This window comes from Lactuca sativa, chromosome 6, assembly GCF_002870075.4.
Source record: "Lactuca sativa cultivar Salinas chromosome 6, Lsat_Salinas_v11, whole genome shotgun sequence".
Taxonomy (NCBI): Eukaryota; Viridiplantae; Streptophyta; class Magnoliopsida; order Asterales; family Asteraceae; genus Lactuca; species Lactuca sativa.
This window is the reverse complement of record NC_056628.2, coordinates 147760975-148049332: the sequence shown is the minus strand read 5'-3', so window position 1 is coordinate 148049332 and position 288358 is coordinate 147760975. Positions and strand designations below refer to the sequence as shown.

Here is a 288358-nt window from a genome sequence, read left to right as displayed (position 1 = left end):
ACACCAATCCAATACCAAACAACTCAACTGTCCAATAACATCACTGGCTCATAGACTGAACCACAAAATCATCGTACTCCCCCACCTCAACTCATCAACCAACGTTCTAACACATGGATCATCCCAAGAACAGGGACCCACTCCCATATTTAATACCCAACATAGATAGAAAACCCACTGCACTGCTAAACTCGACTGAACTCCCCACTGATACCACTACAATACACCCTACTATACTCAAATAGGTGTAATGTGGTCCTCGACTATCTCAGTCCCAACTGACTATCTGTTCATGATAAATCACTGCCTCGCAGCACGCATGCTACCTGATGCTCTGGTGGAAAATCATCATCAATGACAACCTGCAGGGTTTACCCCCAAACCCAAAACTTAAACATCAAGCTTCTCAAGTTTTGCACACAAACATAATTAGTACCACCCAGATCATAGAAGGTGACATCTCCTCTATCGACTGATTTCTCAACTTAGACCGAAATTCTCCCCTCTCTCTGACTCCTTACTAAAATACTTTGAGAAGCTCTCGATCTCCCTCTCAAGGAACGCCTCTTCGAACTCAATCATGACCGGATAACCGGAGAACCACAAGCATCATTCACTACGAACCATGGTACTCATTCCATGACATCTCTTCTCAATATGCTCCAGTGTATGGTACCCGAACCATAACATCACTCTTCAATCTGCTCCGATGTATGGTACTTGAACCATAACATCACTCCTCAATCCGCTCCGATGTATGGTACCCGAACTATAACATCACTCCTCAATATGCTCCGATGTATGGTACTCGAACCATAACATCACTTCGCAATCCGCTCTGATGTATGGTACTCGAACCATAACATCACTAAACTCTCTCTCTACAACTTTTTCCCGAGACAAAAATCGTCCGTTTCGATCCCCAAACGAGTAGCTAAACTATCCTAACTTGTTATATAGCTTATCTAGCCTGCAAATTCGAGTTTGGAGCATAAAATAGGTACAAGATGATGTGTTTATGACCCAAGAACACTCTTGGACCGTAAAAACCATTTAATGGGGTTTTTAAGCCCCAAAACCCCTCCAAATTGCCCCTAAGGCTTAGATATGACTTTTAGGCTTACATATTCGCACTTAGAACACCTAGGAATGGGTTTTTGGAGAGTAAACTTGAGTTTACTGCCCAAGAACTTGCTTGGGCCGTAAACTCCCCTTCATGGGGAGTAAACTCAAGATTATGTGCTAGAAATGCCCTTAAACACACCCATGGCCTTGGATTAAATTCTAGAATCAACCACAAACAAGCTAGGGGCCTTAAACTTCAATAAAACCAAAGGAATAGGAGTTCACGGCCGTGAACTCCCATAGGGGTGGTTCATGGGCCGTAAAATCCCATTAGGTGCCCAAATGGTGCCCAAACTCCTTCGTTTGACTTGGAAAATTACGTAGGATTTATTCTCTATCCCTTAGGCCCTTAAAACACCCAAGAAATGTGCCCATAGGAGTTTACGGCCGTAAACTCCCACTTGGTCCATATAAGTACCTTAAATCCACTCATACATTTTAGATTTGGACCTAGCAAAATTCCCCGATTGATATAAGGCCTTTAAGCATCCTAGAACACCCTCACCATGAGTTTACGGCCGTAAACTCATGGGGAGTTGTGCCAGGGCCGTAAACTAAGTGTATAGAGTTTACTCTTGAAGAGTAAACTTCATTCCTAAGCCATTCGAGCCCTTAAAAGTTACCCGGGACACCCCAAACACTTAACCAAAGTGTTTTCCGCTCCTTAGAGTGCGTATACTTGTTTAATTAGTATTAAATGTACTAATTGTATGTGAACATATGTTATCATATGTTAAATAGGTCACTAAGTGTGTCCAAGTCTTTACTTGACACAGAGCACCCAACCGACACCTTCGTCGGATCCACTTACACCAGGTGAGTTCATACCCCTGAATGAACCTTTTATATGTTTTCTACATGTTTTATAGGGGGGAATACAAGTTAAACATGCCAGTTATCATATCAATCACATGTGATTGATAACCCGTATGCACAAGGATTTACCACACTGTAAACTGTTTTACCGAGAATGACACTGTAATGGTTTTCTAAAAACGTAGTTATTTGTTCAGCTTTTACTTATGATGTTTAATCAAAGTTTCATTTTAAACTTGTTTATGAAAGGTTTTCAAAGGATTTTTAAAGATTTTCAAACTTATTTTACAAAGGAATACAAAGTCGTGATTTTCTTAATATATAAAGGGTTTTCCAAAGTTTTCGTCTATGTTTTTATACTTCTACTTGGTTAAGATACCACTGCGTTATTTCTGTTTAGTTAATACCTCCACTTCGTGATACACTTATACTTGAGAATTCCTCCACTTCGTGATACACTTATACTTGAGAACGCCTCCACTTCGTGATACACTTATACTTGAGAATGCCTCCACTTCGTGATACACTTATACTTGAGAACGTCTCCACTTCGTGATACACTTGAACTTGAGAACGTCTCCACTTCGTGATACACTTATACATGAGAACGCCTCCATTTCATGATACACCTATACTTGAGAATGCCCCGACTTCATTATACGCTTATACCTGATAACACTTCCACATAGTTAGATGTATGCATGTGCTTGTAAAGATGCATATAAATAATGTTTGAAGGACTTAGGAAGGCTTATTTGCCCTATTTCCTTTTCTTCGTTGAGATGTGTTTTGGTGTGATCGGATGTCCGTCCGAAGGTCGTTCGATCATTAATTATATATTATGTATGCAAGCATAGTCATATGGGTTTACATTAGTCAGTTCATTTATGAGTATCTACCTCTAGTTCAACACTTATATTGGAAACACACTACCCACTATTTGGGATGCATCTTTGGGACACGGCCTTCTCCGTCATCTAGTTGGTAACCAGAGTCTCCTGTAGGGAGAGCGGATATTGTGTGTATAGATCTATACGGGATTGACACCCCCGCACCCTGACTGCTAGCTACAGTCCACAGCCTACAAAGCCAAGGGGTGACAAATGTCATATTTTATAGACGCTTGTAGGGCGTCAGGTACTCTAGTGTCGGTTAGTATGGTTACGAGTATCCCAGGTTACCTTATAATTCATGGCCTTAAGGTAACGGTATTTCACATTGTATTTTACACTGTACTTTACACTGTATGCTGAAAACCCATTCTCAGAGTCACACTGTTTTTAGACCTTGCTAGCTGTATCTTTCATTTGATACTGTCTGGGGTCTGTATTCTTTGTTTTAGACCTTGCTAGCTGTATCTTTCATTTGATACTGTCTGGGGTCTGTATTCCTATTTTTAGACCTTGCTAGCTGTATCTTTCATTTGATACTGTCTGGGGTCTGTATTCTTTGTTTTAGACCTTGCTAGCTGTATCTTTCGTTTGATACTGTCTGGGGTCTGTATTCCTTGTTTTACACCTTACTAGCTGTGTCTTCCATTTGATACTGTCTGGGGTCTATAGTCTCTGTTTTAAGACCTTGCTAGCCGTACATTTCATTTGGTACCGTCTGGGGTCTGTGTCTCCCTTTGTTAGACTGAGCCAAGCGTGTCGTTTGTTCGATACCCTCCTGGAGTCTAAGATTCCTTTTGCCTTAGTCAGCAGTCTTCACTGCTGATGCATATGTTATTCCCTGATTTCTCTTGCTTTCTGTAGTAATCAAATTCTGTATTTTGATAATGATAGCGATTAAGGGAAAACTACTTTTTACCACATAACTTCGTCCAGTCTTGGTAGAAGACATGCTTTTATTAAAGAAAATATAGGATTTTCTGGAAAGGACTCTAACTTAATGGATACCCTAAAACTACCACTTTTATTAAAGTTATTTGAACGAAATGACACTAAATACTTATGAACTCACCAGCATTTGTAAAAATGCCGATACTCTCTTTTCAAATAACTTGTATTCTCAGGTCAGCATTAGACAGGTACATCCCCAGAGTTGTTGATGAAGATAGCTTAGTACCATGTTGTATTTATTATATTTACTTGTATTACTTTGATAATTGTAATGTAAACTATGTAAAACTATTACTATTAATGCAATGTTTTGTTGTACTTTGATTACTATAATGCATGTGTTGTGATACTTGACATGACGTCATCCACCCCAAAACGTTTCCGCCGTTCCGGTTTTGGGGTGTGACAGATTGGTGTCAGAGCATTGTTTATAGTGAGCTAAGTATATCAATTCATAAAAGATATACAGCCTATAAATACATGGGAATAAAACACTCTGACCAAGAATTATACTTTAAAATATAACCATATTTTACCAAAGTATAAGAACATCCAGAACCTAAACACTCGAACACAAGTATCACAAGAAGAACAATAATAAAAGTCTTCGGATGTTGAGCATTACCATCAAACCTGGGCAGTTATGTAATCGTAAGCTGGAATAAATGTAACCTGATCAACTACATTTATTCAAGATGCGATGAACGTGTGCTTGGGAGTGATAGTGGTGTTGCAACAGGTCTGAAACTTACCAAATAGGAATGCTAGAGCCAAACATAAATTCAAAATACTATACGAGTATTTTGGAACACTAAAAGATTCACACTAATCCCAGAATTTTATTCAGAAGATAAGAAACAAACAAGAAATTAAAATACCATAGAGGTATTTTAGGATACATAGATAACCCTGTGTGAAGAATTAAAAAGATCCTTATTGATATACCTACAATTACAGAGAGTGTACTCCCAAGGTTATATATAATAAGGATCCCATAGGCTAAGAATGTGTGGTTTCGCTCTACTTCCTTTTCCTCGTTGGGATGTGGATATAGAGTAGTATCACATATTCGAAGGCCTATCGGATCTAAGCTATATATGATTTTTATACCTTGTGTAATCGTAGCAGGACTCGATATGGATCATCCAGTGAAATGTTAATAACCTCGTAGGATTCTTTAGACATTTCCATTCTCGCACGAACCCTGTAGAAAACCCTATCCACTTCAGTGCTTGTCAGAAGAGTTGATTCCGGCCCCGAAGAAGTTCATTGAGAAGATTTCCAGTTCGGAAATAAATGAACTGGGTCTGGACTATTGAAATCACCAAGTGCCTATATCTTTTAGGGGCATCGGTGAGAAATTCGCCTAAACTTCCGAGATTTCCAGTCATCCATCATGAAGTGATGACACCCAGAGTGGGATTTGGAAGCAAGGCGGAGTAGAGATTCAATATGTCCATACGAGAAGAGAACCCTAGGTAACTACCCGGAGGAGACCAACGCCGATTTCAGTCAAAGATACGAGGCAGACAGAGGGAGCCAGTACATGGAACCCGAGAATTGTCTTTTCCTCGTGTTCGTCACGCTAATACACCCTTAAAATAATACAATTTAGTGAGTTAGTGATCACACTACTCATGCTATGTGTTTGGTAAATCGTCGTTTCCCGTTGCCAGTTACACGATTAGAGCGGATCCCCGCACCTCTATTGAGGGTATTTAGCCATAAGTCTTTATAAGCCTCTCTTTCCGCGGTGTTCGTTCCGAACTGTTCTCAAATCTTTCCAGGCCGGAGAGTGAAACTTTCCCAGTATAAAGGTAACATAGTAGGAACGACTCGCATCTTATGGCCTTTTTCCGATACTCATACACCTACCTTGATTATCAGGACTACATCATAGGGATGTAGGTCGACACTCAGACAACCAGTACCCGAGGCACGGGAAAAATTTATGCCTAATACAGTCGGGACAGATATGTCCAGGGTTAGCCATTGTCTCTCATTATCTTGTATTCCTTTCCGTGTAGGAAAAACCATGCCTCCGAAGAAGCGTAACCAGTCCACAAGCAAGAAACCTACTCTTTTATTCGATGAAGCTACGTTCCAAGTTGCGGTCTCGGCAGCCGTAGCAGCTGTCATGGCTCACCTGAATGCTAACAACGCCAATGTTAGCAAGGGCCCTATCGGGAATTCCGATCCTAGTAGTGGACAGCAGCAACCAACCTCTGCATACCCAGCTGCCCAAGAACCTCACTCAAATCTAATGAAGAGAAAACTCAAGATCGAGGAGGGAGGTACCTCGGCTCAAGGACCTTCCGAAGGGCAACGAGCTGAGGTAGTCAATACCCCTATCTATCCCTCCCTCCCGACTTCAAGGAGACCATATCTAGGAAACCTTCCCCACTACGCAAGTGCAGCTACCATCATCATGGTATATGTCGGGAACTCCACTGTATTAGATGCAACAGTAAGGGGCACACCTCACGTACCTGCAGAGCCCCGGTTGAGTTTATTACATCAACCACTAATGCGGCGACCAATATAGTTTGTCACCTATGTGGTGAAAAGGGACACCTCAAAAGGGATTGCCCAACCGAAGGAAAAGACAAGGACACAGGAGGAGTCTGACTCTACTGCTTAGGGAGAAGCATCAAGAAACTCGGTAGATTTTTGGTACGTCTTTCGATCTCAGATAACTAAACTGAAAACATTAAAAGACTAATTCAAAATGTAAATATTTCCCCAATAAGGCGAAAGTCGCAGCACCGTTATAAAATTTAAAATTCATCAGGTAAAACTATAATGGCTAAACATATACGTTACGACCATGTATAGTTAAGATGGATAGACCTAGAGTGAGTGAATTCCGCCTCAGTTCCTGTTCCTCGTTTGGTTGTGGATTTAGGGCGGAGTCGCTCAGTCGATAGTCCTCCCCACCTTAATTATACATGACTAGTATATGTTAAACAATTATAGAAATGCCTTGTGAGAATCCATTCATGAAAAGGTACTCTACTCGGAAACACTTAGGACTCTCTATAGTTCCGCGTAGACTCTATCGGTCCAAGTATCCACGGCAGTGATACAAAGGACGAAACCCGATACGCCTAGAACTTGTGTGCCTGTTCGGCGCATGACTCTATCAATCTTCATCTTATATCATGTCGAGGTATGCCAACTTCGACGACTCTATCGATCATGGTTTGACTTCGTTCAGCCATGTGTAAATCCTTAGTGTTGTGTAAAAATAACTTTCTCCATAGCCCTTTCGGCAAATAAAGGTTCTTCCGAACCTAAACAAAATAAAAATAATAAAGACTAATTCGATCCTTCAGTCGTCACTTTTATTTCAAACCTTCCGAAGTACCCAGGAGAGGGGTACCGCGTGCTGTTAACCAACCCTCCTTAGACAGATACGAACCGAAGCGAAAGGCACAACATGCATTCCAAAAGATGATAACCACCCGAAGCATACCTAGTAGATTCCCTAGAAAGACCCTTCATCCTATCCCATGGAACGGGAGGTAGAGTCAAGAGAACCCTTGCAGATTGAGCTACTATAATGACCACAAATCCGAAGTTGTTGTCATTCCGCTTGAGCCAACATAGTAGCTAACACCCTCGGTTGCTAAAGAAATCCGAGTCGTAAGAGTCAAGGACATTGACTACGACCATCCATTCACGCTCAATCCCCCGAATTAAGCATCACAGCGGATATCCCAGAAATACGAGAGCTGCAATAAATTAAACTCTGAGAAGAGTGGATGAGAAGACTAAAGTTCCGAGTGATGGAACTCTATGCTCACTAGATTTGACCTAGACCGAGAAAACTCAGAACCTTCGGAAGAGTAGTTGCTGAAGATGTTCGCACTACTCAGGCACTTTGTCCACCCTGTTACAGACTAGTAGTGCCTAAGATCCTCTGCCCTCTCGCATGGAGGAAGTCACCGTCGCCTTGTAGACGATAGACTACATTCTCCGAGGTGAACACTAGAATACGGAGAACCACAGGATAACCTCCGCAGCCAAGAATCCTCGATCAAAGTGCGAAAGTAGTTGCGTTAAGCCTCATGACCCAGATCCCGAAGAGATTATAGACCTGACACCAGCCTTGGTGTTAGTCGAGGGGTTATGCAGGAGCATGCGCTTTCCGCACTAGAATAAACCAAAGACTTAGAGATTCATTGGACTATTAGGTGTTCCACGAATACTATCTCACGCAGAAATAGTAGAACCACCTCCCGAGATAGTCCAACACTCGTCTGGTGAAACCCTATCTCCCTGACCCTGAGGGTTTCCGTTAGAAATATCTCGAGCATCAGAAGTGTAGGTTCATTTTGCACTAGCTTGAGATAGACACTCTACAGCAAACAGAAAACCGTAGTCACACAACCCATTCGATGACCTAGAAAGCCTCTAAAAGCCAATTGACAGGAAAACGCGAAACCAAGGACAACTTGAACTTCCTAAGAACCAACCTGAAGGACTACATTACTAGTATGGGAGAGAACGTTAGGAACTTCAGAATGGCGATCACGCCAGTGGTGATCTTTCCGTAGAAGTACACTATGTTCTAAGTACTGAAAAGCTCTACCCTTCTGAGAGCTTAGGACCATCTGAGAATCCTCATGGAGATTTGGTCCAACCCTTGTCAGACCACTACTACTTTCGGATATTCCACAAGCTTCATCCTAGACTGATCCACTCCTTAGACTTGATCAGGGTTGCCCGATGTCACTTTTCGTATCCCACTCATCTTTATAGAAACCATTGAGAACCCTAACCTCGTAGATACACCAGTCGGAACCCACTAACTACACGAGACGGAATCCGCATCCCGTAGGTGAAGGTTTGTTGGAATGACAAACACAGACCAGAGTTCACTTGGGAATGCAAGGACAATCAGAATAGGAAGTACCCTCCTGCCTCTACTCGACCATTCATACCTACTTCCTTGCCTAGACCTGAATTTCGGGACGAAATTCCCTCTAATGGGGGGATGATGTGACAACCCAAAGTTATTCTTTTACATTACCCAGTTACCGTTAACAGAATATTCCATTGTATAAAAGTTCTGTTAATAAGAGGTTGTCAAATAAATAAATGTTTTATTTATTTATGTTTTATGTCGTTATAGTCGTAATAAAGTAAATAAAAACACTGAAATTACATTTCCATAGTAATTTGGAAAAAGTTAGTTTTTATTATTACGACCACTAAATCGGGTGCGACCAAAAGCCTCGTTTGATGGCAGTATCGGGTAGATTCCCACTGAGCTTCAACTCTAACCCCTATATAAGGGAGAGTAAACTTCATTTCACCCTTTTTACTCTCTCTAAACTCTCTCTCTACAACTTTTTCCCGAGCCAAAAATCGTACGTTTCGAGCCCCAAACGAGTAGGTAAACTATCCTAACTTGTTATATAGCTTATCTAGCCTGGAAATTCGAGTTTGGAGCATAAAATAGGGACAATATGATGTGCTTACGGCCCAAGAACACTCTTGGACCGTAAACACCATTTAATGGGGGTTTTAAGCCCCAAAACCCCTCCAAATTGCCCCTAAGGCTTAGATATGACTTTTAGGCTTACATATTCGGACTTAGAACACCTTGGAACGGGTTTTTGGAGAGTAAACTTGAGTTTACTGCCCAAGAACTTGCTTGGGCCGTAAACTCCCCTTCATGGGGAGTAAACTCAAGATTATGTGCTAGAAATGCCCTTAAACACACCCATGGCCTTGGATTCAATTCTAGAATCAACCACAAACAAGCTAGGGGCCTTAAACTTCAATAAAACCAAAGGAATAGGAGTTCACGGCCGTGAACACCCATAGGGGTGGTTCATGGGCCGTAAACTCCCATTATGTGCCCAAATGGTGCCCAAACTCCTTCGTTTGACATGGAAAATTACGTAGGATTTATTCTCTATCCCTTAGGCCCTTAAAAGACCCAAGAAATGTGCCCATAGGAGTTTACAGCCATAAACTCCCTTGGTTGGGGCCGTAAACTCCCATTTGGTCCATATAAGTACCTTAAATCCACTCATACATTTTACATTTGGACCTAGCAAAATTCCCCGATTGATATAAGGCCTTTAAGCATCCTAGAACACCCTCACCATGAGTTTACAGCTGTAAACTCATGCGGAGTTGTCCCAGGGCCGTAAACTAAGTGTATAGAGTTTACTCTTGAAGAGTAAACTCCATTCCTAAGCCATTCGAGCCCTTAAAAGTTACCCGGGACACCCCAAACACTTAACCAAAGTGTTTTCCGCTCCTTAGAGTGCTTATACTTGTTTAATTAGTATTAAATGTACTAATTTTATGTGAACATATGTTATCATATGTTAAATAGGTCACTAAGTGTGTCCAAGTCTTTACTTGACACCGAGCACCCAACCGACACCTTCGTCGGATCCACTTACACCAGGTGAGTTCATACCCCTGAATGAACCTTTTATATGTTTTCTACATGTTTTATAGGGGGAATACAAGTTAAACATGTCAGTTATCATATCAATCACATGTGATTGATAACCCGCATGCACAAGGATTTACCACACTGTAAACTGTTTTACCGAGAACGACACTGTAATGGTTTTCTAAAAACGTAGTTATTTGTTCAGCTTTTAATTATGATGTTTAATCAAAGTTTCATTTTAAACTTGTTTATGAAAGGTTTTCAAAGGATTTTTAAAGATTTTCAAACTTATTTTACAAAGGAATACAAAGTCGTGATTTTCTTAATATATAAAGTTTTTTCCAAAGTTTTCGTCTACGTTTTTATACTTCTACTTGGTTAAGATACCACTGCGTTATTTCTGTTTAGTTAATACCTCCACTTCGTGATACACTTATACTTGAGAACGCCTCCACTTCGTGATACACTTATACTTGAGATCGCCTCCACTTCGTGATACACTTATACTTGAGAACGTCTCCACTTCGTGATACACTTGAACTTGAGAACGTCTCCACTTTGTGATACACTTATACTTGAGAATGCCTCCATTTCGTGACACACCTATACTTGAGAATGCCCCGACTTCATTATACGCTTATACCTGATAACACTTCCACATAGTTAGATGTATGCATGTGCTTGTAAAGATGCATATAAATAATGTTTGAAGGACTTAGGAAGGCTTATTTGCCCTATTTCCTTTTCTTCGTTGAGATGTGTTTTGGTGTGATCGGATGTCCGTCCGAAGGTCATTCGATCATTAATTATATATTATGTATGCAAGCATAGTCATATGGGTTTACATTAGTCAGTTCATTTATGAGTATCTACCTCTAGTTCAACACTTATATTGGAAACACACTACCCACTATTTGGGATGCATCTTTGGGACACGGCCTTCTCCGTCGTCTAGTTGGTAACCAGAGTCTCCTGTAGGGAGAGCGGATATTGTGTGTATAGATCTATACGGGATTGACACCCCCGCACCCTGACTGCTAGCTACAGTCCACAGCCTACAAAGCCAAGGGGTGACAAATGTCATATTTTATAGACGCTTTAGGGCGTCAGGTACTCTAGTGTCGGTTAGTATGGTTACGAGTATCCCAGGTTACCTTATAATTCATGGCCTTAAGGTAACGGTATTTCACATTGTATTTTACACTGTATGCTGAAAACCACTCTCAGAGTCACACTGTTTTTAGACCTTGCTAGCTGTATCTTTTATTTGATATTGTCTGGGGTCTGTATTCTTTGTTTTAGATCAAGCTAGTTGTATCTTTCATTTAATACTGTCTGGGGTCTGTATTCCTGTTTTTAGACCTTGCTAGCTGTCTCTTTCATTTGATACCGTTTGGGGTCTGTATTCTTTGTTTTAGACCTTGCTAGCTGTATCTTTCATTTGATACTGTCTGGGGTCTGTATTCCTTGTTTTAGACCTTACTAGCTGTGTCTTTCATTTGATACTGTCTGGGGTCTGTAGTCTCTGTTTTTAGATCTTGCTAGCCGTACCTTTCATTTGGTACTGTCTGGGGTCTGTGTCTCCCTTTGTTAGACTGAGTCAGGCGTGTCGTTTGTTCGATACCCTCCTGAAGTATAAGATTCCTTTTGCCTTAGTTAGCAGTCTTCACTGCTGAGGCATATGTTATTCCCTGATTTCTCTTGCTTTCTGTAGTAATCAAATTCTGTATTTTGATAATGATAGCGATTAAGGGAAAACTACTTTTTACCACATAACTTCGTCCAGTCTTGGTAGAAGACATGCTTTTATTAAAGAAAATATAGGATTTTCTGGAAAGGACTCTAACTTCATGGATACCCTAAAACTACCACTTTTATTAAAGTTATTTGAACGAAATGACACTAAATACTTATAAACTCACCAGCATTTGTAAAAATGCTGATACTCACTTTTCAAATAACTTTTATTCTCAGGTCAGCATTAGACAGGTACATCCCCGGAGTTGTTGATGAAGATAGCTTAGTACCATGTTGTATTTATTATATTTACTTGTATTACATTGATAATTGTAATGTAAACCATGTAAAACTATTACTATTAATGCAATGTTTTGTTGTACTTTGATTACTATAATGCATGTGTTGTGATACTTGACATGACGTCGTCCACCCCAGAACGTTTCCGCCGTTCCGGTTTTGCGGTGTGACAGGCTACCCTCTCGGCAAGCTCCTCATATGCTCATATAGATACCTCTTCCATATTACTTCCCTGCTCAAATCCCCTAAAAATTTCCTACTGGACACTCTCGCCCAGCACATACTCAAAAGCACATCCCATATATCAGCAACCCTAGGCTAAGGCATGACAAATCAGGACACTCTAGTCCAAAAATATGAATTGCCTAGCCTGCCTCTAGCATACACACTATCTCATAAAATATATCACAAATATCTCATAACACAAAATAAGGGTGTTCTGGGAAATCACCATTCGGGCTCTGGCTGATTGTACACACTACTCTTTTTGCTTTCTCTTTGAAACTCTTATTCTCTTTATAAAAACACATTTCTTTTTGAAAAATTTTCTTAAATCCTCAGTTTGAGTCCAGATTTACCCAAAGATGCATCCGAATCCCTCAAACCAAGGCTCTGATACCAACTTGTAACACCGTAAATTTCAAAACAATTTTTCATTTAAAAATAATCGTTAATTCTTAAGAACACTTTTCTTAAAATTCCAGTCATAATCGAATTACAAAAACATAACTCCATTTTCACTTGCTTAATAAACCAGGATCCTCAAAACATGACTTTTTCTTTGGTGTGTACAATTGAGTCGGTGCCGTCCCGTGATCCTGAGAGAAACCTGAAACACATAACACAAAACACTATAAGCACGAAGCTTAGTGATTTCCCCAAAATACCACACATAACACATATTAGCCACTCGAGGCTATAACTCTGTGGGTCCGTGGACCCTACTCTATGAACCCTCTGGTTCTAACTCTGTGAACCTTCCGGTTCTAACTCTGGGAACCTTCCGGTTCTAACTCTGTAAACATTCACAACATAAATCACATAGAAATAATGCAGTACAACACATAACATACATAGCATACAAATACTCTATCACATAACTCTGGTTACCTACTCAAGGTAAAGTATAGTGAGAAGACTCACCTGGCAAGCAGAAAGCAGATATCCCCACACTTGAATCTTGAACTCGCTACCGCCTAACACATAAGGCAAATACTCTCATGAATATAACTCTCGAGACTAGAATCAACCCTCTCTTGGCACCCTCTTAAGGGTAAAAGACCATTTTACCCCTCTTTTGGCCCAAACGCCACATCGCTGACCAAACCCTAAAAGTCAACAAAAGTCAACGGTCAACTTTGACCGGACTCGGCGAGTGCACTAGGGCGACTCGGCGAGTCTATACGTGTCCACTGACTCCCTTGGATCCTCTCTTGACACGTCGAGTATTTCTCTGACTCGACGAGTTTCACCTGGCATAAATCGCGAGGCCATCATGACTCAACTCGCCGAGTCTTAAGAACAAATCGGCGAGTTTCGGCTTGACTCAGTCCCCCCTGACTCTCCCTGACTCACTGAGTCGACCCCTCAACTCAACAAGACCACTCGCTGAGTGGTTACGGGCAAACTCCATGCTACTCGCCGAGTCTGTTCTTCAGACTTGGCGAGTCCATGCCATGCATAACTCAAACTCACTTCTGAGGTCAGATCTGTTCCATACAATCATAGATCTGGCCTCCCCAGGCATGATAATCACGTAAAGTCCAAACCTTGGTGCTCAAACAACAACTATTTGCTCCTAGATGATGTTTTAGCCCCATATCTCATAACTCTAGGTCAAAACTCCCATGAATCCTCATAAAGCTTAAGGAATAAAGCTTCTCTGGACCTCTATGGTTCTCATCCCAAGCCTCATCACAAATAGGGACGAAATGGACATCAAATCTAACCAACAAAGGGGTCAAGAAACCCTAACCCCCATGTTTATCATGACAACAGAAAAGGAAGCCAAAATATACCTCCAAGATGATACTCTGAGCTCCAAAATCAAAGGATGTCCACCTCCCTTGCCTCCTCTTAGCTAGAATCTCCTTTGCCTTGCCAAACAAAGCTTCAAAGGTCAACAATGGCCTCTTCTCTCTCCCAAAACACTCAAAATCTCTTTAGGGTTTCTCTATGGGGTTGGTGGCCGCAAATGACGGCCATAAGCCCCTTTAAATAGGTCTCAAACCCTGGAAATTAGGGTTTCATTAAACAGCGTGGACTCGCCGAGTTCACTTTTGGACTCGCCGAGTCCAGACGCGAACCCGCGCACAAAACCACGATCCTACTCGGCGAGTTTGGACTCCAACTCGCCGAGTCTCCTCACACTCACCCAAAAAATAAAAGAATAAAATAATACTTGGGAATCCGTGGTGTTACAGATATAATTATCATGTTAGCGGCAGCATGATTATTATTTTAAGTGTTTCAAGTTAGCAATATTAATTATAGAAAACAAAAGTTCAACTTTGCAAAGTTGCAGGGGTTGAAAAGTTGTTTTGCTATAATTAAGGGATAGAATATTATACTTCATTTCAAATCTAAAAGCTTAGATCGAGAAATTTTAATTGAATTTAGTCAAAAGACATATATAAATGTTATGTTGAAAAGGTGTGACAACCCAAAATTTCCATTCTGAACAAACCATTTGAAGCCAATAGGAGTAGAACAGTTACAGTGAAAACTCAGATTTCGAGTATAAGTTTGGCAGTTTTCAGGATATTACACTTAAGGAGATATTAGGAGAGTGGATGCACTAGGGTTTTGTGCAACACTGTTATTCCAATACTCTAGGACATTAGAATTCGTTCCAGGAATAAAAATATTTTCTACCAAAAATATCTCAGGACTATAAATAGAATTTTGAACCAAATTGGTTCATTAGTTGAATTCCAATTAGAGAAAAGCCAAAATTCTCTCTCACGGATCTTCGGGTTTTTATCCCAAATTATGAGTACTTCAATCTAGTTATTTTATATAGCTTAGATTGTGTTTAGAAACGCCAATTACATAGCAAATCTGCAAGATTCGGGAGTTTACCGCCCAAGAACGTTCTTGGGGAGTAAACTCCAAAAAGTGGCTTAAATGCTACCTAGTCCTTTCCCCGTGACTTGTAACTACCTTAGACTTGTATGCTAGTGTGTATACGACTAGAAAACATCGAAATCGGATTAATAACCCAAGATTTGGGAGTTTACCGCCCAAGAACACTTGGGGAGTAAACTCCATTTTAAGGTCCTAAAGGGTTCCAATGACCCTCAAAGCTTTAGAACTCGAACTAGAAGCCTTCATTTCATGTTTAGGACACCAAAATCATTTCAAAACAATGAGGAAAGTGAGTTCACGGCCAAGGAACTTCTTGGGCCGTGAACTCCATGTTAAGTGCCCAAAATGCCCAAAATGCCTTCATTTAGACAAGAGACTAGCCTAGCACATTACCTTGATGTGTCTAATACCCAAAACACTCAAAATACCAACACCTAGGGGTGTTCACGGCTGCAAACACATGGCCAATTGGTACATGGGCCAAAAACTCTAGTTAGGGGTGTTTTGATGCCACAAACACTACCTATGGCTTAGACTTGATTTTAGACATGTACCCTAAAGTGTTTAAAGCCTAGAAAACATAAGGAATCACAAGTATTGAGGAGTTTACGGCCAAGAGTAGTTCTTGGGCCTTAAACACCTATAAAGGGGTCAAATGACACCCTAACTCTTTCCTTATGCCTAGAACCCAACATAGATCATTATCTAGAAATGTTTGAGACTTCAAAACACCATAAAAACCCTCCCAAGGGAGTTTATGACCGTAAACTCCAAGTGAATATGGTCTCTGGGCCGTAAACTCCCCAAAGGAGTTAATATGGCACCCAAACACTTGTTATAGCCTTGAAACAATTCACCACATGAGTTGTATAATTGGTAGACACCATTTAGGGACTTGGTTGAGAGTTTAAGGCCAGGAGCTTACTCCCCTAGGTCGTAAACTCCAAAGAACATGGTCATTAGACCTTAAACTCCCATTTGAGGTATTGCACTCCTTTGTTGCAACCCATTAGTCTCCTAGCACTTGACCAAAAGTGTTTTCCTCGCGTTTAAATGTTTATACTTGTATAATTAGTGTTTTTAATCACTAATTATTTATATACATATGTCTTCATATGTAATTAGGATCATTGTGTGTGTCTAAAGTCTTCACTTGACACCGAGCACTTGCCCGATCCTTCCTTACGATAACAGTCCGTTCAATTCCAGTCACTTACTGCATGTGAGTTCATACCCCTTAACTAATGTTTTATGGGGGGGATACAAGTAGAATCATGCTACTTATTATATCAATCACATGTGATTAATAAGTAGAATTATGCTAGTTATTACATCAATCACATGTGATTAATATACAACATTCAAATGATTTGGCTACTCATTAGTCGTTTTACCAAATAGTTTCCTTCAAATGATTTTTATAAACATTTTATATGTTTTAAACTCCTTATTACACTGTATATTTTACTCTGTATATCACATTTCAAACTTATTTACAATTGTGTTTCAAACAAATGTTTCTTTATACTAAACTGTTTTATCAAACCCATGCCTTCAAATTGTTTTATAGGTTGACATCAAGTCGATCTTTTCTTAAAATAATAATTATGTTTCAAATGTTTTACAAAACTTATTTATGCTTTTATATTATAAATTGCATGCCTCTATATGTATAGTTATATAAGAAATGTTTAAAAGACTTAGGAAGGCTATCCACCCTATTTCCTTTTCGCGCTTGAGATGTGGTCTGGTCGGATATCGGGTACTCGTCCGAAGGTCGTTTAAATATTAGTTATATATCATGTGTACATATATAGTCATAAAAGGTCCTTCCAGTTCATCTCATGCCCTTGGGTAGCAAGGGTATACATCCATGTTCATACGTACCAGTTAGATTACTAGTAAACTACCATATGGGTAGTTTAGGAAGATACTAGAACAATTACTAGAACGCGATATCATACAATGAGTCAGTTCATTCATGAGTCAATACTTTCTAGAACATTACTGTACATTACATATACAACTATACTAGGAAGAGAACATATACAACTATACTAGAATGATTACATTACTATACTTGCTAGGTAGAGAGCACGTACATTATAGCTAGAACAGTTCATTACATTACAAATACAAGAATACGTTAATTATTGTGATTTAAATCGGAGCATGACTTAAATGTCATGACCCGAGTTGTAGCCAAAGTCTCTTGGAGGGAGAGCGTGAGTTTGCGTATAGATCTATACTGGATTGACAATCCTACACCTTGCTGCTAGCTACAGCCAGACCTGCAGGTCTGCGGGTGCCAAACGTCATTCCGTTATTACGACCATTCGTATGTCGTTGTTACTAGTCGATAGTATGGTGCAATTTATCACATAATGCCTTAATATAAATCCGGTTTAAGGTAATTAGTACAGCAATAGTTCTTATAGCGCTATGATTTAGTACTACATTAATTTTACCTGTACATATATTTACTGATCTTTTCACTTAAACTATAAATGTAAAAACTATATTTTGATAATGATAGTTACACTTGTGAAAAATTACACACTTTTACAAGAGACGAACATATGGAACAATTAAGTCTTGGTAGAAGACTACATAGAGAATCAGTTAAGTCTTGGTAGAAGACTCCCAGTTATAATAGTAGGAATCATAGGGATTCCTAGGGTTTTTCAAACGTTTACAGTTGTTTTACAAACATTTTCATACTTACAGCTCATATACAAATTCTTACTTACAAATTATTACATACAAATTAAGACACTAAATACTTATGATCTCACCAGCTTCAAAGCTGATACTCGCTTTCAAAATTACTTGTATCCTCAGGTCATCATAGATAGGTACCGATGCAAGGAGAAAGGAAGATGGAGCTTGTTCAAGACTCATCTTTCATTTTGATTTATGCTTTAGTGTTTATCAACATTTGATAGAACATACTTGTATAATAATTCTATTATTAATGCAATGGATGATGTTGTTGCTTGTTTACTATTTTTCATTGTTGTGATACTCTACATGACGTCCTCCGCCCCAGAACGTTTCCGCCGTTCTTGGTTTTGGGGTGTGACAAAAGGTTTAACATAGTGGCATTCTATATATGGCAGTATTATAGCAAGAAACTGGTAAAGTATCACGTTTTTCATTATGAATCGTGTCCCATACGCTTCGGGTATAGGATCGATTACATATGTTGTAATATTCGAACGTTCTAAATTTTCCAAATGCCTAGGGAGTTAAGAGGGAAAAAGGACCAGAACCGGATATGACTAAAATTAATTAAACAACTGTCAAGGACAATCAAAGGTTTGCCAAGGGTTGGTCACTTGTGGACAGTTGGAAGTACTGTAATGGATGGACCATATCGTCATTATTATGAATAGACAGGACTCTATTTAGAATGAGTTGTCATATAGAAATATGGAAATGTTTCCATAATGGGAGTTGGATATTAAGAATCTATGTATATTAGAAACTTTTATGAAAGAAGGATGTTCAAAGGAATGTACTTTGAATGTGAGACTTCATAGAGCACTTTGTAATATCATTGGTAAAGTCTTGGTGGCTTTGGTGTTGTGACATTATGAAAGGATCGTTGCATAAAGTGTTAGAATCTAACATATTCTAATAGCGGCAAGAATTTAGTATTCTTACATTTATGATAAGGATTAGGAATTGTGAAATGAGCATCATTAGAAATGTGTTCATTTGATCTATTTCACAAAGTAATGACCATAGGTAAACATAGTGTGCATGCTTGGAGCATGGGACAACTATTGTTTTTCAATTCAAGTATTAAGTTGATTATCCGAAACATTATACAATGAATAATGAGTAATCAATATGGCGATTAAATAAAGGTGTTTTATTTATATACTCAAAAGTTTGGGGCCATATAGGATTAATATTATTCTTGTGTTTCACTTTGCATGCTTTGACTTCCCGAATAATAAGATTATTCAAACCATCCACAGTCGATCATACTTTGGAAGTAGATAATGAGGTAAGACTGTCATGAATCCGACTGTAGATTGTCTAAAGCATTTTAGAGATAGCAGAAGTCTACTACAGTGTTCATGAGTACTCCTAAAATAAGATTTGAGTATTGGATTAAACCCATGCTCACTTGAATTACTTCATGGATTTTATCACGGGTGATTAGTGAGATGATAATATCTTATATTCTTGAAACGGAGACGTGTAAGTTGTAATTTACAAGTCGCTTGCACATTGATAATATGTAAACGCACTAGTAACTAAGTGTTATAAAACATATTGTTGTGTGTGATTTGATGAGTAGGTACAAGCGAGCATTTGAATCGAAGTTTACCGTTCCTTTTACCCAAAGTAGGATAAAAACGATATATGTGGGCCCCTCGATGATTTTGTGATGACACCCTAAGCGCTTGGCCAAGCCAGGACTAAGTTGATGTGTTTAATTGTAGTTTGTTGTCAGTCATCATAAATCGGAAATCGGGAAACAACACATGAACAGAGAGTATGATTAAAATCCATGTCTCAGTTCATACGATATCTAGAATGGAGGAATATATGATCCCTTATCTAAAGGACGTGTTACTGATAAGATCAGAGTTGACAGCGGCTTTTGAAAGCTACGATTGCAAATTAGGTTTTGAAGTTGTACTTGAAAAATAGTTATTAGACTTAGCCAAGTGGGAGACAGTTGGATTAGGTGTCTAAGCCCATAACTATTTTGGTATGTACTTGACCCGATTATAAGCATGGTCCTTTTGGGTTGCCTTCACTCATGCAACTTGATAGGATGACAAGAGGAGAGAGAGTATGATTTATTATATGAATAATAAATTGGTACTCAAAATGGTTTTATTAATATATTCCAAGTTTAATATATTATTTGGAAACCATATTATTTAATTAGTATTGATCAGAAATTAATTTGGTGATCAAAAGATACTGATTAAATAATTAGGGGACTGTTATGCAAATCATTGATAGTTGCATAATTGGGCTAATGGACTCCATAGAGTGGAATGGACGAAATTTATGGGGAAGCCCATAATATTTCGTCCATGGGCTCTAAGGAAGGAGTTCATGTGCTGCTTAAGGCTTAAGCAGTCCTATTAGAGTTTACACCTAAAACCCTAGCAGCTACAAGTATAAATAGACCCCTATACTAAGGATTTTCGGCCACCAAGTCTTCTATGTGAAACCCTAGTCGAAATTCTTCCCTCTCCAAGTCTTCCTCTTGCATTGGGTGTTTGTGACTCCATTAGAGGTGCAACACTTGGGGCACTAGGCTTTCAAAAGTCAAGATCAAGAAGGATTGTATTGTTATTGCTACATAACAATCAAGGTAATGTTTCTAACCCTAATCATATATCAATTTCGAATTATATGATAGTTCATAGTGTTTATTGCTTTGGTATTCAATTTTGTATGTTCAAATTAGAAAAACCTAGATCAAAGCAATTAGGGTTGCATGAACACCATATGAATGATGTTATGCTCATAACCCATCAAAACATATGTGTACAAACAAACCATAAACTAGTGACATTTTAGTGTGCCGTCACAAAAATAATAAGTACACTCCTAAGGGATATAAAGGAACCAAAAATCTTCAACTTGTTGCATTTTTTCCTACCACTTGCTTTGAAAACTCCAAGTTCCAAAACTTCATAAATTTATAAACGTTATGAAAAATTTTATAAAATCGTGGGGTGAACTCTTGATCCTACCAAATGATCTTCATCTTTATCTTGTTATATTTTTATAAAAATAAACTATTTCTAAAATAATCTATTAATTATAAAAATAAAAAAAATGAAAACTAATCTATTTAATTATTATATATCATATGATTAAATAAATATTACAACCATTTCATCAAATCAACACATACAACAACAAAGGAGGTCCGTAGTTAGTTTATGCATATCTTTTATATATATATATATATATATATATATATATATATATATATATATATATATATATATATATATATATATATATATATATAGACACATAGGCTTAGGTTATTCTATTCTAACTAATTATTGTGCGGATATCGTATGTTATGAGAATTACTAAGAGAATAAGTTGATTAGCAATGCGAATACGTTCAATCTTACATAACTATTGTCATTAACACACATTCTCACTAATTAAATCGTCTATAAGGTTATTATACACTTATTATTGTTATTCTCATTTCTGTCAGAATGTTTGTTAGAATGTTTATTGGGTCGTATTCTATCAGAATGAAAATGAGTGAAAAACGAAGTTAGAGCACAAAAATAAATAATAATTAGCGAGAATGCATGAAAATGACGATATTTTTGTAAGGTTGAACGTATTCGCATTGCTAAACAACTTATTCTCTTAGTAATTCTCATATCATACGATATCCGCACAATAATTAGCGAGAATTCTCATAGTCAAAACTATATAAAACAACACTTTGTTTTCTAAGACAACTTTTATGACTAAAAGATGCATGTGAACCTTTAGTCATAAAAATAACAATTATAAGCATTTTAATGTTTTCATAGAAAATATGTATGTAATTTTCATACAAAAAAACATCCATGTTTTCTAAAAACAAATATATTACCAAATTATCAAATAATTTAACCAAGCTTGCGAAAATGTCTCTAATACCAATTGTTAGGGTTTATTCAAAAATCGGTTTCTAAGAACACTAGAAACGACAACGAAAGCTTTAAAATTGTGAATAAACTTAAAATATTTTAACCCACCAATGATCATTCTACAAACATGGAAAGATTAACACAACCATAGGAAGAAAGAAATACAACCTTTGAAGACTTTGGTTCCTCTTAGGAGGGTGGAAGTTGATGAAGAACATAGAGCAAAACTCCACCTTAGTTAGAAACACCAGCAATTCTTAAACTTGATAAGATGCTAGTCTTCTTCTTGTAGTAACAGAAACTCTTAAGACAATAATAACAAAACAAAGCTTTTGTTCTAAAGGAGAGTTCAAGTAAACTATCAACTTCTTCTTACTTTGATCTAAACACTTTAAGAGACAAAACTAAAGAGAATATGGAGATAGGAAGCACAAAATTTCATGGTTTTTGGCTAGTGAAAGAAGAGATATATGCAAGCATTTTAATCATCTTAATCAAAGTCCATACCCATTGAGTCTTGATGCTTTAAGACACCATGCCTCTAGTAATAGAAGGCTACAAGTGTAAGAACATAGCTTTATGATTAAATAAATGCAAACATGTATTCTTTTCTCTTTATGGTCTCCTTCGATATTTTATAAAATGAAGAAGCTAGTCTTTTTTATAAAAATTCTTCTAATTTTTTTATAACTTATAAAGACATATAAATCTATTAAAGACAAAAAAACCTTTTCGACCAAAAGATATACATGACATAATAAATCATACCTTATTATATATTTTGATACTTAACATTGAAAATTAATATTTCCATGAAATAAATAATTTTCAATTAATTACAAGAATTATATTTATTTATCAAGGATCAAATTCTTATAAATAAAATATTTGCATCAATTTGTTAGTGTGACCCTTTAGGATGATATATTATCTAGCAATATCATATTACAACGACTCTTGAGCATTTAGATCTTTCAAATATCTCTAATGGTAAAACACCCAATGAACACCGAAGAGAGAATAAAAATAACTAGGACAATGGTCAATTTCACAAACCCTAAAAGGGATAGAAATCATCCCCAAAAGAGGGGGGGGGGGGGGGGAAGAGTTGGCAAATTTGTCAAGCCAAGGTGCAAGGAATTATGAGATCCCTAGAGCCCTATTTATAGTTTTGGATCCTTTCCATAGATTTGTCTCCCATCCAATGTGTAATAGAAGTCAAAATTTAAATTCACCTCCTTCTCATGTGGATAGAGTGAATTTTCATCCAACCCTAATTTCTTAAGGGTTCTGGAACATTCCAATTAACCAACTATTTATTAGTTAATATTTAACCTTTATTAATTAATTAAACTATTTAATTAATTCTAAAATTTTGTTTCGAATAAGTTTCTATTTAGTTATTAAACCATAATAATTAATAAACCAATTTCTCTTTTATTTATTCTAATCAATTTGGGTCACGAGAGCAAGCCAAAATGATCATGTAATTATAAGAAATATTACCAATAGTTAATGACCTTGGACACTCTTTCCAACACCAACAATTAGTCAAAACGAAACTAAATAAAACACAATATTGATATTATGGAGGTGATTCTTCCACCTAAGATTTTGATCCATCCACGTAAAATACATGTTGATTCAATCACATAAAATACATGTTTCATTAACGTGTACAAAAGTTTTAATAATATTGTACCTTATCTGGATAAATCAATTTTTTAAGTAGGATAATCAATTTCACATTAAATTGTTATGTTTTTCTTTTGTCCAACTTAATTTAGTTATTGTCTTTTTGATTTTGTGTATCAATGACTAAGATATGTCTCCTGAGATTGTGATATTGAGGAAAAATTATAAGTTAAGGATAAATATGCAAAAAGAAAATGATTAATATATGATAAGCATGGTCAAAATCCGGAGAGAAAGCTAAAAGGAGAAGATTGGAGCAAAATATGGAGTAGATTAAGAATACATTCGAAGTTTCCTTAAAACATGGTGTTAGCGAGGCGATCGATAAAGATTGCGCCGCGAAGAAGACTTTTACTTCAAGAAGAATCTACGAAGATCATGTTTAGCGCTACAGAGAAAAAGTCTTAGTGCCAATAAGTTTTATTTTCTATAAATACGAGATTTTCCCATCCTAATTTGGTGTGTAAAAAAGAAGCCTACATTCCTACTGAAATTAAACCCTTTTATTGTCCAAAAGGCGAAGGAAGTCGAAGAAGAAGAAGTACAATGGAAGAGTTACTGAATAAAAGTTGAAGAATTCATTAGGTATGCAATGTTTATCATTCTTTTTTATTCTTGCTTTTTTTGTAAACATGAGAGACTAAAAACCTTCTTTTCTGCTTAGATGTAGATGAACTCAAGTACTATGGTGTATAATTTGATTTGAAGATATAAAATGGATTATTTATTATTTTTTGGATTAATTCTTTAAGTTGCTTGTTAAAGTTCATATTTTTATTGCTTACAGCTAAGTTGTAGGTAATTTAGATTATTAATTTGGTTATTGTAGCTTGAATCTTAATAGTTTTGAACATAAATTGTTAAGACTAGCGATTTTACCAATATTGGGAATCAAGTAATATTAATTGGTAATGAAATGATTAGTTAAACTAACTATGATAATTTTAGTTTTATGAATAATAAATATTAAACATTTAATTGATTCATAAGTTATTTTGTTAATTAAGTTGATGTTTAGGTTACTAGTTTTATGACAATTAAAATTAGTTACTCATTAACCCTTATTATTAGTAATTAGATCTTAATTGCTAATCATCTTATCTACCGGTAATCGATTATAAATTCATTGCACTATAAAAGAAATCACCATAGGAAAAAGGGATTCGAAATCTAAGTATAAGTGCTTCAATATTACTATTTTCATACAATTCTTTGTTTGCTCGATAATTCGAAATTAAGTTTAAAAAGACAAGTTTCAACACAAAACCCCCAATTTTAATTTTTTCTACTCAGTTAATATTTTTAGAAAAGTTGGATATTATAAATGAAGCAAGCAAGGAGCGAGAATATTACAAAGAAATAGCTAGAAAAAGGGTTTGAAAACCAATGAACCCATCTAGTAGAGACTTTAGAGTTTTTAAAATTAAACCAATTAAAAGAAAAACCGAAAATTTTATCACAAAATATGTCTCTTCACGGAATCTCCTCAACATAAATCAAATCATTTCGATGTCTCCAAATTAACCAAATCCCCACAACTATAAGGTCCTCCATAACATCTCATTTCTTAGAATCACCATACATACCATCGATCCAGTCAAAGATATCTCTCAAGGACATCTAATCAGGTTTATCCAAATCACACCAAGAGAAAATTTTCCTCCAAATGTTCGAAGCTAGATAACAAGAGATAAAAAGATGATCAAAAGTTTCCACTGCAAGTACAAACCAGACAAAGAATATAATGAACTTCAACTCCTTTATGGATAAGCATCCACCAAGTAGGTAATCGATCAAGTAATGCATGCCAAAAAAAGTATTAACTTTCTTTGGAAGAAAGTGATTTCATCTAGTAGGGAAATATTGTCATGAAGCGTAATATTATTGATATATCTTCTAGTTGCTCACACTGTAAAATCTTCCATGTTCTCAAGTTTCCAATTCCAACAATCCCTATCATTAGAATTTTGGATCGAATAAGACGAAGTAATTCATCAAGCTAATATTGGAGGAATCCACCTATTATCTAAAGATTCCATTTCCAGTTATGATCGCCCTTAATCAATCTTGAATCGTGCATTGTTTAAAAGTCTCCAAATAAGTCTTTGAAATCGAAGCTTCAAAGGAATCACACCAATCCAAATATCAAACCAAAATCTTGTGTTTCTCCTATTTCCAACACATTATTTCAAAGATAAAAGAGCATCAGTTTTTTTTTTTTTTTTCAGAAATCCAACTTAATATAGGCCTGAAATCAGTAACAACCACATGAATATTTACTTTAATTTTCAGAGTGATAAAAGAAGAGTTGCATCCACTTGGAATCCTAAATATAATAAAGAATTCTACAAAATGTATAATATTAACTTTAAGAATGTATCCATATTTTTGTAAAATGAAAAGGAAAAACCATTGGGCCTCGAAGACTTGTCCGAACCACAAGCCCACACTGCTGGCTTGATTTCTTCTTCCAAAATTGAATCTTCCAAAAGAGCCACATGATTCTCATTTAACTATTTAAAATTGGCACTCCTTCTATTTATAGGAACACGGTCAATGTCTTTAAATTTCTCTTTGAAAAATTGAAAGAAAATGTTTTTAATAATAGCCATATCAGTGATCCAAACACCTTTATCATTAATATCTCTAATCGCCAATTGTTTTCTTTTCTTATTAATAATGCCATGAAAGAAGGTCATATTTTCATCCGCTTCTATACCCCCATTTTATTTCAGCCTTTTGAGCCGAATTACGAGTCTCTATCACATCAAGCTCTTGTAATGGTTGAAGCATCTCTCTTGTTTGATCCTTACATTGCTGAGAACCACCCTCATCTTGCAAAATCTTCTCAATCTCGCTCACAGCACAAAGAAGCTCTTTCTTTGTTTTACTAATATTAGCAAAATAAAGATATTTCCATTCTCGAATACGGTGTTTTACGAACTTCATCTTATTCTTAAAAACAATACTTTTATTAGTACCAATAACAATAACCTCGTGAGAATCCATCCAAGATTTCCAAATCATTTCATCAAAACCTTCTAAACCCATCCGAGATTTACAAAGCTTGAACGAAATGGGATCAAAATCATTGGAATCTTTAGAGAGAAAGATCATACGATGATTAGAAATCAATCTATCTAATTATACAACCTTCCAATTTGTAATAAAATATACTAGTTCCTCAAAAATCAAAAATCGATCAAATTTAGTCATCTTACCACCTTCTGTATTGATTATGGTAAAAGTGTCTCCTCCTGATAGAACCTACCATAAACAACAGTTATAAATAAGATCTTTGAAATTATTAGTATCCACTTAATTAAAACCCGTACCTGGACATTCATAGGCACATCTAACCACGTTAAAATCACCATAGATCACAAAACACTCGAATTTTGATGAAGAAACCCATCTAGGAAATTCAATAACACTTTTTTGCTATAATCCTGTTGAGGGGCATAAACATTAACCATAACACAATTGATTTTCGAGAAAAAAAAATCCATGCTCATTGGACAATTAAGACATTATCCGTACTGATAACATGCGACTTTAAGTATACATATGGATCCCAAACTAAAACAAAACCACCATATCATCCCTAATAATGACTAGAAGCATAACCAAATTGATAATTTTCCCAAGAACTGAGAATTTTGTTCAGATCAACACCTTTCCAATGAGTTTCTTACAAACCCAAAAAACTAATTCTATGTTTAGTACATATCTACATTATAAACTTTTTCTTATCCACTCCCATCCCATGAGAATTAAAGGACATAATATTCATTAAATTACAATTTTAGCTCCTTTTCTATCTATCTTCACTTTCGATTTCAAAATATTTCCCCCCTACCCCACCCTATCCCACATTATAACCCCATAAGATTTCCCATATGAAGGTAAGAATTACATTCAATGTCAACCCCATCACTATTACTAAAATTTGTATAACAATATCTAGTTCGAATTTTACCTCCAACCATAGAAGTAGAATTTAAAATAGATACTTTTTGAGTGCATTAAATTCCTCTTCTACAAAAGAATTTTTTTAAAACCTAGGCTCTTAAATACTAGGAGGTTATGAACGTGATGTTGAATTCCTCAAAGAACCAATATGTGACCAAATAGACTCATTTGATTGATAAGAATTACCATTCCTTATAGAATTAATATTATGGTATTTAAACTTAGTATTTTCCTTTTCAATCTATTAGAGAACTGGACCATCATCTTCAATATCATCAAACCATCTATTATTATTAACATTACCCAATTCAATACCCTCTTCAGATGAATCATCACATGATCTACCAACCCTATCAATATTTTGAGAAGGAAGTTTCGGGACAGGGGTATTTTTAACATAATCTTCTTTTATTTCAACCTCTTCATATTCAACATAACCAGTTTCTTTTTCCAAGTCTTGGTTTTTTTCATGTCCTTCCTCATTAAAAGAAACATCACTATTAAAGTCTCGTTCAATCCCTTCTTCAAACAATTCCATCGTTGGAGTCCATGCACCCATTTCTTTAACCCGAAATGTGTTAGGTATACAATTAACATAAACACTAAAAGTTTCTGAAATAACCACTTGGACCTTAGATCTATTGTAAACCTTACGACAATATATATTCTCTTGTTGATCATCTTCTAAGCACATGACACAACCCTAATAACCAGCAACCTTCGAAAATGCTTTTGGAGACCATGCATGTAAAGGTAAGCCTTCCACATCAATCCAAACTAATCTCTCATCCACCACAGAAAGACTTTGAAACATGTTGTAATTCAAATAAAATTCTTTTAATTAAACCATGTTGTTTAAAAGCAATACAAGTATTACGAGATCTAAACTCCAGTCACATCCAAAGTCCACTAATATAATCTAACTCAAAAACATAAAATCCTTCTTTTAATAACAATAATTCCAAATTAGCAATAACTCTCATGTCTCTAACCTTTTCTAATAACAAACATGCAACATCAAAGACAACTAAAAGATCATCCTCGTCAGTCTTGAGAGTTCTTAAAACATTTTTCCTTTTTTGATTTACTTTTCCTCTAACACCACTAACAATCGAAGAAAAATACTTTGATTTAATTCCTCCATCTTGATTTACCTCATTGTGATTACCCTTTCTCCCATTCACATTAAATTGTATGTTATTTGTGCTCCTATTCTCTGGTGTTCGATTAAATCTAGCCCATAAAACAAATAAATGAAAGTTACCAATCTATACTCGATTCATGTAATCCACAATGTCGGAGTGATCTTTAGATTTTTTAAAAATGGATGAATGCAAATCATTTGCTAATTATTGATAATTTCATAGTAATAAAAACATCTGATACAGCACCGTGTCGTTCACACAATTTCCATCTATCCTTATCATTCATTGTTTCCAGAAAGTTCGTTACATACACATTAACAGAGACTTCATCAAGATTTTTTGAAATTCACCTTTGATCTATTATCCATGGAAGGTTTTGAGTGTGGATCACTAATATGTATTTTATGATTTCATATTCGCCATTTCCTATCTGCATATCCTGTAGGAGCCATTGAAACATAAGGAAGTCGTTGTGAAAAGTAGTCGGAAAATCAAAATCGCTGATGAAAGGCTCTATAGGGTTTGGAGGTAATACAAGTTTTGTTCAATTAATTTAATCTATTATTAGTCATACATGATCCCACAAGAGTTTGACACCCTTATTTACCACAACTATACTATTCTTGATCAGGTTCAACCTATATTGGTTAAAGATGTGATGTATTAAGGATCTATATGATGGGTTTTATTCAAAATCGTTTTTCCATAAACACTAATAACGGCAACGGAAGCTTAAAAATGGAATAAACTTAAAACTCTTTTTAACCCATCATGGATCATTGTCCAATCTTGTAAAGATTAAATCAACTACATAAAGAAAAAAATTACAATATTTGAAGACTTTGATTCTCATGGGAGACTTGGAAATTGATGAAAATGACATGAAGCTCAAAATGAGAAGTTCTCTAGAAGTATCCACCAAACAAGAGTAAACTACTTCAAGATACTAGTCTTCACTTGTATTAAGTTGTTCTAAAGCCATTAAGACTTATACCAAATAATCCTTAAGGAGAACCAACTTATAAGCCCTTAGTTTAAGCACCAAATTGTAGGAAGAAGGAGAGGGAGAGAGGCTACAAAACTCATAATTGGCAGCCAAAGAAGAGAGAAAATAGAGCAAAAGATCAACCTTTTTCTACAAGTTATGTACTCTTTATATACATGCTAATATGTAACAAAGTCAAGGAAAGCATTAAAGGAAAACATGGCCTTCTTATGATACGTATGGAGTGTAAGATGAAAGACAACAAGCAAGCCATTTCTTACCCATGAAGGCTATGGCTTTGAGAAACAAAGTCATCGACTTGGAGTGTGTTTCACTTAAACTAATAACTAGCTAGTTGCATATGAACAAAATGGTTAATCAAAGTCCTCATTTAATTTGTACACAACATATATATTCATACCTTATGAATATAACTAGTTATTTTCTCTTTTGTTACTATTTCTTAGAAACAATAATTTCCAATATGTTGGTAAAATATTACTTTCATAAATAATGTTTTTCCAATTAAATACAAGTTTTGATTATATTTATTGATATATAAATTACTTTAATAAATAATTAATTAGTAATAACTACTCTAAGGTATGACCCCATGTAAGCATATGTCATTAGAAAAATATCATTCTATAATAACTTTTGAACATAAAGATCTTTCTCTATAGATTTAAAACCTATATATTTTTAGCAATAACATATAAGATGAAATGAAGTTTTACCACTATATATGAAGAAAATGTTTTGAATGGATCTACCGATTAAGAAACCTATTGTGTCGATACTATACAAATTCAAAATTATATATATTTTTTTATCAAGTTTTGCCTTGTTATGGTATAATAATGATTACATTGAGAAAAATAAAGCTTCAACAACAACGTGTGACACAAAAGAGAAGGAGAAATAATTGCACATGCATATCCATGTGTTTATGACAACATAGGAACTTAATGATGATAAAAAATGACATTCCCTTTATATATCAAACAGAATTGGGACGATCCACTTTTTAATTTAATCATCTTGTTATCATCCCTAATATGATGCAAAAAAGTTAAAAGTTTGCTTGATTTGATGTTTCGTTTGAAAGAGCATGTCCTATAAGTTGAGTATACATGGAAACCATTTTTGCCGCTTTAAAAAAAAATATATGGAAACCGGTAACAATCCTCATCTCCTTCACAAGAACAAACCAAAGAGCAAAGAACGTTTTTATTTTATTAATTTTATTTTTTTAATTCATAAGGATTTTGTTGGTTGGACTTACATTTACAAGCATAAAAACATTTCAACCATGGGCGAATCCAAAAGGTTGTAAGGTAGGGATTGGTGGTTCTAGACAGGTATTAGGTTGTTCTCAAAATGCTTCAGTCTTTCTAAGATTAGTGTTAAAACGTTTAAGAACGATCTCCAATAGTCTTTTTTTGGTCAAATCTTTTGGGATTGATCTCGGTCTTTTTTGGTCTGATCTCGCAGTCTTTACGTGCACCATTTTTGCTTCGGTTTAGTGTTTCGTATTTTTCTGTAACAAATGCGGTGTTATCATCAAAATTATACATTAAGATTTAATAAAAATGATACACTAAAATTTAATAAAGAAAAGAAGGAAAGAAGTTTGGTAATGTATAATTAAAAAATGTGTAATTAACAAAAAAAATTATATGTATATAAAATTTTGCTTTTGGTTTTTTTGTTACCATCTCGTGACAATCTCGAAAAGGTTCATCTTTTTTTCGGATCAAGCATGTCTTTTTTCGGTTCGGTTCGTTTTCGGTTTTATGTAAACCGGTCTAATATAAGTATTTTTTTTTTCATGTCTATAACGTTATACAATTTATACATTGTGGGCCTTGGATTATTATTAAAACTTAAAAGTATTGGTTTTTTTAAACAAATTTGATATATTGCCATTAATATTTCATACATTTATCAATTTAATGATGTTTAATAAGCGAATTACCTATACTTATAGGTTAATGATCCAGGAAGGTAATATACTTTATGGTTTTTCCACATTTAAGTAATGAAGTTTTTTTTCATATATATTTTCAAATTAAACTTGTTTAACCTATTCAAATTAATGTGATATCATTGGTAATCTTAGGGTTTCTTTCTTTGGTTTGGTTCCTAAGGATTTTAAAATAATTGGAAACTAAAATCCAATAAAAAAATGTTCGACTTATTTGAAGGAATGAAATATGATTTTCATAATTACTTTTTAATTTTGTATATGAAAAGATTTTAATTCATTCCCATGCACCAAGAATCTATATTGATGTTTAGCTTCTTTCTTTTTTCTCTCTCTTTTTTTTTTTTTAAATTACACACAGTTATTCTCCCACATATATTTGATTCTAGTAAAAAAAACATCTTCTTGAATTTTCATTACTTTGTTGCTTTACATTATTATATATAATCATTTTATTTCAACTTAAAACAAATATTTTTATCATTTATATATATTCAACTAAATGTAGGTTAGTTATTTTTTTAATTTATATTTTATAGAATAGTTGAATAAAAGATGTTGTAATTAAATAAAACTTTGTCATGTCTAATAAAAAAAAATATAAAGGTATTTATGTCATATAACAGAATTTAGACATAATTTCATAATTGGTCCTTATGGTTTGCAAAATATTTTAATTTGAGGACTTTCAAGAAAAAACGTTACGTTACTAGTCATGTGGTTTGCAAAATTACATGAAAGATCCTCCTGCCGTTAAATCTAACTGTTCAATTGTTAGATTTTAATGAAATATTGTATTTTACCCTTATATCAAATTGCAATATACTACAAACCTCAAGAACCATTTGTGTAATTTTGTATATAAATACATTATAAATATAAATTTCATTTATATATATATATATATATATATATATATATATATATATATATATATATATATATATATATATATATAATTTCAATTCGATAACATTTTTTTAATCTTTTTGACAATTTTTTTTCTATTTTTATTTTATAATTTTAGTTATTTATGGTTTTTTAATGCGTTTATTTATTTTGATTCAAGTAAATAAACTTAAATATGATAAACCATATCGAAACTGTTTTTTCTTAGTTTCTCTTATTCGTGAATTGAAGCGTTAATGTTTCTTTTTATGTCTTTACGGTTCATGTTTTTTATTTGGATGTCTCATAGTTAATATTTTTAGCAACTTTATGTTTGTATTTATCATTATCATTATTTCACTTTTTTTTTATATAATTTTAGTTATTTATTATTCTTCTGTTGTTTTTATTTATTTTGATTCAACTAATGAAAAATAGAAAAACAAAAAACAAAAGCTCAAACACCAAAATTCTAATATACTCTAATATATTAATACATTTTACACTTTTGATATTTTTTGGTGTACCCTTAATGAGCCACACTATATAAAGGATTCAATGGTTCATGAAATGGCACTAGTGGATACACATAGTGAGGGCAAGGACCGATTTCATAGGGAGAACCAAAGTAACCTTCTTCTCAAGTTATTCCATTTGTTAGTGGTGGTGTGTGATTCCATTTGAGGCTTCCACACTATTGGGGCTAAACTCCTAAAGGTTTAAGACTTCAAGCTCCATCACAAGGTATGTCATCTAACTAGACTTCTATAGTATAGTTGCTCCATAATATGCTAGTTAGGATGATGCTTTGGAATTTTGTATTTTTGCATCTATAATAGTGAAAACATAGATCCAAGGCACATAGGGTTGCATGCACACCATAAGAGTGTTAGAATGCTCAAAATACATCAGTGGTATCAGAGCCTAGGTTTGGTTTTCAATTATACTTGATGCAATTGCTGAAAAATAAAAAAACCGACTTTCTGAACAGTGGACTCACCGAGTCCAAGGCAAAATCTGACCAACTCGTCGAGTCCATTTTCTGTATAATTAATTAATAATGGAAAATAAGTATAAGTACAATCTAAATATAATAATAATAATAATAATAATAATAATAATAATAATAATTAACAAGTGAGTATTTGAGGGAGTTGTAATTATTTTCTAGAAGAAGGGCTGAAGTTGTCCACATGGAAACCTCATGGTGCGAAGAATTCAGTTGTTAGGGTATATTTTGTCAATAATGGAAACATGATGGACTAAAAACGTAAATTGGGTGTATGCCCATATTTTGACATGATGGAGTTCTTTTTTTGGACGTTCCTTTATTTCCCTTGCAATACTTAGTCCAATAAGTAATCTTGATTTCTTTGGTGCGTGTTTTGCTTGTGTCGGCCGAAGTGAGAAGGCAGCGAGAGGGAAGGCTATATCGAGGAAGGAAGGCTGATAGGGGTTGTTTGCTGCTGTCCCTTGGTGGTTTAGGGTGGAGGAGTGGTGGTGAAGATTATTCCTAAGAGGTAAGCTTTAACCTCTTTCTTTTTGTTCTTTCTTCTCATGGTTCGATCCCCACATCTTAATCACCATCATCACCGTTAACTGCCATGGGCATCAACCATGGATGCTATTGTTGACCATCACCTTCTACCTTACAGTGGTAGTGGTGTGTGGTGCTTGTTTTTCATGCCTTGGAGCCTTGAGTCATGAGTAGAAGTCCAAACCCTAACTTGATGCTTTTATCATTTAAGCATTGAACGTTGTTATCCTCTTTTCTCATTGTACTTTGGATTATAGTTTGCAATTCCATTCTCATTTTTGACTCAACATTTATAGTCTCTTTTAAGACCTTATTTCCCAGTTGTATGGGCTGTCTTATGAGGTCTTGATGGGTTAAGAAGCCAAAATAACCTAAAAAGCCAAAAAGGTGTGATTTCAAGATTTTTCTCTAATCTGTCCAGAAATTTGAAATGTCATATCTCAATCATGGAGAAACATTTTTAATTGAAACTAAATCCCAGAATTTCGTTTTTGAGTCCCCTACAATTCATTAATTTTGACCAACGGCCATAAATGACTCTAACTAGGGTGAAATCGACTATTTACCAAGACTGGTCCTTAATGAACTGTTTTGCGAGGTAGTTTTGTAAAAATCGCCAAAAATTGCAGAAAAATCGCACGGATCTATGCAAATACTACTTTTAAATCTAAGGACCTTAACTTCGTACATGTAAAACAGCTTTGAAAAATAAGGTGTTTAAAGAGGGTAAAACAGGTCCCGAACAGACCATAGCTTTTATGTATAAATATGAAAAAAAAATAAAATAATAACCCATGAGTCATTATACTTTTGAGATATCAAAAGACCATAAATTAACTCTATTTGCTATTATTAGGAGGCTTGAAGGTTAACCTGGTGTAAAGGGTGTCTCGGGCTACTATGGAGAGTGTTTTGCTGTTGGAGGTGAGTTCCTTACTTCATAACCTTAGGGTATTATATGCCTACTGTTAGGTCGAGTGAGGCTAGGAACGATATGGTTGATAGTTAAAGTAATACTTGTTGCATTAGTTATATTTGATGTACTTATTTGTTATGTGGAATGTATATGCATGATAGGTTTGGGCTCAATGGCTGAATACCGAGTCGATATGTTTGGGCTCGACGGCAGAATACCGAGCAGACTGACCGAAGGCCATTGTGCCAAGTCAGAGGGACCGAAGGCGGAAACGCCAAGTCCGTGGACTCGACAGCTGAATACCGAGTCTTTATTTGGGTGTTGTTTGGGATGTGTTCCCAAATAGACACGAGATGTATGACCTTGATGTTTATATATTATATGGATGCTTATAAATTTGTTGATGGCATGGAATGTAGGAGTAGGGTGTAAAACTTCTATTGTTATGTTGTGTTGGAATTCACTAAGCTTACCTTTTTCTTTATAAAATGATTATTACAGGTACATATGGTACGAATGAGGCTTTAGCTTGACTGTACACTGGAGCGGTTGAAGATTGGGTCCTTGTCATGGACTCTTGATTTGGGATTTTAACACCATTAGTTTTCCGTTGTTGTCGTGACTTATAAAAGGATTAATATTGTTGAAATAATGTTTTGATTTTGAAACGTTATTTGAATACTTGAAACATAACGGTTTTGGTTAACTAATGGATTTAATGGTTTTCATTATAAATATAAATGTTTTCAAATGTTTAAATTTATTGTAATTTTTGGGACACTACAAAAATGGTTGTTTAATGGGTGTCCACTCTCACCCACCGTTTCCTTGACTGGTGGAGGGTCGTTAGCTGAACGGGTAGGATAGGACTCTAATTCTCCCTTCATTAAAAGTATAATGATAAATATAAAGTAACTAAACACTTATAAATTATCAATCTTAGTTCTTTTAGGAAAATGTGTATATGGTGCTAACCTATGAAATTACACTTTGTATCTTACCAAGTCGTTGATGGAGCATGTGTGGTTAACCGGCACATTAACATGGACTAGTAAGAGTGGCTAAGGGTAACTTAATGTTTATCATAGATTGGTGGAGCGCGTATGGTTAACCGGCATATCGATTAGGTGATAAAGTTAAGGGTACCAAGTTAATTTGCATGGTTATTCACACCTTGTTTGTGATCCTCGGCATCCCAGTCACAAACTTGAGAAGGCACAATCTAGATTTAAACATGTCATTGAAAAGTTCAATGAATCTCAAAGGATATAGGAGTTTCGATTCACTTAAGACCTAAAATTATTTTTCGTTTTTTGTGGTGGAAATTGGTAAATCGTCATTTACCTACCTTCAAATATTTTATAGCTTGGATTACGACATCCCTCTTCCAAGTTATAAAATATTATGTTGGGTCCTAGCCATATTATTTCATATTAGATGTTATATTAAGGACTTAAATCAGCTAACTTGAAATTTCTCTCATTGTAGATGTCTAGATTAGACAACTATGATTTTCCCAAATCTCTTGGAACAAGCTCCCCTAATGAAGATGATGTCCCGCGATTGGATCATGGAAATCATACTTCTCTTCCTCCACATCCTCCAATTATTCTCTTTGACCCACAAGCTCGAAGACTTGAAAAGTTCAGGATTACTCAAGTCCTATTGGATAGCAAACACAAAGATGGAAGGTCAGTGTGTGCACATGTCTTAGAGATGAAGGCACACATTGATAGGCTGAGAATGTTGGGTGTCGTTTTCCCAAGGAAGTTGGCTATTTACTGGGTTCTTCAGTCACTTCCCGAGTCATATAGTGAGTTCATTAAAGACTACTATGTGACAGATCATGACATGACCTTAATAGATCTTACCTATTTGCTAATTGTTGTTGAATCGGCAATGATTTGGCGCAATGGTCAAGCAAATTTGATTGGAAGGTCGGCCTCTCAAGCTAACATGGACATCCTAGAAATGATTCCTTATCCTAAAGGAAGGGAATTGGCCATGATCAAAGGTGTTGATCATAAGAGAAAGGCCAGTGCTGAGATTGTACCAAATGAGCCTGTGTGTTTCTATTGGTTCTTTAATCAGAATGTATGGTTTTGCTTCATGTAAGTCCACTATCTAACTTTATTAAGTTCCTAATTGTTGATTCTTAATACATGATGTGACTAGGTTGCATTATGATGTTTGGCAAGATCAAGCAAAGGGAAGGAAGCTTAAAAGAAGAGTATGCTGAATCTGATCGCGAAGATGGATTTCAATCGCATGGTTCGAAGATCGGATTTTTGAGCTACTGCTTGGGAGTTATGATAGATTGCTAGGAAATATGTAATAGCATAGTTTTTCACTTGTAATTGTATTATAAGGAAAAGTTTTTCCGCATTTTATAAATAAATAAAAATTTGTTTTTGTTTTATATCTCCTTGCAATGGCATTTATGAAAAATTGATGTTTGTATGTTTCCAGCAATATTGGAAATATGATTTTAATTCTTTCATTTGTGGTAGTGTCTAAAATTACCAAATAAGAAAAGATTCTCATCACCCAAGTTTCAATTGGACAGAAAACTGGAATCATGCAAGTTGTATTGTATGATGAATGAGAATTTTCATCTTTGGAAAATTAAGACTAATTCCTTGTTCACATGTATATGTGAGTCAAGTGAAGGACTAAGGGATCGTTGTGCACTTGTCAAGTCCACCACAAAGATAGATAAGACTATTCGTCATGATTTACTAAAGTTTAGTAAATATGGTTATACTTACAAGTTTAAGTATAATTCTGAAACATTGGAAAAGTTTCAATGTATGGCAGAGTTAATGAGAAGAATCAAATTAGGCAGAAAGACAAAAGTTTCTCAAATCTGAAAAGATAGGGGAGTACTTTAGTATCATGTTTTATAACCATCTTAATGATTATGAAACCATATCACAACTGATCCTCTAAGGACATTTTAGTGCATTCTTATGGCTAAGAAGAAGATTCATGAATTGTTGAAGTGGTTAAATCAAGAAGATGAGTCATACTTCGTTCCAAAACAATTCTTAGAGTCATACTCCAAGATTGTAACTTGAGTTACATATCTTAAAGAAGGTTTATAACACTTGTCATATGTAGAGCAAAATGTTTTCTACTCTTGTACATTTGAAATTGGTAAGTTGTGATGTTTTGGATAAAACAAAGACCAACTAAGGCCAATTGTGTGAAGTGTTTGTCTTGATAAGAATCCGCACTAACTCTTGATATTTGTTGTCAAGTAATGGTATTAGAAAAATAGAAACTTATATGTCAAGAGGTCAGTGGAAGTCTTAAAGATTCTGAAAGAGTTTCAAGAACTAATCAAGAATAAAACTTGTAGTTTATCACTAGCATACGACTTGAGGTTTGTAACCTATCGTGTTGATATATTCTTATTTTTGTGCCCATTCCAGTTAAAGTTGACTATGAATGACAATTCTATTGATGACATAACAACTTGGAAGACATGGTAGGCCCTTGTGCTGCCCGGTGGAAAGAAAATAAGGTTGAGCAAGTTCCGTCCATATGAGTTTGGATTTGTTACTAATCTTATCTTGTGATTATGCTAATGACAAATTCACATGGATAAGAACACATATACCATAAAATCTAAGTGTCATAAGGTTTCTCTCCTGTTCATGAAAATGATGGTGAGGAAACGCTTTCATTAAGTAGATTTTAAGTAGATAGGTATTGTGATATTTGCAATCTCAAATTCGTTAGTGGAGCGTGTGTGGTTAACCAGCACACTAACATGGAGTAGTGAGAATGGCAAAAGGTCTAAAAATTATGATTATGGCATCCCTCTTCATAATTGTGTTGGAATAGTGTCTAAGGCTACAACTATATTAGGCAAGTATTTGACCCGATTGTGCATGGTCCTTTTGGGTTGCCTTCACCATAGCAACTTGACAGGATGATTTATAATGAGAGAAGAAATATTATTTATATATTATGAGAATAATATAAGGAATAATAATATTGATATTTGATTAATATAAGTCATAAATTAATTAGGAATTAATTTGGTGACTTAAAGAGATTAATTAAATAAAAGGGCATAAACTGTCAATTGTATGATAGTTGTACTTTGGGCTATAATCCCTTATGGATAAGGGGTGGACGGTTTTGGGGCTTTGGATAGACCTAGAATTCGTCCAAGGCTTATCATTAGGGGGATTGGATTGCTTAGGGCCTAAGTTATCCAATTAGGGTTTAAGGGTGAAACCCTAGGAGCCTTACTAGTATAAATAGACCCATGAGGTGAAGGAAATCTGCACTCATGCTTTTGAAGAAACCCTGGCCGACTTCCTCCCCTCTCCTCTCTCTCTCTCTCTCTAATCATAATCTTGCTAAGTTGGTGTTTGTAAGCCATTAGAGGAGTGACAATTGTGACTCTAAGCTCCAAGGACAAGAAGATTCAAGCAAGCAACTCAAGGTATTCCTTTAGATCTGTTTTTTTTATGTTATTACCTAGATCTATTGTTCAAAAGTCTTGGATACAATGCATGTTCAATTAGAGAAACCTAGATCCAAGCATTAGGGTTTGTATGTGCACATAGGAATGTTCTTATGGCTCAAACCCATCAGTGGTATCAGAGCCTTGATTGGTTTCTATTAAATTGATGCATTGGTTGCTTGATTGTTGATTGCAAAATTCGATTTTTGTCTTTTGCCTGATGAACTCGGTGAGTTCCACAGTGGACTTGGCGAGTAGGCCTCAACTCGGCGAGTCCATTGTGGTACTCGGCGAGTTCGAGCGTCAGAAAGAGCTAGTTTCGGGATTTCTTGCTATTTATCTTATGGAAACTTGCCTTTATCTTAATGGGTCAATATAAATCCGATTTTAATATATATTTGAGTATATTCTTGACCTAATTAAAGATATTTATCAATTAATTAAATAATAATTTCCTTATGTGATAATTGATTGGTTATTTTAATTAAATTGGTAAATTGTTTTGCAAGAAACATTTAAATAAATCAAATAAAGATAATTATGAGATTAAATGGTTAATTTGAATTATTTGTTATTTGATCCCTTATGTTTTCAAAAGCTTAAAACTTGCCCTCAAGTTTTGAAATTTATGTTTTGTAATTAAAAGTTTAATTTAGACAATTTAAATTTCAAACCCTAGAATTTTACAAGTTTAAAATTCAACCCTATACTAATATAATATTACAAGATTAATATGTATATATGTATAATTAAAATGCTAGTCTTACCGTTAGTAGGCCTCATTCACGAAGCCGGTCTATAAGGTGGGTATAAGGTTGCGACCTATAAAATGGCGCTTAATGGGTGTACACTCACACCCACCGCTTGCTTGATCGGTGGAGGGTCGTTAGCCGAACGGGTAAGATAGGGCAACTCTATCTCCTCATTAAAAGTATAATATGAAATACAAAGTAACTACATGTTTTTTTTCAAAATTCCCAATCTTAGTTACTTTAGGAAAAATGAATTGATGCAATCCCATGAAATTGCACTTTGCAACCTTGCTAAGAAGTTAGTGGAGCGTGTGTGGTTTACCGGCACACTAATTGGTTCTAAGCATAGGTAGCAAAGGGTGATTCATTGTTTATCATAGTTCGGTGGAGCGTGTGTGGTTTATCGGCACATCGAATAGGTGATTATTACAATGAAGGCACCGTGTAGATTTGCATGGTAATTCACACCCACTTTGTGATCCTCGGTATCCCAGTCACAAACGAGAGGGGCATATCGAGATTAAAACATGCCATTGAAAAGTTCAATGAATCTCATCGAAACCTAGGAATTCCCAATACATTTAGAACTCAATGTAATGTTTTCATGGTGGAGAATTAGTGAATCGTCATTCACTTACCTTCAAATTGTTTGCATGTTGGATTACGGCATCCCTTTTCTAATATGTAAATATTGTTGTTGGATCCTAGCCCTAATTGGGTGATAATTAGGGATTCAAATTCTAATCTATCTTTGTCCTTTCTATTTGTAGATGTCGAACGCGAACAACGTTGTTGCTAGTTCATTCACATTGATGAGCCTTTGCCAAAAGGTGACTTTCGATGGAATGAACTTTAGCGAATGGATAAGATACATTCGCACGATTGCTCGTTACGAGGACAAGGAGTATGTCCTCGATGAGAAGCTCGAGAAGATCAATCCAGAAATCGCTACTCCGGCTGAAATGACTGCTTTTGAGACTCATGAACGTGATGCGACGAAGGTTCATTCCATCATGATAGCCACAATGAACGCCAAATTCCAAAAGTCCTACGAGGACATGTATCCGTATGAAATGCACCAAGACTTATTGGAGAGATACCATCAAAACGTGAGGCAGGAACGTTACGAGATCTTCACTAACATGATCTCCGCTAAAATGGGACATGGAGAATCTCTAACCGTGCACCTGCAAAAGATGCAAAGGTATGTCGATCGTCTTCGCAAGTTGAATGTCGACTTTGGGGAAGATTTGCCTATCGACATGGTGCTTCACTCCTTGCCTCCGTGTTACAATCAATTTAGGATGACCTACCACATGAACAAGGAGGAGGTCACCCTAAGTAAGCTCCAAGGTCTCCTAAGGGTTGCTGAGAGCAAACTCAAGGACAAGTCTGTTGCACCAACTCCCAATCCACCAGCTGCTCCTGTTTTGGCGATTGGGCAAGGTAGGGGTAAGAAGAGGAAGGCTCCGTCTAAGAGCTACCGTAAGGGAAAGTCCCGAGATGGTTCCTCTTCTAGTGGGACCAAAGTTGATCCTGCTAAGCCCAACCCTAACCCAAAGGAGGCAGAGTGCCACCATTGCCACAAAATAGGGCATTGGAAGAGAAGCTGCCCAGAATACCTGCATGCCATCAGGGAAGGAAAGATCAAGCGGTCTTTCGCAGGTATATTAGTATATACACAATTAAATCTAATGATTCATCTCATGCTATTTCTTGGGTCCTAGATACCGGGTGTGGTTACCACATTTGTTCTGAATTGCAGGGACTAAGAAGAAATAAGGATGTGTAGCTTGGAAGAATAAATCTAATCATGGGGAACAGAAGATCGTCGCCTGTGACCAAGATTGGAGTGTATTCTTTAGTGCTTAATAATGGTTTATGTTTAGATTTAAATAATTGTTGCTACTCGCCAGAAATGGCAAGAAACATCATTTCGCTTCATGGTTTGTTTAGACAAGGATTTAGATTTTCTTTTAATAATGAGAATGGTTCAATTTATGCTTATCTAAATGGTGTCTTATATTTTGAAGCAAATCCATGTAATGGAATTTATGAAACTGTTATGATTGTAGATAACCTAGGAAATGATGTTTTGTGCATGGATTCTTCCAATGGTATGGATAAAGCATCCTTGTGGCATTGTCATCTTGGACATGTCAACAAGAAACGCATAGCCCAACTCCAAAAGGATGGAGTGTTGGGGTCATTCGACCTTAGGGAAGATGACACATGCGAGTCTTGTTTACTTGGAAAGATGACCAAGTCACCCTTCACTAGCACATGTGAAAGGGGTGAGGGTTTATTGGACCTCATACATACCGATGTATGTGGACCCTTTAGATCAACCACAAAGGATGGGAACCGCTTCTATGTGACTTTTACCAATGACTATAGTAGATATGGGTATATCTACTTAATCAAGCAAAAGTCAGAAATGTTTGAAAAGTTCAAAGAGTTCAAGAATGAAGTAGAGAATCAATTGGGCAGGAAAATCAAGATGCTTCGATCCGATCGAGGAGGAGAGTACCTAAGTCTTGAATTCCACGACTATCTCAAAGAGTGTGGAATAGTTTCACAATTGACGCCACCTAGGACACCGCAGTTGAATGGTGTGGCAGAAAGGCGTAATCGAACCTTGTTAGACATGGTCCGCTCTATGATGAGTCGTGCTTCACTACCTATCTCATTCTGGGGGTATGCCTTAGAGACTGCCGCCTATATCCTTAACCGAGTCCCTACTACGAACGTTGCCAAAACACCTCACGAGATGTGGACAAGGAAAGCTCCCTTGTTAGCACATATCAAGGTTTGGGGTTGTGAGGCTTTCGTAAGACTAGATACTCACGACGAGCTCAAACCTCGTAGTGAGTGATGTATTTTCATCGGCTACCCACAGAAATCGTTTGGATATCTCTTCTATAGACCAAAGGATAATGTTGTCTTCGTTGCGAGGAGAGGAGTTTTCCGAGAGCGAGAACTCATAAGCCAATGAGACAGTGGGAGGCAAATCGAGCTTGAAGAAATTCAATAATCGATTGATGAAGGAACCTCTACCGCTGGCGCTCAACCCGAGGAGGAAACTCCGGTTGAACCGATTGAAGAGTCCTTAACTCTTAGACGTTCTGAAAGAGTTAGAGTTCAACCCCAGTTTTATGGTTTTCATATTACTACCGTAGGGGACACGTATATTAGTGATGGTACACTAATAAATCTAGATGAACCTAATAGCTATAAGGAAGCCATGGCAGGCCCAGAGTCTGCAAAATGGAAAGAGGCAATGGACAGTGAGATCCAATCCATGTATGACAACCAAATTTGGAATTTGGTTGATAATGTTCCCGGACGTAAGGCCGTTGGGTGCAAATGGATCTTCAAGAAGAAGACCGACGTGGATGGAAATGTACACACATATAAGGCGCGATTGGTTGCGAAGGGCTTTACTCAAACTCCCAGAGTTGACTATGATGAGACCTTCTCACCAGTTGCGAAGATAAAGTCTATTAGAGTGATGCTAGCAATTGCCGCATTTCATGATTATGAGATTTGGCAAATGGATGTCAAGACCGTTTTCCTTAATGGGAAGTTCGCTGAGGATGTTTACATGGCTCAACCAGAGGGTTTTTTTTGATCTGAAGCATTCAAATAGAGTGTGTAAGCTTGAGAAGTCCATTTATGGACTTAAGCAAGCATCTCGCAGATGGAATCTTTGCTTCGATGAGAAAGTCTAAGAGTTTGGATTTGTACGAAGCGAAGATGAATCATGTGTATATGTCAAAGCCAGTGGGAGTATAGTAAGCTTCCTCGTTCTATATGTCGATGACATACTACTCATAGGAAACGATGTCCCGACACTGTAGGAGGTTAAGTCCTGGCTCGGGAAGTGCTTCGCTATGAAGGACCTCGGAGAGGCTTCCTATATTTTGGGAATAAGGATAGTGAGAGAACGAAGTAAGAGACTAATAGGACTTAGTCAGAACACTTACTTAGATAAAGTACTAAAACGTTTTAGTATGGAGAATTCGAAGAAGGGAGAATTACCGATACAAAGTAATGCCAAGTTGAGTAAGACTCAAAGTCCGAGTACCGAAGCTGAAATAGCATAAATGAGCCGAGTACCATACGCTTCCGCAGTTGGCTCAATCATGTATGTTATGACTTGTACTCGCCCTGATGTAGCCTTTGCTTTGAGCATGGTTAGTAGATATCAAGGGAACCCTGGCAGAGCCCATTGGATTGCGGTCAAGAATATCCTTAAGTACCTTCGGAGGACCAAGGAATGGTTTTTAGTCCTCGGAGGGAGTGATGACTTGAAGGTGCGAGGGTATAGTGACGCCAGCTTTCAAACCGACAAGGACAACTACCGTTCCTAGTTGGGCTGGGTCTTTACCCTGAATGGAGGAGCAGTAACTTGGAAAAGTTCCAAGCAGGAAACCGTATCTGATTCAACGTGCGAATCAGAGTACATTGCAGTGAGCGAAGCGTCGAAGGAGGGAATATGGTTGAAGAACTTCATCGGTGGTCTTGGAATTGTACCTGCCATAAAGGAGCCTATGGAAATTTTCTGTGATAATGAAGGAGCGGTTGCCTTGACCAAGGAACCAACGGATCATGGTAGATCTCGACATATCGACAGAAAATATCACTTTATTAGACATCGAGTAGAAGAAGGAAAACTTGTGGTTAAGAGGATATCATCAGAAGATAACCCAGCAGATCCGCTTACGAAGGGACTGAGCAGGGTTAAGCACTTGTAGCATGCTAGGAGTATTGGGCTGAAAGATGATATTAGTTTAGATTAGATAGTATTAGAAACGTGTAATAGATAAATGTAATTAACATTTGCTGATTAAATAAAGGAGTATTATTTATGAGTAATGTTACTGTCTTATGTTAATTGTTTAGCTATTGTTTCACTTTGCATGTTTTGACTTCTAGAATAATTGAGTTTATTAAGAATAATCGAATTATTCAAACAACCCACAATCGTTCATATGTTGGAAGTAGGTATGAATTAAGATTGTCATGAATTAGTGTGTAGATTGTCTAAATGGTATTAGACATAGCAAAGGTTTGTTGCAACGTTCATGAGTGCTTATGAACTAGTTTTGAGCATTGGAACAAACCCGCGCTTGCTGGAATCACCTTATGGAATGTGACAAAAAGGTTGATCGCAAGACGATAATATCATATGGTCTTAAAACCTAGATATATGATTTGTTATTTGTTAATTGGTTGTACATTGATAATGCGAAACCGTATCAGTAACTTGATGTTATAAAACGCATTGTTGTGTATAGTTGATTAATGAATAAGTAAATGCATATAAGTCGAAGTTTATCTGTTACTTTTATCCTAAGAGGGTAAAAGCGATATCTCGGCCGCTCGATGATTTGATTTGACTTATGTGCCAGGCCCGGTCAGAACTAAATTGATATGTTCGATTAAGTTCTATGTCGAATAAATCTGAGATCGAGAAACCAAATGCTGGACAATTCGTTCCATAAGAATTGTCCGCATGATATCTAAACAGAGGACTGTACGATCCCTTATCTAAAGGACAGATTGATAAGATCAGAGTTTGACAGCGTCTTTGAGAGCTACGATTGCTAATCGGATTATACTTGTGTATATAGTTACTAGACTTATCCAAGTGGGAGACTGTTGGAATAGTGTCTAAGGCTACAACTATATTAGGCAAGTATTTGACCCGATTGTGCATGGTCCTTTTGGGTTGCCTTCACCATAGCAACTTGACAGGATGATTTATAATGAGAAAAGAAATATTATTTATATATTATGAGAATAATATAAGGAATAATAATATTGATATTTGATTAATATAATTCATAAATTAATTAGGAATTAATTTGGTGACTTAAAGAGATTAATTAAATAAAAGGGCATAAACTGTCAATTGTATGATAGTTGTACTTTGGGCTATAATCCCTTATGGATAAGGGGTGGACGGTTTTGGGGCTTTGGATAGACCTAGAATTCGTCCAAGGCTTATCATTAGGGGGATTGGATTGCTTAGGGCCTAAGTTATCCAATTAGGGTTTAAGGGTGAAACCCTAGGAGCCTTACTAGTATAAATAGACCCATGAGGTGAAGGAAATCTGCACTCATGCTTTTGAAGAAAACCTGGCCGACTTCCTCCCCTCTCCTCTCTCTCTCTCTCTAATCATAATCTTGCTAAGTTGGTGTTTGTAAGCCATTAGAGGAGTGACAATTGTGACTCTAAGCTCCAAGGACAAGAAGATTCAAGCAAGCAACTCAAGGTATTCCTTTAGATCTGTTTTTTTATGTTATTACCTAGATCTATTGTTCAAAAGTCTTGGATACAATGCATGTTCAATTAGAGAAACCTAGATCCAAGCATTAGGGTATGTATGTGCACATAGGAATGTTCTTATGGCTCAAACCCATCAAATTGTTTAGACACACATGTGAGCTATCTAAGGAAAGGTGTATGATTTTTGATAAAGTCTTATCAAAGCATCTCGTATCATAAATCTAAACTTTCGTAAGAAAGTCAATAAGTATTGATTTCTAGAAGTCCAGCTGATTTCTGGGTACATGTCAAAGCTAGTGGGAGAATAAGTGTTATACTAGTAAGTTAATAAATGTTATGCTAGTGGGAGCATAATTATTTTGGTAAATGTTGCAAGTTAGCAATGTTAATTATAGAAAACAAAAGTTTCAATTCATGAAGTTGAAGGGGTTGAAAAAGTTGTTTTGCTATAATTAAGGGAGAGAAAATTATACTTCATTTCAAATCTAAAAGCTGAGATTTTAATCAAATTTAGTCATGATTACATTATTTGCGTTCTAAAATTCAATTATGATTATGACATCCCTTTTCATAATTTGAATTATGAGAACATGGCAAATTATAAGAAATATTGTTGCAAAAGACTGGTCAAGTATCATGTGTTTATGTGAGACATCATGAATCGTGCCTCGTATGCTTCGGATATAGGATCGATTGCATGTGCTATAATATTTATCCATTCTAAATTTTCCAAATGCCTAGGGCATTAAGAGGGAAAAGGAAGAGAACCGGATATAACTGAAATGATTAAGCAATTGTCGAGGACAATCCAAGGTTTACCTAAGATTGGTTTCTCATGGACAGATGGAAGTATGGTGTAAAATTTTGGAGATGGACCATATTTACATATTGTGAAAAGAGGAAACTCTTGTTCAGAAGTAAGAGTCAAAATGGGAATATGGAAGGAGGGAGTTATTCTTCAAATCTGTGAAAGATTAGAAAAACTTAATGCAAGAAGGATGTTCAAAGGAATGTACTTTGAATGTGAGACTTTGTTTCCATGAATTGATCTCCATTGGAATACTTTGTAATGTCTGTTGCCAAGTCTTTGTGACTTTTGTGCCTAGTCATTTCAAGAGGACCAATGCATATGAATTTAAAATCTAACAGATTACAGTAAATGACAAGAATTTGGTATTCTTACATTTACGATAAGGATTTGGGATTGTGAAATGAGCATCATTGAAATCATGTTCAATTAGTCTATTTCACAAAGTAAGGATCATAGACAAACATAATGTGCATACTTGGAGTATGGCATAACTATTGTTTGGACAAACATAGTATGCATGCTTAGATCATGGCATGACTATTGTTTCAGTTCAAGTATTAAGTTGATTATTTGAAACATTATGTAATGAATAATGTGTAATCAATATGGTGATTAAATAAAAGGTGTTTTATTTATATTCATAAGTTCTAAGACCATATTGGATTCAATTATTCTTGTGTTTCACTTTGCATGTTTTGAATTCCCGAATAACTAAGTTATTCAAACCATCCACAGTCGATCATACTTTTGAAGTAGGTATTGAGGCAAGACTGTCATGAATGAGTCTGTAGTTTGTCTGGGACAAAGTGGCTGCATTGTTCATGAGTGCTCCTGGAATGAGATTTGAGTATTAGATTCAACCCATGCTCATTTGAATCACTTCACGGATTTTATCATGAGTGATCATGAGACGATAATATCTTATATTCTTCAAACGGAGACGTGTGAGTTGTAGTTGCGAGTTGGTTGCACATTGACATATGTAAACACAAGTAGTAACTTGGTTGTTATAAAACATATCATTGTGTGTGATTTGATGAGTAAGTACAAGCGAGCATTTAGGTCAAAGTTTATCCATTCATTTTACCCTTGGAGGGATAAAAGCGATATTTGTGGGCCCCTCGATGATTTAGTGATGACACCCCTAAGTGCTTGGCCCAACTTGGACTAATTTGATTTGTTTAGTTAGTCAGTCGTGATAAATCGGAAAACGGGAAACAACAAATGGATAGAGAGAATGATTATAATCCATGTATCAGTCCATATGATATCTAAAATGGAGGAACATATGATCCCTTATCTAATGGACACGTCATTTGACTAGGTCAGAGTTCGACAGCGGCTTTAAGAGCTACGATTGCTAGTCGGGATCTTGGAGTCATACTTGAATAATAGTTTTATTCTTATCCAAATGGGAGACTGTTGGATTAGATGTCTAAGCCCATAACTATTATTGGTATGCACTCGATCCGAGAGTAGCATGGTCCATTTGGTTTGCATGGCATCAGAAAAATTGGATAGATAAGTGAGAAAAGGTTATTTATGATTTATATTAATATATTATAAGTTCTAATATATTAATATGAAATCATATTATTTAATTAGTATTGATCAAGAATTAATTTGGAATTAATTTTGTGATCAAAAGAGACTAATTAAATATATGGGGATTATGTAAATCATTCATTCTTATATATGTGGGCTTGTGATCCATTGTCCTTCATGTTGGGCTTAACCCATGTGGTAACCCATGGATACTCCATGGAGGTTAAAACCCATGGATCATGAAGGAAATGGAAAGTCATGCACATTAGGGTTTACATGGTGTAACCCTAATGAGCCACACTATATAAAGGATCCCATGGTTCATGAAATGGCACTAGTGGATACACATAGTGAGGGAAAGGGCCAATTTCATAGGAAGAACCAAAGTAATCTTATTCTGAAGTTATTCCTTTTGTTGGTTGTGTTGTGTGATTCCATTTGAGGCTTCCACACTATTGGGGCTAAGCTCTTAAAGGTTCAAGACTTTAAGCTCCATCAAAAGGTATGTCATCTAACTAGACTTTTGTAGTATAGTTGCTCCATAATATGGTAGTTAGGATGATGCTTTGGAATTTTGTATTTTTGCATGTATAATAGAGAAAACATAGATCCAAGGCAAATAGGGTTGCATGTGCACCATAGGAGTGTTAGAATGCTTAAAACCCATCATAAGGAAACTATACATACAATCCGTGAAATCAAATCTAATGATCCTGAAATCATGAAGAAGGGAACTAGAAAAAAATATTTTGTTCTTGAGACAGAGAAATACATACCCTTAAATCAAATTGGATGAAAGCGGAATAATAGACAAGGAAACCAGAAATATTACTTTGTTTTTGAGGTATGTATTCTAAACAAACCTTATACCTGAACCATAATCAAACACTTATACCTGATGAATATGAATCAAAATTATCTGGAATCATTAACAGTGAGCATAAATCTGCAAACCAAACTCTTGAACTTGCACACTCGATCCAGAAATTGAAGAGCTCCGTCCAGAAAGTCAAATACAAGGATCTTGTTGTTGACATCAAATGCAATGGTCTTGAAAAATATGGTTTGTTAGAGTTTGTTTGGCCAGAGAAAAAACAGGTTCACTAGGGTTTGTTGGTCACAAGTGTCGCCGACGAGAAAAGAGGAACGAGAGTGTTCGGTATTTCATACAGTCTTTAGATTTCTGGAGAGATAGTGATGAACTCCGACGAGAGGTTTTGGTAAAGGACGACAGACTTGTTTTATGAACTCCAGTGATACATTTTGGTGAGAACGACAAATGTTAAGAAGGATGAGAGAGAGAGAGAGAGAGAGAGAGAGAGAAACGGTGGGTGGGTAGGGGATAATTGTTTTTTCTTTTTTCTTTATTTTTGATTAAAAAAGTATTAGAATAATTATAAAAATATATAAAAAGAAAATAAAAGGACACAAATGTGTTTTTAACTTTTTTTTGGACCAAAATCGTGGAAATGTTTTGATTTTGGACTTTCCACACAAGTTGGAAACTTTTTGGACCCTATTCAAAGTTTTTTGAATACCACAGGGACCAATGTTGTGGTTTTTGTCTAAAATTTATTTTCCAATTCCTTTGTAAAATCAGCAAACCAAATAGAAAAGAGATTCCATTCCTTGTCCTCCAAACGCATTTCAGCTTCTACTACATTCAGATTCCAATTCTTTTGACAAATTTCATTTATTCAAAAAACATTCTATGAAAAAATGTCCCCTTATGTTTCTGCTGATTTGGTAGCTTATGTGGCCTATTCACCATCTCTACTTATAGCTTATTTAACCCAACATTACATGTATTGATTTGTTTCCCTAGAATCGATTTATCCCTAAAATGTAGACGACTATTCTCCCCCTCACTTGTAATGCATGGATTCACTCCTTGCTACTGTGACCTTCCATCTCAAATTTGCACATCAATGACAAAAACAACCCAGGAAAAAAGTTTTAGGAGCTTGATCTTGTGGTTAAACATGTTCTTGGACATATACATTTACATTTCCTCTAGGGTGTTTGAAGTGTCACCAGGTTGTTTAATAGTTACATTTCCACTTCCACTTCTTAAGAACATAAATTAATATTAGTATCTCCAGTTATATATAACTACACCAAATAAATTATTTTTTACCTTTTCCTGGACATGTTGATTTGTTGTGTCCAGTTCCCATAAAAGTACTACACTTTTGCAGCCCTCCTGCACGTGATATTATATGCTTCTTTTTACCAGTACTTTCTCTTTTTGCATGATCCTTTTTCGTTTAACTGTTGGCCTACCCAATAGTCTTCTTTTCTTAGAGTTAGGCACCATTTGATAGTTTCTGTCTGGAAAAGTGCTGTATGGGAAAATTTTCTGACTGGGAAAGAAACCATGTTGTTTGATTTTACATCTGATTGACTGTGCTGAATGATGAAAAATAAAAATATCACCCTGCTGTTCTATACTGTGATGGATAGAGTTGTTGAATAATTATAAAAACATACCAATTGTCGTACAAATCAAAATTACATAATAATTATTTAAAATCTAAATAGAATGTTGATTAAGTTCTTTTTAGTTTTTTTTATAAAGTTAATGTTACGTCGTTATTCTTTCTAGCAATTTTAATTTTTTTATAACTCAACATGTGATTCTTGACTCGGTTTATGTCTGATAGTGGTGTGATGGATGGATTTTTTTCAAAATATATTTGGATGATGGTAGTGTTGTCCAAAAAAGAAGAACTATCCAATAAAAATGAATTAAAAAATTAACTAAAAGAAATTAATAATCTAATAAAATAATATTTATTAATATATAAATATTATATATTTATAAATAATATTTTTTAATATATAATAATCCAATAAAAAGAATTAATCCATTAAAAAGAAATAAAAAAAAGAATTATTTAAAAGAAATTAATAATCCAACAAATATTATTAATTAATATATAAATATTATATATTAAAAATAATATTTATTAATATATAATAATTTAATATAAAAATTAAAAAAAATTATTTAAAAGAAATTAATAATGCTAGAAAGAAAGAGGCAGAGTTTGGGACACAATTGTCTTTCCAGCCTATTCAGCCAGAAAGATATGGTTTTGGAGCTTTCTGGGAAAGACATATCTTACCGAGAAAGAGCTAATTTTTGTGCATATCAAACAGTCTTTCCGGTCCATTCAGCTAGAAAGATCTATTTGGACCTGGAAATATGTCTTTCAAACGGGGCCTTAAAGGCTTCTAAAAACCAGTTGTCCGCCATACTGAACTACCATTTAAAGGGTGTACATTATAAGTGTAGCATGAAAGGAAACTTTGTTTGCTAAAACAAGGTGCCACATATTACTCCAAATCATGATTCAAGTATGTAATTGCAGCCATGCCATGCAGTCATGGGATACCTCTCAACTACCAACTTTACATTCACACACGTATCCATGTTTGATAACATAATTACTCAGTAAATATTTAAGCTCATTGGGGGTCATAAAACTCTATACCTAATATAGGAAGCATCTTGTTCTATTTTTAGATTGGATCAGGGATATAATTCATTGGTTTCACATCAACTTCTTCCTCTACTTCATCTATGTCAGAACCATCTTTTCCTTTCTTGATATGACAAAGAGCATTCAGAAATGGTTCATCAAGTCATATCGGGATTGACACCACCTCATCTTGTTTATGGTCATGTGAAATTCAGCCTGAAAATCTAGAATCATCAACCTCCTCTTCAAGGTTCTCATACTCTATAGTCGCATCATCTTCATCAAGGTTCTCATCCTCAATCCAATTGAATACAGGTTCATTATACTGATCAATGTACACATTGATTCTTTTTGCATGTCTGCCATTACCTACGTCAATAAACTCTTTATAATCTCCTTCATTTTGAATTACCCTTAACCCTTTACTTAAGCTTTCATTTGGAAGACAGTAGTAAACACCCTTGCATATGGTCTTCGTAAGTTTTTCAAGGAAAGATATGAACATTGAGAAGATCATCCCACTAAAGTCGACATCTCGTGTTGAAGTTTTATCTGGTTCGAAATACACAAACGTATTGTGGTCGGATGCACCATTATAGTGGACGTAAACTATTAGTGAAGATTCTTCTGTCATTATAGATGGAGAAATGAAGGGGGGATTAATTGCTTATGAAGAACCCTTCGTAATTTTGGAGTGTGTTATTGATCCCTAATTGATCCCTTACGTGTCATTAATTTATATTACGTGTCATTAATTTATATCAACAAAATGTCATGTAATGTCTTTTAATTCCATGTAATATAAATTAATGACACGTAATTCATTTTGAGTTGTAAACCTAAGATTATCGGTCATATTACCTCAATTTAAATAGGTCAAACAATTTCAATTAGAATATATGTACCAAAAAACATCGTTACCTAAATGTGGAAAAAACCTAAAGTACGTTACCTTCCTATCTCATTAACCTTTACCTTATTCACAACTGCTTGTATTACTATGAAAATCTAATTATCTCATTCGCAACCATAATAAAGATATAACACGATACAATTTTAGGTATAAAAAGGATCACACAATATCATATTTAAATAAAAAAACTCTAATTAAACAATACATTATAAATAGCCCACTCGCAAGTAATTGTTAAAGGTTAACAAGTAGTCTCATTAAAAAAAAAGGTGTTAAGTATCAGTTATGGTAAAATGCATAGTTTACACAAAAATTTGGATTTTAACATTGTATTACTTTTTACGATTAAGACACTAAGTTTTCCAAAATAATAATTTTGAAACTATTTTCTAATTTGTTTCTATGTTGACCATTTGACTGGTTAACCCAGTTGCCAACTGACGTGGCATGGTGATGTGTCGACATTTGATGGCGTGGTGCTGACATGGGATGATGATGTGACATTTTTTGTGACATCACTATCTGGATGTCAAAATTGTATAATAAAATAAAATACAATGACTAAATTGAAAAAGAAACACGGTGTCGAAGTCGAAATTTTCTAAAAACTTAGTGTCTTTTGTGCAATTTTTCTTTACTATAACATAATAATCAAGACTTGTTGGAGGATTGGAGACCCTTTATGAGCAATCTTTTGGAGAAAAATAATATAGCGACTACACATGTATATTGTAGCGTCATAATTAGTTTGTATTCCAATATCTCACATCCATGATGTGAATGTGGGATTCCTTAAAGTTAGTGGACAAAATGAATTCAATGCATTATATTGCGTGTCTATCCATTAAACTCCAAAGAACTCAATGTATTGTGGATGTCATAATCTAATGGACAAAATGAAAGATTATATGGAAATAAGTATTGTTTCGACCTGCAGATTTTGTAACAAGTCGAATATTAATACAAGAAGTTCTAGTGATAGCCATTTAAGGCTACAAAATCTAGGCATTAGTTATTTATCAGAAGTTTTTATTTTATGTGATTACCAAACCCTGATAGAAGATGAAGAACAAACTAGAAAAACTCATTTATAACTACAAGTGCATCCATGAAGGAAGTCACTCCAACATTCTTACATGACGATGAAGATTTGAAATAAACACCATTAACATCAAATAAAGCCACTTTGACAAATTAAACGTTGTAGCAGCACCAACGCGATTCATCTCTAACTTTAAGATCAAACCCCTTCCAGCTCACGGCCGAGGAGGCCAAGTCAGCACCGGATGTGGTTGCGGGTACATTTTCTATTCTTTTTCTCAGTTATTGTATTCGTGTTATGCTTATTGATTATACTTGTGATTAGGTACGTTTTTAGTGAATTATTTTCCTGCTTTGGTATTATTTGACTCGGGGGCGAGTCAATCGTTTGTATCTCAGACCTTCTCTAGAGGGTTAAGTGTGTCGATAGACAATCTTGAGTGTCTGTTGCGAGTTTCGATCGCCAACGAGCATGGGGTCTCTGCTTCTTCGGTCTTCCGGAGATGCGAGTTGGAGATTTTCAGGGTGCCCTTCCTGATAGATTTGATTCCTATTCCCATGAGGGATGTAGGCGTGATTATAGGGATGGATTGACTTAACTGTTTTGGCGCCATGATCGACTATGAGGGACAGTGGGTGGTGGTTCGAACCCTAAGTGGGGGAGAACTTGTAGTATATGGTGAGGGCACCAGGTTGGGATCATGGTTTTGTTTGGCAGCTAGGGCTCGGCAGTATATTCAGAACGGGTGTGCCAGTTATTTGGCGTATGTCATAGATACGCGGGTTAGAGAGAAGCTCTCAGTTTCTAAGGTTCCAGTGGTGATGGAGTTTGCTGATGTTTTTCCAGAGGAGTTACCCGGAGTGCCTCAAGAGAGGCAGGTTGAGTTCAGGATTGACCTAATGCCAGGTGCGGCCCCTATCGCTAAGGCGTCGTACCGACTGGCACCGCCAGAGATGCAGGAGTTGTCATCTCAGTTACAAGAACTGCTTGGTAAGCAGTTTATTCATCCGAGTAGTTCACCCTGGGGAGCACCAGTTCTTTTCGTCAGGAAGAAGGACGGCTCGCACAGGATGTGCATTGACTATAGGGAGTTGAACAAGTTAACGATGAAGAACCGTTATCCGCTTCCGAGGATAGACGATCTTTTCGATCAGCTGCAAGGTGCATCTTGGTTTTCCATGATTGATTTGAGATCAGGATGTCACCAAGTCAGGGTGAGGGAGGAAGACGTGGAGAAGACCGCGTTTCGAACTCGTTATGGTCATTACGAGTTCGTGGTGATGCCGTTTGGACTCACCAACGCGCCAACAGTGTTCATGGATCTGATGAACCGAGTATGTAGCCGATGCTTGATCTCTCGGTCATTGTGCTTATAGATAATATCTTGGTGTACTCCAAGACTCGAGAGCAACATGAGGAGCATCTCAGGGAGCTATTGGAAGTTCTGAGGTGAGAACGGTTGTATGCCAAGTTCTCGAAATGCAAGTTTTGGTTACAGGAGGTCCAATTCCTCAGACACCTCGTTAACCAGGAGGGGATTCTGGTAGATCCGGACAAGGTGGAGGTGGTTATGCAGTGGGAGACCCCAGAATCTCCCTCTGATATCAGGAGTTTCTTGGGTTTAGCAGGGTACTATCGGAGATTCATTTGTGATTTCTCCAAGATTTTCGTACCCCTTACTCGTCTGACGAGGAAGGGAGTGGATTTCTGGTGGGGCCCTGAGTAGCAGAGGGCATTTGAGATCCTTCGGCAGTGTTCATGCGAGGCGCCAGTGTTGACACTCCCCGAGGGACTAGAGGATTTTGTGGTATCTTGTGATGCATCCATCACTGGCTTGGGGGCAATCCTCATGCAGAGAGGACAGGTGGTGGCCTATGCATCGCGACAGCTGAAGTCGCATGAGACGAGGTACCCCACGCACGATCTTGAGTTGGGAATAGTGGTTTTCGCTCTCAAGATTTGGAGGCACTATCTGTATGGGGTCCGTTGCACTATATACACGGATCACAAGAGTTTGAGACACATCATGGATCAGCTGAACCTGAACATGAGGCAGCGCAGATGGCTGGATGTGCTCAAGGACTATGATTGCAAGATCCTTTACCATCCTGGTAAAGAAAATGTGGTTGCAGATGCTCTGAGTCGCAAGTCAGCTGGGTCCTCGACCCTAGCCAGGTGTATGAGGATAGTGGTGGATTCACCACTGGTGGGTTTGATCAGGGATGCTCAGATTGAGGGCATGAGACCAGAGAACTAGAAGTTGGAGAGGATTAAGGGCGAAAGTGCCCGGTTTGTTCAGGATAGCCGCGAATTGTTGACCCGTTACTATCGGGTTTGGGTTCCGATGTCCGAAGGGGTCCAACAGACAGTGATGGAGGAGGCTCATAAGTCTCGTTTTTCGATTCATCCAGGGGCCGCCATGATGTACCATGATTTGAGTTCAAGTTATTAGTGGCCTGGCATGAAGCGAGATATCGCTTGGTTCATTGAGAGATGCTTGACCTGTAGGATGGTCAAGGCCGAGCATCAGAGGTTGCATGGTAAGTTGCAGCCTCTGGAGATTCCCATGTGGAAATGGGAACGAATTGCGATGGATTTCATCACGAAGTTGCCGAAGACGACAAAGGGTTTCGATGATATATGGGTCATTGTGGATCGATTGACCAAGAGTGCCCATTTCCTAGCCATACGGGAAAGTTCTTCGGCAGAAAAGTTGGCCGACCTGTACGTCAGGGAGATTTTCTCTCACCATGGGGTTCCAGTTTCTATCGTTTTCGATCGAGATGTTAGGTTTACTTCCCATTTTTGGCAGAAGTTCAATGAGGAACTGGGTACACGACTGCATTATAGTACGACATTCCATCCGTAGACTGATGGGCAAAGTGAGCGGACCATTCAGACCCTCAAGGATATGTTGAGGGCGTGCGTTATTGATTTCGGTAGGAGTTGGGATTCCCACCTACCTCTTGCAGAGTTCGCCTACAACAACAGCTACCATTCCAGTATTGGTACCCCGTCTTTCGAGCTGTTGTATGGGCGAAAGTGTAGGACCCGAGTCTGTTGGGGCGAGGTTGGGCACAGAGTGATGGGTTGGACAGACGTAGTTTTGTAAACTACCGAAATGATACAGCAGATTAGACAACGATTGCAGACCGCTCAGAGTCGGCACAAAAGCTATGCCGACCGACGTCGATCTGAGCTGGAATTTCAGGTGGGTGACATGGTTCTTCTGAAGGTCTCACCCTGGAAGGGTGTGATCCGCTTCAGGAAGAGGGGAAAATTGGGTCCCTGTTACATTGGGCCGTTCAGGATTATCGCCAGGGTTGGCAAGGTGGCTTATAGGCTAGAGCTTCCAGAGGAGCTTAGCCGAATCCACAACATTTAATGTTTCGCAATTGCGAAAATGCATTATGGACCAGGAGGCAGTGATATCGTTGGATGATATTCAGGTCGATGAGCACCTGAACTATGTGGAAAGGCATGTGGCGATTTTGGAAATGAAGAAGAAGATTCTGCGGAACAAGGAAATACCTTTGGTAAAGGTACAATGGGAACATCGGAAGGGATCCAAGTGGATATGGGAGCCGGAGGCGGAGATGCGCGAGCATTACCCGACATTGTTTATTCTAGCGGACTTCGAGGGCGAAGTCTAGTTCAAGTGGGGGAGAGTTGTAACGCCCCGATTCTCAGGTATTAATTGAAGGGTTTTGAGCATTCTAACACTTCCTAAGTGTACATGCAACCCTAATAAACCTTGGATCTATGTTTGTCTAAGTTACATGCAAATAATTATTTTTCCAAGGTTCATATCCTATCTAGCATGGCATGGGGAACATTAATCAAATAAAGCTAGTAGAATTACTTACCTCGTAGTTGTAGTTGATTGCTTGGAGTTTTAGAGCCTAGCACCAATAGTGTGGATGCCTCAAATAGAAATCACAAATCACCACAAACTTGGAACTTTGAGAGAATAGTCACAACTATCTTGAAATCGGCCCTCTTGCTTTACTCACCTCAACTAGTGTGATTTCAAGAACCAAGGCCTTCTTTATATAGTGTGGTGGATTAGGGTTACATCCATGTAAACCCTAATACCCATGTCTCTTCATTTCCATGAGATCCATGGGTTAAAGCTCCATGGAGTATCCATGGACTTTCCATGCAAGCCTAGCCCATTCCAAATAAGCATTAGCCCACACTATATAAATATAAGAGCCCATATTTAATTAGTAATACTTTTGATCTATAAATTAATCCTAGATTAATTATAGATCAATACTAATTAAATAATATGATCTTATATTAATATATTAGAACTTATAATATATTAATAAATCATAACTTATACTATTCTCCAAAGATTATCCATAAATTGTTCAGGTGAAGTGCAACCCAAATGGACCATGCCATGTCGGGTCAAGTACATACCAAATATAGTTATGGACTTAGACACTATATCCAACAGTCTCCCACTTGGATAAGTCTAATAACTATAGTTGCAAGTATGACTTCAGGAACCGATCAGCAATCGTAGCTTTTTAAACTCTGTTGAACTAGAACGCGCCATTTTAGATAAGTGGTCATATAATCCTCTGTTCTAGATATCAGCCGGACAAATACGTGGAACATGGTCTTACTTATTGTCCAACAGTTTTTCCCCGATTTCCGATTTGTTTGACATAGAACTTAACTGAACACATCAATTTAGTTCTGACCGGGCCCGGTACATAGGTCAAAACAAAATCATCGAGGGGCCCAGATATCGCTTCTAATCCTAGAAGGAACAGATAAACTTCGACTCATATGTTTGTTCTACCACTCATTGAATTATACACAAAAGCACGTTTTATAACATTGAGTAACCAATGCGTTTTCATACAATCAATGCATAACCAACTCGTAAGTAACAAATCATATCTCTAGGTTTGAAGACTTATATGATATTACCGTCTCACGATCACTCGAGATAAATTCCATGAAGTGATTCCAGTGAGCGTGGGTTGAGTCCAATGCTCAGAACTTATGAGCACTCATGATTATTGTAGCCATGTCCAACACCTTAGACCTCTGCAACCAATCATGACAGTCTTAATTCATACCTACTTCCGATGTATGACCGACTGTGGAGATTCGAATAATATGATATACCAAACATAATTATTCTGGAAGTCAAAACATGCAAAAGAAATATAGTAAACGATTGACAAGTGATAGCAACACTTTACTCATAAATAACAGCTTTTATTTATCATCAAATGTCAATTACATTTTACAAATTTCGAGATTATCTAACTACAAAAACTAATATCATCCTTCATCCCTATGCTCCGAGCATGGTGGAGATGTTTAGCTCGAGTCAGTCTCTTCGTGAGAGGATCTGTTGGGTTCTCATCTGATGATACTCTCTTTGCCACGAGGATTCCTTCTTCTATTCGATGTCTAATGAAGTGATATTTTCTGTCGATGTGTCTGGATCTCCCATGATCTCTTGGTTCCTTGGCTAAGGCAACCGCACTATTGCTGTCACAGAAAATCTCCATTGGCTCCTTAATAGCTGGTACAACTCCAAGGTCTCCGATGAAGTTCTTTAGCCATATAGCCTCCTTTGCAGCCTCTTGCTGCTATATACTCTGATTCACAAGTGGAATCAATCACTGTCTCATGCTTGGAACTTTTCCAAGTAATTGCCCCTCCGTTTAGGGTAAAGACCCAGCCCGACTGAGAGCGGAAATTATCCCTGTCAGTCTGAAAGCTAGTATCACTGTACCCTACAACTCTCAAGTCATCACTCACACCTAGGGTAAGGATCAAGTCCTTAGTCCTTCGCAGGTACTTGAGGATATTCTTTACCGCAGTCCAGTATGCCTTGCCAAGGTTCCCCTGATACCTGCTAACAATGCTCAAAGCAAAGGATACATCAGGTCAAGTACACGACATAGCATACATGATTGATCCTACAACTGAAACATAAGGTAGTCGACTCATTTCTGCTATCTCAACCTCTGTACTAGGGCTTTGTGTCTTACTCAATCTGGCGTTACTCTGAATGGGCAACTCACCTTTCTTGGAGTTGTGCATGTTGAATCTTTTCAACACTTTGTCCACATAGGTGCTTTGACTAAGTCCAATTAGTCTTTTACTCCTGTTTCTCAAAATCCTTATCCCTATGATATAGGCAGCTTCACCAAGGTCCTTCATAGCAAAACACTTCCCAAGCCAGGACTTTACTTCCTGCAGGGTTCGGATGTCATTTCCTATGAGTAGTATGTCATCCACATACAGTACCAAAAAGCTGACTATACTCCCACTAGCCTTGATATAAACACCGGATTCGTCTTCACTCCTTGAAAAACCAAATTCCTTTACTTTCTCATCAAAGCAAAGATTCCATCTGCGAGGTGCTTGCTTTAACCCATAAATGGATTTCTCAAGCTTACACACTCTATTAGGGTACTCTGTATTGACAAAACCCTCTGGATGACTCATGTAAACATCTTCAGCCAACTTTCCATTAAGGAAAGCATTTTTGACATCCATTTGCCATATTTCATAGTCATGAAATGCAGCAATGGCTAACAGAACCCTAATAGACTTAATCTTGGCCACTGGTGAAAAGGTCTCATCATAATCAACTCCCGGAGTTTGAGAATAACCCTTTGCAACCAGTCGTGCCTTATAAGTGTGTACATTACCATCCATTTCGGTCTTCTTATTGAAGATCCATTTGCACCCAACTACCTTACGATCAGGTACTTTGTCAACCAAGTTCCAAACTTGATTGTCATACATGGACTGTATCTCGCTATCCATAGCCTCTTTCCATTTAGCAGCCTCAGGGCCTGCCATGGCTTCCATGTAGCTGTTAGGCTCATCTAGATTTACCAGCATGTTATCACTGATAAGTGTCTCACCTTCTGGAGTAATATGGAAACCATAATAATGCTCAGGTGCATTCCTAACTCTGGTGGAACGTCTCAGAGGTATAGATTCTTCAGTTGGCTCAACAGGAGTTTCCTCCTCAGGTTGAGGACTAGGGTTTGAGGTTCCTTCATCACTTGACTCTTGAAGTTCCTCAAGGTCAATTTGCCTCCCACTGTCTCTTTGACTCATGAATTCTCTCTCTCGAAAGAATCCTCTTCTTTCTACAAAGACCACATTATCACTGGGTCTGTAGAAGATGTAGCCAAAGGATTTATGTGGATAGCCGATGAAAATACACCTTTCGCTTTGGGGTTCGAGCTTATCATGCGTCTCGCGTCTCACGAAAGCCTTAGAACCCCAAATCTTGATGTGGTCTAGATTGGGAACTTTTCCAGTCCACATCTCGTGAGGTGTTTTGGCAACCTTCTTTGTAGGGACTAGATTAAGGATATGGGCGGCAGTCTCTAAGGCATACCCCGAAAATGAGATTGGTAGCGAAGCTCGACTCATCATGGAACGAACCATGTCCAACAAGGTCCGATTGCGCCTCTCAGCTACACCATTCAACTGTGGTGTCCTAGGAGGTGTCAATTGTGAGATAATTCAACATTCCTTAAGATAGTCAAGTAACTCAGTTCTAAGATACTCACCACCACGATCAGATCGAAGCATCTTAATGTTCCTGCCCAACTGATTCTCCACTTCTTGCTTAAACTCTTTGAATTTCTCAAAGGTTTCTGACTTATGCTTGATTAAGTAGACATATCCATATCTACTAAAATCATCAGTGAAAGTCACATAGAATCGATTAGCATCTCTTGTGGCGGTTCTGAAGGGCCCACACACATCCGTGTGTATGAGGTCCAACAAACCTTCATCCCTAGCACAAGTGCCAGTAAAAGGTGGCTTTGTCATTTTACCAAGCAAACAAGATTCACAACTATCATCTAACATTAGGTCAAATGACTCCAAGACTCCATCCTTTTGGAGTTGGCCTATGCGTTTCTTGCTTACATGTCCAAGACGACAATGCCATAAAGATGCTTTATCTAAGCTAGTGGAAGAGTCAATATACAATACATTATTTCCTAGATTATCTACATCAGATATAGTTTCATACATGCCATCACAAGGTAATGCTTTAAAATAATGAATATTATTAAAGAAAGCATCAATACTACCATTATTATTATCAAAATAAAAGGTAAAACCTTGTTTATACAATGCATGAAAGGAAATAACATTTCTTGCCATTTCTGGAGAACAATAACACTTATTCAAATCTAATGTAAACCCACCATTTAGCACTAATGAATAAACTCTTATCTTGGTGACCGGTGAAGCTTTCCTGTTTCCCATGATCAAGTTTATCTTTCACTGCTCCACATTCTCACTTCTTCTTAGTCCCTGCAAATCACAACATATGTGAATACCACAACCTGTGTCAAGGACCCAAGACTTAGAATGAGGTGGGTTATTAGACAATATAGTGTATATACTTGCATGGTTGGGTTTTACTTTCCCATCCTTCACATCTTGCTGGTACTTTGGGCGGTTTCGCTTCCAGTGCGACTTTTCATGACAATAGAAGCATTCAGCCTCATTAGGGTTAGCAGAAGGACTGACAAAACCTTTCTTGGTTTTGCTTGAAGAGGAGCCTTCAAGGGTCTTACCCTTGGTACCCTTAGAAGGGTTCTTTCTCTTCTTCCTTTTTCCATGCCCGATTGCCAAGACATTGGCCGCAGTTGAAGTAGGAGTAGGAGTAGTAACAACCGACTTACCCTTTAGACCACTTTCCGCGGTCTTCAAGAGTCCCTGAAGTTTACTGAGGGTGACTTCTTCCTTGTTCATGTGATATGCCATGCGGAATTGATCATAACACGATGGTAAGGAGTGCAAAATGATGTCTATTGCTAACTCCTCGGGGAAGTTCACATTCAGCTTCAGTAAATGGTCCACATACCTTTGCATTTTCTACATGTGGCCCATGATGGGTTCACCATCCTTCATTCGGGTTGTTATCATGGAGGAGATTATTTCATATCGCTCTTGACGAGCACTTTGATGGTAACGGTCCATCAAATCCTGGTGCATCTCAAAAGGATAATAATCCTCATAGGACTTTTGGAGCTCGGCTGTCATGGTGGCCATCATGATGCATGCTACTTTTGTAGCATCCCTTTCATGTACCTCATATTCAGCAAGCTCTTCAGGAGTAGCAGTTGGCTCAGGTACCTTTAGCTCCTTGTCGAGAACATATTCTTTGTTCTCATACCGAGTGACCATCCTGATGTTCCTGATCCAATCAGTAAAGTTGGATCCATCGAAGATGACTCTCCCACAAAGATTCATGAGAGAGAAAGAGCTAGTAGGGTTAGAGCCAGAAGCATTGTTATTGGAAGACATCTGAAAGGAAGAGGGAATAGATTAGATTAGATTTAGAGATAGTCCTTAATAAAACACCCAAATGTAGTATTAAGGCTAGGACCCAACACAATATTTTATAACTTAGAAGAGGGATATCGTAATCTAAGCTATAAGATATTTGAAGGTAGGTGAATGACGATTCACCAATTTCCACCATGAAAAACAAAATTTTAATTAGGTTTTAATTGGTTTAGAAACTCCTAGATTCTTTGAGATTCATTGAACTTTCTTCAATGGCATGTTTCAATCTCGAGCGTGCCCTTCAAGTTTTGTGACTGGGATGCCAAGGATCACAAAACAAGGTGTGAAGTAACCATGCAAATTACTTGGTACCCTTTATGTATTACCCCTCAATCGATGTGCCGGTTAACCACACACGCTCCATCGATACTATGATAAACATTAAGTCACCCTTTACCTACCTTGTTAAGTTCAAGTTAGTGTGCCGGTTAACCACACACGCTCCACTAACGACTTAAACAAAGTGTAAAGTGTAATTTCATGGATTAGCACCTTATTCACATTTTCCTAAAATAACTATGATTGGGAATTCAATAAAGTTTAGTTACTTTAGTATCATCATTATACTTTTAATGAGAATTTATAAGTCCTTATCCTACCCGTTCGGCTAACGACCCTCCACCGGTCAAGCAAGCGGTGGATGAGAGTGGACACCCATTAAGTTGCCATTTTATAGGCAACAACCTTATACCCACCTTATAGACTAGCTTCGTGAATAAGGCATACTAGCGGTAAGACGACTTTGATCTTATACATATATATATATATATATATATATATATATATATATATATATATATATATATATATATATATATATATATATATATATATATATTATTAACTTATAATATTATAAGTATAAGGGTTGAATTTTAACTTTTAAAATTCCAAGGGTTGGAACTAAAGTTTTTAATATGAATTTACTTGTTCCAAAACTTGAGGGCAAGTTTTGTAAACTTTCAAAACTTTTCATTTCTTATAACTTATGAAGTTAATTGAGTATTAAAATGAAGACTTTTCATTTTTCTAACTCTTGTGTTCTTTTAATGGTTTTAATTCAAGTGTGACTCTTGGTTTTCCATAACTTGAGGACAAGTTATGGACTCCATTAAAACACATTATGATCAAGAATTAAACTACCAAGTAAGTTACAAACAATTCCTATGATCATCTAATCTTCATAAGTTCAAGAACATGAATATGAACATTTCAAGAATCATAAATTACTCATAAATCTTGTAATTTTTTATTATAGCCATTGTAAATGAATTAGCATAAACATTACACCATCTAAAACAAGTTTTATGACACCAAAACAGTTTAGGGTAATGTTTCTAGTCCATTTCCAGCAGCAAAAGTCGAAAATCTGCATTCGAGGCTCCTGCTCGTCGAGTGCACGAACCTACTCGGCAAGTAGGATGAAGATACACATGAAATCGGCGAGTCCCCCCATGGACTCGGCGAGTTCATCAGGCAGACAACAAGATTTCGACTTTTTTCCAATATTTTGCATCAAGTATCAAACAAACAAGCCTAGGCTCTGATACCACTGAAGGGTTTTGAGCATTATAACACTTCCTAAGTGTACATGCAACCCTAATAAACCTTGGATCTATGTTTGTCTAAGATACATGCAAATAATTATTTTTTCCAAGGTTCATATCCTATCTAGCACGGCATGGGGAACATGAATCAAATAAAGCTAGTAGAATTACTTAACTCGTAGTTGTAGTTGATTGCTTGGAGTTTTAGAGCCTAGCACCAATAGTGTGGATGCCTCAAATGGAAATCACAAATCACCACAAACTTGGAACTTTGAGAGAATAGTCACAACTATCGTGAAATCGGCCCTCTTGCTTTACTCACCTCAACTAGTGTGATTTCAAGAACCAAGGCCTTCTTTATATAGTGTGGTGGATTAGGGTTACATCCAGGTAAACCCTAATATCCATGTCTCTTCATTTCCATGAGATCCATGGGTTAAAGCTCCATGGAGTATCCATGGACTTTCCATGCAAGCCTAGCCCATTCCAATAAGCATTAGCCCACACTATATAAATATAAGATCCCATATTTAATTAGTAATACTTTTGATCTCTAAATTAATCCTAGATTAATTATAGATCAATACTAATTAAATAATATGATCTTATATTAATATATTAGAACTTATAATATATTAATAAATCATAACTTATACTATTCTCCAAAGATTATCCATAAATTGTTCAGGTGAAGTGCAACCCAAATGGACCATGCCGGGTCGGGTCAAGTACATATGAAATATAGTTATGGACTTAGACACTATACCCAACTTTAATTACATAAGAATTATTGGATGAGGTTTTACTCGATGATTCGGTCGACCTACTCGTCGAGTAGCAGCGGGGTGGGACCGCTTGTTAAGTGACCTACTCGACAAGTCCACTTTGGGACTCGGCGAGTAGGAGCTGGCAGATGAAACCCTAAATCCCGGGGTTTGCACCCTTATTTAAAGGAGCCTCAACCTTCTTTGGCCTCCTTGCAGTCTTTGAGAGCCCTTAAAACCCTAATACGTGTGTGTGTGTGCCATTGTGTGTTTAAGCTTGAAAAAAGGATTTTGGAGAGAGTAGGCTTATAGGATAAGGGTATTGGAGCAAGTGGAGTGTGGAAATCAGCTCTTATCTCAGTCATCATCTTCTGGAGGTAACCAAATCGCCCTTCTTCTTGTGAATCTCTTCCATTGTTGAGTTTTAGGGTTTTTGGTGAAGTATTAAGTTGAAAGGATGAGCTATGGGCTAGATCTGAGGTTGTAACTTCATATCTGGACCCTCCTTGGATGCTAGAATCATAAAGTTGTTGTATTGGTTGTGATTGAGGTCCCTCTTAGACTTGAAGCTTCATTAAGAACTTAAAATAGACATTTAAAGCCTTTATAGCCACGCATGCATGTAAAGTTTGCAACTTTACGTGATAAGTATGCCCTATAAACTTGGATCTATGATTTGGGGCCGCTGCATGGCTCAAATCAAGTATGTATGGAAAGAGGAACTGAATGGACTTGGCGAGTCATATGAAGATGGCCGTAAACTCGACGAGTTGGATGAACAACTCGACGAGCCCGATGAAAATCACCATAAGACTCGACGAGTTGAAGAACAACTCGGCGAGTCAGATGAGTTTTCCCTAGATTATGTATGCGTGTGTATCTGTCGAGTTGCAAGGAGGGAAATCGACGTGTGACCTTAAGTTTGATCGAGGATCAGAGGAGCTCGACGAGTCACTCCGATGACTCGGAGAGTTGGAATGTACTTCAGGGAACTCGGCGAGTAGCCAAGGGTACTCGGTGAGTTAAGGTCAACATGGACTGTTGACCTTGATTGAGGACTTTGACTTTGACCAGGGGTTGACTAGTGGTTTATGGAGTACCTTGTAAGGTTAAGGACTTATGAGTATGATGTATTATGATGAAAGGTGGTGGAACCTGTGTCAAGTGATCCGAGAGTTGGAGTTACCTTTCGAGTCGACATCTGCGAGGTGAGTTATCCTCACTATATCGATAGGGTCTACGGCACCAAGGCCGGCCCTTTAGTTGTTATTGTTATGGTATGTTGCATATGGTTATGATTTGTTAGTTCGGAATCGAGGTAGACAATATATTATGCTTTTAAGATCCGTAGGGATTGGTGTGTTAGTGACTTGATGGGTCGGTACTCTAGTTACAGGAGAATTCTATGATTACGATCAGTGAGATAGATATGCTTGATGTTTGTATATGCCAATATATGATAGCTATGCGCACATGGTTATTTGCTTGATGGCTGGGTTGAGGCGGTCCTGCTTTGTGCTAAAGGCCAACATACCCTATGAGCGGTCCGGGGAGATTGTAGGCCCACGTGGCGGACCAGTCATGCCGAAGGCTCGGGATAGATTCAGACAGACTGTAGGCCCGATAGGGCGGTCCAGTCAAGCCGATGGCCCAGTATACATGATGATTGATTGATTATTACTGATATGCTATTGTCAGTGTGGTATTGGTGTTTTGGGGGTATCTCACTAAGCCCTCGGGCGTACAGTTTTCTGTTTATTATTTCAGGTACTTCAAGAGACCATGGAAAGGAGAAGGCGTGACCGTACCGCTCCTCATCCTTATGTCATGATTTTTGGGACACTCTGATGGAAAATGATTTGAAAACATTTTCTAAACGATGTTTTACAGTTTTTATTTATGATTGGAAAATTTTTAATTTGGTGTAAAATTTATGGATGTTACATTATGTAACATCTTTATTTATATATTCAACCACCCAATGCTCTTATTTATTTTATTGTAGTTTTTCTATTTTGATTATGTTTATTTTCTATTATTTTTTTTGTTGGGTTATCCTACACAACATATTTAAAATATAATATAATTTTGAATATTTTATATGTAACTATGATAGACTTATCATGATATGTTCTTCATATTAAAATAATTTATCCATATTACTACGACAAGAATTACATATGACATTTACGAATATATATATATATATATATATATATATATATATATATATATATATATATATATATATGATTTTTTAACATGTATACGCACCAATTTATGCTATAAATTTATAATTAAATATCTTTATGTTTAATAATTGAAGGGATTAAAATTATGCATCAAAACCAATAATAATAATAATAATAATAATAATAATAATAATAATAATAATAATAATAATAAAATATACATTTTCAAGTACTGCATTCATTTGAAACTCACGCTACAACTCAAGAGTTTTCTAATTTATGTATATTTATTAGTTACAACTCAAGAGTTTTTAACTTATGATTATTAATTAGTAATCACTAATAACTTTTTATTTTCCTTTCTTTTATAAGGTTGTAAAGTTTTTCTCATTAAAAACATTAATGTATTTGAAGAGATTTATGATTTAAATATGAAGAGTTAATATAAATGTTATAATACATGTTTTAGTGTTTTTATGTTATTAAAAGTTATAGTGTTTATTTTTCATATTTTTTATTATTCGTTGTGTGTGTGTGTATATATATATATATATATATATATATATATATATATATATATATTAATACAAATGTTATAATAGATGTTTTTCTATTTTTATGTTACTAAAAGTTGTAATTCATATTTTTGTTCATACGTTTCGTTACCCGTTATATTATCATTCATTTGATATATGATTTACACAATTTTAAACGATTTATAAAATTATCAAATAATTGTATATATCACAATGACTTAAAAATAAAATTATAATGTTTAATAAAACTAATATGTTAACTATATGTTTGTTTTACTACTAGCATTTTATTTCAAAGTAGAAATATTAAATAATAATTTGGTAAAAGTTATTATTTTAACTATATTATTTTATTCTCGCGCAACGCGCGGGGATTCGCCTAGTATATTAATATATGGTCTAGGATGTGTATTCTCAAAACAATTATTATAATATCAAACTATTTTAAAATTTTAAAATTAATTTATTTAAATTTCAATTTATTGTAGCAGCCGGAAGACGTTAAAAAACAAACATTCTTCTTATTACAGGTTGCAGCCGTTTTGACCATCTCTTCTATTGCAGAAGGTTACAGATGTGATCTACAGACTTCAGACATTTTCATTTAAAAAAAAACAAACAACTCCTTAATAACTTTTATGTATTTTACCCTATCAATTAAAAGGTATTATGCTTATCTATCTTATCCATAAGTTAAAGTAATTGGCTTAATATAAAGCAAATTAGACAATTTTGTACGTAACAAAATCAATTTGACTTTTTCTTTAGTAAACACGTCAAAATATAAATACGTTATCTATAAACTAGGAGTAAAACTGATTTATTACATAGGTTCATTTAAAAGAAAAATTAAATGTGAAATTCTAAACATTTAAATATTTGAATTTATAAGAAAATTAAAAAAATATTGAATTATTAAAATTAATGTTTTTACTTTAATTTAAACAAATAATTTAGATAAATAAACAAATGAAGCTAATAAGGTTTTAATTTATAAATTTTAAAATTAAAAAGAAAGTCAATTAATGAAATAGATATGCATTTATTATAACTATTATATTTAAATATTATGTGGAATTTGATAAAATAAAAAAAAATCACAAAAAGTCATATTGAAAAATTTTAATTAAAAATGATCATAAAATAACATGTTGCAAAAGTAATGATAATATGACATAGGACAAAAAGATTTTTATTTATCATGCTTTGAAGCGGCAAAAACTCCAACAATGAAGATTATGAGTAGAAGTTCGAGTTACATTCGCCATTTGCTGCTTAAAATATTGATGTTGCTGCAAATTTTGATGTTGGGGTGACGTTGGGCATCCATATTAGCCTTCTTGGGCTGCTTCAAAACTCACTGTTGGGCTGATAAAACACTTACTATTATGCTGCTTCATTTGGACACAAATGGCTTGATTTTTTATTTTTTAAAATTGGCATTATATATATATATATATATATATATATATATATATATATATATATATATATATATATATATATATATATATATATATATATATATATATATATATATATATATATATATATATATATATATATATATATATATATATATATATATATATAAACCTTTGGAAACCTTAAAAATCTAGAAAATTAAGAGAAATACATAGATAAAAATATTTTGATATATCTAATCTTTTTTGGACTTTATAAACATTAAAATAGCACGTATATCTATAATTTCGTTGAAATTTTTTTTGAATTTAGAAAAAAATTAAAAGAAGAATCATTTTTTTTAGGGAAAATATACCCATATATGCGATTTCTATATTTATAAAGACAAAAAAATCAGATATCTGAATGTATTTTTTATGTATTTTTATTAGTTTTTTAGGTATATATATATATATATATATATATATATATATATATATATATATATATATATATATATATATGGTTAGGTTATTTTGTTTTCACTATCTATTGTGTGTATGTATGATTGATTCTGGATCAATTATTTTAGTTATTTTAAGAAAGTAATTAATGCATATTACATGTTGAAGATATAATGGATATTAATTACATCTTCAACATTTAATATGCATTAATTACTTTCTTAAAATATCTAAAATAATTGGTCCAGAATTAATCATACATGCGCACAATAGATAGTGAAAACATTTGAACCTAAGTCTATATATATATATATATATATATATATATATATATATATATATATATATATATATATATATATATATAGGTTCCGTTGAGATTCAAAATAAAATAGAGATTTTGATATTCAACCTCAACCACATAATTTACATCTGCCGCTCTAACCCTCTGGTGTACTGGCGCGCCAGGTCAATTATAATCATAAATGATTATGAAACGTAGCCCATTCCTTTCACCTCTGCCACCTTGCCCACCACTATAACCGCCACCACAACATCACCTCTGCCACCAGCTGACCTCACCACTGCAACCTCTGTCACTTATATCACCGCCACCTCTGCCACTACCATCTCTTCTACCACTAACTGTTATAATCATATATGATTACTCAATCTGTGAATAGACATATATGTATAATAATTTATGATTATGCGTATATGTATACACATCTATAGTCATATATGATTATACCTCTTTGCCATATAATCATTTATGATTAGGCATACCCCGTTGCTGCTGGTATACTGGAGCGTTGGAGCGGCAAATGAAAAATATGTCGCTGAGGTTAAATCTTAAGAGCTCTTTTTTTTGAATCTTTAATGAAGTGTCCCATATATATATATATATATATATATATATATATATATATATATATATATATATATATATATATATATATATATATATATATATATATATATATATATATATATATATATATATAACCTAAACTTAAAAATTATAAAACTTTTTTTATACATATATATTATGTGCAACAGTTCTTGACATGACACGATCCCGACACGATGATAAACAGGTTTAGGTTGAGTTTTTTGCCATATAATCATTTATGATTAAGCATACCTCGCTGCTGCTGGTACACTGGAGTGTTGGAGCGGCAAATGAAAACTATATGGCTGAGGTTAAATCTCAAGATCTCTATTTTTATGAATCTCAAGTAAACTGTCCCATATATATATATATATATATATATATATATATATATATATATATATATATATATATATATATATATATATATATATATATATATATATATATATATATATAACGCAAAAGTAAAAATTATAAAACTTTTTTTATACATATATGTTAGGTGCAACAATTCTTGACATGACACGATCCCGACATCAAGATAAATAGGTTTGGGTTGAGGCTTTTTAATCTTCCATGAACCCATTTATTTTATGAGATTCAAAATAAAAAAATAAAAAAATATATTTATTAACTGATGGAGAGGTTAAGGACTAAAATATAGAAATGTGATGTTTAGATTTTTTCCTATGACCCACAAATCTCATCCTAACCCAATAAGCTGTTAACCCATGTAATTAAATCGTGTTATACAGGTTGACATGTTTTTGGCAAAGGATTGATTCCAAACCTAAAACCTTCAGCAAAATCATTATATAAACCAAAGGAGATTGCTATTTTCTAACCAGGAGTATTCTCTTAATTAGCTTTTGATAATCTTTCGCATACAGACCATGGGTTCAATAACTCTTTGTTAACAATGCATGTGGAGGAAATTTCGTTAAGCAAAATGGTGAAACTTAATGATTTGAACTGAATACCATAGTCTAGAAGGACCCACGTGGATAAAGTTTTCTCATAAATTCATTCATGAGCTAATTCTTGCAAGAAGCTGAGATATTGGATCATGAATGTTTGTAGGTAAATTACATACTAGAATTGGGATGAAATTAATAGAAATGTTTTTATACCGCTTGAACGACTGGTTAATTTGATAAGGGACATCATTGAAGCTTCATCCATGTCATAAATGTGGAAGAATATCAGAAAGGGAAAACGGTACTTACTTTTCTATTAATATCATTTATAAACTCGTGTGCACGTATAGGATTCATTGCTCGTTTAATGGTTTAACACTATAATGCTTATGAATACGTACACATACATCTCACAAACGCGTATACATACACATATACACGTACACATATACCACAACTCATTCATATATATAAATATACATATACAAACATAATTAATCACAAGTTGGTGAAAAGTATAGACATTACAATGATAAACTATGAAACGAGTACTTGATCACGAAGGGGCACACGACTTTATGAATGATATTAATAGCTACAAATTAGTGAAAATATAGATAATCATGTATAGTAGAGGTGTGAAAAAAAACAAAGCGAAAAAAACGACGTTTGGTGCTCAAAAAATCGAAAATAAGAAATATCCGTAGCTAATTAGCTACGGATTTTTCTTATTTTTGATTTTTCGGGCACCAAACTTCGTTTTTTTCGCTCCGTTTTTTTCACACCTCTAGTATACATGATTATCTATATTTTCACCAACTTATAGCTATTAGTATCATTCATAAAGTTATGTGCACATACGGGATCCATTACTCGTTTAGTGGTTTAATACTATAATGCTTATGAATACGTTCACATACATCTCACAAACACGTATACATACACATATACACGTACACATATACCATAACTCATTCAAGTGTATAAATATACATATAAAAACATAATCCATCATAAGTTGGTGAAAAGTATATGCATTACAATGTTAAACTGTGAAACGAGTACTTGATCCCGAAGGGGCACACAACTTTATGAACGATATTATTAGCTACATGTTGGTGAAAATAAAGATAATCATGTATAGTGGAGGCGTGAAAAAAAACGAAACGAAAAAAACGACGTTTGGTGCCCGAAAAAATGAAAATAAGAAAAATCTGTAGCTAATCCGTAGCTACTTAGCTACGGATTAGCTATGGAATTCTAACGGAAAGCATATTCCGTAGCTAATCTGTAGGTAATTAGTATCTGTAGGTATTCTGTAGCCATTCCCTAGCTAATTAGCTACGGAATAGCTACAAATTTGCATCTGTAGCTATTCCGTAGCTAATTAGCTACGGAATAGCTATGGACCTATTTCCGTAGCTATTCCGAAGCTATTTCGTAGCTATTTCATTACTAAAATAGGGCATCACATTCTATAGCTGATCCGTAGCAATTTCGTAGCTAATTAGCTACGGATATTTTCCGTAGCTATTTTCCATAGGAAAACGCCATGTTTTCTAGTAGTGTCTTGAAGGGTTTTGGAGGTGTTTGGTTTCGTGAATAGAGTAAAGGTTAGGGAAGTAGAGAATGTTAATGGATCAGATGAAAGAGAAAGTTTCAGATTTGATATTAGGAGCTTCTTGGCTTCTTCCTTAATCTGAATAACTGAAAGTAGAACTTTCCGGCGAGTAAGAGATCTTGGAGGCAGGTGTGTGCTCTTTTCAGGGGTTTTGGAGTACCGTCGACTCTAATCCAGTGCACCAAATATTTTCTTCGATTTTAACGAATCGAATAGAGACGAGGCTCTGATAGAATCCATTTGCATAGAGGCTTTGTGTGTTATTAAATGGGGTGAAACCTGAAAGATGATAATGGTGTAATGATATGGAAAAGTAATAGGGTTTTCTTTTTGACGAAAATGCTTATATGGAAGCTAATGTGCGCAATCAACAATTCTGCATTTGCTCCAATGACACGTGGACGCAACATTTGTGATTTCGTATAAATTACAAAAATTATACATGTAGTTCAGTAAATTCGAAAGTTTAATCCAACTTCTAAAAATTTGATAGAAAGAATCCTTATGGTATCAAAAAATTGTACCAATGGTCCCTTTTACTGCTAAGTTAAGCTCTCTCTCTCTCTCTCTCTCTCTCTCTCTCTCTCTCAACCACAATCCTAGCCCACCTACGTTCATCACCACTTAGTACTACTACCAATGACCTACCAGGCTACCATATACTCTCTCTCTCTCTCTCTCAACCCCAATCCTAGCCCACCTACGTTCATCACCACTTAGTACTACGACCAATGACCTATCAGGCTACCATATACTCTTCATTTCTCTCTTTCTCTTTCTCTCTCAACCCCAATCCTAGCCCACCTACGTTCATCACCACTTAGTACTACTACCAATGACCAACTAGGCTACCATATACTCTTCATCGTCAATCACCACCTACCATTGACACTTCTTATTTCATATGCAAAATAAAAATTCAAATGCATACTCACAAAATCTATACTAAATGCAAAATCAAAACTAAATGTGTCATCCTCTAATTTTTAGAACCAAAAAGAAAATTTATTTACGCTTTAAAAAATCATGATACTTTATTCGCGGAAAATCCCAATATATAAAAATATTTTGAATAGAAGATTGTCTCAAATAAACTCCTACAGATGTCATAATCAATACAAATACATAAGTTACAAGCTGAATTGGTCGGGTTGGGAAATTTGGTGATTTCAATCCCATAATGTTATATTATATTTTATATATATATATATATATATATATATATATATATATATATATATATATATATATATATATATATATATATATATATATATATATATATTAATCTTGCAAAACCAACTGTTACCAAACATTTCTAATACATAATCCAAGCAATTAGCATATAGCGCACATATAAACTTTTCGATAGATATTTAATACTTTAATTAATACTTGTATTAAAATCATATTAATGAAAGTGACTATGCACTCACTTGACTTAGGTGGGTGACTCGAGAATTCGGAAAAGCTTCACCTAACACCTTAGCTTTTCTTTTGATGTAGCCTAAGCATGATTAATACCGATTCTTATTCTTGTGATTTTGATGACAAATGATAGTCAAGATTTCTCACTAATCTTAATGCCTACATCAAGATCTATCAAGTAAGTAATAATCAAGTAGGATCATATGAGAGGTAATGTATGTTTGCTATACAGAATATAATGTTTGGAAATCGCATTCTAAACGCCTCACTAAATTCATCAGAGACATCACTCCCAAAAGTAGATCAATCAGAATAATGACATAGTTTTACTGATAAATCTTAATTATAGGTTCATAATAACGACTATGACTATAAATATAAGTTACACTTGAAGTAGAATAAATGTAGCTTAACTTACAGAACTTCTAGCGAAGACCGAGAAATTATATTAGCAGAATCCCGACCCAAGAGATTATTGGATTAAGGTGTCTAAGCCAATAACTAAATTCAGATGTTCTTGAATTGAAAGAAAAGTCATTTTTAAGTTGCCCTCATAACTGGTTGTAATAATTGAGGGTTTTCCGTCATTAATTGTTACTAGGAGTTAGGATCGACTCATAATGATAAAAACTTCCCATATTAAAGGATAATATGGAAAGTTGAGTCGAAAATAAAGTAATGAAAAAGTTAAAATGGTTAGTGTATTTGGAAAATACACGACCTAGTGATCCCAAAAATATAAACATTGATAAAATCTAACTCTAATTGGAAGAGTTATGATTTTATGACGAATAGAAACCAACCACATTAATAACGCTATTAACGTCAAAATGGAAAAAAAATGAGATTTCTTGAGTTTTGGCTAATTTCGAAAGGAAGAAGGGAAAAAATGGAAGGAGATATGATTTTTATAAAATATCAAAATGTGGGTTAAAAATGAAAGTTAAAATTTGACGATGCAACCTAAAGGAAAGTTGTAGTTGTAGGAAAGGGCTACACAAATATATAAAGAGGATAAGAAACAAAGTTCATATGAAGAAAATATGAATTTTTAAAAAGGACTTAAGGAGGCGCGTCATGCCCGTCACGCACGTTTGACCCCCAGATTCGTCGGAGATTTGGAAACATGGACCACCAGAAGGGTGACGTATGGCAAGATTTCGATGGGCCACGAAACGAGTACACGCCGCGCAAGAGAGTGCTCGGTGCACACCGCCACTATAAATAGGTGTGCTTGCTTCCTGTTTTTTATCTCAAACCAATCTCTAAACACTCTCTCTCGATCCTTCGATACCTTCTCGATGGAAAGAGACTCTGTTCCAGCAGTTCAGGTGCTTCTTGATATGCTACTAGAGTGAGTTCACGACCACTATTTTACCGTTTTAAATGTTTTCCATGGGGGAATACATGCTTATCAAATGGTTTTATATAAATATTTATTTTATAAATGGCAAATCATTTTATAATAAGCTAGATGTCTTAGGATAATATAAGTATAGATATTATACCTAGTTTTAAGCAATGATCCTATATCTAAAGGTTATAATGCCCAATAATCTTGGAGTAGGTGTTACTGATGGGTTTTGAACAATACATCAATCCTATGGTGTACATGCAAACCCTAATAGCTTTTAGATCTAGTTTGTCTAATGAACATGCAATTGAATATCCAAAGCTATAAACCCTAGATCTAGCATATAATTAATCATATTAACTTAAAATAGGGTTTAGATCTAACTTTTGATTGTTATATAGCAATAACAAACAATCCTTAGCTTCAGAAAGCTTAGTGCCTCAAGTGTTGCACCTCTAATGGAGTCACAAACACCACTAAGCAACAAGATGAAGAAGAGAAGAGAGAGGAGGCACCAAAAACGGCTGGAAAACCTAATCCAAGTGTTAGCCATGTTTTTGGTGCCTAAAGGCTCCTTATATACTTAGGCAATTAGAGTTTACAACTAAGAAACCCTAATCTGGCTGCTTAAGCCCTAAGCAGCCCATGGACTCCTTTAACATATCCCTTGGACGAATTCTTTATGGGCTTCCCATAGAATTCGTCCAACCTATATTATTTAGGTAATCCATAGCCCAATTGCAATTATCTTATAATTATAAATCCAGTCCTCTAAGTTTAATTAATCTCTTTTAGCCACAAAATTAATTAATTCTTGACTAATATTAATTAAATATTATAATTTCTCCTTTAATATATTATTCTTATAATATATTAATAAATCATAATTAAACCTTTCTCTCCTTAATTCATCCTACATATTGCTATGGTGAAGGCATCCCAAAAGGACCATGCTCATAATCGGGTCAAGTACATACCAAAATAGTTATGGACTTAGACACGAATCCAACAGTCTTCCACTTGGATAAGTCTAATAACTATTTTCTGTATGACCTCAGAACCTGATCAGCAATTGTAGCTTTCAAAAGCCGCTGTCAACTCTGATCTTATTAGATAGCGTGTCCTTTAAATAAGGGATTATATATTCCTCCATTCTCAAGATATCGTATAGACATAAGACATGAATTTCAATCATGCTCTCTATACTGTTTCCCGACTTTTGATTTATGACGACTGACAACAGACTACAATTGAACACATCAACTTAGTCCCGGCTTGGCCAAGCGCTTAGGTGTCATCATTAAATCATCGAGAGGCCCACGGATATCGCTTTTATCCCACTTTGGGTAAAAGGAATGGATAAAATTTGACTCATATGCTTGCTTGCATTCACTGATCGAATCACACACAACAATAAGTTTTATAACACCAAGTTGCTGGTGCGTTTACTGATTATCAATGTGCAACCGACCAACAAATAACAACTCACACGTCTCGGTTTCAAGAATATACAATATTATCGTCTCACTAATCACTTGTGATAAATCCATGAAGTGATCCAAGTGAGCGTGGGTTTAATCCAATACTCTAATCTTATCAAAGCACTCATGAACCCTACAACAAACTTGTGCTATGTCTAAACTCTTCAGACAATCTACAGACTCTTCATGACAGTCTTCCTTCTTACTTACTTCCAACGTATGACCAACTGTGGAGGTTCGAATAACCCAGTTATTCTGGAAGTCAAAACATTCAAACTGCAACACAACAATAATACTTAATCCTATATGGCCCCAAACCTGTGGGAGTAAATAAAACACTTTTGTTTAAACACCATATTTATTACTCATTATTCATTGTTTACTTTTTCAGAAAATCAACTTATTACTCAAATTACAACAATAGTTGTCCCATGCACAAAGCATGCACATTATATTTCCTATGGTCCTTACTTTGTGAAATAGATCAATTGAAAAACTTTTCCAATGATGCTCATTTCACAATTCCCAATCCTTATCATTAGTGTTAGAACACAAGGTTCTTGCCACTACTAGAATATGCTAGATTCTAACATTTTATGCAACGATCCTTTCGCAAAGTCATAGCACAAAAGTTACCAAGACTTGGCCAATGAAATTACAAAGTACTCTATCAGAAATTGTTACAAGACAATTCCATAGACGTGAAGTCTCACATTCAAAGTACATTCCTTTGAACATCCTTCTTGCATAAAATTTTCTAATCTAGACAGAGAATCTTAATATCCAACTCCTAATATGGAACCATTTCCACATTTTCCATATGACAACTCATTCTTAATAGAATCTTATCTATTCATAATAATGTCGATATGGTCCATCCAATACCATACTTCCAACTACTCACAAGCGACCAATCCTCAGCAAACTTGTGGATCGTCCTTTGATAGTTGTTTAATTATTTTAGTCAAAACCGATTCTAGTCCTTTTTCCCTCTTAATGCGCTAGATATTTCGAAAATTTTAGAATGGTCAAATATTATAACATTCGCAATCGATCCTATACCCGAAGCGTATGGGACACGATGCATAATGTCTTACATAAAGATATGATATTTTATCAATCTTCTGCCATAATATTTTATGTGTCACGTTCTCACAATTCGAGCTATGAAGAGGGATGTGTAACACCTCAAAGTTTGGAAAGTCAAGAAAGGAAAGAAGACCTCAATTTTGAGGGGAGACTCGGCGAGTCCATGGAGGGACTCGGCGAGTCCGAGCGGGATCCGGGTCGAGGTGTAAGCGACCGACTCGGCGAGTCGGCCAAGGAGACTCGACGAGTTGGGTCTGAACGAGGAAAACCCTAAATCCGGTACTTGGAGCATATTTAAGCGTCTCATTCTCCTTCCTAGGGTTCCTTTACTGCCTCTCTACCCCAGAACACTAAACCCTAGCCGCCATAATCGTTTTGGAGCAAGATCTACCCCCTTAGTGAAGCTTTTGGAGCTTGAGAGAGAAGTTAGTCTTTGTGGTGCAAGAAGGGGGCCTTGGATCCAGAGTTGGTGGATCATTTCTGAGCATTCAAAGGTAATAAATCGTTACCTTCTCTCTTTTGTTTAATAGATCAACCTTAGCTATGTAATTTGGGGATTTTATGCCATGCTTAAGAGCTATTTCGAGTTATAAGCCTAGATCTGAAGTTGCTACTTCAGATCTGAGTGTATCTTGGCCTGGAAAGTCATAAAGCATCTGTTCTTGGGTTGATAGTGAAGCCTCCTTGTCATAAACCCTAGTTTGGATTGTTTTAAGCCTAGATCTCTTGATCTAAACGTAAAGTTTGCCACTTTACGTGGGGGATAAGCCTTAGAAGTATGGATCTATGAGTTGGAAGCCCTGTTTGGCTCGAAAAGCCACTGCATGGATTAAGGACTGAATAGACTCGGCGAGTCCTTCGAGTGGACTCGGCGAGTATCTTGAAGATGAGGAGGAACTCGACGAGTGGGATGAACAGCTCGTCGAGTCGGATGAAGTTAAGCATGAACTCGGCGAGTTGGAAGAACAACTCGACGAGTTGGTTGAAGATTGCCTAGAACTCGGCGAGTCTATTGGTGGACTCGGCGAGTCAGGTCGCGAAACCTCAAACCCTTCGAGTTGAGACTCGAATCAGTGAGTCGGGTGGTGACTCAGCGAGTTGGACAGGACAGGACTTGGAACTAGTTGGACTCGGCGAGTCATAGAATGACTCGGCGAGTCGAGTCACGAATAGAAAGACCCTGAGCTTATGAACTCGGCGAGTCATTAGGAGGAATCGGCGAGTAGGGTCGACCTGGAAAGTTGACTTTGACCAGAGTTGACTTAGGTGACTGTCAGACTAAGTGTTATATGTATATTGATAGCTCGGAGAGCTAGAGGAGCAGCGGTTCAGGGGATTGTCGAGTAGCAGCCAGAGGTTTATCAGCAGAGCTCAGCAGTTCAGGTGAGTTTTCTTTCAGTAGGAACGGGTCTAAGGCCACAATGCCGACCCGTTTAGCTAGCAGTCAGCTTCGGATTTCGGTCCGATGTAGTAGTTAGTATGTTTGATGCCTTCGTGGTTCAGACATGGTTTATGTGTTTATGCCAGTTGATATGTTTATGATATGTTCAGTCAGCTTCGGACTTCGGTCCGATGTAGGGGACAGAGGTCCCAGTCAGCTTTGGACTTCGGTCCGATGTAGCAGTGAGTGTGTTTAATGCCTTCGTGGCTCAGACAGGATTTATGTGTTTATGCTAGTTGATATGTTTATGTTATGTTCAGTCAGCTTCGGACTTCGGTTCGATGTAGGGGACAAGGTCCCAGTCAGCTTCGGATTTCGGTCCGATGTCAGCTTCGGACTTCGGTCCGATGTAAGAGACAAGATCCCATTCAGCTTCGGACTTCGGTCCGATGTCAGTTCCGGACTTCAGTTCGATGTAGGGGACAAGGTCTCGGTCAGCTTCGGACTTCGGTCCGATGTCAGCTTCGGACTTCGGTTCGATGTAGGGGACAAGGTCCCAGTCAGCTTCGGACTTCGGTCCGATGTAGGGGGCAAGGCCCCAGTTAGTCCGGACTTCGGTCTGATGCAGTGGGCAAGGCCCAGTATGTGCTTTATATGTTATTGTGTGGTATGTGGTAGATTGGGGGAGCTCACTAAGCTTCGTGCTTATGGTTTTCGGTTTTGGTTTCAGGTACTCGGTTTTCAAAAGAGGAGCTCGGGAAGATTGCAGAGCACACACCATAGTCAGTTAGCCTGGGAATGTTTGACTTTGATAATGATATTATGTTTTGAATTTAATACTCGAAAGTTATGTTTAACTTATAATACATTTTTATAAATCTAGTTTTAGTAATGTTTTTAAAGAAATTTTTAGTCGTGATTTTTGGGTCGTTTCAAGTTGGTATCAGAGCCTTGGTTTGAGGGATTCAGGCGCACTTCCGAGTGTGCCTGAACTCAAACTAAGGAAGTGGTATAGAGTTTTCAAAAGAAAAATCGTAGTTACAAAAGAATTTTGAGAAAAGAAGACAATTTTAGAAAAAGTGTAAAGAAAAGAGTTTTAGAAAAAGCAAAAAGAGTTTTGAAAAGAGAAAAGGGTGTGGTGCATGCAATCAGCCGAGCTCAAGTAAGTACTCCCAAATTACCAATACAAGTTTTATTATTATGATTAATTGTTCCAGTTTCAGTATCAGTTTCAGTATCAGTTTCAGTTTCAGTTTCAGTTTCAGCTTCAGTAGAACAGCATGCTAGAATAGGACTAAGGATCTAGGATGATGCCTTATGTGCCTGCTTTATGTGTTCCAGCTTGATGAGAATTGCATGCTAGTATTGAGTAGACAGTAGTAGGATCACCTATGTAGGTGATGCCTGATAGTGTGAGCTTAGCATTGTATGCTAGTGCAGTTTCTTGTTATGAGAATAGTTTTGCCTGAGTATGTTTCCTTTATCCGAATGCTGCTTGCTTTGTGCTTTGTGGGACTCTGAGTGATGGGATTTAGCTATTAGGTGAATACGTCACATCACATATGATCAGGGTTGAATAATCTCAGAGTGCTAGATTTGGCCCTATTGCGCAGCTCTTGTCTGAGTCCAACTGTTGTAGGGACGAGTCTTTTACTCGAAGGATTATCCGAGCCTCATTGCATGTGATGGTATTCAGGTGGTGGCTAATTGGCATTACAAGGAGGCCTTCAGCAGCTGAGAACTGGTTGGCTAAAGTCAGAAGTTCCCTAGGGCAAGCCTAGGAAGGTAGTAGCAGAGATCAGTAGCAGTAGAGCGACTTGGTGGAGTCGAGGCAGTTCTTGAGGAAAGTACATATAGATGTGGAAGGTAGTAGGGGCCCATACTACTGAAAGCAGAAGATCCGTACTCGATTCAAGAGGGGCCAAGACGAAACCAGAGATGGTGGAGTGAGTGAGAAATCCCTCAGCAGTAGTGTGTATATTGATCAGGAATTGTTATATTTTCAGCATGGTGACATTACGCGAGCTACCAGTTAGCAGTTCAGACGTCGGGGAGGGATCTGGCTCGGGCCTTAGAGTCGGGCAGCTTGATGATCAGATGAGGGATTTCATTTCCGCAAAGATCACGCGCAACATCATTGATCAGACACCAGTGATTTTCAGTTCAGTTAGGGAGGCCATTGTGGAGCTCATGGACAGTCATCTTGAGGCCTTTAAAGCCGGGATAGTTTCAGGACAGATTGGGGCTCGTCTAGGTCCCGAATCTTATGGAGTTCAAGGATCCACTAAGGAAGGAGATCCCATTTCTAGTTTCTGCCATCAGGGGACAGGGGTGAGTGGGGCATCCTGTCTCCAAGAGAGACCTTTGTATGATTGGATAGTTGAGGAAGTTTCGCAAGCCATTCGCGAGGATCTGGCTGACATGGTCGTGAGGATCACTGATAGATTGATCGAGAGGCTCCAGGATTAGACAGCTGTTGTTCAGTCGGCGGGCAGGGAGTCGGAAAGGAAGAGGAAATCGGATGAGACTCAGGTAGCCTCAGGTTCGGGTAAGAGGCCCAAGGGTTCGGATTTGAGGGCGAGGAACTATTAGAACCGCAGTCGATGCGGGAAGTGCGGAAGGACGCACATGGGTGTGTGCAGGCGTAGAAAAGGTGATGATTTGGGCTGTTTCAGATGCGGTCGAATGGGTCATATCAGCAAGGATTGTACTACTACCATTGCCCAAGGACTTGATCCGAGATGTTTCCATTGCGGTTAGAGAGACCACAAGAAGGCCCACTGTTTGAGTTTGTATACAGCAGGGCACGTGCCAGCTCCTGCCCCTGGGACTTCGAGAGCCCAACAGACATCAGGGCCGGGCAAGGGCGCGTACGGCTCGGAGCCGAGTTTTACGGTAGATTTCAGCAGGGATTCGAGCAGCACTGAGTGATGGAGGTATGTATCTTTTGCTTTTTTGTCATCTATTATTGTGATATTATTGTTTTGTTGCTGCATTGTTGTCAGTAAGCTTGAGTGTGGAGGTATTATATTACCTACTTGTGGTCGAGTTTTATGCCATCTGCATACCTTGGAATTCGAATAGTGAATTGGAGGTCGTTCCCTCTAGATCAGGTTACTTCGGATTCAGTATCTGTAGCATGTATGTGTAAGATGCAGTAGTGCTTTACTACTTGCGGAAGGCGTTAATTGGGGAATGATCAGTTATATTCTCAGGAGTGATAGTCCAGAGTTTTAGTGGAGTAGCTAGCGGTCAGTAAGGAAGTGGTTGGGGATGCGCACCCCAAACGCAGATTCTCGGGATGTAGTCCCTAAGCAACTACGGTTAAGGATCGAAGGGTGCTCAGTCAGATAGCAGGAAGGTTGGAAATCCTTTCGACCAGTGAGCAGTAAGGATCTAGTCGAATCCAAGTGGGGGAGAACCCTTCCAAGTATACAAGAATAAGAGCCACGTAGACTCAGAATGATTACGCGGCCTCTGAGGTGATTGCAGCACAGTGATCGATGGATTGAGGAGTTCAGATTTGGGAGTTCGAGAACCTTCCCAGCAGCTAGTCATGTAATCGAGATGGTTAGAAGCTGGTTGAGAATCCAGGATTGGAGGACCACCTGTAGAGGCTCAAGTGAGTCGGAATGGGGATCCTGAGAACGGATAGCAGGAGATGTTTTCGTATTAGTAGCCAGTGGCAGAGTCAGCATGTAGGATTGCATGGGTTCAGGAGTTGGGAGTTTGGAAACTTCCCAATGAAAGCTTCTTGTATCCGGATTAGTAGACGGTTGGTTTGGGAACCAAGCCGAAGAGTTCCTCGACGAAGCGCTAAGTATATCAAGGATATAAGATGTCAAGAATGATGTAGTATTCAAAGACTAAGGGCTGTTTTTGGGAAACCGGGATGAGGAATCACTAGCGGGACTAGGGATAGTCAGGATGTCCTCGAGATAGTAGTAGTAGTGTTGTAAGTCTGCGGGGGTAGCAGTAGCATTCACTAGCAGTTAGATAGTAGTAGTAGTGTTGTAAGTCTGCGGGGGTAGCCGTAGCATTCACTAGCAGTCAGATAGTAGTAGTGGTGTTGTAAGTCTGCGGGGGTAGCCGTAGCATTCACTAGCAGCCAGATAGTATTAAAGAGTTGTAAGTCCGCGAGCGTAGTCGCAGCCTTTATCAGATTGGTATGTAGCATGAGCGCGTGTTGGACGTGGGAAAGCAGTAGTACCCACCAGTTCGGGTGCAACGGTGAGAATATGGGAATCCACGGGTTAGATTTCGGATTTCCCAAATGGTTCAGTTATGGCTAAGTCAGCAATTTTGGCTATAGATCGTCACATCAGTTATGAGATCAGGGTAGCAGTGGACTGTTGGGGTTCGGGTATGCTAAGGGCTACCGACAGTCTGGGAGCCATCATGTTGTTAGTCGTGGAATTGATGATGTTAGGATGTGACGTATGGACCCGATCGGTTGGATCGAAAGATTGTTAGAGCCGTAGTGACAGGATAACTAGTGGAAACTAGTCCCAGAGGAAGATTTCGTTCCGAAGTCGTGGAAGCGACTAAGTGAGGAGTCCTTTGACTCCATAGTTGGGTTGGAGTTCAGTGTTTCAGTCAGATCAGTGTTTCAGACAGCTTAGTGTTTCAGTCAGTTCAGTGTTTCAGTCAGTTCAGTGTTTCAGGCAGCTCAGTGTTTCAGCCAGTTCAGTGTTTCAGGCAGCTCAGTGTTTCAGTCAATTCAGTGTTTCAGGCAGCTCAGTGTTTCAGTCAGATCAGTGTTTCAGGCATGTTCAGTATTGCAGGCAGTTCAGTGTTTGGAAGGTTTCAGAGTTTTGGGACAGTATTAGTACTTGTGTTGGAATGCAAGTGCTGACGGTATAGTTGGTTGATTTGGTAATGGCAAGTCTCTGAGCAGGATCAGTTGAGCCTTCTGCCAAGTGTAAGTGATCTGTAAGGATAGCTAGGCAGGTAGCTTTTCTTTCAGGAGGGAAGGCTCGAGTTAGTAGGAGTTGAGTAATCAGATGGGATATAAGTAAGCTGATTCCAGTAGCATCGTTTCAGTATAAGCGGCAGAATGGATAGAACATTTATAGATAGTCGAAGTATCTTCAGGAGTCGCTGGAAGCGACTAGGAGATTGCAATGGAGTGTAGTGACCGGTGGGAGTCCGGTAACTCAGATATCGGTAGATTAGTTGGACCAGAGTGGTCTCAGTGCATCCAGTAGGCGGATGAGGGGTACAAAATTCTCAGTCGGAGGAAGTAACATTGAGGAAATTAAGGAAATGAGAAGAATTCAGTATGTACCAACAGTAGTGACCAGCACTGTGAGTGGCTGGAGTGATGGACAGAAGGGTGTTAGCTTTCCAGATAGAGAGTTGGAGGCAGTTCGCAGGATAGTTGGTCATAGCAAACTTCGAGGATGAAGTTTAGTTTAAGTGGGGGAGAGTTGTAACACCCCAAATTTTGGAAAGTCAAGAAAGGAAAGAAGACCTCAATTTTGAGGGGAGACTCGGCGAGTCCATGGAGGGACTCAGCGAGTCCGAGCGGGATCCGGGTCGAGGTGTAAGCGACCGACTCGGCGAGTCGGTCAAGGAGACTCGACGAGTTGGGTCTGAACGAGGAAAACCCTAAATCCAGGACTTGGAGCATATTTAAGCGTCTCATTCTCCTTCCTAGGGTTCCTTTACTGCCTCTCTACCCCAGAACACTAAACCCTAGCCGCCATAATCGTTTTGGAGCAAGATCTACCCCCTTAGTGAAGCTTTTGGAGCTTGAGAGAGAAGTTAGTCTTTGTGGTGCAAGAAGGGGGCCTTGGATCCAGAGTTGGTGGATCATTTCTGAGCATTCAAAGGTAATAAATCGTTACCTTCCCTCTTTTGTTTAATAGATCAACCTTAGCTATGTGATTTGGGGATTTTATGCCATGCTTAAGAGCTATTTCGAGTTATAAGCCTAGATCTGAAGTTGCTACTTCAGATCTGAGTGTATCTTGGCCTGGAAAGTCATAAAGCATCTGTTCTTGGGTTGATAGTGAAGCCTCCTTGTCATAAACCCTAGTTTGGATTGTTTTAAGCCTAGATCTCTTGATCTACACGTAAAGTTTGCCACTTTACGTGGGGGATAAGCCTTAGAAGTATGGATCTATGAGTTGGAAGCCCTGTTTGGCTCGAAAAGCCACTGCATGGATTAAGGACTGAATAGACTCGGCGAGCCCTTCAAGTGGACTCGGCGAGTATCTTGAAGATGAGGAGGAACTTGACGAGTAGGATGAACAACTCTTCGATTCGGATGAAGTTAAGCATGAACTCGACGAGTTGGTTGAAGATTGCCTAGAACTCGGCGAGTCTATTGGTGGACTCGGCGAGTCAGGTCGCGAAACCTCAAACCCTTCGAGTTGAGACTCGAATCAGTGAGTCGGGTGGTGACTCAACGAGTTGGACAGGACAGGACTTGGAACTAGTTGGACTCGGCGAGTCGAGTCGCGAATAGAAAGACCCTGAGCTTATGAACTCAGCGACTCATTAGGAGGACTCGGCGAGTAGGGTCGACCTGGAAGGTTGAATTTGACCAGAGTTGACTTAGGTGACTGTCAGACTAAGTGTTATATGTATATTGATAGCTCGGAGAGCTAGAGGAGCAGCGGTTCAGGGGATTGTCGAGTAGCAACCAGAGGTTTATCAGCAGAGCTCAGCAGTTCAGGTGAGTTTCCTTTCAGTAGGAACGGGTCTAAGGCCACAATGCCGGCCCGTTTAGCTAGCAGTTAGCTTCGGATTTCGGTCCGATGTAGTAGTTAGTATGTTTGATGCCTTCGTGGCTCAGACAAGGTTTATGTGTTTATGCCAGTTGATATGTTTATGATATGTTCAGTCAGCTTCGGACTTCGGTCCGATGTAGGGGACAGAGGTCCCAGTTAGCTTTGGATTTCGGTCCGATGTAGCAGTTAGTGTGTTTAATGCCTTCGTGGCTCAGACAGGATTTATGTGTTTATGCTAGTTGATATATTTATGCTATGTTCAGTCAACTTCGGACTTCGGTTCGATGCAGGGGACAAGGTCCCAGTCAGCTTCGGATTTCGGTTCGATGTCAGCTTCGGACTTCGGTCCGATGTAGGGGACAAGATCCCAGTCAGCTTCGGACTTCGGTCCGATGTTAGCTCCGGACTTCGGTTCGATGTAGGGGACAAGGTCCCGGTCAGCTTCGGACTTCGGTCCGATGTCAGCTTCGGACTTCGGTTCGATATAGGGGACAAGGTCCCAGTCAGCTTCGGACTTCGGTCCGATGTAGGGGGCAAGGCCCCAGTTAGTCCGGACTTCGGTCCTATGCAGTGGGCAAGGCCCAGTATGTGTTTTATATGTTATTGTGTGGTATGTGGTAGATTGGGGGAGCTCACTAAGCTTCGTGCTTACGGTTTTCAGTTTTAGTTTCAGGTACTCAGTTTTCAAAAGAGGAGCTCGGGAAGATTGCAGAGCACACACCATAGTCAGTTAGCCTGGGAATGTTTGACTCTGATAATGATATTATGTTTTGAATTTAATACTCGAAAGTTATGTTTAACTTATAATACGTTTTTATAAATCTAGTTTTAGTAATGTTTTTAAAGAAATTTTTAGTCGTGATTTTTGGGTCGTTTCAGGATGCCATAATCATAATCGAAATTTAAGAACACACTTTGAATTCTTTGACTAAATTTATTAAAATTTCTCAATCTAAGCTTTAGATTTTGAAACGAAGTATAATATTCTCTCCCTTAATTATAGCAAAACAACTTCTCAATCCATGCAACTTTGCAAATTGAATCTTTGTTTTTCTATAATTAATAATCATACAAGTATAACACTTATGCTCCCACTATCATGATAATTATTATCATATAAGCATAACACTTATGCTCCCACTAGCTTTGACATGTATTCATAAAATAGTTGAACTTCCAAAAAACAATGCCTATTAAATTTCAGAAGTTAAATGCTTCGATAAGCCTTTATCTAATCTTCTTAAACTTATACACCTTTGCCTTAGATAGCTCATATGTGTGTCTAAACAATTCAGAACTTATATCAATAAGTTCCAAATGTTAAACTAATTGCCAAATCTCACAATTCGAATTATGGAAAGGGTTGCCGTAACCATAATCGAGTTTGAGAATACAATTTTCACAATTTCTATCTTCTTAAAATCTATCTTAGTGAAAGCATTTCCTCACATTCATTTTCATGAAGGAGGGAATCTTATGACACTTAGATTTTATGGTGTATGAGTTCCTATCCATGTGAATTTTCCAAAACCAAGTTTGCGACAAATCCAAACTCATATGGACTGAACTTTCTTGATTTTGATTTCTTCCCTTATGGTAACACGAGTGCCCACCATGTCTTCCAAGTTGTTTAGCAACTTATCCTTACATATCAATGTACTTTCCATCGATCAAGTCACTTTGTCTTTATGCATTCAAATGAGAACTCATAGAACTCACATACATAACTAACTCAATTAGAATGGCACAGAAACAAAATATTGTCAACACGATAGGTTGTAAACCTCAAGTCGTGTGCTACTGATGATCGATAAGGTTTATTCTTGATTTGTTCTTGAAACTTTTCCAAGATCATTAAAACTCCCACTGACCTCCTGACATATATGATTCTCATGTAAGGAAACTTTCCTAGACAAAACAAATATTCAAGAGTCAGCGCAGTTCTTATCAAGACAAAACACTCCACATAATTGGTCCTACTTGGTCTTTGTCTTATCCAAGACAGTACAGCTTACCAATTTCAAATGTGTAAGAATAAGAAAACTTTTTTCAAATTCCACATTTGTTGAGTGTTATAAACCTTCTTAAGACTTGTCACTCAATTCACAATCTCGGAATATAACTCTAAGATTCGATATTGGAACGTAGTATGATTGACTTCTTGATTTAACCATTTCCACAATTCCCGATTCCTCTTCTTAGACATACAAATGTACTAAGACTCACTTAGAGGACCAATTGAGATATGGTTCTTAATCATTAAGACTTTATCATAAAACACAATAAAAGGTACTCTCCCTTCTTCTTAGAATAGAGAAACTTTTATCTTTCTGCCTACTTGATTCTTCTTATTCGTTCTGCCATTCATTGAAACCTTTTCAATTAATTCAAAATTACACTTAATCTTATAAGTATAATCATATTTACTAAGCTTTTAGTAAATCATGATGAATATCTTATCTCTCTTTGTGGTGGACTTGATCAGCACACAACCAAGTGTACCTGATCCCTAGCCCTTCACTTGACTCTTTGTCAAGGAATTAGTCTAATTTCCAAATATGAAAGTTTTTCATTCATTACACAATGCAGGTTGCATGATTCCAAGTTTCTGCTCAATTGGAACTTGGGCGATGAGAAACTCTCCCTATTTGGTAAATTCTCAACATTTCCACAAATAACACAATTAAGAAACAAATCCATCATTGCTAATAATACAAATATTCAAACATCAATTTTTTTTCATACATGCCATTGCAAGGATAAATAAATAAGATAAAATCAAAATTTATTTTATTGCGGAAAAATTTGTCCCTACAATGCAGTTCAATTGAAAAACTATGTTATTACATAGTTCTTAGCAATCTATTCTAACTCCAAGTAGTATCTCAAGAATCTAATCTTCAAGCAATGCGATCGAAATCCATTTCTTCACGATTTGATTCAGCTCACTTCTTCCCTTAAACTTCCTCTCTTTTCTTCGATCCTACAAAAACATCAAAATGTAATCTTATCACATCATGTATTAAAAATCTAGAATAGGAACTTAAAAGAGTTAGTTATTGTATTTTACCTAAAGTAGAGCCATATGTCTTGACTCTCCCATCTCTTAGATCTCTCAGATAGTTTGGGCAACTTCGTCTCCAATGCCCCTTCTCTTGGCAATAAAAGCAAATGGACTCCTTTGGCACAACACATCGGACAATCACAGACTTAGTTCTTTCTGGACTTCCCATGTTGCCAGTGTCCATTGAAGTTTGGGAGTTTGATTCACCAGAAAAATTTGCTTGACCAGCACGCAAAATCATTGTTGATTCAGCAGCTATAAGCAAATAGGTGAGATCAATGAGGGTCACGTCGTGATCCATCATATAGTACTCTCTAACGAACTCACTATATGATTCAGGAAGTGAATGAAGAACCAGTCAACAGCCAATATCTTTGAGATATCGACACCCAACATCCTTAACCTATCAATGTGTAACTTCATCTCTAAGATGTGTGCACACACAGACTTTCCATCTTCATGCTTAATTGCCAATAGGGCTTGAGTGAGCTTGAAATTTTCATGCCTTTGAAGTTGTGGGTCAGGGAGAACACTTGGAGGAGGTGTAGGAAGTGAAGCATGACTCTCATTTCCTTGATCGTGTCTCGGAACGTCATCTTCATTTGGAAAGATTGTTCCAAAGGATTTGGGAGGACCATGATTGTCATAACTAGACATCTACAAAATGGGAGAAAATTCAAGTTAAATTGATTAAATTCCTTGATGTAACACCCAAATGAAACATCGAGGCTAGGATCCAACACAATACTCTACAAACTAGAAGAGGGATGCCGTAATCTAGTTGCAGAATATTTGAAGGTAGGTAAATGACGATTTACCAATTTACACCATGAAAAACGAAATGGAAGTTTAAGTTTTAAATGAATTGAAACTCCTAGATCTTTTGAGATTCATTGAACTTTTCAATGGCATGTTTAAATATTGATTATGCCCTACAATTTGTGACTGGGATGCTGAGGATCACAAATAAGGTGTGAATAACCATACGAATCACGTGGTGCACTCAATGCTACTATCACCTAATCAATGTGCCGGTTAGCCACACACGCTCCATTGATCTATTACAAACATCGAGTCACCCTTCGCAACCAATGTCATCCCCAAATTAGTGTGTCGGTTAACCACACACGCTCCACTAACATTTGATAAGGGTACAAAGTGTAATTCCATGGATTAGCATACAATTTCACATTTTTCCTAAAGTAACTATGATTTGGGAATTTGTAAAAGCATTTAGTTACTTTGTACTTCATTATACTTATAATGGAAGGTTTCTGTCCTATCCTACCCGTTCGGCTAACGACTCTCCACTAGTCAAGAGTGCGGTGGGTAAGAGTGGATACCCATTCAATCGTCATTTTATAGGCAATTTCCTTAAACACCCCTTATAGACCAGCTTCGTGAATGAGGCCTACTAACGGTAAGAATGAGTTTTTTCACTCATACATATAATATTAGACTTTTAATGTTATATATAGTATAGGGTGTATTTTACACTTTTAAAATACTAGGCGGTCTAATTTAGAAACTAATACTTTTAATTTATTTAAATGTAAACCAAAACTTTATGGGTTTATTAAATCTCTTTTAATTATACACTTTAATTAATTAATAAAACCATAAGGGTGTGATTTGAACCTTGTCAAATTACTAGGGTTTTAGAATTTAAAATTTCAAATTAAGACTTTTAATAAATTTTAAAAATCCAAAAATTGAGGGCAAGTTTTGAAACTTTTCAAAACATTAGGGTTTAACTTATTTAAATTTCAAAAACAAAACTTTTATGTTTAAATTTAAACTATAAAACCTAAAGGGAGTAATTTGAAACTTTTTCAAACTTTATCAAGAATATTCTAGATCACAAAATTCAAATAAGGCAATTAACAACTATTTGGTGGTTATCTAATTTGACCTAGTCCAAGCTCTTGCAAGATAATTCACCAAATAATTCAAATAATTAAATCTAATCATATAAGGAAATAATTATTTAATTAATATGAAGTTATATTTTATTTTGGCAAAGATAATCACCCAATATCATAAAAATCTGATTTATATCAATAAAAAACGTTTTGGTAACTATCCCACAGCCAAAGAAGCACAAAATCCCGAAATTACCTCTTTCTGACTAGCTGACTCGTCGAGTCAGGCATGGACTCGTCGAGTTCACCATGGACTCAACGAGTTTAGCCATGGACTCGGGGATTCCAACCCCCAGAAACCCTAATTTTCGATTTTTAAGCAAGAATAAACCATAATAGCATCAAATACATCAAACAAACAGCCCTAGGCTCTGATACCACTTATGGGTTTTGAGCAATACATCAATCCTATGGTGTACATGCAAACCCTAAATGCTTCTGGATCTAGTTTGTCTAATGAACATGCAATTGAATATCCAAAGCTATAAACCCTAGATCTAGCATACAATAAATCATATTAACATAAAATAGGGTTTAGATTTGACCTTTGATTGTTATATAGCAATAACAATCAATCCTTAGCTTCAGAAAGCTTGGTGCCTCAAGTGTTGCACCTCTAATGGAGTCAAAAACACCGCTAAGCAACAAGATGAAGCAGAGAAGAGAGAGGAGGCACCAAAAACGGATGGAAACCCTAATCCAAGTGTTAGCCACATTTCTGGAGCCTAAGGGCTCCTTATATACTTAGGCAATTAGGGTTTACAACTAGGAAACCCTAATCTAGCTGCTTAAGGCCTATGCATCCCATGGACTCCTTTAACATATCCCTTGGACGAATTCTTTATGGGCTTCCCATAGAATTCGTCCAACCTATATTATTTAGGTAATCCATAGCCCAATTGCAATTATCTTATAATTACAAATCCAGTCCCCTAAGTTTAATTAATCTCTTTTAACCACAAAATTAATTAATTCTTGACTAATATTAATTAAACATTATGATTTCTCCTTTAATATATTATTCTTATAATATATTAATAAATCATAATTAAACCTTTCTCTCCTTAATTCATCCTACATATTGCTATGGTGAAGGCAGCCCAAAAGGACCATGCTCATAATCAGGTCAAGTACATACCAAAATAGTTATGGAATTAGACACTAATCCAATAGTTACCTAGATGTTATGATGACCAAATCCCTACGAAACCTTAATACCTAAGAGTTATGCTAGACAAGATTTAGGATATGCACAGTACTTAGTTGTTACTCTGCCCAAATATCCTGTTAAAATAACCATAATTAGGGTATATATATGACGATTTACATATCTAAGATAATTATGAGATCATAAATATAATTATCAAATGCATACATATATATATATATATATATATATATATATATATATATACACACACACACACACACACAAAAATCATTATACCCGGGAGAGGTATATACAAAGATGGTGTGATGTATGTATGTATGTGTTCCAGCGAACCTTCACATGTACTAAGGGAAAAAATGAGGATACTTATGTTTCATTTGATCCTCCCGCTCTCAAGTGAATTCGGGTCCCTGTATTTCATTCCAGCGAACCTTCACTATTGGGATACAACTTTGTTTCGTTTGCTTGACCTCCTTATCCATGATTTCTATTGGTTCTTCTACGAAGTTGAGGCTCTCATTGATCTCGATTTCATCGAGTGGGATAACAAGAGTCTCATCATATAAGCACTTCTTTAGGTTCAATACGTGGAAGGTAAGGTGTACGCTTCTAAGTTCTTGAGGTTGTTTGAGTTTGTAAGCTATTGCGCCGATTCTTTCGAGAATCTCGAAAGGCCCTATATATCTTGGATTTAGCTTACCATGCTTTCTGAAGTGTATCAAGCCCTTCTAGGGTGAGACGTTCAATAGAACAAGGTCACTAACCTGAAATTCCAAAGGTTTCCGTCTCTTGTCAGCGTACCTTTTCATCGGTCTCTAAAGGCTTTCAATCGTTCATGAATCCGAACAATCTTCTCTGTCGCTCCCCAAATGATTTCCGGACCCATGAGAGTGTTGTCAGGAACTCATCCTTTAGCTATTTGCGTGTCACCCACCTCAGCCCAACACATAGGGGATCTGCACTTCCGGCCGTAGAGGGCATCAAATGGAGCAACTTTGATACTATTATGGTAGTTGTTGTTGTATGAAAACTCGACCAATGGAAAATGGAGATCCCATGTTTTACCAAAGTCGATCACACAAGCTCTCAGCATGTACTCATGTCCAGCCTAGTTCCTAGGGACTTTTGTAGCGACTGCCAGAATCTTGAAGTGAATCTACTGTCTTTATTAGAGATGATAGATATAGGAACACCATGCAGTCATAAAATCTCCCTAATGTATGTTCTTGTAAGTTTCTCCATCTTGTCGGTTTCTTTGATTGGCAGGAAGTGTGCGAATTTAGGTAACCTGTCTACGATCACCCAAATGGTATCGAGGCCACCCGTTGTCTTAGGCAATTTGGTTATGAAGTCCATTGTAATCTACTCCCACTTCCACTCAGGTATCTCCAGTTGTTGTAGTAAACCTGAGGGTTTTTGGTATTCGACCTTAACCTTGGCACAAGTAAGACACTTGTCCACAAAGGTAGCAATTTATATTTTCATGTAAGGCAACCAATATAACTTTTTGAGATCTAGATACATCTTATCTGAACCTGGATGAACGGAGTATCGAGTATTGTGCGCCTCGTTCATGACAACGTCTTTGAAACCACCGAGCTTCGGTGTCCAGATCTGATCCATGAGGTATAAGGCTCTGTCACCCTTGACTTCTAGGTTCTTATCCATCCCTCTAAAGGATTCACCTGCCACATTTTAAGGTTTTAAGGCTTCCATTTGAGCCTCCTTAATTTGTGTGGACAGATGTGAATGGATGGTCATAGTCAATGCCTTGACTCCACGACCTGAATATTCTCTCTGACTTAGGGCATCAGCTACTACATTCACTTAGGGCGTCAACTACTACGTTGTCTCATGTTGAGCTCATTCTGGTCGAATATATGTTCAAGGCTTTTGTCGTCTGTAAAGATAGTGCTTTTTGTACCATACAGGTAGTGTCTCCAGATCTTCAGAGCAAATACCATTGCCCCTAACTCAAGATCAGGAGTAGTGTAGTTGACTTCGTGTATCTTAAGCTGCCTTGAGGCATAGGCGATGACCTTTCCTTGTTGCATAAGAACACAGCCAAGCCTTTGGTTGGATGCATCACAGTAAACCACAAAATCTTCTATCCCTTCTGGGAGGGATAATATCGGTGCGCTGCATAAGGCTTGCTTCAGCGTTTGGAACGCATTTTCTTGTTTCTCTTCCCAGTCAAAGGTCACACCTTTCTGGGTCAATGTAGTAAACGGTTTCGCGATCCGCGAGAAGTTCGGTATGAATCTGCGATAGTAGCCAGCGAGGCCTAGAAATTAACGAATATTTGTAGGCATCTTTGGTGCTGACCAGTTCTCATTGGCCTTTATCTTGGAAGGATCCACATGAATTCCCTCTTCGCTAACCACGTGGCCCAAGAATTCAACTCTTTGAATCCAAAATTCACATTTGGAGAACTTCACATAAAGTTTATCTACTCGTAGTGTTTCCAAGATTTGTCGTAAGTGTTGACTATGCTCCTCCTTACTATGAGAGTAGATAAGTATGTCGTCAATGAGCATGATAACGAACTTATATAAGTAAGCTAGGGTGGCACACCCAGTTCTTTAAGTCCATGAACACCGCGGGCGCATTGGTTAATCCGAAAGGCATCACTACAAACTCGTAGTTTCCATAACGAGTTCGGAAGGCTGTTTTGGGAGAATCTTCCTCTAAAAATCGTAATTGGTGATACCTGGATCTCAGGTCAATCTTTGAAAAGTAGTTCGCTCCTTGCAGTTGGTCGAACAAGTCGTCTATACGTGGTAGAGGGTATCGGTTCTTAACGGTCAGTTTCTTTAGCTCGCGATAGTCGATGTATATATGGAACGATCCGTTTTTCTTCTTTACGAACAAGACCAGTGCTCTTAAGGGTGAGAAGCTTGGTCTAATGAATACCTTGTTTATCAGTTTGTTCAGTAGAGCGGATAGTTCCTGCATCTCAGCCGATGCTAGTCGATAAGGCGATTTGGCTACAAGAGTAGCTCCTGGAACTAAGTTGATTCTAAACTCGACTTCACGTTGTGGTGGTAATCCTGGGAGTTCTTCGGGAAGGTTGTCGGGAAAGTTGTGTACTTCTGGGATATTCTTTATGTCTTTAACTTCTTGGCTCATTTCAACCACATGAGCAAGGAATGAATGATATTCCTTTCATAAGTACTTCTGGGCTTGTATACTTGAGATGATCCAAAGGATCGTGCCTAGTTTGTCGCCATAGATAACTAGGGTTTCGCTATTTGGCAGATTAAGACGAACGACTTTCTCAAAACATAAGATGTCATCACGATGAAGACTCAACCAATCCCTGTCGATAATGACGTCGAAACTTTTAATTGAGACAGTCATGAGTTCGATTTGAAAGGAATGGCTATGTAGAGATAGGGTAAATCCTATGTATATATTGTTGGTGCTCTCAGTCTTCCTGTTAGCCATTTCTACGGTGAACGTTTCTTTAGTGCTCGTGGTTGTTGTTTAAGTAAATGTGCAAATTTTTGGTTCACGAAACTCCTCTCCGCTCCACTATCAAATAGTATGCATGCATAAGAGTTAGAGAGGAGAAACGTATCAGTGACCATTGTAGGGTCTACCACATCTTCCTCATGGCCAATAGCCAAGACTCTCCCTACTTCACCCGCATTCCCCGCTTTCGGGCAGTTCCTCTTATATTGACAAAAAATGTTTTAAGTAATTATCCACAGCCAAAACATGTCAAAATCCCACAAAAACAGCATTCTGCGTCTCAGACTCGTCGAGTCAGCACTGGACTCGTCGAGTTCACAGTGGACTCGGCGAGTACAGCCATAGACTCGACGAGTCCAGCCCCCAGAAACTCCAATTTTTTTGATTTTAAGCTTGAACAATCAAATAAAGCATCAAATACATCAACCAAACAAACCTAGTCTCTGATACCACTAATGGGCTTCGAGCAATACATCATTCCTATGGTGTACATGCAAACCCTAATAGCTTTTGGATCTAGTTTGTCTAATGAACATGCAATTGAATATCCAAAGCTATAAACCCTAGATCTAACATATTATAATATGAATTAGGGTTTAGAGAATACCTTTGATTGTTATGTAGTAATAACTATCTATTCCTTGGCTTCAGAAAGCTTAGTGCCACAAGTGTTGCACCTCTAATGGAGTCACAAACACCACTAAGCAACAAGATGAAGAAGAGAAGAGAAGGGAGGCACCAAAAACGGCTAGAAACCCTAATCCTAGTCTTAGCCACGTTTTTTGTGCCCAAGGGTTCCTTATATACTTAGGCTATTAGGGTTATCCAACAAGGAAACCCTAATTTGACTGCTTAAGCCCTAAGCAACCCAAGGACCCCTTCTGGAACATGCCTTGGACGATTTCTAATGGGCTTCCCCATAGAATTCGTCCAACCTATTATTCCAAGGTGATCCATAGCCCAATTGCAATTATCTTATAATTACAATTCCAGTCCCCTAAGTTTAATTAATCTTTTTTAGCCACAAAATTAATTCTTAATTAATTCTTGACTAATATTAATTAAACAATATGATATCTCCTTTAATATATTATTCTCATAATATATTAATAAATCATAATTAAACCTTTCTCTCCTTAATGCATCCTACATATTGCTATGGTGAAGGCAACCCAAAAGGACCATGCTCATAATCGGGTCAAGTACATACCAAAATAGTTATGGACTTAGACACTAATCCAACAGTCTCCCACTTGGATAAGTCTAATAACTATTTTGCATAACTTCAGAACCTGATCAGCAATCGTAGCATTCAAAAGCCGCTGTCAACTCTGATCTTATCAGATACGCGTGTCCTTTAGATAAGGGATTATATATTCCTCCATTCTCAAGATATCGTATAGACACGAGACATGGATTTAAATCATTCTCTCTGTCTATGTATTGTTTCCTGACATCTGATTTATGACGACTGACAATAGACTACAATTGAACACATCAACTTAGTCCTGGCTTGGCCAAACGCTTAGGGTGGCATCACTAAATCATCAAGGGGGCCACATATATCGCTTTTATCCCACTTTGGGTAAAAGGAATAGATAAACTTTGACTCAAATGCTTGCTTGCACCTACTAATCGAATCACACACAACAATAAGTTTTATTACACCAAGTTACTGGTGCGTTTACTTATCATCAATGTGCAACCGACCAACAAATAACAATTCACACGTCTCGGTTTCAGGAATTTACAATGTTATCATCTCACTAATCACCCGTGATAAATCCATGAAGTGATTCAAGTGAGCGTGGGTTTAATCCAATACTTTAATCTTATCAAAGCACTCATGAACTCTACAACAAACTTGTGCTATGTCTAAACACTTCAGACAATGTACAGACAGATTCATGACAGTCTTCCTTCATACCTACTTCCAACGTATGACCGACTGTGGAGGTTCGAATAACCCAGTTATTCTGGAAGTCAAAACATGCAAAACAAAACACAACGATAATACTTAATCCTATATGGCCTCAAAACTTTTGAGCGTAAATAAAACACAGTTGTATTTAAACACCATATTGGCTACTCATTATTCATTGTTTAATGTTTCGAATAATCAACTTATTACTTGAATTACAACAATAATTGTCCCATGCTCCGAGCATGCACACTATGTTACCTATGATCCTTACTTTGTGAAATAGATCAATTGAAAACCTTTCCAATGAAACTCATTTCACAATTCCCAGTCCTTATCATTATTGTAAGAACACAACATTCTTGCCACTAATATAATATGTTAGATTCTAACATTTCATGTAATGATCCTTTCATAATGTCATAGCACAAAATTCACCAAGACTCGGCTAATGAAATTCCAAGGTATTCTATCGAAAGTTGTTACAGGACAATTCCATAGACGCGAAGTCTCACATTCAAAGTACATTCCTTTGAACATCCTTCTTGCATAAAAGTTTCTAATCTAGACATAGACTCTCAATATCCAACTCACAATATGGAAACATTTCCATATTTTCCATATGACAACTCATTCTAAATAGAGTCTTATTTATTCAAAATAATGTCAACATGGTCCATCCAATACTGTACTTCCAACTACTCACAAGCAACAAATCCTTGGCGAACCTTAGATCATCCTTTGATAGTTGTTTAATTATTTTAGCCAAAACCGTTCTAGTCCTTTTTCCCTTTTAATGCGCTAAGCATTTGGAAAATTTTAGAATGATCAAACATTATAGCATATGCAATCGATCCTATACCCGAAGCTTATGGAACACGATTCATAATGTCTCACATGAAGACGTGATACTTTACCAGTCTTCTGCTATAATATTTTTAATTGCCATGTTCTCACAATTTTGATTATGAAAAGGGATGCCATAATAATAACCAAATTTTGAGAATGCAATTATCCTTTCCATATATAGAATTTCCTCATGTTGAACCATTCCAACATAACATTCATATATATATATGACTAAATTTGATTAAAATTTCACAATATAAGCCTTTAGATTTGAAATGAAGTATAATATTTTCTCCTTTAATTATAGCAAAACAACTTTTCAAACCTTACAACTTTGCAAAGTTAATATTTATTTTCTATAATTAATATTTCTAACTCGCAATACTTGGAATAATAATCATGCTCCCACTAACATGATAAGTATTACCATACAAGCATAACACGTATGCTCCCACTAGCTTTGACATGTATTCAGAAAAACACTTGAGCTTATAGAAAACAATACTTATTGAATTTTACAAAATTCATATTTCTAATACTAGATGCTTCGATAAGACTTTATCAAGCTTCTTAAACTCATACACCTTTCCTTAAATAACTTATATGTGTTTCTAAACAATTCTAGAACTCAAGTTACTAAGTCCCAAAATGTCCAGACTAATTGCCAAATCTCACAATTCGAACTATGAAAAGGGATGCCATAATCATAATCGAATTTGAGAATACAATTTTCAAAATTGCAATCGTCTTAAAATCTCTCTTAGTGAAAGCATTTCCTCACAATCATTTTCATGAAGGAGGGAAACCTTATGACGCTTAGATTTTATGGTGTATGTGTTCCTATCCATGTGAATTTTCCAAAACAAAGGTTTAATACAAATCCAAACTCATATGGACCGAACGTCCTCAATCTCGATTTCTTGCCTCATGGTAACATGAATGCCCACCATGTCTTCCAAGTAACTCACCCATTCATATCAATGTACTTTCCATTGATCAAGGTTCTTTGTCTTTATGCATTTAAATGAGAACTCATAGAACTCACATGCATAATTAACTCAATTGGAATGGCATAGAAAAAGAGTATGTCATCTACGATAGGCTTTAAACCTCAATTTGTGTGCTAGTGATGATCAACTAGGTTTAACTCTTGATTTGTTATTGAAACCTTTCAAGATCATTAATACTCCCACTGACTCCTTGACATATAAGATGCTTTTGTCAAGAAACATTCATTGACAAAACAAATATTCAAGAGTTAGTGTAGTTTTTATCAAGACTATCACTTCACATAATTGGTTCTAGTTGGTCTTTGTCTTATCCAAGACATCACAACTTATGAATCTCAAATGTGCAAGAATAAAAAGACTTTTTCCAATTCCACATTTGTTGAGTGTTATAAACCTACTAAAGACATGTCACTCAATTCACAATCTTGGAGTATGACTCTAAGATTCGATATTGGAACGAAGTATGATTGAATTCTTTGATTTAACCATTTCCATAATTCTCGATTCCTCTTCTTAGACATACAAATGCACTAAGACTCACTTAGAGGATCAATTGAGATATGGTTCTTAATCATTAAGACTTATCATAAAACACAATAAAAGGTACTCTCCCTTTTTCTTAGAATTGAGAAACTTTTATCTTTCTGACATTGATTCTTCTTTATTCGTTCTGCTATTCATTGAAACTCTTTCAACCAAATCAGAATTACACTTAATCTTATAAGTATAATCATATTTTGTAAACTTTAGTAAATCATGACGAATATCTTTATCACTCTTGTGGTGGACTTGATCAAATTACAACCTAATGTACTCGATCTCTTAGTCCTTTACTTGACACTCTGCCAAAGATTTAGTTCTAATTTCCAAATATGAAGTTTCTCATTAATCACACAATCCATGTTGCATGATTCCAAGTTTCTATCCAATTGAAACTTGGGCGATGAGAAGCTCTCCCTATTTGGTAAATTCTCGACATTTCCACAAATAACATAATTAAGAATCAAATCCATTATTGCTAATAGTAGAAACATTCAAACATCAATTTTTCATACATGCCATTGCAAGGATAAATAAACAAGATAAAATAAAATTTATTTTATTGCGGAAAAAATTTGTCCTTACAATGCAATTCAACTGAAAACTATGTTATTACATATTTCTTAGCAATCTTTTCTAACTCCAAGAAGTAGCTCAAAAATCCAATCTTCAAACAATGCGATCAAAATCCATTTTCTTCACGATTAGATTCAGCTCACTTCTTCCCTCAATCTTCCTCTCTTTTCTTTGATCATACAATACATCAAAAATGTAATCTTATCACATCATGTATTAAAAATCTAGAATAGAGACTTAAAAGAGTTAGATAATGAATTTTACCTGAAGTATAGCCATACGCCTTGACTCTCCCATCTCTTAGATCTCTCAGGTAGTTTGGGCAGTTTCGTCTCCAATGTCCCTTCTCTTGGCAATAAAAACAAATGGACTCCTTTGGCACAGCACATCGGACAATCACAGACTTAGTCCTTTCTGGACTTCCAATGTTGCCAATGTCCATTGAAGTTTGGGAGTTTGATTCACCAGACAAATTTGCTTGACCAACATGCCAAATCATTGCTGATTCAGCAGCTATAAGCAAATAGGTGAGACTAATGAGGGTCACGTCGTGTTCCATCATATAGTACTCTCTTACAAACTCACTATATGATTCAGGAAGCGATTGAAGAATCCAGTCAACAACCAACTCAGCTAAAATCTTGACACCCAACATCCTTAACCTGTCAATGTGTGACTTCATCTCTAAGACGTGTGCACATCTTCGTGTTTACTTGCCAAAAAGGGCTTGAGTTAGCTTGAACTTTTCAAGCCTTCAAACTTGTGGGTCAGGGAGAATAATTGGAGGAGGTGGAGGAAGTGAAGCATGATTTTTGGTTCCTTGATCATATCGAGGAATATCATCTTCATCTGGAAGACTTGTTCCATGGCATTTGGGAAGACCATTAGTAGATTCAGACATCTACAAAACGGGAGAAAATTCAAGTTAGTTGATAAGAATCCTTGATGTAACACCCAAATGAAACATCAAGGCTAGGATCCAACACAATACTCTACAACCTAGAAGAGGGATGACGTAATCTAGTTGCAGAATATTTGAAGGTAGGTAAATGACGATTTACCAATTTCCACCATGAAAAACGAAAAAGGGAAATTAAGTTTTAAATGTATTGAAAACTCAGATCTTTTGAGATTCATTGAACTTTTCAATGGCATGTTTAATCTCGATTATGCCCTTTATCTATGACTAGGATGTCGAGGATCACAAATAAGGTGTGAATAACCATGCGAATGTACATGGTGCACTCAATGCTACTATCACCTAATCAATGTGTCGATTAGCCACACACGCTCCATTGATCTATGATGAACATCGAGCCACCCTTCGCTACCAATGCCAAACCCAAATTAGTATGCCGGTTAACCACACACGCTCCACTAACGTCTCGGCAAGGGTACAAGGTGTCATTCCGTGGATTAGCATACAATTTCACATTTTGCCTAAAGTAACTATGATTTGGGAATTTGAAAAAACATTTAGTTACTTTGTACTTCATTATACTTATAATGGAGGTTTTCTGTCCTATCCTACCTATTCGGCTAACGACCCTCCACTAGTCATGAGTGCGGTGGGTAAGAGTGGATACCCATTCAATCGCCATTTTATAGGCAATTTCCTTAAACACCCCTTATAGACCAGCTTTGTGAATGAGGCCTACTAACGGTAATACTGACTCTTTACTCATATGTATATAATATTAGACTTTTAATGCTACATATATATATATATATATATATATATATATATATATATATATATATATATATATATATATATATAGGGTGTATTTTACACTTTTAAAATACTAGGTGGTTTTATTAACTTTCTCTTTTAATTAAACTTTTAATTAACTTAACAAAACCATGTGGGTGTAATTTGAACTTTTCAAAATACTAGGGTTTAAGAATTTAAATATTACAAAATTAAACTATTAATTAAAATTTTAAATTCGAAAACTGGACAAGTTTTGAAACATTTCAAAACATTAGGGTTTAGAATTTAAATATTTCAAAATTAAACTTTTAATCAAAAATTTAAATTCCAAAACTTGAGGGCAAGTTTTAAAACTTTTCAAAACATTAGAGTTTAACTATTTAAATTTCAAAACCAAAACTTTTAAGTTCAAATTTAAACTATAAAACCTAAAGGGGAAAATTGAAACTTTTTCACAAGATAATTCAAATCGAAATTACAAATAATGAATCTTTATCTAATAAAACAAAAGATTATCTAAATTTTGACAATTATCTTCTATTTTGGCAAAGATAATCACCCAATATAAATAAAATTCAGATTTTTATTGACAAAATTTTAGGTAATTATCCACAGCCAAAACAGGTCAAAATCCCACAAAAACAGCATTATGCGTCTCAGACTCGTCGAGTCAGCACGGGACTCATCGAGTTCACAGTGGACTCGGCGAGTACAGCCATGGACTCGGCGAGTCCAGCCCCCAGAAACTCCAATTTTTTGACTTTAAGCTTGAATAATCAAATAAAGCATCAAATACATCAACCAAACAAACCTAGTCTCTGAAACCACTGATGGGCTTCGAGCAATACATCATTGCTATGGTGTACATGCAAACCCTAATAGCTTTTGGATCTAGTTTGTCTAATGAACATGCAATTGAATATCCAAAGCTATAAACCCTAGATCAAACATATTATAATTTGAATTAGGGTTTAGAGAATACCTTTGATTGTTATGTAGTAATAACAATCTATTCCTTGGCTCCAGAAAGCTTAGTGCCTCAAGTGTTGCACCTCTAATGGAGTCACAAACACCACTAAGCAACAAGATGAAGAAGAGAAGAGAGGGGAGGCACCGAAAACGGCTGGAAACCCTAATCCTAGTCTTAGCCACGTTTTTGATGCCCAAGGGTTCCTTATATACTTAGGCTATTAGGGTTATCCAACAAGGAAACCCAAATTTGACTGCTTAAGTCCTAAGCAGCCCATGGACCCCTTCTGGAACATGCCTTGGACGATTTCTAATGGGCTTCCCCATAGAATTCGTCCAACCTATGATTCCAAGGTGATCCATAGCCTAATTGCTATTATCTTATAATTACATCTCCAGTCCCCTAAGTTTAATTAATCTCTTTTAGCCACAAAATTAATTCTTAATTAATTCTTGACTAATATTAATTAAACAATATGATTTCTCCTTTAATATATTACTCTCATAATATATTAATAAATCATAATTAAACCTTTCTCTCCTTAATTCATCCTAGATATTGCTATGGTGAAGGCAACCCAAAAGGACCATGCTCATAATCGGGTCAAGTACGTACCAAAATAGTTATGGACTTAGACACTAATCCAACAAGATCAACATGTAAGAAATGAAGTATTTGCAATTGAGTTCTACCTTTTGATAGATGAAAGACCTTGGATAAGAATTTTCCAAGAGGATTGGATGCTCGTCAATATAATTGGTATTATAGATGTAAAGAGTTCATGAAAATTGACCTTGTAATAGGTCTACAAATACCAATATAGGGAAAAACTTGACAGCATAACGACCTAACTACTAAAAGTTCAAGGTCTAGATACGAACAGGGAAAATAATACTAGAGTCTAAAAGTAGACTTAATCTATATCCAAAAGAGTGAGTAGAGTAGGCTTTACTCGCGAGGAGTGTTGCTCTGATTGTGCCTAGATTCTGGCCTGGATTCAGCAAGTTGTTGTTCTGTTTCCCACACACGCCTTTGCAATGCCACTTGGTTCTATCGAAGATCCCTAACTTCTGATTGACAGACATTCAGTTCTACCTGCAGTGCATTAGTGTGAGTCCTGGATAACTCCTGGTCATCGGTCAGATGACGGATACGAACTATGTTGACTCCTGAGTTAGCATGAATTTCCATCGCTTGGTCAAAGATTGCTCTTCCTTGCTCAACATTGCAAGTAACACGACGAACCAAGATTTGAAGGACGTTGTCTGCTAAGTCTCCCTCATTCAAGTTATAGAAGCTTCGGTCCCCATTGTAAGGAGGTGGTTGTCCCTATTCGTGGCTCCACATTCCCAAGTTTATTGTCCACAGAGGCGTCGGGCCTTGAAAATCCTGACGAGGGTTAGGATTTTTAGTAACTTGGGGTAGATTATAGATTTCGGGTTCTGAGTCGGAGTCTTCCTGATCCTCTTCTTCGTTCTATTCCTTAGAACTCTCCTCGGGGTTTTTTCTACTAGGACCACCGGGTTCTCTTCTGCGGGCTCAACTTCAAGCCATCCACAGATCCCTTGATCGGGAAAGTACGGGCTGCCGGGTAGATGGAATCCAGCCATGATATCTAAGCGAGAAAAAGGGTGTAAGAAACATATAATAGATGTACTACTGAAGATAATTTTAATATGATCCTTACCAGTTACTTCTGTACTTACGTAGTTCATACCAGCTATACACAACTTAAGATAGAATAGACCTTCGAATAAGTGACCAACCTCTAAGTCCACAACCAAACAAGGAATAGGAAGTAAAGCGAAGATCATAGATTCTAAGTCTAAAACATATTGGTCACATATAACCTAAACATATCCACTTATCAACTATAGACCTACTAGTAAAGACCTTTTTAGTTTTCACATAAGTAATTATAGTACCGCAAAATACTCCTATAGTATTTTAAGTTTATGTTATGTTCTAGTGTTTCATTATAGTAGGGTTGGTAAGTTTTTAGACTTTTTGCAACACTTGAACCATTCCTAGGCGCATGCTAATCACTTCTCAGGTAGATATAGTTGATCAGGCTATATCCATCTCAGACCTGATTATATGTCCCGAAGGCTACTTGCGTTGTTCAACAACCGCAATACATTTGTTCAGTTCTAGTATCACACTCATCTTAGTTTGAATGCATGTATGTGATGGGTTTTGAGCATTCTAACACTTCCTAAGTGTACATGCAACCCTAATAACCTTGAATCTATGTTTTCTCTATATACATGCAAATTTCTTTTTCAAGGTTATATCCTCACTAGTATGGCATGGGGATAACATAAAACATAAAACTAGTAGAAATACATACCTTGTTGTTGCTTGGATTCCTTCAAGACTTTGTGAGCCTAGCACCCCAAATGTTGTGCCTCAAATGCTTCACACAACACCACAAAACATGGAATAACTTGAGAGAATACTTCTAGCACTCAAAATCGGTTATGCCCTCTCTAGTAACCTTACTAGGTCCAATTTTACTAGCCAAAGGGTTCCTTTTATAGTGGTGTCACAATTAGGGTTTCATTAAGAAGACCCATAATTGTCATGAATCTTCATTTCTCATGACCCATGGGTTTGTAACTCCCATGGACTATCCATGGAGCTCCAAATGGTTACATCCATAACCCATAAACCATGGATCATTAATCCACCATAAAAGAATTGATGATTGTCATAATCAACCCTTATATATTTAATTAGTCTCACTTTGATCACCAAATTAATACTAGATTAATACTTGATCAAATACTAATTAAATAATACTATTATTAATATATTAGAACTTATAATATATTAATAATCATAAGTGCCATATTCTCTCATTTAGTCTATCCAAGTATAGCAATGCCATGCAACCCAAATGGACCATGCCGGGTCGGATCAAGTACATACCAAATAAAGTTATGGACTTAGACTGTAACGCCCGGGTTTCAGGGCTAAGCATTTTTGTCAATGTAATAGTCTAGGTCAACTCTTGTAACTCTTTTTGAAGTAATAAAGATGAAATATTTGAGTATTATGTGAATTATATGTGTTTATTATTTAATTATAAATGTATAATTAATAAAGAATAAAAATGAGCGTCAAAATTAAAGTGTGAGATAATCCCGATATCTCTACATAAAGTTGTAGAATATGTCTCAAGGTTTCCGTGCATATAAGGAACGCCGAAATCCGAGTTATAACGAAGAAGTTATGACCAGTCGAAGTTTCACGACAGAACCGACACGATACCGGGAAGCGTGAATAGTGAATTTACGATAGAGCGAGATTTAGCCTTAGTGATCTAAACGAAAGTCGTAGAATATGTTAAACTAAGAACATCGATAAAAAGAACGCCCAAATCTGACTTCGTATGAAGAAGTTATGAGATTTTAAACAGACCAATCCTGTCCCGGCTTGTTAAAAATATAACTTTAAAAATAAAGTCAAAATTAGCCGACGGAGTCTAAACGAAAGTTGTAGAGTACGTCTTCACCTACGCGTGGATATAAAGAACGTCAAAAACGGAGTTCGTATGAACGAGTTACAAATTATAATAGCATATTTACGTATTAAAATAAAGTATAAATCATGTATACGTACACATATATATACATATGTATATATCATTAGAAAGGTAGCGACGATGCGGTCATTATAAGACTAATGTTGAGTTCTTTCGACATTAGTTTAGTACAGATATCATTAAATCCATTTATAATAGTATTATAGATGGGTGTTTAGTTGTTTATATAACTAAAAGGTCATTAAGTAATTATGGAGGGTAGTTTTTGAAAATTCAATTAGTATAAATAAGAGCCTTGGGCTCTCATATTTCTTGCACCATTCTCTTGATTCAAGAGTCTTTCTCTCCTTATCCCCCGAGCATTTCGGTCCCTCGTGATTCGATTTCTCTTTCTGTAGCTTAGTATAGTAAGGTGAGCGCTGAAGCACTGCACGAATCTTTCTTATAAAGATTCAACGACGAAGTTCTGCCCCTGCAGAGCCCGACTCCTAGCTAAAACCCCCTTGTAAGTAAGTTATGCTTACCTTATTTTAATATAGCTTATATTTAAAATTAGTATTGTTATTATGAACTTATAATAAATATTTGAGCTATTATTATAACTTATATAAGTGTCGTTATAATATTTTTTTAACTACTCGCGGTACGGGGAATCTGGTTTAAAGGGCCGCATAGGGTTGTTGGATTTCAGAAGTGCTATATGCCAAAATGGTCCTGCCCTCCGGTGTTTTATGTCTGGCCCCTGTCTGTACATAGTGGTTGGAAAATATTGTTTAACGCTTATATAATAATAATAATACTAAGACTAATAGTTGGTCACGGTAAATATTAGACTAAAATTTAGCGATAATAATGTTAGGTTTCGTCGAAGGAAAATAGAATCGTTAGAAGCAAGCGCTGCCCGATTTTGGAATCATCACCTTAACAAGTGAGTGCATAGTTACTTTCAACTTACACATAGATATGAAGTATTTTATATAAATTACGTGCTATGTGTGCATATTATCTGAATACTTGCTATCTATGCTAGATGAACGTTGTTATACATGTTTTCAATGATTTAAACTGTATATGTATTTTATATCTACGAAAATGTTGGGGTAAAACATGGGTAGATGCAATAGGTGATGTGTGATAAAATGATGAGAGGCCTCGATGTTGATGTTGTTGATTCTGTCATCTAGCGGAGTATGGATGACGACCACGGACTCTTCTAGACAGTCCAGTGGAACACTAGCAGGCTCGCAACCTGTAGGTGTTTGTGAACGATATGTTCACCGGTGTACTCCATCCCCCACATGGTTGCCTTTAGGACATTTATTGCTGAGGAATCCCCTTAGCAGTAGTGTCCGTCCCGATGATGATCCTTAGGCTAGGTCCCTTATGATAGGTGTTTAGGGACGTAAAGTGAGGATAACGGGAACGGGTAATCGGGTTATTGTTGATCGATGAAATTAATAAACTTATTTATTATGGGTTGAAAACCCTATGTGCTCACCAGGCTCCCAAGCCTGACCCACTCAGTTTTATGTATTACAGGTAGTGGCGCATGAGCATAGGTGTGATGTTTTGGACGAGGGATTACGGATATAGGCCTGTAGATATGAAATAACGTAGTAAGGCTTATATTGTACTGTTTATGCTTTTGATCTGTACGAACATGACATCCCGAGTCTTTTAATGAAATACATTTCTATGGAAATGCTTTTGATAAATCTTTATCATATTTTTGTTTTGGGACAAATTCCGCAACACTTTCATTTAAAATGTAACTCTAATTTTTAAACAAAGCATAAACAAACCGGTCTTTTCTGGCCGTGATTTTGGGGATGTCACAGTTGGTATCAGAGCATTAGTTTAAGCGAACTAGGAATTTGTAGGATTTCTAGACTTAAAATTAGAATGCTAAGCAATGATTGTGAGGTGTGAGTACTAGCTTATTTTAGGAATTGTGCCTAAAATGCTTTTATGTGCTAAATGCTTTGTGCATAATATGCTGTTAATTGTTCGGATCTATGGTCTGTTGCCGACCGGATCTGGAAACCTTATGTGTTTAGGATTCTAAATGTACGACTACGATATTAGAACTAGCATGTAAACGTTTCGGAGTGATAAGGACGATTTAAAACGTCTATCCTAAATAAAGATCTAAATTCACCTTATTCGGTGTATAGATCAAGATGGCAAGGACCCGTAGCGGAAACGTGAACGCAAATGGAGGTAGGAACCAACCCCCAGTGGTTCAGCAAATACCTGTTGTTGAAGAAGTTGCACCTGAGCCAGTCACCATGGCTCGAGTTCAAGCCATGATTCAGGCTATGCTAGCTGAACAAAGGGAAGAAATGAGACGGATGCTCCACGAAAATAGGGACGAACCTACCATACATGTTGAATTGACGGAGCCAGTTCCCGAGCCATCTGAGGAAGGGAACTATAGCCGCCAAGTGAGTCAAGTAGGGACTCAAGGTGAGCAAAAGGATGGCCCAAAAGGGAGAAACAACAAGGATGGGCGGACGTATAAAAATTTCTTGGGTGCGAAACCACCAAGTCTCTCAGGAAGCCCAAAGCCTGTTGAGATTATGGACTGGATCTCCGAGATGGAGATGGTGTTTGAGAGCTGCGACTGCAGCGAGAAGCAGAAGACTGTCTTCGCTGTGAGACAATTGAAAACTGGAGTCTTGAGCTGGTGGAAGCTATTGACAGATACAATGCCACGGGGAGAAGCTCTGAAAATGTCATGGGATGAGTTCTTGGAACAACTAAAGGCGCAATATTGTTTAGAGATAGACCTGATTGATCTGAACAATGAGTTCCAAAATTTGAAGAAGGGGAGAATGAGCATCGATGACTATGCTGCTGCATTTACGGAAAAGATGAAGTTGTTTCCATACCTAGTGCCAACCGAACTTTCCAAAATTGAGAAATTCGCAAACGGACTGCCGGCTGACTTTGGCCCAACAGTCAAGATGGCAACCACTCTGAAATCAGTTGTTCGAGCAGCTAAGAACGTGGAGACCCAACAAAAGGAAAGAGGTCTGGAGAGGGCTGAGGTTGGTGAGAAACGGAAGTTCAATGGATCCTCGAAGTCCAACAAGAAGAGTAGATTCTCGAAGTCTGGTTCGAGGGGAGGAGGATCAGAAGCGAAGTGGTGTGACAAGTGCAAGAAGAAGCACTCTGGAAAGTGTGACGGAGGGGTCACTTGTTACAAGTGCGGAAAGCTTGGGCACTACGCCAATGAATGCACCCTCAACCAGAAAGCCTGTTATGGGTGCAATGAAGAAGGGCACATTTTGAAGGACTGCCCGAAGAAGAAGGAGACAGGAAGACCCAACATACCACTGAAGCCGAAGGCGAGAGCCTTCCAGATGACGCTCGAGGCTGCAAAGGAGGCAGCAAACGTCGCTTCAGGTACCTTTCTTGTAAATGGTTTGCCTGCAAATATACTATTTGATTCCGGAGCCAACTACTCCTTTGTGTCCCATAAATTTGGAGGGAAATTAGCATTACCTGTAGAAAAACTAGATAATGCCCTGATTGTAGAAGTTGCCAGTGGCAAATTCGTACCTGTTAGTAATCCTATTAGGAACATCGTCATTGACCTAAACGGAAACGAATTCCACGAAGAGCTATTACCCATAGAGTTAAACGGTTTCGACATCGTTTTGGGTATGGATTGGCTTAGCGCCAACGATGTTGAGATTCAATGCCGAAAGAAGATAGTAAAGGTAAACCCACCCGGAAAAGAATCATTTATGGTGTATGGGGACAAACGCAGAGTGAATTCTGGAATCATCTCTCTGATGAAAGCCAGGAATTGTTTGTCCAAAGGATGTGCATCATACTTGGCATTCGTAATCGATGCCAAGAAGGAGAAGAAAGAGGTGCAGAATATACCGGTTGTGTGTGATTATCCGGAAGTCTTTCCTGAAGATCTTCCCGGATTACCACCTGATAGGCAAGTGGAGTTTCGTATAGACTTGTTACCAGGAACAACACCGATAGCAAAGGCACCTTACCGATTAGCACCGACGGAGATGAAGGAGCTCATGGCGCAACTTCAGGAGCTGTTGGACAACGGTTTTATTCGACCTAGTTCATCACCTTGGGGAGCTCCGGTGTTATTCGTGAAGAAGAAGGACGGAAGTATGAGAATATGTATAGACTACTGAGAGCTGAATAAGGCAACGATGAAGAACAAGTATCCATTGCCGAGGATTGATGACCTATTCGATCAGCTACAAGGTTTGAGCTACTTCTCAAAGATCGATCTTAGGTCAGGATATCATCAGCTAAAGGTGAGAAAGCAGGATATTGAGAAGACTGCATTCAGAACGAGATATGGACACTACGAGTTCTTGGTTATGTCATTCGGGCTAACCAATGCTCCCGCAGCATTCATGGATTTGATGAATAGGGTTTGTAAACCATTCCTCGATAAATCCGTGATAGTGTTCATCGACGACATTCTCATCTACTCGAAAAGCCAAGAGGAGCATGGCAAGCATCTACGGGAAGTATTAGAAGTGTTGAAGAAGGAGAAGCTTTTTGCAAAGTTCTCAAAATGCGACTTTTGGATACGGGAAGTCCAATTCTTGGGTCATGTTGTTAACCAGGAGGGAATAATGGTTGACCCCGCAAAGATCGAGGCTGTAATGAAGTGGGAACGTCCAAAGAGTCCCACGGAGATTCGAAGCTTTCTAGGATTAGCCGGATATTATCGACGATTTATCCAAGGCTTTTCTTCGATAGCTGCTCCATTAACAGCATTGACTCATAAAGGAGCTACGTATACGTGGAGTGAGAAACACGATGAGGCATTCGAGAAGCTAAAGAAGAAGTTATGTGAAGCACCGATACTTTCTCTACCCGATGGAGTCGAAGATTTCGCGGTTTATAGTGACGCTTCTGGAGTCGGGTTGGGTTGTGTTCTGACCCAAAGAGAAAAGGTGATAGCATACGCATCTCGACAATTGAAAGAGCACGAAAAGAACTACCCCACTCATGATCTGGAGTTGGCAGCGGTAGTTTTTGCCTTAAAGATATGGAGGCATTACCTCTACGGCATGAAGTGCAAGCTCTTCACTGATCATAAGAGTCTCCAGTATCTCTTTAATCAGAAGGAGTTGAACATGAGGCAACGACGCTGGCTAGAACTTCTCAAGGACTACAACTGTGAGATACTTTACCACCCAGGTAAAGCAAATATTGTTGCTGATGCTCTCAGTCGGAAAGTCAATCTGGAAAGGAAAAGGCCAAGAGCGTTAAGAATTGAAGTCGTCTCGATGATTGTGGAAAGTATCAGGAAAGCTCAAGAAGAAGCTTTAGAGAAAAATGACCGAAAGGAAGAACGTTTGGGAAGAACGTTAGTGTTTGGTACAAACAGTCGAGGACTGAAGGTATTCCAAGATCGAATTTGGGTACCTAAGACGGGAGGAATAAGAGATCTTCTGATGGAAGAAGCACACAAGACCATGTACTCGGTTCATTCCGGTAGCACTAAAATGTATAGGGACCTAAAACCCTACTACTGGTGGCCGACGATGAAGCTCGATGTTGCGAAGTATGTGGCCGAGTGCGTAACATGTGCGAGGGTTAAGGCACAACATCAGAAACCGTATGGGAGTTTGGAACCTTTACCTGTACCCATGGGTAAATGGGAAGACATCACCATGGATTTTGTGACTAAACTGCCCAGGACGAAGAACGGTCACGACATGATTTGGGTAGTCGTGGATCGTTTCACCAAGAGTGCACACTTCATAGCAGCCAACGAGAAGTGGTCTATGGATAAGCTCGCAAATGCTTACGTGAAGGAAATTGTAAGACTTCACGGTGTCCCTCTTACGATTGTATCAGATCGTGATAGTAGTTTCACGTCAAGGTTTTGGAGGAGTCTACAAGAGGAGTTAGGTACAAAGTTGTGTTTGAGTACTGTTTATCATCCGCAAATTGATGGTCAGAGCGAAAGAACGATTCAGACGCTGGAAGATATGCTGAGAGCATGTACCCTCGAATTCCAAGGGAATTGGGACGAGCACTTACCTATGGTAGAATTTTCCTACGACAATAGTTTTCACTCGAGCATCAAGATGGCTCCTTATCAAGCCTTGTATGGGCAGAAGTGTCGTACGCCGTCTTGTTTGCTTGAAGCCGGAGAGAAGCAGTTTATGGGCCCCGAGATAGTCCATGAGACTGTTGAGAAGTTGAAGGTGATTAGGGAAAGGATGTTAGCAGCCTAGGATCGTCAGAAGAGCTATGCTGACAAGAAAAGACGACCGATAACTTTCGAAGTTGGGGATTCCGTTTTGCTTAAAGTCTCACCGTGGAAGGGACTTATACGATTTGGGAAACGAGGAAAGTTGAGTCCAAGGTTTATTGGACCGTTCAAAGTTCTTCAGAAGATAGGGAACCAAGCTTACAAGCTGGAATTGCCCGAAGAACTCAATGGTATTCATAACACCTTCCATGTGTGTTATTTGAGGAAATTCACGGGAGATGTTCCCGACATAATTCCAATCTCAGAGTTAAGGATGGATGAAAATAAAAGGTTGATCGAAGAGTCTGAGGCAATTGTTGACCGTAAGACTAAGAAGTTACGACCCAAGATGGTCGACTTGGTGCTAGTCCGATGGAAACATTCGAATGGGCCGAATCTCACTTGGGAAACAGAGGATGACATGATGAGTCGCTATCCACATCTGTTTGCTGATGCATGATTCCGGGACGGAATCATCCTAAGGGGGAGAGAATTGTAACGCCCGGGTTTCAGGGCTAAGCATTTTTGTCAATGTAATAGTCTAGGTCAACTCTTGTAACTCTTTTTGAAGTAATAAAGATGAAATATTTGAGTATTATGTGAATTATATGTGTTTATTATTTAATTATAAATGTATAATTAATAAAGAATAAAAATGAGCGTCAAAATTAAAGTGTGAGATAATCCCGATATCTCTACATAAAGTTTTAGAATATGTCTCAAGGTTTCCGTGCATATAAGGAACGCCGAAATCCGAGTAATAACGAAGAAGTTATGACCCGTCGAAGTTTCACGACAGAACCGACACGATACCGGGAAGCGTGAATAGTGAATTTACGATAGAGCGAGATTTAGCCTTAGTGATCTAAACGAAAGTCGTAGAATATGTTAAACTAAGAACATCGATAAAAAGAACGCCCAAATCTGACTTCGTATGAAGAAGTTATGAGATTTTAAACAGACCAATCCTGTCCCGGCTTGTTAAAAATATAACTTTAAAAATAAAGTCAAAATTAGCCGACGGAGTCTAAACGAAAGTTGTAGAGTACGTCTTCACCTACGCGTGGATATAAAGAACGTCAAAAACGGAGTTCGTATGAACGAGTTACAAATTATAATAGCATATTTACGTATTAAAATAAAGTATAAATCATGTATACGTACACATATATATACATATGTATATATCATTAGAAAGGTAGCGACGATGCGGTCATTATAAGACTAATGTTGAGTTCTTTCGACATTAGTTTAGTACAGATATCATTAAATCCATTTATAATAGTATTATAGATGGGTGTTTAGTTGTTTATATAACTAAAAGGTCATTAAGTAATTATGGAGGGTAGTTTTTGAAAATTCAATTAGTATAAATAAGAGCCTTGGGCTCTCATATTTCTTGCACCATTCTCTTGATTCAAGAGTCTTTCTCTCCTTATCCCCCGAGCATTTCGGTCCCTCGTGATTCGATTTCTCTTTCTGTAGCTTAGTATAGTAAGGTGAGCGCTGAAGCACTGCACGAATCTTTCTTATAAAGATTCAACGACGAAGTTCTGCCCCTGCAGAGCCCGACTCCTAGCTAAAACCCCCTTGTAAGTAAGTTATGCTTACCTTATTTTAATATAGCTTATATTTAAAATTAGTATTGTTATTATGAACTTATAATAAATATTTGAGCTATTATTATAACTTATATAAGTGTCGTTATAATATTTTTTTAACTACTCGCGGTACGGGGAATCTGGTTTAAAGGGCCGCATAGGGTTGTTGGATTTCAGAAGTGCTATATGCCAAAATGGTCCTGTCCTCCGGTGTTTTATGTCTGGCCCCTGTCTGTACATAGTGGTTGGAAAATATTGTTTAACGCTTATATAATAATAATAATACTAAGACTAATAGTTGGTCACGGTAAATATTAGACTAAAATTTAGCGATAATAATGTTAGGTTTCGTCGAAGGAAAATAGAATCGTTAGAAGCAAGCGCTGCCCGATTTTGGAATCATCACCTTAACAAGTGAGTGCATAGTTACTTTCAACTTACACATAGATATGAAGTATTTTATATAAATTACGTGCTATGTGTGCATATTATCTGAATACTTGCTATCTATGCTAGATGAACGTTGTTATACATGTTTTCAATGATTTAAACTGTATATGTATTTTATATCTACGAAAATGTTGGGGGTAAAACATGGGTAGATGCAATAGGTGATGTGTGATAAAATGATGAGAGGCCTCGATGTTGATGTTGTTGATTCTGTCATCTAGCGGAGTATGGATGACGACCACGGACTCTTCTAGACAGTCCAGTGGAACACTAGCAGGCTCGCAACCTGTAGGTGTTTGTGAACGATATGTTCACCGGTGTACTCCATCCCCCACATGGTTGCCTTTAGGACATTTATTGCTGAGGAATCCCCTTAGCAGTAGTGTCCGTCCCGATGATGATCCTTAGGCTAGGTCCCTTATGATAGGTGTTTAGGGACGTAAAGTGAGGATAACGGGAACGGGTAATCGGGTTATTGGTGATCGATGAAATTAATAAACTTATTTATTGTGGGTTGAAAACCCTATGTGCTCACCAGGCTCCCAAGCCTGACCCACTCAGTTTTATGTATTACAGGTAGTGGCGCATGAGCATAGGTGTGATGTTTTGGACGAGGGATTACGGATATAGGCCTGTAGATATGAAATAACGTAGTAAGGCTTATATTGTACTGTTTATGATTTTGGTCTGTACGAACATGACATCCCGAGTCTTTTAATGAAATACATTTCTATGGAAATGCTTTTGATAAATCTTTATCATATTTTTGTTTTGGGACAAATTCCACAACACTTTCATTTAAAATGTAACTCTGATTTTTAAACAAAGCATAAACAAACCGGTCTTTTCTGGCCGTGATTTTGGGGATGTCACATATACACTATATCCAACAGTCCCCCACTTGGATAAGTCTAATAACTATATTTGCAAATATGACTTTAAAATCCGACTAGAAATCGTAGCTCTTTCAATGTCTCTCGGAACTGAGATGATGATGATACGCCATTTAAGATAAGTGATCATATAATCATCTGCTCTCATGATATCAGCCGGACAAACACATGGAACATGGTCTTACTTATTGTCCAACATTTGTTTCTCGATCTCCGATTTGTTTCGACATAGAACTAAATTGAACACATCAATTAGGTTCTGACTGGGCCCGGTACATAGGTCAAAACCAAATCATCGAGGGGCCCAGATATCGCTTCTATTTCTAGAAGGAACAGATAAACTTCGACTCATATGCTTGTACTAACTACTCGTTTAATTACTCACAAAAGCACGTTTTATAACATCGAGTTACCAATGCGTTTTCGTACAATCAATGAATAACCAATTCATGGTCAACAACTCATATCTCTAGGTTTGAAGATTTATATGATATTACCGTCTCACTATCACTCGAGATAAATTCCATGAAGTGATGCAAGTGAGCGTGGGTTGAATCCAATACTTAGCCCTTATGAGTACTCATGAATGTTGTAGCAACCATTGCATTGTCTAAAGCACTTCAGACAAATCATAAAAGCCAAATTCATGACAGTCTTAAATCAATACTTACTTCCAAAGTTTGACTGACTGTGGATGGTTTGACTAATATGATATATACCATAACATAATTATTCTGGAAGTAAAAACATGCAAAATTTGAAACATAGTAAACAATCAACACAAGATAGTAACACCTTACTCATAAATAAATAACAACTTTTATTTATCATCAAATGTCAATTACATTTTACAAGTTTCAGGAATCTAATTATTGAAACTGATATCATCCTTCAGCCCAACGCACCTTGCATGTTGTAAATTGTTAACCCTTCTCAGTCCCTTCGTGAGGGGATCTGCCGGGTTCTCATCTGATGATACCCTCTTTGCCACAAGGAGTCCTTCTTCTATTCTATGTCTGATGAAATGGTATTTTCTGTCAATGTGCCTAGATCTCCCGTGATCTCTTGGTTCTTTAGCCAAAGCAACCGCACTTTCACTGTCACAGAAAATTTCCATTGGATCCTTTATAGCTGATACAACTCCAAGGTCTCCGATGAAGTTCTTTAGCCATATCTCCTCTTTTGCTGCCTCGCTTGCTGCTATGTACTCTGATTCACAAGTTGAATCAGCTACTGTCTCCTGCTTGGAACTTTACCAAGTAACTGCTCCTCCATTTAGGATAAAGACCCAGCCTGACTGAGAGCGGAAATTATCCCTGTCAGTTTGTAAGCTAGCATCACTATATCCTTCCACTCTCAAGTCATCACTGCCTCCGAGGGTAAGGACCCAGCCCTTTGTCCTCCGCAAATACTTGAGAATGTTCTTTACTGCTGTCCAGTGTGCCTTGCCAGGGTTCCCTTGATATCTACTAACCATGCTCAAAGCAAAGGCCACATCAGGGCGAGTACAGGTCATAGCATACATGATCGAGCCCACAGCGAAAGCATATGGTATCTGACTCATCTCAGCTATCTCAGCCTCTGTACTCCGACTCTGAGTCCTACTTAGCTTGGCATTACTCTGGATTGGTGACTCTCCTTTCTTGGAATCTTGCATACTGAACCTCTTCACTATCTTATCCACATAAGTACTTTGACTAAGTCCAATCAGTCTCTTACTCCTATCTCTCAATATCCTTATCCCTAGGATAAAGGCAGCTTCCCCACGGTCCTTCATAGCAAAACACTTCCCAAGCCAGGCCTTAACCTCCTGCAAAGTTGGGATGTTGTTTCCTATGAGAAGTATGTCATCCACATACAACACCAAGAAGCTAACTATGCTCCCACTAGCCCTGACATATACACAAGACTCATCCTCACTCCTAGAAAAGCCAAACTCTTTAACTTTCTCATCAAAGAAAAGATTCCACCTGCGAGATGCTTGTTTCAATCCACAAATGGATTTTTCAAGCTTACACACTCTATTAGGGTATTTTGGATCGAAAAAACCCTCTGGCTGAGCCATGTAAACATCCTCAGCCAACTTCCCATTAAGGAAAATGGTTTTGACATCCATTTGTCATATTTCATAGTCATGAAATGCAGCTATGGCTAACAACACTCTAATAGACTTAATCTTAGCTACTGATGAGAAGGTCTCATCATAGTCAACTCCCGGAGTTTGAGTAAAGCCCTTCGCAACCAGTCTCACTTTATAAGTGTGTACTTTCCCATCCATGTCGGTCTTCTTCTTGAAGATCCATTTGCACCCAACTGTCTTACGACCTGGTACATTGTCAACCAAGTTCCAAACTTGATTGTCATACATGGACTGAATCTCGCTGTCCATAGCCTCCTTCCATTTCGTAGACTCAAGGCCTGCCACGGCTTCCTTATAATTATTAGGTTCATCCAAATCTATCAGTGTACTATCACTGATAAATGTATTACCTTCAGTGGTGATGTGATAACCATAATAAAATTCAGGTGTGTTCCTCACCCTAGTGGAACGTCTTGGAGGTACAGACTCATCTATCGGCTCAACAGGAGTTTCCTCCTCAGGTTGGCTGACAGCATTTGAGGTTCCTTCACCACTTGACTCTTGAAGCTCTTCAAGGTCAATTTTCCTCCTACTGTCCCCTTGGCTTATGAATTCTCTCTCACGAAGGACTCCTCTTCTTGCTACAAAGACCACATTGTCACTGGGTCTGTAGAAGAGGTAACCAAAGGATCTCTGTGGGTAGCCGATGAAAATACACCTCTCGCTTCGGGGCTCAAGCTTGTCATGAGTCTCATGCCTCACAAAAGCTTCACAACCCCAAATCTTGATGTGGTCCAAATTGGGTACTTTCCCAGTCCACATTTTGTGAGGTGTTTTGGCAACCTTTTTAGTAGGGAATAGATTAAGGATATGGGTGGCAGTCTCTAAGGCATACCCCCAGAAAGAGATTGGTAACGAAGCTCGACTCATCATGGAACGAACCATATCCAACAGGGTTCGATTGCGCCTCTCAGCTACACCATTCAACTGTGGTGTCCTGGGAGGTGTCAATTGTGAGACAATCCCACATTCCTTAAGATAGTCAAGGAACTCAATGCTAAGATACTCTCCTCCCCGATCGGATTGGAGCATCTTGATGTTCCTGCCCAATTGATTCTCAACTTCCTGCTTAAACTCTTTGAGCTTTTCAAAGGTTTCTGACTTATGCTTCATTAAGTAAATATATCCATATCTACTATAATCATCAGTAAAAGTCACATAATAACGATTAGCATCCCTTGTAGCAACTCTGAAGGGCCCACACACATCCGTGTGTACAAGGTCCAACAAACCTTCACCCCTATCACAAGTACATGTGAAGGGTGACTTTGTGATTTTTCCAAGTAAACAAGACTCACAACTATCATCTGACTTGAGGTCAAATGATTCCAAGACTCCTGCCTTTTAGAGTTGGCCTATGCGATTCTTGCTATCATGTCCAAGACGACAATGCCACAAGGATGCTTTATCCAAGCTATCAGAAGAATCAATATACAACACATTATTTCCTAGATTGTCTACAACATTCACGACTTCATATACACCATCACAAGGTATTGCTTTAAAGTAAAATACATCATTGTAATAAACATTAATAGCACCATTTTTATTATCAAATGAAAATGTAAAACCTTGTTTGTACAAGCCATGAAAAGAAATAATATTTCTCGCCATTTCGGGCGAGTAACAACACTTATTCAAATCTAACATTAACCCATTATTAAGCAATAAAGAATAAAATCCTATCTTGGTAATAGGTGATGCTTTCCTGTTGCCCATGACTAAGTTTATCTTCCCGTGCTCCACTTGCTTACTTTTTCTTAGTGCCTGCAAATCAGTACAAATGTGAATACCACACCCTGTATCAAGCACACAAGAATTAGCATTAGATGAGTTGTTAGACAATATTGTGTAAATACCAGCATGGGTGGGTTTAACCTTCCCATCCTTTACATCTTGCAGATATTTGGCACAGCTTCGCTTGAAGTGTCCCTTATCTTGGCAATAGAAGCACTGTGCTTCCTTTGGGTTCGAAGGAGTAATGGGACCTTTCTTTGTCCCACTTGAAGAGGAACCATCAAGAGTCTTACCCTTGGTACCCTTTGAAGGGATTTTCCTCTTCTTACCCTTCCCTTGCCCAATTGCAAGAACAGGGGTTGTTAAAGGAGTAGAAGTAGCAACCGCTTTACCCTCAAGGCCATTTTCAGCTGTCCTTAAGAGTCCTTGAAGTTTGCTAAGTGTGACTTCCTCCTTGTTCATATGATAAGTCATACGAAACTGATCATAACTTGGAGGTAAGGAATGGAGAATGATGTCAATCGCCAATTCCTCAGGGAAGTCAACATTGAGCTTTAGCAACCGGTCAACGAACCTCTGCATCTTCTGCAAGTGACTGGTGATGGGTTCACCATCCTTCATCCTTGCAGTTATCATGGAGGAAATGATTTCATACCTTTCTTGACGTGCGCTCTGATGGTACCTTTCCATCAGAACTAGGTGCATCTCATAGGGGTAGAAATCTTCATAAGATTTTTGGAGTTCCGGAGTCATTGTGGCCATCATGATGCATGACACCTTGGTGGCATCCTTCTCATTCGCAATGAACTCCACAAGCTCTTTTGGAGTAGCAGTGGCTTCATTAATAACCTTAAGCTCCCTATCAAGGACATATTCTTAGTCCTCTTAGCGGGTAATCATCCTGATGTTTCTTATCCACTCATTAAAGTTGGATCCATCAAAGATGACCTTACCACACAAGTTCATTAGGGAAAAGGAGTCTGTCGGGTTTGAGCCAGCAACGTTATTGGAAGACATCTGGAATAAAAGGAAGATAAGTTTCATTAGATAAAGAATCCTTAATAAGTCACCCAAATGAAATATTAAGGCTAGGATCCAACAAACTATTTATAGGTGGAAGAGGGATGTCGTAATCCACACTATAAAATATTTGAAGGTAGGTAAATGACGATTTACCAATTTCCACCATAAGACGAAATATTTTATTATTAGGTTTTATTGGTTTTGAAACTCCTAGATCTTTTGAGATACATTGAACTTTTCAATGGCATGTTTGAATCTCGAATGTGCCCTCTCAAGTTTGTGACTGGGATGCCGAAGATCACAAACAAGGTGTGAATAACCATACAAATTGACTTGGTACCCTTAACAATATTACCTAATCGATGTGCCGGTTAACCACACACGCTCCATCGATCTATAATAAAGTCACGTTACCCTTTGCCACTCTTACTAGTCCATGTTAGTGTGTCGGTTAACCACACACGCTCCACTAACGACTTGGTAAGGTACAAAGTGTAATTTTACGGGCTAGCACCAAATTCACATTTTCCTAAAGTAACTAAGATTGGGAATTTATAATGTATAGTTACTTTATAATTCATTATACTTTTAACGTGAATTTAAAGTCATATCCTACCCGTTCGGCTAACGACCCTCCACCGATCAAGGAAGCGGTGGGTGAGAGTGGACACCCATTAAGTCACCATTTTATAGGCAACAACCTTATACCCCCCCCCCCTTATAGACCGGCTTCGTGAATGAGGCCTACTAACGGTAAGAATTACATATTCTTATACATATCTATATAATAAAATTATAATAATAGTATAAGTGTTGATTTTTAAACTTTTTAAAAATCTAAGGTTTAATTTGGAATTAAAGTATTAGAGTGTAACACTTTTCAAATTCCAAAACTTGAGGGCAAGAATTGAAACTATTCCAAGTCTCTTCAATTTGTAACTTATGAGTTTTAATGGTTCATAAAAATGAAGACTCTTCATTTTATGAAACCTCTTTAGTTCTTTAATCATAATTTAAAGAAGTGACTTTTGGTTATCCATAAATTGAGGACAAGTTATGGACAACATCAATACAATTATGATCAAGAATTAAACACACATGGTGGTTACACATAATTCCTATGATCTTCTAAAAACTCATAAGAACACAAATTCATGTCAAGCAATTTCAAGAAATCATATAAGCATATATAATACTTTGAAATTGTTAAAAGTCATGTAAAATGGATTAACATAATCATTATCATTTTGAAAAATAGATTTTACAAGTCCAAAACAGATTGGGATAATGATTCTAATCCATTTCCAGCAACAAACTCGAAAAATTTGCCCAGCACGCACCTACTCGTCGAGTGCATGATCCTACTCGACGAGTAGGATGAATTTATACATGGACTCGACGAGTCCTCCCCATGAACTCGGCGTGTCCAGTCGACGGTGATCAGTTTTTTCGATTTTCAAGCAGTTTTGCATCAAGTATACAGAAAACAATCCTAGGCTCTGATACCACTGATGGGTTTTGAGCATTCTAACACTTCCTAAGTGTACTTGCAACCCTAATAACCTTGAATCTTTTTTTTTCTCTATATACATGCAAATTTCTTTTTCAAGGTTATATCCTAACTAGCATGACATGTGGATAACATAAAACATAAAACTAGTAGAAATACATACCTTGTTGTTGCTTGGATTCCTTCAAGACTTTGTGAGCCTAGCACCCCAAATGTTGTGCCTCAAATGCTTCACACAACACCACAAAACTTGGAATAACTTGAGAGAATACTTTTAGCACTCAAAATCGGTTATGCCCTCTCTAGTAACCTTACTAGGTCCAATTTTACTAGCCAAAGGGTTCCTTTTATAGTGGTGTCACAATTAGGGTTTCAATAAGAAGACCCATAATTGTCATGACTCTTCATTTCTCATGACCCATGGGTTTGTAACTCCCATGGACTATCCATGGAGCTCCAAATGGTTACATCCATAACCCATAAACCATGGATCATTAATCCACCATAAAAGAATTGATGATTGTCATAATCAACCCTTATATATTTAATTAGTCTCACTTTGATCACCAAATTAATACTAGATTAATACTTGATCAAATACTAATTAAATAATACTATTATTAATATATTAGAACTTATAATATATTAATAATCATAAGTGCCATATTCTCTCATTTAGTCTATCCAAGTATTGCAATTCCATGCAACCCAAATGGACCATGTCAGGTCGGATCAAGTACATACCAAATAAAGTTATGGACTTAGACACTATATCCAACAGTATGTATACTTTAGTAAAATATTTTATTATTTTAAAAGTATAAACTCTTGGTCAGAGTGTTTTAATCTTGTTGTTTTTGTAGTTGTATATCTTTTATGGGTTGATATACTCAGTTCACTATAAAAAAAAAGCTCTGATACCAATCTGTCACACCATCAAACCGAAATGGCGGAAACATTCAGAGGCGGAGGACGTTATGTACAATATCATAACAATGCATAATAGTAAAACAAGCAACAACATCCATTTCATTAATAATATAGTTTATACAGGTGTGTTCTGTGAGTAGTTGTATGACACTAAAAATGTATATATAACAAAATAAAAGACGGTTCTTTAACATGCGCCGTCTTCTCAAAACCTGGTCCAGTTTACCTGTCTACTGGTGACATGAGAATACAAGTTATTTTGAGAGAGAGTATCAACATTTAAGTTGGTGAGTTCATAAGTATTCTAGTGTCAAAAGTTTGCATTTGTTTTATGAAAATGTTTGCAAGTGTTCGATGAAAATGTTCGTATACTTCCTAAAAAATCCTATATTTTCTACTAAAATGAAAAAGTAGTCTTCTACCAAGACTCGACTGTTTTGTGTGTTCTGTTGTCTTGAATAAAGTGTAAAATGTGTGTTTGTACTTGAAATAGTATAAATCTAATGTTTTGCATATTTTTAAAACTATCTTTATTCTAAAAATAGTATGCATTTCTCGTGTGAGAATATCATTGTATGGATGTAATGGAAAATGAAGAGTTACAGTAGTATTGTAGACAATACACTACTGAATGCATTAACTACCTTATAAACCAAACTTGTTGATTTAGGTTAAAATGTGATAAGGTTATAACCATACTTGATAGACTAGTATAAAACACGACGTTCTTCAGGCGTCGAAAATGGTATGACATTTGTCACCCGCAGGTTCCACTGTAGCTAGCAGTAAGGTGTAGGATGGTCAATCCCATATAGATCTATACACAAACTCACGCTCTCCCTTCAGGAGACTCTGGTTACAAAACTCGACATAGCAAGGATATTGCTACGCCATGAAATAGTATCTCACATTTTTGTTATCTTGCTCTTGTTATAGTATGTATCTTCCTTCTTTTTATAGTATGTTTTGTAATGTATAGTAATATTATGTATGTACTAACTCATGTATGTTTCTCTATTCTAGAAATAGTATGTAGTGATCCTCTAAACTTTACCTATTATAGTTTACTACTATGTTTGTTTGAGTTGTTATTGATTTGTAGAAAAGACTCAATTGTTCACTTAAGCAACTGAGTTAAGTATGTTCCTTAAAAATGGGGTTTAATATTCATGTAAGTATTTAGTAAGTATAACTATGATTTAGCTGACCGTCGGACTAGTGATCCTACCCTAAGCCCGCAACCAAACAAGGAACAGGAGTTACGACATTTAGCAATAGTCCTAAGTCTGTTAAAGCATACTTATACGTAAATAGATACACGGATATGATTTTGATAATAAACAACAATCTAATATAGTTTTAAAAGAGTTTTAAAGTGTTTTTAACAATTTTTTGAGTATAAGAAATCCCTTTGTTTGATGTTTTCACATGTAATGTTTAACACATTTATAAGCATATAGAAATCCTTTGATTTGTTTTCACATGTCAATGATAACACAATTCTATTGTGTTTTACTTGTATTCTCCCCTAAAAAGCATTTTAAAGCATTTAAAACTATAATTTGTAGGCATATGAACTCACCTTGTGAGAGTGATTCGAATATTGAAAGTTCGATATAGGATGATTCATATCACAAGCTAGTTCTCGGGACAAAACAAGTTATACATAGCAATTCACATGGCATATATGTACACAATTAGTGAATATAACCTCTAAGGTATTAGGAAAACAAACTAGGATGCAAGAAACACTTACAAAAGAAGTGTTAGATTCGAAATCAAGAGGCTGTAAGGAGTTCACAGCCAAGCTTCGAAGGGTTCACAGTCGTACACAGTTCACGGCCCAAGAACACTTGGTGTTCTTGAGTTTACGGCCCAAACTTCTAGATGAATGATGATTAATTGAAGGTCCTAAGCATGTTCTCTTGAATAAGAAAGGAAGGAGGATGATATTTGGGAGCAAAGGGATGTTTTCGGTTGAAGATCTTTGAGAGAGAAAGGGAGGTGTTAACGGTCAGAAGTGTAGAAGTGATCATAAAAATCAGTCAAACTTCTATATATAGGGGAGAGTTCACAGCTGCAAACCGAGGTTCACAGCCCGAAGGCTGTTCTCGGCTCAAATCCTGATCACGACCCGAAGGTTGTTCACAGTTCGAAGCATGATCACGGCCCGAAGGCTCGTTTGCGGTCCTCGGTCCAAATGGTTTTCTCAATCAACACATAACACTTTAGAAGAATAGGTTTGAACACATTGATCTCATTAACTAATCTAACCATAAGATAATGTTAGAAATAAGTTTGACCTTTATTGGATAAGTTTGACTCTTACAAGATGGAAATTTCAGGTTGTCCCAGTTTTGCTCACCCCTACTCTACTAGAACACCTAAGAGGTAATGAATTATCAACTGGTTCAACTGGATTCTTTTCCTCTAGTTGAACCATAGCGTCTTCAGAGGTTCCTTCATCGTTTGATTTTTGAATCTTTTCAAGGTCAATGTTACTCCCACTGTCCTCTTTGTATTTGAGCTATCTCTCGCGAAAGACTCCTCTTTGTGCTACAAAGACCATATTCTCACTAGGTCTGTAGAAAAATATCCAAAGGACTTATGTGGGTAGCCGATGAAATACATCTCTCACTGCGAGGTTCAAGCTTGTAATGAGTCTCTCGTCTAACGAAAACTTCACAACCCTAAACCTTGATATGTGCTAATGAGGGAACCATCGATGTCCACATCTCGTGAGGTGTTTAGCAACCTTATGATTTGGGAAAAGATTAAGAATATGGGCGGCAGTCTCTAATTCATACCTCCAAAATGAAATTGAAAGAGAAGCTCGACTCATCATGGAATTAACCATGTCCAACAAGGTTCTATTGCGCCTCTCAACCACACTATTAAGTTTTGGTGTTATAGGAATGGTCAATCTTGACACTATTACACATTCCATGAGGTAGTCGTGGAACTCAATACTAAGATACTCTCAACCTCTATCTGGTTCGAGAATCTTTATCTTTCTGCCCAATTGATTCTCAACTTCATGTTTATACTCTTTGAACTTATCAAAGGTTTCTGATTTATGTTTGATTAAGTAAATATAGCCATACTTACCATAATCATCTGTAAATGTTACATAAAATCAATTTACATCCTTTGTAGTAGATCTGAATGGACCACACACATCTATGTGTATGAAGTCCAACAAACCTTCACCTCTTTCACAAGATCTAGTGAAAGGTGATTTTTTCATCTTACCCAAAAGACAACATTCACATGCATCATCCGACCTTAGGTCAAATGATTCCAACACTCCATCCTTTTGGAGTTAGGAGATACGTTTCTTGTTGATATGTCCAAGACGACAAAGCCACAATCTTTGTCTTTACCATTAGACAAATCAATTTGAAATACACTATTATCTAAACTGTCTATACATGTCACAGTTTCATACACACCATCACAGGGTAAAGCTTCAAAATAAAAAACACCATTTTTATAAGCAGAAATAAAACCATTCAAATCATTAAGGTAGTGTTTGTTTTTTGTCTGCAGATCTGCATGACCTCTTTTGTCTGCGTTGTGCAGACCACGTGCATACATTAGCCTTTGCAGACTGTTTGTTTTTTTGAAGACTGCAGACCTAAAAACGTCTGCGCGCCCTCTTCTTGGCGCAGATGTGGACCAGAGTCTTCTAACATCTTCAGACATCTTCTAGCCTAAAAAAGCATATATATCTTTATTTTTTTGAAGTTTTTTTTTTAATTTATATTTTTTCCAACTTTATTAATGATAAACAATTTGAAAAAAAATTACAAAACATAAAAAAAAAAACGTTCGACGATACAAACATGATATTTTTGACAAATTTATAAATAAATATTTATTACAATAATAGCCGTTGAAGTTGTTTATATAAATATGAAAATAAAATCATAATATATTCTTATATTTGTTTGCCAAATTTTGTAAAACATTATTTAATACAGTATCGTCAATTTCTCGAGAAAATATTTATGGTACGTTTTTAATTGATTTACTTAAAAATTTGAAATGTATTTCCATCCATTTATGTATCAAATTCTTTGATCACTAATTATAATGTTTAGTTATAACTTTGCAACCAAAGTTGTTGGTTTTTATCATATATATATATATATATATATATATATATATATATATATATATATATATATATATGTTAATTCATACCATTTTTATTTTTATTTTTTATACAATATTACATAAAAGTTGATCTAGATTCGTTAATTATTTATAAAAAAGTCATAAAAATATTAAAAAATCACTTTGAAATTTAAAAAAATCAGTTTATTTAGATTTCAGTTTATTTTAGTAGCCCGCAGATGTTAAAAAAACAAACAGTCTTCTTTTTTCAGACTGCAGACATTTGGTCCACCTCTTCTACTGCAAAGGTCTACAGATGTGGTCCGCAGACTGCAGACATTTTGCCTCAGAAAAAAAAAAAACAACACCTAAATGAATATCTAAACCCTTTGATGAACAATGCATGAAAAGAGATAATGTTTTGTTTCATTTCTGACGAGTAGCAACAATTTATTAAATCTAAACTAACACCATTACTAAGCACTAGACTATAAACTCCAATCTTGGTAACAAGTGAAGATAGCCTATTCCCCATGATCAATTTCATTCTACCGTGCTCCACCTCTTCATTGCTTCTTAGCCCCTGCAAATCAGAACAAATCTGAAATCCACATCTTGTATCAAGGACCCAAGAACGAGATTATGATGAGTTATTAGATGAAATAGTGTATATACTTGTAGAATTCAGACTTCACTTTCCCATCTTGGATATCTTGCAGATACTTCAGGCAACTTCTTTTCTAATTCCCCTTGTCGTTGTAGTAAAAGCAAATAGCCTCTTTAGGATCAGAAGAGGGTGGATGATCAGAACTGGACTTTCCTTTAGGGCCACTACTAGATGACCCTGCATGAGAATTTCCCTTCCTGTTTTACATAGGAGGACCTTTCCTCTTTTTACCCTTTCCCTATCCAATGGCTAGGACAGGAGCGCTATCTGGAGTGGAGGTAATACTTTTTCTTTTCATTCTCGCTTCAGCTGTCAGTATGAGGTTTTGCAATTGATCCAAGGTGGTCTCACTGTTGTTTAGATGATAGGTCAGAACGAACTGATCATAGCAACTAGGTAAGGAATTTAGGACTATTTCAATAGCCAACGACTCACTAAAGTGCACGTTAAGCCTAACAAGGAGCTCCACGTAACATTGCATTCTCTTCACATGGCTACAGACAGATCCTCCCTCTTTCATTTTTCATTCCATCAGGGACTTTACCACATCACATTTTTCTTGATGAGCTTGCTTATGGTGCTTCTCCATAAGGTCCTTGTTGTTGAATCAAAAAAGTGAACCTCTTGAACTTCACCTACCGCAGTCACCAAGCAACCGCAGTCAAGCAATCTCATCAACTATAGTCATCTGAAGTCTTCAGCACCGCAGTCTTTATATTTACTTACTTTATTTTGTCTTTTCTATAAAATACTCTAATGTCCGGTATGCCTTGCATGGCTACTCTTAGAGTTGTAAACTTGTCTCTATAAATAGAGTTCATTTCTCATGTAATCTGTACCGATGTGAATCTCTCATAAAATTCTAATACACATCTCAAAGTTCTCATTCTATCTTACTTATCAAATCTTCTTACTCTCATAATCAATCACCATCTCTCTTCGGAGTAAGTCACTTGTGACTTAATCACTAAGCTAGATCTCATTTACTAACTTGGTTTGAATGCATTCCTTGTTATGAATCTGCTTATGTGTATACTTGATATAACAATTGTTGTCATTTATATTTCTTTACTTTTCCGCATCTAACTCGCTAACTTCTAACTCTTAATATTATTGTTGAGCTAACAGATCCTTCGAGATAAACTATTCCGCTATATACTTGTTCTAACGATTTGTTCAAGTGTGTCTCAAGTTTTTCTCTCAATAATTGGTATCAGATCCATAGTGGTTGCTTTTTGAAAATCGGAACTCTGATTTTTCGAAAAGCTTTCTATACCACTGAAGTTCATTTTTAAAACTCACAAAATCTTCAAAATGGCACAATCGTTATCATTGAATGTCTCCAACATTGTTGGTGGTTCTAATTGAGCCCCAATACTGGTTGCAAATGAATATCATCACTGGTCTCAAAGGATGGAAAGATATCTCAGAAGACTTGGTAGAGATGTTTGGCGACCTATAGAAGAAGGACCACATGTTCCAGTCCTCACACCAGTCTAAACTGATGGAGCCACAGCAAGGTTAGGAGGAGGTCAACCAACTTTGAACCGTCCCACCAAAGATGATCTTGACAAGACGGAAAATGATGATATTGCCTTTTATGAAATCTCTTGTGGAGTTGCTCCTGACAACTTCGACATCATCATAAATTGCAAATCAGCGAAAGAGATTTGGGATGTTCTCAAAAACTTGTGCGAAGGTTCAGAACAGGCTCAAGAAAAAAACCTCACTATGGAACTCAATGAATTCAACAACTTCAAAGCTCACTCCGGTGAATGTTTGGAAGACTCTTTTAAGAGATTCAACTTGATTGTCACAAAAGTGTCCAATGCGGGCACTGTCCGCAGCAATCTTGAAACAAACCTATAGTTCCTTAATGGCTTGGGAAGTCATTGGACAACAGCCAAAATGATTGTTCAAGGAGACAGGAAGATTCACTTGTTGTCCCTCTATAAGCTCTATGGAGAGCTGCAAGCTCAAGAGTCCATTGTACTCAAGGACTTCTCATACTTAGGAGGTCCACTTGCTCTTGTATCACAATCACCTCACACTCAAACTTATCCCACTTCGTATGACTCACCACCACAATCATATGAAGCTGAATCAGAATATGACGATGAAGAAGAGTTTCAGAATGCCATTGCCCTTATTAGTCAAAAATTCAATCGCTTACCACCTTCATTCTGTAAAAACCAATAATACAATCGACCACCTTTAAACTGCAACTTTCAAAACAATCACTTTCGTTCCACCAAGAATCCTCTCCCTCCACTGCAGCCTCAGCAAAAACAGTCTAAAGAAGTACCACCGCAGCCTCAATCAACTGACTCAGGTACCTCTTTAGAAGACAAAAGTGACATTGTTATATGTCACAAGTGCAACAAAGAAAACCATTTTGCCAAGGATTGGAAGGCAAACGTAGTAAAAGATAGAGCCTTGTATCTCAAAATGGCTCAAGAACTGGAGGACAAAGAAAAGGGAAAAGCCTACGTTTCTCAAGTGAAAAGGAATCATCAAGTGTAGTCATCTGGAGACGAAGATGAAGATGACCGCAGTAAAGGAGAAGGCAAGATCTGTATGATGGCAACTGCTGGTGAAGACGGCTCAACCAAGCTAAAGAAGAACCATTGCTATATGGCGAAAGATGGAACTCTCAACATTGTGGAATAGGTAAAACTTATGATTCAAACTTTAAATTACAACATGCATGATTGTCAACCTTTCATAGACACACTCAATGACACATGTGTTGTCGTCCTTATAGACTACAATAAAGCTTTAGATGAGAAGAACAACGCTTCGCAGGAGATGTTCCATGTTATAGGACATTTGGACAATAAGAGACTCAAAATGGAAATGTTAGAGAAGGACTTGATGCTAGAAACAAGATGCTAGGATGTTAAGTGAAACAGGATTTAAATCAGAGAGATTTAGCACAGATTGAAATTGTATGCTTAAATCTTTTAATTGAAAAGCTTTTTAATGAAACTGAGGCCATTGAAAATCTAGTTAATAATGGGAATGTTGATAACACCTTTAATTGGGGTTGGTCCAATGGGTACCCAACCGTAACGGACTCCTCACCTCGGTTCACACTGGAACGTTCCTATATCCCTCCAGACCGCAACTTCTTATTCCCAGTCAATGACAAAACATTTCCTGAGGATATCCAAGCTCATTTTGGTAAACTCCATGATCTGAGTAATAACTATGTTATCGAGGAAATTCTCCCTGAATTTTCCAATCATGTTGATAACATAGTTCATTCTGATTCTCAGACATCATCCGTAGCCGATGAAGAAATTGTTGTAGAAAGTACTAAAGTCACATTAGACTTCCCATCTCTCAGTCTGACCACAATATTACTTACCGCAGTCATGAACTGCAAACCGACCCATTACCCTGTAAAAAATGTCCCACTAAAGTGTCTACCAAGACTTACTCTACGGTTATCCAAAGCACTACACCGTAGACCATAGTCAAAAGTTCTATGACTATTGAACCAATTAATCATGAATTACCAATCGAAGATTTTGAATTTGGTCAATGTTCTCAAAATCCTGACTTCTCCAGTTCGGATGAATCAAGTCCCTGTTATTCAAAACCTCCAAAAGATTAAGGAAACCACAATTAAATGTCACTGACTGCGATTCTCCTAAGACCGAAGCAAAAAGAGCTTTTAAAGAAGAATTTTGTTCCCGTGGAAAGCAACGGGAAATTCATTCAAAATGAAAGAAATTTGTGAAATGTCCCAAGTCAAAGAGTCCAGAAAAACTTGTTTTCTCAAATTATCATTTCAAATCAACTATTTCCAAGAAAACGAAAAGGAAGGAGTTTACTGTTTCTGACACTGCCCAAAAATCACATGACGCTAATGATAAGTCTTTTCGATCAAATGGTTTTCAGGTCTATTCGTTAGACAATCCAAAATGGAAACGTATTCTACCTACTCCGACCCTTCCAAAGTCACTCTCAAAAACTTAAAAATGGAAAGGAATTTTGCCAACTCCTGCACTCAAGAGGTCACCTCAAGAGTTTACGAAATCACCTCACAAAAGGCCTGCACGTGTCTTCACACTTGCAAGACCTGCAAAAAACACCTTTTCAAAACACACAAACAAAAGGGTCAAATCTTACAATCCTCGGACTGGACAAAAGCATACTTTTTCCTCAAAACCACAGACTAAGCCAAATGTCATGGAAAATGATAAAAATTTCACATGTCAATGTCAATGTCAAAAGATCTTCTCTCATGACAAATATCTTCATTCTCAAAAGACTCGTAACTATCCACAATCTCACAAAACTCCAAAAGATCTCAAACACCCAGGACTAAGCTTGAAAGTTGACTTAAAACTTGTCCCTACCACCTCACATCATGCATCGATTAACACATCGTATGTGACTCCGGGCTCCAAATTCGCTTGGGTGCCCAAGTTAACCACTTAATTTCTATAGGCATTGTGCAAGGAGGATAAAGAAGAAGAATGGTTGATCGATAGTGCCTGCTCCTTGCACATGACCGGAAGGTTAGAATACCTTCGGGATTTCAGGCCTATATACAATGGTGGAAATGTTACATTCGGCAACAATACGAATGGAATCATCCGAGATTACAGAGTACTCACTATGGGGAACTTCTCAATACAGATGGTTGCTTATGTAGAAAGCCTTAAACACAATCTCATTAGTGTTGGCCAACTATGTAAGGCAGACCATCGAGTGGAGTTTGATGATCAATTATGTTACATCATGACAATTGATAGAAGCAATTGCTTAATGAAGTCTTGATCCAAAGGTACCATGTATCCTCTGGATGTCTCTCTCATCATTGGAAAACCGCAACTGTGCTTTATCTCAAAATTCATATCCGAAGTTAGCTGGTTATGGCACCGCAAGCTCGCTCATTTTAACTTCAAATACATCAACACCTTGGTCACTGAAGAATTGGTCAGAGGTCTACCCATTCTCAAGTTCAGCAATGATACTCTATGTCCTACTTGTGAATGTGGTAAGCAGTCAAAAGCTAGTCACCCTATGGTGATTGACTCCTCTATATCCGAACCATTCGAACTTCTCCACATTGATCTCTGCGGTCCATCAACCGTACCTAGTCTCCATCATAAAAAAATATATACTGGTTATAGTTGATGACTTCACCCGCTTCACTTGGGTATTCTTTCTCAGACTCAAATCCTAAACACTGCAAATTCTAATAAACTTCATCAAGGAAATAGAACTCTAGATCAAACTTCCTGTAAGACGCATCCGCAATGAAAATGGCACTGAATTCACTAATCACCCTCTCAACAACTTCTTGGTGTCAAAAGGTATCTCTCATCACTTTTCAGCTCCGTATACACCTCAAAAAAATGGTGTAGTAGAGCGAAGAAACCGCACTCTTGTCGAAGCAGCTAGATCCATGCTCAACTTCGCACATCTTCCTCTTTACTTCTGGCTGAAGCTGTAGCAATCGCATGCTTCGTTCAGAACCGAAGCATTGTGTGCAAACGCCTCAACAAGACTCCTTATGACTTATGAGGGCCTCAACAACCGAAAGCCAAATGTTCATTTCTTTCACATCTTTGGGTGTAGATGTTTTGTGATCAACAATAGAGACCAGCTCAACAAATTTGCACCGAAGTCTGATGAAAGCATCTTTCTCGATTACTCCACAAATAAGGTTACCTATCGGGTTCTCATCAGATGTACGAGGCTAATCATTGAAAGTTTCGATGTGAAGTTCGATGACTCTTACATCCGCAACACCCCTCCATCTACTGAAACCACTGCCATCATGGAAAGCGACATTCCTGATTCTTCAGGTCCTCTAAACCTGGTTGAAGTCAGTTATGATGATCTTTTCGACCCTGTTGAAACTGCGAAACTATCCGAAGTTCTTGTGTCACCAACTGCTCAACAATAACACACTGATGTTTCTGGTCCATCTCTTTCCGAAGTAGCATCTCTCAATACTTTCACCTCTCCGGTTGAAGGGGAAAGCTCTACTCCGGTTCATACAAAAACCATCGAGGTTCCAGTACTTGAAGATGCTCAAGCTCCTCTCCCTAAAAGATCACTACCATTAAACGTATCTTCGGATTCGGATGATGAAATCATTGAGACCATTGACACTCGAACCGATTCAAGAATCATTTCTCTCCCATCAGAAGTCCAGGGGGGCCTTCTCAGGCTCCAGTGGAACTCCCTTCAGTAATTCAGGGGGAACCTCTCCAAACTACTCAAGAAAATGTCACTCTCGCTCCAAAAAGTCAAGATGATTCCGCAGGCTGTTCACAAATCTAGGGGAACTTCCTTCCCTATCCGAATCAACCTCTGACATTGAAAACATTCCTTCTACCGCAGTTGCTGATCATCTGATGCCTCGTCTATATGTATGGACGAAGGACCACCCACCAGGTCTTATAATTGGCAACCCATCCGCAGATATCCAAACTCGATCTACCAAAGATTTATCTGATCATTGTCACTATGCAACATTCATGTCCGCAGTCGAGCCGCGATCTATCAACGAAGCATTATTGGAACCAGATTGGATTTCTGCAATGCAAGAAGAACTGGAAGAAATTGAAAGAAACAAAGTGTGGCAACTTGCTCCCATTCCATAAGGTCATACTATTGTTGGTACAAGATGGGTGTTCAAGAACAAGTTAGATGAATCTGGTACGGTTATCAGAAATAAGGAAAGACTAGTTGCTAAGGGCTATAGCCAACTGGAAGGCGTTGACTATGATGAAACATATGCTCTGGTGGCTAGAATGGAAGCAATCCGAATTTTCTTAGCATATGCTTCCCACAAAAACATCAAGGTACACCAAATGGATGTTAAAAGTGCCTTTCTCAATGGGGAATTGAAAGAAGAGGTTTATTTGCAACATCCTCCCGGCTTTGAAAGTATCGAGTTCCTTGATCACTGCTACAAGCTTCAAAAGGCAGTCTACGGTCTGAAGCAAGCTCCTAGAGCTTGGTACGAGACTCTTTCTGAATTCCTAGTCTCCTCAGGCTACAAAAGAGGAGTAATTGATCCCACGCTATTTAAAAATGCAAACGGTACTCACCTTATGCTTGTACAAATATATGTGGATGATATCATCTTCGGATCGTCTGATCAAGGAATGGTGGATGAGTTTGCTAAGCTCATGACAAACAAATTTCAAATGAGCATGAATAGAGAGATTAACTTCTTTCTAGGTCTTCAAGTCAAGCAAATTCAGCAAGGGATATTCATTCATCAAGAGAAGTACACCACTGAACTTTTGAAGAAATACTCTATGGACAACTGCTCCTCGGCTAAGGTCCTTATGGCCTTCGGATATAAGATTTATGTTGATCCTTCTGGAAAATCTGTGGTTCACAAGACTTATAGAGGTATCATTGGCTCTCTTATGTACCTCACCGCAAGCCGATCATATTTTGTTTTTGCTATTGGTGTATGTGCAAGGTATGAGGCTAACCCAAAACTATCACACATAACCGCAGCCAAAAAAATTCTCCAGTACCTGAAAGGAAGAAAATCTCTTGGTCTATGGTACCCCGCAGGCAATGATTTCAGTCTGCAAGCATTTACTGATGCGAATCATGCTGGATGCAAACTTGATCAGAAAAGTACATCTGGTGGATGTCAATTTTTAGGAGGTAGACTTGTTAGTTGGTCCTCAAGAAAACAAAGTTGTGTTTCATTATCTACCACATAAGCAGAATATGTGGCCGCAGCCAGCTGCTGTTCCCAAGTCCTATGGATGAAGACACAATTGTTAGACTACGGATACAGAATGCTGCAGATACCAATCTATTGTGATTCTGAAAGTGCCATAGTGATTTCTCATAATCCTATTCAGCACTCCAAGACGAAACATATTGAACTACGGTATCATTTCATCAAAGACCACATTCTGAAAGGTAACATCAAACTCATCTTTGTCCCTACTCATGAAGAGATTGCTGATGTCTTTACAAAAGCACTTGACTCTACCAAATTCAATGCGTTCTTACAAATGTTAGGGATGATGAATCCGGACCCCCAATTCTTCTTGAATTGATAGGTGCCACAGACCTTCTTGGTCTCCATTGCGGTTCTAGGTGAAAGACACTTATAACAGATGATTTTGGTACATCGTGTGTACCGCAGTTAATGCACCGCAACCATATGTTATATCTATCTTTCATGGGTCTTTATTGCTTATTGTTACTAACTTTTGTACAAGTGCTCTTCTCAGTTTCTCACACTACAGTCATCCGCAATGCCAAAGAAACCATCCGCAATGATGTGTTTATCCGCAGTCACATTAATTGTTTTACAGACGGTTCATTCTTTTTCAAAAACAGAAAAAACATAGTGTGCTATTTAATGATCCTTCATTAAATAAAACATTAAATAAAAACATTCATTTGAGAGACTGTCACATTCTTTTCTTCCATAAACCTAGTGTCAGACCTATTTTTGGTATGATGACAAAATAAAAGATTTTCCAAATCAAATCCTCTAAAATGTCTTTTCCTATTACCCCCAAACCATCACATCCATTACAACTTCTACTTTATCCAACGGATTTTTCTCACCCCCTCCACACGTTCTCAAGACGTGATTCTACATCTGACATTTCATTAAATGCAGAGTTTCTTTTTGGTTAATCCCAATTTCGATTTTTTTTATCCCGTTTTGTCAATATGTGGTTAAGATTAAAGATGCTCTTTCAAAGATAAACCCAATCGTTTTTGTTTATCCAATTTCACCTTGGTCAAAAACATAAACGTTTCCCGCTCCAATAAACCACTATAAAACCCTTTTCTTCTCCACAAAGAAACCTTTACGCTCTTAAAATCCTCAATCCTTTTCTGCATTCTTCAAGCTTTTACCAACTCAACAATGGTGAAATCCGGTGCTTCCAAGAAACAATCCAAAGCTTCTGGATCAGTGAATCCAACTGGTTCAGACTCTCCCACTGTTGCCTCGAGCAATTTCAGAGTAGTGTTCGATGATCAACCCACATACAATGCACCAACAAAACTGATGATCAAGTTCTTGAAGAATCATCCCCTGTTTGGACCTTTTGATGCATTCACAGACATTGTTCCACTCTCCACTTTCTACAAGTGTTCCTTTTCTTCATATCGCCCAATCGATAACCCTCAAGAAGTCCACCTAAACCTTATTAATGATTCCTTGGTCATCCTGACCAAAGAAAAGTTCTTTTCAGCCATTAATCTTTTGATTCATCCCTCTGTTAAGTTTTTCACTCCATCAATGGCGGACATCACCTCTGCACTATATCAAATAGGCTATCAGAAGAAGATAAAAGGAATTGGTGAGTTCAAGAAGAACCAATTGCATGCGGTCTGGCTGTTTTTCTGTCACTTCATCATCTGCAGTCTGTCCGGCAGAACTGGAGGCACGAACAACATGGGCTTAAAGTTATTAGAACTAGTTTGGAGCATCTTCACAGGTCGCGATGTGAACTATGGTCAGATTTTTTGGGATGATTTTCTCCAATACATTCCCAACGAGAGCCCAAGGCAGAACCCATCCGAGCTTACTTTTGCACGATTCTGGTCTCTCTGCATATCTGACTTGCATGCGGATGCCAAGATTGACATGGGTGATGACATCCATTTCTTCGTCACCAAAGACTTAAAAAGGTACAACCCTTCCTCTGATCAAACAATTTTTGGTCCCATCCGCAGACTCCCTACACATATTCTTACTTCCCTTGGTCTCGAGACTGCTGATGTCTCAGACCACGTTGAGGCTACGGAAGGTGAATACCCATACCTTCCTACCCCGCCTCTCTCATCTGCAGCCTTAAACACTGAAGGTACCGCAGTCCCTTCCTCCACTACTCTTTCTAACATCTCTCAGAGACGCAAACATAAGGTTTCTTCTCTCCATGGTCCCTGCACCTCAAAGAAATCTAGCACTCCCAAAAAGGATGACCCCAAACCATCAAAGAAGAGAAAAACACCACCCGTAATCACAACTACTGAACCGAGTCTCCATGACTCCGGTAGTGATTCTGAAGAGGATAACTAACCAATCTCTATCCTCAAGAAATGGAAACCTGATCCCACTAGCCAAATGCATGACCAGACCCATACCTCAACCTCTCCACAGGCTCTGGTAGTCCTTGGGATGCCTGCACATCCATTCAACACCACTATTCTTTTTGTTTCAGACTCAAAAAGTGAGTCTAAATCACAGCAAAGAGGGGACTCCCCCTAGTAGATTCCCAAAGGGATGATACTAGTTCTCGCCCTAAAGTCTCCATAGCTTCCCGACTGTATATTTTTTCATCCGAGGAGTTGAACTCCATCCTATTGAACGTTACCCACACACTACAAACACACTCCCATCCGCAAGGCACTTCTTCTGCCTATGCCAGAACTGAGCCGAGGCCAAACTTGACTACGGGTCAAAGAGACCAAGGAAGCTCAGGAAATCCTACTCTGCTTACATTACAATCAGGTGGTTTAGGCACGATGAGCACAAATGTGCAAGGATCCGTGAACCCAAGGGACACCTTGGTGCGATTTACAGGAATTGACGGAGAAGATTCTAATGATTCTTGGAGCAGATATCAACCCTCTAACGAGGCTGAAGCCAAGAAATATGCCACTTTTCGTAGGGCATTTCAAGCTCGCAAGGATTAGCAAATCAAGCAACAACAGCTCAAGGAACAAGAAATTCAAGCCATGACCAAGTATTGGGCAGATGCCATAAACAATGCCAATACCATAGCCACCATCCTGAAGGTTCAAGAATGGATGTCCGCAATGATAGAAAAAGTTCAACAAGCTCATCAAACTGCTGCTGATCAGCATGTTTCTCAACCTCCCCCTTCTCCCACTACTGCAGGTCCACAAGATGAAGAACCTGAAATCGAAGTAAGCTCAGCTCCCCTTTTTGGATTCGATGATGACGAACCATAAGAGGTAAACAAACCCTCTCCTTCTGATGACGATCTGATGATGTTTGATGAAGATGAAGAATCCAGTGGTTCTCATCACTCCACTTCTAAGCCTAAGGAGAAGAAGAAGAAGAAGAAGAAGAAGAAGCAATCAGTCACAAGAAAGGAATTTCTCAGCCTTCAGGCTAAGGTTGATCAAATCATAGTTGCGGTCAAGCCAAATCAACCGCAACCAGAAGATAGCCCGGGACCACAGTCCCTGATGGAAAGAATAGAAAGATTGGAAACCAGAGAGAGAATGGTTGCGGAGCGTATTTCTCTGAAGGTTGAGATGGGAATCAGATCACTTGACAACAATCGTCAAGCTAATCACAAGGAGTTTATGGCTACTGCGGAACGCCTCATCTCTCAGGTTACCGCAATCAAAACCGACCTTCAAGCAGCCATTGCGGATCAGGCTTCACATTCTGAGAATTTGATTGCTGAAACTCATACTACTTATGAGTCCGCAGTCTCCGTTCTCCAAGCAACTATCAATATAATGCAACGATCACTTTTGTAACAGCGCAGAATTCCAGGTATTGTTATATTTATGATTTTTGGGTGTTTTAAGAGGGGACTCGGCGAGTTGGAGCTCAGACTCGCCGAGTAGGATCGCGGATCTGGTCGCGGGTTCGCGACTGGACTCGACGAGTCCGGATATGGACTCGGCAAGTCTGCGCTGTTTAGCGAAACCCTAACCGTCCAGGTTTGGGACATATATAAGGGGCCTTATGGCCATCATTGTTCATCCTAGTCCTCTGAGAGAAACCCTAATTCGATTGTGAGCATCTGGAGCAAGGTAGAAGACCATTATTGATCTTGGAAGTGTTATTTTGCAAGGAGGAGGAGGCTTGGTTAAGGGAACAACAAGAGAAGCCACATTCTGAGGATTTGGGGACACAGAGCAACGTTATTCAGGTAATATTTTCGAGTTGCATTCTTCTATGTTGATGTGTATATGGATTTAGGGTTTATTGAACCCTTTTGTGGCTAGATTGAGTGTTTCCTTAGTCCCCCAAGCGATTGGAACCCTATATTGGGACCCTTAGAAGTCCAGAATGTCCCATGCCTGAGCATTTCGGGAATCAATGGAGGTTTTGGATTGGAATCCTTATGCCTTAGGTCAAAATGTAAATTATGAGTCATGGGGTGTATTATGAGCACCGAAATGAGGGCTTTACGTGATGAACCAGTTTAGGAAGGCCAGACCTATGAATGGTCGGAGCAGATCTGACCTTAGGAAGCAGTCTGAGCGGTTGCATGGCATGGAATCACCGAGTCCGATGAACAGACTCGGCGAGTAGCTTGAAGATTAACTGGGACTCGCCGAGTTGTTCTTCAGACTCGGCGAGTTGAGTCGGGGTGGCCCCGCGATTCTTCCAGGAGGAACTCGTCGAGTCAAGGGGGATACTCGACGAGTAGAAAGGGAATCTTAGAGAATTGGTGAGAACGTGTAGACTCGCCGAGTCGCCCTAGCACTCGCCGAGTCCGGTCAAAGTTGACCGTTGACCGTTGACCAGATTGGACCTGTGTTGACTTCTTAGGGATAGTCAACATTAGAGATATAAAGTGTTAACTAGGGACATTATGATGTTATAGGAGGATTAGAGCTCGGAGAATCGGGCACGAGGGATTCCCAGGTTGTGAGATATCGAGACACGCGAGGTGAGTCTTCTCACAATACTTTACCTTGAGTAGGTAACCAGAGTTATATGATAGAGTATTTGTATGCTATGTATGTTATGTGTTGCACCGCATTCTTCTATGTGATTTATGCTATGCTTGTTTACAGAGTTAGAACCTGAGGGTTCACAGAGTATGGGTGCACGGACCCACAGAGTTATAGCCTCGAGTGGCTAATATGTGTTATATGGTATTTTTGGGGAACTCACTAAGCTTTATGCTTACAGTGTTGGTGTTAATTGTTTCAGGTACTAGTGAGGATCGCGGGAAGGCGCCGGCCTGATCAGTGCACACACGCAGGATTTTTATATTATGTGATCTTGGGGATTTTATATATGTTATGAAATGAATTACAAACAATGATGTTTTTATGAATATTAAATGAAGTTGTCTTTATTAAATGCGAAAAATTATTTCTAAATTCTTGGTGTTACAATTTGGTATCAGAGCCTTGGTTTGAGGGATTCGAGTACACCTTCGGGCGTATTTGGACTCAAACTGAGGATTGGGATGTAATTTTCAAAAGATTAAATGATTTTTAAAAGACGCAGAGCAAGAGATGTGTGTACGATCAGCCCGCGCCCGAACGGTGATTTCCCAAAATACCCTTACATTATATGACGTTAATATTGATATGATGTATCTGCATGCTAGAGTAGGCTAGGCATTGCTACTAGGGATAGATTGGCCTGATTTGTGATGCCTTAGTCTAGGGAGAGGTGAGCTGCTATGAGATGCTTGAGAGTGAGTAGGTAGCAGCGAGGGACTTATGATAGAGAGTGGTCTACGCATGATAGAATACTTGAGACCTGGAATCCGAAGAGAAGGACTTGGAGTGTATTTTGGTGCGGTGCGGATAGTAGTATTGGGCCCGTACTACTGGAAGCACCGGAGCGGGGTGCAGCCCAAGTAAGAATCTTTGGAATGCCAAGAATCAAGGAGGAAAGAGTTGACGAGTGTGAGTGTGTTCGTGGGGATTCTAAATTTATTGTATGTTGTATTTCAGCGGTAGATCATGGTGAGGACACGTTTCACGTCTGAGAGTAGTGGTACCAGTGAGGAGGATATCCGCCGGATCATCCAGGAGGAGGTAGCTGCAGCCATCAGGGCCGAGATTCCGGAGATGTTTGGGTCCATAAAGACCACACTGATTGAGACGTTCGACGAGCGTTACGCCGCTCTTACTGAGGCCGCTGCTGCAGCGGCTACCGCAGCGGTGACTGCTGCAAGGCCGCAGGGTGGGGACGCGTTACTATTCCGGGAATTCAGCAACACAAAACCACCAGAGTTCGATGGGACCCCGGGTCCGGTGGCAGCAATGAGGTGGGTATCTGATATTGAGGGGTGCTTCTTCACTTGCTCGTCTCCTGAGCATTTGAAGGTCCGATTCGCGTTGAACCAGCTTCGCTTGGGAGCGAAGGACTGGTGGAAGTTTGCAACGGCGCATTATACGCCTGCCGAGCTTTCTGCGGTGACCTGGGAGAGGTTCACCACCATGTTTCGAGATGAGTACGTTCCCCAGGTGGAGAGGGAGCGTTTAGCACAGGAGTTTCTGACCCTCAAGCAGGGTACTGAGTCTGTTACAGCAATCACGAGGATGTTCCACGAGAGGGCGATGTTCTGCCCTGAGCACGTGCCCACTGAGCAGGCACGTATGAGCCGCTACTTGAGTGTCTTGAGGCGGGATATTCGGGAGTTCGCTGCAAACTCCTCGTACCGGACATTTGCCGAGCTTCAGGCAAATGCCCGGAAGAGGGAGATCGAGCTTGAGACTCAGGCCAGGGAGGAGGCGGAGTCTCAGGGGAGGGATCGGCGACCGGCACAGTCGCAGCCGGCCGCCAAGCGGGCCAAGCCTGCTGATCCCAGACCAGGGAGCCAGAAGGGCCGCACTTGCGGAAAGTGCGGCAAGGGGCATGACGGAGTTTGCCGAGCGGGGTCTTGCTACAAATGTGGCAAGGAGGGGCACATGGCCAAGGACTGCCCCAAGGGATTTGCAGTGTGCTTTCACTGCAACCAGACTGGACACCGGAAGGCTGAGTGTCCGCAGCTGCGCGGAGCACCTCAGGGATCTGCTCCTACCGCCATCAGAGCTACAGAGAGTCGGCCTGTGAAGACCGAGGCACCGAGAGCTCGAGGGAGAGCCTTCCAGCTGACTGCGGAGGAAGTCCGCGCTGCGCCCGATGTGGTGGCCGGTACGTTTCCTTTCATGTATTTATATTGATGTTGAAATATTATGCTTATATTAAGTTATGCGTAGGTACCTTCCTTGTGAATTTTGTGCCTGCTTTAGTGTTATTTGACTCGGGTGCGAGTCGGTCTTTTGTATCTCTGGCCTTTAGTCAGCATATCAGTGCTAGTCGTGAGGCATTGAGTCGGCCTCTGAGAGTTTCCATAGCTGATGATAGAGTGATTTGTGCCACGGGGGTTTTCCGGGGATGTGTGTTAGAGATTTTTGGGGTTGAGTTTCCGATTGACCTAATTCCTATCGCGATGGGTGATGTCTGTGTCATTGTGGGCATGGACTGGTTGAGCCGATTCAGCGCAGTCATCGACTGCGAGCGTCAGCTGGTGACTATACGAGACCCTAGTGGGGGAGTTCTTTCGGTGTACGGCGAGGGTACGCGTTCGGGATCAGCCTTTTGTTCGGCCGCCAGAGCGAGGCAGTATCTATAGCAGGGCTGTAAGGGTTTTGTGGCGTATGTGATGGATACGCGAGCGACTTCCGAGAGACCGAGTTCAGTTGAGGAGGTACCGGTGGTGCGTGAGTTTCCAGATGTTTTTCCCGAGGAGCTGCCGGGAGTACCTCCTGTGAGGCAAGTGGAGTTTGGTATTGATTTGATTCCGGGAGCCGCGCCTATCACTAAGGTGCCTTATCGTCTTGCACCCCCAGAGATGCAAGAGTTATCCTCGCAGCTTCAGGAGTTGCTGGGGAAGGGATTCATTCGGCCGAGCAGCTCGCCGTGGGGAGCACCTATTCTGTTTGTCAAGAAGAAAGATGGTTCACACCAGATGTGCATTGATTACCGGGAGTTGAACAAGTTGACGGTCAAGAACCGTTACCCATTACCGAGGATCGACGATTTATTTGATCAGTTGCAGGGAGCATCTTGGTTTTCCAAGATCGACTTGAGGTCGGGATATCATCAAGTGAAGGTGCGGGATGAGGACGTACAGAAGACAGCATTCAGGACGCGATATGGGCATTATGAGTTTGTGGTGATGCCTTTTGGGCTCACCAACGCCCCGGCTGTATTCATGGATCTCATGAACAGGGTATGTAGGCCGATGTTGGATCGGTCAGTGATTGTATTTATCGATGATACTTTGGTGTATTCGAGATCTAGAGAGCAGCATGAGGAACATTTGAGGGAGGTCCTTGGGGTGTTGAGATCGGAGATGCTTTATGCAAAGTTCTCCAAGTGTGACTTCTAGTTGCGGGAGGTCCAATTCCTAGGACATGTTGTTAATTAGGAAGGGATATTGGTCGATCCGGCCAAGGTTGAGGCGGTGATGAGTTGGGAGGTGCCGAAGTCACCCTCTGAGATCAGGAGTTCCCTTGGATTGGCAGGGTACTATCGGAGATTTATTAAGGACTTCTCCAGAATTGCAGTGCCACTTACTAGATTGACCCGAAAGGGGGTTGCATTCTCATGGGGACCCGAGCAGCAGACCTCTTTTGAGACACTTCGCTAGAGATTGTGCGAAGCCCCGGTGTTAGCTCTCCCAGAAGGGATGGAGGATTTTGTAGTTTATTGTGATGCATCTATTTCGGGGTTGGGTGCGGTTCTGATGCAAAGAGGGCATGTAATAGCATATGCATCGAGGCAGCTGAAGCCTCACGAGACGAGATATCCCACGCATGATCTAGAGCTGGGGGCAGTAGTGTTCGCCCTCAAGATTTAGCGTCATTACTTGTATGGAGTTCGTTGCACGATATACACTGACCATAAGAGTTTGAAGTACTTGATGGACCAGCCCAACCTAAACATGCGTCAGAGGAGGTGGTTGGATGTGGTCAAGGATTATGATTGCGAGATCCTGTACCACCCGGGTAAAGCTAATGTGGTAGCAGATGCGTTGAGCCGTAAGGGGGAGAGCACTCCACTACGAAATGTATGTTTGAGGTTGACCGTGATAGCTCCAGTACTGGATGCCATTCGTGGGGCACAGTCTGAGGCTATGCAACCGGAGATGCAGAAGAGGGAACGGGTCGTTGGTTTGGTTTCAAAGTTTGTTACTAATGATCGAGGGTTGATGACCTTTCAAGGTCGGATTTAGGTACCGTTTGTGGGCGGTACGCGTACTACTTTGATGGAGGAGGCACATCGATCGAAATTCTCGATCCATCCTGGGGCTACAAAGATGTATTTGGATTTGAGGAGAGAATATTAGTGGCCCTGCATGAAGAGGGACGTCGCATGGTTTGTCGAGAGGTGCTTAACCTGCCGTAGGGTTAAGGCCGAGCACCAGAGACCACATGGCAAGTTGCAGCCATTGGAGGTTCCCGAGTGGAAGTGGGAACAGATCACTATGGATTTCATCACCAAATTGCCAAGGACTGCCAGAGGAGTTGATGCAATTTGGGTGATTGTAGACAGATTGACGAAGAGCGCTCACTTCCTTGCCATTAGTGAGAGTTCTTCAGCAGAGAAATTGGCGGAGGTGTATGTGAGAGAAGTAGTATCTCGGCATGGGGTGCCGATCTCGATTGTTTCAGATTGTGATGTGCGTTTCACTTCTAGGTTCTGGAAGAAATTTCATGAGGAGTTGGGTACTAGATTGCATTTTAGTACCGCATATCATCCCCAGATAGACGGCCAGAGTGAGCGGACGATTCAGACGCTCGAGGACATGCTTTGGGCGTGTGTGTTGGATTTTGGGGGTAGCTGGGATGCGTATTTGCCCTTGGCGGAGTTTTCCTACAACAACAGCCATCATTCGAGCATCGGTATGCCGCCCTTTGAGCTGTTGTATGGTAGGAGATGTCGGACCCCCATTTGTTGGGGAGAGGTGGGACAGAGAGTGATGGGCAGTACAGAGATCGTGCTTCAGACGACAGAGCAGATTCAGCAGGTTAGATAGAGATTATTGACCGCCCAGAGCCGACAGAAAAGTTATGCAGACAGACGCCGGTCCGAGCTTGAGTTTCAGGTCGGCGACTTCGTACTCCTGAACGTCTCTCCTTGGAAAGGAGTGATTCGATTCAGGAAGAGGGGCAAGTTGGGGCCCCGGTATATTGGGCCTTTTCGTGTGATTGCGAGGGTAGGCCGGGTGGCCTACCGTTTGGAGTTGCCAGCGGAATTGAGTCAGATCCACGACACTTTTCATGTGTCGCAATTGAGAAAGTATATAGCCGATGAGTCGGCAGTGGTTCCATTAGAGGACATTCAGGTGGATGCGAGCCTGAATTATGCCGAGAGACCAGTGGCCATCAGAGATCGGAAGATCAAGGTTCTGAGGTATAAGGAGATACCTCTAGTGTTAGTTCAGTGGCAGCACCGGAAAGGATCGGAAATGACCTGGGAGCCGGAGCGTGAGATGCGGGAGCAGCATCCGGAGCTATTTTCAGAGTGAGACTTCGAGGGCGAAGTCTAGTCCTAGTGGGGGAGAGTTGTAACAGCCCGGAATTCCAGGTATCGTTATATTTATGATTTTTGGGTGTTTTAAGAGGGGACTCGGCGAGTTGGACCTCAGACTCGCCGAGTAGGATCGCGGATCTGGTCGCGGGTTCGCGACTGGACTCGACGAGTCCGGATATGGACTCGGCGAGTCTGCGCTGTTTAGCGAAACCCTAACCGTCTAGGTTTGGGACATATATAAGGGGCCTTATGGCCGTCATTGTTCATCCTAGTCCTCTGAGAGAAACCCTAGTTCGATTGTGAGCATCTGGAGCAAGGTAGAAGACCATTATTGATCTTGGAAGTGTTATTTTGCAAGGAGGAGGAGGCTTGGTTAAGGGAACAACAAGAGAAGCCACATTCTGAGGATTTGGGGACACAGAGCAATGTTATTCAGGTAATATTTTCGAGTTGCATTCTTCTATGTTGATGTGTATATGGATTTAGGGTTTATTGAACCCTTTTGTGGCTAGATTGAGTGTTTCCTTAGTCCCCCAAGCGATTGGAACCTTATATTGGGACCCTTAGAAGTCCAGAATGTCCCATGCCTGAGCATTTCGGGAATCAATGGAGGTTTTGGATTGGAATCCTTATGCCTTAGGTCAAAATGTAAATTATGAGTCATGGGGTGTATTATGAGCACCGAAATGAGGGCTTTACGTGATGAACCAGTTTAGGAAGGCCAGACCTATGAATGGTCGGAGCAGATCTGACCTTAGGAAGCAGTCTGAGCGGTTGCATGGCATGGACTCGCCGAGTCCGATGAACAGACTCGGCGAGTAGCTTGAAGATTAACTGGGACTCGCCGAGTTGTTCTTCAGACTCGGCGAGTTGAGTCGGGGTGGCCCCGCGATTCTTCCAGGAGGAACTCGTCGAGTCAAGGGGGATACTTGACGAGTAGAAAGGGAATCTTAGAGAATTGGTGAGAACGTGTAGACTCGCCGAGTCGCCCTAGCACTCGCCGAGTCCGGTCAAAGTTGACCGTTGACCGTTGACCAAAGTGGACCTGTGTTGACCTCTTAGGGATAGTCAACATTAGAGATATAAAGTGTTAACTAGGGACATTATGATGTTATAGGAGGATTAGAGCTCGGAGAATCGGGCACGAGGGATTCCCAGGTTGTGAGATATCGAGACACGCGAGGTGAGTCTTCTCACTATACTTTACCTTGAGTAGGTAACCAGAGTTATATGATAGAGTATTTGTATGCTATGTATGTTATGTGTTGCACCGCATTCTTCTATGTGATTTATGCTATGCTTGTTTACAGAGTTAGAACCTGAGGGTTCACAGAGTATGGGTGCACGGACCCACAGAGTTATAGCCTCGAGTGGCTAATATGTGTTATATGGTATTTTGGGGAACTCACTAAGCTTTATGCTTACAGTGTTGGTGTTAATTGTTTCAGGTACTAGTGAGGATCGCGGGAAGGCGCTGGCCTGATCAGTGCACACGCGCGGGATTTTTATATTATGTGATCTTGGGGATTTTATATATGTTATGAAATGAATTACAAACAATGATGTTTTTATGAATATTAAATGAAGTTATCTTTATTAAATGCGAAAAATTATTTCTAAATTCTTGGTGTTACAACTTTCTACCAACTTCCATGGTCCGGAAATTCTCCAACTCACCAAGGAGATTCATAAACTACTCTTCAATCCCTCCATTCCCAATAATCATCAATTGGCAGAAGACCTCAAAGCACAATTTCGAATAGTGTTTGACAAGGTTGATGGCCTTCGTCAATGGCTTGGGGAGGCTCCGGGTCTGAACTCCTCAAGAGGGGGAAGTGAAGAAGTCCATCATTCCAACTGCTCCATCTCTCACCATCAAACTCCCCCAATCTCTACTGAAAAAATTCCCACTCCACAACCTTCACCACAACCATCTCATCACACTCCACCTCACAACTCCCCTCCTCAAATTGAATTACTCCTAAAAAACCAGACTCCCCCGCACTTCAAGAATCTGGAAGAGTATATGTCTTCTCCCAGCACAAACGACTCTCCTGCCACTGCTCAAAGAAAAAGTGATTGGAGAGCAGCCAAGCTAGCTGAAGAAGTATGGAGACTTTGTGGATTCGACACGGTTATGGATGAGTCCTTGATAAACTCTTAGATCAATCCACACAGAAGACTACTTGATGATGACTATGTCCCTCATCTTACTTATGCGGAACCCCCCTCAGACGGTTACTGGGATGTCCCAATCTCACCGAATGCCAGATACTTCACTGTATTTGAGTAGTTCGACCACAGCCTTCCTGACGACAAAAGACTTCCGATGGAGTTCGAGAGACTTAGCCAATTCTATTCTAAGCATGCCTCTCCAGTTGAACACATATGGTCTAACGATAGACCATCCGCAGTAAAAAATTACAAGATCCGGAAGTTCATGAAGGCTGAGTTCATCCAGTACACTCTGACCAGGAGGGAGCACGATTACATCCGCACCTAGGCTGATTTTTTGTGTATGAACCCTGAAGAAGTGTTTCTCATCGCCAAGGTTTTCCAGCACAAGTCTGAGAAGCATCCGAAGATGAAGATCGCACTTGAAAGGGCCAGTACTTTTCTTAAGGAAACAGTTTGTGACTTTACCAAAATAGATGCAGACATTCATCCCATCATTTCCAAGATTGCTGACTTGCCACCACTTGACCCCGCACCCATGCCTATCGAAGGCTATGAGGAAAGATCATTAGGAGCAACCAACTATCTTGAGCTGGGAGTCATTTTCAAGAGGAAGACTGACAACGTCAAATATTTCATTCCTATGACTACCATGCACCGTCTCACCAGAAAACAACTTGAGATATGCCGCAATGCAGTTAAAAAATCCAAACATACCACCGTAGAGGTCAAGTTTGAAATACTGAGAAGAATCAACTGGTTAGAGAACGTCAGGAAGTTTTAGTGGATCCTGATCAAGTTCCTTAAACTTGATAACTGATCAAAGTTAAAGAGGTCACTTAGGGGGGAATTGTTGAATCAAAAAAGTGACCGTCTTGAACTTCACCTACCGCAGTCACCAAGCAACCGCAGTCAAGCAATCTCATCAACTATAGTTATCCAAAGTCTTCAGCACCGCAGTCTTTATCTTTACTTAGTTTATTTTGTCTTTTCTATAAAACACTCTAATGACCAGTATGCCTTGCATGGCTACTCTTAGAGTTGTAAACTTGTCTCTATTGAAGAGAATTAAAACTCTAGATCGATTAGATCTTTCACAGATAAGTATATGAAAATCAAACAAGACAAACACAGTAAGAGTACGAACACAGAATAGAATCAAATATGTGCTTATGATTCAACAAAGTCACGCCTCAGCAGAGCTCGACAAAGAACTTCAACAATAGAGGCGAGCTAGGGTTTACAAAACTCAGTGAGAAAAATAATCAAAAGCGTTAACCTCTAAGACTGCATGCATCCAACTTATATACTAAACCCTAGAACAAAAACTTGCACAGTTGGACAGGCCCAAAATCGGCAATCAAAACTGGGCTAAGGACCGAGCCCATGACGCAACATAATTATCCCAACAATCTCCCCCTTTGCGTCAAATGAGGAGAGAGATTATTTCTTCTGTGTTGGCTTCACGGTCTTTATTACTTTGAACAGACGAGGAATTATTGCAAGAAGAGTCTGCTGAAACTAGATATACCACCTCAGCATATCAGTGAACAACTTCTTGTCAGCTGCACTGTTCTGATCACACCTTTGAATGATCTTCAAGATATGCTCCAGGAAAGAGGTTGAGAAAAGGTTTTTGTCAACGAGAGCGAACAGACATTTTTGACCTTCGCCTCTAACGAACATAACAGTGTGGTACTTCGAATCAATCTTCCCTTGACCATAGTGTTGACATTGCCTGCTTTGCCCATAGTCTTGATCGTGGTTCGCTTGTGAATGGCAAAAGCAATCTCTTGATCCATTTTCTCTACCTCGTGAATGTAGCACACAAGCATTCGCTTGACATGGTCAATTATTGGCTGGTACTCCTGTGGATTTGACAGAAGAATGTTGTTGAGGAGTGTCCAGTCGTGGGGATTACAGTTCGGTAGATCAGTAATGGTGAAGTTGTGAACTGTTCCTTCGGTGCCTCGAGTCACTTTGAATTTAACATTAATAAACTTCCCCGCTAAGTAGGGATTCAAAACCTTGACAGTAGTGATGTTCTTTGAACTCCAGGTCAAGTACTGGGGTTGAGAAAAATCCAAGTAGAACTCCAGCAGATCCCTATCTACCTTCTGGTCTGGAGAAGGAATGGCAGCAGTTGAATTAAAGCAGTGAAAGATGAATGCCTTTCGCGTGATCGGCATGTCAAACTGTGCATCCTTGGAGATCTCGAGCCCAAATGACATTACAGGCTCAAGCCAAAGTATGTTGGGCTCATCAATAGCACACCTTTGAAGCGAATCTATAGTCCAGACAGGAAACATGGACTTCTTCTTTTCTAGGAGCTCCGTCTCCTTTCGCTTTTGCTCGAGCTCAGCCTGTTGTTTCTTGTATTTTTCTTCCAACTCTTTCTCAGAGAGCTTTCCCTTCTAAAAAGGGTTTTTAGGATTCTCAGCATAGACATCTTCCTCATTGTCTGTCTCATCCTCCCCAATATTCTTCTTCTTTTTCTCCTTGTTACTAACCGAAGCTTCATTTCCCTTCGGTTCAGTGGATGGTTTCAGTCCAGAAGGAGGTTGAGTTGTTGCCTTCTCTCCCCCTTGTTTCGGTTGGACACCAGTCACCGGAACACCCTCAATACGACTAAGGATGTCCAATGCTGGCCTGAGCTTGTCGACCAAGTGCCGCCTGATTGTAATGGTGATGATTGGATCATGCGCTTCAACGAGATGAAGGAGGATGGAGTGAACATCAGCAACAGAACTCCGAATGACCTCCATTTCTGACTTCAAGTCATTGAGCTCAGCAGTAGCATTACGCAACTTGTAATTTTGCATTTTCATCTGTGAGGTTCTTCAGTCAAGCTCATCCATGATGCGATTCTCTACAACTAATTCTGCCTCAAGTTGAGTCAGGCGATCATTAACATTAGCATGTAGAGACTCGTTGGCAGCCTCGATCGCTTGGTGTGCAGCTTCAAGGTTGGACCTTTTAGATTAAAGGGAATGTTGAAGGTTATCCACCAAAGCGTTGACGGTTTGAGCATTCTTCTCAGCAGCCACCTGCAAAGAATCTAAAAATAGGTGAGCTTCAGAAACTAGTTTATTGACTATTGCGGTCGCATCCTTGCACTCCTTAGTAGAAGCCTCAACAGCAAGAGAGGCTTGTTGACATTGTGAAGTGGAGGCCTCAATCTCTTTAGTTGCAGCAGAGAGGGAGGCACTGTGTTCTTGAACAACAGATGAGAACATGGCCTTTAAAGCAGCTTTAGAGTAAGCTCCAGAGGAAGAGGATGAGAGTAGTTGATCAAGTTTTTCGTTTACTGCCTTGAGATGACGCTTTGTAACAGGCTCATCATCATCATCATCACTCTGTACACGGTAAGGACTAAAATACGTGGAATCAAATTCCAAGTCCTCACCGTCTAGAATAAGGGTGGTTTCTATGGATGGAATAGGAGATAAAGGTTTGGTAGTGGCTGGAGGGTTGGTTGTGACAGGTGGTTCGGTTGTTACAGGTGGAGTGGGAGCGGTAGAATGAGCTCCTGTGGTAGTAGTGGTGATAGTAGTGTCTGTGAATATGGGAGTTGGGATGGGAATAGTAGTAGATGGTTGAGTGGTTAGAATGGGTATGGGAGGGATGGATATTGGAATGGTTACAATTGGAGGTGAAGGAGGGTGGGATCGAACGGGAATTTCGGGGGTAGGGGAGCGAGGCGGAGTATCACCTCGACCCGAAACCTCATCATCTAAGCTTCCGCTCTCAGATTCTGAAGGAGGAGCAGACCTATGTTTGGGAGGAACATACTCTGAGTCTGAGTCATTGGAGGATTGGAGTATGAGCTTCCTAGCAGGCTTCTTTTGTTTCTTCGGTTGAGCCTGTGATGTAGCATCCTTGTCAGACTTTCGCTTCTTAGGGGTTTGCCTCTTGGTTGAATTGGAAATCGGTGCCTCCTTTTGAGTTTTAGTTTTCTTGCCCCTCTTCGCTGGCTTGTCAGCCTCTTCAATGGAGCGAATCATGGCTGGCATAAGCTCCCTTGGACCTGAAGATGGATGCTTCCTGTATTGTTGTAGAACGTTACTCGCTGCAAAGACACGAGCGAGCATGGTTTCCGGAATAGATCCAATGAAGGATTACTTGGTGGGGTCTGTGACAATGATTTTGGTTGTGTGAAAGGTAGCAATGGAGGAGAGAAGAGAATCTGCCATGATTGGAACATGAAGGCGGTCCATTGCCCAGTTGGTGATGATTGACCAAAATCGTCCACAAGAAATATCAGAGTGCCTGGATGAAGAGACCAAGCTTTGTACAAGTTGCTGCCAGATAATCGTTCCAAAATCCAAATCGATCCCATGGTACAGTCCGTATAGCACAGTCATAAAGGACTTGCTCGCACCATCTAAGCCAGCGCTTCGCTCAGAGAGTCCTTTGAACAACAACGTGAAAAGGCCATTCCATTGAGGCGGAAGGTAGGACTTCTTGAACTTGGTTATTGTAGTGAGGGTTTCAGTATACCCCATTTGATAAAACATGGAAAACAATTGACCAGTGGTGATGGATTCAGGGTTTACCAGAGATTGTTCTTGAGAGAGACCAGTTAGGGCACAGAAGCGGTGCTTGGAGATGGAGGTCTTCTCATTGTGGATTTCAAAGTGAATCTTTTCATGAACCTTGTCGTAGTAAGCAGTGGAATAGACAAGGGAAAGATAGGACATTGGTACAACTTCGACTTTGGTCAGCGCTTCGACGAGAGGTGAGTATTTGAGACACTCAACAACATATAGCATGTAGGGTTCATAGATAAACGGAGTGAGATCGATGATCAGGTTCTGTTGATGTTTGATTGTGAGAAGTGGTTGAAGAACAGAAGTATCATGAACGGACGAAGAGTCAGCCATTGTAGAAGCTTGGAGAAGATGATGAACAGTAAGAGAAATCGCCTTTGTTCTTTGAGAGAGTTTGGTAAGTGATAAAAGGTTAAAGAGTACCGTTCCAATTCCTTTTATATGTATAAGGAGGAGAGAGAAAAATCCGGCTGAGATCTTGGATTATTTCAAAAAGAGCGCCAGACTTGACGGATGAACAGTTGGCATACCTATGATGACGCAGGAAAGAGAAAGGACGTTTCCTTTTTGCACGCCATTCCATAAAATTCACTTTTTCAAATCGCCAAACCGATTAGATAACCACTGAGTCAGCTTTCACTTTATCCCAATCGTCATCCCAAAGTCCAATTGAATTACCATTGCCTGTTATGCATTATGGAACAGTCGTAAAAGAACCAAAGTTTGGAAAATTAAAATTTTTGTGCATAGAGTGTAAAACATAAAGAAATAAAGCACACTTTTTGGGATAATCTGTGATGTCTTAAATGGACATAAAAACAATGGATTATGGGCACGAATCACTTCCTTCAAAGTCAAGAGAGACATTAAAGTGCTTGCTTGGTTTCCCATTAAATAACGATCAATAACTTGTTAAGAAGTATTGAAAGGCATCTTTTCGAAAGTTATAAAGGGTGGCTTTTGCTTCAATTCAAAATTTCAATACTTGACATAAGACCGAAATTGAATGAAGTATTTGTGAGATCATTGTGATCTGTTGAACAAGTAGGTAGGATAAATTTTATAGTGAAAAAAGGAAGTAAAGAAATCTCAAAAAAAAATTAAACTGGATCTTGAGGGTAAGAAAAGCCTTGGTGTAAGACAAATTCATAAAGATCACTCAAAAGTAAAAAGAGATTTCATTAGGTAACAAGTAAGATCTTGAATATGAGAATTCACCGTTAATTCATTAGTGGTGTTGAACTTTGGGTTTCACTTAGTACATAATGGCATGAAACTAAGATCATGAACGCAGATTTGGTATAACCATAAACCTCAGTGGTGAATACTGAGTCTCAGGGGTTATATTGGTGAAACGAATTATAATGGAGAAAAATGACGGAGATGGTTAAAGAAGCGAATGTACCTCTGCTTTAAAGAAAAAGAATGACCAAGTAGAAAACTCTAAACTCAATGTGAGTAGAGTAAGGTAGCTCATGATTAGAGTGAATATTATAGCCTGGATTGGGAAAACATGATTCGTATATATCATGTTATTAAGGCTTGACTCAAAATCATTCAAGGCTTTAGTCAACATACAACAGCATGTTTCTAGGGACTCCTAACTAATAAAAACATTTACCTGCCTTAGCTTCACCAACGAGAGGCACACTTATACAAAAAAACATTAGATAAAAAGAAAATTAAGAAAATAAAATAAAATAAGAAAAAAATTTATTTTTGTATTTTGTGAGAATTGACCAATTGAACGAAAGAGAAAAATATTTTGGATTTTATAAGTAGAAAAGAAGTATTTAAAAAGTGTACAAAAGAATACAGTCAAAATGCCTTGATAAGAAAAAGAAGTGAACAAGTTCAGAAGGACCAAACCCGAAATAGACCGAACGTTCGGTTCGCTCTATTTCGCTTGTTACCTTTATTGAAGCGAAGGCGATTTTGGTACGGATTGGGCTTCCATCATTCCTAGGCCTTGTAGTATCTTATTGAAGCTCGCTTCAGGTAAAGCCTTAGTGAATATGTCTGCCAGATGATCGGTTGTCCTGACGAAGTGGATTTCTACGTTACCATCTTCGACGTGATCCTTGATAAAGTGGTACCTCAGTGTTATATGTTTAGTCTTTGAGTGTTGCACTGGGTTGTGACAAATCCTAATTGCGCTTTCAGAATCACAATATAGTGGGATTTTCTTCATGTTTAGCCCATAATCCTTAAGCTGACTTTCTATCCATACGACTTGAGATGTGCATGAAGCTGCAACAATGTATTCAGCTTCTACAGTGGAGAGAGAGAGAGAGAGAGAGAGAGAGAGAGAGAGAGAGACACGTTTGTTTCTTCGATTACCAACTAACCAATTTGCCATCTAGAAATTGGCATCCTCCAGTGGTGCTTTTTCGATCTAATCCACAGCCACCTAAGTCAGCATCTGAGAATGCTTGAACAAAGAATCCTGAGTTGGCTGGATACCACAGACCGAGAGAGGAGGTTCGCTTCAAATAGCACTTCGAACAAAAGAATGGAGATTCGCCTTGGGGTAAAGCTGATGCACTTGGACCGAACCTGGAACAACGACCTTGGGTTCGCTTGTTAATGGTTGGAGCGAACGGGATGAACCGAAAGCGAACCTGTGCTTGGACCGAACATGGTTTCGGTTCAATGAACCTGGACCGAACTTGGTTTCAGTTGCTTGTACTCGGAGCGAACCCATAGCAGTCGATGTTTATATGTGCCAATTTCAAGGTTTCGCGTCTGGTTTGAGTCATCGTTGAAAGATCAACTGGAGTATGATGTTGTGCTCTTTCATCTACGTCTAAATGGGGAAGAAAATAGTAAAGTTTAATTTTTGGTCCCTACAACTTCAGCGCATTGGCACTTTTGGTCCCTGTTGTTTTCACAGATTGGTATTTTTGGATCATTTCCAGTTTTTACTTCAAATAAAGGGGTATATTGATGTTGAATTACCATTCCAGCCACTGTCTTTCAGCAAGTGACAGTTTCGGCCCAATATTCAGAAACGTTTACTACATTGAGGACCGGTGAACAGTTTTGGATTTTTTATCGCACATATTTTTTGGTGAACAGCAAAATAATGATTCCATCAAGTCTTGCGGTTCGGAAAGTCGTTTTTCGTAATAACGTCAAATTTTCACGACTTTTTCGGATTTTATACTTCATTGTGTATATCATTTTGTTGTGGGGGAGATTAGTAAATTTTTATCCATTCAAGATCATTCTCATGACCATTTGAAGGCTTTATAATCATGTTTTTTTATTATAAAGCGGGGGAGAATTTGGTATGGTCATTCGAAATTGGATTTGTGACTTTTCAAAGTTGAGGATTTTTGATAAAGCTTGTGGTAGAATTATGAAGGTAGCTTTTACAGCGGAAGTTCTTCATCGAGCTATGCTAAAGCTTTTACAGAGAAGTATCCTTTACAGTGGAAGTTCTTTATCGAGCTCTACTAAGGACTTGTTATATCTCCGACTTCTAGTATTTTCTCGATCAAGTGGCATTACGAATCTTAAAGTTTGGGTTGTTACATGATATTTTTTGATGGCTTATATCATTAGCCTATTTAAAGATCATTGTGACTTGGAGGGGGAGCTCTTCAAAGACAATAAGTGATTCGATTTCTTTGTTCTGAAATGGGTTTTTATGGCTGGTTTGGTTTTCATGAAGTTTTTTTGGGATTACATTCGAAAATGAAGTTTAAATACATTACTTCAGTGCTTGATTTATATATCCTAGAGCCCGTGTTTGAAGACTATTGAAGAATCAAGATTTGTGGATTGCTTCATCTATTCCTCGTTGCAAGTTCTTTTTATTCGCTAGATGCTTGTTTTGGAAGTTAAAGCATTGTCATCCATTCCATACTTTGAGGGGGAGATTGTAGGGTTTGAAAGCACACCATGGATGATGACAATGGGCCCTTTGATGAATTCTAGGTTAAAAGCCCAAGACTTGTCTTTTCCCTATAAATAGTCATGTATTATTCACAATTAGGGTTAAGAGTGAGGCAAAATGTAGCCGCCACATGAGGTTTCTTATGTAGTGTTAGATTCTTTAGTCTATGTTGAAAGTGTAATTTATTCCTCATATTTGAATAAATCGACTGATCATTCGACATAATCTTCATATTTGTGTTTGTTCTTATTTTCCGCATCTTGTTCATCAAATCTCAATTAGGGTTTTAATCCCAACATCTATAAATAGAGTTCATTTCTCATGTAATTTGTACCGACGTGAATCTCTCATAAAATTCTAATACATATCTCAAAGTTCTCATTTTAACTTACTTATCAAATCTTCTTACTCTCATAATTAATCACCATCTCTCTTCGGAGCAAGTCACTTGTGACTTAATCACTAAGCTAGATCTCATTTACTAACTTGGTTTGAATGCATTCCTTGTTATGAATCTGCTTATGTGTATACTTGATATAACAATTGTTTTCATTTATATTTCTTTACTTTTCCGCATCTAACGCACTAACTTCTAACTCTTAATATTATTGTTGAGCTAACAGATCCTTCGAGATTAACAATTCCGCTAGATACTTGTTCTAACGATTTGTTCAAGTGTGTCTCAAGTTTTTCTCTCAACACTTGTTAATCTCATATGGCCAGTAATCCTCATAGAATCTCTACAACTCAGGGGTCATAATGGTGACCATGATGCAAGCAACTTTTGTTGCATCGTCATAGTCTTTTTGCTAAGAGGCGTATTCTTTAGGAGTAGCTTCACCTTCTTCGACTTTAATGAGTTACTTTTCGAGAACATAGTCTCTGTTCTCAAATCGAAGTGTCATCTTGATGTTTCACATCCAATCATTATAATTGGAACCATCCAATATGACTTTGGATCAGATCGATATCAAGGAGAAGTTATGGTGGTTGGAGTAGGAGGAACCAGAAGCATCAATTGGAGTAGACCTCTGTAAAAGGAAGGTAGTTATAGTTAGATAAGAGTAATCCTTAATATAATAACCCAAAATAAAATATTAAGGCTATGATCCAACTATATAATTCACAACTTAGAAAAGGGATGCCATAATCTAATTGTAAATTTATAAAGGTAGGTAAATGACGATTTACCAATTCCACCAAAATAAAACAAAAAGTTAAAATAAATTAAGTTAAGTGAAATTCCTAGGTCTTTTGAGATTCATTGAAACCATTCAATGACATGTTTAATCTCAGATTATGCTCTTCTATTTGTGAATGGGATACCAAGGATCACAAACAAGATGTGAATAACCATGCAGATGTGCTTGGTAACCTCATTGTAATTTATCATCTCTACTGATGTGTTGTTAAACCATACATGCTCCATCAACAATGATAGTTTATGAGATACTCATTACAACTCTTTATTAGTCCATATTAGTGTGTTGGTTAATCACACACTCTCCATTAACGACTTATAAAGTGTAATGTGCAAATTCATGGGTCAGCATACAAATTCACATTTTTTCCTTAAGTAACTAGATTTGGGATTTTAATCAAACAAAGTTCTAGTACTTTTTAATATCGTTATACTTTTAATGAGAATTAATTGTCCTATCAAACTCGTTCAGCTAACAACCCTCCACTAATCAAGAAAGCGGTGGGTGAGAGTGGACACCCATTCAACTACCATTTTATAGGTAGTTTCCTTATACCCCCCTTATAGACTAGCATCGTGAATGAGGCGTACTAGCAGTTCGGGTGACTTAGTCTTATACATATAGTAATTATTAAACTTTTAATTTTACATATAGTGTAAGGTCTATTTTAAAACTTTTTCAAAATACTATGTTTATAATTAAACTTCAAAAATTAATAACTAATTTAATTTAAAAATAAACCAAATGATTTAATATTTATCTATTAATTAAAAATTAATAAAATATATTAAATCAAATAACGATTATCTAAATTAATTAAATCAAATAATTTAATCCTAATCCATACCCTCTAAATTTTCAAAAAAAAAGAGGGTATATGATTTATTCCAATTTTAAGTATCTCTTTTTAGGCAAGTAAAATGATAATTACCAAAATTTGAAAAACCATAATAACCTACCAATTTTCAAAAAAATTTGGGGAGGAAGGCTAGGGTTTCAAAAGCCTAACCCTAATTTCGAAATCCAAGGGGGTGGAGGCTAGGGTTTCTAAAACCCTAGCCCTAGTCGAAATTTAGTCTTTTAGGGTTTAATTTCTATAAACTCTAATTTGATCAAATTCAAAAATTATAGCAAATTCAATTGAAAACAAACCAAAGTCTTTGATACCACTAATGGGTTTTATTCATAACAAAACAAACTTAAAACTCTTAAGAGTGCATGCAACCTAAAACAAGATCTATGTTTTCACTATTGAACCTATAATTATGAACATAAAAAAAAACCCTAAGAACCCTAGTATATTTTCAAAATTACTAAAAAAGGTTTAGGGTAACATACCTTTTAGTTGTTATAACAAACAACTATAAATTCCCTTTGAAACATCTCTTGGAAGCAAGCACCACAAATAACGTGCCTCTAGTGGAAAAGGGCTAGGGTCCTTTATATAATGGTACAAGGAAGCCCTATATAACCCTATTATGAATATAACAATAGTATTTCAAATTGGTAATTATCGAGCTTCATATTAATCTACATGTAGTAATCTAGAAACCTTAGAGTATCTCCTTGAAACCGTCCACCCTCCTGGTGGAAGGTTCTAGAGCCTGTTGTTCAACTATTGAACAATTGCACTTTAGACCCTACACTTTTAGTTAATTCCATTAATCCCAAAATTAGTTCCAATTAATTCCTGATTAATTATTAATAAATATAACTATTTCTACTTAATGTTAGGAAATATTAGTTTATGAATGACCATTGGATTTTCCATTTCTCTCTTAACTCCCCATCATTATTTAGCATTAGTAACAACTATTTCAATGTGTTTTATGAATGTAATAATGCACCACCATAATGTGCATTCATAATATAACTCATCTTTCATATTATTTTGATAGTATAAATAGTGAGCCATATGTATTAGAAACTTGATGATTTCATCACAAGTATAGGAATAAAGTTAATTCCACTCTCATGTCTTTCATTACTCTATAATTTATCTTGTTATTAGCTTCATATTTTATAACACGTAATTTCAAGACCATTACTAATGCATTCTAAACTTCCTTTATCAACATGGGGACATGCAATTTTATATGCAACATCACTTATACTCAACAAGCCAACTAGTTATCATAAGTTCTCCTTATTCAACTGGTTTACAGTCAGGAACCAAATATTTCCCATCTAAGGACGTTTAGATGTGCAATTTATGTACCCATTTCTCCACCTCACTGCACAAAAATAGGTCCTCAAAGAAGAATGGGGATTTACGTTGGATATGAATCTCCATATATAGTAAAATATTTAGAACCATCAACTGGAGATTTATTTACAGCTAGATTTTACGATTGTCATTATGATGAATAGGTTTTTCCAACATTAGGGGGAGAAATAGAGAATAAAATCTCTTGGAATGAATTATCACTTTCAGTTTTAGATCCTTGTTCAAGTCAATGTGAACTTGAAGTGAAAAAGATAATTCATTTACAAAATATAGCAAATCAATTACCAGATGAATTTAGTGACCCTAAGAGAGTAACAAAGTCTCATGTATGAGTTGTAAATGCTCCAGTTAGAATTGGCATCCCAGAAGGAAAAAATACAACTACAAATGAATCTAAGGCACGCCTGAAGCGTGGAAGACCAACCGGTTTCAAAGATAAAAATCCTCGAAAACGAAAGGGGGCAAATATAATTGATGGTCCAAAAGAGAAAACATTATCTCTTTAAAAGATTAATGAAGCTCTAGAAGAGCCCAATGACATAACAAAAGAAACCCAGGTACCTGAAAATTACGAAAATGAAGAGATCTCAATAAATTATGTCATGACAGGAATAAGATGGAACCCAAATAAGATAGACGTCGATGATAATTTTCATATCATGTTGTGCGCAAGATGATAGAAGAAAATGAGGATCTTGAACCTAAATCTATAGAGGAATGTAGAAATAGAAAAGATTGACCAAAAATGGAAAGATGAAGTCAAAAAAGATCTTAATTCTCTTACTCAACGAAATGTTTTTGGACATGTAGTCCATACACCAAACAGAGTAAGACCAGTGGGACACAAATGAGTATTTGTGCGCAAAAGAAACGAGAAAAATGAAGTTGAGAGATATAAAGCAAGACTTATTGCGCAAGGTTTTACCCAAAGGCCCAGAATTGATTATGAAGAAACATACTCTTTTGTGGTTGATACAATTATATTCTGTTATCTAATAAATCTGGCAACAGATGAGAAACTAGAGATGTGTCTGATGGATGTAGTTACCGCCTATCTATATGGTTCACTTAAGAATGATATTTATATGAAAATCCCAGAAGGGTTTAAGGTGCCAGAAGCACAGACACCTAATTCTCTTGAAGTATATTTGATAAAATTAAATAAATCTTTGTATGGATTAAAACAATTTGGTCGTATGTGGTTAAATTGTTTAAGTACATTTCTGTTGAAAGAGGTCTATAAAAATGATCCATTAAGCTCATGTGTATTCATAAAAAGACATGGATCGGAATTTGTGATTATTGATGTTTATGTTCCAGAAGAAAATGATTTGAACATAATTGGAACTCCTGGAGAATTGGAAAATGCCACTTCTTTTTTGAAATGTTGATTGGTTCTTCAAATTGAGCATACCAGAAATGGAGTTTTTGTACATCAATCCAGTTATTTAGAAAAGGTGCTTAAAAGGTTTTATACGGATAACTCACATCCATTGAGTAACTCGATGGTTGTAAGGCATTTTGATGCCAAAAAGGACCAATTCGGCCTTGTGAAAAACATGAAAAACTTATTGGTCCCGAAGTACGATATCTTAGTGCTATTGGTGCACTAATGTATCTTGCTAATAATACGAGACCTGATATATCTTTTGCTGTAAACTTATTAGAAATATATAGTTCTTGCCCAACAAGAAGACACTAGAATGGAGTCAAACACATTCTTCGATATCTTCGAGGTACAGTGGATATGGGCTTATACTATTCAAATTCATCAAATGCGAAGTTAATTGGTTATGCAGATGTTGGATTTTTTCTGATCCACACAAAGCTCGACCCTAAATAGGTTATTTATTCACTTGTGGAGGTACCGTAATTTCTTGGCGTTCTATTAAACAAGCTTTAGTTGTTGCTTCTTATAACCATGCATAAATTATAAAAATTCATGAGGCAAGCCATGAATGTATTTGGTTAAGAAATTTAACTCGTCACATTCGTGAGAACTGTGGTCTAACTTCTAACAGGGACGTTCCAACCATACTATATGAAGATCATGCGGCTTGTATATCCCAATTCAAGGAAGGGTTTATCAAAGGAGACAGAACCAAACATATATCATCAAAGTTTTATTCACTCATGATATTCAAAAAGAGTGTGGCATCAACATCCAAAAAATTCAATCAAGTAACAACTTGGCAGATTGGTTCACTAAAGCGCTTCTTACATCCAAATTTGAAAACATGGTATGAAATATTGGAATGCAATGCTTTAAGGAAATCAAGTAATGTGATGATCAGGGGGAGTTGGAAACATATTGTACTCTTTTCCTTAGCTATGTTTTTCCCACTGGGTTTTCTTAGCAAGGTTTTCAACGAGGCAATTGTTCCCAATATCTATTATTAATAATGTGCTCTTTTTCCTTAATAAATGGTTTTTCCCATGAGTTATTACCTATTAAGGTTTTAACGAGGCATGATACAATCGTCATTCAAGGGGGAGTGTTATGAAATATTAGTTTGTGAATGACCATTGGATTCTCCATTTGTCCCATAACTCCCTATCATTATTTAGCATTAGTAACAACCATTTCAATATTTTTTATGAATGCAATAATCCACCATCATAATGTGCATCCATATTATAACTCATCTTTCATCTTATTTTGATAGTATGAATAGTGAGTCATATGTATTAGAAACTTGATGATTTTATCACAAGTATTTAAATAAAAGTTCTCTCCACTCTCGTTTCTTTCATTACTCTATAATTCATCTTGTTATTAGCTTCATATTTTATAACAATTAATATATTATTCTCATAAAATATCAATGAATTATTTATTTCAATTTATTAATGAAATAATAAATCAACCTCTCTCTCTCTCTCTAAATAATCATCCAGTCCAATTGCTAGGTTTGAGGGCAACCCAAAAGGAGTGTGCTACTATCAATTCAAGTTTATACCAATTATAGTTATGTGATTAGACACCTAATCCAACAGTGTGGATTGCAGCATCTCGGTAGATGTGCATATTTCAAATGCAAGGAGTGCGGAAAGGCATGACATATTGTAGATTTCTACAAGAGTTAGAAATTACAGTGAAGGAATATTGGAAATAATAGAAATAGCAATGCGAGGGAAAGGAAACCCCACAAAAAAATTGTAAGATTTTTTCCGAGGATAATAGGAATCCTCGAAGTTTAATGTTTTAAAGAGTTAATTTTACTAATAAATTTAAAATGATTAACTAAAACATAGAAATCCCTCCATAAATTCTTAACCAAAATTTGATAGAAATTTTAGGTCTCTTAGGGCATCTCCAACCCACCCCCAAACTCCATTTCTCCCCCCATTCTTCTCCAACCATACCCCATTTCACCTCCATTTTTGGAGATATGAATAGTATCCCCCCATATATGGGGAAATACTATTCATATCTCTAAAAATTGAGGTCAAGTTTGGTTGTCAAGTTTAGTCCCTCTCATTTTTATTTTATACATTTTTAGTTTATTTTATCTACTAATTATAATTTAAATGCAATATTTAGTATTTATAATATCATGTTATATACTAATTTATATTAATTAATCATAAATATAAAGTTTAATTAGTAGAGGGGTGTATTTGGCAATATATATAAGTTCAAAAAAATGGAATATTCTAGGAATATACTTTTTAGGGTAAAAAATGGGGTAGAAAATGGAGTAGGGTTGGAGATGAAACACTATTTACTCCATTTTTTACTCCATTTATGGGGGGAAATGGAGATGGGTCGAGATGGTCTTATAGGTGTAAAATAGGATCAGGTAGTATTTCAAAAAGGTAAATGTTAGATGCTAAGGATGAAGTTAAAGAATTAGAAGTAGAAAACTAAAAATGAAATTTAGTTAATCGACTTCGTTTATAAGAAATCGGTCTGCCCATTTAAAGTTTAGATAAGACTCAAATTTCAAGGACGAAATTCCTAAAACATGGGGAGAATGTAACAATTGAGAGTTTTCCATCATTAATTGTTACTATGAGTTAGGATCGACTGATAATGATAAAAACTTTGCGTATTGAAGGATAATATGGAAAGTTGAGTGGAAAATAAACTAATCAAAAAGTTAAAATGGTTATTGTATTTGGAAAATACATGACCTAGTGATCCCAAAAATATAAACGTCGAAAAAATTTAACTCTGATTGCAGAAGTTATGATTTTAAGACGAATAGAAACCAACCACGTTAATAACACTATTTATGTCGAAATGGCAAAAATAGATTGGTTGAGTTTCGGCTAACACTACAAAAAGGAAATTTGTAGTACAACATGAGATAAGAACTTTGAAAGGAGGAAGTGGAAAAATGGAAGTCGTATGAAGGAGATACGGTTTTTATAAAATATAAAAATGCGGGTTAAAAATGAAAGCTCAAATTTGACGAAGCAACATAAAGGAAAGTTGTAGTTCTAGGAAAGAGTTGCACAAATATATAAATAGGGTAAGAAACAAAATTCATATGAAGAAAATATGAATTTTTAAAAAGTAATTAAGGTGCGTGTCAATGTACGTGCCATGTCCGTCGCGCACGTCTGACCCCCAGATTCTTCAGAGATTTGGAAACATGGACCACCAGAAAGGTAACACGTGTCAAGATTTGGATGGGCCACGAAGTGAGTTCACGCCGTGCAGGAGAGTGTCTGGTATGCACCACCACTATAAATAGAGTTGCTTGCTTCCTGGTTTTTTTAATCTTAGACCAATCTTCAAACAATTTATGTAGATACTTCGATACCCTCTCGATGGCAAAAGACTCCAGTTATAGTGGTTCGGGTGCTTCTCGATAGTGTACTAGAGTGAATTCACAAACCCTATTTTACTGTTTTAAATATTTTTAGGGGGGAATACATGGTTATCAAATGGTTTTATAAAAATATTTATTTTATAAATGTCAAATCAGTTTATAATAAGCTAGATGCCTTAGGATAGTATAACTATAAAATATGCCTAGTTTTAAGCTATGATATTATGTCTAAATGTTATAATGCCCAATAATCTTGGAGTAGGTGTTACCTAGATGTTATAATGGCTAAGTCCCTAGGAAACCTTAGTACCTAGGAGTTATACTAGACAAGATTTAGGATATGCACAGTACTTAATTGTTACTGTACCCAAATATCACGTTAAAATACCCATAATTAGGGTGTGTGTGTGTCTCTCTCTCTCTCTCTCTCTATATATATATATATATATATATATATATATATCTACAGAAAATCATTTGATAATATATACCTGGGAGAGTTATATACAAAGATAGTGTGATATGTGTGTGTGTGTGTGTATATATATATATATATATATATATATATATATATATATATATATATATGGGTAATTATACTAAGATAAAAGAAAAAAGCCTAGGGTTAATGCGTTATTGAGTTGGTTATTCATCCAAAATCCTTGATTAAATTCAAAGTATACCCAATACCTATAACCGTTAGTCTTGCGAGAGCTAGGAATTTATGTATAGATTCATAGGGGCCATGACAACCCCACCTGCGATTGCTAGCTATAATCCTGGCAGGATACCTTCCATACTAGTTACTATTTGATGTCCGATGAAGCGTTGTGATATGGGGTACATTTACGGTCATAGCGTCGATTATAGGGGATCACGATAATACATTAAAGATTGCCTTAAAGTTTAATTTACCATTAGGGACGCATAGAATGGTAAATAAAATACGTTAGGATCGTTAACTATCCTAAAAAGATAGTAAATTAGGATTAAGAGATATTCTAATTAAAATATGTTAGGATCGTTAGATATCTTAAAAAGATAGTAAATTAGGATTCATAAAAGATATCATAATTAAAATATGTTATGATCGTTAGATATCCTAAAAAGATAGTAAATTATGATTAATAAAAGATATCCTAATTAAAATACATTAGGATGGTTAGATATCCTAAAAACATAGTAAATTAGGATTAATAAAAGATATCCTAACTAAAATACGTTAGGATTGTTAGATATTCTAAAAAGATAGTAAATTATGATTAATAAAAGTTATCCTAATTAAAAGACGCTAGAATCGTTGGATATTTTAAAAAGATAGAAAGTTAGGTCAATAATTAAGAAAGGTTTTCTAAAAAAGGATTCTTAAAAAGATTCAAAAATAAAAACTCGTGCACTCACCAACATTATGTTGACTTTCAGAATGCATATATTCTCATGTTAGTAAGATTGACACTATTTATACCGTCACACTGCTCCGTGTTTCCGCCAAAGGACATGTAGGGGTGTGACACTAGTAACAAAATAGAATGACTTCTGGAGAGAGAGAGGTTGATTTGTTGATTTATTATATGATTAATAAATTAATTAGAAATTGAAATAAATGATTTATATATATTATATGATTAATATATTAATTTGCAATAGTAATAATTAATTTAGAATTAATCATAAATTAATTGGGATAATTTCGGGTTAATTAGCATTAATTAGAAGTGCAATGGCCAAGATGTAATTGTTCACTAGTTGAACAAGAGAGAGTTTCTAGAACATCCTTAGGGTGGCCGGTTTTGGCTAAGCCCTTTATGGATTCTAGAATAATCCTATTAGATAAATAAGGGCTTGGATAATTTCCAATTTGAAATATATTATTACATTCTTTAAATTCGGGTTTCAACGGTTTCTTATCAATTATAAATAGGGAAGGGTACCTATTTCCCTCAACCATTTCTCCTGAAAGGCTAGAGCCAAAATTCTACTCCCTCTTCTCTTCCCTCCTCAAGGGTTCCTTATCAGTTATAAATAGGACAGGGTACAAGTTATTAGAGGCATTAAGCTTTGGTGCTTGCTTTCTAAGGAACTTCAGGAAGATTTTGGTGTGATTATTTTCTACAATAATCAAAAGGTATGTAATCATATTCTTATGTGTATTTCGATTACAATAAGGCTTCCTTAGGGTTCTTGATATTTATTTGTATGTTGCTATCAACAGAGAAAACATAAATCCATTGTAGGTTGCATGTGAACTTAAGAGTTTAATGTTTTTCCACTTACATGTAATTTTTATAACCTAGAAAATCCAACAGTGGTTTTAGATCCATTGTTTTATGTTGATTCGTACATTAGATGAATTGATCAAATTAGGGTTTACTGAAAATAAACCATATACCTTGGAAATTTCAGTATTTCTAGGGTCCCATCAAACCCTAGCCTCCCTACCCTATTTTCAAAAATTCTAGGGTTTGCCTTAGGGTTTCTAGTTTCCTTAAATTATTATTTTAAATGCTTTAAATTTTGAATAATTAAAACTTAGTAACCCTTATCCTTTTTTTTTTGAAAATTAGAGGGTTGGGGATTAGGATTAAATTTGAATTATTTTATTAATTATTTAATTAAATATAATTGTTTAATCCCTAATAATTTTAATTAATTGGTTAATTAAAATATAATTGTTAAATCATTAATTGGTTAAAATTAATTAATTATTTATTTATTTAATTTCGAAAATTAATTTTAGACCTAGTATTTTGAAAAGTTTAAAATACACCTTATACTATATAATATTAATTGTTTAATACTATATGTATAAAAAAAAGTTAGTCAAATCGCTAGTACGCCTCATTCACGAAGTCATACTCTAAGGGGGAGGGGGGGTTAAGTAAACGGCCTATAAAATAACCGTTGAATGGGTATCTATGCTCACTCGATGCTCCCTTGTATGGTGGAGGGTCATTAGTCGAACGGATTTTATAGGACATTACCTCACTAAAATTACGATGCTATATAGTACTAGAACCCACTTTAAAAAATCTCACTCTAGTTACTTTAGGAAAAATGTGAAATGTATGCTAATCCATGGAAACACACACATCACTCTTTATAAGTCATTAGTGGAGTATGCGTAGTTCACCAGCACACTAATTTGGGACTATAAATTTGAGTGATGGACAAATTGAAAATTATCATAATTGATGACGCATGTATGGTTTACTAGCACATCCATTCGAGATGTTAAATTACCTCGAGGTTGTCTAGTGGGTTAGTATGGATATTTATATCTTGTTTATGATCATCAGTATCACAGTCACAAATTGAAGAGAATAATTTGAGATTAAACTTGTTATTGATAAGATTCAACGAATCTCAATTGATCTAGGAATTTCATATTATATTGAAATTGGTAAATTTTTATTACCTACCATGACAAATTCCTAATTAGATTACGGCATCTCTTTTTCTTCATTATGAATTATATTTTGGATCCTAGCCATGAATATATATTTTGGGTAAAAATATTAAGGATGTATATCACTAACTAAAAACTATGTCTCTTTATACATATGTCTAGAATCGGTGATCTCACTACTACTCAAACCACCACTCCCCCCTCGAATTTCACTCAAGTCTCGATTTTGTCAAAAAAGAAGCTAACTGGTCCTAACTACAAGGATTGGATGTGAAATATGAAGATGAATCTCTAGTACAATAAAAAGAGATACGTTCTCGAAAAACCTCTTGTTGAAATCGATGAATCCACCAATACTCCTGAGGAAATTGCTTTCCACAACAAACACTTCGATGATACCACTAGGGTCGCTTGCATCATGGTGGCCACTATAGCACCAGAGCTGGCAAAGTTCTATGAGGACTATTTACCTTATGAAATATGCATTGATCTTGCTGAAATTTTTCATAAGAAAGCAAAACAAGAATGCTATAAAGTGGTCTAGTCTCTCATGGCATGCAAGCTTGTAAAACCCGTGATCTAGTGTATCAACCGAAATCACCAGAATTGGTGCGAAATCCCAAATTAATGATTAATGCAAAACGGTTATATCAAATTAAGAACACAGTTAACGAATGTTCAATGCACACTATATTCAACAATAGTCTAGTACATAAGATTCTCAATTACTCTCGGTTCTCTTTTTCTCTCTAAACTCGATCTCAACTTCTTAGAATCACCAAACATTTACACAGTTGAAACAATACTATATATATATATATATATATATATATATATATATATATATATATATATATATATATATATATACCTATACCTAATTACAAAGGCCCAACCCAAAACCCAACCGAAATCCTTAATAAGCCTACCGAAATCACAATGTGATTTTGGTCCAAACACTACCGAAATCATGGTGTATTCGGTCATAGACCAAGAATTCTAAAAGCTATCAAAAGTAAAGTATAAACCACAAATCATGTCCTAACAATCTCCCCTTGGTTTATAGCTTTCTTTTCTTTTCAATCTTCCTTTTGATCTTGACTTTCATCTTTTGTCTTCGATTTCTTCACAACTTTAAGATGAACATATGAATTTCTACATGAATGCCTTTATCTTGAACAATTAGACTTCCTTTAAAATTTGACTTTGAACGCACATTAGGTATAGAGGCTTCTTGTATAAGTTCTTGAGAATCAGCACTTTTAGCTTTGAAATACTTTAGACATAACTACAGAGAGACCAATTCTTTCGGATCACTTCAGCAAGTTCATAGATAGTAGCAAATTAATTGAGGAGGATTCAACATAATTCGTCACATAACTTCAAATACAAATTCACCTTGCTTCTGGGGTTGAAAGGTTGTGTGTTGAAAAATAATCTTCACTTCTTGTTCCTTCGAATGAAAATTCTTTGTCGATCACATATGTGTCGTGAAAAGTAACCATGTCTAAAAAAAGTCCCTGTAGATCACAGAGTCATAAGGACCCTTCTTAACGCAGTTGTTCAAGGACCCAGTCTTGGCTTAGATGGAGACTACTCGCAGTATCTATGTGAACACGGAGGAATGCACTACGATTTGTTCAGTATCGAAGAACTACTCATGGCTATTTTTGATGTTAGCCTCTACATATCCTCAATTAAAGATCCCAATATAGTTTTTCAAGTTAACAAGTTAGCTTGGCCTTTGGCGAGACGTTCAATGGTTTCTGAATCTCATTTGAGTGTACCATTCTAGTGTCAGTAAGAGTTAACTAGGAATAACTCACAAAACCATCATGTGATAAAAATATACGAAGACATATTTCCACAGTTTATCATGACATGAGGTCAAGGCCCTTTGGTAGGACATTCAACGATAATCGTGCCTTGCGAGGTGCATCGCCCAAGTGCCAATAACCGTTATTTCCTTACATGCAGAGAATGTATCCAAGAATACATTTGAGTCTCCACAGTTTTGCATGAGAAAAAGAATGTCGAGACTCTGAGCAGGATGTTCAACGATATCTATTTCTCGGTTGGGTGAATCTCCCTGGAGCCATGACAGTTCTTAGGAAAAAATAACTGACAAAACCAATTTTGACAATCTTTACAGTTTCAAACTTTCAATTCCTTAAATACGACAGTTCTTTAGAAAGAAACTGCCTAACTGACAATTTGTACAGTTTCATGCCTTCAATTTCGTAAATATGACAGCTCTTAGAGAGAAACTGTCTAACTAACAATTTGTACGGTTTTATGCCTTCAATTCCTTGTGAAAGTAGTGTGAAGTGTAATTCCGTCAATTCCTTTCAAGATTTCTTTAGCACAAAAGTCTCTACTTTTTTGAATTCGCGTTTTAAGACAAATGAAATTTTTGAGACAAAAAATAAAAATAAAAAGAAAATAAACTTAGCACATAATGAAAATAACTAAGAAATAAAATAAAATTAAAATTCTCTCAAAATCAATAAAAATATTTTGAATTTTTTATTTTTCTGAAAAAGAAATAAAAAACAGAAATAAAATAGACATATTTTTGGATTTTTGAATTTTATGATTTTTGTTTGATTTTAATTATCCCCCTAAATTTGTTCATAAAGGAAAAAATATGAACAAATTTAATGAAAACAAAAATAAAATACAAAATGTACAAAACAAAAAAAAAATTAGTCTTCAAAACGAATTTTTTTAAGAAAACTCACAACCACATCCAAATGACATTTTCCAAAAGGCTTTGTAAACAAATTGGCCACATTATTATCAGTGTGGATTTGTTCCAAATGAATAAGTTTACGCTCAAAATAGTCTTGTAGAAAATGAACTTTAATATCTACGTGCTTGGTTTTAGAATGTTGAACTAGATTTTTAACAATTTGAATAACAACATCATTATCACAAAAGATAGGAGTGTCAATAAATTTCAAACCTTAATTTTGCAGTTGAAGTTGCATCCAGATGACCTGAGAACAGCAAGTAGATGCAACAACGTATTCAGCCTCAGCTGTAGAAGTGGATATAGTTTATTGTTTTGACGTTCTGATCTCACCAAGATCAATTCTTCTGGTATGGCAATGCCCTTCTTGTTGAAATCACTAGTGTATCAATCAAAATCACTAGAATTGTTGCAGAATCCCAATTCAATGATTGATGCAAAATGGTTATATTGAATTAAGAACACAGTTAACGAATCTTCAATGCACACTATATTGAACAATAGTCTAGTACATAAGACTGTTAATTACTCTCGGTTCTCTTTTTCTCTCTAAACTCGAAATCAGCTTCTTAGAATGAACCAACCCTTTACATGGCTAAAACAATACTATATATACCTATACTTAATTACAAGGGCCCAACCCAAAATCGAAACGAAATCTTTATTAAGCCCACCGAAATCACAAGGTGATTTCGGTCCAAATACCACCGAAATCATGGTGTTGTCGGTCCTAGACTGAGAACTCTAAAAGCTATCAAAAGTAAAGTATAAACCACAAATCATGTCCTAACAAAGCTAAAGGAAGGAGACTATGTTTGTGCTCATGTACAAACAATGCAAAGATATGTGGAGAAGTTGGAAAGGCTTAATGTGTCGTTTGAAAAGGTGTTGTCCATTGACATGGTCCTCAACTCTTTAACTCCTAATTATGATTAGTTTATTTTAACTTATCATTTGAACAACACAGAAACGACATTGACATAGCTCGACAACTTGTTGCAAACTGCTAAGTCGGGGATGAAGAAAAATAATGTTCCTTTTACAACAAGTGCTCCTATACTGGCCATTGGTTTTGGCAAAGGGAAAAATGGAAAGGCTTATTTCTAATCCAATTAGAAAGGGAAGGCCCATATTCGAGGGTCTAGTAGTGGGTCCAAGACAAAGCCCAACTTTGATGTCCCATGTGAATCCCAAAGAGGCTACTTGTCTCCATTGTGGTGAAAAAGAGCATCGGAGAAGAAGTTACCCCAAATACTTGCAGGACTTGAAAAATGGAAAGATCAAGCCTTCCTCTTCAGGTATTTACACTATTCAAGTCAATAACACACAACTTTCTCATTTTGGGTCCTTGACATAGGATGTGGTTTCCATATTTGTTTTGATTTACAGGGACTAATAGAAAGTGATGAAGTAGAGCATGGAAGGTTGAACCTGATCATGGGGAATAGGCGAACTTAACCTTTTACCAAGATAGGTACTTATAAACATATGCTTCATAGTGGTATTAGGGTTGATTTGTTGAATTGTTGTTATTTGTCGGATATGACTCGAAACATTATTTCATTTCATGCATTGTTTTGAAAAGGTTCTAGATATTCATTTGATAATGATATTGGATTTATTTATGCTTATAAAATTAGTGTTTTTACATTCAAAGCTTTACCTTATAATGGTGTCTATGAAATAGTGACTTGTATTGATAACCTGGGCAATAGTGTATTTCATATTGATTCGTCTAATGGTATGAAAAAGGCATGCTTGTGGCATTGTTGTCTTAGGCACATAAGCAATAAAAATATTACCCAACTCTAAAAGGATGGAGTGTTGGAATCATTTGATCTAAGAACATATGATGAATGTGAATTTGGTCTATTGGGCAAAAAGAAAAAAATCACATTTCACTAAAACATGTGAAAGAGGTGAAGGATTGTTGGACCTCATCCATACGGATGTATGTGGGCCGTTCAAATCTGTCACAAGGGATGCTAATGGATACTATGTGACATTACAGATGGTTATAGCATATATGGTTATATCTACTTAATCAAACATAAATCGGAAACCTTTGAAAAGTTCAAAGAGTTTAAGCACGAGGTCGAGAATCAATTAGGCAGGAAGATAAAGATGCTCGGATCTGGAAGAGGTGGTGAGTATCTTAGTATCAAGTTCCATGAATATCTTAAGGAATGTGTAATTGCTTCACAATTGACTCCTCCCAGAACACCACAATTGAATGGTGTGGCTGAGAGGCGTAATCAAACATTACTAGATATGGTTTGTTCCCTGATGAGTAGAGATTATCTCCCTATTCATTTATAGGGTTAGGCCTTAGAGACAACCATCCATATCATGAATCTTGTTCTAACAAAGAAGGTTGCCAAAACACCTAATGAGATGTGGACAAGAAAAGCTCTCCCACTCGCACAAATCAAGGTATGGGGTTGTGAAGTGCTCGTAAGACAAGGGAATCACAACAAACTTGAGCCTAGAGTCGATAAGTGTTTTTTCATTGTCTACCCATAGAAGTACTTTAGATACTTGTTCTACAAACCTTGTGAGAACATGGTCTTTGTAGCTCAAAGAGGAGTCTTTCGCGAGAAAGAGCTCATATTGAAAGAGGGCAGTGGGAGTGCTGTTGATCTTGAAGAAATTAAATAGTCACCCAATAAAGGAACCTCAGACAACACTAACACTCAAACTAAGGAATAATTTCTAGTTGAGCCAGATGACAATTCATTACCCCTTCATCGATCTAGTAAGCTTAGCATGCCACCTGAGTTCTATGGTTTCCATATAACTACGAATAGTGAAACGTTTTTCAGTGAACATACACTGTTAAATTGGATGAACTGCTAACTACAAGGAAGAAATGGAAGGCCTTAAGGCTATAAGATGGACGGAGGCAATGGACAGGGAGATTCAGTCCATGTATGATAACCAAGTGTGGAACTTGGTTGATCATGTACCTAGTTGAAAAATAGGCGGGTGTAAATGGATCTTCAAGAAGAAGACCGACATGGATGGGAAAGTACACATTTTCAAAGCTTGGTTGGTTGCTAAGGGATTTACTCAAACCAAATGGATTGAATTTGATGACACCTTTTCACCAGTAGCTAAGATAAAATATATCAGAATAATGCTTGCCATAGAAACATTTCATGATTATGAAATATGACAAATGGATGTTAAAACTGTTTTCCTCAATGGGAAGTTATCTGAGGACGTCTACATGATTCAGCCAGAGGGTTTTTTACATGCCAAGTTTCATGACAGAGTGTGTAAGCTTAAGAAGTCCATTTATGGATTGAAACAAGCATCTCACAGTTGGAATCTTTGCTTCCATGAGAAAGTCAAAGAGTTTGGATGTTGATGTCAAAGCTCGTGGGAGTATATTGACCTTCCTAGTCTTGTATGTTGATGACATACTCCTTATAGGAAACAACATTCTGATCATGCAAGAAGTTAAGTCTTGGCTTGGAAAATGTTCTGTTATGAAGGATCTAGGGAAAGCAGCCTATATGCTTGGAATAATAATTCATTGGGATAGAAAGAATCGCCTTATTGTTCTTATCCATAGTACATATTTGGATAAAATATTGAAGCGTTTCAGCATGGAGAATTCCAAGAAAGGAAAATTGCCTATTAATTGTACTGTAAGATTAAGTAAGACTCAAAGTCCCAGTACAAATGAAGAGATAACTAACATGAGTCGAGTCCCATATGCTTCGACTGTAGGATTGATAATGTATGCAATGACATGTACTCGCCATGATGTGTCTTATGCTTTGTGCATGGTTAGTCGATTTTAGGTAAATCTTGGCAGAGCCCACTGAATTGCGCTAAAGAATATTCCTAAGTATCTGCGCAGAACAAAAGACATGTTTCTAGTTCTTAGCTATAGTGATACATTAAAACTGGGTGGATATAGTGACACCAACTTTCAAACAGACCGAGACAAGTTTTGTTCGCATTCTGGCTGGGTATTCTTATTGAATGGTGGAGCAGTTACTTGGAAAAGCTCCAAGAAAGACATAGTGGCAGATTCCACTTGTGAGTCAGAGTACATTGTAGAGAGTGAAGCATCAAAGGAAGCGTCTTGGATGAAGAACTTTATTGGAGATCTTGGAGTCATTCCAAATTCAAGTACCGATGGAACTCATCTGTGATAATGAAGGCATGATTCCTTTAACAAAAGAACCAAAGGAACATAGTAGATCCAAGCATATCAACAGAAAGTACCATTACATTTGACATTGGGTTGAAGGACACCTTCTGGTGAAGCGAGTATCATCAAAAGATAATGTTGTAGATCCTTTCAGAAAGGATATGAGCAGAGTCAAACACTACTAACATGCTAAGAGCATAGGTTTAAGAGACGATTTTAGCTTTAGTAGTTAGGTGATAGTTTGAAACTTGTAACAAATTTTTGATTTTGGTGAATGAATAATAGAGAATTATTTATGAGTATTGTGCTACCTTATTCAATTATTTATTCTTGTGTTTCAATTTTGCATTTTTACTTCCTAAGTAATTTGAATTATTCAAATTCCCATAGTCGTTCATACTTTTGGAAGTGAGTGGTGAATTAAGATTGTCATGAACTGATGGTAGATTGTCGATTGAGGTTAAGACATTACAATTGGGATTGCTACAATATTCATGATTAATAGAGATTTTTAGTATTGGATAAAACCATGCTTAAAGATTACTTCATGGATCTTGTCACAAATAATTCTACGACGATAATATTTACTATTCTTCAAACGGAGATATATAAGTTGTAATTTACAAATCGGTTGCATATTAGCATTGTGTAAACGCATCAGTAACTTGATGTTATAAAATGTAGTACCATATATGATTTGGTAAGTAAAGGTTATAATTATATAGTCAAAGTTTATTCGTTCATTTTGCCCTAACAAGAAAAGTGATATCATTGGGCTCCTCAATGTTAGAAAATGATTAACATGTATTTAAAAATGATTAACATGTATTTAAAAAGGACTACCTGGAGAATTTTGCATTGCATCAATGTTAGAAAATGATTAACATGTATTTAAAAAGGACTAGTGCTACATGTTATGCATTTATAACTAAAAGTATGAAATTTTAACTTGTTCGTATATTCCCATCCCTACAATAAGCTTATAAATCACGAAAGAAATAGATAACATGTATTTAAAAAGCAAACAAGGTTCAAGTTCGGAAATAACAAAATAACACCATGTGTTTTTCACATTATAAGGATGACATTGATGAGTACCACTCGAAATTTGACAATGACAGATAGGGTTGAGATGAGCATAATACCGTTGATGGGTCCATGAGACCATGACCTAGTGTAGAAATTATAGCTTGGTCATATATTACAATCCTTGTGTGTTTTAAGTAACTATGACCAAGCTATAATTTCTACAATGGTCATGACTAGTGTAGAAATTGAGTTGAATACCGTTGACGGGTCCATGAGACCATGGCCAGTGTAGAAATTGTAGCTTGATCATATATTAAGCTTAATATTGTTGACATTTCCATGAGACCATGACCAGTGTAAAAATTGTATTTAGAAGGGAAAATGACGTAACAACCCTACTATGTATTTTGATTTTACCCTTTTAGTCCCTAATTTTTTTCGTGCCTTTTAGGGAACAAACTGTTTTTGTCGGATCGATTTGGTCACTTTTGACAAAATGAAGGGGTAACCCGGTTACCCCTTTGCCACATAGACATTGACTTTAATTTTGGTTCATAGTCATTGACTTTCTATATTTATATCAATTCTTTTTCACTTTAGAAATAAAAAATAAATATGGGCTCATCTCTCTCTCTCTCTCTCTCTCTCTCGTTTTTGTCTCCACCTTGTGGATCATTACAAAAAAATAATCTTCACGCCTCCATCACCTGCAACATTATCAGACCACCATTGTCAAATGCATAAGAATCGGGATTGTTTGGAGATTGGTTGAACGTGACTAAAGCAAATGCCTTTTTTCGAAAATGTAATTTTTCTCTTAGTATACTCATACAAAAACAAGTTTACTTATAACAGAAATCAACCTACTCATTTCATACATGAAGTTATAATGAATACAAACTTGTTGAAGAAAATATTTGATTCAAGCATTTCATCGAACACTTTCGTGTGCATTTAAAGTTAGAGTTTAGTGCCAGAAAATCAAGCTTGTGCAAATGGTGTTAGATAGTGTTTGAAATCAAATGACAAAGAAAATTAGGAACGTACATAAATTTCAATTTATATCCACTTCATATTTTTGTTGGGCACCTTAAAAAATGAGCACTGCAACGATGATGATTTGGTGCTTCTACTGCTTCTACTATCAAAACCAAATGTGTTTGGAAATAACCCAACATCAAACGATAAACTCTTCCCTGCTTCTTTTTTTACTCGTCACTGACTCCTCCTTTCTTGATAGTATGTGATTGAGCTTTTGTCGGTAACGAGTTATTAAAGGTTTGAGGAATTAGACGGGGAGATGTAAGCTTGCAAGAGAGAACGATAGATGGATAACATATATGAGTTTTTCTTTATTTTTGAGTTGCAGGTTTATAATGAAATATATGTACCCAAGTTTTATTATCTAACCTGGTATATTAGATCGCAGTGACTAAAAAAACAAGTCGACATTAACTTTGTTCCCTTAAAAAATAAAAAAATAACTTTAAAGACTGAAAGAGTAAAATCAAAATACATAGTGCGGCCGTTACCTCATTTTCTCTTCTTAGAAATCAAACAAGGTTTAAGTCGAAAGATATGATCCTAAATCAACAAGAAATATTATTCAGACTTGTGATGGAAATAATAATATTTGTTAACGGCCCATTGCTTAGAGACCAGACATAAACATTTACTACCTTCGTCCCAAATTGATAGTCCACTTTTGAATTTTGAAGTCTTTTTTTTTTTTTCAACTTTGACCTTAAATATTTTTGTTTTTTTATAGATAATACTTGATGCAAAATATATGAATGAATTGTATTTTAAATGTTTTTTCATTGTTATAAGTTTTATCAAGTAATATATAACACAAATAAAAATATTTAAGGTCAAAGTTAAAGAAAAAAGACTTAAAAAGTCAAAAGTGGACTATAAATTTGGGACGGAGGGAATATTTGACAAAAATAGTTTAATAGTTACCTAGCCTTGAAATAACACAAACACCCACTTAGTTTATTTATACTTTGCTAATGTGTATGATGCTCGAGGATACCCCTTGTTGTTTTATAAAATTTTCAATTAAAATGTTTTTAAATTTTTAGGGATTATCCACCACAACTCTATTAAGGATTATTTCTTTCAAAGTATGATGCTATTTCAAATCAGACCAAGTTATGAGATGTCACACCCAATATAGTTAGTTTTCCAACATGGTCATCGAAGAAGAAATTATAGAGAAGGATTATCTGTATATGGCTGAAACTGGTCTGGATCTACCTAGGGGTGTAAGTGAGACAAGCCAATTCGCGAGAAACTCGAGACCGACTCGAAAAATACTCGAAATCGACTCGACCTTAATCGAGCCGAGCTCGAGCTCGAGCTACTTGAATACCTTATTGAGCCAAGCTCGAGTACAAAAATACTCAGCTCGTAAGGCTCGCGAGCTTAGTTGAGCTTAGTGTAATTTACATATATGTCATTTCTTTATAATTATTCATTTATAAGATATATGTCATTTCTTTATAATTATTCATTTATGACATATATGGTTGATGTTATATTGATATTAGGTGATTAATAGTTGTTTTTTTGGTAGTTTGGACATTTACATGTGGAATGTTTAATATTTTTTACTCAATTTAGTGATTTTGATTTTTTTAAATATCAGTCGAGCCGAACCGAACCGAGCTCGAGATTGTCGAGTATTTCATGAGCCCGAGCTCGAGCTTAAAATCAAGGCTCGAGTCGAGTTCGAACCGAGTTTCGAGCTCGAGTATTTTAGTCGAACCGAGCTTCGAGCTTGGTAGTATTCAGCTCGACTCGGCTCGTTTACACCCCTAGATCTACCCATGAATAGGTTATTCAACAATAACTTATGTCTACATATTGTTTTGGTATTTAAGCAACCAATGTAGGTTAATATGTTGATTTAGTATTTAAGCAACATATGTATATTCTTCATCCAACGATCATAAACAACAAATTAAACATATTGATCAATCATCTTATAATATATAAAATGTCGATATACAAACCAAGAAAACTACAAAGTTGTAATTGCTAACATGAAATATAGAGACTAGTTTAGCAATCACAGCCCCAAATTCCAAGATCAACAATATTTAGGGTTATGAAACAATGAAATTATGATCAAGACTACAAAAAAATATTCTCTTCGAATATTGTTTTGTTGTGTGATTTATTTCACAATCAAAATATATCACTCAAAACATATTAGTCTTGAAATTGGGTTTCATGTCTACCAGTACAAGAAAGTATACAAAAATCACAATTTTGTATATGTATAATTGTATTATATATATTTATATGTACTATATAACTAATATACCAATTTTTTTTTACACACATACTTCCAATATTTAAACCCGAACCGGTAACCCGTAATTGACATAAGTCCGAATCCGGCCATCCAAACCCGCCGCCACAATCACCAAACCCCACGTATGCGGCGCCACAAAAGTATTCCGGTACGCGCTTCTCAGAAACCTGTACTCCGACTTCCGCATCGACGGCGACACGCAAACTTGAGTCTGATGCGGCAGCGCTTCCGCCGGCCACGTCGCCGGAGTCTTCAACAATGAGTCCAAGAAATGACTCCGGTTTATACCCGACGACGGGATTCTCGGTGAATCTATCCTGCTTCTCGGAGGAACGTCGGCGGTGTTGATTAATCTCGGTGACGGAAACGCCGCCGCTATGGTTTTAATCCCACACCACGGTATGGCCACCGAGGCGTCCTGGGAGAAGAAAGTTTCGTACGATACGTTGCTTTTGGGTTTTGCGTCGAGCTTATCGGAGCTGACATGGTTCCAGATGTAGATGTTGGAGTCGTCTCCGGCTGAAACGATGTGTTTTCCGTCCGCCGTGAAAGATGCCGACTTTTGGCTTCCTGAACTCCGGTTTCCTGCGTGATTATACGTTTCAGTAAGTAAAACAAATTCAAATTGCCCTCGAAAACAGATCGGAATGTAAATGTAGTAATGTATTTGGTATTTAGTATTTAGTATTTAGTAATTACCTTTGAATTTTCCGACGACGTTGATTCCACAAAGAACCCTAATTTGTGAATCGGCCGATGAAACTATAACTTTTCTGGCGTCGGTGGGGCAAAATTGGAATCCGGTTATTCGTCTCGGCCATTTCTTTTTACTCATTACGCAAATTTGAGCGTCCAGATGCAATCGTTTATCTGAAAAAACAGATTCAATCATCAAATTTAAGGATCAAAGAACACTATGTGCTATATAACTGATTTTTCGTGGTTTTTTTTTTTTTTTTTTTTTTTTTTTTTTTTTTTTTTTAAATTTTGGACACTATGTTACGTACCTATGATATCGTAAAAACTGCAATTTCCATCTAATGTTCCCACAATGCATCCCTGCGTTTAACAAAACAAGATCGCAATTAGTTAAGAAAAAAAAAACTTTTTTTTTCTATATATAAAATGTCAAATTTAAGAAAAACTCATTCGCATTTTTCACGTTTTAATTGAAAAAGCATTATAAAATTTGTTTCTCAAGAAAAACTACTAAAAATTTAAACTTTTCGTTTTAGCCGTTATTTACCTATTAATATCGATTAACATGTTACAAATGCTTAAAAATAGACACTCCAATCCTGTCACTTTATTGGTCAGAAATGTTGTAAACATTTTAGTAGGTGAATAACAGCTTAAATGAAAATAATTCAGATTATCAATGTTTTTTTTTTTGCTAAAAATGAATTTGTAATAGTTTTTCATGTAAAATACTAAAAATGTAAAGGTTTTGTCCAAATATTAAAAGCTAAAATACGAACCTTTCCATTGGCATAATAACAAATAGCAGTCACGAGATCTCTAATTTCAATCCAGTCGATGACTTGGCTTCTACGGGCTTCCCAAATTCGTATTTTTCCATCTATGGATCCAGTAATCACATAGTTTTCATCCACGGGGTTAAATTCTACACATGTCACTGCATTGATAATAAATAATAAGTATAAGTAAAATGATTGTGAAAAATAGAAAAAAAATACACGAATTTGGAGGGAAAGTTACCGTAGTTGTTATGAGTGAAAACTTTGAGGCATTCATCGTATCCGATTTTCCACATACGCACAGTTTTATCCACGGATGATGATAAAAGACACTATAAAACATTTAGGAGATCATAATATTAGGATTATGCAAATACAAGATGTTAATAAAAAAATGTAGTATTGTACTTTTATTCTTTTTTCTTATTTGGACTCTGCATCTTGAAAAATCTATCTGATTATACTGTAAAAAATGATTTTCATTCGTATATTCAGATAGATTTTTCAAAGTACAATGAAACCAAAACAGAATACCAAAATAAACAAATAAATAAAAATACATTGTTGTTATACATTGAAAAATCTACCTGATTATAACGTGAAAAATGATTTTCATTGGTATATTCAGTATTCAGTAGATTTTTCAGAATAGAATGTAACGAAAGCAAAATAGTTGTTATACTAACCCCGCTTTTCGACCACGAGAGGGACAAGATTTCGCCTTCATGACCATGAAACTCATGCACCGGTTTCTCCGAGATCCGAAACACTTTAGGTGGTATAATAACACAAGCCAAATCAGATGATTTCCTAATCCTCCTATTTTTCTCTTTAATTGGCGCCAATTCAGATAAATGATTACTTGAAAAGTATAATGATGACGTGTCATTCCCTTTAATTTCATATTTTCTTGGATCATCATGTTCAGAAATCTCCCAAATTTTCACAATTCCATCATCACCTGCACTCGCTAAATATCTACCATCGTGACTGAATTTAAGAACCGAAATCGACCCTTTATGTGCTTCGAAATCTTGGGTGGCGTAAAGTGATGATAATTCTTTTGATTTCTTTTTGTTAGTGTGAACAGGAACTGAAAGAGTACACGTGGCACCGTTTGATACCGTTGATTCTGATTCATGATCTGTGAGTCGAGAGATGATGTTTAGTTTATGAAGCCAACCTTTCTTTACTTTCTTTCTTCTGTCTAATAAACTACTGTTTATGGTTTCTTTTTGAGAAGATGAAGATAAACCGAAGTCGAATGATTGATTCATTGATGATTCTTCTTGAAAATTCTCGATTACTAAATCAGGTTTTGGTAATTCGATGGTGGGATTTGACCAAATGGATAAAGAAGGCTGTCGGATCAGAAACGCATCTTCAAGGTCTGGAATTTGTTGGTCGGCGGCGGGTTTAGGGTTTTCTGTTTTCTCATCGGAAGTCTCGTCGGATTCTTCATCTCTTACGAGCCATTTAGAACTCAGACCGATGGATCTTATGAACTTATTGCGACGTTCGTCGACGCTATCAAGATTACCAATCCATGAATCGTATTTATACCCGGAAGTACAACAATCGTCGGAGTAACGTTCGGAATCTGAGTCAGACATTGAAACAAACACCTCGCGTGCATCGAAGAAGTCGTCTTCAATCTCACTGCAACAACTCATTTTCATTTTCGCAAATCTTCACCTTCTTGAAGCCTAATCCTCAAATAAAAAATGAGAACACACAAATTAATACGGATACTTATGAACCCTACATCAAGATTATTGATTTCTTTTCAAATATTGAACATCCCAAGCCTCAATGAACTACTTCGCAAACAACTGAAGTGGATATAAAACGAGTTTTGTTCAACTAACGATCAAAATATGCGATTTAATGATTGATTGCGATCAATCAAAGGAGGGATTTTGATTTCTTAACAAAGTATAGCAAAATTGAACAATTTCCCACAATCAATCAATACAATAACTGATAATTTCTGACAGAAACATGAAACACAAACTCGAATGAAATAAGAAATCGGAAAATGGAAAATTCTCACCTGGGTACTCATTAAATGTTGAGTCAACTGTCAAAAGGATACCAAATTTGAAAACGGGTGCAAAGTTCTAGTTCTACAAACAGTTTTCTCTTATATGCACGCGATTGGAGGAATTATATAAATATTTTGAAAGCGACGATGTTTGACTTAATGGGAAACGTTCAAAACAAGGGGACTACAGGCTACAGAGGAAAGAGCCTTCAAGAAACGGGTGGACCCGAAATTGAAATCCGGGTATGGGTTCGTTTTGTCCAGAATTGTCGTGGCGTTCTCACTTTTATCTTTATTGTGATTTGGATGTTTGCAACCACCATTGGCGCAGAAGAAGGTGGTGAGTGAAGAATATACGGCGGGACCCAACTCCGATGCGACGGTTCAACCAGCGGTGGTGACGATTCAAGTAATTGCTATCGATGTGTACGCCGCACTTCCTCAACTTTGCTGTGAAAATTTTAAGAAATTGGATTTTTGTTTCGAAGATAATTGTACGGTATTTGGATGATGACAGGCAAATTATTGTTTTTAATCAAATATGTCAAAAGTAATAATGGTATATCCGTGTATGGATAATTACGTCATACATTTTTTGATTTTTATATATTTCGTTATTTAATTTTTTTGAGCCTATATTTTTTCATTTAACTTTTAATTGTATATATTTAGTTTTTATGACCGACTAATGTAGGCAATCCGTAAAGTAATGTGAAAATATGTTTATGTTATTATTCTGTAATGAATGTTGTATATGTTTATTGTTGAAATAATTATAATATAAATATTAACGTTTGATTATTCATATATTCATTAGAATGTCATTATTCTATTATAAATTTATTTATATACATTTTTGAAGTAAATTATAATTTTAGTTTTAACTTGGGACTATTGATTTGTTCATTATTGAATAATGATATAAAGTTATTGATACAAAATTCATTAGAGAATAATAACATAAAAATAATATTTTTTTACGCTTTCATATTATTTATTATTTGAACTATTATATATATATATATATATATATATATATATATATATATATATATATATATATATATATATATATATATATATATATATGCAAAATAAATCTTTGTTGTTGTACACATTCAATACTTATAAACGACTTCTTAAGGTTTTTTCTCCCAATATCCTACATTAGGATGTGACCGTCGTTAATGAGGTGTTCGGGGTTATTCAATCTTATGGCCACCACGGCCTCAATTGTTTGGTGCTTAGGTTTTGTCTTATGAACGTCGTAACTTCTTCATACATTTTTGGATTTTAAGGATTTTTATATACACACGTTCGGGTTACATTATATTACAATTCATTTTGATTATTCCCATTAAAATTAATATATTTTTACTTACGACCTTTATATAAATACGTCTGTTATGAATATATTATGATCTATATTTTTATTTTTCAATTATATAACATATTAATTACTTTTGTATGTTTTGTATGTTTGCGAACAAGGTTTTGTATTTCAGGGGCTACCACAAACATCAAATTGGCATTTGTGAATGAGAAACTTTCATATACTCGAGTGTTGTCTAGAAATTCTTAAAGTATAAGTGGGTACTGGGTACTACTACTGCCGATCCAAATTCATTCAAGACTTGATTTACTAGACTATGGAATCATATAGAAATAATGGAAAAGCTTACATCAAAGTTAGATTTTTCCCAAAATCCGATACGACACTTATAAAGTTGACATCTAAATTGGGTATGGTCAAATTGGGTAATTTTTTAATACAACTTATTACAAGTTGAAATCTACGTTTTTGTTAAATTGTATCCAAGTTGAATTCCTCAACTGATCTTAAGGGAAAATTAAACACAAATACTTTGGGTTGATTTTGAAATTTTTTTCATATTTTGCAAAAAAAAAAATAGTTGTTTTGATATACTTTCGAGAAATGGATTTTGGTTGATTACTTTTAATTAAAAATTGAAAATTATGGGTCGAAATTTACAACGATACTAATTGATATTAGAGTCTTAGTTTAAGGGATTTGGGCTAGCATTGGGTGCCTTGAACTAAACATGAGATGTGATAACTTTTATAAAATAGTTTTCTAAATTTTTCTATAAAAGAATCAAAGGATGTGATGCCTACAGTCACTCAGAGCTCAAGTAAGAAAATGATTCCTAAAACACACACACACACACACACACACACACACACACACACACACACATATATATATATATATATATATATATATATATATATATATATATATATATATATATATATATATATATATATATATATATATATATATATATATATATATATATATATATATATATATATATATATATATATATAAGCATTTTTATTGTGGTGCCACCTAAAGAGTTTTCTTAGGATTCCAATAACGACAGGTCACCCCAAATTGGAATGACGCCATCAAATTGTTAACAATGGAATTAAGGTTCCAGAAAACATTGAATCGATATGACCTCTCATACATTTCTTGAAGACAAAGGGTATATATACCCTCTTCTCTCTATTCAAGCCCAGTATGTGTGGATTACTCTTCGGTTTGCTAAACACATTCTCTATTCAACATCCATTCCATTTGTTTTGGTGCTGCCTACAACTAATTCATATGTTTTCAAGCACTCACTTAACATTTGAACAACGCCTGTAAAAATTGGATTGTCAAACCTGGTGGGAGACGGTGCTTTTAGACATTTTGCGCTTCATTCTCTCCTATTTACAAGGGATTAAATATCATATATAAAACTCTGAAGATGCTTTGGTTTTCTTCTCAAAGGTATGTGTTTTGTAAATGTTGGGTTCTAATTTTGCTATACACGCTTTTATAGTTTTATATTAACCAAACAAACCAAATTTTCCCTATTTCTAGAAATCATTATCGATTTTCAGATACGATCTTGGGTTTTAGTGGTGTCTAGTTTTGAAGAGGATCAGATGACGTCAAATTTAATATTATGGTATTCTAGGTGTATCCATACGTTTTTACAACCCCCGACACTACATACTTGATCTCTCCACCGCTCAACTCTACACGATAGGTTTTAGAGAAGGACGTTCCTCTCCACCCTGTTTCCGCCACTGCTTCCTGTCTCACATTTGGTTTGTGAACACTAAGTTTTTTGTTTTTTTCTTATAATTCTAATCGAAATGTTGACAGTCAGATCCAATGATTTCAAACATTTAAACCTATTTAGACAGGTCAGTGACGAAATTTAAGGAATGAATACCCTAATTCCAAATGATTTTAACTTTTGAGTCTTTAGCGTATGAGATCAAATTTCCAACAATCGCATCATGCCTTTTCTTAATTTCTAAACTAAGAACCTAAATCGTTAACTTGTTTGTTATAGTAGTTACCGTCATTAAAAAATAGAAATAACTTATTTATGTTAAAGCTTGAATTTTTTTGTTTCTATATGTATTCGCACATATAGTATTCCCCATCTTCTCAACATTCTGTCTCTTAGGTTTCCATTGTGTGGGTGCAATTCTGTTTTGTTCTCATTACATAAGCACAATTTTTTTCCATGATTTCTTTGCTTACGAAATCTTCGAAATAACACAATGGGAACGATTGTCTCTGTTCTAAATTACATGAGTTTGCTTTAAAGTCCACATTTTTATGGTTGAAATCCAACCCACAAACAGTAAAACAACATAGCAGCCTCTGTTATCACTGTTTATAGTTTCTTGCTTTATAAATAACAACATTAGGAAAATTTAGGGAGGGTTCAAGCTTTCAAATATAGACTAGAATGGTTTATAAGAAAATCTTACTTCTATATAATGAAACTGGATACCAATTTGACACTAAAGTTTGGTATTAGTTCGATTAGGGAGAGTGGTTCTTGCATTTGATTCATTCAAAGAACTCTTGTTGAGTGATAATATTGGATCACCAACAGCTGTAACTAATGCACCGCATATTTGTGAGGAAGGAATAAGGCTTTCAGAAAAAGACCACACTCAAATTAATATTTCCGGGGTGCATGCTGGTCATACCAATCCAAGTGGGGTTTCCTTTTTTCAAGAATAGTTTTATACAAGGTAATTCATTTTTTTAAATTATTATATGACTTAAATGTATTGCTCTTTTTTGGTGTTGTTGACCTGGTTTGGAAGACACATTAAACAGATCGTCGAACTATTCATTCAAGATCTTTTGTAGCCGACAGTAAATTGCATCGTCAACAGGTGATGATTTTTCTATATGTAGCAATAACTGTAACGAAATAATTAAATGCATGTAACTTCGGATTTATTAGAGAATATTTAGGGTCAAATGCATACGTAACAAAGAAGGAATGCTCACAAGTACTCTTACAAATTTTTTTCCTCATTTACTTTTTCCTTACATTTCTACAAGTACCTTATGGATGTTCAACTTGACACTTATCATGAAGGAACCATCGGTTTTCCAATACAACAATCTATTTTCATTTTTTCTATTACAACGTTGATTTGGTGATAGGTTTTTCTTTTTAAAGCTTCCAAGAAAGAGAAATCTAGCAAGTTATAACATTATACTTTTATTTTTATATATTTGAAGCATACACTTTTATTGTAAAACTAAAGGAAGGGGGTGAAACAAACACACAACCACATAAATACATGCACATTGTGCATGCTGATGTGTATGTTGTGTGGGGGCATTATGTGATGTTGTTTAAAAGATGAAGATTGAATTATGCCATTTAGCAATGAAATTTACAATTTTTACCAAAACATACAATGTGCTATTTGAAAGGACCATTAATAGCAGCACACTTGTAGGTTTTTTAATCATCATCAATTTAAAGTTGACCTTAATATGCATGCTTATGTAAATATCAGTTATTTAGAGAATATGGGAGTTGTGGACAAGTTGGTTTCTTGACAAGAAATAACGACAAATTAGGAATTATAGGAGATATCAATAGATTTTACGCCTTTTGCTAATATAAGCAATGTACTTTAAGTTTTACCCATAATAACAATGTTATTTCGCTTCCTTACCCATAAAGGTAATAATGCATTTTCATTTATTTGTCAATAATAACAACATACTCGATTGTTTACTACCGACAACAACAAACTTTGAATTCCTTTCACATCAACAATGTACTTACGCTTCTTCAAGACTCAATAAATGGAAATACCCAAATTACCTTCCATGGGTCGTGCTTAGCACGGGCCTTGAACATAACTAGTATATATATATATATATATATATATATATATATATATATATATATATATATATATATATATATATATATATTATGTTATTTATGTAGTAGATACACACGTGTACTTGAGTATGGGGTAAGGATATGATCAGGATTGCATGCAAGAATCCATGCTTAGGAGATATGTATTATTATACATGATACGTGTTTGCTTTGTCCTTATTGAAGTGTATGATGATATTGATAGTTTGTTAAGTGAATGCTTTAGTGATATTAATATATGTAATTAGGCTCAGATAACCTTAGAAATCTTAACTATACATGACTGTGCATTCATATGTTGACTTGTCAATATTAGCAAGAACTCCTTCCAACACGTGAGTAGAAGGGAATAATAAGTATGACTAGGAAGATTAGTGATGTATGTATGTAGTAATATACTTGTATGATAGGAAGATTGATGTATGTATGTAGTGGCCGTAAGGGAGCAACTTAGGAACTTTGAGTTAACTCTTACTATTTCTAATTAATATATTAATCATATAATATATTAATAAATCATTTATTTCCTTGAACCTTTAATTAATTATAGTTAACCAAGAATTAAATCAAAATTAATTCTGATTAATTCTTAATTAATTATTACTATTTCCAATTAATATATTCATAAATAATTTATTTCAATTTCCAATTAATTTATTATTCATATAATAAACTAACAAATTATCCTCTATCTCTCTCTCCCAATGTCATTCTACTCAATTACTAGTTATGAGGGCAACCCAAGAAGGACTTTGCTTTTAGTTACAAGTATATACCAATTTAGTTATAAGCTTAAACACTTTAATCCAAGAATTTTACCATTATTTAGCACCCGGTCCGTCGATCCTCACATATTGATCCTATAACAGTGATCTTATACGATTTATCCTTATGGATCACTATAGGAATCGAGTTTACTGTATTGCTTCGTGATTCACTAGCAGTAGGTGTAAGTCAATAATGGAAACCATGGGGGATACAATACAACGAATGAACATACAATCATTTTCTCTAGATCAGTACAATTCATTAACACTTACAGACTATAAGTCGGCTAACGTTTCCACAAGAAAATTTAGTATTTGGTTGTCATCCTACTTTGGTAGATGACCATACATACCCTCCGATAGCGTGATACAGACACACCATTTCTGGTTGACAAATACAGACACACCATTTATGGTTGTCTAAAAAGAGGAGGAATACCAATGTAGTACTTTGGGACGTAACCCAACGCTAACGCATAACAATGTCATAGAATAGAGTTCTACTCTTCATTCCAATATCACACACACCCTTACCCAATATCCAAATTATTTAAACTAATCATTCCTTTCAAGTCTTAGATTATAACTAGACATGACTTCAAAACCTCTAATCAATATCCAACACAAATTTCTTGCTTATGCAATGTCATTACAATACAATGTATAACTAAACACGCGTTCAACTTACTTTTGAACTAAATATCCTTAACAAACCTTAGTTTATAACTAGACCATATTACAATATTTTTAATTCCCTTTTAATACAGTTTTCCTAGTCATGCAATACTACAAGGTATCAGTATACCCTTTTTCAACTGACTTGGAACTAAACATCCTTTATATTTTTTTGTTTAAAACTTAGACAAGATTACAATCCATGTAATCAACTTTCAATACCAACCATGTTTCAACACTATCACAATTTAGTGTATGTATTTAGCATAGAGTATCAGGTATTTAATGTACATTAGTCTTTTAAGTAATAATACACTTAACACATATATAACAATATCTAGTAAACACAATGTATGTTATCAAATATACATTTAACATATATTACAGATAATAAGTATTTAATTCACATATAAACTTTCAACTAATATTTAATAGTTTTAATAAGTATTTATATTAAAATCATGTTCATGAAAGTAACTATGTACGCTGACTGAGGTGGAAGATTCACAGGAAAGTTAGTTCCCCGTCCAACACTTTAGTTTTCCCTTTAAAACTACCTAAATATGAATATTACTAAGCTTTAGTATTCTTTCACATTTATAAGGCTATATTTATGATTTTTGGATTCTCCAATAATCCCAAGGAAATACTGAGTTCTATAAAATCAAAAATGACCAAGTAAGATTGTTCTTGACATAGGATCCGTTTGGTAAAAAGATGTACCATTTGGAAATGTCACTTTAAACACCTCAAAGATATAGCCTAGACATCACTCATATAAGTAGATCACTAGTTCTCTGACTAGAATTACTGATAAATCTTATTTATAAGTTCATAATAATGATTATAAACATAAATATAAGTTACACTTAAATCATACTAAGTATAACTCAACTTACAGATTTTCTAGTAAAAACCGGAAATTACGCTAGCGGAACTTCAAAATCAAAATCTCAATTCCTTCGGGCTCTCTGATGTTCCAAATCTTCACAACTAACACTTAAAAACTCCTAAAGGCCTTGGGGGTTCGGGAAAGTTTAAGAGAGTTTTGGAGAAAAATTACAGAGCAAATGTATAAAAATCGGACCAATTTATAGCCAAACAGGGGGAGTGTTGTGTCTGGTGACGTGGTCACCTCTTCTGATACCATGCGACTCAAGCTTGGGGAGGAAGGGAAAGCATGCGGTCGCGACATGTGTCGTCTATTTGTGGTGTCACGTGTTAGTTTATCGGTGCGACACGTGTCAACATTTTATGGTGCCACGTGTCAGAATTTTATGGTGCCACGTCATCATCAAGACTTGGTATTCGGCTCTTCCATTTGGCGCACTCCGATGTCGTCACGTCATCATTTACGGGTAAAATTCTAAATCTTTGAAAAATCATATATTTCTCATACGCGCTCTGTATTTGAAGTTCTTTATATCACTGGTTTCGTATCGAGGAGTACTATAACTTTCATTTAGTCTTTATTGGCTATTTCACATTCTATTTTTAATTTACATTCTATGAGAATTACCTTGTAAAAGACCTTGCGAAATTTATAACTTCTTCATACGAACTCCGTTCACGATGTTCTTTATATCGACATAATCTTATTTACGTAGAAATTAACTTTTGTTTAGATTGTTTTTTTTAACGAGCGATTGATCTCCATTTTACTTTTTATGACACACATTGTTGTATCGGGTTGGACGTGAAACTTCGAAAAATCATAACTTCCTCATACGAAGTCATATTTTGGCGTTTTTTATAATCACGGCTTCGTAATTACGATTAACACGACTTTCCTTTACATCATTTCTCCAAATAATCATTTATCTAAAATGATATTTTATAATAAGATTTGCTACAAATGTTATATATCCATAATATTTGTCTACATAACGTGTATACAATAAATATTAATATAGCCCGTAAAGTGTACGACATATATTTATCTATTAATTAACAATTATCCAATTCAAGGATATTATGTTTCTTCAATAAAATGAATAATCGATTAAACATATAGCTCGAATTTACGGGTGTTATAATTACCTCCCACTTATGATGATTACATCCCGAAATCATACAACAACAAAACAACCCTGAATGGTGATTCCTTAAGTCACATTACAATCCCTAAGTAAGGGTTTCAAGTCTGTATTGTGCTTTCACATTGTTTTATACTATAAACAATATTTTAAGTTCTTTTATGATAGCTTATCATGTCGTCCTAACTTCATAATGGAAACATCAACTCTGTTAATTAAAGTTTCACTATTAATATGCGACCTTTTACATTGAATTCCCTACACAACTATATCTCTCATCCGATAAGGACTTCAAAAGACAAAATTTATGAACTCTACCGTTTCGTAACCCTTTCAGGTTTTGACTTTGTCGGTCTACAACCGTTTTCACATTATCATTGACATGAGTATTTTCAAGAAAATCAAAGAATTATCTCAAATAATTCTTTTTACTTATTAATAATAACAAGTCTACGAAAACATTCTTTATAGACCAATTCTATACATATATGAAACCTAGAAAGGTATACTTTTATAACTTGGTCAACTCTGACCCAAAACTTATTGTGGTTCTACACAATAATGGGACACTTGATGATACGATCTAAGATAAGATTGCACCATTTACCCATTGGGACAAGTAAAGGTTTCAAGTTCCCTCACGATATTTGACGTTGTATCCTCACCTGACAACCAAAATACTCATTTGAACATCTGTATACCAAAACCGAAGCTAATAACTCCTCCTAGCTTCATGCGTTACAACTCTCTTGGATCTTGTTGTGAAAACGAAGTCGAGTTGTTTTTTGCACTTTTTGTCTTAATGGTTGGTTCTCCCCCACTTGGTTTTGAACCCTCACTTGTTGTTATCCACAATTGATCAAAGCCCACCTTGGCTCTACCTATGTGATTTGTAGCTCCCGTCCTTCTAGGAAGAAACTTCTGATTTTCATATCAATGAATTTAACATCCCCATCGTAATGTTATTGATTGTGCCCATAAAGATTGATCTTCTCGTATAACATAATCACAAACCGATCCAGATCCTGACAAGCATGAAGTGGTCCACCAGCGTATACGTATAAGAAATGGTATAAGAGGATAATACTAACGAATGAAAATAGTAGCAACAACGATGGTTGCTATACTCAATATTATCCTTCCTTCTTCTGCAACGTCCCAAAAATAATTAGTGAAAATTTCATTTTTTAAATAATTCAACCATTCATTCATTTGTTCCAAAAGATAATCAAAGTAAAAGTATTCTCAAAGCATCAGTGTAAAATCAAAAACAATCTGTGCAGAATAAATCTCCACGAGATGCAATGCAATCAAGTCGGGTGCTTCCTTTTGGAACTGAAAGTACCTAAAAACATTTAAAACATTAGTCGTAAGCACAAAGCTTAGTGACTTCCCCAAAATATCACATACCATACACAAGATAATGAATGCTATGGTCCAGATCATAGTCTTACAATCACTTTCTGTAATGGGACAAATCATGGCCTTTCCTTGCAATCCCAATGGCCAAATCTCGGTCCTACATACAAGTGTCTGGGGCCAGATCCTGGTCTTCCATGCAAGTATCACAAATACAACTAGCATGCTACATATAAATGTTAGGGGCCATATCCTGGTCTTACGTATAATTGCCAGGGGAAGATCCTGGTCTTTCATACAATTGTCAGAGGCCACATCCTGGTCTTCCATGCAAGTTTCACAAAGACAACTAGCATCTAGCATAATATAGTGAGAAGACTCACCTTACAGTTGTATTCCACAACAATCAGCTCACATAGATGAAAAGTTGGTGCCACACATCTCCTAATAAACCATACAAGGTAAACTATTATTCAACCATCTAAAACTAGAAATTTGACCAAAAGTCAACCCATATCAAAAGTTAACAGTCAGGGTTAAGGTCAACAGTTAAAATCATCATCAGTTGTCTTCCACGTCATGGCTAGTTTGTAGCCACATTGTGGCTAATGAATTCAATCTCGATCCAAACTTCAGTTACGAACCACTCAGTCGTGAATAATCTGATCTGCACGTCGTGGCAGTTATGCCTCCACTTTGTGGCTAAGTTCAGTCAAAACAGGCATGAAAGCATGATCCACTACGTTGTGGCACCCAAATGGTTACGTCGTGGGTATTGGTTGAAGACGGCTTATTTGCAAAAGCTTTTAACATGTTAAGCCCTTAGCTTAAACTTTCCAGGGGCTTCTAAGGACCCTGGTGGTCTATACAAATGTCAACTTTATGGACATGCATGACCAATGCATATCCTTCACTCCACTAGGTCATAATGAAGAGAAATAACCTAAAATCCCAAGCAAGATTCACAATCTCAACCAAATCCTATATCTGAAAGATAAAAGGCTCAAGGGACCTAGATGGGCTATAAAGTTTCTAAATTTATCTCATTGGATAATTCAAAACTCATCAAAGGACCCAAACATGCTAAACAACCCTAGATCTACTAAGAGGAATAAAAAATATTAGATCTTGAAGCCTTATAGATTGTCCAGAATATGGCCTCAGTTGCTTGCTTGATTCTTGCACCAAACCTTCTTCTCTTTCTTTCCAAGTTCACTAAGAACACCAAAATGAGCAAAAAATTCCAAGGAGGCTAGGGTTTCGTATTTAGAGTGTTGGAGGTTGAAGAGGATGTCCTAATCCTTGAGAAAAGTTGCTTAAATATAGGAGAACCCCTAAAAATCATGGGCTTGGGCCATAGCGGCTGCCACGTCGTGTCCTACCTCTTTTCACGTCTTGGAGCTCATTAGGAGAGCACGTTTCATTCAAGTCATGCCACATCGTAGGCATCCATGCATAATGTTGTGGCATAGAGTTTTTCCTAAAAACTCCATATTTGATCATGTTAAGTCTTTAGCTAAACCAATCTGAAAAATAGGTGTTACAATTCTCCCCCACTTAAATTAGATTTTGTCCTCAAATTCTATCCTTACAACTTATTCTTACAACAAGAGTCATTTCTACCAAAGCTACCAAAATCCAATGCAGTGTTGAAATAACACCTTGAATAGACGACCACCATATGACACGGAACCAAACCGATACGTAGCATAAATCATGCGACCTGACGTAGAAGCGAACACCAACACACTACAACTAACCAAAATAGAGAAGGTCTAACTTCCTCATTCGAAACCGGAAACCTTATACTATGCCCATCCTCCAGATAGACAATGTTACTGAAACCACAACCACGATGACCGCAACTCACAAATCTAATCTGACCAAGACCTCCATCACATCGCATCGTCTTACTGATAACTAAAGAATAGAATCCAATGCCAATTATTGAGGTCGATAACCACACACGATTGCACAACAAAGATCCAATCAAAATTCTGACAGACCAAGGCTAACCTAGCCTATTCATCAACACAACTCTTACTGATAATTGTACTCATGGGTCAAAGGCACCAATTCCAGCCCACTGGATTATATGTGTAGGCTTCTAGTTATCTTTGTGATTCTTGTTGATATGACTATATGCTTAAGTAAGTAGGGTGAAATAGAATCTTCCATTATGTACTTGTCTTTGTGACTCTTGCTAATATGAATGTATGCTTATGTATGTGGGTTGAGATAGACCCGTTCATTAGTACTTGATGTCTTTGTGACTCTTGCTGATATGCATGTGTTTTGGTCAAAAATCGACAAAGTGGATACTAACAAAATTGCGTGAGAGGCTGTGGTGTTGTAGGTGAAGTGATTAACGAAATTAGAACAAAATTGCACAAGTGGTTTACAAGGAAAGCCATTGATCCTTGTTAGGATCTCCTGCATAAAACCTTGGGATGTGATAATTATCACCTGCCTTGTTTGATTTTATTGATTGAAGAAAGAATTAAAGAGATAAGCATGATAATACAATTACAAATGGTAAAGTGATACTAAATGTGTAAGGTGTCGGAGAATTGTTCTCGTTGTGTGTGTTTTACAGGTGTATTTATTGTCTAGATTAAGTAACTAAATGTCTGACACTTCCGGGATCCTGCTAAACTAGTATTTAAAACGTGCTTTGACTTGTTATTTTCGGGTCTTAAGCCTGGTGGGACTGATTCTTCGTTGTGAATGAGTCCTTTGTTGACCATTCCTGCACACGTGACATATAAACAAGAAATATAGTCATTAAATGTGTTAGTGAATAATAATGGCATTGTTCAGGATCTTGATGTATGATCGGGATCCTAAGACTCCTTTAAGATTCGGGGTCTTAGATAGATTTAAGGATCCTTAGATATCTTTTAGATCCGGGATCCTAGATAGGATTGAGGATCTTGGCCCTAACAATTTCCCCCAAATTATACCTACAAAATATTTGAATTAATTTCAAGTATTTAAAGTGTATAATTTAATTAGTTGGAAATAAAGGATTCGAAATTCAAACTCTAACGAATAGAGTTGTATCCGTTAAAAAGATATGATTATATTGTCAAATCACTTTTCTCTCCTCGGTTTGAAGGTAAATTTCTTTCTCCTTTCTTCTTATTTTTCTTGTTTGTTGATTATAGGTAAAGAGGCACTTCATTCTCTCTCGAGCATCCTGGATTTTCCAATGAGGACTTCATTGATCAAAGGATCCTATCTTATGAAGAGACCTATTCTTTTTGTGATGACGATATTGAGTCCTTGAAGTCAATCAAGGCTTTTCCTTCCGATGTTATTTTCAAGCCTTTTGATACTAAGACCCAACGTAAATTTGTCTCTTCTACTTAGGTTTGATCCCATCCAAACTATGCTCATGATCTGGAGGATCCTACCTTAGGTTGATCTATTGAATCAATCTAAGGATCTAGTCATGGGATTTAGCTAAGTTGGCCCATGTTTGTGATCTTGAAACTTTTGGGTCTTGTCGTTTCCTGCTGAGAACCAAAACAAGTAAATCACATCTTATTTTAAAATAAAAACAAAAACGAAGGTTCTTGGAAAGAGAAATATATCTTTGTGAAACGTGAATCCATCATGTTGGTGATCTCTTTCTTGTTTTATTTGTTTTGATGCAGCTTTCAAGTTCGAGCATCCCGTCCATGCTGCTGAAAATACCAAGGAGAATATTAGGAGTTTCCTTGGTTTTCCGAAGACTGAAAGATCTGTTAGGTTCAAAAGGTAAATCTTCTATTGCCCCCATGTCGAAAGGTAAAGTTCCTTTATTTGTCTATTTTTTATTTTTCATGAAGGATCCTGAACTTATTGAGTTCCTTTGTTATGTTTAGGATCCAAGGCTACACACTCTATTTCTTGGTTCACCCTTGTTGATATCGAATCTGCCATGTCTGGTGGCCAACTTGTAGTGAAGAAAGAGAAGAACTCATCTTCTCTTCCTCCGGAGAGAACCTCGATAAATCTGACTGTCAATACTCCAGGATCCCGAAGAAGGAATTCTGCTAAGAGCCTTGGGGTGGAGGAGACGCTGAGGAAGCTTCTCTCTTTCTGAAAATCGTGATCTTTTATAGGTTGCTTGATCATGTTTGTTGATCCACCGAAGATCTAAAGGTTAAGCTTGACCGAGCGGAGCATGCACTGGAGATCGAGGAGTTGATTCCTGAGGTTAATAGCAGTGGTGTTGAGGTCAACTGAGAGGTAAAGATCAATCTGGCAGAGGATGTGGAGAATGCATGATCATAGAATGTGGAAGATTGGCATGAAACCCTTGCTAAGTTGACTGGTGAGCTTGTAAATGTTGGTCAGGATCCTGTAGAGAAGAGAAGAGAGAGACAAAGTATATCCCAGTTGGGGGTGATCAAACCTTGAATTAAGTTTGATAAATTTAAAACAATTTAAAATTTTTGTATTGTAAAACAATATGTTCTTTTTATTGGGTTCGAGGGTAACCCCTTTTAATACTGATGCTTTGGTCTATCTCTTTTCTTGCATGATTGATTTGGTTACAGAATAGAAATAGGTTTTCTTGAGGATCCCTAGACAATTAGGATCCTAAAGAGTTCAGGTTTTACAATGATTCTTGGGATCCTAATAATCTAGGATAGCTAATCATATGCCTAGGCCTTTGAAACCGCTAGGATCCTTAGTTAAAAAGGATAAGCTTTTGATTATAACTTAGGATAATCTTCTTATAAGGATAATTTTTATGAAATAAGGATAGATAGAACCTGATGATCTTTAGGTTTAGTTTTGACCTTCTGAAGTCTTTAAATTTAGCAGAAGTTTTGCATTGCAAGTATTTTAGCTCCATGTGATCTTGAAGCTTATATCAGGAGGATTCTTGCTTGGGGATTTCATCGTGGAAGATCCTTGTTTAGCTTCTACTTAGTGAACTGGGGAGGATTACATCTTAGAAATCATTTAGAGATAAATCCAGCTAAGAAAACTCATGTTTGTAACATGGTAATGCTACAAGTCTTGCATATATTTGGGGGAGTGACCTAAATTTAATAAATTACTAGGAAAAATCCCAAACCGTATGACAACATGAAAATGTTATAAACATTTGGTATTTTCTGGGGAAAACATGAGATAACACATCAGTGTTATAAACTTTAGAAAATTACTAGGCAAAATCCATGCATAACTTTTGTTGGGGGAAAATCCCAACTTATGCAATACTAAGGGAGATCCCAACTTAGGTAATATTAAGAAAGATCCCAACTTAGGTAACACTGGGAAAGATCCCACATAGGTAATAACTGGGGAAATCCCGACTTCAAATAATAATAGGGGATAAACCCAACTTCAGTTAATAACTGGGGATAAACCCAACTTCAAATGACAACTAGGGATAAACCCAACTTCAGATAATAATTAGGGATAAACCCATTTCGTAAGATAACATGATAATGTTATAAACTTTATAAATTTACTTTAGGATCTGAACATATGTTTTTAAAATAAAAAAAAGTATATAAGAATTTGTTAAGAACTAATTTTGGTTAATCTAAGTGCTTTAAAACTTATTTAAATATATCAATTTAAAATAGCAAATGACTCTGAAGTGATGAAAGTTTATAAATCAGCAATTGGTTTAGGATCATAAAAATTTTAAGATCCTTAATTTTACTTAAAAAAAATTCAACGTTAAGAACAAGGAAAGATGGAACCTGATTGTCTTCAAGTTTTTCCTTAAGCTTCATAAGTTCTTTAATCTTAGAATTTACTGAGGATAAATCTCAACTTAGGAAAGAACCTAGGATCGTTGTTGACTTCTGATGATAAGATTCGTACTGATGAGGATCCTTAATCATAAGATCATACGGGGGAATTCCCTTCTTCGGATAACCTGTTTAGGTTATAAACCTTGACAAAATTCTTGGGTAACACCACAAGCTCAATCGATAAGATATTAATGTTATATACTGAGGAGGATCCCAACTTGTGACATATAGGGTGGGAAATATCCTTGTTCATGAAACGGTTATGATTCATATGTATTTTCTGGGGAACGATCCCAACGTGTGATAACATAAAGATGTTATAAACCTTATGTAATTTATGGGGTAAGATCCCAACATGTGATAACATGCAGATATTATAAACCTTAAGTAATTACTAGGGTAGGATCCCATTTTTTGGGTAACATGAAAATGTTATAAACCTTAAGGATCTCAACTTCTGTTCAAAGATAAGAGGGTTTCCAAGCCACTGAATCGTGAAATGATCCCCTTACCCGTATCCCACAATTAGATTTCGTGTGCCCAGACGAGGTGTATAAACCTTAACTCGTGTGAAAGAGGTAATTAACTCTTTAAACCTTAGGATCTTAACATATGTTCAGAAATAAGAGGGTTGCCAAGTCACTAAAGCGTGAAATGATCCCCTTACTCACATCCCATAGTAAGATATCCTGCGTCCAAGCAGGGTGTGGAAACCCAAACACGAATGAAAGAGGTTATTAACTCTTTAAACCTTAGAGGGGATTAATTACCCTTAATCAGAGGAGAGATGATCACTCTCTATTCGTAGTGGCTAGGATCCTTGAGTTTCTGCATGTTGCAAATGTTAGCTTGGGGTGGGCGTTAACTTGGCTAGTGCTCCTCCGATGCTTAATTCAGTAGTGTTATAAAGTGCATTTTGAGGTGTATAGCATTCCATAATCTTGGCAGGATGTTAGCCACTATGCCCCTTTTCTTGCTTCTGAATCAATGAGATATGCATCACAGTTATGATCATGTAGGAAGGCATCTTTCTTTATGGTTAGCCAATAGTATCCTATTATTAACACTTTAGAACATAGGGATCTGCCCCCAATGCGGTTGCTACAATCCACTTCATGTATGTCTTTTAAAACTCATGTAGCTTTGTGCTAGTCTTTCACCTTTAATTGCATAGGATCCATTAAAGTGGTTAGTTATTAATCAAAAATTGACATATACCTAAAGATCCTTGATCTTAAGATCCTTGAACAACTATAACCCTGTGATCAATACTTCATACTTTGCTTCATTGTTAGTTGCATTGAACTATAACCAACTTCCTTGGTAGGGTATCCCCAAGTGGCGATTTTAAAATGATCCATGGGCATGCTCCTCTAAAGTTGTGAGTTCCATCTGCGAAAAGCATTTATTTTCCCATGCTTTCTTCTTTTTGGAGTTACTGATTTTCCAATTCTGCCTCGGGTTGTAGATAATCACTAAAATCAGCCACAAAGTCTGCTAGTACGTATGACTTTTTTGGGGATTCTAGTTCATATTTGATGTCATATGTGATGAGCTTTATTGACTACTTAGTTATTCTATCTAACATTTATATATTTCTCATGAAATTCTTGTAAGATAATTAGTTTTGACATGTATAGTATGAGTTTCAAGATAATGTCTTAATTTGGTAGAAGTTGTAACTAGTTCAAGTATTAGTTTTTCAAAGTGAGAGCACCTGGTTTCATGATCCAATAGACTTTTACTTACATAGTAAATAGGATGTTGTTTGCCATAAAGATCCTTGGCCAAAATAGAACTTACAACATTTGAAGATACGGAAAGGTATAGGAGGAGTGGTTCTCCATTCGAACATCCTTGGTCAGGACTCGCTTCATCAGGTAACCAAGGAACTTGACTGCCTTTATTCCAAAGCGACATTTGGATGGGCTCAACTTCATATTGTATCCATCTAATATATTGAAGGATTCTTCAAGATCCTTGAGGTGATTTTCAGCTTTCTTAACCACCATGTCATCGATGTAGACTTCCATGGTGTCCCCCAGTTTCGCTTTTAAAATCTTGTTGACTAGCCTTTGGTATGTTGCACCTGCATTTTTAAGACCAAATGACAATAGATACCTGTTGGAGTTATGAGTTTCGTGCCCTCTTGGTCGGGTGGTTCCTTCTGGATTTGTTGAAATCCCGATGATGCATCCATGAATGCTAAGAATTCATGACCCATTGTCGCGTCTATCATGGAGTCATTCTTCTTATGTACTATGACCACATTGGCCAACCACCTTGGGAACTTGACTTCCTTGATTATCCCTGTTTTGAGAAGTTTCTCCACTTCCTCTTGAATGATCAGGTTCCTTTCAGGTGACAACTTCCTTCTATTTTGATGTATGGGCATGTCATATCCTCATGCTTCCAAGCGAAGGTCTTGAGTCTGTATTTTAAGAACATTATAAGTTCTTGCCTGATTTGTTATGGTATTGAGGATCCTATGAGGACATTGGCTTAAAGATACTCAGGGTTTAGGGGTATTTACTTCACATCATGTCCTCTTGCTTCCAGTACACCTCGTACCCCCAACTTTAATTGTTATGCTTGTCGTCGTACTTATGAAGGCTTCATTGAGGTCTTGTAGCATTCTTTGAATTCTTGTTGATCGTCGATTATCTTCATTGTCCCCCAAGGGGTAGGCATCTTGACGTGTTATTGGAATGTCGTTGGAACTGCTTTCACTTCATGGCCTACCTAATATAACATTGTAGGAAGGCAAAGCATTAATAGCACAAGAGCGTTGCATAGAATTTACCCCTTTGATCTAGATGCGTAGCTCGATCTCTCCAATAGTATGTTTTATTTCACCGACGAGTCCTATTTTTATTGAGGATCTCTTTATTATCTTAAATTCTGGAATGTTCATCCTAGTCAGAACATCTAAGACTATGATGTTCACTGAGGATGCTTCATCCACTAGTATCCCTATGTTATCGAAGTCTTCTTCCAGGGTCTTTCTTCTTTCTCTTTTTTGGATAACTCAACGTGTCTTTTTCTGTAGAGTAAGAAGTTCCACAAATATTAGAACCCCTAAAGATGACATTAATTACCTTGGCATTTGAAGGAGGGGATTCTAGTTTTTCCAGGATCTTCGCAATATCCTGTTCTTTTTCCTTCAATCTTTCTTTCCTTTCATTACAGGTAAAACCCCCTTGAAGTATCAACTAGTGGAGGAAGAACCCTATTATCTTCCTCGGATCTCTTTGAGATGTCCTTTGCTTAGGAGATAGCTAATATCCTTTCTGAGGGCTAAAAAATCCTCAGTGATGTGGCTGAAATCTTCACGATATGTGCACCATTTAGACTTGTCTTTCCAGCCACTTGATTTCTCTCTTTTCCTTGGTCACCTTGCTTTCTCGCCAAGATCCTGCATGGTAAAGATTAGACCTTCTTCAAGTCTAATGAATCTCGATGTTCTACTTCTGACTTCATCGTTTTCCTACACGGGGTCATCACGAGATCCTCATAAAAGGGAGGATACTTCTTTAAATCCATCTTGGAGGCTTCTACTGCAGTGAGTATGTCGGTATTAGGAATATTCAACTCTTCCTTGCCAAACCTACTTAAAAAATCTCTAAAGGATTTGTTAGGATCCTAGAGTACTCAAAGGAGATCACTAGTGATCCTTTTGAACGTCCTGTTATAAGAAAATCAGCTATTGAAAAGATTAACTAAATGAGCAAAACAAGTAATAAGAGGAACACCGAGAGGCCATTTCAAGGATGATCCTATGAGGGTGGAACCAAAACAGGCTTCCTATAGATGTGTGTGAATGGTGATGATCTCCATTATTTCTCTGTATTATGCCACACATTCTTCAAGATCAGTGGTTCCATCGTAAGGCTTCATGTTGGGAGTTTGGAAGCGCTTTGGGACTTCAGCTATTGTAGGAGCAAATCTTGAGATTATGTAGCTCATGGGAGATACCTCTAGTATAGGTTGGACCACTCCGGTTACACTTCAGATCATCTCCCTTAACTATCGAACTTCCTTTCCCATGACTGGGCTTATTCCTGTATCAAGGTCCATAGAGTTAGTATTAAAAGTATTATTATTCACGAAGTTACCAAGATCCTTGTTATCAGGAGTGATGAAGATTTTGTCGGGATCCTGGATCACATGGGCTTGCTCGTTTGGAGTTACACCCCAAGTGGGAGTAGGTGTTGGTGTTGAGGATCCTATCTCCCAGCGGTTTCTTGAGGATCCTATCTTACAACGATTTCCTGAGGATCCTACATCGCAAAGTTCAAGATCTTGGATTGCAAGATCGAGGGTGTTGCTCCTTGGGGTTTATGGATCACCTCCCTAATTCTTTCCATATTCTTGAGTGTAGTCTTGTTATCCTCCCACTGTTGGTTTAGTTGTTTCTTTACCATCTTCACCATGGAGAAGAGTTCGCTGTTTGCGAAGCAGGAGGATCCTGGAATCTCATGGATCCCGAATTCTCGTGGCTGATGACTGGAGAAGTGTACTTTTTAGAGGTATCTAGAGTTTTCCTCTAACTAGGAGGTCCTTTTGAATATTTTTTTTTCAGGAAATGGGAGGAATAGAGGAAGAAGATAAATTTGGTTGTGTAGACATAATTTTCAAGAATTAAGAACACTACGGCCCCATGGTGGACGCTAAATTGTTTTGGTCAAAAATCGACAAAGTGGATATTAACTAAATTGCTTGAGATTTTGTGGTGTTGTGGGTGAAGTGATTAACGAAATTAGAACATAATTGCACAAGTGGTTTACAAGGAAATCCATTGACCCTTGTTAGGATCTCCGACATAAAACCTTGGGAGGCGATAATCATCACCTGCCTTGTTTGATTTTATTGATTGAAGAAAGAATTACAGAGATAAGCATGATAATACGATTACAAATGGTAAAGTGATACTAAATGAGTAAGGTGTTAAAGAATTGTTCCAATTGTGTGTGTTTTATAAGTGTATTTATAGTCTAGATTAAGTAACTAAATCTCCGATATTTCCGGGATCCTGCTGAACTGGTATTTAAAACGTGCTTTGACTTGGTATTTTCGGGTCTTAAGTTAGGTGGTACTGATTCTTCGTTGTGAAAGAGTCCTTTTTTGACCATTTCTGCACACGTGACAGATAAATAAGAAATATAGTCGTTAAACTTGTTAGGGAATAATAATGGCGTTGTTTAGGATCTTGATTTATGATCGGGATTCTAAGACTCCTTTAAGATCTAGGATCCTGGATAGATTTAAGGATCCTTAGATATCTTTTAGATTCGGGATCCTGGATAGGATTGGGGATCTTGCCCCTAATAGCATGTATGTTATATGTATGTGGGGTGAAATAGACCCGAGGGTAAAGTATACCCATTTGATTGAACTCAAACTTAGGAATTGGTAAATTTTTGGAAAGGAGACGACTTTTATAAGAATATTTCTACAAAGAAAAGAGGTGTGATGTGTGCAGTCAGCCGAGCTCAAGTAAGTATTTCCTAAAATACCCATACATGTGTTATGCTATTGTTTTGATATGAGTATATGAGGATTTCATGATAGATTAGGGCTAAGGATCTACTCAGGATTGCATGATAGAATACTAAGAGGGATGCCTTTATATGCTTGTTGATTGAATCTGTAGAACTGCATGCTAGTTTGGGTTTCATATGTTGGATAGAATGGCCTGGATTGGATGATGCATTGGAGTGAATACGTTAAGAAACAAGTTGTAGGGACTAGATAATTTTAGAAGGTTAGGTTTAACCCTATTGCACAACTCTTGTTTGAGTCCAACTGTTGTAGGGTGGGACCTAGCAGTCAAAGAATTATCTAGTGTCGGTTAGATGTAATTATATTTGTGAGATAGTTAGAAGGTATTGGAGGGAATCTATTCTGAAAATTATGGCGGATAGTGGTGGGAAGTGAATCTTAGGAAATCCTAGAAGATGTTTTAGCGCATAGGGCCCTCTGTAGTGCATGTAAAGTATCTTGATAGTAGGGAAGTGACTTAGAGGATTTAGGCGATTCTTGAGGAAGGTATAGATAGGTGTAGAAGGTAGTATTGGGCTTGTGCTACTGAAATCATAGGATCTATACTCATGTCAAGGAGACTTATGATGATTCTGAGGAACTTCTAAAGTGTGAACCTCATCGTGTGTTAACTGATTGTTTGTGTATTATGTTTTGGTGTGGTGATTACACACAGTGGAGCAGGAGGTTCAGGATCTGGTTCTAGTTTGGGCACGAGTACCAAACCAATTGAAAAGGGATTGTGCAAGTTCATCGCATCGGAGATTATGTGAGGTATCTTTGATGCGACCCCGGTGATAATCAGGATGATAAAGGAGGGGATCATTGAGATGATGGAGGAGAGCTTTTTAGGCCTTTTGGGTCGAGATGCCTGTCGGGCGGTATGAAGCTCGTGCCCTCACGTTAAAGGATTTCCAGGGATGTGGGGAACCAGAGTTCTTCAGGGTGAAAGACCTCATTCTAGCTAGGAGGTGGATAGCATACATAGAGTGTGCCTAGATGATGAGCTTCTGCCCCGAGGGGTCGAAGGTGAGGTTTTATGACGAATGTTTAAGGGAGCAAGAACAAGAGTGGTGGGATGAGGTTGGATATGCTATGGGAGCACCACTATTGAGGACATTACATGTCTGAATTCATGACCCTATTTCCAGCAGATTTACACTGGTTGTCGAGGTGCAATAGTTGGTAAGGGAGTTCCAGGACCTACACCAGACGACTGAGACTGTGGCAGAGATCACCACCAAGTTTCGGGAGAGAGCCTTATTGGTACCATAGTATGCTGCATAAAAGGAAGTGAAGAAGACTTGGTACCATGCCATGCTGATTTTGGATATCAGGCATTTTGCTAGCTTTTCATCTTGTCAGACTTTAACAGATATGATAGCCAAAGCCCAAGAACGGGAAATTGACTTGGAGTACCTTGAAAATAGGAAGACGAAGCAGGTGTAGACAGTTGGGACTCCTGTGAAGATACCCAAGACTTATGATCATCAATCGAGGGTCCAACAGGGTCGAGGCTGCTGCGGCAAGTATGACAAGACGCACAATGGGGTTTGTAAGGTGGGTGGTTCGAGCTGTTATAAGTGCGGCAAGACTAGTCACTACAACTTGTATTGTACTTCTACTACCCATGTTTTGAGTTTGATTTGCTTCCATTGTAGTCAGAGAGGACACAAGAAGGCTGACTGACCTAGTTTGGTAGCAGGAGCGGTGGCAGCACCTGCTCTGGCGACATTGAGGATTCCTGATGGCCCTCAGGGATAGGCGGAGGCGCTAGTAGTGAGGAGTCGATCTTTGTAACTAGCAACTGAGGAGGCTCGTGTAGCACCGGATGTGATTACTGGTATGTATCTCATGCCTATCTCATTTATTGTTTTATTGTTTATCCTAAATGTGTATAGATTTTTTAGGGACATTCTTGGTGAACAATGTTTAAGCTTTGGTTGTTTATGATTTGGGCACCACTCGATCGTTTGTATCTCTTGCACTCAACAAGAAGTTTGGTGACGCTCATGGGGAGCTTGATTATCCGTTAGAGGTGGAGATCACCAACGATTGTGCAGTAAGAGTATCGAGGGTTCGTCGGGGTTGTACTGGAGCTATTTTGAGATAGGTATCCAATTGATTTGGTTCCTATTCCATTTCATGAAAGCAAAGTCATCATGGGGATGGATTGGTTGAGCCCCGATAGGTGAAATGATTAATTGCGAGCACCAGTTAGTACGGGTTCGAACCCTAAGTGGGGGAGAACTAATTATTCAATTCTGGGGTGCCTAACATGGACCAACCCTCTATTAAGTTGCGAGGGATTGGAAGTATCTTCAACATGGTTGTTTTGGTTTCGTGGCTATGTGATAGATACTAGAAAAGAGGGAAAGAAGATGGTTGATGATGTATCGGTCGTTCGGAAGTATCCCGATGTATTTCTTGAGGATTTTTCTGGATTTGCCCCAGTAAGGCAAGTCGAGTTTCAGATTTATTTGGTAGTAGGTATGGCTCCGATAGCCAAGGCACCCTATCGGTTAGCACCACCCGAGATGCAAGAGTTTTCTACACAACTGTATGAGCTGTTAGTAAGGGGTTTATCAGGCCGATTAGTTAACCCTTGGGAGCATTGGTTTTGTTTGTGAAGAAGAAGGATGGTTCTCATAGTATGTGCATCAACTATCAAGAGTTGAACAAGTTAATGGTAAATAACCATTATCTATTTTTGAGAATTGATGATTTTTTCGACCAGCTACAGGGTGCATCTTGGTTTTCCAAGATTGATTTTCCTTCAGCTACCTTTAGATGAGGTTTCAAGATGAGGATGTTCAGAAGACAACATTCAAAACTCGATATGATCATTACGAGTTTGTTGTGATGCCTTTTGGGCTCACCCGTGCACCAGTAACGTTCATGGACCTCATGAACAGGGTTTGTAGGCCTATGTTGGATAGGGCGGTGATCGTCTTCATTATTGATATCTTGTTCTATTTGAAGATCAATGAGCAGCATGAGGATCACTTGCGAGAGGTTCTGGAGACTTTGAGGGGGGAGAGGCTTTATGCCAAATTCTCCAAGTATGAGTTTTGGTTACACGAGGTGCAGTTCTTGGGGAACATCGTCAATCATAACGATATATTGGTTGATCTGGCCAAGATCGTGGCCGTGATGCAGTGGGAGGTAGGGTTGTGTGTTTGGATCGAATACCCGAACTGAAACCGAAACTTGGACCAGACCGACCCGAATTAGGACTGCATAAGTTATTTGGGTAGGTTCTCGAGTATCTATTTTTGCCCAATTCAGGTTTTAGGTTATTCGAGTCGGGTTACCTAAATAAAGTTTTAATCGGGCCAAAAAGGCCGACCCGAAAATTGAATAGTCACTTGAGTCGTGCATACTACGTAGCCAACTACAATCCAATATCATCGTGCAAAAATCTCGTATTTTGTATCCACCTTTACCTAAGCATCAAAGTTTTGAAATAAACTCACTGATCATCGTTTTCCATAGTCGATCATTGTTTCGCCCTTGTCGATCATTGTCACACCCCCAAACCAGGATGGAGAAAATGTCCGGTGGTGGATGACTTTCATGTACTGTATCATAATAGTTGAATAATAGTAAAGAAAGCAAACATGACCATCATATATATAATTGAAAAAGTTACATCATTGTAACTGTTACATGTTTCAAAAGTCAATTACAATATGATGGCAAATAGACTTGTTTGACACCTTAGCGCCCCATCCTTAAAAGCTGGTGTTTACCTGTTTTACTGATTTTCTGAGAATACAAGTTGTTTGAAAAAGTGTCAACATTTAAGTTGGTGAGTTCATAAGAGTTTATTATGAAAATGGTAAACCTTTCTGTGAAAAGATATCGTGTTTGTTTCTAGAAAATCCGATATTTTCTAATAAATGAAATGTAAGTCGTTCACTTGTAAAATAAGGGTGTTTGTTCCAGAAAATCCAATATTTTCTAATGAATGAGATGTAATCCGTTTACTTTAAAAATGATAATGTTTACTCCAGAAAATCTGATATTTTCTAATGAATGAGATGTAAGTTGTAAAAGTTTCAAAATCGAAATGTACTAGTGTTTTCCATACATTAAAGTAGTAATATGTAGTTTTATTTATATATAAAACTATTTGAATATGTGTGTTTCCATGTAAAATAAATGTATAGTCGTCTCAATATGTGAGTTTCTATAGCATGCTAACCATGACTTGCCCACCTCGATGTTCTTCAGGCGTCGAGATATTTATGACATTTGTCACCCATAACATGCCGGTCTGGCTATAGCTAACAACCAGGGTGTGGGATCATCAGTCTCGTATAGATCTATACACAAGTATCACGCTCTCGTATCGTAGATTCCGATTATAAATACAGGACTTGCGAATATACCTCAGTTAGGTATGATTGAAGACATCGTCTCACAATTTCCATTCAACGAGTGTACGTGTTTTTGAAATGAAAATGTTTGTAAATGATGTTATCCCATATTTCCAAGATAACGTCGAAAATGTCGTAAAACAATTATATATATACTTTATATAATTTTACCTTTTGCTCAATGAGTTACAAAGGGGTAAAGTTTCGTAAACTATATTTATAAAGTTTTGATGAAATGAACATTTTGTACTCGAAATATATATATATATATATATATATATATATATATATATATATATATATATATATATATATATATATATATATATATATATATTTGTATGAATAACGTAAAGTTTAGCAAAATGTTGTTCATGGAATCATATGCGATTGATAGTAAAACCGTTTCATGTATTTAACACTTTTCATAAAAATGGTAAAATAATGTACTTAAATGTTTGTGTATTAATGTAAATATTCATGCATGTTTACTTGTATCCCCCCCCCTAAAACATAGAAAAAAAGTCTTGAAAATGTAGGGGTATGAACTCACCTTATATGTAGTCGCGGTTAGAGAACGAGATAAACACGGTGACTTTGAGCTAGAACACAGGAAGCTAATCGTATCCTAATTGTTTAAACACATTTTAAATGTGTGAATTATAGTAAACTAATGACTTAAAGTGTTGAATAAACACTTGATAAAATGAAAGAACTTACAATAAGGTCTTAAGGATCAAACTTGAGGAACTTGCTTCTGGGTAAGTTTTGAATATGCTCCAGAGGATATTTGAGGTTTGTTATTTGAGAGAGAAATTGAGGTGAAAGAATGTTCACTGTAAATGTTATTAAGGAGGACTCTAACTCGTGTATTATATATATAAAAGGGAAGGATAAGATGAGGTGACATATGCCTTGGAAGGTGTAATCTATCTTCTAGGGAAACTAAACTGCTAATCAAGTGGCACCACTTGCTCACTTAAATGGTGATTTCGGCCATAGATTAATCAAATCCAAAGCAGTTTTCGACCTTGGCAGTAAACACTAAGGGTTTTTTGGTCCTCACAAGTTCCAAGTAGGAGTTTTCGGCCTTAATGGGCCTTAGATTGTTGATTTTGGTCATGGTGTGTCCTAATGAAAGAGATTTCGATCCTATCATTCTTAAAGAAAATGTTTTCGGTCCTACATGGCTCCATGGAAGATATTTCGGTCCTTATATGGCCGACAACTCAAGGATGGTGGACCCAAAATTCGAACATTCTAACAATGTGTGTTATTTGACTTTTGTTGCCCCTTTTTTACTCATAATGTCTTGTAACTTGTATTAGTTTATTTCCATATGTTTTCTCATTTATATTAACATATATATATATATATATATATATATATATATATATATATATATATATATATATATATATATATATATATAACTTATGTAAGCATGGTTTCCAATTAATATACACATGATAACATATATATAAACATACCCTTATGGCTAATGGTGATTTAACGTAATAAGGTTACAATGTGGTTTTTTTTCAAAGTATATTTGTATAATAACTTATATAAACATGCCCTTATGGCATTCAAAGTTTTATTGTATCAATGTTATGATGTGAATTCACTTGCACATGGTTACATTTTAGACTTGTTTGTTCTAGAATTTTTCTAGTTGTCACAATCATCATTCCCACTCTTGTCGATTCATCAGTTGATTCAATATTTCAATTCCATCGAGTTATTGATTTAGCGGCTTTGCAACACACACAAAAAAACTCTTCTACACCTTTGTTTACTGTCATCGATTACCAAAAAAATTCAAGTAAGGCATTCAAGAAATCATGCTAAACTCTACTATCAAGAAATTGAATTCCATTCTTCATCTCCAAGGAATCATTCTAAATCATGGAAAATTGGGTTCCATGTCAACAAAATCAAGTAAGCATCATATCTTAATCTACTACTCAAAGTCTCGAATGTTATTCTTTTAACGTGTTATGATGTTATTCTTTCATGGTATTATTATGTGATATTGCTTTTTGAGATTTGAATCTTTTATGTTGATGTATGAAAGTTCATTGCTATTATATCATATTAAATACAATATGTTATGTTAAAATTGTTAATCTATTTCAATGTATTATGTGATTGTGAATCATTGTCTTATTGTAATTTAGATTAATGATTGTATTTCAATGTTAAAGAACATATATTGCTATTTTATGATATTAAAATAATTTTGTTATTGTGTTTTCGAGTGATGATGAAGACGTTTTGGTTGATAACACTCAAATTGACCATAAAGACGGAAAAGATCAAACAACAAAGAAGAAAAATATATGCCAAAAGAGCGGCTTGTTGGACTGATTGTGAAGAACTTGAGGTTGACAACCTTCAACATAGCAAATGCAAATGGTGTGACACGTTGCTCAAGATTGAGTCCAGCGAAAACGGTACATCTAGTATGATTAGACATTCAAAAAGATGTAAAAAGAACCCAAGAAAATTAGAAGAAAATTTAAAAAAGCAAATCACTTTAAATGTCAAAAAAAACGGGGATAATAGTATTGGCACTTGAAAGCATGATGAGAAAAGAATAAAAAAAAGCTTTCTTAAACTTATCTGTAGTTGGAGAATTACCGTTCAAGTTTGTAGAGAATGAAGCATTTATTTAGTATACTAATGCATTGAATGGGAAAGTGGTTTTGCCATGTAGAACCACAATTTCAAAAAGAGTTGACGATTACTATCTTGAAGAAAAGGAAAAGTTGAATAAGTTCTTTAGTAATCCTGTAACGAATGTGCATTTGACCATCGATTTTTGGACAAGTTCATGTCAACGATAGAGATATATGGTGGTCACGACCCACTTTATTGATAAAGGTTAGGTCATGCACAAAAGAGTTATCAACTTTAAGTCTTTAGATAGTCATAGGGGTTAAGAAATTGGGCGCACGTTGTTGACTTGTCTTGAAGAGTGGGGTATCAATAATGTAATGACCATAACCATAGACAATGTTATTTCAAACGATAAAGCAATTGAATTTCTAATGAAAAAACTACTAAACTTGTACCACGGGGGGATACAATTACACGTAAGGTGTATGGCCCACATCCTAAACCTTATTGTGAAGGATGGGTTTGATGAACACCAATCTAGTATTAAGTGCATGAAAATGGCTGTTAGATATATTAGGAAGTCCACTCAACGGATTCAAAGGTTCAAAGAATGAATGAAAGAGTTAAATGTGGAATCCAAGAAGTTTTTGTGAAATGATTCCCCAATCCAATGGAACTCCACATATGAGTTATTGAATATTGCGGTGGAGTTGGAGAAGGTTTTTGGAAAGTTTGAAGTTAAAAGGTAAATCCATATTACATTTCATTCCATTGTTTTTTTTTTATAAAAAAAAATCAGCATGTTTGCAGATTTTTATCATATCTTCTTCATTATTTGTCTTATATGCCTGATTTTTATTCCAGCATGTAGCTCACAATTTAACATTCAGTTTACACTATTTTTATGCTATTTTTGGTTGTATATTCAATGAGATATAGGCCCTTAAACAGGGGGTATTGAAGCTGTTTTTTTAAATTCAGCATGCTTGTAGATTTTTATGTCAACTTTGAACTATCATATCTTCTTTATTATCTGTCCGATTTGCCTGATATTTTTTCCAGCATGTAGTTCACAATTTAACATTCAGTTTACAATATTTGTATGTTATTTTTGGTTGTATATTCAATGAGATATAGGCCCTCAAACAGGGGGTATTGAAGCTATGTTTTTTTGATTCAGCATGCTTGTAGATCTTTATGTCAACTTTGAATTGTCATATCTTCTTCATTATCTGTCTGATTTGCCTAATTGTTTTCCATAGTGTAGTTTACAATTTAACATTCAGTTTACACTATTTTAATGCTATTTGTGGTTGTATATTCAACGAGATATAGGCCCTTAAATAGGGGTATTGAAGCTATATTTTTTTTAAGTAACACTTATTTATTTTAAGTAACACTATTTTACACTATTTTTATGCTATTTTTGGTTGTATATTCAATGAGATATAGGCCCTTAAACAGGGGGTATTGAAGCTGTTTTTTTAAATTCAGCATGCTTGTAGATTTTTATGTCAACTTTGAACTATCATATCTTCTTTATTATCTGTCCGATTTGCCTGATATTTTTTCCAGCATGTAGTTCACAATTTAACATTCAGTTTACAATATTTGTATGTTATTTTTGGTTGTATATTCAATGAGATATAGGCCCTCAAACAGGGGGTATTGAAGCTATGTTTTTTTGATTCAGCATGCTTGTAGATCTTTATGTCAACTTTGAATTGTCATATCTTCTTCATTATCTGTCTGATTTGCCTAATTGTTTTCCATAGTGTAGTTTACAATTTAACATTCAGTTTACACTATTTTAATGCTATTTGTGGTTGTATATTCAACGAGATATAGGCCCTTAAATAGGGGTATTGAAGCTATATTTTTTTTAAGTAACACTTATTTTATTTTAATAGATCCTACATATGTTCGAGATGTTGTGTCCCCCGTAGAAGAACATTTCAAAATTTGTAGAGCTATGGTTGGATTTCTAGAGAAATTCAAGGTAAAAACCAAAATAATATCGACGTCAACAAAAGCTATAACACATCATTTTTGCAGAAATATGCGATGTGTACAAACACATTAGGGATTGGGTGTCAACTCCCCAATTTTGCTTGAACGGGAAGGATATGATTGAGAAATATGAAAAGTATTGCGGTGACCTTGAAGAATTAAATGACTTTTTATAATTTGTGATCATATTAGATCCATGGTTGAAGTTTGAGTTTCTTCAACAAGCCTTTGAGAAGTTGATTAAGTTGAAGAATACTAGAGAACCTCCCATATTCAATTCGGAAGTCACTTTGAAGGCCAAGGCCTTAATACGGGACATTGAAAAAAAAATTGAGAAATTTTTTAATTTCTACAAAGAAAAGTTTGACAATACTGAGTCTTCTCAAAGTCAAACATGTGCTTATGAAGATGTAGTTATGCTTGATGACAAGAATGAGTTCATGGGTGATTTAATAGTACAAGCGGATTACCCATCGTCATCTACAGAAACAGAATTGACACGATACCTAAACGAGCGGTCACTTAAATACAATAAATATTTTGATATTCTACTATGGTGAAAAAATGCATCTCTTTATTTGTATACTTTTTTTATAATTATATTTTAACACTTTCTTTGTTTATGTTGATAGATATGTTGGGACTACAAATTTCTACTGTGGCATCCGAGGTGGCTTTTAGTATAAGTGGGCGGATATTAGATCCATATCGAACAAATTTGTTCGCCAATATGTTAGAGGTTTTGGTTTGCACCCAAGAATGGGTAAGGAAATTGTAACATCCATAAAAATCATGACAAATTTAAACTTTTTTAAAACATTTCAAAACCAATGATTATTACAAAACTTATTTTCAAATAGTATAGTGTCAGAGTATCCCAGACTCAAATCATAAAAACATAAGGAGGTGCACGATCATGCCTTCGCCTTACCGTGATCATCAGAAGTACCTAAAACAATAATCGATAAATGTAAGCTCGAAGGCTTAGTGAGTTATCCCCAAAATACCAACTCCACAAAACATATCAATAACATATAAGCAAACAGCACGCATAATGAGCCTTCAACCTGACTGGACCGCCTTGCAGGCCTTCAGCCTATCTGGACCGCTCTCCGAGCCTTCGGCACATTTGGAACGCTTCGTAGGGCCTACAGTCTATTCGGACTGCTCGCCGGACCTTCGGCCTGACTAGACCGCCTCACAGGGCCTTCAGTCTATCCGGACCGCCCTGGGTATGTTGGCCTTCAGCACAAAGCATGACCACCTCAACCCAACCCGCAATAAAACAATCATTTGTATATAAATATCATACGCTAGCATATATAATAGTCAAACCAATCTAACAGATCACTAATCATAGCAACATCCTATAACCAGGATACAGACCTAACTGGTCACTAACATAGCATCATCCTATATACCAGGATACCGACCTAACCAGGTCACTGAGCATAGCACCATCCTAACTACCAAGATGTAAATCAATAAGCATATCATGCAATAACCCGGATACAAATCCGAAAAGGATTGGCATTGGAGCCTTAGACCCAGTTGATATAGTGAGGAGAACTCACCTCACAAGTAGCTCGGAGTGACAAAGTCAAACTCCACCAAATGTAACTCCAAGTCCAACACCTACATCCACCAATGGTTCACTTTCCATAATTCCTTAAATTACCAAAATACCCCCAGAAGTCAAACTGGTCAACCCTTAGTCAAAGTCAAAGTGAACGGTCAAAGTCAACAGTCCATGTTGACCCGACTCGTCGAGTGCAGCTAGCAATTCGTCGAGTTCCTTAAGAACTCAGAAATCACCAAAACCCTAATTGACTCGCCGAGTTTCCGACCAACTCGTCCAGTCTTTGCATGTCCATATACCGGGGGAAATCCCTAACTGACTCGTCGAGTTCTCGTACTGAGTTGCCGAGTCCATGCATAATCAAATACGGATAATCTTCATTCGACACGCCGAGTCAGCTATGCGACTCGTCGAGTTCATGCAGTCCATTTTTTATCTAGATGTTTTTAAGCCGTCCCCAAGCTCCATATTGTAGACCCAGCTTCCTAAGGCACAAATTCCATGTAAAGTTGCAAATTTTACGTGCATGCAAGGTCTTAAAAGCTTTTAATCACTAAACCAAGCCTAGAATGAGGTTTAGGGGATGGTGTGTAACGCCCGGGTTTCAGGGCTAAGTGTTTTAGACAATGTAATAGTCTAGGTCAACTATTGTAACTCTTTTTGAAATAATAATGATGAAATATTTGAGTATTATGTGAATTATGTGTATTTATGGGCTTATTACTTATTTATAAATGTATAATAGATAAAGGATAAAAATAAGCATCAAAATTAAAGTGTGAGATAAGTCCGATATATTTACATAAAATTGTAGTGGTCGAAACAAGGATTTCGAGGATATAAAGAACGCTGAAATCCGAGTTATAACGAAGAAATTATGACCCATCGAAGTTTTGCGACGGAACCGGCACAACACGAGAAGCGTAAAAAGTGAATTTATGATAGAAGACTTTTTAGCCTTAGTGATCTAAACCAAAGTTGTAGAGTATGTTAAACCAAGAAAATCCATAAAAGGAACGGCCAAAAATGACTTCGTTTGAGGAAGTTATGATTTTTCGAAGTTTCGGCTTAGCAATGCACAACCCGAAACTCGAATTTTAGTTCGAGCGGTTTTTGGCTTACGCGGCCTAAATGAGAGTTGAAGACCTCATTAATAGGAACTCAACGGCGAAAAGACAGACGAAAACAGAGTCCGTATGAAGGAGCTACGAATTCTTCGCGGTCATTTAACAGTCTAAACTCCTCCTACTGTTAAATTTAAGATCGGTCGAGAATTAGCCGACGGAGTCTAAATGAAAGTTGTAGATCTTGTTTTTACCTACGCGTTGAAAAAGAACGTCGAAAACGGAACTCGTATGCGAGAGTTATGATTTTTCTAAATGAAAATTGTAGATCTTGGGTGACGTGGCGCGATCACAGCCATTGCTTTCTTTCCAAGGAAAGCCATCAGATGATGACACGTGGCACTGACTCAGCGAGTCAGTGAATCGACTCGGCGAGTCCGTCAGGAATTCACCCTATAAATAAGAGTGCTGGATTTCTCCATTTCTCACACCTTCCAAACACTTCTTTCTCTCTCTAGAACCTCTCTTTAGCCCCCCTTAAGCCCCCTAAAATCTAGGTAAACCCCCTAGCACCCGAAGGAAGCCCCGAGGCTCCCAAAGCCCCAAGAAAAGAGCCTTTTGGCTCAGAAACTCTGCTCCGGCAGAGCCCGATCTTCTTTAAAATCCACTGTAAGTGAGCTACGCTTACGTAGTTTTTAATATACCTTATAAATAATTATAGTAATGTTATTAGGTCCTTAAAATAATTATTTGGGCTATTATTATGAGTTATATTGAGTGTTATTTAACGCTTATATAATAGTAATAATAGTTAGACTATTAATTTGTCGCGGTTATCGTTAGACTAAACCCTAGTGGTATTGATACTAGGTTTTATCGAAGGAAAATTGTTTTGAGAGTATCGAAGCGCTGTCCGAGTGATGAGTCACCACCTTGCAAGTGAGTGCATAGTTACTTTCAGCTTACACATAGATATGAAGTATTTTATATAAATTACATTCTATGTGTGCATATTATTTGAATACTTGCTATCTATGCTGGATGAATGTTTTTATACATGTTTTCAATGATTTAAACTGTATATGTATTTTATATCTACAAAAATGTTGGGGTAAAACATGGGTAGATGTAATAGGTGATGTGTGATAAAATGATGAGAGGCCTCGATGTTGATGTTGTTGATTCTGTCATCTAGCGGAGTATGGATGACGACCACAGACTCTTCTAGACAGTCTAGTGGAACACTAGCAGGCTCGCAACCTGTAGGTGTTTGTGAACGATGTATTCACCGGTGTACTCCATCCCCCACGTGGTTGCCTTTAGGACATTTATTGCTAAGGAACCCCCTTAGCAGTAGTGTCCATCCCGATGATGATCCTTAGGATAGGTCCCTTATGATAGGTGTTTAGGGACGTAAAGTGAGGATAACGGGAACGGGTAATCGGGCTGTTGTTGATTGATGAAATTAAATAACTTATTTATTGTGGGTTGAAAACCCTATGTGCTCACCAGGCTCCCAAGCCTGACCCACTCAGTTACTTGTATTACAGTTAGTGGCGCATGAGCATAGATGTGATGTTTTGGATGAGGGATTACGGATATAGGCCTGTAGATATGCAATAATGTAGTAAGGCTTATATTGTATTGTTTATGCTTTTGATTTGTAACGAACATGACATCCCAAGTCTTTTAATGAAATACATTTCTTTGGAAATGCTTTTGATAAACTTTTATCATATTTTGTTTTGGGACAAATTCCGCAACATTTTTATTTAAAATGTTACTCTGATTTTTAAACAAAGCATAAACAAAATCGGTCTTTTCTGGCCGTGAAAATGGGAATGTCACAGTTGGTATTAGAGCGTTAGTTTAAGCGAACTAGGAATTTGTAGGATATCTAGACTTAAACTTTGAATGCTAAGCAATGATTGTGAGGTGTGAACACTAACTTATTTTAGGAATTGTGCCTAAAATGCTTTTGTGTGCTAAATGCTTTGTGCCTGATATGCTGTTATTTGTTCAGATCTATGGTCTGTTGCCGACCGGATCTGGAAACCTTATGTGCTTAGGATTCTAAACGTCTATCCTAAATAAAGATCTAAATTCACCCTATTTGGTGTATAATTCAAAATGACAAGAACCTGTAGTGGAGCTGGGAATGCGAATGGGAATATGAATCAACCCCCAGTGATTCAGCAAAAACCTGTTGTAGTAGAAGTTGCACCTGAGCCAGTCACCATGGCTGGAGTTCAAGCCATGATTCGGGCTATGATAGCTGAACAAAGGGAAGAAATGAGATAGATGTTCCACGAAAATAGGGACGAACCTACCATACACGTTGAGCCAACCAAGCCAATTCCTGAGCAATCTGAGGAAGGGAACTACAACCGCCAAGTGAGTCAAGTAGGGACTCAAGGTGAGCAAAGGAATGGCATGAAGAGGAGAAACAACAAGGATAGGCGGATGTACAGGAATTTCTTGGGTGCGAAACCACCAAGTCTCTCAGGAAGCTTAAAGCCTGTTGAGATTATGGATTGGATCTCCGAGATGGAGATGGTGTTTGAGAGCTGCGACTGTGGCGAGAAGCAGAAGACCGTCTTCGCTGTAAGACAACCGAAAACTGGAGTCTTGAGCTGGTGGAAGCTATTGGCGGATACAATGTCGCGAGGAGAAGCTTTGAAAATGTCATGGGATGAGTTCTTGGAACAACTGAAGGCGCAATACTGTTTAGAAATAGATCTGATTGATCTGAACTATGAGTTCCAAAACTTGAAGAAGGGGAGAATGAGCATCGATGACTATGCTGCCGCATTCACAGAAAAAATGAAGTTGTTTCCATACCTAGTGCCAACCGAACTCTCCAAAATTGAAAATTTCACAAATGCACTGCCAGCCAACTATGGCCCAATAGTCAAGATGGCAACCACTTTGAAATCAGTTGTTCGAGCGGCTAAGAATGTGGAGACCCACCAAAAGGAAAGAGGTATGGAAAGGGCTGAGGATGGTGAGAAGCGGAAGTTCGATGGATCCTCGAAGTCCAACAAGAAGAGTAGATTCTCAAAGTCTGGTTCGAGAGGAGGAGGACCAGAAGCGAAGTGGTGTGACAAGTGCAAGAAGAAGCACTCTGGGAAGTATGACGGAGGGGTCACTTGTTTCAAATGTGGAAAGCCTGGGCACTATGCCAATCAATTCACCCTCACCCAGAAGGCTTGTTATAGGTGTAATGAAGAAGGGCACGTTTTGAGGGACTGCCAAAAGAAGAAGGAGGCAGGAAGACCCAACATTCCACCGAAGCCGAAGGCAAGAGCCTTCCAGATGACGCTCGAGGATGCGAAGGAGGCAACAGATGTCGCTTCAGGTACCTTTCTTGTAAATGGTTTGCCTGCAAATATACTATTTGATTCCGGAGCCAACTACTCCTTTGTGTCGCATAAATTTAGTGGGAAATTAGCATTGCCTGTAGAAAAACCTGATAATGCCCTGATTGTAGAAGTTGTCAGTGGCAAATTCGTACATGTTAGTAATTGTATTAAGAACATCGTCATCGACCTAAACGGAAATGAATTCCACGAGGAGCTATTACCCATAGAGTTAAACGGTTTCGACATTGTTTTGGGTATGGATTGGCTTAGCGCCAACGATGCTGAGATTCAATGCCGAAAGAAGATAGTAAGGGTAAACCCACCCGGAAAGGAATCATTTATGGTGTATAGGGATAAACGCAGAGTGAATTCTTGAATCATCTCCCCGATGAAAGCCAGAAAATGTTTATCCAAGGGATGTGCACCATACTTGGCTTTCGTAATCGATGCTAAGAAGGAAAAGAAATAGGTGCAGAATATACCGGTTGTGTGTGATTATCCGAAAGTCTTTCCCGAAGATCTCCCCGGATTACCACCTGATAGACAAGTGGAGTTTCAGATAGACTTGTTACCAGGTACTACACCGATAGCAAAGGCACCTTACCGATTAGCACCGACGGAGATGAAGGAGCTTATGACGCAACTTCAGGAGCTGTTGGACAATGGTTTCATTCGACCTAGTTCATCATCCTGGTGAGCTCCGGTGGTATTCGTGAAGAAGAAGGACGGAAGCATGAGAATGTGTATAAACTACCGACAGCTGAACAAGGCAACGGCGAAGAACAAGTATCCATTGTCGAGGATTGACAACCTATTCGATCAACTGCAAGGTTCGAGCTACTTCTCAAAGATCGATCTTAGGCCAGGATATCATCAGCTGAAAGTGAGAGATTAGGATATTGAGAAGACTGCATTCAGAACGAGATATGGACACTACGAGTTCTTGGTTATATCATTTGGACTAACCAATGAGCCAGTAGCATTCATGGATTTGATGAATAGGGTTTGTAAACCATTCCTCGATAAATCTGTGATAGTGTTCATCGACGACATTCTGATCTACTCGAAAAGCCAAGAGGAGCATGGCAAGTATCTACGGGAAGTATTTGAAGTGCTAAAGAAGGAGAAACTTTACGCTAAGTTCTCCAAATGCGACTTTTGGATACGAGAAGTACAGTTCTTGGGTCATGTGGTTAACCAAGAAGGGATAATGGTTGACGCAGCAAAAATCGAAGCGGTAATGAAGTGGGAACGTCCAAAGAGTCCCACGAAGATTCGAAGCTTTCTTGGATTAGCTGGATATTACCAACGATTTATCCAAGGCTTTTCTTCGATAGTCTCTCCATTGATAGCTTTGACCCACAAAGGAGCTACATATACGTGGAGTGAGAAACACGATGAGGCATTCGAGAAGCTAAAGAAGAAGTTATGTGAAGCACCGATACTTTCTCTACCCGATGAAGTTGAAGAGTTCGCGGTTTACAGTGACGCATCTGGATTCGGGTTGGGTTGTGTTCTGACCCAAAGAGAAAAGGTGATAGCATACGCATCTCGACAATTGAAAGAGCACGAACAAAACTACCCCACTCATGATCTGGAGTTGGCAGCAGTGATATTTGCCTTAAAGATATGGAGGCATTACCTCTATGGCACAAAGTGCAAGCTTTTCACTGATCATAAGAGTCTCCGGTATCTCTTTAATCAGAAAGAATTGAACATGAGGAAATGGCGCTGGCTAGAACTACTCAAGGACTATAACTGTGAGATACTTTACCACCCCGGTAAAGCAAATGTTGGTGTTGATGCTCTCAGTCGAAAAGTCAATCTTGAAAAGAAAAGGCCAAGAGTGTTGAGAATTGAAGTCGTCTCGACGATTGTGGAAAGAATCAGGAAAGCTCAAGAAGAAGCTTCAGAGAAGAATGACCAAAAAGAAGAACGTTTGGGAAAAACGTTATTGTTCGGTACAAACAATCGAGGACTGAAGGTATTCCAAGATCGGATTTGGGTACCTAAGACAGGAGGAATAAGAGATCTTCTGATGAAAGAAGCACACAAAACCATGTACTCGATTCATCCCGGTAGCACTAAAATGTATAGGGACCTAAAACCCTACTACTGGCGGCCGACGATGAAGCTCGATGTTGCGAAGTATCTGGCTGAGTGTGTAACATGTGCAAGAGTTAAGGCACAACATCAGAAACCGTATGGGAGTTTAGAACATTTACCTGTACCCATGGGTAAATGGGAAGACATCACCATGGATTTTGTGATTAAACTGCCCAAGACAAAGAACGGACACGACATGATTTGGGTGGTCGTGGATCGTTTCACTAAGAGTGCACACTTCATAGCAGCCAACGAAAAGTGGTCTATGGATAAGCTCGCAAATGCTTACGTGAAGGAAATTGTAAGACTTCATGGTGTTCCTCTAACAATTGTTTCAGATCGTGATAGTCGTTTCACGTCAAGGTTCTGGAGAAGTCTACAGGAGGAATTGGGTACGAAGTTATGTATGAGTACAGCTTACCATCCGCAGACTGATGGTCAGAGCGAAAGAACAATTCAAACGCTTGAAGATATGATGAGAGCATGTACCCTTGAGTTCCAAGGGAATTGGACGAGCACTTACCTCTGGTAGAATTTTCCTACAACAATAGTTTTCACTCAAGCATCAAGATGGCACCTTACTAAGCCTTGTACGAAAAGAAGTGTCGTACGCCGTCTTGTTGGCTTGAAGCCAGAGAGAAGTAGTTTATGGGCCCCGGGATAGTCCATGAGACTGCTGAGAAACTAAAGGTGATTAGGGAAAGGATGTTAGCAGCTCAGGATCGTCAGAAGAGCTATGCTGACAAGAAAAGACAACCGATGACCTTCGAAGTTAGGGATTCGGTTTTGCTTAAAGTCTCTCCGTGGAAGGGACTTATACGATTTGGGAAACAAGGAAAGTGGAGTCCAAGGTTTATTGGACCGTTCAAAGTTCTTCAGAAGATTGGGAACCAAGCTTACAAGCTGGAATTGCCCGAAGATCTAGATGGTATTCATAACACCTTCCATGTGTGTTATTTGAGGAAATTTACGGGAGAAGTTCCCGACATAATTCCAATCTCATAGTTAAGAATGGATGAGAATAAGAGGCTAATCGAAGAGCCCGAGGCAATTGTTGACCGTAAGACTAAGAAGTTACGACACAAGATGGTCGACTTAGTGCTAGTCCAATGGAAACATTCGAATGGGCCGAATCTCACTTGGGAAACAGAGAGTGACATGATGAGTCGCTATCCACATCGGTTTGCTGATGCATGATTCCGGGACGGAATCATCCTAAGAGGGAGAGAATTGTAATGCCTGGGTTTAGGGCTAAGCATTTTAGACAATGTAACAGTCTAGGTCAACTATTGTAACTCCTTTTGAAGTAATAATGATGAAATATTTGAGTATTATGTGAATTATGTGTATTTATGGGCTTATTACTTATTTATAAATGTATAATAGATAAAGGATAAAATTAAGCGTCAAAATTAAAGTGTGAGATAAGTCCGATATCTTTACATAAAATTGTAGTGGTTGAAACAAGGATTCCGAGGATATAAAGAACGCCGAAATCCGAGTTATAACGAAGAAATTATGACCCGTCGAAGTTTTGCAACGGAACCGGCACGGCACGAGAAGCGTAAAAAGTGAATTTATGATAGAAGACTTTTTAACCTTAGTGATCTAAACCAAAGTTGTATAATATGTTAAACCAAGAAAATATATAAAAGGAACGCCCAAATCTGACTTCGTTTGAGGAAGTTATGATTTTTCGAAGTTTCGGCTTAGTAGTGCACAACTCGAAACTCGAATTTTAGTTCGAGCGGTTTTTGGCTTACGCGGAATAAATGAGAGTTGAAGACCTCGTTAATAGGAACTCAACAGTAAAAAGACAGACGAAAACGGAGTCCGTATGAAGGAGTTACGAATTCTTCGCGGTCACTTAACAGTCTAAACTTCTCCTACTGTTAAATTTAAGATCGGTCGAGAATTAGCCAACGGAGTCTAAATGAAAGTTGTAGATCTTGTTTTTACCTACGCGTTGAAAAAAGAACGTCGAAAACGGAGCTCGTATGCGACAGTTATGATTTTTCTAAATGAAAATTGTAGATCTTGGGTGACGTGGCGCGATCACAGCCATTGCTTTCTTTCCAAGGAAAGCCATCAGATGATGACACGTGGCACTGACTCAGCGAGTCAGTGAATCGACTCGGCGAGTCCGTCAGGAATTCACCCTATAAATAAGAGTGCTGGATTTCTCCATTTCTCACACCTTCCAAACACTTCTTTCTCTCTCTAGAACCTCTCTCTAGCCCCCCTTAAGCCCCCTAAAATCTAGGTAAACCCCCTAGCACCCGAAGGAAGCCCCGAGGCTCCCAAAGCCCCAAGAAAAGAGCCTTTTGGCTCAGAAACTCTGCTCCGGCAGAGCCCGATCTTCTTTAAAATCCACTGTAAGTGAGCTACGCTTATGCAATTTTTAATATACCTTATAAATAATTATAGTAATGTTATTAGGTCCTTAAAATAATTATTTGGGCTATTATTATGAGTTATATTGAGTGTTATTTAACGCTTATATAATAGTAATAATAGTTAGACTATTAATTTGTCGCGGTTATCGTTAGACTAAACCCTAGTGGTATTGCTACTAGGTTTTATCGAAGGAAAATTGTTTTGAGAGTATCGAAGCGCTGTCCGAGTGCTGAGTCACCACCTTGAAAGTGAGTGCATAGTTACTTTCAGCTTACACATAGATATGAAGTATTTTATATAAATTACATTCTATGTGTGCATATTATTTGAATACTTGCTATCTATGCTGGATGAATGTTTTTATACATGTTTTCAATGATTTAAACTGTATATGTATTTTATATCTACGAAAATGTTGGGGTAAAACATGGGTAGATGTAATAGGTGATGTGTGATAAAATGATGAGAGGCCTCGATGTTGATGTTGTTGATTCTGTCATCTAGCGGAGTATGGATGACGACCACGGACTCTTCTAGACAGTCTAGTGGAACACTAGCAGGCTCGCAACCTGTAGGTGTTTGTGAACGATGTATTCACCGGTGTACTCCATCCCCCACGTGGTTGCCTTTAGGACATTTATTGCTAAGGAACCCCCTTAACAGTAGTGTCCATCCCGATGATGATCCTTAGGATAGGTCCCTTATGATAGGTGTTTAGGGACGTAAAGTGAGGATAACGGGAACGGGTAATCGGGCTGTTGTTGATTGATGAAATTAAATAACTTATTTATTGTGGGTTGAAAACCCTATGTGCTCACCAGGCTCCCAAGCCTGACCCACTCAATTACTTGTATTACAGTTAGTGGCGCATGAGCATAGATGTGATGTTTTGGATGAGGGATTACGGATATAGGCCTGTAGGTATGCAATAATGTAGTAAGGCTTATATTGTATTGTTTATGCTTTTGATTTGTAACGAACATGACATCCCAAGTCTTTTAATGAAATACATTTCTTTGGAAATGCTTTTGATAAACTTTTATCATATTTTGTTTTGGGACAAATTCCGCAACATTTTTATTTAAAATGTTACTCTGATTTTTAAACAAAGCATAAACAAAATCGGTATTTTCTGGCCGTGAAAATGGGGATGTCACATGGTGGGGGGTTCCTATGAGATAAAGTTGATAGCTTTATGAGTTTGAGACCTGGAGGAGTCCAGATCTGAAGTTGCAACTTCAGATCATGGCTCATACCCGAAATGGCTCACATAAATGCTAAATATGGCCTTAAACCGAACCATGAAATGATCTAGCTAAAGATAAGCGAATATAACGACTTGTTACCTTCAGAATAATGCGAAGATGAAGTAAAGTCAGATCCAGCAGCTCCTCTTTGCTCCAAGCTTTTTATACTTCACACCTTCTTCACAAAATGCACCAAAATCCCACTTTAAGCCTCACAAACACTCAAAAACAAGGTTAATAGTGATTAGGGTTTCTTCTGGCTGTCAGGAGGTGATAAGGGACTGGAGGTAAGGACTTAAGGTCCTTTAAATATGGTGCAAGACCTAAAAATTAGGGTTTCATCTTGCAGCTCCTACTTGTCGAGTCGGGGTCCTCTGACTCGTCGAGTAGATCCATTAATCCACACAGGCCGTTTGGCCTCTACACGACGAGTTGGGGCAACCAACTCATTGAGTAGGTCCATAACACACACACACACACACACACACACACACATATATATATATATATATATATATATATATATATATATATATATATATATATATATATATATGAAACTTATACCTGGGAGTCGGAGTGTTATATAAATCAAGGAAACCAATTGTGGACAACATTGATGAAGTTTTGAAAGATGATGACGTCGCAAAAGAGTTGGAAAACGCGATAAAAATGGAGGTGGAAAGGGAAAACAATCAATCAATATTCCCAAATAGTTAATTTGTATTTGGTCATTTTTATTTTGCAAAAAACTGAAGATTCATATTTTAATTTGGATGTTTAATGTTTAATCATGATTTATGGATTTTTGGATTATGAATTATCAATGTTTAATATATATATATATATATATATATATATATATATATATATATATATATATATATATATATATATATATATATATATATTTCTTGAACTAGATATAGAATTTCCTTATTTAGGTTATTCGCGTCATTTTGGGTTATTTAGGTTATTTCGGTTAATTTGGTTTATTTGGGTCAAAAACATAGTGTAAATGTTTATTTGAGTTATTTTGGTCCTTTCGGGTTAGTAGCCAAACCGAAACCCATATTACCCAAACTGGACCGGTCCCGTATTAGTATTATTGGTCCGGGTTTCGGTTCCCACTTTTCATCCGATTCGGGTTTCGGGTTCGAGTCGGTTCTGGCCCGAAGCACATCTCCACACGAAAGAATTGGAAAACGCGATAAACAATGGAGGTGGAAAGGGAAAACAACTAATTCTCGAATAGTTTATTTGTATTTAGTCATTGTTATTTTGCAAAAAACTTAAGATTCATATTAAAATTTGGATGTTTAATGTTTAATGTTTAATGTTTAATCAAGAATTATGGATTTTTGGACTATGAATTATGGATTTTTGGAATATGAATTATCAATGTTTAATATATATTTTTTTTCTTGAACTAGATATAGAATGTCTTTATTTGGGTTATTCGGGTCATTTTGGGTTATTTGGGTCAAAAACATAGTGTAAATGTTTGTTTGTCTTATTTCAGTCCTTTCGGGTTAATAACCGAACCGAAACCCATATTACCCGAACCGGGCCAGTCCCGTATTAGTATAATCGGTCCGGGTTTCGGTTCCCACTTTTCATCCAATTCGGGTTTCGAGTTATTCTGGTTCAGGTCGGTTCCGGCCCGAAGCACATCCCTAGTGGGAGGTTTCTGCAGGTAGGATCTGTTTGGTAAAAAGATGTATCATTTGTAAATTCCACTTTAACCACCTCACAAATCTAACCTAGACATCACTCCTGTAAGTAGATCAATTAGTATTCCTACTAGAATTACTAGTAAATCATATTTATATGTTTATAATAATGATTATAAACATAAATATAAGTTACACTTAAAGTGTAGTAAGTATAAGTCAACTTACATGTTTTTAGTGAAAAACAAGAAATTGCATGGGCAGAACTTCGAAACTGAAAGCTCTACATCTCTGAGCTCTCTGATGTTCCAGGGCTTTGCTACTAACACTTAAAAACTCCTAAAGTTAGTCCTCGCGATTTCAGGAAAATTTAAGAGAGTTTTGGAGAGAAATTGTGTAGTAAATGTATAAAAATCGGACCAATTTATAGCGAAACAGGGGGCACGCCACGTCTGGTGACACATGTATGTCGTCTGTGGTGCCACGCATCCGTTTCTAAGTGGTCCATGTGTCGGCATTTTGTGGTACCACATGTAGAAATTTTATGGTGCCACGTCAACATTAAGACTTGGTCTCCGGCTTTGCCCCGTGGCGAACTCCGGTGCCACCACGTCATCATTTATGGGTAAAATTCGACGTCTTCTAAAAACAATATCTTTCTCATATCACCGGTTTCATATCGACAACTGCTACAACTTTCATTCAGACTTTGTCGGCTTTTTCACATTCTATTTTTAATTTACAGTCTATGAGAACTCACACGAACTTCATTCTCGACGTTCCTTATATCCATGAAATCTTATTTACATAGACATCAATTTTTTTTAGATTGTTTTGTCTAACGAGCGACCGATCTCCATTTCACTTTTTATGAGACGCATTGTTGTATTGTGTTGAACATGAAACTTCGAAAAATCATAACTGCCTTATAAAAAGTCGGATTTTGGCATTCATTATACGCACGACTCCGTAATTATGATTACTATGACTTTCGTTTAGATCATTTATCCTAAATAATTTTTTTATCTAAAAATGTTATCTTATCTCTTAACGATAATAAGATTTTCTACAAATATTATATATCCATAATATTTGTCCACGTAACGTGTATACAATAAATATTTTTATAGTCCATTAGGCGTACGACATATTATTATTTATTTATAAGTAATTATCCCATTTGAGGATTTTAGATTTATTCAATAAAATAAATAATCTCTTAAACGTTTAGCCCGAATTTACATGCATTACATCTTAAAATTCCTTCAAATAATGCAAAAAGAAACCACCTTACTTCGCCTTTTTTGTGAACAAATCACCATTCTTGTAAAATATGCTAAAAAAAGAACACTATCAAATGTATTAAATGCCCATCAATGGTGATTTATTTACACGTTGGTCAAAAGCTAAATGCAAGTAACAACCATTAGTTTCATACAACCATTTGTTCCAAAATTAATCAGAGTAAATTGTATTTTCAAAACATCAAAGTAAAAACACATATAATCAATGCGGAAAAGCCATTATGGGATGTTGTGTACTCAAGTCGGGTCCCTTCCCTTTGGAACTAGAAGTACCTAAAAAATGCCAAACCACAAATCATAAAAACAAAACTTAGTGAGTCCCCAGAATACTACATATCATACATAGGATAAGGAATGCTATGTGCTGACCATAGTCTTACCATCACTATCAGCCATGAGCTACAACATGGCCTTTCCTTGCCATGATGGGGGCCAAAACCCTGGACTTACATAAAAGTTCCAAGAGCCACGTCTTGGTCTTCTATGCAAGCATCACAAATACAACAAGCATTCTACATATAACTACCAGGGTCCAGACCCTAGTCTTGCATACAATTGTTGGGAGCCACCTCCCGGTATTTACTACAATTGTCAGGGGCCAGAACCTAGTCTTCCTACATGGTATAGTGAGAACATTCACATGTCTCACAAAGTTGACTAGAAACTTAGCTCAATTTTGCGCTGTCCACAGCTAGTAGTTTCCTCCAACTAACGAATAGGTGCTAAACACCTCCTAATAATCCACACAAGGTAAAACCAAATTCTACCTTCTAAAATAGAGATTTGACCAAAATTCAACCCATGCCAAAAGTCAATGGTCAAAGACAAATCCAACAACCAACGTTGTCAACCATTGAGCCTCACGTTGTGACCAACCCTTGGTTACGTCTTGAGAACATACTCGACCCGATCCTAACTCTTCTCACTACAAATTAGCCAACTTGGTCACAGATAACCCACTCAGCACGTATTATGACGTGAACTTTCCTTGTTATCTTCATGATCATAACAGGAAAATATAGCCGCATATTCCTTCTTGGTCACGTAGTGACCACTCTATGATCATGCCGTGACCACAGTCTGAAGCAAACACCTAATTGTTTGATCACTTAATCCATTAATTCTTCAACTCTCACTTTCCGGAAAGCTATTAGCGACTCTAAAGGTTCATAAAAATAAAAACTTTATGGACATGCATGCTCCATGCATATCCATTATCCAATCTAGGTCAAAGGCTAAGAAGATCACTCAAAACTCATGTAAGGCTTCCAATTCACAACCAATTTCCAGATCTAAGCCATAAAACACTCAAATGGATTCAAGGATCCATAAAGTTGCCAAATTTATGGAATCACATCACTTCAACTTGCTCAAGCTTGAAGATAAAGGGACAAGGACATAGAACTTGTAACCTAGAAGCATACAATTTGAATCTTGGACGCTTACAAAGGTTCAAAATGTGCACAAGAGGATGTTGATAAGGTTTCCTTGTTAGATCAACACTCTAGAACACCTTCTTCTTCTTCTTCTTCTTCTTCTTCTTCTTCTTTAAGCTACCAAAACCACTAAAATGAGCCAAGAATCACCTAAATAAGCTAGGGTTAGGGTTTTCTGAGGTTGAGGATGATGGAGGCTGATAATGAAACCTAAAATCAAGTTTGTGGGATTTAAATACGAATGAAACCCTAAAAGATCATGGGCTTGGGTTGCAACCCTTATTACGTCCTGACCACCTATGCGTCACGTCGTGACCATAGTCCCGATATACGTTCTTCACTTTCACCTGTTACGTCATGACCTCTCTATGGTCACGTCATGACACCCGATTTTCTCGAAAAATCAAGATTTTAACTCACTAAAGCCCTAAACCAATCCATTCAGGAAAACGAGTGTTACAACTCTCCCCCATTTTAATTAGATTTCATCCTCGATATCATTCCTCACAACTTACTCTAATATACCAGATGTCCCTGCCAAAACTTCTTAAACTCCGATTAGGACTAAGAAGTCACATCAAACAGACGACCACCTTCCAACATAGCTATCAAAGCCCAGTCTTAATAGACATCACATACCCTAAAGAAGAGCGAACCTTGACATACTGGCCTTAACCAAAAAAGATTAACCACCGCTACTCTGCCCAACATCCTAAAACTCAATACCATTCAGGACTTCTAAAAGGGTATAACCATACAACCCACATCCATAAGGACTGTAATCTTCAACCTGAAATAAACAAAACCCCTCCGACTAAGAATATCTCACTGATATCTGGAAATGAAAACTCCTAACCACTCGCCGATCCGGACAACCTCGCACCCGAATACAAGGCGACTCTCATCATGAGTCTCAACCATTGGTGCCATATAAAATACAAATCGAATCCTGCTAACCAAACATTCGCATTTCGATCTATCCGAGAATTCCATGGTTCCGTGTTGATCTACCAATTAATTGGAGTACCGAATCCCGACCCTTTTCTGAAGCTGATAACCTCACATACGGTCGCATCACGAGTCTCCAACCAAGAGTCTGACTGAAACAGGCTACCCTACCCTATTCACCGACACCACTCCAACATCCTTCTAGCCTAAGAAAAGGACAACATAACCAACCCACAAGAACAATATCTAGTTCGATTCATTCCAAATGAATCCTACCGGCCCAGCCGTAGTCTTACATCACACTCGGCCCCAAGTTGGCCTGTGACCTTCCCCAATCCTAAAATGGTCTAACTCATCCCACAGTCTCACAAGTTAGGGTACCCCCACCCCATACTAGATTAAACACTTCACAACTCCTGATGAAAGTTTGTCGCATCCAAAGCACTTCTGAACACTATCTTCATTGTCCCAGAAAGGACATCAAGCTACAATGACATCTTTGCCTAGAAGCCTTTAATATGAGGACCATGCACACATCCCTAAAAGCATAGATCTAACAATAGTTCACCCTGTACTGCATTTTGACCAATCCCTTATACCCTTGAACCACAAATGATCTTACCCATCTTGAATACCAAAAATCCAATGAACTTACACTACAACTCCTTTCAAACCATTATGATGAAACCATCTAAATTGAGCTGGTTTTTGATCCTCCAAGTAGAATCCTCAGCTCTTCTCCTCATAGGGCTCACCCTATCATTGGCCGACGTCTCCTACATCGAAGCCTGAAACTGGTTCGTCCAAATACCCTCTAAACACGACCCTTGGTATGCAAAATGACATACTATAATCCATCAAATGATAATAACCAAACAATCATAAAGAACTACGATCCTTTGATGGAGACTTAAATAATCCGAACATAACTTCTCGCACACACAATTATATAATCATAAAGACACAAAATAAAAACATGAAGGGAAAGAATGCAATACATACCAACGATAGACTATGACAGAACTCGGGCCTCATCGACCTGCAACTAAAATGCTCAGCTCCTCACCACTGGAGCCTCCATCCTGCCCTTACGACCATCAGTAATCCTCAGTGTAACTGGAACAGGTGTCCTCACTGCTCCACCTGTCAATCCCAGACAGTTGGTCTTGTAGTGGTTCACTTGGTTGTAGTGAAGAAAATCAAACTCGACCACTGCGGACAAACTCTGCTCACATGACCAATCCCGCCACACTTGTAGCAAACCATACCTCTAGATCGACACACCCCATCATTTAGTTTCCCATAATTGTTGTAAAATCCTCGTCCCTGTTGGCCACTAGCTTGTGAATCAAAAGTATTGGGCCTCTTCGTTGAGCCCTCCACTGCCTGAGTCTAAACCGACTTCCGCTTCTTCAGTAGCCCCAAGTCAATCTCCCATTCCCGGGCTCCAACAATCATATCCTTCAAGTTTCTACAGTTGTACATGCTCACAAACTCATGAATGCCATCTCGCAACACATCATGATACCTCACACTCTTCATATATTCATCTTCAGCATACTGAGGAACTAGAAAAGCCCTTTCCCAGAACTTAGAGGTGATCTCCGCCACAGTCTCTATCGTCTAGCGAAGGTCCTAAAATGCCCTCGCCATATGTTGCACTTCAATGCCTAGTGCAAACTCTTCCCTGAATCTCGCCACAAAATGTATCCAATACATGGTTGGCACGACCTTGGCTCCTAAAGAATGACCAACCTCCTCCTACTAGTTGCGGGCTCCATCCCTCGGAAGGCAAGATGAAAATACCACCTTTGATCCCTCAGGGCAGAAACTAGTCCATCGAGCATTCTCCATGCCAGCAATCCATCGTCAACTAGCGATAGGGTCCTTATTCCTGAAGAACTCTGGGGCTTTACAAGCCTTGAACTCCCGAACAAAAGAAAGTTCGTACCCCAATATGACTAGCCACAATCTTTGTGCAAAAAGCCCCAGTCGATCATCCAACAGCTCCAGGATCCCCTCTCTTCATGTTACTAAACATAACAGGATTCGCATCCAAAACATCGTGAGTGATCTCAAACGATACAAACTTGTGTACCCTCTCATCAATTGGCTCAGCACCAGAGCCTGAACCTTAACCAAAACCAAAACCAGATCATCCTCCACGAGTGCTCATCACCATACTAAAAAGCAACCATACAATAATCAGAATGTACCCAAAGAATTCCTTATTTTAAAAGCTTCTTAGAATCCCTGTGACTTTCCCTAATTTGATTATAAATCATGTGCATTCAGTAGTACGGACCCAATACTACCTTCCATACCTATCCATACTTTCCTCAAGAATCATCCTAAATCCACTAAGTCACCTTCTCATACCAATACACCCAATACCCGCTAAACGGTGCACTACTCACACTAAAACACTTCTTAGTCTCTCCTAGGGTCCCCACCTCACGAAATAATTTATTAAGTTTTAATTGGATTTGAAACTTCTAGATCTTTGAGATTCATTGAACTGTTCAATGGCATGTTTCAATCTCGAGTGTGCGCTTCAGGTTTTGTGACTAGGATGTCGAGGATCACAAAACAAGGTGTGAAGTAACCATGCAAATTACTTGGTACCCTTAAGTGTTTACCCCTCAATCGATGTGCCGGTTAACCACACACGTTCCACCGATACTATGATAAACATTAAGTTACCCTTTGCCTACCTTGTTAAGTACGAGTTAGTGTGCCGGTTAACCACACACGCTCCACTAACCGCCTTAAACAAAGTGAAAAGTCTAATTTCATGGATTAGCACCTTATTCATATTTTCCTAAGTAACTAAGATTGGGTATTTATAAAAGGTTTAGTTACTTAGTATTTATCATTAATACTTTTAATGAAGGGAGAATTATAGTCCTTGTCCTACCCGTTCGGCTAACGACCCTCCACCAGTCAAGGAAGCGGTGGGTGAGAGTGGACACCCATTAAACTGCCATTTTATAGTCAGTAACCTTATACCCCCTTATAGACCGGCTACGTGAATGAGGCCTACTAACGGTAATATTGACTTTACTCTTATACATATATATATAAATATTATTAACTTATAATATTATAAAGTATAAGGGTTGAATTTTAACTTTTAAAATTCTAAGGGCTAACATGGAATTAAAGTATTCATAAGAGAAAACTTTTCAAATTCCAAAACTTGAGGGCAAGTTTTGAAACTATTCAAAACTAATTAATTCCATAACTTATGTGTTTAAAGTAGTTTTAATTAAAAAAAACTCTTCAAGTTCCATAACTTGAGGACAAGTTATGAAAGACATTAAATTATTAAAGAATGTAACTTTTTCTTTATTTTGTAACTTACGGAATTAATTAAGGTTACATATTTTATTACTTAATGAAGTGACTCTTGAACCTCCATAACTTGAGGACAAGACTCTTCATTTTTTGTAACCTTTGCCAACTTTTATGAGTTTTATGAAACTTAAATGAGACTTTTCATATAACTTGAGGACAAGTTACAAAACCACATTTCAGAATCAACTCTTAGATTAATTTGGATTGAAAACAATAATTTCACATAACTTTCTATTAATCTAAGCAACTCATAAGAACAAGATAATTGAAATCAATCTTTTCCATGTAATTAGTCTAAACCTTAAACTAATACAAAACATGAATCTATTGACAATTTTCTTTGAAATTGGATTAGCATTAACATTACCACATTAAAAACAAGTTTATAAGTCCAAAAACATCTTAGGGTAATGTTCCTAGTCCAATTCCAGCCAAAAAACTCGAAAATATGATGTATGGGGCTCCAACTCGTCGAGTGCACGAACCAGCTTGGCGAGTTGGATGCATTTTGCCTTGGACTTGGCGAGTCCATTTATGGACTCGGCGAGTCTGCTGGGCAACCAGCATCAAAACTAGATTTTTCAGCTACTTTTGCAAGTATAACAAGAAAACAAGTCTAGGCTCTGATGCCACTGTTGGGTTTTGAGCATTCTAACACTCCTAAGTGTACATGCAACCCTAAATACCTTGGATCTATGTTTTCTCTATTATACATGCAAATATGAACTTTCCAAGGTATTATCCTAATCTAGCATACAAAAAACAATGAATATAACAAGATAGAATACATACCTCTTTGATGTAGAAAGTCTTCATGAAGCTTGAGTGCCTAGTGCCCCAAGTGTGACACCTCAAATGGTTCACACAACATCATATGCACTTGGAAAGACTTGAGAGAATTCTACACTTCATGAAAATCGGCTAGCCCTCTCTAGAATGATACTAGTGCCGATTTTGGTTAAGAATAAGATGCATATATAGTTAGGTTTACACCATGTAAACCCTAATTGACATGGCCTTTCATTTCCATGATCCATGGGCACATAACACCATGGAGCATCCATGAAGCATCATATAGGTTTTAGTCCAACTAGATAATCCATGGAGCATTAGCCCACTATATAAGTATGGATGATTTACACAATCAACCCATATATTTAATTAGTCTTCTTTTGACCAGTTAATTAATCCTAGATTAATTCTTGATCAATACTAATTAAATAATCTTATTAATATATTAGAACTTACAATATATTAACCAACCTTAAGTGTTATTTCTCTCATTATAGTCTATCCAAATGCATGATGCCATGCAAACCAAATGGACCATGTCGGGTCGAGTCAAGTCTCACCAATTATAGTTATGGACTTAGACATTAATCCAACATTAACAACGTGTATGGGTATTCTAGGCATCACATACTTCAGCTCGATTAATTGCACACATCACACCTCTTTCTTTATAAAAATCTTTTTAGAAAACTTATTTTCTTTCTGAAATATTACCAATTCCTCAGTTTGAGTTCATACACACCCGTGAGTGCGCCCGAATTCCTTAAACTAAGGCTCTGATACCAACTTGTAACGTCCTAAAAACACCGATAAAATTTTCATTTTAAACCATTAGTTTCATATAACCATTTGTTCCAAAATTAATCAGAGTAAATTGTATTTTCAAAACATCAAAGTAAAACACATATAATTGGTGCGGAAAAGCCATAAGAGGATGTTGTGCAATCAATCCGAGTCATTCCTTTTGGAACTGGAAGTACCTAAAAAATGTCAAACCACAAACCGTAAGCACAAAGTTTAATCAGTTTCCCAAAATACTACGTACCATACATAGGATAGGGAATGCTATGTGTCGAACATAGTCTTACAATCACTATCAGCCATCTACCACTTGTTAATATTCATTAAGTACATATTGTTTGAAATATTAAAATATTCCCCTCGTATTTTAATTTAAAACTTATTTCTTTTGTTAAAATAAATACAAGGGAATTTTTTATTATTTCAGATAATATATACTTAATAGGTATTAACAAGCGGTAGATTTTATTTAAAATTATTCTTTTAACAAATAGTTGTTAAAATATAGTTGTTATTTTGAAAGTTGTTTTGACGGTATGGTAGTTGTTTATCATAATATTTAAGATTATTCGGTTAAAAAGTAACAATAAAACCTGCTAAAGCTGAATAAAAAAGAAAAACACATAAACATAATTGTTTGACTTCTCTTAATAAATTTTGTGAGGTCAAAATTAAAAGATAGGGTATTTACACCGCACTGAAGAAAATATAAGGTATTTATTGTAAATGCAGAGTAAGTTAAAGGATTATAAATGTAAATATATATTATTTTGATTTGATTCATTTACATTGCACTGAAATAACTGAAATAAAGATAGAGTATCTATTGTAAATACATGGCAAGTTAAAGCACCATAAATGTAAATAGATTTCAACTTTGAGTTCCAATAACTTTTGTGAGGTCAAAATTAAATCGTTTAGATTGTCAAATGTTTATAACTAACAAAACATAATTACAATTATTTTTAATCAAACGCAACTCTGATAAATAAAAGTTAGTCTTTACTTACCATTGTTTTGTCAAACACGACTATATTTAACTTTTTATTAGAAATATGTTAATATTAACAACAAAAAATATAGGGCGTGTTCGGCATATAGCGTTTGAGAACTTCTATCTTCTAGCGTTTGACAAAACGCTCCGTTTTGAACAGAAAACCTTGTTCGATACTACAAGCTTCTACGTTTAGTTAAAAAAACGCTTCAAATCCAAATGTTACTTCATGTAGTGCTTAACAAAACGCTACAAGCTACCCGCTACCAACTAATTTTACCGAAAATGACCGTAATATTAATATGGAGTAACTTAAAGGACTGTAAATGTACAAATAATTATATTATTTTTATTTGATCGTTAACATAGTTATATTTTAAGTTTATTATAAAGCCGTTTAAATTAACAATAAAATATATAATATTAGGACGCATGTATGTTTCGAGTCTAAAAAGAAAACTTTGAAAGCTTTTTAATAAGTTATTTTTAATATATTCATTTAAAACTTATCAGTTTTGCCTACCATGGTTATATAGTTAAGAAATATATCATATTTTGTTTGTTTATATCTAAAAAATGAGAAAATATATTAAATTATATATATATATATATATATATATATATATATATATATATATATATATATATATATATATATATATATATATATATATATATATATATATATATACACACACACGTTAGAAATGAAAAGTAAAAGAAAAAGTGTTTAAAATACAAAAAATTATTCAAGAAAAAAAGTAAAAGGTTAAAAAAAAAAAAGAAAAAAAAAAGCGTGTTTAAAATAAAAATATTTATTCGAGAAAAAAGGTACAAGGCAAAAGAAAAAGGGAATGTAAATAAGATAGTTTTTATTCAAATAGTAAAACTCCATATATAATATATAATAAGTAATTTTAAATTGGGTTTTAAGAAAAGTGGTTTTCAAGTTTTGAGAAATAGTGGTTTTGACTCAATTTTTGGATGTTAATAGCAACACCCCTAGTAAACCACACCAGGTAAACCCCAAGTCTACCTACTAAAAATAGAAATTTGACCAATAGTTAAAGTCAAAGTCAACAGCCAACATTGTCAACCATTGAGCCTTACATTGTGACCATCCCTTCTTCACATCGTGAGAACATACATGACCCGATTCCAACTCGTCTCACTCCTACTCAGCCAACTTGGTCGCGAACAACCTACACAGCATGCATCACAACGTGAACCTTGGTCACGTCGTGATCATAATGGCACAATATAGTTGTGGATTCCTTCTTGTTCACGTCGTGACATCTCTATGGTCACTTCGTGACCGCAGTCTGAAGCAACCACCTAACAGTTTGAGCCCTTAATGCATTAAATCTTCAACTATCACTTTCTCGAAGCTATTAGGGACTCCAAATGTTCATAAAAATGATAACTTTATGGACTTGCATCATCCATGCATGCCCTATATCTAATCTAGGTCAAAGGCCAAGAAGATGACCACCTATGTGTCACGTCGTGACCACAATCCCGATACGTGTTCTTCACTTTCTCCTGTCACGTCATGACCTCTCTATGGTCACATCGTGGCACCTGGTTTTCCCCAAAAAAATCAAGCTTTTGACTCCTTGAAGCCCTAAATCGACCCATTCGGCAAAATGGGTGTTACAATAATAATATTGCTAGAGTAGATATTTCAAAGCAAAATGAAAGTAGGATGCTATATCGATCAAACCAGTAGAAGCGTGTTGTTATGTCTTGCATTGATCCTTAACAGAAGTTGATAGAAATTGATTCTTGACAGAGAAAACGTCACTTTTATGTAAAAAAGAAAGCTTGATGATAAAATGATGTAATTATAATGGATTTGTTTGAGGTTGACTTGAATCTTCTTTTTGCTATCTTAGCATTGTGTTATAAAGGTGGTGAATGACATCTTTACCCTTTATGCTAGGTGAGTGATCTCCGAGTTCATACAAAAATATTGGGTAGATAATGGATTTAATTGTCAATTAACGCCCTTGCTGATTGTAGATGTTTAATTAGTAATGATGTAATCTACCAACAATCAAAAAGGAGTAATATGGAGAAAGCTTATTTCATTTTAAAGCAATGTACTTTGTAAACCTACCAATTGCAATATTCTACTTACATTTTAGTTATTTTTAAAGCACTTTGCTTTGAAAATTTACTAATTTCAACATTCTACTTTTAGTTTATTTCACTTTGAAATATTGTACTTTGAAATTTACCATTTTCACTTCTAAAATGAGACTGTAAAAATAATAATATTTTTTTGATTCAAGTCATACTGAGTCGACTCACAAATCATTTGATAGAGTCACATATAGCATGTACAAATCCAAACCTCCACCTTATGCGAAGCATAGTTAATCATCTAGTTAAAAATCTATACCGGTGGATATTTTTATTATTAGTTGATGTTATCTATCTTTTAAAATCATATTTTTTATCTTTATATTTTTTAAAATACTTTAATATTTATTTTCATTTACTTTTTAAAATGTCACTTTCACCCCCTTTATTTTGAACTTTATAAAATATCACTTTCATCCATTTGATTTTGTAAAATTTTCTATTTATTCCTCATAGTATAAATAATATATTTTTTTCTTAATAACTTTCGTTCATTAAGTTAAAACTAATTTTTCACGTGCCTATTTGTATGTATGTGTTGGTATAAATTCGAGGTGGTCAACATTTCAATGAAACTTTTGAACTTTCGTGTCGACATACATTTGCATTTGTCTACGTTTTGACATACATTTTTTTTCTCGCTTTCATACTTATTTTTATGTACGTTTCATATGTATGAGTTGGGTCACAAATAGCATGATTTTGATTATCTGAACTTTCGTTCATTAACATTAAAAAAAATATTACTTACTTATTTTTATATGTGTTGGTATAAATTTCATTTTCTTTACATTTTTGTGCTTATTTTATATACATATCCTATGTATGAATTTGATCATGTATAATACGTTTTCATTCTACTAAAATTTGCAACAGTATCTAAATTTTATCAATATAATTGTTGAAATTCAACTTACAAAACTGATTGACGCCGCCGTAATGTGCGATAGGCAAAATCATAGCATGATAAAAAGTCAAATAATTTATAATACAATAGTTAAACAAAACAATAATCGACCTTTTATAATACAAATTATTCAACAATATAACTAAAATATGAATTTAATGATCTATATTTTATAGCTTTATAAAATTTTATAACTCTTTAGGGAGTAAGTTCGACATGCACCATGATATGCTAGGTGCACACTGCCCACCATGGTGACATGTCGAGTATGTTGAGGTTCCACGACATTCTATTATCGATTAGAGAGGGGAGAGGGGGGAGATTAATCGCTGTTTTTTTTTTCAATTTCAAACCATTAATAAACCTATTCTACCAAGTTTATTTTTTCAACAACTTTTTTTTACCCTAATACACATTTCAACTACATTTTCCAAAGTTTTTAACATTTTCCCATTACTATAAATACACATATAACCTCCGATGCTTACCAAACCATAAAATTAACAATATCAAATTCATCACTCAATCCATCCATTCTTATTTAAAAATGTATTCTCTTATCCAACAAAAAACCCCAAGAGGAATCAATAAAATAGCTTCAAACACTTCACCAACAAATTTGTCGTATTTGGTCTATCGACATCAACTTGATGCCCTCATCTACTCTCCACCAATGTATTAGTATCCCATAACTATTCCATAATATACATATGCAGCAAACCAATTCCATATCCAAACTTGATTCCATCCTAATTCCAATTCCAATGGCAACCCATACCTCAACCCGATTTTTACACATTTGAAACATTGCACTCATCTAGTTTTCACCAATGTATCACTATACGATAAATGTTCGATATTATACATATGTAGCAAACCAATTCCATATACAAACTCAATTTACATCTTAATTCCAAATACAATGTCAACCCATACCTTAACTCGATTTCAATGCATCTGAAACATTGCAAGAAAATCTATTCAAATCTCAATCATGTATTGATTCAGATTTAGCAATCGAATTCGAGTATGGACCTAAGCCTCAAGCTGAGCAAAGAAAAAAAGGAAGACTGCCAACCAACCTTGGACACTGGATGAAGAAAGGACATTAGCAAAAGCATGAATTGACATTTCGAAGGACTTTATCGTTAGAGTCAACCATGATGGAAACATTATTTTATATAAAAGTGTGGAGAAAATACCACATGGAAGATTACATATATTCTAAATGAAGGAATACAAACAAACTTGCAATGGATTTAAATGGTGTGTTTATCAACGTGAAGCGCTCTTGGCCAAGAAATGCTAACGATGCATACATTTTAGCCACAACTCAAGAATATTACCGCAAAGCAAAGCAGAAGACGTTAAAAAACTATGGACTTTTAGTTAGTTATGAAGGATAAAGAAAAATGGATTAAACTTCAAACATCTAAATATTTAACAAGTGGTTCAAAAAGAACGAAAACATATGAAAACTCTCGTAGCCAATCTTCCGATGAAGTTTAAAGACTAAGTTGTTATATGGGATGAAGTTCGAAGACTAAGTTGTTATATGGGAAGAGATCAAGCCAAGAGAAAACAAATAGGTATCGAAGGTTCTGCAAGTCATGGTGGGAATAGGAGAGTGGGGTTCCAAAGGTAAATTGACAACATCCAAAAAAATGTGTGCAAATTACAAAATAAAAAGAAAAAAAATGTGATTATAACTTTTAATGGAAGATGTTTCTAAATTTTCTGAGAATGAATGTCAAGTTCCGATGAAGGTGAAGGAGAAACTTATGAAGAAATGTAATTGAGAAGAGTTATAGAAGTTATGTTTTAAGTCAAGTATTAAGTTAATTATTAAATTAAGTAGTAATTCGAGTTCAAGTTGTTGAAACATGAAGTGGCCCTCTTTATTTAGCCTGCCGCAGCCTACAAGCATCCGCAGTCAAGCTCCCATCAGCAGCCTCATCCGAAGTCATCTAGTCAATCGCAGTCTTCTTACTTTACTTAGTTTATTTTTATCTATCTTTATGTAATACTCTTTATTGTCCAGTATGCCTTGCATAGCTACTCTTAGAGAGTGAATCAAATGTAATTCTTGAGTCTCTATAAAAGAGCTCACTCTTTCTAAATCAATCTGAATTATCTTCAAGTATTTCTTACGCATCTCATATCTTTCTTACTCCCTAAATTCTCTCGAACATAACTGATAAATACTTCTCTTCGGAGCAAGTCATTCATGACTTTATCACTAAGATCGATCTCACTCACTAACTTGGTTTGAATACATTCCATGTTATGAATCAACTTATGTGTTTACTTGATATATCACCTGCTGTCATTTATGCTTCCTTACATTTCCGCAACTAACTATCTAACTATCTAACTCATTACCTTATTATTGTTGAGCTTTTAGATCCTTTGAGATTAACTAATTCCACAACTATACTTGTTCTAACATTTGTTCAAGTGTGTCTCAAGTTTTTCTCTCAACAATTGGTATCAGAGCCATAGTGGTTACTTTTTGAAAAACGGAACTCTGATTTTCAAAGGGCCTTCTATAGCACTGAAGGTCATTTCTTAAAAAAAACAAAAAATGGAAAAATGGAACAAGCACTTTCTCTAAATGTTTCCAACAATGTTGGTGGTTCAAATCGAGCTCCAATATTGGTGGCAAATGAATACCATCATTGCTCCCAAAGAATGGAAAGATACTTAAGGAGACTTGGTAGAGATGTATGGCGATCTGTTGAAGAAGGACCACATGTCCCTGTTCTTACACCTGTTCAAAATGATGGCGCCACAACCAGACTAGGAGGAGGACAACCAGTCATGAACCGTCCAACCAAATATGATCTTGATAAAATGGAAAATGATGTTGTTGCTTTTTATGAAATCTCTTGTGGAGTTGCTCCCGAAAACTTCGACATTATCATAAACTGTAAATCAGCAAAAGAGATATGGGATGTTCTCAAGAACTTGTATGAAGGCTCAGAACAAGCTCAAGATAAGAAGCTCACAACTACACTCAATCAATTCAAAAACTTCAAAGTTCATACTGGCAAAAGTTTAGAAGACTCTTTCAGAAGGTTCAATCTGATAGTACACTTCACATCCTCTTTTAGTTATTTTGAAAACCATTTAAAAACCATTTTGAAAATCTCTCCTTGATTTGAGACTGGATTCACACGAATGTTCCTCCAATTCACTCAAACCAAGGCTCTGATACCAACTTGTAATATCCAAAATTCCGAACCAATTTAAAATTTTTAAAACATGTCAAGTTCATCAAAACATTACAACTTTGTTTTCAAAATAATGATTATCAGAGTCTTTCCCGCAAGCATAAACATAATAGGAGGAGTTGTACGATCACGCCTTGGCCTTGCCTCGATCCCCTGATGTACCTGAAACAATAAATTGAAACTGTAAGCCCGAAAGCTTAGTGAGTTACCCCCAAAATACCGATACACATACAGTCCACATAGCAATATCAACATTAACATATCATATCAATCAAAACAGAACAACATGCACTAGGTTCACAGCTTCACAAGCTGGACTAACCCTGGGCCCTTAATACGAGTCTTGAATGCCTACCGGGCCCTCAGCTCGTATCTGGAATGCCATCGAGCCCTCAGTACGAGTCTAGAATGCCTACCGGGCCCTCATCTCATATTTGGAATGCTCCCGAGTCCTCAGTATGAGTCTGGAATGCCTACAGGGCCCTCAGCTCATATCTTGAATACTCTAGGGTTTGTTGGCTACCGCACGGAGCAGTACAACCTCAACCCATCCCACATAACATGTCGACATGTATCATAACTAATGCACATACAGATAATCATACAGTATCACAGGTAGTCCTACAGGTCTACCCGACTTGCATATCAACTGGCATACATCACTAACTCAAACTCAACATACCAATAACTACTAGGATATCAAATCTAATGGGCTGACCTTGGTGCCTTAGACCCCTTAGTATAGTGAGGATAACTCACCTCGCAACTGACGTCAGAAACTAGAAAGCTTCAACTCCCGAATCACCAACACGAACTTCACTACCTATAAATGCCATAAAGACCCTTTTTCATAAGTTTCCAAATTATCAGAATACCCTCAGATGTCATCTGGTCAACTCTTGCTCAAAGTCAACGCCCACAGTCAAAGTCAACAGTCCATGTGGACCCGACTCGTCGAGTGCAGTTCACCGACTCGTCGAGTCCTTCCTGAACTCGAAAAGTCGTGAAATCCTTGACTGGCTCGTCGAGTTCTCCTTTAACTCGCCGAGCTCATACGTGTCCAAGAATCGGGGGAACCTTAGTCGTCTTGCCGAGTTTTCTAACGACTCGTCGAGTTCAAGGCAAACTTCAACGGACTCGTCGAGTTGTTCATCAACTCGTCGAGTTCACAGCCAAATTCATCGGGCTCGCCAAGTTGTTCTTCCAACTCGCCGAGTCCTTGCAGACCTCCATCCATGCAGACGATTTTTAAGCCATGGAAAGGCTCCAGATTACAAATCCAAGCTTCTAAGGCATGTTTATCACGTAAAGTTGCAACTTTACGCACATGCAAGGTTCTAAAGGCTCTAAATGACCAATCTAAGCTTCCAATGGAGTTTTACACCTTGGGAGAGTCTCATTCTTGCACATGCTGGAAACTTTATGTACTAAGAAGCCCAAAGGAGCTCAGTTCTGAAGTTACAACTTTAGATCTGAGATTGCAAAGAAGAGTAGCTTCCAAACATACTATGAAAACCCTAGAAGTTGCCCAATAGAATGAATGAGGTTAGGGTAACGATTTAAACCTTCCAGAAGATGCTAACTACAATAGATCTTAGGTCCTTCAAGCTCCTTGCTTCTGAATGCTTGATCTCCAAGCTCTTTTCTCTCCAAGAAAATCCTCCTTCAAGCTTAAGAATGCACAAGATGAGCTCACACACGATTAGGGCTTTAGAGGGACAAGAGGCAGTGAAGGGGAGGCTAGGAGATTGCCATTGATCCTTTAAATAAGGTGAAATGCCCCGAAATTTAGGGTTTCATCTGCCAGCTCCTACTCGTCAAGTCCATTTGTGGACTCGGCGAGTAGGTCACAAAATTCGTGATCCCACCTCGTTGCTACTCGACGAGTAGGGCAGCCTTAACTCGTCGAGTAGGACTTAAAACTAAAGAAATTCTTTATTTAAACCCATACCTGAGAATCGGGCGTTACAAACAAACCTTCAATTTCTCAACGGTTTAGGAAGACATTGGACTACTGCTAAGATGATAGTTCAAGGAGATAGAAAGATTCATTCCCTGTCTCTCTATAAGCTATATGGGGAATTGCAAGCAAAAGAATCCACCGTACTCAAAGACTGTGCTGACTTCGGAGGTCCGCTTGCTCTTGTAGCACAAGCTCTTCACAACCAATCTTACTCTCCCTCGTATGACACTACACAACAATCTTATGAAGCTGACTCAGAGTATGATGATGAAGAAGAATTTCAGAAGGCTATTTTTCTTGTTAGTAAACAGTTCAACCGGCTAGCACCTCACTCTTTTCTCAAGATTCAACAATTCAACAAACCTCCTTTCATCCGTAACTTCAACCCACAAAAAAATCACACTCATTATCCCAAAAGTTCACACCCACAACCGTAATCTCAAAACACTCAACCAAAGGAGGCACCGCAGTCCATACAAACCTCTGACTCCGGTACCCGTTCAGAAGACAAAAGTGATGTAATATGTCACAAGTGCAACAAAGAGAATCATTTTGCAAAGGATTGCAAAGCTAACGTGGTGAAAGACAGAGCATTCTACCTTAGAATGTCTCAAGAACTGGAGGAAAAGGAAAAGGCTAGGGCATATATGGCTCATGTCAAAAGAGACCATCAAGTTTGGTCATCCGGAGATGAAGAAGAAACCATCAGCAATATCAAAGGAAAAGGCAAGATCTGCATGCTAGCAACTGCTGATGATGATGGGTCTACAAAGCTGGAAAGGAACTACTGCTACATGGCAAAGGATGGAACTCTAAGCATCGTCGAACATGTAAAACTCATGATCCAAACTCTAAACTATAACATGCATGACTGTCAACCTTTCATAAATAATCTTAATGACACATGTGATGCCGCCCTTACAGACTACAACAAAGCCTTAGATGAGAAGAACATAGCGTCCCAAGAGATGTTTCATGTGAGAGGACGACTGGACAACAAAAGACTCAAAATGGCCATGTTAGAAAGAGATTTAGAGTTAGAAAAAGATGCAAGAATGTTGAGTGAAACACAACTAGAGATAGCTTTGAACCAAAGAGATTTAGCTCAGAGTGAGATTGTACGCTTAAATCTATTAATAGAAAAATTGTTCAATGAAAGTGAAGCTATTGAAAATTTGGTTAATAATGGAACTGTGGACAATACATACAATTCGGGTTGGTCCAATGGATATCCTACCTCAGAGGATTCCTCACCCCGGTTTAACAAAGATCGACTCTATGTCCCTCCGGACCGAGAATTTCATTTTCCAGTCAATGACAAGACTTTTCCCGAAGATATCCGAACACACTTCGGTAGACTTCATAATCTAAGTAATAATTATGTCATTGAGGAAATTGTGCCTGAGGTTTCGGATCACACATGTGATCAACCTCCTATCTGTGGCACAATCAACCCAAATTCTCAAACCTCATCTGTTGTTGATGAAGAAATTGTCATCGAAAGTCCCGAAGTCTCACAGGACTTTCCACCTTTGTCCTTATACCGCAGTGCCTCAGACTGCAGTCATGATTCTCAGAAAAATCCCTCTCCAGTCACAACTCAGACTTACGCTACGGTAGCTAAGTCTTTCTTACCAAAATCCACAATCAAAATTTTTGTGACTCTTTCTGACATCCCCAAAATCACGGCCAGAAAAGACAGGTTTAATTTATGCTTTTAAAATAATTTCAGAGTAATCCTTTGATTAAAATAGTTGCGGAATTTGTTCCTAAAATGAAATATGATAAAGATAAGATTTACCAAAGCATTTCTTAAAGAAATGTATCTTTCATTATATTACAATACTCGGGATGTCATGTTCTAATAAACAGACCAAAAACATAAACATTTCAATACAGACCTTACAACAGTTATATAAAACAACAGGTCTACAATCCAAAAATGACTTGACAAGTCATCCAACTTATGCTCTGGCGCCACTACCTGTAATACAAATAAACTGAGTGGGTCAGGCTTGGGAGCCTGGTGAACATATAGGGTTTTCAACCCACAATAATAATTATATTTAATTCCTCCAACAAACAATAACCCAATTACCCATTCCCGTTATTCTCACTTTACGTCCCTAAGACAACTAACATAAGTGACCTAGTCTAAGAATATTTCATCAGGGAGACAACACATGCTTCGGGGGTTCCTCAGCAATATAAATCAAATAAGGCAACCATGAGGGGGATGAAGTACAGCGAATGAACACCCAAGTTGTAACATCCCGAAATATCAAGAGTAGAGTAGAAGGGTTAAAAGAGTAAATTGGGAAAGAGTGACTCGGCGAGTCCATGGGTGGACTCGGCGAGTAGACAAGGACGCGTGTTAAGTAGCCAACTCGGCGAGTCAGTAAGATGGACTCGGCGAGTAGGCGCTGAGTGGAGAAAACCCTAATTCTCGGGGTTAAGCCCTATATAAAGAACATAACAGCCCTCTCTCAGCCTCTTTATTCATCCTCAAGTCCAGAAACCCTTAGCCTTCGTGTGTGAGTGATCATATCTCATTTGGGAGCTTGAAGGAGGTGTTTGTTGAAGGAATTTTGGGATTTTGAAGGCTTGGAGCAAGGGGCTTTGCTTGTATTCGCGTTTCATTGTAGTTGGGGCGCTCCTTGGAGGTAATATCTCGTTCTTGGGCTGTTGTTATGTTGTTTCTTCATTTTGGGGTTTATGGGGAGCTTGTCCTTGGATGTAATTGGAGTCTAGAGGTTAGATCTAAGGTTGCTACCTCAGATCTGGAATGGAGAAGGATCAGAGAGCATGAAAGTCCCTGTATTGGAGTGTTTAGTGGAGCCATCATGTCCCAAACCCTAGCCCAATGTGCAAAAGGCCTAGATCTCTTTGGATTCACGTAAAGTTTGCCACTTTACGTGATGGATGGGTTGTAGGAGGCTAGATCTATGTTTTGGATCAATTGCATGGCCTGGAGTGCTTATGTATGGATTCAGACCGGTGGTACTCGGTGAGTCACATGGGTGGACTCAACGAGTTGCTTGAAGATGAGCTAGAACTCGACGAGTTGGAAGAACAACTCGGCGAGTCGGATAAAGATGGCCTGGAACTCAGCGAGTTGTATGAACAACTCGGCGAGTAGGTTGAAGATAGCCTTAGACTCGGCAAGTCTGCTCTTGGGCTCGGCGAGTCTTGTCGAAGAGTCCCAATATTTTCTGGTCGAGTCGAGAATCGGTGAGTCAAGGGATGACTCGGTGAGTTGTGTGCAAGTGGACTCAGAGTTGTGGAACTCGACGAGTCTCGGGGTGACTCGGCGAGTTAGGTCGTGGATGGAGGGAAGTTCTGAGTATGGGGACTCGGCGAGTCATCGGGTTGACTTGGCGAGTAGAGTCAGTCAGGGGTTGACTTTGACCTTGTCTTTGACCAAGGGTTGACCAGTGGTTTCCAGGGGGCATTTTGGTAATTGTTGATTATTGTTTTGAGTTCAGTGCATTGGTGGTTGTCCAGTGGTGGAGATCGTATCAGTGATCGGAGCAGCTTGGGTTATCTGTTCAGTCGGCAGTTTCGAGGTGAGTTATCCTCACTATATCAACAGAGTCTAAGGCACCAAGGCCGGCCCTTATCGGATTGAGATCCGGGTAGTTGTTGTTATGTTGTTGCTATGTTATGTTTGCATCCTGTGAGTTAGGATGGTATATGCTAGAGACCTGATTGAGATCGGTATCCTGAGAGATAGGGAGATGCTATGCTAGCGACCTGTTAGGTCGGTATCTTGGTTAGGATGATGATATGCTATGTGGTCTGATTGATCTACTTGTTGACTGTGAGTTGCTATATGATTGTATGTATATGTGCACATGGTTGTTTGGACTGGAGTTGGGTTGAGGCGGGTCCTGCTGCGTGCTGTAGGCCAAGATACCCAGGGCGGACCGCTTGTCCCGAAGGCCCAGCGAGCGGTCCGAATAGGCTGTAGGCCCCGAAAGGGTGGACCAGATGTGCCGAAGGCTCGGAGAGTGGACCAGATAGACTGAAGGCCCGGTGCGGGCGGACCAGTCATAATGTAGACTCAGAGGGTGGACCAAGTGGATTGAAGGCCCGGGAGCGGGCGGACCAATCACACTGCAGACTCGATGTATGTGGATAGACTCGGAGGGTGGACCAGGTGGACTGTAGGCCGGTGCGGCGGACCAATCACACAGTAGACCCGAAGTGCATGGTTGTTCTATGATCGGATATGTTATGGCATGTTATGCGTGTATGTTATTTATGGTTGGTATTTTGGGGATATCTCACTAAGCTTTCGGCTTACAATTGTGGTTTCATGTTTTTCAGGTTCTTCAGGAGACTGTGGCAAGGCGAAGGCGTGATCGTACCGCTCCTCATGATTTTGTAGCATTGTGATTCTGGGAACACGTTAAATGTTTTGTATTGAAAACCTTTTTGTAAAGATTTAATGGAATCGAGATGTTTTTGAAAAAGTTAAAATTTGTTGTATTTTTCGGTCGTTACACAAGTTCATTAACACCTACAGGTGGCGAGCCTGCTAGCGTTCCACAAGACTGTCTAGAAAAGTCTGTGGTCGTCATCTAAACTCCGCTAGATGACTAAATCAAAAACATCGAGGCCTCTCATCTTTTTATCACAATACAACTATCTACCCATGTTCTACCCAACATTTTAGTAGATAAAATATACATTTTTATACATAATTTAAAACCTGTATAGTATGTTCATTCAAAACACATTCCAGATAAAAAATGAGGCACATAAACATAACACGTATTTCATAGAGAATAAATCATATCTATGAGATTAGAAGATAACATAGATACACTCACATAACACATATACTTAGTACGTTAAATCGATACTTGTATAAAATCATGCATTTGAAAGAGATTATGTACCCCCTTCAAATCAACACCAATATATAAACACATAACACATATTTGATAGTAAATACTTCGTATTTATGTATTAGAAGAAAGTAACTACACACTCACTTGATCAGAAGATGATCGGACATCACTACGGCTTGTAATGGTAGTATTCGTCGGTGAAACAGGGATCACTTCACACACCGGGATTCTTGCGGGTAGAGCTTCGGCTCGGAAACTCTTTTCTTCGCGGGATCTTCGAGCTTCGGTACTTGCTTCGGGTCTCGGGATGAACACCGGGGCTTCAGGGGGTTAAAATAGGGCTTAGAGAGAGTATCGGGAGTGGGAGAGTAAGAGATCAGCAACCTAAATCGGCTGACCCTTGATTTCTATTTATAGGGTAAAAATGTTTAACTCACCTCGTGAGTTTTTAATTCTCACCTCATGAGCTTGCTCACCTCGTGAGTTTCTAATATTCACCTTGTGAGCTCGATTCGTCATTGCGTTTGTCATGGCCACTTGCCTTGGAAGACGTCCATCACCTGCTCACCTCGTGAGCCACTTAATGCTCACCTCGTGAGCTCAGACACAACCTTGAGGTTCACGCCCCAAACTTCAGAAATTCATAACTGTTGCATACAAGCTCCGTTTTTGACATTCTTTATATCCACGCGTAGGTGAGATGATGCTCTACAGCTCTTGTTTAGACTACATTGGCTAATTTTGAATTTAATTTTAATATATTATTAATATATTATTTTTAATAGGCCGGGACAGGAAAACTCCGTTAGAAATTCATAACTTCTTCATCTGACGGTCGTTTTTGCCTATCTTTTTATCGTTTCACTACTATCGATGAGATCTTCGATTCTCATTTAGATTGTTTCGGCTAAAAATCACTCGATCTCAAATCGAAGATTCGGGCAGCATACTGCTAAGTCGAAACTTCAGAAAATCATAACTTCCTCATACGAAGTCAAATTTGGGCGTTCTTTTTATGCACGCTCTTGGTTTAACGAACTCTACAACTTCCGTTTTGATCACTAAGGCTAGATATCGCTCTATCTTAAATTCATATTTTACGTCATTCAGCGTCGTGCCGGTTTTGTCGCGAAACTTCGACAGGTCATAACTTCTTCGTTATAACTCAGATTTCGGCATTCTTTATATCTCTGAAATTCTTATTTCAACCACTACAACTTTATGTAAAGATATCGGGCTTATCTCACACTTTAATTTTGACACTTATTTTTATCCTTTATTAATTATATCTTTATAATTAAGTAATAAGCACACAAATACACATAATTCACAAAATACTCAAATATTTCATCATTAATACTTCAAAAAGAGTTACAAGGGTTAACCTAGACTATTACATCAACGAAAATGCCTAGCATGGAAACGCGGGCGTTATACTCTTCAACCAATTCACCATGAACTACCCATAGAAAACTTTGATGTAGGTCAATGCTCTCGAAACTGAATCTTCAAGTTCTGATGAGTCAAGCCCTCGTTGTCAAAACTTTTCAAATGCTTCCAGGAAACCGCAGTTGAACACGAATGACTATGTATCTCCAAAAACTTTAGCAAAAAAAGGCTTTCAAAGAGGATATTCGATCTCGAGGCACAAATCGACAAATCTTTTCTAAAAATAAAAGACATACCAGATTTCCAAAATCTAAGAGTCTAGAAAAGTTTGTTTTTGCTCACTATTTTTCGAAAAACTCTCCCATCAAGAAAACATGAAAAAAGGAATGTGTAGTTTCAACATCCATTCCTAACTCGTCTGACAAAACCCAAAAGAAAGAAAGGTCTTTTCAAAACAATGGTTTTCAAATCTATTCCTCAGACGATCCAAAATGGAAGGGTATCTTACCAACTCCAACACTTTTAAAATCATATCAAAATTACAACAAGTGGAAGGGCATTTTATCAAATCCCAAGAAAAGGTCTAAGGTATCTACACGTGCAAAATCTTCTTCGAGACAAACTTTTTCTAAATCTAACAGCACACATGTCAGATCTTACCAACCTCGGACCAGTCACAAATCAACCACATCCTTCCGACCGCTGACCAAATACAGTGCCAAAACAAAATACAAAATGTCAGCTTGTCAATGTCAATGTAGTTGTCAGAAAAAATTATCACATGTCAAAACTAATCCTTTTCAGAAACCTCGTAACTTTTCAAAAAGGTACAACGCTCCAAAAACTCACAAACACCCAGGACTAAGATTAAAAGTTGACATGAAACCAGTCCCTGCTACCTCTTTTCATGCATTAATCAGAAACTCATCTATTGTCACAGGCTCCAAACTAGTTTGGATGCCTAAACTAACTGTGTAATTTTCAGGCCTTGTGCAAGGAGGAAAAAGAATAAGAATGATTAATCGACAATGCCTGCTCCTTGCAGATGACGGGAAGGTTAGAATACCTTCGAGATTTCAGGCCAATTTGCAACGGTGGAAATGTCACATTTGGGAACAATGCGAACGGGATAATCTGAGGTTATGGTGTTCTCACTACGGGAAACTTCTCTATTCAAAAGGTTGCTTATGTAGAAGGCCTTAAACATAATCTCATCAGTGTTGGTCAACTATGTAAAGCAGGCCAACGTGTTGAATTTGATGACCAATTTTGCTATGTAATGACAAGAGAAGGAGCACTTGTCTGATCAAGTCCAGATCCGAAGGTACTATTTATCCTTTGTATATATCTCTGATCATAGGCAAACCGCAGTTATGCTTTCTATCCAAAGCCCTATCCAAAGTCAGTTGGCTATGGCACCGCAAGCTCGCTCATCTTAACTTCAGATACGTCAACAATTTGGTCACCAGAGAACTAGTCAGAGGTCTTCCAGTCCTCAAGTTCAGCAATGATACTCTCTGTCCTGCATGTGATTGTGGAAAGCAATTCAAGGCAAGTCACCCACGGTGATTGACTCCTCAATTTCTGAACCATTGGAACTCTTACACATTGATCTTCACGGTCCATCTACCGTAGCTAGTCTTCATCACAAAAAATACATATTGGTTATTGTGGATGACTTCACACGTTTCACATGGGTCTTCTTTCTTCGAATCAAGTCAGAAACACCGCAGGTCATGATCAACTTCATCAAGGAAATCGAACTTCAAATCAAGTTACCAGTTAGACGTATCCAAAGTGATAATGGAACCGAGTTTACTAACCACCTTCTAAATAGTTTCTTGGTTTCCAAAGGGATTACACACAACTTCTCAGCTCCTTACACACCACGACAAAATGGGGTAGTAGAACGAAGGAACCGCACTCTAGTAGAAGCTACCAGACCTATGCTCAATTTTGCACACCTTCCTCTCTACTTCTAGGCCGAAGCAGTGGCCACAACCTGTTTTGTACAAAAATCGAAGGATTGTATGCAAATGTCTCAACAAAACACCGTATGAGGGCCTTAACAACCGCAAGCCAAATGTCCGATTCTTTCATATATTTGGGTGTAGATGCTTCGTAATCAACAAAAGAGACCACCTCAACAAATTTGCACCAAAGTCTGATGAAGGCATCTTCCTTGGCTACTCCACTAACAAGGTTGCTTTTCGAGTTCTCATTAGACACACAAGGTTGATAACTGAAAGCTTCGATGTGAAATTTGATGACTATCACATCCGCAACACCGCTCCATCAACTGAAACCACAACAATTCTAGAAAGTGATATTCCTGCCTCTTCGGGCCTATTAAATCTAGTTGAAGTAAACTATGACGATCTCTTTGATCCAGTAGATACAACTAAGTTATCCGAAGTTCTCGTGTCTCTAGAAGCTCAGCAGTTGCATGCAGATGTATCTGGTCCAACAGTGTCTGAAGAAGTATCACTAAAGACTTCCACCTCGCCGATTGAGGGGGAAAACTCAACTCCGGACCATACAACAACCATCGATGTTCTAGTACCAGAAGATGAAGCTCCAATCCGCAGAGAGTTTCAACCATCAAACGTTTCTTCGGATTCGGATGATGAAAACATAGAAAACATTGACACAAGAACAGGGTCAAGGATTATTACTCTTCTATCCACAATCCAGGAAAAACCTTCGCAGGTTCAAAGCGAACTCCCTTCTACACTCCAGGGGGAACCTTCGCCCTCTCCCCAAGATAACTCTGATCCCGCCTTCCCAGTTCAAGACAATTCAGCAGAATGTTCTCAAGTCCAAGGGGAACTGCCTTCTCCAACAGCAGAGTCTTCTGATATTGAAGACATTCCCTCCACCGCAGCTGCTGATCATCTACAACCCCGTCTACACGTATGGACGAGAGACCACCCACCAGGTCAAATTATAGGCAACCCATCCACAGGGATCCAGACTCGATCATCCAAGGACTTATCTGATCACTGTCACTACGCATCATTTTTGTCCTCATTCGAACCCTGATCGATCAAAGAAGCATTACTTGAACCAGACTGGATTTTCGCAATGCAAGATGAGCTAGAAGAATTCAAAAGGAACAAGGTATGGCAGCTCGTTCCAAAACCTCAAGGCCACACCATTGTTGGTACTAAATGGGTATACAAGAATAATTTAGATGAATCTGGTGCAGTCGTCAGAAACAAGGCAAGACTAGTTGCCAAGACATATAGTCAACTTGAAGGCATTGACTATGATGAAACATATGCTCCGGTAGCACGAATGGAAGCCATTCGGATTTTCTTAGCATACGCAAGGCACAAAAATATCAAGGTTCATCAAATGGATGTGAAAAGTTCTTTTCTCAACGGCGAATTAAAAGAAGAGGTTTATGTAACGCCCGTAGATCTGGGCTAGTCAAGTTATAGTCAATAAGTGTCGAAAACTAATTTTTGAAAAAAGATTATTTAGAATAAATAATTTGAACCAAGTTTTAGTATATGTCACAAGGTTTCCGTACATATAAAGCACGCCGAAATCTGAGTTATAACGAAGAAGTTATGACCCGTCGAAGTTTCGCGACGGAATCGGCACGACACCGAGAAGTGTAAATAGTGAATTTACGATAGAGCGAGTTTTAGCCTTAGCGATATAAAAGAAAATTGTAGATTATGTTAAAATACGAACATCGATAAAAAGAATGCCCAAATCTGACTCCGTATGAAGAAGTTATGATTTTTCGAAGTTTCGGATTAGCGGTGTACTGTCCGAAATTCGAATATTAGATCGAGTGATTTTTAGCCGACACGAACTAAATGAGAATCAAAGATCTTGTTAAGATTAGCGTAACGAGAAAAAGATGTGGGAAAACGGACGTCGGATGAAAAAGTTATGAGGATTTAACGGACCAATCGTGTACCAACCTGTTAATAATATAAAATTTAAAATCGATTCAAAATTAGCCGACGGAGTCTAAACGAAAGTCGTAGAGTACGTTCCCACCTTCGCGTGGATATAAAGGACGTCAAAAACGGAGCTCGTACGCGAAAGTTACGAATTTTTAAAGTTGAGTGTGCAAATTGCGAAATCTGATGCGAGATGGATTACGTGGCCTCATCGCAGCCGTCCATCGCCGATCGCAGAGCGCCCTTCGGATCACGCCACATCGCCTCACTTCACCTTACGCCCCGCGTCGGAGTTCGGTACGCCCAGCGTACCGTCGCTCCTTATCTTCTTCCGAAGTGCGAGACAGCTGGACGCAGCTGGACCCTATCCGAAGTTACGCCCCGCGTAGCCAAGGATTACGCCCACCGTAGTCCGAGGCCTCGCAGGGTATAAAAAGGAGGCGAGGGTCTCCGCATTTTTCACACCATTTCTCATTCTCTCTCTAGTTTCTTTCTCTCTCTAAGGGTTTTAACCCTCCCCTAAGCCTAGGTGATCCCCTAGCACCCTAAGGAAGCCCCGAGGCTCCCGGAGTCCCGAGAAAAAGGGGTCTTTCGGTTTCGGAAACGCTACTCCGAGCAAAGCCCGGTTTTCGTTAAAATCTGCTGTAAGTGAGCTACGCTTACGCAAATTTTAATATAGCTTCCAAATAACTGTAGTAATGTTATTAGGTCTATAAAATAATTATTTGCGCTGTTATTATGAGTTATATTGAGTGTTATTTAATGCTTATATAATAATAATAATAGTCAAACTATTAATTTGTCGCGGTTATCATTAGACTAAACCCTAGTGGTTTTGATACTAGGTTTTATCGAAGGAAATTGTTTTGAGAGTATCGAAGCGTTGTTCGAGTGCTGAAGCACCACCTTTCAGGTGAGTGCATGGTCCCTTTCATCTTACACATAGATATAAAGTATTCTATATAAATTATGTGTTATGTGTGCGTATTGTTTGAGTACTTGCTGTCTATGCTAGTTGAACGATTTTATACACGTTTTAAAGGATTTAAATTGTATATGTATTTTATATCTACAAAAATGTTGGGGTAAAACATGGGTAGATGAAATAGATGGAATATAAGTTGGACGATGAGTTGAGAGGTGTTATAGTCCACGAGGTGAGGGTGAGAGGTGAACGATGTGAGAAGCCTTTTCCTAAACGATGGCCCCATCATTCAGCAGAGTATGGATGACAACCACGGACTATTCTAGACAGTCCAATGGAACACTAGCAGGATCGCAACCTGTAAGTGTTGTGAACTATGTGTTCACTCGGTGTACTCTAAACCTTGGTGATCATGCAGACTTGGTGCCAAAACCCTGGCGACTATGCAGACTTAGTGTCTGTTGTATAAATTCTGGAGACTATGCAGACTTAGTGCCTAAACCTCGGTGACGATGGACTTTGTGCCGATTCCTTAGGATGATCCTTAGGAATGTATGAACGAGGAATGGTTGATTCTCAGGGTAGATCCTTAAGAATAAAGAAGATAATGGGGATGGGTAATTGGGTTAACTGTTTGATGATTAAACATAATAATTATATTATTGTGGGTTGAAAACCTTATGTACTCACCAGGTTTCCCAACCCGACCCACTCAGTTTATTTATATCACAGGTGTCGATATGAAGTGACATTACACTGAGAGATTAAAGAGATGTAGATCATTAGTAAGTTTTGTTTATGCTTATGTTTCTGTATTGACGATGACATCCCAAACATTTTAAAATAAATAAAATATGTTTCTTCGAAAATGTTTTAATAACGTATTTATCATGTTTTTCTGGGAACAAATTCTGCAACATTTTTATGAAAAAAAAATACTCTGAATTTTATAAAGCATAAACAAAATCGGTCTTTTATGGCCGTGAAAAAGGGGGATGTCACAGTTGGTATCAGAGCATTAGTTTAAGCGAACTAGGAATATGGATTTATTTCTAGACTTAAACTTAGAATGCTAAGCAATGAATGTGAGGTGTGTGTCTAATAGATTTAGGTAATACACCTGAATAGACACAAGCACTAGCCTATTTTAGGAATGATGTCTAAATTGCTTTTACATGCTAAATGATTTGTTATGCTTTATGCTATAGTTTGATCGGATCTATGGTCTGTTGCCGACCGGATCTGGAAACCTTATGTGTTTAGGATTCTAAACTTACGAATACGATATTAGAACTAGCATGTAAACGTTTCGGATTGATAAGGATGATTTAAACGTCAATCCTAAATAAAGATCTAGATTCACCTTATTCGGTGTATAGATCAAGATGGAAAGGACCCGTAATGGAAACGTGAATGCAAATGGGAACCGAGATCAGCCTCGAGTGATTGAGCAAATACCGGTTGTGGTGGCCACTGCTGAGCCAATAACGATGGCCGGAGTGCAAGCGATGATCCAGGCGATGTTGGATCGCCAAATGGAGGAAATCAGACGTTTGCTCCAGAAAAATCGAGAAGATGCGACCATACAGATTGAACAGCCCGAGTTGAACGAAGGGCAGACTGAGGAGGGAAACTACAGTGGGACTGTTGGTCAAGCCAACCCACCGATAGTTAGGCAAAACCGCCAGGATTTAGGAAATGATGGACGTGGATGCAAATACAAGGAGTTCATGGCGTCCAAACCACCGAGTCTATCTGGAAGCCCGACGCCGGTGGAAGTTATGAGCTGGATCTCCGAGATGGAGACAATGTTTGAGAGTTGCGAGTGTAGCAACAGACAGAAAACCGCCCTCATGATCCCTCTGTTAATGTCTGGAGTACTGAGTTGGTGGAAGCTACTAGCTAACATGATGCCCAAGCGAGAAGCAAGTAAGATGTCTTGGGAAAATTTCCTGGTGCAACTAAAAATGCAGTACTGCTCTGAGCAGGATCTTCTGGAGATCAACAATGAGTTCCAGAATCTGAAAAAGGGAAGAATGAGCGTTACAGAATACGCTGCAAGCTTTACAGAAAAGATGAAGTTGGTTCCTTACCTAGTTCCAACTAAGCTCTCCAAGGTCAACAAGTTTGCCCATGGATTACCAGCAGACTTTGGACCAATGGTCAAGCAAGCAACCACTTTGAAAGGAGCCATCTGGGCAGCCAGGAATGTTGAGACCCAAATTTGGGAAAAGGGTCTGGAGAAAGCTGAAGTTGGCAAGAAAAGGAAGCATGATGGATCTTCAAAATCCAACAAAGAAAGGAAATTCTCAAAGACTGAAGAAGGAGGAGGAGGTGAAACCAAGTAGTGTAAAAAGAAGCACTTCAGGAAATGTAGCGAGGAGGTAACTTGCTACAAATGTGGAAAGACAGGGCATTATGCCAACAAGTGTACATCCAACAAGAATGTGTGCTATGGATGTAACAAAGAAGGGCATATCTCTAGGGACTGCCCAAACAAAAACGAGGCAGCAAGGCCAAACACACCACCAAGGCCAAGAGCATTCCACATGATCCTCGACGAAGCAGAAAACCATGCGAGAAATCAAGGATGAGGACTTCATATCCGAAGATCAAGTTATGCAGTAGCCATAGTATCGTATGATGTAGCCTATTAGAGGCATAGTCTAGGGTGAACTTGAACACCTATGTAACAGTTTCAAGAAATAATAAAGTCTTCGTTTTGTTATCTGGTGTGTTAAACTGTTATGTGATTTTCTTGCATGGTGACTTGGAAAACTACGAGACAATACTTGGGACGAGTATGAGTAGGTGTTAAAGGTAGTAGATGCATATACTACCGGAAGCACAGGACTCACACTTGGATCAGGGAAAGTCACAAGGTTACCAAGAAGCCAATAATTGATTCCGTTTTATTCAAGCATGTCGTTACTGTTTGAATAGTGTCTAAGGCTGCAACTATATTAGGCAAGTATTTGACCCGATTGTGCATGGTCCTTTTGGGTTGCCTTCACCATAGCAACTTGATAGGATGATTTATTATGAGAGAATAAATATTATTAATATATTATGAGAATAATATAAGGAATAATAATATTGTTATTTGATTAATATAAGTCATAGAATTAATTAGAATTAATTTGGTGACTTAAAGAGATCAATTAAATAAAAGGGTATAAACTGTCAATTGTTTGATAGTTAAACTTTAGACTGTAAATCCTTATTGGATAAAGGATTGGACGGATTCTAGGGCTTGGGATAGCTCAAAATCGTCCAAGGCTTATCTATGGTAAGGATTTGGACTGCTTTAGGGAAAGATTATCCAACTAGGGTTTAAAGGTGAAACCCTAAGGAGTCTACAAGTATAAATAGACCCCTAAAGCAAGGGGAATCGGCATCTCTTCAAAAGAAAAGAAACCCTGGCCGAATCTTCCCTCTCCTCTCTCTCTCTCAAATCATCCTCCTTGCTAGTTGGTGTTTGTAAGCCATTAGAGGAGTGACAATTGTGACTCTAGAGCTCCAAGACAACAAGATCAAACAAGAGATTCAAAGGTAAACTTCTAGATCTGATTTTGTATTGTTCTTATACCTAATTAGTCATTAGAAGTCTTGGATTCAAAGCATCTTTAATTAGAAAACCTAGATCCAAGCATTAGGGTTTTGCATGCGCACATAGGAAAGTTCTTATGGCTAAAACCCATCAGTGGTATCAGAGCCTAGATTGGTTTCTATTAAATTGATGCTTGTTTGTTTGAATCTTGGTTGAAAATTTTGATTTTTATGTTTCTGAGTCATGGACTCGGCGAGTTGGCTTGACTCGGCGAGTCCCTTGGTGCACTCGGCGAGTCCAAGCGTCAGGAAAGGCCAGATTCGGGATTTTTTGATGATTATCTTATGGAAACTTGCCTTAATCATATTAGATCAACCCTAATCCGATTTTTTGATATATATGACTATAATCTTGATCTAATTAAAGATATTTATCAACTAATAAAATATTTAATTTCCTTATATGATAATTAATTAATTATTTTGATTAAATTGGTAATTATCTTGCAAGAAATCTTGAATAAATCAAATATGGATAATCATGGAATTAATTGTTAATTAAAATTATTTGTTATTTGATCCTCCATGTTTTAAATGTTTAAAACTTGTCCTCAAGTTTTGAAATTTATGTTTTGTGATTAAAAGTTTTAATTTAGACAATTTAAATTTCAAACCCTAGATTTTTTAAAAGTTTAAAATACAACCCTATACTAATATAATATTACAAGATTAATATATATATATATATATATATATATATATATATATATATATATGTATGTATGTATAACTAAAATGCTAGTCTTACCGTTAGTAGGCCTCATTCACGAAGCCGATCTATAAGGTGGGTATAAGGTTGCGGCCTATAAAATGGCGCTTAATGGGTGTACACTCACACCCACCGCTTGCTTGATCGGTGGAGGGTCGTTAGCCGAACGGGTAGGATAGGGCAACCTCATCCTCTCATTAAAAGTATAATAAGAAATATAAAGTAACTACATGTTTTTTAAAATTTCCCAATCTTAGTTACTTTAGGAAAAGTGAATTGATGCAATCCCATGAAATTACACTTTGCACCCTTGCTAAGAAGTTAGTGGAGCGTGTGTGGTTTACCGGCACACTAATTGGTTCTAAGCAAAGGTGGCAAAGGGTGATTCATTGTTTATCATAGTTCGATGGAGCGTGTGTGGTTTACCGGCACATCGAATAGGTGATCGTTACAATGAAGGCACCATGTGAATTTGCATGGTAATTCACACCCGCTTTGTGATCCTCGGTATCCCAGTCACAAACAAGAGGGGCATATCGAGATTTAAACATGTCATTGAATAGTTTCAATGAATCTCATCCATACCTAGGAATTCTCAATAAATTTAGGACTTAAAGTTATGTTTTATGGTGGAGAATTAGTGAATCGTCATTCACTTACCTTCATATTATTTGCATATTGGATTACGGCATCCCTTTTCTAATATGTAAATATTGTTGTTGGATCCTAGCCCTAATTTTTCTTATTGGGTGATAATTAGGGATTCACATTCTAATCTATCTTTGTCCTTTCTATTTGTAGATGTCGAACGCAAACAACGCTGCTGCTAGTTCTTTCACATTGATGAGCCTTTGTCAAAAGGTCACTTTCGATGGGACAAACTTTAGCGAATGGATAAGATACATTCGCACCATTGCTCGCTATGAGGATAAGGAGTATGTCCTCGATGAGAAGCTCGAGAAGATTAACCCTGAAATCGCTACTCTGGCTAAAATGACCGCTTTTGAAACTCATGAGCGCGATGCAACGAAGGTACATTGCATCATGATAGCCACTATGAACTCCGAATTCCAAAAGTCCTATGAGGACATGTACCCGTACGAGATGCATCAAGACTTATTGGAGAGATACCACCAAAACGCGAGACAAGAGCGTTATGAGATTTTCACTAACATGATTTCCGCTAAGATGGGTCATGGAGAGTCTCTTACCGTGCACCTGCAAAAGATGCAAAGGTATGTCGACCGCCTTTGCAAGTTGAATGTTGACTTTGGGGAAGACTTGGCGATCGACATGGTGCTTCACTCTTTGCCTCCAAGCTATAATCAATTTAGGATGACCTACCACATGAACAAAGAGGAGATCACCCTAAGCAGACTCCAAGGTCTCTTGAGGGTCGCTGAGAGTAACTTCAAGGACAAGTCTGCTGCACCAACTCCTAATCCACCCGTTGCTCTTGTCTTGGCTATTGGACAAGGAAAGGGAAAGAAGAGGAAGACTTCGTCTAAGAACTATCGTAAGGTTAAAGCCCGAGATGGTGCCTCTCAGTGGGACCAAAGTTGATCCTGCTAAGCCCTGCCCTGACCCAAAGGAGGCAAAGTGCCACCACTGCTACAAGATAGGACATTGGAAGAGAAGCTGCCCAGAGTACCTGCAAGCCATCAAGGAAGGAAAGATCAAGCCATCTTTCGCAGGTATATACACAGTTAAATCTAACGATTCATCTCATGCTATTTCTTGGGTTCTTGATACCGGTTGTGGTTACCACATTTGTTTTAATGTGCAGGGACTAAGAAGAAATAGGGATGTGGAGGCTGGAAGAATAAATCTAATCATGGGGAACAAAAGATCGTCACCTGTGACCAAGATTGGAGTGTATTCTTTAGTGCTTAGGAATGGTTTAAGTTTAGATTTGAACAATTGTTGCTATTCGCCAGAAATGGCTAGAAACGTTATTTCATTTCATGGTTTGTTTAGACAAGGTTTTAGATTTTCTTTTAATAATGAGAATGGTTCTATTTTAGCTTATCTAAATGGTGTCTTTTATTTTGAAGCTATACCATGTAATGGAATTTATGAAACTGTTATGATTGTTGATAACTTAGGAAATGATGTTTTGAACATAGATTCTTCCAATAGTATGGATAAAGCATCCTTGTGGCATTGTCGTCTTGGACATGTCAACAAGAAACGCATAGCCCAACTCCAAAAGGATGGAGTGTTGGAGTCATTCGACCTTAGGGAAGATGACACATGTGAGTCTTGTTTTCTTGGAAAGATGACTAAGTCACCCTTCGCTGGTTCTTGCGAAAGGGTGAGGGCCTATTAGACCTAATACATACCGATGTATGTGCACCGTTTAGATCAACCACGAAGGATGGGAACCGCTTCTACGTGACGTTCACCGATGACTATAGTAGATATGGGTATATCTACTTAATCAAGCAAAAGTCAGAAACTTTTGAAAAGTTCAAAGAGTTCAAGAATGAAGTGGAGAATCAATTGGTCAGGAAAATCAAGATGCTTCGATCCGATCGAGGAGGAGAGTACCTAAGCCTTGAATTCCACGATTATCTCAAGGAGTGTGGAATAGTTTCACAATTGACGCCACCTGGGACACCATAATTGAATGGTGTGGCAGAAAGGCGTAATCGAACCTTATTAGATATGGTTCACTCTATGATGAGTCGTGCTTCACCACCTATCTCTTTTTGGACTGCCGCCCATATCCTTAACTGAGTCCCTACTAAGAAGGTTGCCAAAACACCTCACGAGATATGGACAGGGAAAGCTCCCTCGTTAGCACATATCAAGGTTTGGGGTTTCAAGGCTTTTGTAAGACGAGATACTCACGACAAGCTCGAACCTCGTAGTGAGCGATGTATTTTCATCGGCTACCCGTAGAAATCCTTTGGATATCTCTTCTATAGACCGAAGGACAATGTTGTCTTCGTTGCGAGGAGAGGAGTTTTCCGAGAGCGAGAACTCATAGGCCAAGGAGACAGTGGGAGGAAAATCGAGATTGAAGATATTCAAGAGTCGATAGATGAAGGAACCTCTACCGCTGGCACTCAACCCGAGGAGGAAACTCCGGTTGAACCGATTGACGAATCCTTACCTCTTAGACGTTCCGAAAGAGTTAGAGTTCAACCCCAGTTTTATGGTTTTCATATTACTACCGAAGGGGACACGTATATTAGTGATGGTACGCTAATAAACCTTGATGAACCTAATAGCTATAAGGAAGTCATGGCAGGCCCGAAGTCTGCGAAATGGAAATAGGCAATGGATAGCGAGATCCAATCCATGTATGATAACCAAGTTTGGATTTTGGTTGATAATGTGCCCGGACGTAAGACCGTTGGGTGCAAATGGATCTTCAAGAAGAAGACCGACGTGGATGGAAAAGTACACACATATAAAGCGCGATTGGTCGCAAAGAGCTTTACTCAAACTCCCAGAGTTGAATATGATGAGACCTTCTCACCAGTTGCGAAGATAAAATCTATTAGAGTGATGCTAGCGATTTCCGCATTTCATTATTATGAGATTTGGCAAATGGATGTCAAGACCGCGTTCCTTAATGGGAAGTTGGTTGAGGATGTTTACATGGCTCAGCCAGAGGGGTTTGTGGATCCGAAGCATCCGAATAGAGTGTGTAAGCTTGAGAAGTCCATTTATGGACTTAAGCAAGCATCTCGCAGATGGAATCTTTGCTTCGATGAGAAAGTCAAAGAGTTTGGATTTGTACGAAGCGAAGATGAATCGTGTGTATATGTCAAAGCCAGTGGGAGTATGGTAAGCTTCCTCGTTCTATATGTTGATGACATATTACTCATAGGAAACGACGTCTCGACTCTACAGGAGGTTAAGTCCTGGCTCGGGAAGTGCTTCGCTATGAAGGACCTCGGAGAGGCTTCCTATATTTTGGGAATAAGGATAGTGAGAGAAAGAAGTAAGAGACTAATAGGACTTAGTTAGAACACTTACTTAGAGAAGGTACTAAAACGTTTTAGTATGGAAAACTCGAAGAAGGGAGAATTACCGATACAAAGTAATGCCAAGTTGAGTAAGACTCAAAGTCCGAGTATCAAAGCTGAAATAACAGATATGAGCCGAGTACCATACGCTTCCACAGTTGGCTCAATCATGTACGCTATGACTTGTACTCGCCCTGATGTAGCCTTTGCTTTGAGCATGGTTAGCAGATATCAAGGGAATCCTGGCAGAGCCCATTGGATTGCGGTGAAGAACATCCTTAAGTACCTTCGGAGGACGAAGGAATGGTTTTTAGTCCTCGAAGGGAGTGATGACTTGAAGGTGCAAGGGTATAGTGATGCCAGTTTTCATACCGATAGGGACAACTACCGTTCGCAGTCGGGCTGGGTCTTTACCCTGAATGGAGGAGCAGTGACTTGGAAAAGTTCCAAGCAGGAAACCGTACCTGATTCAACGTGTGAATCAGAGTACATTGCAGCGAGCGAAGCGTCGAAGGAGGCTATATGGCTGAAGAACTTCATTGGTGACCTTGGAGTTGTACCTGCCATAAAGGAGCCCATGGAGATTTTCTGTGATAATGAAGGAGCGGTTGCCTTGACCAAGGAACCGAGAGATCATGGTAGATCACGACATATCGACAGAAAATATCATTTTATTAGACATCGTGTAGAAGAAGGACAACTCGTAGTGAAGAGGATATCATCAGAAGATAACCCAGCAGATCCGCTTACGAAGGGACTGAGTAGGGTTAAGCACTTGCAGCATGCTAGGAGTATTGGGCTGAAGGATGATATTAGCATAGATTAGATAGTATTAGAAACGTGTAATAGATAAATGTAATTCACATTTGATGATTAAATAAAGGAGTATTATTTATGAGTAATGTTACTGTCTTATGTTAATTGGTTAACTATTGTTTCATTTTGCATGTTTTGACTTCCAGAATAATTGAGTTTATTAAGAATAATCGAATTATTCAAATTGTCCACAATCGTTCATATGTTGGAAGTAGATATGAATGAAGATTGTCATGAATTGGTGTGTAGATTGTCTAAATAGTATTAGACATAGCAAAGGGTTGTTGCAACGTTCATGAGTGCTTATGAACTGGTTTTGAGCATTGGAACAAACCCGCACTTGCTGGAATCACCTTATGGAATATGAAAAAAAGGGGTGATCGCAAGACGATAATATCATATAGTCTTAAAACCTAGATATATGGTTTGTTATTTGTTAATTGATTGTACATTGATAATGCGAAAACGCATCAGTAACTCGGTGTTATAAAACGCATTGTTGTGTATAGTTGGTTAATGAATAAGTAAATGCATATAAGTCGAAGTTTATCTGTAACTTTTATTCCAAGAGGGTAAAAGCGATATCTCGGCCGCTCGATGATTTGATTTGACTTATGTGTCGGGCCCGGTCAGAACTGAATTGATGTGTTCGATTAAGTTCTATGTCGAATGAAACGGAGATCGAGAAACCTAAATGCTTGACTAATCATTCCATAGAATTGTCAGCATGATATCTAACAGAGGACTGTACGATCCCTTATCTAAAGGACAAGATTGATTAGATCAGAGTTTGACAGCGTCTTTAAGAGCTACGATTGCAAATCGGATTGTACTTGTGCATATAGTTGCTAGACTTATCCAAGTGGGAGGCTGTTGGAATAGTGTCTAAGGCTGCAACTATATTAGGCAAGTATTTGACCCGATTGTGCATGGTCCTTTTAGGTTGCCTTCACCATAGCAACTTGATAGGATGATTTATTATGAGAGAATAAATATTATTAATATATTATGAGAATAATATAAGGAATAATAATATTGTTATTTGATTAATATAAGTCATAGAATTAATTAGAATTAATTTGGTGACTTAAAGAGATTAATTAAATAAAAGGGTATAAACTGTCAATTGTTTGATAGTTACACTTTAGACTGTAAATCCTTATTGGATAAAGAATTGGACGGATTCTAGGGCTTGGGATAGCTCAAAATCGTCCAAGGCTTATCTATGGTAAGGATTTGGACTGCTTTAAGGAAAGATTATCCAACTAGGGTTTAAAGGTGAAACCCTAAGGAGTCTACAAGTATAAATAGACCCCTAGAGCAAGGGGAATCGACATCTCTTCAAAAGAAAAGAAACCATGGCCAAATCTTCCCTCTCCTATCTCTCTCAAATCATCCTCCTTGCTAGTTGGTGTTTGTAAGCCATTAGAGGAGTGACAATTGTGACTCTAGAGCTCCAAGACAACAAGATCAAACAAGAGATTCAAAGATAAACTTCTAGATCTGATTTTGTATTGTTCTTATACCTAATTAGTCATTAGAAGTCTTGGATTCAAAGCATGTCTAATTAGAAAACCTAGATCCAAGCATTAGGGTTTTGCATGCGCACATAGGAAAGTTCTTATGGCTAAAACCCATCAGTTACCATCGTTTCGGTAATGACTAAGAAGATGATTGTTATTACGACCCTAGTGGTCATATCAAATCGAGTCCGACTGAGATAAATATGCTACGTGGTTCAGAGAACCAAGTTTGATGTAGCATCTGACTTAAGCCAAAAGAATTAATCAAAGCGATCAGTAGAAGTATCGCGACGGTTACTAGAAATGTAACCTTTTAAGATGTGATTAGAACATGAAGGAAGGTATAGTTTGTTCCGGAATTTGACTCTAAACGACCTGAGTCCAAGCAATGCATCATACGATGATAGGTCATTTTAATATGACACATCGTTTCTGTAACACCCAAAGTATGGAAGTCCAAGAAAGGAAAGAAAACCCTAATTTTAAGGGACGACTCGGCAAGTCCAAGGAGGAACTCGGCGAGTCCAAGCGGGATCCGAGTCGAGGAGTAAGTGACCGACTCGGCGAGTCGGCCAAGGAGACTCGGCGAGTCTGGTCTGTGCAAGGAAAACCCTAAATCCGGGACTTGGAGCGTATTTAAACATCTCATTCTCTCCCCTAGGGTTCCTTTACTGCCTCTTTCACGCAGAACATTGAACCCTAAGCCCCATTGTTGCTCATTCAAGCTTCCAAGCCATTTTTGAGTTATTTGAAAGAAGAAGAAGAAGAAGGGGAATCATTGAAGCTTCAAGGATTGGCCTTAGATCTGAAGATTGGGGAAACTTTCTGAGTTATTGAAAGTATTAAGTCGTTTCCCTCCTTTAGATCTATTATGGTTGTGAGTTTTGGGGGGGGGGGGGGGGCTTTTTTTAGCCATGATTAGATATCCATTTGAGTTAGAAGCCAGATTTGAAGTTGCTACTTCGGATCTAAGCATATTATGGTATTGAGAAGCATAAAGTATCTGTCCTTGAGTTGATTATGGAGCCTCTTTGACTTAAACCCTAGTTTATGGTGTATTTTGCCTAGATCTCCTTCTCTACACGTAAAGTTTCCAACTTTACGTGAGGAATAGGCTTGGGAAGGGTAGATCTACGGTTTGGAGTCCATGCATGACTCAAAAGTCCTCTGCATGTATGAAGATATGAATGGACTCGGCGAGTCCTTTGGGTGGACTCGGCGAGTAGCATGAAGAGTTGGAAGAACTCGACGAGTGGGATGAACAACTCGTCGAGAGTCGGATGAAGTTGGGCATGAACTCGGCGAGTTGGAAGAACAACTCGGCGAATCTGTTGAAGGTTGTCTTGGACTCGGTGAGTCAGGTCGCGAAACCCCAAACCCTTCAAGTTGAGACTCGAATCAGTGAGTCGAGTGGAGACTCGGCGAGTTGGACAGGTCAGGACTCGGAAATCGGTAGACTCGGCGAGTCATGGACTGACTCGGAGAGTCGAGTCGAGAATGGAAGGACTCTGATCATATGAACTCGGCGAGTCAGGAGGGTGACTCGGTGAGTAGGTTTGACTTGGAAGGTTGACTTTGACCAGGACTTTGACTTTGACCAGAGTTGACTTGGTTGTCTTTCGGGGGTCAATTAGACTCAGTGTTGCATTGATATTGGTAGCTCGGGGAGCAACTGGAGCAGGAGTTCAGAGAGTTGCCGGGCAGCGGCTAGTGGGATCATCAGCAAGTTCAGCCAGTGCAAGTGAGTTTCCCTTTGTGTGAATGGGTCTAAGGCCATAATGCCGGCCCATGTAGTTATGAGTAGAAAACCCGGGGGTTAGCCCTAGGCACAGTATGCTAGTATGATATTCAGGACGAGGTCCAGTGGTAGCGGGCGGGTGCCCAAGGAATGGTTTATGTGATAGTTTATACTTGTTGTCTGTGTGATGCTTGTATGTGCCTGGTAGGGAGGTGAGTGTGGGCGAGCTCCCGTAACTCACCAATAGCAAAGTGTGGATGGTGTACCACATCTCATTAGCAGCAGATCAGGGGCGAGGCCCGAGTTAGGAAAAGAGTGAGTGTGGGCTGGGCCCGCATCTCACAATCAGTAGGAGCATGGACGGGGTTCCATGACTCATCAGTAGCAGGGCAGGGGCGAGGCCTAGGATAGGCGAGGTCATAGGATAGGATCAGTTTGTATGTGTTTAGCTTATGTGTTGTGATATGTTTATGTGTTATTATTTGTTGGCGGGCGAGGTCCTGTGACAGGCGAGGCCTAAGTGAAACATATATGTATCCGAGCGGGGATCGAAGCCAGGCGGGGCCTAGAGCTGTGGGGCCGTTGTATCGGGCGAGGCCCGAGGTAGGGGAGAGGCCCATGATAGCGGGCGTGGCCCAGTATGTGCAGTATGTGGTTATGCATGGTATGTGGTATGGTGGGGAACTCACTAAGCTTCGTGCTTACGGTTTTCAGTTTTGGTTTCAGGTACTTCCGGTAGCAGAGGGAAGAGCTCAGGGTGATCGCATGGCACACACCATAGATTAGACAACCTGGGAATGTTTACTCTGATAACGAACATGTGTTTTGGAAATTAATACTCTGTTTATGTTTTGGATTGATGACTTCGCTTAAAGTAATGTTTTATTAAAAGAAATTTTTAGTCTTGAATTTTGGGACGTTACAGTTTCATTGTAGTAATAAAAGAACTTATCTTAAGTTCGTATCAACTTAGGATTGACATTGTGACTTGAAGGTCATAATTTGGAGTCTAGCGTGAGCTAGAGAGCGGATGCAAAATCAAGCACTGCCTGTCGTCAAGGAGTCTAAGAGTTAGATACTCATTCGAAGAAACATCGAAGTTATGACTTAGGATGAAGAGATAACGTATGGAGTCATAATGTGAGCGATGTTTTGTTGATGATTCTGGGACATAATCATCCTAAGGGGGAGATAATTGTAACGCCCGTAGATCCGGGCTAGTCAAGTTAGAGGCAATAAGTGTCGAAAACGACTTTTCGACAAAAGATTATTTAAAATAAATAATTTGAACCAAGTTTTAGTATATGTCATAAGGTTTCCTTACATATAAAGAACGCCGAAATCCGAGTTATAACGAAGAAGTTATGACCCGTCGAAATTTCGCGACGGAACCGACACGGCACCGGGAAGTGTAAATAGTGAATTTACAATAGAGCGAGTTTTCGCCTTAGTGATATAAACGAAAATCGTAGAGTATGTTAAACTAAGAACATCGATAAAAAGAACGCCCAAATCTGACTTCGTATGAAGAAGTTATGATTTTTCGAAGTTTCGGATTAGCGGTGTACAGCCCGAAATTCGAATATTAGATCGAGTGATTTTTAGCCGACACGACCTAAACGAGAATCGAATATATCGATAAGAGTAGCGTAACAAAAAAAAGATGGGCGAAAACGGACGTCGGATAAAGAAGTTATGAGGATTTAACGGACCAATCCGTTCCCGGCCTTTTAATAATATAAAATTTAAAATCGAATCAAAATTAGCCGATGGAGTCTAAACGAAAGTTGTAGATTATGCTCCCAAATTTGCGTGGATATAAAGAACGTCAAAAACAGAGCTCGTACGCGAAAGTTACGAATTTTTAAAGTTGAGTGTGCAAATTGCGAAATCTGATGCGAGATGGATGACGTGGCCTCATCGCAGCTGTCCATCGCTGATCGCAGAGCGCCCTTCGGATCACGCCACGTCACCTCGCTTCGCCTTACGCCTCGCGCCGGAGTTCGGTACGCCCAACGTACCGTTAGTCCTTATCCTCTTCCAAAGTGCGGGACAGCTGGACGCACCTGAACCCTATCCGAAGTTACGCCCTGCGTAGCCAAGGATTACGCCCAGCGTAGTCCGGCCTCGCAGGGTATAAAAAGGGGGGCGATGGTCTCCGCATTTTCCACACCATTTCTCATTCTCTCTCTAGTTTCTTTCTCTCTCTAAGGGTTTTAACCCTCCCCTAAGCCTAGGTGAGCCCCTAGCACCCTAAGGAAGCCCCGAGGCTCCCGGAGTCCCGAGAAAAAGGGGTCTTTCGGTTTCAGAAACGCTGCTCCGAGCAAAGCCTGGTTTTCGTTAAAATTCGCTGTAAGTCAGCTACGCTTACGCAAATTTTAATATAGCTTCCAAATAATTATAGTAATGTTATTAGGTCCATAAAATAATTATTTGCGCTATTATTATAAGTTATATTATGTGTTATTTAATGCTTATATAATAATAATAGTCAGACTATTAATTTGTCGCGGTTATCGTTAGACTAAATCCTAGTGGTGTTGATACTAGGTTTTATCGAAGGAATTTGTTTTGAGAGTATCGAAGCGCTGTCCGAGTGCTGAGTCACCACCTTTCTGGTGAGTGCATGGTCCCTTTCATCTTACACATAGATATGAAGTATTCTATATAAATTATGTGTTATGTGTGCGTATTGTCTGAGTACCTATTGTCTATGCTAGTTGAACGATTTTATACACATTTTAAAGGATTTAAACTGTATATGTATTTTATATCTACAAAAATGTTGGGGTAAAACATGGGTAGATGTAATAGATGGAATATAAGTTGGACGGTGAGTTGAGAGGTGTTATAGACCATGAGGTGAGGGTGAGAGGTGAACGATGTGAGAAGCCTTTTCCCAAACAATGGCCCCGTCATTCAGCAGAGTAAGGATGACAACCACGGACTATTCTAGACAGTCCAATGGAACACTAGTAGGCTCGCAACCTGTAAGTGTTGTGAACTATGTGTTCACTCGGTGTACTCTAAACCTTGGTGATCATGTAGACTTGGTGCCAAAACCCTGGCAACTATGCAGACTTAGTGTCTATCGTATAAATTCTGGAGACTATGCAGACTTAGTGCCTTAACCTCAGTGACGATGGACTTCGTGCCGATTCCTTAGGATGATCCTTAGGAATGTATGAACGAGGAATGGTTGATTCTTAGGGTAGATCCTTAAGAATAAAGAAGATAATGGGGATGGGTAATTGGGTTAACTGTTTGATGATTAAACATAATAATTATATTATTGTGGGTTGAAAACCCTATGTACTCACCATGTTTCCCAACCGGACCCACTCAGCTTATTTATATCACAGGTGTCGATGTGAAGTGACATTACACTGAGAGATTAAAGAGATGTAGATCACTAGTAAGTTCTGTTTATGCTTATGTTTCTGTATTGAAGATGACATCCCAAACGTTTTAAAATAAATAAAATACGTTTCTTTGAAAATGTTTTAATAACGTATTTATCATGTTTTTCTGGGAAAAAATTCCGCAACATTTTTATGAAAAGAAATACTCTGAATTTTATAAAGCATAAACAAAATCGGTCTTTTATGTCCGTGAAAAGGGGGATGTCACAGTTTATCTTTAGCAACCTCTGGGCTTCGAAAGTATTAAATTCCCAGACCACTGCTACAAGCTTGAAAAAGCAGTCTATGGTCTAAAACAAGCCCCAAGAGCATGGTACGAGACTCAATCTGAATTTCTTGTCTCTTCCGGTTACAAACGAGGAGTGATTGATCCCACATTATTTCGAAAAGAAAATGGTGATCATCTAATGCTTGTACAAATATATGTGGATGATATCATTTTCGGCTCAACTGATCAAAATATGGTGGATGAATTTGCTAAGCTCATGACCAACAAGTTCCAAATGAGCATGAATAGAGAGATTAACTTCTTTCTAGGACTTCAAGAGAAACAAGTCCCTCAAGGGATATTCATTCATCAAGAAAAATACACCTCAGAACTGTTAAAGAAATATTCAATGGACAACTGTTCTTCGGCTAAGGTCCCCACGGCCTTCGGATATAAGATATTTGCTAATTCCTTAGGCGAATCTAATATCACAAGTCTTATAGAGGTATTATTGGCTCTTTGATGTACCTCACCGCAAGCCGACCAGATATAGTCTTTGCAACGGGTGTATGTGCAAGGTATCAGGCTGACCCAAAAGTGTCTCACATGACCGCAGCCAAACAAATTCTACGGTACTTAAAGGGTAGCAAAACTCTTGGATTATGGTATCCTGCAGGAAATGATTTCAGTCTTCAAGCATTCACAGATGCGGATCATGTTGGATGCAAACTTGATCACAAAAGCACCTCAGGTGGATGTCAATTTCTAGGTGGAAGACTAGTCAGCTGGTCATCAAGGAAACAAAATTGTGTATCATTGTCTACCACAGAAGCTGAATACGTGGCCGCATCCAACTGTTGTTCTCAAGTCCTATGGATGAAGACACGACTACTAGACTACGAATACAGAATGCTGCGGATACCAATCTATTGTGACTCTGAAAGTGTTATAACGATTTCTCACAATCCTATTCAGCACTCCAAGACCAAGCATATTGAACTACGGTATCACTTCATCAAAGACCACATCCTGAAAGCTAACATTGAGCTAATTTTTGTCCATACTCATGAAGAGATTGCTGATGAATTCACAAAGGCACTTGACTCTACAAAACTCAACAGTTTCTTACACATGTTAGGAATGATGAATCCGGACCCACAATTCTTTTTGAATTGATAGGTACCGCAGACCATCATTGGTCTCCGTTGCGGTCCTAGTTTAAGTTATTTATGATAGATGGTTTTGATATATCCTATGTACCGCAACCATATATCATACTTATACTTCAATGATCATTACTTTTTGTTATTACTGATCTTTGTTCAAGTGCTCCTCTCAGTTCTTCTACAACAGTCATCCATCCAATGGCATATGATCCATCCGCAATGAAGATTCAATCCGCAGTCACTTTAATTGATTTTCAAACTGTTACATTCTTTTGAAAAATAATAAAAAAATGGTGTGCTATTTAATGATCCTTCATTAAATAGGGAAAACATTAAAGAAAAACATTATTTGTGTAACTGTCTCAGCCTTTTTGAATAAACCTCGTGTCAGACCTATTTTAGGTATGATGACAAAAAGAAAGATTTTCCAAAATCAAATCCTTTTAATCTGTCTCTTCCTATTACCCTAAAACATCTAATCCATTACAACTTCCCTTTACCCAAAGGATTAATCTCACCCTCACCACATGTTCTCCAGACATGGGTCTTAAACCTAACATTTCATTAAATGCAAACCTATTTTTGGTAAATCTCAAAATACAGATTTAATCTTTTTCTTAATCTGTGGTTGAGATTAACTCTCTTAATTCGAAATAAACACCCAAACGTTTTACCCAAATTCACTTAGGGTAAAATCGTTTCCCGCTCCCATAAGCCACCATAAAACCCCTTTCTTCTTCCCAAAGAAAAGTTTATGCTCTCTAAACTTCAACCTTCATCTTGCACTCTGTTGTCCTTCTCTTACAAAGCTTCGTCAAATCCCTATAATGGTGAAATCAGGTGTATCCAATAAACACTCCAAAGCATCTGGATTAGTGAACCCTACTGGTTCAGACTCTGCCTCAAGACATCCTACGCCTTCGATTGCCTCTAGCAATTTCAGGGCTGTGTTCAAAGAGCATTCCTTCTATAGTGCTCCCACAAAGCTGATGATCAAGTTTCTGTCAAATCACCCTCTATTCACAGATGTTGTTCCTCTTTCAACCCTATTCAAGTGTGCCTTCTCAGCGTATCGACCACTCGAGAATCCTCAAGAAGTGCATTTCAACCTAGTTAACGATTCTTTGGTCATTCTGACTAAAGAAAAGTTTCTCACTGCCATTAACCTTCTTGTTCATCCCTCAATCAAGAGTTTTACTCCATCCATGGAGGACATCCTTTCTGTGCTTTACCAGATGGGATATCAAAAGAAAATCAAAGGCATTGGGGAATTCAAGAAAAACCAACTGCCTGCGGTCTAGCAATTTGTTTGCCATTTTGTGATCCGCAGTCTATCTGGCAGAACTGGAGGCACGGATAACATGGGACTCTAGCTCCTAGAACTAGTATGGAGTATCTTCACCGGCCATGATGTCTTCTATGGTCAGATACTATGGGACGATTTCTTGCAATACATTCCAAAGGAAAGCCCAAGAGAGAACCCTACCGAACTCACCTTTGCAAGGTTCTGGTCTCTATGCATCTCATACCTCCATGCGGATGCAGGAATTAGCATGGGCAACGACATCAACCTCTTTGTCACCAAGGATCTCAAAAGGTAAAATCCCTCATTTGATCAGTCTGTTTTTGGACCCATTAGAAGACTCCCAACCCACATTCTCTCTACTCTTGGTCTTGAGACTGCTGATGTCTCAGATCATATTGAGGCTACAGAAGGTATTGCCCCATACCTTCCTACCCCGACTCTTCAAACCCCATCCGCAATCATTGCCCCTGGTAGTACCGCAGTCCCATCTTCCACTACTCTTTCCAACTTGTCTTTATCCCAAAGACGCAAACAATTAGTCTCTGATCTTCAAGGCCCCTGCAACACCAAGAAACAAGGAACTCCCAAAAAGGATGCTTCCAAACAAGCCAATCCTTCAAAGAAAAGGAAAATCACCCCACCTGTGATAACACAAGTCGATCCAAGCAAACATCAATCTCATTCTCCCTCTAGTAGTGATTCTGATAAGGATGATCAACCCATTGCAATCCTTAAGAAAAGAAAAACTGATCCCACAAGCCAAATGTCTGACCGGACTGATAACTCAGCCTCTCAAAAGGCTCTGGTAGTCCTTGGGGTGGCCGCACACCCATTCACATCAACCATCCAATACCACTCAGATGCAGGTGGTGCGTCTGCTTCATCGCAACGTGGAGACTCCCCCCTAGGTCAATCCCAAAAGGATGGATCTGGCTCCCGCCCTAAGGTCTCCAGGGCTTCCCGTCTTCATTTCTTTTCCCCAGAGGAGTTGCGCTCCATACTTTTGTCTGTTACCCAAACACTACAAACACCATCCCAACCGCAAGGCGACTCTTCAGCCTTTGCCAGAACTGAGCCAAGGCTAGACTTGACTTTAGGTCAAGGAGACCAAGGAATCTCAGGAAATCCTACTCTACTTACATCTGTAGCAGGTGGTTTAGTCATGGTGAGCACTAATGTGCAAGGATCCGTGAACCCGAGGGACACCTTGGTGTGATACCAAGGAATTGATGATATCGATCTGAATGATTCATGGATCAAGTATCAACCATCCAATGAAGCCGAATCCAAGAAATATGCCACTTTCCGTAGGGCATTCCAAGCAAGAAAGGAAAGACAAACAAAGCAGCTTCAGAAAAAACAACAAGAGATCCAATCTGTAGCTAAGTATTGGGCAAACAGAATCAACAATGCCAATACTGTAGCTACTTTCTTCAAGGTTCAAGCTCTGATGCACAACATGGCTGATGTTATCCGCAAATCTCAAGAGGTGACTGCTGATCATACTCCTTCAAAGCCCCCTCCATCTCCAAATGCGAAAGACTCTCAAGATGCAGGCACCGAAATCGAAGTCAGCTCTGCTCCCACCTTCGGTTTTGATGATGTTGATCTGCAGGAGGTCAATCAGCCCAGTCCTTTAGATGATGACCTCATGATGTTTGTTGAAGAAGAGGAATCGAGTAGTTCTCAACACTCAACCTCTAAGCCTAAGGAGAAAAAGAAAATGAAGAAGATGGTCGTTTCAAGAAAAGAATTCCTAAGTCTTCAATCCAAAGTAGACCAAATACTTGTCGCAGTCAAGTCAACTTAACCACAATCTAAAGACCATCCTGTACCGCAGTCCTTGATCGAAAGGACTGACAGGTTGGAGACAAGAGAACGTCTGGCTGCTGAGAGAATTTCTCTCAAGGTAGAAATGGGAATTCGGTCCTTTGATAACAATCGTAAAGCAGATCACAAGGAATTCATGGCTGCTGCAGAGCGCCTCATCTTTGAGGTATCCGCAATCAAAGACAACTTGCAAACAGCCATTGCGGACCAATCTTCTCTTTCCCAGAAACTGATAGCTGAGATTCACACTGCTTATGAGTCCACTATTTCAGTCCTCCATGCAATCATCAACAGACTCAAGCGTACTTTATCTTCAAACTTCCATAGTCCTAAAATTCTCCAACTGACAAAGGAGATTCATCGGCTACTCTTTAACACCACCATTCCTGACAATCAGCAACTGGCTGATGTTCTCAAAGCCCATTTCTAGGAGGTGTGTGCTAAAGTCGATGGTCTCAAATAATGGCTTGAGGAGGCTCCAGGTCTGAACTCCTCAAGAGGGGGAAGTGAAGAAGACCATCAAGAAGGAGAAAACTATGAAGAATATCATCAATCCAACAATGCTTCTCAGAAAATCCCTTCACCACAACCCTCATTGCAACCATCTCATCACAAGAGTCCATCTCCTCCACCGCAACAAAAAAATCGTTCCTTCCTCTAAACGACCTGAAACTCCCCCTCACTTTAAAAATCTAGTGGATTGCATGTCTTCTCCAAGCTCAAATGACTCCCCTGTCACCAAACATAAGAAAGTTGACTGGAAAGCAGCTAAACTTGCTGAGCTCATATAGAGAGAATGCGGTTTCGACACTATTATGGATGAATCCTTGATAAACTCTTGGATCAATCCCCACCGCAGACTATTGGATGACGACTACAAACCATACCTCACTTTTGCTAAACCCCCCCTATGATGGCTATTGAGATGTTCCTATCTCCACAAATGCTAAATACTTCATAGTATTTGAGCAGTTTGACCATAGCCTTCCGGATCACAAAAGACTGCCAATGGAATTTGAGAGACTTAACCGATTCTATGCGAAGCATGCCTCTCCTATTAAGAAGATCTGGTCTAACGATAGACCATCAGCAGTTAAGAACTTCAAGCCCCACAAATTCATGAAGGCTGACTTCGTGCAATACACACTCACAAGAAGGAATCAGGACTATGTCCGCACCCAAGCTGACTTCCCCTGTATGAACCCAGAAGAAGTTTTCTTATAGCAAAGGTGTTCCAAAACAAGTGTGAAAAGCATCCAAAGATGAAAATAGCACTTGAAAGGGCAAGCATTTACCTAAAGGAAACTGTCTGCGACTTCGCAACGATCGATGCAGATATCCACCCAACCATTGCCAAGAAATTTGATCTACCCCCACTAGATCCTGCACCGATGCCAACCGAAGGCTATCAAGAAAGATCCATGGGTGCAACAAACTTCCCTGTACTTGGAGTCATCTTTAAAAGGAAGACCGATCAAGTCAAGTACTTCATTTCCATGACCTCCATGAACCGTCTCACAAAGAAGCAACTTGAAATCTGTCGAACCGCAGTTGAAAAATCGAAACATACGATCGCTGAAGTCAAGTTTGAGATTTTAAGGAGGATCACTTGGTTGGAAAATATCAGGAAGTTTTGGTGGATTCTGATCAAGTTTCTTAAACTTGATAAGTGAAGAAAAAAATTAGAGGTCACTTAGGGGGAATTGTTGAAACATGAAGTGACCCTCTTAATTTAGCCTACCGCAGCCTACAAGCATCCGCAGTCAAGCTCCCATCAGCAGCCTCATCCGAAGTCATCTTGATAAATCTAACCTACTCTCCTAATTTTTGTAAATTTTAGCATTCTTAAATATTTCAACACTTACTTTGCAGACTCGTGGTTGCAAGTTCATTGGTTGAGGTGGTGGAGGATCAGAAATGTGCTTGTATGAACATTAGGATGAAGCTTGAACAACAAAATTTGAAACTGGAGTTGTATCTAGCTATTAGTTGGTTTATGTTTGTGTCGATTCTAGTGTACAACGTGTAGGATAAATTATCATATACGTTTACCTTTTACATGAACAAACTCAAGTTGGATGTATCAGTTTGAAAGTTAATGAAAATGGGGTGTTTTTTTGGTAATTGTCAAACATGTATTCATACCAAATTATTCATACCAAAACATCAATTTATATCATACCATTAAGTCATCAAACCATTACAAACATGAATTCATACATTAACAACCTAATTAATCATTAAGTCGTCCAAATCATTAAAAACATTCATCCAGTCAACATAGTTTGAACTACATCACCATCATAGTTAAAGAAGTAGCACAACATTAGTTCCAACTGAAATTACACACCCAAAAGACATGAAAGAACATTGTTTTAATTACATCAAAAGCATTAGCCAACCAAAAGACATGAAAGTAATACACAAACACTAAACCATCATACTTTTCCCTTTGTTCACGGCACCTGAGTTCTGTCCCACACCAACATTCTGTCCCACATCACTAACACTGGCATGTGATCCTCCAATTGCCTACCCTTGCAACTCCTACCATTATGCCCAACATTTCCACAGTTTAAACATCTAATTGTTCTAGTCCCTCTAGCACTATCATCTTCAATAGTAGATCTTCTTCTTTGATTTTTTTGGCCAACCAATAAGCGCATGATGTTTTGGTGGTATTAACTTTGTTGGACAAGGAATTTTTTCCCACATCATCCTCCCATTAATTGGCTCAATATTAAAGGCATACATGTCTTGCCATGTCTTCAAACAGTATGTTGAGTGAACCCATGTTTTAGGTATCCCAACATTCTCATTATTTCTCCTCATATCCCATATAGCTGCAATTGTGTGCTTCTATGGCATGCCAGTGACCTCCCACATATTACATGAGCATGTATGTTGAGCTATGTCAACTACACATTGGTCCATACCTTCACAACTTGTAACCTGATACTTCCTATTTCCACAAAACACAGCCCTATACTCTGTAGCTTCACCTTTAATCTTCTCTAGAGTCTTGGTAGCTGTAAGAGTTAATGGTCCATACCATTTGTCAATTGTATTTTGGTCAATAAAAATCTTCTTCATTATGTACTCTCTAATAAATTCCAAGCAACTTATAATTGGGCTGTCACGACCCTTGTCAAGTTTGCTATTCAATGTCTCACAAAGGTTGTTTAACAATGCATCACATTGTGCTCTTCCTGTAGAAGAACAATGTTGCATCATAATTTTTAGTAACCTTTTAAGATGCATACAATCAACAATGCTGAAGAATTCTAACATGTATAAATTACCTGTGAAGTGAGACCTGGACCAATGTTGGAGTGGAATGGCTTTAAGCAATTCATATGCATCATTGTTCAATTTATTCACTTCCTCCATTGCAAGATTGAATTGTTGTACAGTTGACATTGTTGCACATTTCTAGATACAATCTTTAAACTCCTTGCCCCTCTACGTCCACTTCATATTCTCATGGATATGACGAAGGAAAAATCTATTTTCTACACATGGAAACAATTTTACAATTGCATGCAAAACACCCCTACAACATAAATTTATATAATTAGTACGGATAATATAAAGGCTAAGTAGTAAAACTGTGTATACTATTACCTTCTTCCTATTAGTTATAAATGTGAAGTTTGAATTGGTAGTCAAATCCAAATCATCACCAAGATTTTTTAGAAACCATGTCCATGAGCTGTAGTTCTCAAACTCTACAACACCATATGCCACTGGGTAAGTACAGTTGTTTCCATCTAATCCCTATAATAGTAAGAACAAATTAGGTTAACATCTATAAGTCATATGTAAGATTAAGTAGTTAAACTGTGTATACTATTACTTACCACTGCAGTTAGAATCATATCAGGGTAGGGACCCTTCATGAATGCACCATCCAATCCAAGAAAGTCCCTTTTCCATGTTACAAAGCCTTGTTTTAGTGGCCCAAGACACACACACACACACACATATATATATATATATATATATATATATATATATATATATACACACACACACACATCTAAAAGTCCTAGTATCTGACGCAGGGTTGGAAGAATTTTTGCACTGAAGCTTGACTGTTGTGTTTGGGTTTCGAGTTTGAACCTCCAGTAGATAGTCCCAAAATATAGAATATTGACCCCCAAAATCACCCCTAATAGTTTCTTGGGCTTTTTCTTTTGCCCTGAACACTTTCATGTCCGATATCTGAATTTGGTATTTCCTCTCTAGCTGCTCCTTTAAAGCCCTAATTGGTATTTCTGGATTAGACTCCAACTGCTCCAATATTTGTTTGGAAAGAAACTTGTAAATACAATCTTTTATTTTTCTTGTTTGGAGACATTTATGCTCCTTTTCATATGTTTTCACTGTCCAATCACCATCCTTTTTCCATTTACATACTAAAAGTTCCCAAGGGTGCTGATTGCTTTCATCTACTTTCACTACACTTTTCTTTTTACTAGACCCACCTTTACCACTACACTTACTTGGTCCTCCTTTTTCACACGATTGACTAGGTCCACCATTCATGTTACTTTGACTGGGCCCACCTTTCCCACTAGTTTTACTTGGTAAGTCTCAAGTATCTCCATCTATGGTATTGTTCATTTACATACTACCCTGACCCTGTTTTATCATTCTTGACAATATCCAATTCTCTTCTTGTCTCTATTGCATGCAAGTAAATTCTGTCTTTTGCTTCATGAGAACTTGAGAATGTTTGAAGTATGTAGAAAGGGTCACTCACTTGATCTGCATCATTTATTTGTGCCCTTTTAGCAGCCCAAATTTTATTTCTTCTTTTACTCATTTTCCCTTCATCAGATGATGACTCGGATTGTAGAACATTAGTGTTGATCACCTCCATTTCCGCATCAGACATTACAACATTCTCTATTGTAATAGGGGTATCACCAACCCACTCCAAATTATCATTAATGTTGAGGTAGAAATCATGCATTTCCACCTTAGGATCATTCAATAACTTATCCTCATCGACAATGAAATCACTATCATCACTATCACTTGAATCTCCACTACCCTGACTATCACTAAATCCACCTAGGGCTTCACAAAAGGTTTCCACAATAAGGGGTTCCATGTTTTGGTTCTTTCACAGATTCAACTTCAATATGAGATTCCATTCTAGGGGGTGAAACATGTGCAACATCAATATAACTAGGGGATTCTATGTTAGGTTCCATTGTAGGGGTTTGCATGCCTGGTTCTAAAACAGGGGGTTCAATTGTGGTTGTGTCAATCCATTCGAGAGACAACCTTCTAGAACAAGAAGGGGGTTCAACAATCTCTTCAATCCCAAGTTTTGCAGGGTTAGGAGACATAGCATATGTATGCAAGTTGGTACCCTAAATTCTTTATACACTTCTATAAGCTTGTGTGAAGCAACATAGGACCTTAAGTGGTTGACTTCTTGGTCACTACCCAATGCAAACAACCCAAAATCTAAATTCCCTATCGGTCGTTTAAAGTGATAATACATAATCTTACCTTCTTCAACGCAACCCAACACCTGCATCATATCATCAATGTTGTGAACAAAGAACAAATCATTGTCGATCAAGTCCACAAAATTGTGTTGTCTCTTGATGTATTTTCTCCCAGGTAATTTGGTAAACTCTCCTCCATAGTGCAAGTGTATACTAAAAACGGTTGGATTCCCACATTCACAAGAAAAAAACAACAATATTTTCAAAATCATAGACAAAATGATCAAGAACAAAGCATAACATTGTTGGCTTTCCTTACCGTAACTGGCATCCAAATCGATTTCATCCATCTGTGGTCGTATTCGCCACCCACTCATCTTCACTCTTAACGGAAAAGTAGGGTTTTTGTGAGACGAGAAAGGTTTTGATCGGGGACTGGTTATCCAACGTTTGGGTGAACTGGATATGGCGTCATACACAATTGATAATATACATGTGACATGAAATGACGAAATACCCCTGCGTGCAAGGCACGTGGGGCATCGAAACGGAGAAAACTAACGTCTAACGACAATAGGGACTGGGCGGGTAGTATATAAATACATGAGAGACGGTCTGAGTTGATTTTCAAAAATAGAGACTGAACGTGCAATTTGACACTTGGACTAGTGACGATTCGTGTAATTTACTCTTTTATAAAATATGTGCTTTAAAAAGGAAAACAAAAATAATGAAATTTAATTTGCTAATCTAAATGGCATGTCATGCATGTAGTATATATGACAAAAATAAATGCATGTAGTATTATATGACAATAAGATAGATACCAAAAAAAACTAAAATACAATAACAAAACATCACTTTCACCATCCTAATTAACTAAGAAGTGGTAGCAAAACAAACATAACAAAGTTGGTGGAGTGTATATATATATATATATATATATATATATATATATATATATATATATATATATATATATATATATATATATATATATATATATATATATATATATATATATATATATATATATATATATATATATATATATATATATATATATATATATATATATGATGCGAAAGCGTTGAACACAATGATTTGGAAGGTTAAACTATTACTATTAGGTAGGTCGGAATTAGCTAGTAAACACGTTACGATATCTAATCTTTAACTGCTCCCGCATAAAATAACTTAAATAATTATAAGCACTCATTATGTTAATAATACCATGAAATATTTGAAAATTTTAATTAGGCTTGCATCTTATTTATTTATCTATAATTTATAATTCATATATAATAGAAGTATAGAACATATCTATATTGGATTGGTTTATAATATATATATATATATATATATATATATATATATATATATATATATATATATATATATATATATATATATATATATATATATATATATATATATATATATATATATATATATATATATATATATATATATATATATATATATATGGTTTCACTATAAAACCAAAACCAAACTACGATTTATCGGTTATCAAAAAATAAAAACTATACCATTGATTTTCAAAATTATTCGATTATTATGGTTCAATTGTATCATTTAATTTGTTTGTTGTTCTTATTTTATCTTATTTTTTTAAGTTATTATGCTCAACTCTAAAATACATGACTATGACCGAACCCAAAATACCAAAGATTTTGTCTCTCTATAAAAAAACGGATCGATCAACCTAAAAATCGATAAGATCATTGTTTTTGGGTTGCGTTTTCAGATTTGGTAAATCTTAAACACCCCTACTTATATCTGCTTATATCAGTGCCATATTTTGTATAAATTTATATAAAAATCATATTAAACATTCGAGATAATGTTATGTATAAGAAATAAGAATACATATAAAGTGCATCCATATATTGTAGTAGCTTTTGAAAAAGTATATTATAAGTTGCAATGTTGCATACATATAAAGTGCATCCATATATTGTAGTAACTTTTGAAAAAGTATATTATAAGTTGCATGTGTCAACCGTGAAGAATAGTAAATAACGTTGAATTTTGACTAACGCGTTTGCGGTGGTTGTAGGAAAGGCTTTACCTCAAGGCGGCAAGACATCTAACACCGTATATTGCGGGAGACCTACAAGTACACAGACAAAACCCACTTTTGTTGGTTGTAGCCAATTTAGGGTAAATATATAAAAAATCATAGTCAAAAAAAATATATATATATATATATATATATATATATATATATATATATATATATATATATATATATATATATATATATATATATATAAGTTTTAAATTAATGCATTCAGTTTGGGTGGCAATATTTAAAAGGTGAATTGTTCTACATTAACCATTTGATTAATGAAGTTTTATTCATACTTTATTTGAAAGGTGTAACCAAAGAGCTTCTAGCTCAGTAATATTAGGTGGTGTCCTCCCTCCTTGAGGTTGAACGTTCAAGTCTCGTGGTGGATATAAGTAAAATTAAATGTTTGTTTAGTAGTAGATTATAATATTTGTATTTATCGGTTAAAAAAAATTAAAAGGTATAATTATTTACTACAAAGTACATGTAATTTAAGAAAAGAACTATAATGTTATAGAAAATTCATTAAGGCCTTTGAAATGATTTTTTTTTAATATTAAATATATCTTTAATATTGATTTATAATTGTTACTAAAAAGTTTTTACATTTAATTTGTCCTATATCAGTCTTCTTATTCTAAAAGTAAATAAATTTCAATATTTAAAGAATAGAAATCAAATATAGTCCTATATTTTGTTTCGATCTATTTTCTTATTTATTAGATCAAGATAAATGTTAAATCAAGACATGAGATCAAGATAAAATATTAATGAATTTTATATGTTATTATTTTATATAGGTAAGAAGATAAGTTAGAACAAATGATAGGAATATATTTAATTTCTATTTGAAGAATGTTCATTAACTTTATGGGAACATTATGTCATTTTTCTATAACATCCTATTATCGGTATGTTTGATTTCCTCATTCTATTTTTTTGGATATTGGCTAAAAACTAAAAGTCAGGAAATTATCGCCTTGGGCGCGCCTAGGCCCATGGGTTGAACAATTTTTTAGGGTTTTCAGGCTAGGGATGAGCATAGATATACACCCGTCCTGATTATTTAGAATTGAAATCGACGGTTCCTAAAACTTTGGAACCAGAACCGGAATCGACGGATAGCGGTTCCAACACCAGATATGCGGTTCGTTAAATTTTTTGAATTTTTAAAACTTACAAAAATCAATTTAGTGTAAACTTATAAGAAGTTATCGATAACATTAATATGTAATTCGCTTATATTAAAAATGATGATTAAAAAATATTAGTAACTTGAATAACATGACGAAAAAATATGTGCATGTTTCTTTAGACCTTTAAATGTTCAAAACAAATTACTCACAATTCTAGAATTTTAAATGACATTATTCAAGATATTGTATAGTATATGTGATTGTGATATATATATATATATATATATATATATATATATATATATATATATATATATATATATATATATATATATATAAGGGTTTTGGCGGGTACCCAACGAATAGCGGTTCCGTAAAAATAAGAACTGGAAACTGAACCGCTTAAAGCGGTTTCGATGTGGTTTTGGTTCCAAAAGCAGGTACCTAGTTCCGTTGCTCATCCCTATATTTAAACACACTTAAGCGTCTAGGTTGGATCAATTGCAGCCTTCATCACCCCTAGAAACCATATCCCATCTCCTCCCATTTTGAGCTTGGTTTCACCTTGAGAGCTTATCTTTGTTTGATTTGTGCATGATGCTTAAATATCAAGATTTCTTTTAGAGAATTGAAGCGAAGAGGAAGTATAGATCCAACAAGTTTGCATATTTCTTGGACCTTTGTGAGTATAAAGCTTCAAGCTTTCCTTTTTGTTTGCTAGATTTTACTTATTGTTTATTTTATGCACTTTTAGTCCCAATTTTGTAGTGACTTGGAGTTGAGATGAATCCATCACATTTAAACACTTAAGGTTGTTATATAAACCATTTGGACTTAGAAATTTATATATTGTGCATGTTCTCTAAGCCATGCAAGTTGTGTTGGCATTTTAGGTCTTTTTGTTGTTTAAAGTTTAGATCTTTTTGGATTGGAGTGTCTTAATCGATAAATTTAGAAACGTTATCTGTTAACACACCATTAAGGACCAGGTCTGAAAGTTCGGGGGATCGACTTAACAGAATAAGTCATCTTGCCTTAAGAATAAGGCCCGAGAGAGTCGCACCTTTCTGATTTATTTGTATCTTGCCGGTCTAAGTTGGGAAACCAGACTGTTTTTGTCATTTAGTGGATTCAGGGGGTCCTTATGAGGCACGGGGCGCTTGTTTAACCAAGTTGTTGACTTTTTGACTAAGTTTGACCATGGGTCAAACTTTAAGGTTTCAGGTCATAGGTTGAGATTTGACATTTTATTTAATGTTTAGGTGGTTTGTAGTACTAGTCTTTATGTTTCATGCGAGCTATGGTGTTTGTCTTCTTTAACTGTAAGGTGAGTTTTTTTTATACTATTTAGGACACTAAGTGTCACTAAATTGCTATTGTCTTTGTGACTTTTGCATGATTGTTTATGTTAGATGAGGTCCATTTATATGTTGTTGGGTGAGAGAGTCATGTTTATATGAATATTTGGATGAGGCATGTTATGATATATGGTATCTTGGGGAATTCGTTAAGCTTTGTGCTTACGGTTTAAGTTTTTTAATGTTTCAGGTACTTTTGGTAGCAAAATGAAAAGTCTGACCTGATTGCATTGTATCCACTGGAGATTATGTATTGTCTGTT

At 37.4% G+C, this 288358-nt stretch overlaps 1 protein-coding gene across 2 annotated transcripts; it reads right to left on the bottom strand.

Moving 5' to 3' along the window:
- Positions 1-181299: 181299 nt before the first annotated feature.
- On the bottom strand, positions 181300-185367 carry LOC111890498 (uncharacterized). Of its 2 annotated transcripts, none has more exons than XM_023886605.3 (7): positions 184953-185367; positions 183586-184611; positions 183141-183231; positions 182900-183057; positions 182429-182480; positions 182121-182291; positions 181300-182006 (listed from the first exon to the last, which is right to left on the bottom strand). In XM_023886605.3, exons 2-7 carry the CDS (start codon positions 184576-184578, stop codon positions 181462-181464), a joined length of 2010 nt encoding a protein of 669 aa, XP_023742373.1. In that variant the 5' UTR covers positions 184579-184611; positions 184953-185367; the 3' UTR covers positions 181300-181461. The 2 variants fall into 2 exon arrangements, with proteins under 2 accessions (XP_023742373.1, XP_023742372.1); XM_023886604.3 differs by having other exon boundaries at positions 183586-184605; positions 184953-185366.
- Between the last annotated feature and the right edge of the window lie 102991 nt (positions 185368-288358).

What these genes read in the sequence shown, in the direction of transcription:
- LOC111890498 (XM_023886605.3), bottom strand. Translation starts at nt 184,578, where the DNA reads ATGAAAATGAGTTGTTGCAGTGAGATTGAAGACGACTTCTTCGATGCA. An exon ending in TCTCGTGGTCGAAAAGCGGG is followed by an intron (nt 183,232 to 183,585) that starts GTTAGTATAACA and finishes AATGTTTTATAG; the next exon opens with TGTCTTTTATCATCATCCGT. An exon ending in CGTCGTCGGAAAATTCAAAG is followed by an intron (nt 182,007 to 182,120) that starts GTAATTACTAAA and finishes ATAATCACGCAG; the next exon opens with GAAACCGGAGTTCAGGAAGC.